At 48.0% G+C, this 288358-nt stretch overlaps 2 protein-coding genes across 4 annotated transcripts; one reads left to right on the forward strand and one right to left on the reverse strand.

Annotated features, from left to right (window-relative positions):
• Positions 1-13723: 13723 nt before the first annotated feature.
• On the reverse strand, positions 13724-232321 carry LOC138662772 (actin-related protein 2/3 complex subunit 1A-A-like). 3 transcript variants are annotated; one of them, XM_069748692.1, is made up of 10 exons: positions 232238-232319; positions 202064-202138; positions 135078-135182; positions 134757-134979; positions 128998-129105; positions 126465-126671; positions 103228-103303; positions 94179-94372; positions 13970-14060; positions 13724-13889 (listed from the first exon to the last, which is right to left on the reverse strand). In XM_069748692.1, exons 2-9 carry the CDS (start codon positions 202125-202127, stop codon positions 13970-13972), a joined length of 1068 nt encoding a protein of 355 aa, XP_069604793.1. In that variant the 5' UTR covers positions 202128-202138; positions 232238-232319; the 3' UTR covers positions 13724-13889. The 3 variants fall into 3 exon arrangements, 2 of the variants coding, with proteins under 2 accessions (XP_069604793.1, XP_069604792.1); XM_069748691.1 differs by having other exon boundaries at positions 232078-232319; XR_011318069.1 differs by lacking the exon at positions 103228-103303 and having other exon boundaries at positions 232078-232321.
• Positions 222211-224520, forward strand: LOC138666333 (uncharacterized). The gene is made up of 4 exons (XM_069754561.1): positions 222211-222767; positions 222917-223049; positions 223130-223848; positions 223941-224520. Exons 1-4 carry the CDS (start codon positions 222211-222213, stop codon positions 224518-224520), a joined length of 1989 nt encoding a protein of 662 aa, XP_069610662.1.
• Positions 232322-288358: the final 56037 nt, after the last annotated feature.

Genomic DNA, 288358 nt, shown 5'->3' on the forward strand with positions numbered 1-288358 from the left:
ACCCTCACAGCAAATGGAGGAAAGACTGCAGCCGGAGGTAAATACCCAAAAAAGTCAGTGGAGGAGGAGTTGGCATTGCTGGGAGAAGGGGCCACCATATAAGATAAGAGGGAGGCCATTCACAGAGCTCAGGAGAGGGAGGCCATTCACAGAGCCGAGGAGAGGGAGGCCATTCACAGAGCTCAGGAGAGGGAGGCCATTCATAGAGCCGAGGAGAGGAAGGCCATTCACAGAGCCAAGGACAGAGCTCAGGAGATGGCATTGCTGGAGAGGCAGATCGCTTTGGAAGCAGCTAGAAGCTCCAGACAGACTGTAACCCCAGCACCCACCATGAGGGAACTCCCCAGAGTGTCCCGCAAAGACTTCAAGCCCTTTAATGAGGCTGCAGGCGACATTGAGGGCTTCTTCCAGGACTTTGAGCATCAGTGTCGATTAATGGAAGTCTCGGAAAGGGACCGAGTCCGACATCTGGTGGGGCTCTTAGAGGGTGGAGCTGCCGCAGCCTATAGAGCTATGGACCCTCAGGGGAACTGTGAGTATGCGGAGATTAAACGGACTATTCTAGAACATTATGCTGTTACCCCAGACACTTACAGGATTCAGTTCCGTACTTTAGCCTGTGATGAGGAAGTGTCTTTCAAGATGTATGCCCACAGACTCAAACAAATATGTCATCGCTGGCTGGAGGCAGAGGAGGCCTTAACCTGGGAGACCTTCCTCCAGGTTATCCTAAAAGAGCAGTTTTACTTCAAGTGCCCTGCTGAGATCCGGGAATGGGTGCGTGAGAGGAGACCAGCCACTGTGGAGGAAGCTGCAGCTCTAGTTGATGAGGCTCTCACCATCAAGCCTCAGTGGAGGGTTCTGTTGGAGGATGGAGAGAGGCCTACCAGCTCCACAACACCGGTGGCCCCCTGTTCTTCTGTCCCCATTGTTCCCCGTTCCTTTAAGCCACCACCTCATGCTGATACCCGTGTAAATGTGCCTCCAGTTGCTTCTACTGCATTTTCTGGAATACGACGAGGAGAGGAAGTAGCAGAGCGCAGGTGTTATGGTTGTGGGCATCTGGGGCATCTGCAGGCCTCATGCCCAGCCAGCCCATGGAGGAGTCGTCCTCAAAACCCTACAGCACCTTCAGGTGGGGGCCGGCCTCCAGGTTCCCTTACCCCTCGCCCAAGAGGACGCCTTGGATGGAGTGAGACCCAGCACAGATGCTATCGATGTGGACAGCCGGGGCATCTGCAAGCCTCCTGCCCAGCTGTTCAAATGATGATTAATCCTGTACCCAGTCGTATTATTAATTATGTACAGCCAAGTGCCATGGAGGACGACGTGTCACCACTACATGAGGACTGGCCTTGTGCCTCACCCACCCATGTTGCACCACTAGGAGTTTATGGTGTGCGACCTGCAGCTATGACGACTTCTGCTCATCGAGGTAAGCACTTGCAGGAGGTCATGCTGGATGGACAGAGACTTATTGGATTTTGTGACTCAGGGGCTTTCCTCACACTGGCTGATCCCCGAGTGGTTCGGCCTGAGGCAATCCATCGAGGACCTGGGATTGTCATTGAACTGGCTGGTGGACAATGGAGGACTATTCCCACAGCCACTGTGGATCTGAACTTTGGTTTTGGGGTCAGGCGATGTGTGGTTGGGGTGATGGGTGGTTTGCCTGCAGATGTTCTCCTGGGCAATGATGTGGGAGAGCTACGATGCCAATTTGTGGCTGCATGAAGCCACATGTAAGTTACGCTCTGCCTGTGTGTACTTAACCAGCGACCTGTAGAGGTCCCTGGTACGTACACAAATTGGGAGGGGAAGGGATTGTCATGATATGTACTTTTGCCCTGTCCTGTATTTGAATAATATGCCATTTGATGTATGTAACTGTTCTCTGGTTTCTATTAGCTGTAATTTATGTATTCTCTCCTGCTGGGAGTTCACCTGTAACAATATGTCTCCTTCCCCCAATACTTGCAGCCCTAAGCTCTATTGTAATTAAGCTTTGTCAACATCACTAGTGGAGGAATAGCCATTCTTCCTCACAGCAGGTGGCTAGTCAAATGTACATACTACATAGATTAAGCGGAGCCCACCAGTCTAGAATCTTCTGGTGGACCCAACCATTGAATAGAAGGTGTGACCCCTACCCCCCTTCATGGGCGGATCCCAGGAGCTCAGACAATCCATTCTTATTTTGAGATCAGATGTGAGTTGATCATTGAAGGAGAAGGAGTGGGGATTCTTAGCTGAGGCAAGACCCCACGCTCATCTGGGACTGCGGAAGTGAACAGGGCGAGACTTGAGCTGAGGACATATCTCGTCGCTCGTGGGATTATTTTGGGATCCCTTGGACTAATTGTGGACTATTGCTTTGTTACCTGGCACAAGGATTATCGGGAGGTGCCCCGAACCTGTTCCATTGGACTAATTGTGGACTCTGTAGATCTACCTGCATGTGTTGTTCCAGCGTTCTTGATAATAAATCTGTGGAATCATCCCTTGGCCTGTTGTCCCTTCTTGCTCTGCTGTACACCCCGTCACAGTCCTAAGCGCACTAAGCGTTTCGCTAGGTCTGCCACCATTGGTACGGTACAGTCGAAATTTCTTTTGTCCGTTACTCTGATTTGCTCTTTGTCATCCCATTCTGTTATGGCATTTGTGGATTCAGGCGCTGCCCTGAATTTGATGGACTTGGAGTTTGCTAGGCGCTGTGGTTTTTTCTTGGAGCCCTTGCAGTATCCTATTCCATTGAGAGGAATTGATGCTACGCCTTTGGCCAAGAATAAGCCTCAGTACTGGACTTAATTGACCATGTGCATGGCTTCTGCACATCAGGAGGATATTCGCTTTTTGGTGTTGCATAATCTGCATGATGTGGTCGTTTTGGGGTTGCCATGGCTACAGGTCCATAATCCAGTATTGGATTGGAAATCTATGTCTGTGTCCAGCTGGGGTTGTCAGGGGGTACATGGTGATGTTCCATTTTTGTCTATTTCGTCATCCACCCCTTCTGAAGTCCCGGAGTTTTTGTCGGATTACCGGGATGTATTTGATGAGCCCAAATCCAGTGCCCTACCTCCTCATAGGGATTGCGATTGTGCTATCAATTTGATTCCTGGTAGTAAGTTTCCTAAGGGCCGACTGCTCAATTTATCTGTGCCAGAACACGCCGCTATGCGGAGTTATATAAAGGAATCCTTGGAGAAGGGTCATATTCGCCCGTCGTCGTCACCATTGGGAGCAGGGTTCTTTTTTGTGGCCAAGAAGGATGGTTCTTTGAGACCTTGTATTGATTACCGCCTTCTTAATAAGATCACAGTCAAATTTCAGTACCCTTTGCCGCTGCTGTCTGATTTATTTGCTCGGATTAAGGGGGCTAGTTGGTTCACCAAGATAGATCTTCGTGGTGTGTATAATCTTGTGCGTATTAAACAGGGCGATGAATGGAAAACAGCATTTAATACGCCCGAGGGCCATTTTGAGTACCTGGTTATGCCATTCGGGCTTTCCAATGCTCCATCAGTATTTCAGTCCTTTATGCATGACATCTTCCGAGAGTACCTGGATAAATTCCTGATTGTATATTTGGATGATATTTTGGTCTTCTCGGATGATTGGGAGTCTCACGTGAAGCAGGTCAGAATGGTGTTCCAGGTCCTTCGAGCGAATTCTTTGTTTGTGAAGGGGTCAAAGTGTCTCTTTGGAGTTCAGAAGGTTTCATTTTTGGGTTTCATTTTTTCCCCTTCTACTATCGAGATGGACCCTGTTAAAGTCCAGGCCATTTATGATTGGACTCAGCCGACATCTGTGAACAGTCTGCAAAAGTTCCTGGGCTTTGCTAATTTTTATCGTCGCTTCATCAGTAATTTTTCTAGTATTGCTAAACCGTTGACTGATTTGACCAAGAAGGGTGCTGATGTGGTCAATTGGTCTTCTGCGGCTGTGGAAGCTTTTCAGGAGTTGAAGCGTCGTTTTTCTTCTGCCCCTGTGTTGCGCCAGCCGGATGTTTCGCTCCCGTTTCAGGTCGAGGTTAATGCTTCTGAGATTGGAGCAGGGGCTGTTTTGTCGCAAAGAAGTTCTGATGGCTCGGAGATGAAACCATGTGCCTTCTTTTCTAGAAAGTTTTCGCCTGCTGAGCGCAATTATGATGTTGGCAATCGAGAGTTGTTGGCCATGAAGTGGGCATTCGAGGAGTGGCGTCATTGGCTTGAAGGAGTCAAGCATCGCGTGGTGGTCTTGACGGATCACAAGAATTTGACTTATCTCGAGTCTGCTAAACGGTTGAATCCTAGACAGGCTCGTTGGTCGCTATTTTTCTCCCGTTTTGATTTTGTGGTTTCGTACCTTCCGGGCTCTAAGCATGTGAAGGCTGATGCCCTGTCAAGGAGTTTTGTGCCCGACTCTCCGGGTGTTCCTGAGCCGGCGGGTATTCTCAAAGAGGGGGTAATTTTGTCTGCCATCTCCCCTGATTTGCAGCGGGTGCTGCAAAAATTTCAGGCTGATAGACCTGACCGTTGCCCAGCGGAGAAACTGTTTGTCCCTGATAAATGGACTAGTAGAGTTATCTCTGAGGTTCATTGTTCGGTGTTGGCTGGTCATCCTGGAATCTTTGGTACCAGAGATTTAGTGGCTAGATCCTTTTGGTGGCCGTCTTTGTCGCGGGATGTGCGTTCTTTTGTGCAGTCCTGTGGGACTTGTGCTCGGGCTAAGCCCTGCTGTTCTCGTGCCAGTGGGTTGCTTTTGCCCTTGCCGGTCCCAAATAGGCCCTGGACGCATATTTCTATGGATTTTATTTCGGATCTCCCTGTCTCTCAAAAGATGTCGGTCATTTGGGTGGTTTGGGAAAACCAGGGATTCAAGCTTGAGGAGGCTAATTTGCATATTCCAGGTGCCTTCTGGGAAAAGCAAGGAGTCTCCCTAAGCTAGAAGATCGTTGGGTACAGCCGGGACCAGCTGCATGGAAAGCATCACCAAACCAGCGAATTTTTGCATGTAGGACATTATTGCAAGAGAGCTTGGCTGAGTAGATTACACAAGAAGGAAAGCACACAGCAAGTCAGCAGGATCTAGGAGCAACATGGCAGATGTGACAACCTACATGGTGAGCTGCAGCATGTGCTACATGGTCACAGATCGACCAGAAGAAGAATCAAATTTCACCTGTCAGAAGTGTAGACTAGTGGCCCTTTTAGAAGAAAAGGTGCGGGGTCTGGAAGAAAGAATAGCAACTTTGAAACTCATCAAAGAGAATGAAGACTTTCTAGACAGAACAGAAGCATCTCTACTGGTCACAGAAGGTGAAAAAAGTGTCAGAGAACCTCCAAAAGCAGATGAGTGGAAGCATGTGACCAAAAGAAGCAAGAAGACCATGGAGAAATCACCAACCACGCAACTGAAGAACCGATATCAAATCTTTGTAGAGGATGAAGATGGCACACCTAAGGATGAAGCAATACCAGCAAGCAAAAAAGAAAAGGGCACACAGCAACAAGTGACAGCAAAAAGTAAAGCCAAGAAGCAACGAAGAGTGGTGGTGGTGGGAGACTCACTACTGAGAGGCACAGAAGCAGCCATCTGCAGACCGGACATAACTGCAAGAGAAGTATGCTGCCTTCCAGGTGCGATGATCAAGGATGTGACCGATAGGATACCAAAGCTCTTCAGCTCCAAGGACGTCCACCCATTTCTTCTGATACATGTTGGCACCAATGACACGGCAAGGAAGGACCTACCGACAATCTGCAAGGACTTTGAAGAGTTGGGGAAGAAAGTAAAGGAACTGGATGCACAGGTAGTTTTTTCTTCTATCCTTCCAGTAGACGGGCATGGCACCAGGAGGTGGAACAGGATCCTTGATGCGAACAACTGGCTAAGACGATGGTGCAGACAACAAGGATTTGGATTCCTGGACCACGGTGTGAATTACTTGTACGATGGACTCCTCGCCAGAGACGGACTACACCTCAACAAACCTGGGAAACACACATTCGCCAGAAGACTCGCTACACTCATCAGGAGGGCGTTAAACTAGAAGAAGAGGGGACGGGAAGAAAAACATTAGACTTGAACAAAGAAGACCCAGGAAAACATACTCAGAAGGGAGGTAAGAACATTTCTAAAACAATCCACAGCGAGGAGATTGGAACAAAACAAAATCCTCTAAACTGCATGCTCGCAAACACCAGAAGCCTGACAAACAAGATGGAAGAACTAGAAGCAGAAATATCTACAGGTAACTTTGACATAGTGGGAATAACCGAGACATGGTTAGATGAAAGCTATGACTGGGCAGTTAACTTACAGGGTTACAGTCTGTTTAGAAAGGATCGTAAAAATCGGAGAGGAGGAGGGGTTTGTCTCTATGTAAAGTCTTGTCTAAAGTCCACTTTAAGGGAGGATATTAGCGAAGGAAATGAGGATGTCGAGTCCATATGGGTCGAAATTCATGGAGGGAAAAATGGTAACAAAATTCTCATTGGGGTCTGTTACAAACCCCCAAATATAACAGAAACCATGGAAAGTCTACTTCTAAAGCAGATAGATGAAGCTGCAACCCATAATGAGGTCCTGGTTATGGGGGACTTTAACTACCCGGATATTAACTGGGAAACAGAAACCTGTGAAACCCATAAAGGCAACAGGTTTCTGCTAATAACCAAGAAAAATTATCTTTCACAATTGGTGCAGAATCCAACCAGAGGAGCAGCACTTTTAGACCTAATACTATCTAATAGACCTGACAGAATAACAAATCTGCAGGTGGTTGGGCATCTAGGAAATAGCGACCACAATATTGTACAGTTTCACCTGTCTTTCACTAGGGGGACTTGTCAGGGAGTCACAAAAACACTGAACTTTAGGAAGGCAAAGTTTGACCAGCTTAGAGATGCCCTTAATCTGGTAGACTGGGACAATATCCTCAGAAATAAGAATACAGATAATAAATGGGAAATGTTTAAGAACATCCTAAATAGGCAGTGTAAGCGGTTTATACCTTGTGGGAATAAAAGGACTAGAAATAGGAAAAACCCAATGTGGCTAAACAAAGAAGTAAGACAGGTAATTAACAGTAAAAAGAAAGCATTTGCACTACTAAAGCAGGATGGCACCATTGAAGCTCTAAAAAACTATAGGGAAAAAAATACTTTATCTAAAAAACTAATTAAAGCTGCCAAAAAGGAAACAGAGAAGCACATTGCTAAGGCCTGCTATTGCTATTGGCCATCCCTGAGGCCAATCATCTGTGCCTTTATAGCCTTTTTACTAGGCACTGCTCCTAATAGCCAGATTCCTACTCCACACTGATGAGGGGCAAAAACCCCAAAACAGCTGTCTGTGGATGGATACCATGCTTGGCATAGGTGGCTTTCCTTCATAGGATGCTTCCCTTCCCGTGGTTGTTCATTCCCGGGGAAAGGCCTGGCTATTCACTGCTTGCGTCGAGAAACACGTGATGGTGTCTCCGCAGCTTCTTTACATGCATCTGCATATTTCCCATAAGGGATTGGGGCAGTGTTCTGGAAACACTGCGTTGAGAAACACGTGATGGTGTCTCCGCGGTGTAGGATGTTTTGGTCTCCCCGAGGCCAATCATCTGTGCCTTTATAGCCTTTTTACTAGGCACTGCTCCTAATAGCCAGATTCCTACTCCACACTGATGAGGGGCAAAAACCCCGAAACAGCTGTCTGTGGATGGATACCATGCTTGGCATAGGTGGCTTTCCTTCATAGGATGCTGCCCTTCCCGTGGTTGTTCCTTCCCGGGGAAAGGCCTGGCTATTCACTGCTTGCGTCGAGAAACACGTGATGGTGTCTCCGCAGCTTCTTTACATGCATCTGCATATTTCCCATAAGTGATGGGGGCAGTGTTCTGGAATCACTGCGTTGAGAAACACGTGATGGTGTCTCCGTGGTGTAGGATGTTTTGGTCTCCCCGAGGCCAATCATCTGTGCCTTTATATCCCCAGTCTTGTAGACACAAGAGAACAATTATGGAAACAGGAACACATGGGCTACTTGCACAGTGAACAAGCCTGTAGGAACATGTTCACACACCACCAAGAAACCTGAAGACACAAAAGAGAATAGTAAAACCAAAAACACTCAGTTTGAAAAAAATCGCAGTAATCCGCAAGTGCTAGTAAAAGATGTAAAAAACAGGGTATTTGGTTGATACGTTTTTTGCAAAAAATGTATACTAAACTGCTCTACCAAACTTCACGGTATACCCTTATCAGAGCATCCTCCATCCTCCGGTGGTTGTAAGTGGCACTTTTGTGAGTTCTGCTCTTGGGCTCCCTCCGGTGGTTTTAAGTGGAATGGCTGCTCCTTGGATTTAGTAGTCTGCAGCTGTTTCCACTAATTGTCTTTCTGCTCAGCTTTTATTCCTGGCTCTTCCCTTCAGCCAGTGCCACTTGTCAATGTTTCCTGGCTGCATTCACATCTCTGCTTGGATTTCCCTGATTTCCTGACCAGTTCAGGAAAGATAAGTCCTGGCTTTGCTCATTTCAGTCCTTGTTGTGGACTTATTGTTCTGTGCATTCTATATTTTGTCCAGCTTGTCAGTATGGATTATTTCTGTTAGCTGGAAGCAGATTTACCCTCCACACCTTTAGTCAGGTGTGGAGATTTTTGTAAACTCTGTGTGGATTTTTTTGTAGTTTTTATACTGACCGCACAGTATCCTTTTCTGTCCTATCTATCTAGCTAGTATGGCCTCCTATGCTAAAATCTGATTTAATTTCTGTGTATGTTATTTTCCCCTCCTCTCACCGTCAATATTTGTGGGGGGCTATCTTTCCTTTGGGGATTTTCTCTGAGGCAAGACAGGTTTCCTGTTTCCATCTTTAGGGGAAGTTAGATCTTAGGCTGTGCCGAGGGGTCTAGGGAGTGTCAGGTACCCCCCACGGCTATTTCTAGTTGAGCTGCTAGGTTCAGGGTTTGCGGTCAGTACAGATACCACCTCCTTCAGAGCTTGTCTCATGTTGTTCCTAAACCACCAGATCATAACAGAGGACCTTACCGAGTTGCTCAGCAGGGAGGAACTACAACACTCAGGCGCTAGGGGAAGGCTATTGAATTCTACCTGGATAAGGGGACTCTGGATTTGCCTTCAGACCAGCTGGACTCTGCCTGCCCTGTGGTCCCTACCCTGGACTGTGGATGCTGAAGCCTTCAGTAAAGGTAAAGAGACTGCAACCTTGTGTCCTCGTTATTCACTGCGCCTTACATCATCCACCATCTACACTCTGGGAAGCCCTGGGGATATACTTCACCGGTGGGAAGGTATACCATCTAGCTGCCATAACATCACCCCAGCGGACTCCTAAGCAGCGTCGGTCACCCTGACCGAATACCACAGGTGGCATCACGGGCATTATCCCTTTAAAGACCTTTCCCCATTTACAACGGACGTCCCCTAGGGCCACGGACCGGGTCAGCCACCATGACATCCCCACTGAGAACCGAAGGACAAGGTACCGAGTACCCCATAGCCCTGACGTGGGGGGCGATCCAGGCGCATCAAGTGTTGAACTAGTGCCTTAATAGCTGAGGCTAGCTTGCTCACCCTGTGTTATGCACCACGTTCTGTACGGCGTGGTCTTCATTGTCTTCGAAACACTCACCACTGTCTGACGCGGGAGAAGTGACTCCCGGTGATGAAGGAACTCCAGTTCCCGCTTGGTCAATGGTCTGGTGGTTGAATTGGCCGAGGCCCTGGGAGATAGGGATGGGTCTCCCCGGCTGGCAGCCAATGATGGAGCACGTGACTGCTGGCATCTGTCGTGTGCCCGAGCTGCCTATTGGGACTCTCAGATGCGTTGGCCATTCCAATGTGGATGGTCTAGAGGCAGCTCCTATGTGAGCTGCGTCTGCGGTGGTAACGGGACAGCAGGAATGATGGCGGGAATCATCTGAGGCCTCCATGCCTGCATCTGCAGCAGCTGTGGGGTGTGTTGGAGGCATGTATATTTGTAATAAGGGGATCGTTGAGCGGGATATGGGCTATAACGCCATAGTTTCCTGGTGTTATCGTTGTGCTATTTAAGGGTTGGGGTGATTTTTAATTTGATGCGTTTTGAGCATGGAAGGGAGGTTGTATTACATTACCATATTGGGCTGTGATATTATGGGTCGTGTATGGGAGGACAGGGGGTAGTGTATAACTTATTAGGTGCTGCTTGGGAAGTTATTGTCAGTGGGGGTGTTGTGGGTGCATCGATGGTGTTTGGGGCACTTTCATCGCTTGGACCGATCAGCACGCTCTGTGAAGGACCTATGCCCTGTCTCCCCTTTCCCCTGTGCAGGCAGTACGGCTGTGCCTGCAGGAGAGACGGTGTTGGCGGGCATGTGACGACCCGGAAGTGACGCTGAGGAGTGGGAGGATCCCGGATGTGATGCGGGGATGTGGGAGGAGCCCGGACATGACACAACGGAGGATGGGCGGTGACTGCGTTGTCCCGGGCTCGGCATGTACCGGCAAGCACTCGGGAAGCGCGAGGGGATGGAGACGTGAATGGGGCAGCGGCACGACCCACATGGCGTCAGGTGACCAATGCCCCATCGCCAACCCGGAGCCGCTCTGGAGGGCGAGAGCACCAAGCAGACCGTCTGTCTCCCTGGACCGGCGGATCAGCAGCAGGAGCGCCGGCCAAGAACAGGGGGTGGGCCGGTGGCCTGGGCGACGAGCACGTGCCTTCAAGGACAAAGACAGACGAAGGTGGGCCAGCAGATGGGACCACCCCGGGGTAGGTGGTGTTGGGGCACGGGGTTACGAGGCTCCCAGTCAGAGGCCAGTGGGGACTGGGCAGCAGAGCCAGGGGAGAGATCAGGAGGAGCAGGAGTGGATGGTGCCCCAGGGGAGGAAAACGATGCTTGAGCCAGGACTGAAGGCACGGACGGGGGGTCAGGAGAGGGCACAGGGAGGTGAGCGCCGAGGCTGGTAATAAGAGCTTGAAGCCAGTGCTCACCTTCCTGTGCTGCTCTCTGCCGCAGGACCCCCACCAAGATATCAGACATAGCTGCCCCCTGCGGGGTCCGCAGGACAAAAGCTTTCAGGGGTCAGCCGGGGAATCTCTTGCCCTGTGTGAGGAACGAACTCATGACCTTCAGATTATGAGACTGACGCGCTACCTACTGCGCTAATGAGGCAAAGCTTCCAGGGGTCAGCCGGGGTTAAGAGGAAGTCGCTGACCCCGGGGACCCTAATTTAACCCCTGTAGGTGTGGCTGGACGCCCCTTCCCCCTTAATCCCATTGGTCAGTAAGACATCCCAATTAGTGCTTCACCTGGGAAGGGGGGTTGGGCACTGAACAGTATTTTTCTCTAACTTCAGTCATATGGGCTCTCCAGTCAGAGACACGTTCCTTATTTAGCACCGTGCCAGCCAGGACTGGGGGTGTCTGGTCCGGTCCATGTTTGGGACCGCAGGGGTCTCTGGTCCGGTCCATATATAGGACTCTGGAGGTGTCTGGTCCGGTCCATGTATAGGACTGTGGGGGTGTTTGATCAGGTCCATGTATAGGAATGAATAGGTCTCTGGTCCGGTCCATGTATGGGACGGCAAAGGGTCTCTGGTCCGGTCCATGTATAGGACTGTGGGGGTGTCTGGTCCGGTCCATGTATTGGACTGTGGGGGTGTCTGGTCCGGTCCATGTATGAGACCACAGGGGTCTCTGGTCCGGTCCATGTATGGGACTGTAGGTATCTCTGGTCCGGTCCATGTATGGGACTGTGGGGGTGTCTGATCAGGTCCATGTATAGGACTGTATAGGTCTCTGGTCCGGTCCATGTATGGGACGGCAAGGGGTCTCTGGTCCGTTCCATGTATAGGACTGTGGGGGTGTCTGGTCCGGTCCATGTATTGGACTGTGGGAGTGTCTGGTCCGGTCCATGTAAGACACCACAGGGGTCTCTGGTCCGGTCCATGTATGGGACTGTGGGGGTGTCTGGTCAGGTCCATGTATAGGACTGCAGGGGTCTCTAGTCGGTCCATGTATAGGACTGTGGGGGTGTCTGATCAGGTCCATGTATAGGACTGCAGGGGTCTCTGGTCAGGTCCATGTATAGGACTGCAGGGGTCTCTGGTCCGGTCCATGTATAGGACTCCAGGGGTCTGATCAGGTCCATGTATAGGACTGCAGGGGTCTCTAGTCCGGTCCATGTATAGGACTGTGGGGGTGTCTGATCAGGTCCATGTATAGGACTGCAGAGGTCTCTTGTCCGGTCCATGTATAGGACTGCAGGGGTCTCTGGTCCGGTCCATGTATAGGACTGTGGGGTCTCTGGTCCGGTCCATGTATAGGACTGCAGGGGTCTCTTGTCCGGTCCATGTATAGGTGTGTGGGGTCTCTGGTCCGGTCCATGTATAGGACTGCAGGGGTCTCTGGTCCGGTCCAGGTATAGGACTGCAGGGGTCTCTGGTCCGGTCCATGTATAGGACTGTGGGGGTGTCTGGTCAGGTCCATGTATAGGTGTGTGGGGGTCTCTGGTCCGGTCCATGTATAGGACTGGAAAGAGAAGGAGATCCAGCTCAACGAAATAGTGAAAAATCCATAGTTTATTTCACTTAAAATATAGTGAAAGGACAAAACATCAGCATACAAAAAAATATTATAAAACCAAGGTCAACGCGTTTCCGGTGACTAAGCACCCTTAATCATGATACATGGTATCATGATTAAGGGTGCTTAGTCACCGGAAACGCGTTGACCTTGGTTTTATAATATTTTTTTGTATGCTGATGTTTTGTCCTTTCACTATATTTTAAGTGAAATAAACTATGGATTTTTCACTATTTCGTTGAGCTGGATCTCCTTCTCTTTCCTGTTCGTCTACGCCCTGACACAGCGGTTCCGTGCTCCGAGCTCTTGGGAATGTCGGTATGGTGAGCTGGATTTTGTTTTTTCATGTATAGGACTGCAGGGGTCTATAGTTCGGTCCATGTATAGGACTGTGGGGGTGTCTGATCAGGTCCATGTATACGACTGTGGGGTCTCTGGTCCGGTCCATGTATAGGACTGCAGGGGTCTCTGGTCCGGTCCATGTATAGGACTGCAGGGTCTCTGGTCCGGTCCATGTATAGGACTGTGGGGGTCTCTGGTCCGGTCCATGTATAGGACTCCAGTGGTCTCTGGTCCGGTCCAGGTATAGGACTGTGGGGGTCTCTGGTCAGGTCCATGTATAGGACTGCAGGGGTCTCTGGTCCGGTCCATGTATAGGACTCCAGAGGTCTCTGGTCCGGTCCATGTATAGGACTGCAGGGGTCTCTGGTCTGGTCCATGTATAGGACTCCAGTGGTCTCTGGTCCGGTCCATGTATAGGTGTGTGGGGGTCTCTGGTCCGGTCCATGTATAGGACTGTGGGGGTCTCTGGTCAGGTCCATGTATAGGACTGCAGGGGTCTCTGGTCCGGTCCATGTATAGGACTCTAGTGGTCTCTGGTCTGGTCCATGTATAGGTGTGTGGGGTCTCTGGTCCGGTCCATGTATAGGACTGTGGGGGTCTCTGGTCCGGTCCATGTATAGGACTCCAGTGGTCTCTGGTCCGGTCCATGTATAGGACCGTGGGGTCTCTGATCAGGTCCATGTATAGGACTGCAGGGGTCTCTGGTCCGGTCCATGTATAGGACTCTAGTGGTCTCTGGTCTGGTCCATGTATAGGACTGCAGGGGTCTCTGGTCCGGTCCATGGGGGTGAGGAATGAGGCGGCTGACACAGTGATACGTGTAAACACGGCTGTATTTTCTTGTTATGGACGCGTCTCATGTGAGAAGGAAGTTGGGATCTGCCAGGAATCTTCTTGACATTCAGTCACTTCTGAGCAGCAGGTCTCCGGTTTCTCAGGGTCTCACGTCCACATCCGTAGTTCCCAGGAGGCAGCTCAGCTCTGGAGACCAGAAAGTGGCAGAATTAACTCCTCAGTCCCTGGAAAGTGTAATCACCCCGCCAAACAGAGGTTCACCCTACCTATGAGGACCAGATGACCAGGGCGCCGTCCATCCCGCCGCTGCAGAATCTGGAGACACCGCTCAGGTTGCTATCCATCGCCGACAACTGGCTGCAACAAGAGAGAGTTGTCAGGGTCCACCATGTGTCCTGCTGCCCCAATTTGGCAGAGCCTTTGGGGAGCAACCACACGCCTCCACGTCGGTCTTCATTTCTCACTATTTTTAGTATCTCTGCTTGCTGTATATGAATGACAACAATCTTGCTTAAAGGGGTTTTCCCACAAACAAAGTTAATCAATAGATTTTAGCATAATAAAAAGTTCCTCCTTTGGATATGTTTAAAAAAAATGTTCTTGTTTTGAAAAAATGTTACAAATGTACCCGGCTATGTGCTGTAAAATTGCTGTGGCCTATTGTGCAGGAGCATAGTCTGATCATACCACAACTCCTGGGCAGGGGAGGAAGCAATAGAGTATACAGACAGGACAGCAGGAGAGTATACAGGCAGGACAGCAGGAAAGTATACAGACAGGACAGCAGGAGAGTATACAGACAGGACAACAGGAATGTATACAGACAGGACAGCAGGAGAGTATACAGACAGGACAGCTGGAAAGTACACAGACAGGACAGCAGGAGAGTATACAGACAGGACAGCAGGAGAGTATACAGACAGGACAGCAGGAGAGTATACAGACAGGACAGCAGGAGAGTATACAGGCAGGACAACAGGAATGTATACAGACAGGACAGCAAGAGAGTATACAGACAGGACAGCAGGAGAGTATACAGACAGGACAGCAGGAGAGTATACAGACAGGACAGCTGGAGAGTATACAGACAGGACAGCAGGAGAGTATACAGACAGGACAGCAGGAGAGTATACAGACAGGATAGCAGGAGAGTATACAGACAGGACAGCAGGAGAGTATACAGACAGGACAGCAGGAGAGTATACAGACAGGACAGCAGGAGAGTATACAGACAGGACAGCAGGAGAGTATACAGGCAGGACAGCAGGAGAGTATACAGACAGGACAGCTGGAGAGTATACAGACAGGACAGCAGGAGAGTATATAGACAGGACAGCAGGAGAGTATACAGGCAGGACAGCAGGAGAGTATACAGACAGGACAACAGGAATGTATACAGACAGGACAGCAGGAGAGTATACAGACAGGACAGCTGGAGAGTATACAGACAGGACAACAGGAATGTATACAGACAGGACAGCAGGAGAGTATACAGACAGGACAGCTGGAGAGTAGACAGACAGGACAGCAGGAGAGTATACAGACAGGACAGCAGGAGAGTATACAGACAGGACAGCAGGAGAGTATACAGACAGGACAGCAGGAGAGTATACAGACAGGACAGCATGAGAGTATACAGACAGGACAGCAGGAGAGTATTGTTGTGAATTCCGCTCTTGGGCTCCCTCCGGTGGTTGTAAGTAGCATTTTTGTGAGTTCTGCTCTTGGGCTCCCTCCTGTGGTTTTGAGTGGTATGGCTGCTTCTGGATTTAGCTTTTGCAGCTGTTTTCACTGACCGTCTTCTTGGCTCGGCTATATTAGTCTGGCCTTTTCTCTCATTCATTGCCAGTTGTCAATTGTTCCTGCCTGGAGTCATTGCTCTTAGGATTTCCTGTCACTCTGACCAGCTCTGCAAATCTAAGTCCTTGCTTGTCTTTTTGCAGTTCACTTGTTGTGGACTTTGTTGATCAGCATTTTGTAGTTTTTGCTCTTTTGTCCAGCTTATCAATATGGATCTATTCAGCTAGCTGGAAGCTCTGGGCAGCAGAGTTTGCCCTCCACACCTTTAGTTAGGTGTGGAGACTTTTTGCATTTCTCTACGGTGGACTTTTTCTAGTTTTTTTTAACTGACCGCACAGTGCTCTTTTCTGTACTTTTTCTCTCTAGCTAGAAGTGGCCTCCTGTGCTAAATCTTGTTTCATACTAAGTATGTCATTTCCTTCTCCTCTCACAGTCATTACATGTGGGGGGCTATCTATCCTTTGGGGATTTTCTCTGAGGCAAGATAGTTTTCCTGCTTCTGTCTTTAGGGGTAGTTAGCTCTTAGGCTGTGTCGAGGGGTCTAGGGAGTGTCAGGTACCCCCCACGGCTACTTCTAGTGTTGTGTTGAGCTTAGGGACTGCGGTCAGTATAGCTACCACCTGCTCAGAGCTAGTCACATGTTGCTCCTTAATCACCAGATCATAACAAGTATACAGACAGGACAGCAGGAGAGTATACAGACAGGACAGCAGGAGAGTATACAGACAGGACAGCAGGAGAGTATACAGACAGGACAGCAGGAGCGTATACAGGCAGGACAGCAGGAGAGTATACAGACAGGACAACAGGAATGTATACAGACAGGACAGCAGGAGAGTATACAGACAGGACAGCTGGAGAGTAGAGAGTATACAGACAGGACAGCAGTAGAGTATACAGACAGGACAGCAGGAGAGTATACAGACAGGACAGCAGGAGAGTATACAGGCAGGACAACAGGAATGTATACAGACAGGACAGCAGGAGAGTATACAGACAGAACAGCAGGAGAGTATACAGACAGGACAGCAGGAGAGTATACAGAGAGGACAGCAGGAGAGTATACAGACAGGACAGCAGGAGAGTATACAGACAGTACAGCAGGAGAGTATACAGATAGGACAGCAGGAGAGTATACAGACAGGACAGCAGGAGAGTATACAGACAGGACAGCGGGAGAGTAAACAGGCAGGACAGCAGGAATGTATACAGACGGGACAGCAGGAGAGTATACAGACAGGACAGCTGGAGAGTATACAGGCAGGACAGCAGGAGAGTATACAGGCGGGACAGCAGGAATGTATACAGACGGGACAGCAGGAAAGTATACAGACAGGACAGCAGGAGAGTATACCGGCAGGACAGCAGGAGAGTATACAGGCAGGACAGCAGGAATGTATACAGACGGGACAGCAGGAGAGTATACAGACAGGACAGCAGGAGAGTATACAGAGAGGACAGCAGGAATGTATACCGACAGGACAGCAGGAGAGTATACATGCAGGAGAGTATACAGGCAGGACAACAGGAATGTATACAGACGGGACAGCAGGAGAGTATACAGACAGGACAGCAGGAATGTATACAGACAGGACAGCAGGAGAGTATACAGACAGGACGGCAGGAGAGTATACAGGCAGGACAGCAGGAGAGTATGCAGGCAGGACAACAGGAATGTATACAGACAGGACAGAAGGAGAGTATACAGACAGGACAGCAGGAGAGTATACAGGCAGGACAGCAGGAGAGTATACAGGCAGGACAACAGGAATGTATGCAGACAGGACAGCAGGAGAGTATACAGACAGGACAGCAGGAGAGTATACAGGCAGGAGAGTGTACAGACAGGACAACAGGAATGTATACAGGCAGGACAGCAGGAAAGTATACAGACAGGACAGCTGGAGAGTATACATACAGGACAGCAGTAGAGTATACAGACAGGACAGCAGGAGAGTATACAAGCAGGACAGCAGGAGAGTATACAGGCAGGACAGCTGGAGAGTATACAGGCAGGACAGCTGGAGAGTATACAGACAGGACAGCAGGAGAGTATACAAGCAGGACAGCAGGAGAGTATACAGGCAGGACAGCAGGAGAGTATACAGACAGGACAGCAGGAGAGTATACAGGCAGGACAGCAGGAGAGTATACAGGCAGGACAACAGGAGAGTATACAGACAGGACAGCAGGAGAGTATACAAGCAGGACAGCAGGAGAGTATACAGGCAGGACAGCTGGAGAGTATACAGGCAGGACAGCTGGAGAGTATACAGACAGGACAGCAGGAGAGTATACAGACAGGACAGCAGGAGAGTTTACAGGCAGGACAGCAGGAGAGTATACAGACAGGACAGCAGGAGAGTATACAGGCAGGACAGCAGGAGAGTATACAGGCAGGACAACAGGAATGTATACAGACAGGACAGCAGGAGAGTATACAGACAGGACAGCAGGAGAGTATACAGGCAGGACAGCAAGAGAGTATACAGGCAGGACAACAGGAATGTATACAGACAGGACAGCAGGAGAGTATACAGACAGGACAGCAGGAGAGTATACAGGCAGGACAACAGGAATGTATACAGACGGGACAGCAGGAGAGTATACAGACAGGACAGCAGGAATGTATACAGACAGGATAGCAGGAGAGTATACAGACAGGACAGCAGGAGAGTATACAGGCAGGACAGCAGGAGAGTATACAGGCAGGACAACAGGAATATATACAGACAGGACAGCAGGAGAGTATACAGACAGGACAGCAGGAGAGTATACAGGCAGGACAGCAGGAGAGTATACAGGCAGGACAACAGGAATGTATACAGACAGGACAGCAGGAGAGTATACAGACAGGACAGCAGGAGAGTATACAGGCAGGAGAGTGTACAGACAGGACAACAGGAATGTATACAGGCAGGACAGCAGGAAAGTATACAGACAGGACAGCTGGAGAGTATACAGACAGGGCAGCAGGAGAGTATACAGACAGGATAGCAGGAGGGTATACAAGCAGGACAGCAGGAGAGTATACAGGCAGGACAGCTGGAGAGTATACAGGCAGGACAGCTGGAGAGTATACAGACAGGACAGCAGGAGAGTATACAAGCAGGACAGCTGAAAAGTATATAGGCAGGACAGCTGGAGAGAATACAGACAGGACAGCAGGAGAGTATACAGGCAGGACAGCAGGAGAGTATACAGGCAGGACAGCAGGAATGTATACAGACAGGACAGCAGGAGAGTATACAGACAGGACAGCAGGAGAGTATACAGACAGGACAGCAGGAGAGAATACAGATAGAAAAGCAGGAGGGTATACAGACAGAACAGCAGTAATGTATACAGACAGGACAGCAGGAGAGTATACAGACAGGACAGCAGGAGAGTATACAGACAGGACAGCTGGAGAGTATACAGACAGGACAGCTGGAGAGTATACAGACAGGATAGCTGGAGAGTATACAGATAGGGCAGCAGGAGAGTATACACACAGGACAGCTGGAGAGTATACAGACAGGACAGCAGGAGAGTATACAAGCAGGACAGCAGGAGAGTATACAGACAGGACAGCAGGAAAGTATAAAGGCACGAGAGTGTACAGACAGGACAGCAGGAGAGTATACAGACAAGACAGCAGGAGAGTATACAGACAGGACAGCAGGAGTGTATACAAGCAGGACAGCAGGAGAGTATACAGACAGGATAGCAGGAAAGTATATAGGCAGGAGAGTGTACAGACAGGACAGCAGGAGAGTATACAGACAGGACAGCAGGAGAGTATACAGACAATCCAGCTGGAGAGTATACAGATAGGGCACCAGGAGAGTATACACACAGGACAGCTGGAGAGTATACAGACAGGACATCAGGAGAGTATACAAGCAGGACAGCAGGAGAGTATACAGACAGGACAGCAGGAAAGTATATAGGCAGGAGAGTGTACAGACAGGACAGCAGGAGAGTATACAGACAGGACAGCAGTAGAGTATACAGACAGGACAGCAGGAGAGTATACAGGCAGGACAGCAGGAGAGTATACAGGCAGGACAGCAGGAGAGTATACAGACAGGACAGCAGGAGAGTATACAGGCGGGACAGCAGGAATGTATACAGACGGGACAGCAGGAAAGTATACAGACAGGACAGCAGGAGAGTATACCGGCAGGACAGCAGGAGAGTATATAGGCAGGACAGCAGGAATGTATACAGACGGGACAGCAGGAGAGTATACAGACAGGACAGCAGGAGAGTATGCAGAGAGGACAGCAGGAATGTATACCGACAGGACAGCAGGAGAGTATACATGCAGGAGAGTATACAGGCAGGACAACAGGAATGTATACAGACGGGACAGCAGGAGAGTATACAGACAGGACAGCAGGAATGTATACAGACAGGACAGCAGGAGAGTATACAGACAGGACGGCAGGAGAGTATACAGGCAGGACAGCAGGAGAGTATGCAGGCAGGACAACAGGAATGTATACAGACAGGACAGAAGGAGAGTATACAGACAGGACAGCAGGAGAGTATACAGGCAGGACAGCAGGAGAGTATACAGGCAGGACAACAGGAATGTATGCAGACAGGACAGCAGGAGAGTATACAGACAGGACAGCAGGAGAGTATACAGGCAGGAGAGTGTACAGACAGGACAACAGGAATGTATACAGGCAGGACAGCAGGAAAGTATACAGACAGGACAGCTGGAGAGTATACATACAGGACAGCAGTAGAGTATACAGGCAGGACAGCTGGAGAGTATACAGGCAGGACAGCTGGAGAGTATACAGACAGGACAGCAGGAGAGTATACAAGAAGGACAGCAGGAGAGTATACAGGCAGGACAGCAGGAGAGTATACAGACAGGACAGCAGGAGAGTATACAGGCAGGACAGCAGGAGAGTATACAGGCAGGACAACAGGAGAGTATACAGACAGGACAGCTGGAGAGTATACAGGCAGGACAGCTGGAGAGTATACAGACAGGACAGCAGGAGAGTATACAAGCAGGACAGCAGGAGAGTATACAGGCAGGACAGCTGGAGAGTATACAGGCAGGACAGCTGGAGAGTATACAGACAGGACAGCAGGAGAGTATACAGACAGGACAGCAGGAGAGTTTACAGGCAGGACAGCAGGAGAGTATACAGACAGGACAGCAGGAGAGTATACAAGCAGGACAGCAGGAGAGTATACAGGCAGGACAGCTGGAGAGTATACAGGCAGGACAGCTGGAGAGTATACAGACAGGACAGCAGGAGAGTATACAGACAGGACAGCAGGAGAGTTTACAGGAGGACAGCAGGAGAGTATACAGACAGGACAGCAGGAGAGTATACAGGCAGGACAGCAGGAGAGTATACAGGCAGGACAACAGGAATGTATACAGACAGGACAGCAGGAGAGTATACAGACAGGACAGCAGGAGAGTATACAGGCAGGACAGCAAGAGAGTATAGAGGCAGGACAACAGGAATGTATACAGACAGGACAGCAGGAGAGTATACAGACAGGACAGCAGGAGAGTATACAGGCAGGACAACAGGAATGTATACAGACGGGACAGCAGGAGAGTATACAGACAGGACAGCAGGAATGTATACAGACAGGACAGCAGGAGAGTATACAGACAGGACAGCAGGAGAGTACACAGGCAGGACAGCAGGAGAGTATACAGGCAGGACAACAGGAATATATACAGACAGGACAGCAGGAGAGTATACAGACAGGACAGCAGGAGAGTATACAGGCAGGACAGCAGGAGAGTATACAGGCAGGACAACAGGAATGTATACAGACAGGACAGCAGGAGAGTATACAGACAGGACAGCAGGAGAGTATACAGGCAGGAGAGTGTACAGACAGGACAACAGGAATGTATACAGGCAGGACAGCAGGAAAGTATACAGACAGGACAGCTGGAGAGTATACAGACAGGGCAGCAGGAGAGTATACAGACAGGACAGCAGGAGGGTATACAAGCAGGACAGCAGGAGAGTATACAGGCAGGACAGCTGGAGAGTATACAGGCAGGACAGCTGGAGAGTATACAGACAGGACAGCAGGAGAGTATACAAGCAGGACAGCTGGAAAGTATATAGGCAGGACAGCTGGAGAGAATACAGACAGGACAGCAGGAGAGTATACAGGCAGGACAGCAGGAGAGTATACAGGCAGGACAGCAGGAATGTATACAGACAGGACAGCAGGAGAGTATACAGACAGGACAGCAGGAGAGTATACAGACAGGACAGCAGGAGAGAATACAGATAGAAAAGCAGGAGGGTATACAGACAGGACAGCAGTAATGTATACAGACAGGACAGCAGGAGAGTATACAGACAGGACAGCAGGAGAGTATACAGACAGGACAGCTGGAGAGTATACAGACAGGACAGCTGGAGAGTATACAGACAGGATAGCTGGAGAGTATACAGATAGGGAGCAGGAGAGTATACACACAGGACAGCTGGAGAGTATACAGACAGGACAGCAGGAGAGTATACAAGCAGGACAGCAGGAGAGTATACAAGCAGGACAGCAGGAGAGTATACAGACAGGAAAGCAGGAAAGTATATAGGCAGGAGAGTGTACAGACAGGACAGCAGGAGAGTATACAGACAGGACAGCAGGAGAGTATACAGACAATCCAGCTGGAGAGTATACAGATAGGGCACCAGGAGAGTATACACACAGGACAGCTGGAGAGTATACAGACAGGACAGCAGGAGAGTATACAAGCAGGACAGCAGGAGAGTATACAAGCAGGACAGCAGGAGAGTATACAGACAGGACAGCAGGAAAGTATATAGGCAGGAGAGTGTACAGACAGGACAGCAGGAGAGTATACAGACAGGACAGCAGGAGAGTATACAGACAGGACAGCAGGAGAGTATACAGGCAGGACAGCAGGAGAGTATACAGGCAGGACAGCAGGAGAGTATACAGACAGGACAGCAGGAGAGTATACAGATAGAAAAGCAGGAGGGTATACAGACAGGACAGCAGGAGAGTTTACAGACAGGACAGCAGGAGAGTATACAGACAGGACAGCAGGAGAGTATACAGACAGGACAGCTGGAGAGTATACAGACAGGACAGCTGGAGAGTATACAGACAGGACAGCTGGAGAGTATACAGGCAGGACAGCAGGAGAGTATACAGACAGGACAGCAGGAGAGTATACAGGCAGGACAGCAGGAGAGTATACAGACAGGACAGCAGGAGAGTGTACAGATAGAAAAGCAGGAGGGTATACAGACAGGACAGCAGGAGAGTATACAGACAGGACAGCAGGAGAGTATACAGACAGGACAGCAGGAGAGTATACAGACAGGACAGCTGGAGAGTATACAGACAGGACAGCTGGAGAGTATACAGACAGGACAGCTGGAGAGTATACAGATAGGGCAGCAGGAGAGTATACAAACAGGACAGCTGGAGAGTATACAGACAGGACAGCAGGAGAGTATACAAGCAGGACAGCAGGAGAGTATACAGACAGGACAGCAGGAAAGTATATAGGCAGGAGAGTGTACAGACAGGACAGCAGGAGAGTATACAGACAGGACAGCAGGAGAGTATACAGACAGGACAGCAGGAGAGTATACAGACAGGATAGCAGGAAAGTATATAGGCAGGAGAGTGTACAGACAGGACAGCAGGAGAGTATACAGACAGGACAGCAGGAGAGTATACAGACAATCCAGCTGGAGAGTATACAGATAGGGCACCAGGAGAGTATACACACAGGACAGCTGGAGAGTATACAGACAGGACATCAGGAGAGTATACAAGCAGGACAGCAGGAGAGTATACAGACAGGACAGCAGGAAAGTATATAGGCAGGAGAGTGTACAGACAGGACAGCAGGAGAGTATACAGACAGGACAGCAGGAGAGTATACAGACAGGACAGCAGGAGAGTATACAGGCAGGACAGCAGGAGAGTATACAGGCAGGACAGCAGGAGAGTATACAGACAGGACAGCAGGAGAGTATACAGATAGAAAAGCAGGAGGGTATACAGACAGGACAGCAGGAGAGTTTACAGACAGGACAGCAGGAGAGTATACAGGCAGGAGAGAGTACAGACAGGACAACAGGAATGTATAAAGACAGGACAGCAGGAGAGTATACAGACAGGACAGCAGGAGAGTATACAGGCAGGAGAGTGTACAGACAGGACAACAGGAATGTATACAGGCAGGACAGCAGGAAAGTATACAGACAGGACAGCTGGAGAGTATACAGACAGGGCAGCAGGAGAGTATACAGACAGGACAGCAGGAGGGTATACAAGCAGGACAGCAGGAGAGTATACAGGCAGGACAGCTGGAGAGTATACAGGCAGGACAGCTGGAGAGTATACAGACAGGACAGCAGGAGAGTATACAAGCAGGACAGCTGGAAAGTATATAGGCAGGACAGCTGGAGAGAATACAGACAGGACAGCAGGAGAGTATACAGGCAGGACAGCAGGAGAGTATACAGGCAGGACAGCAGGAATGTATACAGACAGGACAGCAGGAGAGTATACAGACAGGACAGCAGGAGAGTATACAGACAGGACAGCAGGAGAGAATACAGATAGAAAAGCAGGAGGGTATACAGACAGGACAGCAGTAATGTATACAGACAGGACAGCAGGAGAGTACACAGACAGGACAGCAGGAGAGTATACAGACAGGACAGCTGGAGAGTATACAGACAGGACAGCTGGAGAGTATACAGACAGGATAGCTGGAGAGTATACAGATAGGGCAGCAGGAGAGTATACACACAGGACAGCTGGAGAGTATACAGACAGGACAGCAGGAGAGTATACAAGCAGGACAGCAGGAGAGTATACAGACAGGACAGCAGGAAAGTATAAAGGCAGGAGAGTGTACAGACAGGACAGCAGGAGAGTATACAGACAAGACAGCAGGAGAGTATACAGACAGGACAGCAGGAGAGTATACAAGCAGGACAGCAGGAGAGTATACAGACAGGATAGCAGGAAAGTATATAGGCAGGAGAGTGTACAGACAGGACAGCAGGAGAGTATACAGACAGGACAGCAGGAGAGTATACAGACAATCCAGCTGGAGAGTATACAGATAGGGCACCAGGAGAGTATACACACAGGACAGCTGGAGAGTATACAGACAGGACATCAGGAGAGTATACAAGCAGGACAGCAGGAGAGTATACAGACAGGACAGCAGGAAAGTATATAGGCAGGAGAGTGTACAGACAGGACAGCAGGAGAGTATACAGACAGGACAGCAGGAGAGTATACAGACAGGACAGCAGGAGAGTATACAGGCAGGACAGCAGGAGAGTATACAGGCAGGACAGCAGGAGAGTATACAGACAGGACAGCAGGAGAGTATACAGATAGAAAAGCAGGAGGGTATACAGACAGGACAGCAGGAGAGTTTACAGACAGGACAGCAGGAGAGTATACAGACAGGACAGCAGGAGAGTATACAGACAGGACAGCTGGAGAGTATACAGACAGGACAGCTGGAGAGTATACAGACAGGACAGCTGGAGAGTATACAGGCAGGACAGCAGGAGAGTATACAGACAGGACAGCAGGAGAGTATACAGGCAGGACAGCAGGAGAGTATACAGACAGGACAGCAGGAGAGTGTACAGATAGAAAAGCAGGAGGGTATACAGACAGGACAGCAGGAGAGTATACAGACAGGACAGCAGGAGAGTATACAGACAGGACAGCAGGAGAGTATACAGACAGGACAGCTGGAGAGTATACAGACAGGACAGCTGGAGAGTATACAGACAGGACAGCTGGAGAGTATACAGATAGGGCAGCAGGAGAGTATACACACAGGACAGCTGGAGAGTATACAGACAGGACAGCAGGAGAGTATACAAGCAGGACAGCAGGAGAGTATACAGACAGGACAGCAGGAAAGTATATAGGCAGGAGAGTGTACAGACAGGACAGCAGGAGAGTATACAGACAGGACAGCAGGAGAGTATACAGACAGGACAGCAGGAGAGTATACAGACAGGATAGCAGGAAAGTATATAGGCAGGAGAGTGTACAGACAGGACAGCAGGAGAGTATACAGACAGGACAGCAGGAGAGTATACAGACAATCCAGCTGGAGAGTATACAGATAGGGCACCAGGAGAGTATACACACAGGACAGCTGGAGCGTATACAGACAGGACATCAGGAGAGTATACAAGCAGGACAGCAGGAGAGTATACAGACAGGACAGCAGGAGAGTATACAGGCAGGACAGCAGGAGAGTATACAGGAGGGACAGCAGGAATGTATACAGACGGGACAGCAGGAAAGTATACAGACAGGACAGCAGGAGAGTATACCGGCAGGACAGCAGGAGAGTATACAGGCAGGACAGCAGGAATGTATACAGACGGGACAGCAGGAGAGTATACAGACAGGACAGCAGGAGAGTATACAGAGAGGACAGCAGGAATGTGTACCGACAGGACAGCAGGAGAGTATACATGCAGGAGAGTATACAGGCAGGACAACAGGAATGTATACAGACGGGACAGCAGGAGAGTATACAGACAGGACAGCAGGAATGTATACAGACAGGACAGCAGGAGAGTATACAGACAGGACGGCAGGAGAGTATACAGGCAGGACAGCAGTAGAGTATGCAGGCAGGACAACAGGAATGTATACAGACAGGACAGAAGGAGAGTATACAGACAGGACAGCAGGAGAATATACAGGCAGGAGAGCAGGAGAGTATACAGGCAGGACAACAGGAATGTATGCAGACAGGACAGCAGGAGAGTATACAGACAGGACAGCAGGAGAGTATACAGGCAGGAGAGTGTACAGACAGGACAACAGGAATGTATACAGGCAGGACAGCAGGAAAGTATACAGACAGGACAGCTGGAGAGTATACATACAGGACAGCAGTAGAGTATACAGACAGGACAGCAGGAGGGTATACAAGCAGGACAGCAGGAGAGTATACAGGCAGGACAGCTGGAGAGTATACAGGCAGGACAGCTGGAGAGTATACAGACAGGACAGCAGGAGAGTATACAAGCAGGACAGCAGGAGAGTATACAGGCAGGACAGCAGGAGAGTATACAGACAGGACAGCAGGAGAGTATACAGGCAGGACAGCAGGAGAGTATACAGGCAGGACAACAGGAGAGTATACAGACAGGACAGCAGGAGAGTATACAAGCAGGACAGCAGGAGAGTATACAGGCAGGACAGCTGGAGAGTATACAGGCAGGACAGCTGGAGAGTATACAGACAGGACAGCAGGAGAGTATACAGACAGGACAGCAGGAGAGTTTACAGGCAGGACAGCAGGAGAGTATACAGACAGGACAGCAGGAGAGTATACAGGCAGGACAGCAGGAGAGTATACAGGCAGGACAACAGGAATGTATACAGACAGGACAGCAGGAGAGTATACAGACAGGACAGCAGGAGAGTATACAGGCAGGACAGCAAGAGAGTATACAGGCAGGACAACAGGAATGTATACAGACAGGACAGCAGGAGAGTATACAGACAGGACAGCAGGAGAGTATACAGGCAGGACAACAGGAATGTATACAGATGGGACAGCAGGAGAGTATACAGACAGGACAGCAGGAATGTATACAGACAGGACAGCAGGAGAGTATACAGACAGGACAGCAGGAGAGTATACAGGCAGGACAGCAGGAGAGTATACAGGCAGGACAACAGGAATATATACAGACAGGACAGCAGGAGAGTATACAGACAGGACAGCAGGAGAGTATACAGGCAGGACAGCAGGAGAGTATACAGGCAGGACAACAGGAATGTATACAGACAGGACAGCAGGAGAGTATACAGACAGGACAGCAGGAGAGTATACAGGCAGGAGAGTGTACAGACAGGACAACAGGAATGTATACAGGCAGGACAGCAGGAAAGTATACAGACAGGACAGCTGGAGAGTATACAGACAGGGCAGCAGGAGAGTATACAGACAGGACAGCAGGAGGGTATACTAGCAGGACAGCAGGAGAGTATACAGGCAGGACAGCTGGAGAGTATACAGGCAGGACAGCTGGAGAGTATACAGACAGGACAGCAGGAGAGTATACAAGCAGGACAGCTGGAAAGTATATAGGCAGGACAGCTGGAGAGAATACAGACAGGACAGCAGGAGAGTATACAGGCAGGACAGCAGGAGAGTATACAGGCAGGACAGCAGGAATGTATACAGACAGGACAGCAGGAGAGTATACAGACAGGACAGCAGGAGAGTATACAGACAGGACAGCAGGAGAGAATACAGATAGAAAAGCAGGAGGGTATACAGACAGGACAGCAGTAATGTATACAGACAGGACAGCAGGAGAGTACACAGACAGGACAGCAGGAGAGTATACAGACAGGACAGCTGGAGAGTATACAGACAGGACAGCTGGAGAGTATACAGACAGGATAGCTGGAGAGTATACAGATAGGGCAGCAGGAGAGTATACACACAGGACAGCTGGAGAGTATACAGACAGGACAGCAGGAGAGTATACAAGCAGGACAGCAGGAGAGTATACAGACAGGACAGCAGGAAAGTATAAAGGCAGGAGAGTGTACAGACAGGACAGCAGGAGAGTATACAGACAAGACAGCAGGAGAGTATACAGACAGGACAGCAGGAGAGTATACAAGCAGGACAGCAGGAGAGTATACAGACAGGATAGCAGGAAAGTATATAGGCAGGAGAGTGTACAGACAGGACAGCAGGAGAGTATACAGACAGGACAGCAGGAGAGTATACAGACAATCCAGCTGGAGAGTATACAGATAGGGCACCAGGAGAGTATACACACAGGACAGCTGGAGAGTATACAGACAGGACATCAGGAGAGTATACAAGCAGGACAGCAGGAGAGTATACAGACAGGACAGCAGGAAAGTATATAGGCAGGAGAGTGTACAGACAGGACAGCAGGAGAGTATACAGATAGGACAGCAGGAGAGTATACAGACAGGACAGCAGGAGAGTATACAGGCAGGACAGCAGGAGAGTATACAGGCAGGACAGCAGGAGAGTATACAGACAGGACAGCAGGAGAGTATACAGATAGAAAAGCAGGAGGGTATACAGACAGGACAGCAGGAGAGTTTACAGACAGGACAGCAGGAGAGTATACAGACAGGACAGCAGGAGAGTATACAGACAGGACAGCTGGAGAGTATACAGACAGGACAGCTGGAGAGTATACAGACAGGACAGCTGGAGAGTATACAGGCAGGACAGCAGGAGAGTATACAGACAGGACAGCAGGAGAGTATACAGGCAGGACAGCAGGAGAGTATACAGACAGGACAACAGGAATGTATACAGACAGGACAGCAGGAGAGTATACAGACAGGACAGCTGGAGAGTACACAGACAGGACAGCAGGAGAGTATACAGACAGGACAGCAGGAGAGTATACAGACAGGACAGCAGGAGAGTATACAGGCAGGACAGCAGGAGAGTATACAGACAGGACAGCAGGAGAGTATACAGACAGGACAGCAGGAGAGTATACAGGCAGGACAGCAGGAATGTATACAGACGGGACAGCAGGAGAGTATACAGACAGGACAGCAGGAGAGTATACAGGCAGGACAGCAGGAGAGTATACAGGCGGGACAGCAGGAATGTATACAGACGGGACAGCAGGAAAGTATACAGACAGGACAGCAGGAGAGTATACAGACAGGACAGCAGGAGAGTATACAGAGAGGACAGCAGGAATGTATACAGACGGGACAGCAGGAGAGTATACAGACAGGACAGCAGGAGAGTATACAGAGAGAATAGCAGGAATGTATACCGACAGGACAGCAGAAAAGTATACAGGCAGGACAGCAGGAGAGTATACATGCAGGACAGCAGGAGAGTATACAGGCAGGACAACAGGAATGTATACAGACGGGACAGCAGGAGAGTATACAGACAGGACAGCAGGAATGTATACAGGCAGGACAACAGGAATGTATACAGACAGGACAGCAGGAGAGTATACAGACAGGACAGCAGGAATGTATACAGGCAGGACAACAGGAATGTATACAGACAGGACAGCAGGAGAGTATACAGACAGGACAGCAGGAGAGTATACAGGCAGGACAGCAGGAGAGTATACAGGCAGGACAACAGGAATGTATACAGACAGGACAGCAGGAGAGTATACAGACAGGACAGCAGTAGAGTATACAGGCAGGAGAGTGTACAGACAGGATAGCTGGAGAGTATACAGACAGGACAGCAGGAGGGTATACAAGCAGGACAGCAGGAGAGTATACAGGCAGGACAGCTGGAGAGTATACAGGCAGGACAGCTGGAGAGTATACAGACAGGACAGCAGGAGAGTATACAAGCAGGACAGCAGGAGAGTATACAGACAGGACAGCAGGAGAGTATACAGGCAGGACAGCAGGAGAGTATACAGACAGGACAGCAGGAGAGTATACAGGCAGGACAGCAGGAGAGTATACAGGCAGGACAACAGGAATGTATACAGACAGGACAGCAGGAGAGTATACAGACAGGACAGCAGGAGAGTATACAGGCAGGACAGCAAGAGAGTATACAGGCAGGACAACAGGAATGTATACAGACAGGACAGCAGGAGAGTATACAGACAGGACAGCAGGAGAGTATACATGCAGGACAGCAGGAGAGTATACAGGCAGGACAACAGGATTGTATACAGACAGGACAGCAGGAGAGTATACAGACAGGACAGCAGGAATGTATACAGACAGGACAGCAGGAGAGTATACAGACAGGACAGCAGGAGAGTATACAGGCAGGACAGCAGTAGAGTATACAGGCAGGACAACAGGAATGTATACAGACAGGACAGCAGGAGAGTATACAGACAGAACAGCAGGAGAGTATACAGGCAGGACAGCAGGAGAGTATACAGGCAGGACAACAGGAATGTATACAGACAGGACAGCAGGAGAGTATACAGACAGGACAGCAGGAGAGTATACAGGCAGGAGAGTGTACAGACAGGACAACAGGAATGTATACAGGCAGGACAGCAGGAAAGTATTCAGACAGGACAGCTGGAGAGTATACAGACAGGGCAGCAGGAGAGTATACAGACAGGACAGCAGGAGGGTATACAAGCAGGACAGCAGGAGAGTATACAGGCAGGATAGCTGGAGAGTATACAGGCAGGACAGCTGGAGAGTATACAGACAGGACAGCAGGAGAGTATACAAGCAGGACAGCTGGAAAGTATATAGGCAGGACAGCTGGAGAGAATACAGATAGGACAGCTGGAGAGTATACAGACAGGACAGCAGGAGAGTATACAGACAGGACAGCAGGAGAGTATACAGACAGGACAGCAGGAGAGAATACAGATAGAAAAGCAGGAGGGTATACAGACAGGACAGCAGTAATGTATACAGACAGGACAGCAGGAGAGTATACAGACAGGACAGCAGGAGAGTATACAGACAGGACAGCTGGAGAGTATACAGACAGGACAGCTGGAGAGTATACAGACAGGACAGCTGGAGAGTATACAGATAGGGCAGCAGGAGAGTATACACACAGGACAGCTGGAGAGTATACAGACAGGACAGCAGGAGAGTATACAAGCAGGACAGCAGGAGATTATACAGACAGGACAGCAGGAAAGTATATAGGCAGGAGAGTGTACAGACAGGACAGCAGGAGAGTATACAGACAGGACAGCAGGAGAGTATACAGACAGGACAGCAGGAGAGTATACAGAGAGGACAGCAGGAATGTATACAGACGGGACAGCAGGAGAGTATACAGACAGGACAGCAGGAGAGTATACAGAGAGGACAGCAGGAATGTATACCGACAGGACAGCAGAAGAGTATACAGGCAGGACAGCAGGAGAGTATACATGCAGGACAGCAGGAGAGTATACAGGCAGGACAACAGGAATGTATACAGACGGGACAGCAGGAGAGTATACAGACAGGACAGCAGGAATGTATACAGGCAGGACAACAGGAATGTATACAGACAGGACAGCAGGAGAGTATACAGACAGGACAGCAGGAATGTATACAGGCAGGACAACAGGAATGTATACAGACAGGACAGCAGGAGATTATACATTCAGGACAGCAGGAGAGTATACAGGCAGGACAGCAGGAGAGTATACAGGCAGGACAACAGGAATGTATACAGACAGGACAGCAGGAGAGTATACAGACAGGACAGCAGTAGAGTATACAGGCAGGAGAGTGTACAGACAGGACAGCTGGAGAGTATACAGACAGGACAGCAGGAGGGTATACAAGCAGGACAGCAGGAGAGTATACAGGCAGGACAGCTGGAGAGTATACAGGCAGGACAGCTGGAGAGTATACAGACAGGACAGCAGGAGAGTATACAAGCAGGACAGCAGGAGAGTATACAGACAGGACAGCAGGAGAGTATACAGGCAGGACAGCAGGAGAGTATACAGACAGGACAGCAGGAGAGTATACAGGCAGGACAGCAGGAGAGTATACAGGCAGGACAACAGGAATGTATACAGACAGGACAGCAGGAGAGTATACAGACAGGACAGCAGGAGAGTATACAGGCAGGACAGCAAGAGAGTATACAGGCAGGACAACAGGAATGTATACAGACAGGACAGCAGGAGAGTATACAGACAGGACAGCAGGAGAGTATACATGCAGGACAGCAGGAGAGTATACAGGCAGGACAACAGGATTGTATACAGACGGGACAGCAGGAGAGTATACAGACAGGACAGCAGGAATGTATACAGACAGGACAGCAGGAGAGTATACAGACAGGACAGCAGGAGAGTATACAGGCAGGACAGCAGTAGAGTATACAGGCAGGACAACAGGAATGTATACAGACAGGACAGCAGGAGAGTATACAGACAGAACAGCAGGAGAGTATACAGGCAGGACAGCAGGAGAGTATACAGGCAGGACAACAGGAATGTATACAGACAGGACAGCAGGAGAGTATACAGACAGGACAGCAGGAGAGTATACAGGCAGGAGAGTGTACAGACAGGACAACAGGAATGTATACAGGCAGGACAGCAGTAAAGTATTCAGACAGGACAGCTGGAGAGTATACAGACAGGGCAGCAGGAGAGTATACAGACAGGACAGCAGGAGGGTATACAAGCAGGACAGCAGGAGAGTATACAGGCAGGATAGCTGGAGAGTATACAGGCAGGACAGCTGGAGAGTATACAGACAGGACAGCAGGAGAGTATACAAGCAGGACAGCTGGAAAGTATATAGGCAGGACAGCTGGAGAGAATACAGATAGGACAGCTGGAGAGTATACAGACAGGACAGCAGGATAGTATACAGACAGGACAGCAGGAGAGTATACAGACAGGACAGCAGGAGAGAATACAGATAGAAAAGCAGGAGGGTATACAGACAGGACAGCAGTAATGTATACAGACAGGACAGCAGGAGAGTATACAGACAGGACAGCAGGAGAGTATACAGACAGGACAGCTGGAGAGTATACAGACAGGACAGCTGGAGAGTATACAGACAGGACAGCTGGAGAGTATACAGATAGGGCAGCAGGAGAGTATACACACAGGACAGCTGGAGAGTATACAGACAGGACAGCAGGAGAGTATACAAGCAGGACAGCAGGAGATTATACAGACAGGACAGCAGGAGAGTATACAGACAGGACAGCAGGAGAGTATACAAGCAGGACAGCAGGAGAGTATACAGATAGGACAGCAGGAAAGTATATAGGCAGGAGAGTGTACAGACAGGACAGCAGGAGAGTATACAGACAGGACAGCAGGAGAGTATACAGACAGGACAGCAGGAGAGTATACAAGCAGGACAGCAGGAGAGTATACAGACAGGACAGCAGGAAAGTATAAAAGCAGGATAGTGTACAGACAGGACAGCAGGAGAGTATACAGACAGGACAGCAGGAGAGTATACAGACAATCCAGCTGGAGAGTATACAGATAGGGCACCAGGAGAGTATACACACAGGACAGCTGGAGAGTATACAGACAGGACAGCAGGAGAGTATACAAGCAGGACAGCAGGAGAGTATACAGACAGGACAGCAGGAAAGTATATAGGCAGGAGAGTGTACAGACAGGACAGCAGGAGAGTATACAGACAGGACAGCAGGAGAGTATTGTTGTGATAGGCAATTCAGTATCACAATGGACATAGCGGTCAGAGCAAATACAGTGATCTGACAATAACCCAAAATAATAGACTGAGCTCTGAGACGTGGGAACTCTGCAGACCGCAATCCCTAATCCTCTCCAAACAACACTAGAGGCAGCCGTGGATTGCGCCTAACTCTGCCTATGCAACTCGGCACAGCCTGAGAAACTAACTAGCCTGAAGATAGAAAATAAGCCTACCTTGCCTCAGAGAAATACCCCAAAGGAAAAGGCAGCCCCCCACATATAATGACTGTGAGTTAAGATGAAAAGACAAACGTAGGGATGAAACAGATTCAGCAAAGTGAGGCCCGACTTTCTTAACAGAGCGAGGATAGGAAAGATAACTTTGCGGTCTACACAAAACCCTAAAGAAAACCACGCAAAGGGGGCAAAAAGGCCCTCCGTACCGAACTAACGGCACGGAGGTACACCCTTTGCGTCCCAGAGCTTCCAGCAAAACAATTAGACAAGCTGGACAGAAAAAATAGCAAACAAATAGCAAAGAACAACTTAGCTATGCAGAGCAGCAGGCCACAGGAATGATCCAGGGAAAAACAAGTCCAACACTGGAACATTGACAGGAAGCATGGATCAAAGCATTAGGTGGAGTTAAGTAGAGAAGCACCTAACGACCTCACCAGATCACCTGAGGGAGGAAACTCAGAAGCCGCAGTACCACTTTCCTCCACAAACGGAAGCTCCCAGAGAGAATCAGCCGAAGTACCACTTGTGACCACAGGAGGGAGCTCTGCCACAAAATTCACAACAGAGTATACAGACAAGACAGCAGGAGAGCATACAGGCAGGACAGCAGGAGAGTATACAGGCAGGACAGCAGGAGAGTATACAGACAGGACAGCAGGAGAGTATACAAGCAGGACAGCAGGAGAGTATACAGACAGGACAGCAGGAAAGTATATAGGCAGGAGAGTGTACAGACAGGACAGCAGGAGAGTATACAGACAGGACAGCAGGAGAGTATACAGACAAGACAGCAGGAGAGTATACAGGCAGGACAGCAGGAGAGTATACAGGCAGGACAGCAGGAGAGTATACAGACAGGACAGCAGGAGAGTATACAGACAGGACAGCAGGAGAGTATACAGATAGAAAAGCAGGAGGGTATACAGACAGGACAGCAGGAGAGTATACAGACAGGACAGCAGGAGAGTATACAGACAGGACAGCTGGAGAGTATACAGATAGAAAAGCAGGAGGGTATACAGACAGGACAGCAGGAGAGTATACAGACAGGACAGCAGGAGAGTATACAGACAGGACAGCAGGAGGGTATACAGACAGGACAGCTGGAGAGTATACAGACAGGACAGCTGGAGAGTATACAGACAGGACAGCTGGAGAGTATACAGATAGGGCAGCAGGAGTATACACACAGGACAGCTGGAGAGTATACAGACAGGACAGCAGGAGAGTATACAAGCAGGACAGCAGGAGAGTATACAGACAGGACAGCAGGAAAGTATATAGGCAGGAGAGTGTACAGACAGGACAGCAGGAGAATATACAGACAGGACAGCAGGAGAGTATACAGACAGGACAGCAGGAGAGTATACAAGCAGGACAGCAGGAGAGTATACAGACAGGACAGCAGGAAAGTATATAGGCAGGAGAGTGTACAGACAGGACAGCAGGAGAGTATACAGACAGGACAGCAGGAGAGTATACAGACAGGACAGCCGGAGAGTATAAAGATAGGGCACCAGGAGAGTATACACACAGGACAGCTGGAGAGTATACAGACAGGACAGCAGGAGAATATAAAAGCAGGACAGCAGGAGAGTTTACAGACAGGACAGCAGGAAAGTATATAGGCAGGAGAGTGTACAGACAGGACAGCAGGAGAGTATACAGACAGGACAGCAGGAGAGTATACAGACAGGACAGCAGGAGACTATACAGGTAGGACATCAGGAGAGTATACAGGCAGGACAGCAGGAGAGTATACAGACAGGACAGCAGGAGAGTATACAGACAGGGCAGCAGGAGAGTATACAGGCAGGACAGCTGGAAAGTATACAGACAGGACAGCAGGAGAGTATACACACAGGAAAGCAGGAGGGTATACAAGCAGGACAGCAGGAATGTATACAGACAGGACAGCTGGAGAGTATACAGACAGGACATCAGAAGAGTATACAGACAGGATAGCTGGAAAGTATACACACAGGAAAGCAGGAGGGTATACAAGCAGGACAGCAGGAATGTATACAGACAGGACAGCAGGAGAGTATCCAGACAGGGCAGCAGGAGAGTATACAGGCAGGACAGCAGGAGAGTATATAGGCAGGAGAGTGTACAGACAGGACAGCAGGAGAGTATACAGACAGGACAGCAGGAGAGTATACAGACAGGACAGCAGGAGAGTATACAAGCAGGACAGCAGGAGAGTATACAGACAGGACAGCAGGAAAGTATATAGGCAGGAGAGTGTACAGACAGGACAGCAGGAGAGTATACAGACAGGACAGCAGGAGAGTATACAGACAGGACAGCTGGAGAGTATAAAGATAGGGCACCAGGAGAGTATACTCACAGGACAGCTGGAGAGTATACAGACAGGACAGCAGGAGAATATAAAAGCAGGACAGCAGGAGAGTTTACAGACAGGACAGCAGGAAAGTATATAGGCAGGAGAGTGTACAGACAGGACAGCAGGAGAGTATACAGACAGGACAGCAGGAGAGTATACAGACAGGACAGCAGGAGAGTATACAGGTAGGACAGCAGGAGAGTATACAGGCAGGACAGCAGGAGAGTATACAGACAGGACAGCAGGAGAGTATACAGACAGGGCAGCAGGAGAGTATACAGGCAGGACAGCTGGAAAGTATACAGACAGGACAGCAGGAGAGTATACACACAGGAAAGCAGGAGGGTATACAAGCAGGACAGCAGGAATGTATACAGACAGGACAGCTGGAGAGTATACAGACAGGACAGCAGAAGAGTATACAGACAGGATAGCTGGAGAGTATACACACAGGAAAGCAGGAGGGTATACAAGCAGGACAGCAGGAATGTATACAGACAGGACAGCAGGAGAGTATACAGACAGGGCAGCAGGAGAGTATACAGGCAGGACAGCAGGAGAGTATACAGACAGGACAGCAGGAGAGTATACAGGCAGGACAGCAGGAGAGTATACAGACAGGACAGCAGGAGAGTATACAGGCAGGACAGCAGGAGGGTATACAAGCAGGACAGGACAGCAGGAATGTATACAGACAGGACAGCAGGAGAGTATACAGACAGGGCAGCAGGAGAGTATACAGGCAGGACAGCAGGAGAGTATACAGGCAGGACAGCAGGAGAGTATACAGACAGGACAGCAGGAGAGTATACAGACAGGGCAGCAGGAGAGTATACAGGCAGGACAGCTGGAGAGTATCCAGACAGGACAGCAGGAGAGTATACACACAGGAAAGCAGGAGGGTATACAAGCAGGACAGCAGGAATGTATACAGACAGGACAGCTGGAGAGTATACAGACAGGACAGCAGGAGAGTATACACACAGGAAAGCAGGAGGATATACAAGCAGGACAGCAGGAATGTATACAGACAGGACAGCAGGAGAGTATACAGACAGGGCAGCAGGAGAGTATACAGGCAGGACAGCTGGAGAGTATATAGACAGGACAGCAGGAGAGTATACACACAGGAAAGCAGGAGGGTATACAAGCAGGACAGCAGGAATGTATACAGACAGGACAGCTGGAGAGTATACAGACAGGACAGCAGAAGAGTATACAGACAGGACAGCAGGAGAGTATACACACAGGAAAGCAGGAGGATATACAAGCAGGACAGCAGGAATGTATACAGACAGGACAGCAGGAGAGTATACAGACAGGGCAGCAGGAGAGTATACAGGCAGGACAGCTGGAGAGTATACAGACAGGACAGCAGGAGAGTATACACACAGGAAAGCAGGAGGGTATACAAGCAGGACAGCAGGAATGTATACAGACAGGACAGCTGGAGAGTATACAGACAGGACAGCAGAAGAGTACACAGACAGGATAGCTGGAGAGTATGCAGACAGGACAGCTGGAGAGTATACAGACAGGACAGCAGGAGAGTGTACAGATAGGACAACAGGTTAGTATACAGACAGGACAGCAGGAGAGCATACAAGCAGGACAGCAAGAGAGTATACAGGCAGGACAGCATGAGAGTATACAGGCAGGACAGCAGGAGAGTGTACAGACAGGACAGCAGGAAAGTATACAGACAGGACAGCAAGAGAGTATAGAGGCAGGATGACTGGGAAGGAAGCAGGACAGAATACAGATAGGATGGTCATGGAGGAAGCAGGAGAGAATACAGACAGGACGGCCGAGGAGGCAAGAGAGAATACAGACAGGATGACTGGGAAGGACACAGGAGAGAACAAAGACAGGATGGTCGAGGAGGAGACAGGAGAAAATACAGACAGGATAGCCGGAGAGGATGCAGGAGAGTATACAGACAGGACGGCTGAGCAGGGGACAGGAAATAATACAGACTGGACAGTCGTAGAGGAGAGAATACATAAAAGGACGGCTGAGGAGCAGGCAGGAGAGAATACAGACAAAACGGCCAAAGAAGGGGCAGGATAAAATACAGATAGGACGGCCGAGGAGGAAGCAGGAGAGAATACAGACAAAACGGCCAAAGAAGGGGCAGGATAAAATACAGACAGGACGGCCGAGGAGAAAGCAGGAGAGAATACAGACAGGAAGGACGATGAGGACACAGGACAGAATACAGACTGGATGGGCGAGGAGGTAGAAGAGAATACAGACAAGACAGCCTAGGAGAAGCCAGGAGAAAATACAGACAGGACAGCCGGGGATGATGCAGGAAAGAATATAGACAGGAAGTCCAAGTATTATGCTGTAAGAATCAGGCTGCACTCAGATGTCACCTGAGTGCAGTCATATAGTGAGTGTGACGATTCTCAGGAGGAAAACGGGAAGTGGACCCTCTAGATGGCGACGACGAACCCCTCACGGACGAGAAGACCACATAGACCACCCCTATACAGGGAGAGTTAGGGGCAGGCCCGTGAGGGACTATTGCCACGGAAGCTGGAGAACCAGGATGGGAGAAAACCAAGATGAGGCGGGGATAGTAGGACCACAGAGTAATGCTATAGAATCAGGCTGCACTCAGATGACACCCGAGTGCAGTCCTATAGAGAGTACTGCAGAGACACAGGACTGATGGGTAAACTGCACCAGTACAGGGACTGGCGAAGGAACTGAGGAAACACAGAGGCTAGCAGGATCCAGGAAAGACAGGAACTGCAGAGACAGAGGACTGATGGGTAAACTGCAGCAGTAAGACAGAATAAACCCAAAGTCAGAGGGAAAACGAACTTCACAGAGACTAAGAGCGGCCAGGAACACATGAAGGAACAAATGATAACCAGGCACAGAGGGACGGCAGGAAGCAGTTTAAATACCTACAGGCAGGGTAGCACTTCCAGGTAACAGACCTCCAGTACCATAGAGAGGACAATAAGGAGAACCGACCTCAGGGTATTAGTCCTCCAGGACCATAGAGGAGACTGAAGATCAGAAGTGCACACGCGCAGCACTGAACCTGGTATGCGCGTGCGCACGAGAAGCAGAGGCCGGGAGCGAGCGCGGAGAAAGAGACGCTGACTGGGGAGGCGGCAGCAACGGTTTGACAGTACCCCCATCTTTACATCCCTCCTTCCTCTTTAGGTCAGAAAGAAACTTAGCTAAAATTCGAGGAGCCTGAATATTCTCCCGAGGCTCCCAGGATCTCTCCTCAGGACCGAAACCCCTCCAGTTGACCAAAAACAAAGTTCTACCTCTAATTTTTTTCATGGCCAAAATGTCCTTAACCTCAAAAACATTGTCTGCGGAAACAGGCGAAGGTGAAGAAAGAGTCGAGGTGTGAAACCGATTGAAAACTACAGGCTTAACCCCTTAATCCCATATGACGTACTATCCCGTCGAGGTGGGGTGGGCTTTAATTCCCACCGACGGGATAGTACGTCATACGCGATCGGCCGCGTTCACGGGGGGAGTGCGGCCAATCGCGGCCGGGTGTCAGCTGCCTATCGCAAGATCAGAAGCCTATCGCAGCTGACATCCGGCACTATGTGCCAGGAGCGGTCACGGACCGCTCCCGGAACATTAACCCCCGGCACACCGTGATCAAACATGATTGCGGTGTGCCGGCGGTACAAGGAAGCATCGCGCAGGGAGGGGGCTCCCTGCGTGCTTCCCTGAGACGATCGGTACAAGGTGATGTACTCACCGTGTATCGAGCGTCTTCTCCCTGCAGTCCCCGGATCCAAAATGGCCGCAGGGCTGCATCCGGGTCCTGCAGGGAGTACTTCCGGGTCGACTGCAGGTGCTGGTAAGCCTGCAGCGATGTCAGTGAGATCGCCGATCTTACAGAGTGCTGTGCAAACTGTAAGATCGGCGATCTGTGATGTCCCCCCCTGGGACAAAGTAAAAAAGTTAAAAAAAAATTATTCCACATGTGTAAAAAAATAAAATAAAATTACTAAATAAATAAATTTAAAAAAAAATATTATTCCCATAAATACAATTCTTTATCTAAAAAAAAAAAAAACAATAAAAGTACACATATTTAGTATCGCCGCGTCCGTAACGACCCAACCTAAAACTGTCCCACTAGTTAACCCCTTCAGTGAACACCGTAAGAAAAGAAAAAAACGAGCCAAAAAATAACGCTTTATTATCATACCGCCGAACAAAAAGTGGAATAACACGCGATCAAAAAGACAGATATAAATAACCATGGTACCACTGAAAACGTCATCTTGTCCCGCAAAAAACGAGCCAACACAAAGCATAATAATCAAAAAAATAAAAAAGTTATAGTCCTGAGAATAAAGCGATGCCAAAATAATTATTTTTTCTATAAAATAGCTTTTATCGTATAAAAGCGCCAAAACATAAAAAAAGATATAAATGAGATATCGCTGTAATCGTACTGACCCGACGAATAAAACTGCTTTATCAATTTTACCAAACGCGGAACGGTATAAACGCCTCCCCCAAAAGAAATTCATGAATAGCTGGTTTTTGGTCATTCTGCCTCACAAAAATCGGAATAAAAAGCGATCAAAAAATGTCACGTGCCCGAAAATGTTACCAATAAAAACGTCAACTCGTCCCGCAAAAAACAAGACTTCAGATGACTCTGTGGACCAAAATATGGAAAAATTATAGGTCTTAAAATGTGGAGACGCAAAAACTTTTTTGATATAAAAAAAGCGTCTTTTAGTGTGTGACGGCTGCCAATCATAAAAATCCGATATAAAAAACGCTACAAAAGTAAATCAAACCCCCCCCTTCATCACCCCCTTAGTTAGGGAAAAATAATAAAATTAAAAAAATGTATTTATTTCCATTTTCCCATCAGGGCTAGGGTTAGGGCTAGGGTTAGGGCTAGGGTTAGGGTTAGGGCTAGGATTGGGGCTAGGGTTGGGGCTAGGGTTAGGGTTAGAGTTGGGGCTAGGGTTAGGGCTAGGGTTAGGGTTGGGGCTAGGGTTAGGGTTGGGGTTAGGGTTGGAGCTAAAGTTAGGGTTAGGGTTGGGGCTAAAGTTAGGGTTAGGGTTGGGGCTAAAGTTAGGGTTAGGGTTGGGGCTAAAGTTATGGTTAGGGTTTGGATAATATTTACGGTTGGGATTAGGGTTGGGATTAGAATTAGGGGTGTGTCAGGGTTAGGGGTGTGGTTAGGGTTACCGTTGGGATTAGGGTTAGGGGTGTTGTTGGATTAGGGTTTCAGTTATAATTGGGGAGTTTCCACTGTTCAGGCACATCAGGGGCTCTCCAAACGCGACATGGCGTCCGATCTCAATTCAGGCCAATTCTGCGTTGAAAAAGTAAAACAGTGCTCCTTCCCTTCCGAGCTCTCCGGTGCGCCCAAACAGGGGTCTACCCCAACATATGGTGTATCAGCGTACTCAGGACAAATTGGACAACAACTTTTGGGGTCCAAGTTCTCTTGTTATCCTTGGGAAAATAAAAATGTGGGGGGCTAAAAATAATTTTTGTGGGAAAATAAGATTTTTTTATTTTCGCGGCTCTGCGTTGTAAACTGCAGTGAAACACTTGGGGGTTCAAAGTTCTCACAACACATCTAGATAAGTTCCTTGGGGGGTCTAGTTTCCAATATGGGGTCACTGTGGGGGGTTTCTACTGTTTGGGTACATCAGGGGCTCTGCAAATGCAATGTGATGCCTGCAGACCAATCCATCTAAGTCTGTATTCCAAATGGCGCTCCTTCCCTTCCGAGCTCTGCCATGCGCCCAAACAGTGGTTCCCCCCTACATATGGGGTATCGGCGTACTCAGGACAAATTGGACAACAACTTTCTGGGTCCAATTTATCCTATTACTATTGTGAAAATACAAAACTGGGGGCTAAAAAATCATTTTTGTGAAAAAAAAAAGAATTTTTATTTTCACGGCTCTGCGTTATAAACTGTAGTGAAACACTTGGGGGTTCAAAGTTCTCACAACACATCTAGATAAGTTCCTTGGGGGGTCTACTTTCCAAAATGGTGTCGCTTGTGGGTGGTTTAAATGTTTAGGCACATCAGGGGCTCTCCAAACGCAACATGGCGTCCTGTTATGAACTGGTGATTTAGAACCACAATGGACCTGGTGGTTAAGAGCACTGAAAATGACCTGATAGTTACTAATAACATAGGACGAGCTCTGAGACATGGGAACTCTGCTGACCGCAATCCCTAATCCTATCACACCACACTAGAGGTAGCCGTGGAGCGCTCCTGACCAGACCTAGGCGCCTCGGGCACAGCCTGAGAAACTAGCTAGCCTGAAGATAGAAAAATAAGCCTACCTTGCCTCAGAGAAATTCCCCAAAGGAAAAGGCAGCCCCCCACATATAATGACTGTGAGTAAAGATGAAAATACAAACACAGAGATGAAATAGATTTTAGCAAAGTGAGGCCCGACTTACTGAATAGACCGAGGATAGGAAAGATAGCTTTGCGGTCAGCACAAAAACCTACAAACAACCACGCAGAGGGCGCAAAAAGACCCTCCGCACCGACTAACGGTACGGAGGTGCTCCCTCTGCGTCCCAGAGCTTCCAGCAAGAAAAACAAACCAATATAGCAAGCTGGACAGAAAAAATAGCAAACAAAAGTAACACAAGCAGAACTTAGCTTATGCAGGGTAGACAGGCCACAAGAACGATACAGGAGAGAGCAAGACCAATACTGGAACATTGACTGGAGGCCAGGAACAAAGAACTAGGTGGAGTTAAATAGAACAGCACCTAACGACTTAACCTCGTCACCTGAGGAAGGAAACTCAGAAGCCGCAGCCCCACTCACATCCACCAAAGGAAGCTCATGGACAGAACCAGCCGAAGTACCACTCATGACCACAGGAGGGAGCCTGATCACAGAATTCACAACAGCGTCCCATCTCAATTCCAGTCAATTTTGCATTAAAAAAGTCAAATGGCGCTCCTTCCCTTCCGAGCTCTGCCATGCGCCTAAACAATGATTTACACCCACATATGGGGTATCAGCACACTCAGGACAAATTGCACAACAACTTTTGTGGTCTAATTTCTTCTCTTACCCATGGGAACATAAAACATTGGGGGCAAAAAGATCATTTTTGTGAAAAAATATGATTTTTTATTTTTACGGCTCTGCATTATAAACTTCTATGAAGCACTTGTTGGGTCAAAGTGCTCACCACACATCTAGATAAGTTCCTTGGGGGGTCTACTTTCCAAAATGGTGTCACTTGTGGGGGGTTTCAATGTTTAGGCACACCAGGGGCTCTCCAAACGCAACATGGCGTCCCATCTCAATTCCAGTCAATTTTGCATTGAAAAGTCAAATGGCGCTCCTTCCCTTCCGAGCTCTGCCATGCGCCTAAACAATGGTTTACACCCACATATGGGGTATCAGCGTACTCAGGACAAATTGCACAACAACTTTTGTGGTCTAATTTCTTCTCTTACCCTTGGGAAAATAAAATATTGGGGGCAAAAAAATAATTTTTGTGAAAAAATATGATTTTTTATTTTTACTGCTCTGCATTATAAACTTCTATGAAGCACTTCTTGGGTCAAAGTGCTCAACATACATCTAGATAAGTTCCTTGGGGGGGTCTACTTTCCAAAATGGTGTCACTTGTGGGGGTTTCAATGTTTAGGCACATCAGGGGCTCTCCAAACGCAACATGGCGTCCCATCTCAATTCCAGTCAATTTTGCATTGAAAAGTCAAATGGCGCTCCTTTCCTTCCGAGCTCTGCCATGCGCCCAAACAGTGGTTTATCCCCACATATGGGGTATCAACGTACTCAGGAAAATTGTACAACTTTTGGGGTCCATTTTCTCCTGTTACCCTTGGTAAAATAAAACAAATTGGAGCTGAAATTAATTTTGTGTGAAAAAAAGTTAAATGTTCATTTTTATTTAAACATTCAAAAAATTCCTGTAAAACACCTGAAGGGTTAATAAACTTCTTGAATGTGGTTTTGATCACCTTGAGGGGTGCAGTTTTTAGAATGGTGTCACACTTGGGTATTTTCTATCATATAGACCCCTCAAAATGACTTCAAATGAGATGTGGTCCCTAAAAAAAATGGTGTTGTAAAAATGAGAAATTGCTGGTCAACTTTTAACCCTTATAACTCCCTAATAAAAAAAAAATTTGGTTCCAAAATTGTGCTGATGTAAAGTAGACATGTGGGAAATGTTACTTATTAAGTATTTTGCATGACACATGTCTGTGATTTAAGGGTATAAAAATTCAAAGTTGGAAAATTGCGAAATTTTCAAAATTTTCGCCAAATTTCCGTTTTTTTCTCAAATAAACGCAAGTTATATTGAATAAATTTTACCACTATCATGAAGTACAATACGTCACGAGAAAACAGTGTCAGAATCGCCAAGATCCGTTGAAGCGTTCCAGAGTTATAACCTCACAAAGGGACAGTGGTCAGAATTGTAAAAATTGGCCCGGTCATTAACGTGCAAACCACCCTCGAGGCTTAAGGGGTTAAGGAGAGATACATGAAAGGAATTAGGGATACGGAGAGAGGCAGGTAACTTAAGTTTGTAAGAGACGTTATTAATACGTGCCAAAACCTTGAAAGGACCAATATAACGGGGACCCAGTTTATGTGCAGGGATTTTAAGGTGAATAAATCTAGAAGAAAGCCAGACCTTATCCCCAGGATGGAATACAGGAGAATCGAGACGCCTTTTATCAGCATGCCTCTTCATCCTATGCTGAGCTAGTTCGAGAGCAGACTTGGTCTCCTGCCAAACCCTGAAGAATTCTCTATTCAGAAGATCTGCCGCCGGCACAGTAGAGACAGGAGGAACTGGTAGAGGAAGACCAGGGTGTTGTCCGTAGACGACAAAAAATGGAGATTTGGTAGAAGCTTCACTGGCGTGGTTATTATAAGAAAACTCGTCCCATGGTAATAAGTCAGACCAATCATTTTGATGAGCGTTGGAGAAATGCCGGAGATAAGTAACCAGGATCTGATTGGTACGCTCCACTTGGCCGTTAGACTGTGGATGATAGGCCGAAGAAAAATCAAGCAAAATGTTCAGTGACTTACAGAGGGATCTCCAGAAACGAGCAGTGAACTGAACTCCCCGGTCAGAAACAATGTGCTGTGGAAGACCATGAATGTGAAAAATATGTTGAACAAAAATCTTCTCCAGTTTAAGAGCCGAAGGCAGACCAGGAAGAGCAATGAAATGTGCCATTTTAGAGAAACGGTCCACAACCATGAGGATGATGGTACAACCACAGGAGCGAGGCAGATCAGTTAAGAAATCCAGTCGCAATATGTTGCCACGGAGCAGTAGGCACTGGAAGGGGAAGAAGAAGTCTGGAAGGAAGCCGCCTGGGTACTTTGTTCTTGGCACCGGAAGGGCAAGAGACCACAAAAGCTTGGACATCCTTCAAAAGAGTCGGCCACCAGTAGTAACGAGATATTAGATCAAGAGTTTTTTTGTTACCGACATGTCCCGCTAGCTTGGAAGCATGTCCCCAGAGTAACACACGTCTCCTGTTCCTCTCAGAAACGAAAGTCTTAGCCGGAGGTAAAGAGGTTATAGATACTGGAGCAAGTGTGATGATTCTAGCGGGGTCAATGATGTGTGAGGATTCCTCCTCAGTGTCCACCGACAAGAAGGACCTGGATAGAGCGTCAGCTTTGAAGGTCTTTTCCTTTTCTCCAGGCAGGAAGCGAAGTTCAAAGTCAAATCGGGCAAAGAACAAGACCCACCTGGCCTGTCGTGGATTCAGTCGGTGCGCTGAACGGATGTATGCCAAATTCTTATGATCCGTAAAGATGACAAAGGGATGTAAGGCTCCCTCCAACAGATATCTCCACTCCTCTAAGGCCAATTTGATGGCCAAATGTTCTCTGTCGCCATTGGAATAATTTCTTTCAGAAGAAGAGAAACTCTTGGAGAAGAAACCACAGGGCACAAGACGACCAGTAGAAGACTTCTGAGAAAGCACAGCTCCGGCACCGACAGCAGAGGCGTCAACCTCTAGGAAGAAGGGTTTATTAGCTTTAGGGCGATGGTGTAAAGGAGCGGAGGCGAATGCTTCTTTGAGAGCGTGGAAAGCCTTTTCAGCCTCTGCTGGCCAAAGACGAGGATTGGCACCCTTCTTTTTCAAAGAGGAGATGGAAGCCGACAAGGAGGAGAAATGCGGAATAAATTGCCGATAGTAATTCGCGAATCCTAGAAAGCGCTGAATCGCCTTAACCCCAAGCGGACGTGGCCAGTTGAGTACGGCAGAAACTTTAGCCAGATCCATACACAGACCAGAATCAGAGATGATGAAGCCCAGGAATGGCAGGGACGACTGTGTTGTGAATTCTGTTGTCAAGCTCCCTCCTGTGGTCATGAATGGTACTTCGGCTGGTTCTATACATGGGCTTCCTCTGGTGGTTGTGAGTGGGGCTGCGGCTTCTGAGTTTCCTTCCACAGGTGACGAGGTTAATTCGTTAGCTGGCTGCTCTATTTAACTCCACTTAGATCATTGCTCCATGCCACCTGTCAATGTTCCAGTATTGGCCTAGTTCGCTCCTGGATCGTTCTTGTGGCCTGTCTTCCCAGCAGAAGCTAAGTTCCTGCTTGTTTTTCTCTTGTTTGCTATTTTTCTGTCCAGCTTGCTATTTTGATTTTTGTCTTGCTTGCTGGAAGCTCTGGGACGCAGAGGGAGCGCCTCCGCACCGTGAGTCGGTGCGGAGGGTCTTTTTGCGCCCTCTGCGTGGTCTTTTTGTAGTTTTTGTGCTGACCGCAAAGTTACCTTTCCTATCCTCTGTCTGTTCAGTAAGTCGGGCCTCACTTTGCTTAATCTATTTCATCTCTGTGTTTGTAATTTTCATCTTAACTCACAGTCATGATATGTGGGGGGCTGCCTTTTCCTTTGGGGAATTTCTCTGAGGCAAGGTAGGCTTTATTTTTCTATCTTTAGGGCTAGCTAGTTCCTTAGGCTGTGACGAGTTGCATAGGGAGCGTTAGGAGCAATCCACGGCTATTTCTAGTGTGTGTGATAGGATTAGGGATTGCGGTCAGCAGAGTTCCCACGTCTCAGAGCTTGTTCTGTATTATTAGTAACTATCAGGTCATTCCGTGTGCTCTTAACCATCAGGTCCATTATTGTCCTAACCACCAGGTCATAACAGTACAGGTGGCCAAAAGTATTAATGCATCTCAATAGAGGGATAAGAGAAGTTCTGAGACCATTTTTTTTTCTTTGCACTGTGTTTTGCCTTTCTTTTCCCCTAGACCTCTGGGTGGTTCAGGATACAGTTGTGGATATGGACATTCAAGGTCTGTCCTCTTGGATGGATAATATCACTGCAAGGGTACAAAACATTCAAGATTTTGTGGTTCAGAATCCGATGTCAGAGCCTAGGATTCCAATTCCTGATTTGTTTTTTGGGGATAGATCTAAGTTTCTGAATTTCAAAAATAATTGTAAATTGTTTCTTGCTTTGAAACCTCGCTCCTCAGGTGACCCTGTTCAACAAGTGAAAATCATTATTTCTTTGTTACATGGCGACCCTCAAGACTGGGCATTTTCCCTTGCGCCAGGAGATCCGGCATTGCGTGATGTTGATGCATTTTTTTCTGGCGCTTGGATTGCTTTATGATGAACCAAATTCAGTGGATCAGGCAGAGAAAATCTTGCTGGCTCTGTGTCAGGGTCAGGATGAGGTAGAGATATATTGTCAGAAGTTTAGGAAGTGGTCTGTACTCACTCAGTGGAATGAATGTGCCCTGGCAGCAATTTTCAGAAAGGGTCTCTCTGAAGCCCTTAAGGATGTCATGGTGGGATTTCCCATGCCTGCTGGTCTGAATGAGTCTATGTCTTTGGCCATTCAGATCGATCAACGCTTGTGTGAGCGTAAAGCTGTGCACCATTTGGCGGTATTATCTGAGCATAGACCTGAGCCTATGCAATGTGATAGGACTTTGACCAGAGCTGAACGGCAAGAACACAGACGTCAGAATGGGCTGTGTTTTTACTGTGGTGATTCCACTCATGCTATCTCCGATTGTCCTAAGCGCACTAAGCGGTTCGCTAGGTCTGCCACCATTGGTACGGTACAGTCGAAATTTCTTTTGTCCGTTACTCTGATTTGCTCTTTGTCATCCTATTCTGTTATGGCATTTGTGGATTCAGGCGCTGCCCTGAATTTGATGGACTTGGAGTTTGCTAGGCGCTGTGGTTTTTTCTTGGAGCCCTTGCAGTATCCTATTCCATTGAGAGGAATTGATGCTACGCCTTTGGCCAAGAATAAGCCTCAGTGCTGGACCCAATTGACCATGTGCATGGCTCCTGCACATCAGGAGGATATTCGCTTTTTGGTGTTGCATAATCTGCATGATGTGGTCGTTTTGGGGTTGCCATGGCTACAGGTCCATAATCCAGTATTGGATTGGAAATCTATGTCTCTGTCCAGCTGGGGTTGTCAGGGGGTACATGGTGATGTTCCATTTTTGTCTATTTCGTCATCCACCCCTTCTGAAGTCCCGGAGTTTTTGTCGGATTACCGGGATGTATTTGATGAGCCCAAATCTAGTGCCCTACCTCCTCATAGGGATTGCGATTGTGCTATCAATTTGATTCCTGGTAGTAAGTTTCCTAAGGGCCGACTGTTCAATTTATCTGTGCCAGAACACGCCGCTATGCGGAGTTATATAAAGGAATCCTTGGAGAAGGGTCATATTCGCCCGTCGTCGTCACCATTGGGAGCAGGGTTCTTTTTTGTGGCCAAGAAGGATGGTTCTTTGAGACCTTGTATTGATTACCGCCTTCTTAATAAGATCACAGTCAAATTTCAGTACCCTTTGCCGCTGCTGTCTGATTTATTTGCTCGGATTAAGGGGGCTAGTTGGTTCACCAAGATAGATCTTCGTGGTGCGTATAATCTTGTGCGTATTAAACAGGGCGATGAATGGAAAACAGCATTTAATACGCCCGAGGGCCATTTTGAGTACCTGGTTATGCCATTCGGGCTTTCTAATGCTCCATCAGTATTTCAGTCCTTATGCATGACATCTTCCGAGAGTACCTGGATAAATTCCTGATTGTATATTTGGATGATATTTTGGTCTTCTCGGATGATTGGGAGTCTCACGTGAAGCAGGTCAGAATGGTGTTCCAGGTCCTTCGTGCGAATTCTTTGTTTGTGAAGGGGTCAAAGTGTCTCTTTGGAGTTCAGAAGGTTTCATTTTTGGGTTTCATTTTTTCCCCTTCTACTATCGAGATGGACCCTGTTAAAGTCCAGGCCATTTATGATTGGACTCAGCCGACATCTGTGAAGAGTCTGCAAAAGTTCCTGGGCTTTGCTAATTTTTATCGTCGCTTCATTAGTAATTTTTCTAGTGTTGCTAAACCGTTGACTGATTTGACCAAGAAGGGTGCTGATGTGGTCAATTGGTCTTCTGTGGCTGTGGAAGCTTTTCAGGAGTTGAAGCGTCGTTTTTCTTCTGCCCCTGTGTTGTGCCAGCCAGATGTTTCGCTCCCTTTTCAGGTCGAGGTTGATGCTTCTGAGATTGGAGCAGGGGCTGTTTTGTCACAAAGAAGTTCTGATGGCTCGGTGATGAAACCATGTGCCTTCTTTTCTAGAAAGTTTTCGCCTGCTGAGCGCAATTATGATGTTGGCAATCGAGAGTTGTTGGCCATGAAGTGGGCATTCGAGGAGTGGCGTCATTGGCTTGAAGGAGCCAAGCATCGCGTGGTGGTCTTGACGGATCACAAGAATTTGACTTATCTCGAGTCTGCCAAACGGTTGAATCCAAGACAGGCTCGTTGGTCGCTATTTTTCTCCCGTTTTGATTTTGTGGTTTCGTACCTTCCGGGCTCTAAGAATGTGAAGGCTGATGCCCTGTCAAGGAGTTTTGTGCCCGACTCTCCGGGTGTTCCTGAGCCGGCGGGTATTCTCAAAGAGGGGGTAATTTTGTCTGCCATCTCCCCTGATTTGCGGCGGGTGCGGCAAAAATTTCATGCTGATAGACCTGACCGTTGCCCAGTGGAGAAACTGTTTGTCCCTGATAAATGGACTAGTAGAGTTATCTCTGAAGTTCATTGTTCGGTGTTGGCTGGTCATCCTGGAATCTTTGGTACCAGAGATTTGGTGGCTAGATCCTTTTGGTGGCCGTCTTTGTCGCGGGATGTGCGTTCTTTTGTGCAGTCCTGTGGGACTTGTACTCGGGCTAAGCCCTGCTGTTCTCGTGCCAGTGGGTTGCTTTTGCCCTTGCCGGTCCCGAAGAGGCCCTGGACACTTATTTCTATGGATTTTATTTCGGATCTCCCTGTCTCTCAAAAGATGTCGGTCATTTGGGTGGTTTGTGATCGCTTCTCTAAGATGGTCCATTTGGTACCCTTGTCTAAATTGCCTTCCTCCTCTGATTTGGTGCCATTGTTTTTCCAGCATGTGGTTCGTTTACATGGCATTCCGGAGAACATCGTTTCGGACAGAGGTTCCCAGTTTGTTTCGAGGTTTTGGTGATCCTTTTGTGCTAGGATGGGCATTGATTTGTCTTTTTCCTCGGCTTTCCATCCTCAGACAAATGGCCAAACCGAACGAACTAATCAGACTTTGGAAACATATCTGAGATGCTTTGTTTCTGCTGATCAGGATGATTGGGTGTCCTTTTTGCCTTTGGCTGAGTTCGCCCTTAATAATCGGGCCAGCTCGGCTACTTTGGTTTCGCCGTTTTTCTGCAATTCTGGTTTCCATCCTCATTTCTCTTCAGGGCAGGTTGAGCCTTCGGACTGTCCTGGTGTAGATACTGTGGTGGATAGGTTGCAGCAGATTTGGACTCATGTGGTGGACAATTTGACATTGTCCCAGGAGAAGGCTCAACGTTTCGCTAACCGCCGGCGCTGTGTGGGTCCCTGACTTCGTGTTGGGGATTTGGTTTGGTTGTCGTCTCGTTATGTTCCTATGAAGGTTTTCTCTCCTAAATTTAAGCCTCGTTTCATTGGTCCGTATAAGATTTCTGAGGTTCTCAATCCTGTGTCATTTCGTTTGACCCTTCCAGCTTCTTTTGCCATCCATAATGTATTCCATAGGTCGTTGTTGCGGAGATACGTGGCGCCTGTGGTTCCATCCGTTGATCCTCCTGCCCCGGTGTTGGTTGAGGGGGAGTTGGAGTATGTGGTGGAGATTTTGGATTCTCGTATTTCGAGACGGAAACTCCAGTACCTGGTCAAGTGGAAGGGTTATGGTCAGGAAGATAATTCCTGGGTCTTTGCCTCTGATGTCCATGCTGCCGATCTGGTTCGTGCCTTTCATTTGGCTCGTCCTGGTCGGCCTGGGGGCTCTGGTGAGGGTTCGGTGACCCCTCCTCAAGGGGGGGTACTTTTGTGAATTCTGTTGTCAAGCTCCCTCCTGTGGTCATGAATGGTACTTCAGCTGGTTCTGTCCATGGGCTTCCTCTGGTGGTTGTGAGTGGGGCTGCGGCTTCTGAGTTTCCTTCCACAGGTGACGAGGTTAATTCGTTAGCTGGCTGCTCTATTTAACTCCACTTAGATCATTGCTCCATGCCACCTGTCAATGTTCCAGTATTGGTCTAGTTCGCTCCTGGATCGTTCTTGTGACCTGTCTTCCCAGCAGAAGCTAAGTTCCTGCTTGTTTTTCTCTTGTTTGCTATTTTTCTGTCCAGCTTGCTATTTTGATTTTTGTCTTGCTTGCTGGAAGCTCTGGGACGCAGAGGGAGCGCCTCCGTACCGTGAGTCGGTGCGGAGGGTCTTTTTGCGCCCTCTGCATGGTCTTTTTGTAGTTTTTGTGCTGACCGCAAAGTTACCTTTCCTATCCTCTGTCTGTTCAGTAAGTCGGGCCTCACTTTGCTAAATCTATTTCATCTCTGTGTTTGTAATTTTCATCTTAACTCACAGTCATTATATGTGGGGGGCTGCCTTTTCCTTTGGGGAATTTCTCTGAGGCAAGGTAGGCTTTATTTTTCTATCTATAGGGCTAGCTAGTTCCTTAGGCTGTGACGAGTTGCATAGGGAGCGTTAGGAGCAATCCACGGCTATTTCTAGTGTGTGTGATAGGATTAGGGATTGCGGTCAGCAGAGTTCCCACGTCTCAGAGCTTGTTCTGTATTATTAGTAACTATCAGGTCATTCCGTGTGCTCTTAACCACCAGGTCCATTATTGTCCTAACCACCAGGTCATAACACGACTGTTCGAAGGCACACTTCTCAAGTTTAGCATATAGACGATTCTCCCTCAGACGGAGAAGAACTTGCCGCACATGTCTCCTATGAGAAAGCAGATCCGGTGAGAACACAAGGATGTCGTCCAAGTACACCACTATACAGGTGCAAAGTAGGTCCCGAAAAACATCATTCACCAACTCTTGAAAAACTGCAGGAGCATTACATAAGCCGAAAGGCATCACCAAATACTCAATGACCGTCTCTGGTGTTAAACGCAGTCTTCCATTCATCACCCGAACGAATTCGGATCAAGTTGTAAGCTCCTCTGAGATCCAGTTTAGTGAAGATTCGTGCTCCACGCAGACGATCAAAAAGTTCTGGGATGAGAGGAAGTGGATACTTGTTTTTAATGGTGATGTTATTGAGGCCACAGTAATTAATGCAGGGACGAAGGGAACCGTCCTTCTTCTTGATGAAGAAAAATCCAGCACCTGCAGGTGAGGAGGACTTCCGTATAAAGCCTCTGGCCAGATTCTCTTGAACGTATTCAGACATGGCTAAAGTATCGGAAGGTGATAGAGGATAAATACGACCTCTAAGAGGAGTAGAGCCGGATACAAGATCTATCGGACAGTCGTATGGGCGATGCGGAGGTAAGACCTCTGCTTCCTTTTTGTTGAAAACGTCCGAAAAAGAGTGATAAGCTGCGGGTAGATTCGCTAGCTCCGGAACCGAGGGAGAGAGACTAGCAGGGTTGACGGGAAGCAGGCATCTGTCTTGACAAGACTGTCCCAAGGATAGGACGTCCCCAGTACGCCAATTCAGAGTAGGTTCATGGTTTCTTAGCCAGGGGAGTCCTAAAAGAAATGCATGGGATAAAGACGGTAAAACATAAAATGCCAAATTTTCTCGATGTAAAGCTCCAATTTGAATCTCAATCTCGTCTGTGACAGAAGAAACGACCTCCCGCAAAGGCTGACCGTCGACAGAAGCTATTTGCCTAGGAACCTCCAAGGATCTGACAGGAATCCCAAGCCTCTCGACCAGCTCAAGTTGAACAAAATTCCCAGCCGCATCAGAATCCACATAAGCCTCAAGAGAGAAACAACTGGAACCCATGTGTAAAATGACAGGCAAAATCAAAAGGTGGAGAGGTATCATGGCTACCTAGGGAGGCCTCTCTTACCTGACCTAGGCGGAGGCGTTTCCCGGCTTCTGGGGACAAGAACGCAGAAGATGAGAAGCGCTGCCATAATAAAAGCATAAGCCCTGAGCAAGTCTCTCCTTTCGGCGTTGTTCGGCAGGCTTGAGGCGATCAACCTGCATAGGCTCAGGGGAAGAAGAGGAAGAAGCTGCAGTGGTTTGGGAAATAGAAGTACCACGTGTAACGGTGGAAAAGCGAGGAGGTCTCCTCTCTCTGACAACCTCACGAGAACGCTCCTGGAACCGCAAGTCAATGCGTGTCGCCAAAGAGATAAGGCCATCTAAAGCAGAAGGAGTATCCCGGCCTGCCAGCTCATCCTTAATACGGGAAGATAAACCTCGCCAAAATGCTCCTACCAAGGCCTCATTATTCCAACCTAAATCAGAGGATAGCGTCTGGAAACGGATGGCATATTGAGCTACAGAAAGGGTCCCCTGACAAAGGTTGAAAAGGGACTCGGTAGTCAATACCAGACGACCAGGTTCATCAAACACCTTGCGGAAGGTGTCTAAAAAGAGAGCAAGTTGAGAAACCACAGGATCATTTCGCTCCCAAAGAGGGTTCACCCAAGCCAAAGCCTCGCCCTCCAAATGGGACACCACAAAAGCCACATTAGCACGGTCAGTTGGGTACAGTAACGGGGATAATTCAAAGTGTAGTTGACACTGGTTGAGAAACCCGCGACATAATTTAGGATCCCCACCATACCGAGGTGGCCTGGCAAGACGGGGCGAGGGCTGTGGTGCGGACACCTGTACAGGAGCAGAAGCGGCAGTCTGAAGGGAGAGAAGCCGATTATCCACAGAGGCCATAAAATTCAAAATATGGGACTGAGTGTCCCGTTGTTGACTTAACTCTTGCTGAAGAGACGCCAACAGAGTAGCGTTACCAGGGTCGGAAGACTGTAACGTCCCAAGACGAGACTCCATGTTCTTGAGAAAAGACATGATTCTAGTCTGGTTCTCCCGCAAAAAAAGTAACTCCTTTAAAGTGGCAGAGACACCAGCGGGGTCCATGGCCTGGTTATACTGTTATGCTGTAAGAATCGGGCTGCACTCGGATGTCACCCGAGCGCAGTCCTATAGTGAGTGTGACGATTCACAGGAGGAAAACGGGAAGTGGACCCTTTAGACGGCGACGACGAACCCCTCACGGACGAGCTGACCACATAGACCGCCCCTATATAGGGAGAGTTAGGGGCAGGCCCGTGAGGGACTATCGCCACGGAAACTGGAGGACCAGGACGGGAGAAGACCAAGATGAGGCGGGGATAGTAGTAATGCTATATAATCAGGCTGCACTCAGATGACACCCGAGTGCAGTCCTATAGAGAGTACTGCAGAGACACAGGACTGATGGGTAAACTGTACCAGTACAGGGACTGGCGAAGGAACTGAGGAAACACTGAGGCTAGCAGGATCCAGGAAAGACAGGAACTGCAGAGATAGAGGACTGATGGATAAACTGCAGCAGTAAGACAGGATAACCCCAAAGTCAGAGGGAAAGCAAACTTCACAGAGACTAAGAGCGGCCAGGAACACCTGAAGGAAACAAATGATAACCAGGCACAGAGGGACGGCAGGAAGCAGTTTAAATACCTACAGGCAGGGTAGCACTTCCAGGTAACAGACCTCCAGTACCATAGAGGAGACAGAAGATCAGAAGTGCACACGCGCAGCACTGAACCTGGTATGCGCGCGAGCACGAGAAGCAGAGGACGGGAGCGAGTGCAGAGAAAGAGACGCTGACTGGGGAGGCGGCAGCAGCGGTATGACACCGAGGAGGACACTGGAGAGAATACAGACAGGACAGCCAGAGAGGACGCAGGAGAGAATACAGACAGGACGGCTGAGGAGGAGGCAGGAGAGAATACAGACAGGACAGCCAGAGAGGACGCAGGAGAGAATACAGACAGGACGGCTGAGGAGGAGGCAGAAGAGAATACAGACAGGATGGCCAAGGATGAGGCAGGATAAAATACAGACAGGAAGGCCAAGGAGGAGGCAGGAGAGAATACAGACAAGACAGCCAGAGAGGACGCAGGAGAGAATACAGACAGGACAGGCAGAGAGGACGCAGGAGAGAATACAGACAGGATGGCTGAGGAGGAGGCAGGAGAGAATACAGACAGGACCGCCAGAGAGGACGCAGGAGAGAATACAGACAGGATGGCCAGGGGGGACGCAGGAGAGAATACAGACAGGATGGCTGAGGAGGAGGCAGGAGAAAATACAGACAAGATGGCCGAGGAGGAGGCAGGAGAGAATACACACAAGACGGCCAGGGAGGACGCAGGCGAGAACACAGACAGGAAGGTGTTGTGAATTCTGTGGTCAAGCTCCCTACTGTGGTCATGAGTGGTACTTCGGCTGGTTCTGTCTATGAGCTTCCTCTGGTGAATGTGAGTGGGGCTGCGGCTTCTGAGTTTCCTTCCTCAGGTGACGAGGTTAAGTCGTTAGGTGCTGCTCTATTTAACTCCACCTAGTTCTTTGTTCCTGGCCTCCAGTCAATGTTCCAGTATTGGTCTTGCTTTCTCCTGGATCGTTCTTGTGGCCTGTCTGCCCTGCATAAGCTAAGTTTTGCTTGTGTTACTTTTGTTTGCTATATTTTCTGTCCAGCTTGCTATATTGGTTTTTCTTGCTTGCTGGTAGCTCTGAGACGCAGTGGGAGCACCTCCGTACCATTAGTCGGTGCGGAGGGTCTTTTTGCCCCCTCTGCGTGGTTGTTTGTAGGTTTTTGTGTTGACCGCAAAGCTATCTTTCCTATCCTCGGTCTATTCAGTAAGTCGGGCCTCACTTTGCTAAAATCTATTTCATCTCTGTGTTTGTATTTTCATCTTAACTCACAGTCATTATATGTGGGGGGCTGCCTTTTCCTTTGGGGAATTTCTCTGAGGCAAGGTAGGCTTATTTTTCTGTCTTGAGGGCTAGCTAGTTTCTCAGGCTGTGCCGAATTGCATAAGGAGCGTTAGGCGCAATCCACGGCTACCTCTAGTGTGGTATGATAGGATTAGGGATTGCGGTCAGCAGAGTTCCCACGTCTCAGAGCTCGTCCTATGTTAGTAACTTTCAGGTCACTTTGTGTGCTCTTAACCACTAGGTCCATTGTGGTTCTGAATCACCTGTTCATAACAGGAAGGCCGAAGAGGATGCAAGAGAGAACACAGACAGGACAGTCAGAGAGGACGTAGGAGAGAATACAAACAGGGCGGCTGAGGAGGAAACAGGAGAAAATACAGACAGGACGGTCGAGGATGAGGCAGGAGAAAATACAGACAGGAAGGCCAAGGAGGAGGCAGTAGAGAATAGAGACAGGACAACCAGAGAGGACGCATGAGAGAATACAGACAGGACGGCTGAGGAGGAGGCAGCAGAAAATACACACAGGACGGCCAGGGAGGACGCAGGCGAGAACACAGACAGGAAGGCCGAAGAGGATGCAAGAGAGAACACAGACAGGACAGTCAGAGAGGACGTAGGAGAGAATACAAACAGGGCGGCTGAGGAGGAAACAGGAGAAAATACAGACAGGAAGGCCGAGGCGGACGCAAGAGAGATTACAGACAGGACAGCCGAAGAGAAGTCAGGAGAGAATACTGACAGGATGGCCGAGGAGGAGGCAGCAGAAAATACAGACAGGACGGTCGAGGAGGAGACAGGAGAGAATACAGACAGGACAGCCAGAGAGGACGCAGGAGAGAATACAGACAGGACGGCTGAGGAGGAGGCAGAAGAGAATACAGACAGGATGGCCAAGGATGAGGCAGGATAAAATACAGACAGGAAGGCCAAGGAGGAGGCAGGAGAGAATACAGACAAGACAGCCAGAGAGGACGCAGGAGAGAATACAGACAGGACAGGCAGAGAGGACGCAGGAGAGAATACAGACAGGATGGCTGAGGAGGAGGCAGGAGAGAATACAGACAGGACAGCCAGAGAGGACGCAGGAGAGAATACAGACAGGATGGCCAGGGGGGACGCAGGAGAGAATACAGACAGGATGGCTGAGGAGGAGGCAGGAGAGAATACAGACAGGACAGCCAGAGAGGACGCAGGAGAGAATACAGACAGGATGGCTGAGGAGGAGGCAGGAGAAAATACAGACAAGATGGCCGAGGAGGAGGCAGGAGAGAATACACACAAGACGGCCAGGGAGGACGCAGGCGAGAACACAGACAGGAAGGTGTTGTGAATTCTGTGGTCAAGCTCCCTCCTGTGGTCATGAGTGGTACTTCGGCTGGTTCTGTCTATGAGCTTCCTCTGGTGAATGTGAGTGGGGCTGCGGCTTCTGAGTTTCCTTCCTCAGGTGACGAGGTTAAGTCATTAGGTGCTGCTCTATTTAACTCCACCTAGTTCTTTGTTCCTGGCCTCCAGTCAATGTTCCAGTATTGGTCTTGCTTTCTCCTGGATCGTTCTTGTGGCCTGTCTGCCCTGCATAAGCTAAGTTTTGCTTGTGTTACTTTTGTTTGCTATATTTTCTGTCCAGCTTGCTATATTGGTTTTTCTTGCTTGCTGGTAGCTCTGAGACGCAGTGGGAGCACCTCCGTACCATTAGTCGGTGCGGAGGGTCTTTTTGCCCCCTCTGCGTGGTTGTTTGTAGGTTTTTGTGTTGACCGCAAAGCTATCTTTCCTATCCTCGGTCTATTCAGTAAGTCGGGCCTCACTTTGCTAAAATCTATTTCGTCTCTGTGTTTGTATTTTCATCTTAACTCACAGTCATTATATGTGGGGGGCTGCCTTTTCCTTTGGGGAATTTCTCTGAGGCAAGGTAGGCTTATTTTTCTGTCTTGAGGGCTAGCTAGTTTCTCAGGCTGTGCCGAATTGCATAAGGAGCGTTAGGCGCAATCCACGGCTACCTCTAGTGTGGTATGATAGGATTAGGGATTGCGGTCAGCAGAGTTCCCACGTCTCAGAGCTCGTCCTATGTTAGTAACTTTCAGGTCACTTTGTGTGCTCTTAACCACTAGGTCCATTGTGGTTCTGAATCACCTGTTCATAACAGGAAGGCCGAAGAGGATGCAAGAGAGAACACAGACAGGACAGTCAGAGAGGACGTAGGAGAGAATACAAACAGGGCGGCTGAGGAGGAAACAGGAGAAAATACAGACAGGACGGTCGAGGATGAGGCAGGAGAAAATACAGACAGGAAGGCCAAGGAGGAGGCAGTAGAGAATAGAGACAGGACAACCAGCAAAGGACGCATGAGAGAATACAGACAGGACGGCTGAGGAGGAGGCAGCAGAAAATACACACAGGACGGCCAGGGAGGACGCAGGCGAGAACACAGACAGGAAGGCCGAAGAGGATGCAAGAGAGAACACAGACAGGACAGTCAGAGAGGACGTAGGAGAGAATACAAACAGGGCGGCTGAGGAGGAAACAGGAGAAAATACAGACAGGAAGGCCGAGGAGGACGCAAGAGAGATTACAGACAGGACAGCCGAAGAGAAGTCAGGAGAGAATACTGACAGGATGGCCGAGGAGGAGGCAGCAGAAAATACAGACAGGACGGTCGAGGAGGAGACAGGAGAAAATACAGATAGGACGGCCAGAGAGGATGCAGGAGAGAATACAGACAGGATGGTTGAGGAAGAGACAGGAGAAAATACAGACAGGATAGCCGGAGAGGACGCAGAAGAGTATACAGATAGGACGGCTGAGCAGGGGACAGGAAATAATACAGAATGGACAGTCGTAGAGGAGAGAATACATAAAAGGACGGCTGAGGAGCAGGCAGGAGAGAATACAGACAAAACCGCCAAAGAAGGGGCAGGATAAAATACAGACAGGACGGCCGAGGAGGAAGCAGGAGAGAATACAGACAAAACGGCCAAAGAAGGGGCAGGATAAAATACAAACAGGACGGCCGAGGAGGAAGCAGGAGAGAATACATACAGGAAGGACGATGAGGACACAGGACAGAATACAGACAGGATGGGCGAGGAGGCAGAAGAGAATACAGACAAGACAGCCTAGGAGAAGTCAGGAGAAAATACAGACAGGACAGCCGGGGATGATGCAGGAAAGAATATAGACAGGAAGTCCGAGGAGGACACTGGAGAGAATACAGACAGGACAGCCAGAGAGGACGCAGGAGAGAATACAGACAGGACGGCTGAGGAGGAGGCAGGAGAGAATCCAGACAGAACGGCCAAGGATGAGGCAGGAGAAAATACAGACAGGAAGGCCAAGGAGGAGGCAGTAGAGAATAGAGACAGGACAACCAGAGAGGACGCAGGAGAGAATACAGACAGGATGGCCGAGGAGGAGGCAGCAGAAAATACAGACAAGATAGCTGGATGGCCGAGGAGGAGGCAGGAGAAAATACAGACAGGACGGCCAGGGAGGACGCAGGCAAGAACACAGACAGGACGGCCGGGGAGGATGCAGGAGAAAATACAGACAGGAAGGCCGAAGAGGATGCAAGAGAGAACACAGACAGGACAGTCAGAGAGGACGTAGAAGAGAATACAAACAGGGCGGCTGAGGAGGAAACAGGAGAAAATACAGACAGGAAGGCCGAGGAGGACGCAAGAGAGAATACAGACAGGACAGCCGAAGAGAAGGCAGGAGAAAATACAGACTGGACAGTCGTCCAGGAGAGCACTCAGTAGAGAATATAGACAGGAATGCCGAGGACACAGAGGAGGCAGGAGAGAATACAGACAAGACAGCCAGAGAGGACGCAGGAGAGAATACAGACAGGACGGCCAGGGAGTACACAGGAGAGAATACAGACAGGATGGCCAGGGGGAAGCAGGAGAGAATACAGACAGGATGGCCAGGGGGGATGCAGGAGAGAACATAGACCGGATGGCCAGGGGGGACACAGGAGAGAATACAGACAGGATGGCCAGGGGGGACACAGGAGAGAATACAGACAGGACGACCAGGGAGTACACAGGAGAGAATACAGACAGGATGGCCAGGGGGGTGCAGGAGAGAACATAGACCGGATGGCCAGGGGGGACGCAGGAGAGAATACAGACAGGATGGCCAGGGGGGACACAGGAGAGAATACAGACAGGACGGCCAGGGAGTACACAGGAGAGAATACAGACAGGATGGCCAGGGGGGATGCAGGAGAGAACATAGACCGGATGGCCAGGGGGGACGCAGGAGAGAATACAGACAGGATAGCCATGGGGGACACAGGAGAGAATACAGACAGGACGGCCAGGGACTATACAGGAGAGAATACAGACAGGATGGCCAGGGGGGACGCAGGAGAGAATACAGACAGGATGGCCAGGGGGGACACAGGAGAGAATACAGACAGGACAGCCAGGGAGTACACAGGAGAGAATACAGACAGGATGGCCAGGGAAGATGCAGGAGAGAACATAGACCGGATGGCCAGGGGGGACGCAGGAGAGAATACAGACAGGATGGCCAGGGGGGACACAGGAGAGAATACAGACAGGACGGCCAGGGAGTACACAGGAGAGAATACAGACAGGATGGCCAGGAGGGACGCAGGAGAGAATACAGACAGGATGGCCAGGGGGGACGCAGGAGAGAATACAGACAGGATGGCCAGGGGGGATGCAGGAGAGAATACAGACAGGATGGCCAGGGGGGACACAGGAGAGAATACAGACAGGACGGCCAGGGAGTACACAGGAGAGAATACAGACAGGATGGCCAGGGGGAAGCAGGAGAGAATACAGATAGGATGGCCAGGGGAGATGCAGGAGAGAACATAGATCGGATGGCGAGGGGGGACGCAGGAGAGAATACAGACAGGATGGCTAGGGGGGACACAGGAGAGAATACAGACAGGATGGCCAGGGAGTACACAGGAGAGAATACAGACAGGATGGCCAGGAGGAAGCAGGAGAGAATACAGACAGGATGGCCAGGGAGTACACAGGAGAGAATACAGACAGGATGGCCAGGGGGAAGCAGGAGAGAATACAGACAGGATGGCCGAGGAGGACGCAAGAGAGAATACAGACATGACAGCCGAAGAGAAGGCAGGAGAAAATACAGACTGGACAGTCGTCCAGGAGAGCACTCAGGAGAGAACATAGACCGGATGGCCAGGGGGGACGCAGGAGAGAATACAGACAGGATGGCCAGGGGGGACACAGGAGAGAATACAGACAGGACGGCCAGGGAGTACACAGGAGAGAATACAGACAGGATGGCCAGGAGGGACGCAGGAGAGAATACAGACAGGATGGCCAGGGGGGACGCAGGAGAGAATACAGACAGGATGGCCAGGGGGGATGCAGGAGAGAATACAGACAGGATGGCCAGGGGGGACACAGGAGAGAATACAGACAGGACGGCCAGGGAGTACACAGGAGAGAATAAAGACAGGGTGGCCAGGGCAGGGGGAAGCAGGAGAGAATACAGATAGGATGGCCAGGGGAGATGCAGGAGAGAACATAGATCGGATGGCGAGGGGGGACGCAGGAGAGAATACAGACAGGATGGCTAGGGGGGACACAGGAGAGAATACAGACAGGATGGCCAGGGAGTACACAGGAGAGAATACAGACAGGATGGCCAGGAGGAAGCAGGAGAGAATACAGACAGGATGGCCAGGGAGTACACAGGAGAGAATACAGACAGGATGGCCAGGGGGAAGCAGGAGAGAATACAGACAGGATGGCCGAGGAGGACGCAAGAGAGAATACAGACATGACAGCCGAAGAGAAGGCAGGAGAAAATACAGACTGGACAGTCGTCCAGGAGAGCACTCAGGAGAGAATATAGACAGGAATGCCGAGGACACAGAGGAGGCAGGAGAGAATACAGACAAGACAGCCGGAGAGGACGCAGGAGAGAATACAGACAGGACGGCCAGGGAGTACACAGGAGAGAATACAGACAGGATGGCCAGGGGGAAGCAGGAGAGAATACAGACAGGATGGCCAGGGGGGATGCAGGAGAGAACATAGACCGGATGGCCAGGGGGGACACAGGAGAGAATACAGACAGGATGGCCAGGGGACACACAGGAGAGAATACAGACAGGACGGCCAGGGAGTACACAGGAGAGAATACAGACAGGATGGCCAGGGGGGTGCAGGAGAGAACATAGACCGGATGGCCAGGGGGGACGCAGGAGAGAATACAGACAGGATGGCCAGGGGGGACACAGGAGAGAATACAGACAGGACGGCCAGGGAGTACACAGGAGAGAATACAGACAGGATGGCCAGGGGGGATGCAGGAGAGAACATAGACCGGATGGCTAGGGGGGACGCAGGAGAGAATACAGACAGGATAGCCATGGGGGACACAGGAGAGAATACAGACAGGACGGCCAGGGAGTACACAGGAGAGAATACAGACAGGATGGCCAGGGGGGACGCAGGAGAGAATACAGACAGGATGGCCAGGGGGGACACAGGAGAGAATACAGACAGGACAGCCAGGGAGTACACAGGAGAGAATACAGACAGGATGGCCAGGGAAGATGCAGGAGAGAACATAGACCGGATGGCCAGGGGGGACGCAGGAGAGAATACAGACAGGATGGCCAGGGGGGACACAGGAGAGAATACAGACAGGACGGCCAGGGAGTACACAGGAGAGAATACAGACAGGATGGCCAGGAGGGACGCAGGAGAGAATACAGACAGGATGGCCAGGGGGGACGCAGGAGAGAATACAGACAGGATGGCCAGGGGGGATGCAGGAGAGAATACAGACAGGATCGCCAGGGGGGACACAGGAGAGAATACAGACAGGACGGCCAGGGAGTACACAGGAGAGAATACAGACAGGATGGCCAGGGGGAAGCAGGAGAGAATACAGATAGGATGGCCAGGGGAGATGCAGGAGAGAACATAGATCGGATGGCCAGGGGGGACGCAGGAGAGAATACAGACAGGATGGCCAGGGGGAAGCAGGAGAGAATACAGACAGGATGGCCAGGGGGGACACAGGAGAGAACATAGACAGGATGGCCAGGGGGAAGCAGGAGAGAATACAGACAGGATGGCCAGGGGGAAGCAGGAGAGAATACAGACAAGACAGCCGGAGAGGACGCAGGAGAGAATACAGACAGGATGGCCAGGGAGTACACAGGAGAGAATACAGACAGGATGGCCAGGGGGAAGCAGGAGAGAATACAGACAGGATGGCCAGGGGGTTGCAGGAGAGAACATAGACCGGATGGCCAGGGGGGACGCAGAAGAGAATACAGACAGGATGGCCAGGGGGGACACAGGAGAGAATACAGACAGGATGGCCAGAGAGTACACAGGAGAGAATACAGACAGGATAGCCAGGATGAAGCAGGAGAGAATACAGACAGGACGGCCAGGGAGTACACAGGAGAGAATATGGACAGGATGGCCAGGGGGGATGCAGGAGAGAACATAGACAGGATGGCCAGGGGGAAGCAGGAGAGAATACAGACAGGATGGCCAGGGAGTACACAGGAGAGAATACAGACAGGACGGCCAGGGAGTACACAGGAGAGAATACAGACAGGATGGCCAGGGGGAAGCAGGAGAGAATACAGACAGGATGGCCAGGGGGGATGCAGGAGAGAACATAGACCAGATGGCCAGGGGGTCGCAGGAGAGAATACAGACAAAACGGCCAAAGAAGGGGCAGGATAAAATACAGACAGGACGGCCGAGGAGGAAGCAGGAGAGAATACAGACAAAACGGCCAAAGAAGGGGCAGGATAAAATACAAACAGGACAGCCGAGGAGGAAGCAGGAGAGAATACATACAGGAAGGACGATGAGGACACAGGACAGAATACAGACAGGATGGGCGAGGAGGCAGAAGAGAATACAGACAAGACAGCCTAGGAGAAGTCAGGAGAAAATACAGACAGGACAGCCGGGGATGATGCAGGAAAGAATATAGACAGGAAGTCCGAGGAGGACACTGGAGAGAATACAGACAGGACAGCCAGAGAGGACGCAGGAGAGAATACAGACAGGACGGCTGAGGAGGAGGCAGGAGAGAATCCAGACAGAACGGCCAAGGATGAGGCAGGAGAAAATACAGACAGGAAGGCCAAGGAGGAGGCAGTAGAGAATAGAGACAGGACAACCAGAGAGGACGCAGGAGAGAATACAGACAGGATGGCCGAGGAGGAGGCAGCAGAAAATACAGACAAGATAGCCGGATGGCCGAGGAGGAGGCAGGAGAAAATACAGACAGGACGGCCAGGGAGGACGCAGGCAAGAACACAGACAGGACGGCCGGGGAGGATGCAGGAGAAAATACAGACAGGAAGGCCGAAGAGGATGCAAGAGAGAACACAGACAGGACAGTCAGAGAGGACATAGAAGAGAAGACAAACAGGGCGGCTGAGGAGGAAACAGGAGAAAATACAGACAGGAAGGCCGAGGAGGACGCAAGAGAGAATACAGACAGGACAGCCGAAAAGAAGGCAGGAGAAAATACAGACTGGACAGCCAGAGAGGACGCAGGAGAGAATACAGACAGGACGGCCAGGGAGTACACAGGAGAGAATACAGACAGGATGGCCAGGGGGAAGCAGGAGAGAATACAGACAGGATGGCCAGGGGGGATGCAGGAGAGAACATAGACCGGATGGCCAGGGGGGACACAGGAGAGAATACAGACAGGATGGCCAGGGGGGACACAGGAGAGAATACAGACAGGACGGCCAGGGAGTACACAGGAGAGAATACAGACAGGATGGCCAGGGGGGACGCAGGAGAGAATACAGACAGGATGGCCAGGGGGGACACAGGAGAGAATACAGACAGGACAGCCAGGGAGTACACAGGAGAGAATACAGACAGGATGGCCAGGGAAGATGCAGGAGAGAACATAGACCGGATGGCCAGGGGGGACGCAGGAGAGAATACAGACAGGATGGCCAGGGGGGATGCAGGAGAGAATACAGACAGGATGGCCAGGGGGGACACAGGAGAGAATACAGACAGGACGGCCAGGGAGTACACAGGAGAGAATACAGACAGGATGGCCAGGGGGAAGCAGGAGAGAATACAGATAGGATGGCCAGGGGAGATGCAGGAGAGAACATAGATCGGATGGCCAGGGGGGACGCAGGAGAGAATACAGACAGGATGGCTAGGGGGGACACAGGAGAGAATACAGACAGGATGGCCAGGAGGAAGCAGGAGAGAATACAGACAGGATGGCCAGGGAGTACACAGGAGAGAATACAGACAGGATGGCCAGGGGGAAGCAGGAGAGAATACAGACAGGATGGCCGAGGAGGACGCAAGAGAGAATACAGACATGACAGCCGAAGAGAAGGCAGGAGAAAATACAGACTGGACAGTCGTCCAGGAGAGCACTCAGGAGAGAATATAGACAGGAATGCCGAGGACACAGAGGAGGCAGGAGAGAATACAGACAAGACAGCCGGAGAGGACGCAGGAGAGAATACAGACAGGACGGCCAGGGAGTACACAGGAGAGAATACAGACAGGATGGCCAGGGGGAAGCAGGAGAGAATACAGACAGGATGGCCAGGGGGGATGCAGGAGAGAACATAGACCGGATGGCCAGGGGGGACACAGGAGAGAATACAGACAGGATGGCCAGGGGGGACACAGGAGAGAATACAGACAGGACGGCCAGGGAGTACACAGGAGAGAATACAGACAGGATGGCCAGGGGGGTGCAGGAGAGAACATAGACCGGATGGCCAGGGGGGACGCAGGAGAGAATACAGACAGGATGGCCAGGGGGGACACAGGAGAGAATACAGACAGGACGGCCAGGGAGTACACAGGAGAGAATACAGACAGGATGGCCAGGGGGGATGCAGGAGAGAACATAGACCGGATGGCCAGGGGGGACGCAGGAGAGAATACAGACAGGATAGCCATGGGGGACACAGGAGAGAATACAGACAGGACGGCCAGGGAGTACACAGGAGAGAATACAGACAGGATGGCCAGGGGGGACGCAGGAGAGAATACAGACAGGATGGCCAGGGGGGACACAGGAGAGAATACAGACAGGACAGCCAGGGAGTACACAGGAGAGAATACAGACAGGATGGCCAGGGAAGATGCAGGAGAGAACATAGACCGGATGGCCAGGGGGGACGCAGGAGAGAATACAGACAGGATGGCCAGGGGGGACACAGGAGAGAATACAGACAGGACGGCCAGGGAGTACACAGGAGAGAATACAGACAGGATGGCCAGGAGGGACGCAGGAGAGAATACAGACAGGATGGCCAGGGGGGACGCAGGAGAGAATACAGACAGGATGGCCAGGGGGGATGCAGGAGAGAATACAGACAGGATGGCCAGGGGGGACACAGGAGAAAATACAGACAGGACGGCCAGGGAGTACACAGGAGAGAATACAGACAGGATTGCCAGGGGGAAGCAGGAGAGAATACAGATAGGATGGCCAGGGGAGATGCAGGAGAGAACATAGATCGGATGGCCAGGGGGGACGCAGGAGAGAATACAGACAGGATGGCCAGGGGGAAGCAGGAGAGAATACAGACAGGATGGCCAGGGGGGACACAGGAGAGAACATAGACAGGATGGCCAGGGGGAAGCAGGAGAGAATACAGACAGGATGGCCAGGGGGAAGCAGGAGAGAATACAGACAGGACGGCCAGGGAGTACACAGGAGAGAATACGGACAGGATGGCCAGGGGGGACACAGGAGAGAATACAGACAAGACAGCCGGAGAGGACGCAGGAGAGAATACAGACAGGATGGCCAGGGAGTACACAGGAGAGAATACAGACAGGATGGCCAGGGGGAAGCAGGAGAGAATACAGACAGGATGGCCAGGGGGTTGCAGGAGAGAACATAGACCGGATGGCCAGGGGGGACGCAGGAGAGAATACAGACAGGATGGCCAGGGGGGACACAGGAGAGAATACAGACAGGATGGCCAGAGAGTACACAGGAGAGAATACAGACAGGATAGCCAGGAGGAAGCAGGAGAGAATACAGACAGGACGGCCAGGGAGTACACAGGAGAGAATATGGACAGGATGGCCAGGGGGGATGCAGGAGAGAACATAGACAGGATGGCCAGGGGGAAGCAGGAGAGAATACAGACAGGATGGCCAGGGAGTACACAGGAGAGAATACAGACAGGACGGCCAGGGAGTACACAGGAGAGAATACAGACAGGATGGCCAGGGGGAAGCAGGAGAGAATACAGACAGGATGGCCAGGGGGGATGCAGGAGAGAACATAGACCAGATGGCCAGGGGGTCGCAGGAGAGAATACAGACAAAACGGCCAAAGAAGGGGCAGGATAAAATACAAACAGGACGGCCGAGGAGGAAGCAGGAGAGAATACATACAGGAAGGACGATGAGGACACAGGACAGAATACAGACAGGATGGGCGAGGAGGCAGAAGAGAATACAGACAAGACAGCCTAGGAGAAGTCAGGAGAAAATACAGACAGGACAGCCGGGGATGATGCAGGAAAGAATATAGACAGGAAGTCCGAGGAGGACACTGGAGAGAATACAGACAGGACAGCCAGAGAGGACGCAGGAGAGAATACAGACAGGACGGCTGAGGAGGAGGCAGGAGAGAATCCAGACAGAACGGCCAAGGATGAGGCAGGAGAAAATACAGACAGGAAGGCCAAGGAGGAGGCAGTAGAGAATAGAGACAGGACAACCAGAGAGGACGCAGGAGAGAATACAGACAGGATGGCCGAGGAGGAGGCAGCAGAAAATACAGACAAGATAGCCGGATGGCCGAGGAGGAGGCAGGAGAAAATACAGACAGGACGGCCAGGGAGGACGCAGGCAAGAACACAGACAGGACGGCCGGGGAGGATGCAGGAGAAAATACAGACAGGAAGGCCGAAGAGGATGCAAGAGAGAACACAGACAGGACAGTCAGAGAGGACATAGAAGAGAAGACAAACAGGGCGGCTGAGGAGGAAACAGGAGAAAATACAGACAGGAAGGCCGAGGAGGACGCAAGAGAGAATACAGACAGGACAGCCGAAGAGAAGGCAGGAGAAAATACAGACTGGACAGTCGTCCAGGAGAGCACTCAGGAGAGAATATAGACAGGAATGCCGAGGACACAGAGGAGGCAGGAGAGAATACAGACAAGACAGCCAGAGAGGACGCAGGAGAGAATACAGACAGGACGGCCAGGGAGTACACAGGAGAGAATACAGACAGGATGGCCAGGGGGAAGCAGGAGAGAATACAGACAGGATGGCCAGGGGGGATGCAGGAGAGAACATAGACCGGATGGCCAGGGGGGACACAGGAGAGAATACAGACAGGATGGCCAGGGGGGACACAGGAGAGAATACAGACAGGACGGCCAGGGAGTACACAGGAGAGAATACAGACAGGATGGCCAGGGGGGACGCAGGAGAGAATACAGACAGGATGGCCAGGGGGGACACAGGAGAGAATACAGACAGGACAGCCAGGGAGTACACAGGAGAGAATACAGACAGGATGGCCAGGGAAGATGCAGGAGAGAACATAGACCGGATGGCCAGGGGGGACGCAGGAGAGAATACAGACAGGATGGCCAGGGGGGACACAGGAGAGAATACAGACAGGACGGCCAGGGAGTACACAGGAGAGAATACAGACAGGATGGCCAGGAGGGACGCAGGAGAGAATACAGACAGGATGGCCAGGGGGGACGCAGGAGAGAATACAGACAGGATGGCCAGGGGGGATGCAGGAGAGAATACAGACAGGATGGCCAGGGGGGACACAGGAGAGAATACAGACAGGACGGCCAGGGAGTACACAGGAGAGAATACAGACAGGATGGCCAGGGGGAAGCAGGAGAGAATACAGATAGGATGGCCAGGGGAGATGCAGGAGAGAACATAGATCGGATGGCCAGGGGGGACGCAGGAGAGAATACAGACAGGATGGCTAGGGGGGACACAGGAGAGAATACAGACAGGATGGCCAGGGAGTACACAGGAGAGAATACAGACAGGATGGCCAGGAGGAAGCAGGAGAGAATACAGACAGGATGGCCAGGGAGTACACAGGAGAGAATACAGACAGGATGGCCAGGGGGAAGCAGGAGAGAATACAGACAGGATGGCCAGGGGGGATGCAGGAGAGAACATAGACCGGATGGCCAGGGGGGACGCAGGAGAGAATACAGACAGGATGGCCAGGGGGGACACAGGAGAGAATACAGACAGGACGGCCAGGGAGTACACAGGAGAGAATACAGACAGGATAGCCAGGGGGAAGCAGGAGAGAATACAGACAGGACGGCCAGGGAGTACACAGGAGAGAATACGGACAGGATGGCCAGGGGGGACGCAGGAGAGAACATAGACAGGATGGCCAGGGGGAAGCAGGAGAGAATACAGACAGGATGGCCAGGGAGTACACAGGAGAGAATACAGACAGGATGGCCAGGGGGAAGCAGGAGAGAATACAGACAGGACAGCCAGGGAGTACACAGGAGAGAATACGGACAGGATGGCCAGGGGGGACGCAGGAGAGAACATAGACAGGATGGCCAGGGGGAAGCAGGAGAGAATACAGACAGGATGGCCAGGGAGTACACAGGAGAGAATACAGACAGGATGGCCAGGGGGAAGCAGGAGAGAATACAGACAGGACGGCCAGGGAGTACACAGGAGAGAATACGGACAGGATGGCCAGGGGGGACGCAGGAGAGAACATAGACAGGATGGCCAGGGGGAAGCAGGAGAGAATACAGACAGGATGGCCAGGGGGAAGCAGGAGAGAATACAGACAGGACGGCCAGGGAGTACACAGGAGAGAATACGGACAGGATGGCCAGGGGGGACACAGGAGAGAATACAGACAAGACAGCCGGAGAGGACACAGGAGAGAATACAGACAGGATGGCCAGGGAGTACACAGGAGAGAATACAGACAGGATGGCCAGGGGGAAGCAGGAGAGAATACAGACAGGATGGCCAGGGGGGATGCAGGAGAGAACATAGACCGGATGGCCAGGGGGGACGCAGGAGAGAATACAGACAGGATGGCCAGGGGGGACACAGGAGAGAATACAGACAGGATGGCCAGAGAGTACACAGGAGAGAATACAGACAGGATAGCCAGGAGGAAGCAGGAGAGAATACAGACAGGATGGCCAGGGAGTACCCAGGAGAGAATACAGACAGGACGGCCAGGGAGTACACAGGAGAGAATACAGACAGGATGGCCAGGGGGAAGCAGGAGAGAATACAGACAGGATGGCCAGGGGGGATGCAGGAGAGAACATAGACCAGATGGCCATGGGGTCGCAGGAGAGAATACAGACAGGATGGCCAGGGGGGACACAGGAGAGAATACAGACAGGACGGCCAGGGAGTACACAGGAGAGAATACAGACAGGATGGCCAGGGGGGATGCAGGAGAGAACTTAGACCGGATGGCCAGGGGGGACGCAGGAGAGAATACAGATAGGATGGCCAGGGGGGACACAGGAGAGAATACAGACAGGACGGCCAGGGAGTACACAGGAGAGAATACAGACAGGATGGCCAGGAGGGACGCAGGAGAGAATACAGACAGGATGGCCAGGGGGGACACAGGAGAGAATACAGACAGGATGGCCAGGGGGGACACAGGAGAGAATACAGACAGGACGGCCAGGGAGTACACAGGAGAGAATACAGACAGGATGGCCAGGGGGGACGCAGGAGAGAATACAGACAGGATGGCCAGGGGGGATGCAGGAGAGAATACAGACAGGATGGCCAGGGGGGACACAGGAGAGAATACAGACAGGACGGCCAGGGAGTACACAGGAGAGAATACAGACAGGATGGCCAGGGGGAAGCAGGAGAGAATACAGATAGGATGGCCAGGGGAGATGCAGGAGAGAACATAGATCGGATGGCCAGGGGAGACGCACGAGAGAATACAGACAGGATGGCTAGGGGGGACACAGGAGAGAATACAGACAGGATGGCCAGGGAGTACACAGGAGAGAATACAGACAGGATGGCCAGGAGGAAGCAGGAGAGAATACAGACAGGACGGCCAGGGAGTACACAGGAGAGAATACAGACAGGATAGCCAGGGGGAAGCAGGAGAGAATACAGACAGGACGGCCAGGGAGTACACAGGAGAGAATATGGACAGGATGGCCAGGGGGGACGCAGGAAAGAACATAAACAGGATGGCCAGGGGGAAGCAGGAGAGAATACAGACAGGATGGCCAGGGAGTACACAGGAGAGAAAACAGACAGGATGGCCAGGGGGAAGCAAGAGAGAATACAGACAGGACGGCCAGGGAGTACACAGGAGAGAATACGGACAGGATGGCCAGGGGGGACGCAGGAGAGAACATAGACAGGATGGCCAGGGGGAAGCAGGAGAGAATACAGACAGGATGGCCAGGGAGTACACAGGAGAGAATACAGACAGGATGGCCAGGGGGAAGCAGGAGAGAATACAGACAGGACGGCCAGGGAGTACACAGGAGAGAATACGGACAGGATGGCCAGGGGGGACGCAGGAGAGAACATAGACAGGATGGCCAGGGGGAAGCAGGAGAGAATACAGACAGGATGGCCAGGGGGAAGCAGGAGAGAATACAGACAGGACGGCCAGGGAGTACACAGGAGAGAATACGAACAGGATGGCCAGGGGGGACACAGGAGAGAATACAGACAGGACGGCCAGGGGGGACGCAGGAGAGAATACGGACAGGATGGCCAGGGGGGACGCAGGAGAGAATACAGACAGGATGGCCAGGGGGGACACAGGAGAGAATACAGACAGGATGGCCAGGGAGTACACAGGAGAGAATACAGACAGGATGGCCAGGGGGGACGCAGGAGAGAATACAGACAGGATGGCCAGGGGGGACACAGGAGAGAATACAGACAGGATGGCCAGGGAGTACACAGGAGAGAATACAGACAGGATGGCCAGGGGGGACGCAGGAGAGAATACAGACAGGATGGCCAGGGGGGACGCAGGAGAGAATACAGACAGGATGGCCAGGGGGGACACAGGAGAGAATACAGACAGGATTGCTAGGGGGGACACAGGAGAGAATACAGACAGGATGGCCAGGGAATACACAGGAGCGAATACAGACAGGATGGCCAGGAGGAAGCAGGAGAGAATACAGACAGGACGGCCAGGGAGTACACAGGAGAGAATACGGATAGGATGGCCAGGGGGGACACAGGAGAGAATACAGACAAGACAGCCGGAAAGGACGCAGGAGAGAATACAGACAGGATGGCCAGGGAGTACACAGGAGAGAATACAGACAGGATGGCCAGGGGGAAGCAGGAGAGAATACAGACAGGATGGCCAGGGGGGATGCAGGAGAGAACATAGACCGGATGGCCAGGGGGGACGCAGGAGAGAATACAGACAGGATGGCCAGGGGGGACACAGGAGAGAATACAGACAGGACGGCCAGGGAGTACACAGGAGAGAATACAGACAGGATAGCCAGGGGGAAGCAGGAGAGAATACAGACAGGACGGCCAGGGAGTACACAGGAGAGAATACGGACAGGATGGCCAGGGGGGACGCAGGAGAGAACATAGACAGGATGGCCAGGGGGAAGCAGGAGAGAATACAGACAGGATGGCCAGGGAGTACACAGGAGAGAAAACAGACAGGATGGCCAGGGGGAAGCAGGAGAGAATACAGACAGGACGGCCAGGGAGTACACAGGAGAGAATACGGACAGGATGGCCAGGGGGGACGCAGGAGAGAACATAGACAGGATGGCCAGGGGGAAGCAGGAGAGAATACAGACAGGATGGCCAGGGAGTACACAGGAGAGAATACAGACAGGATGGCCAGGGGGAAGCAGGAGAGAATACAGACAGGACGGCCAGGGAGTACACAGGAGAGAATACGAACAAGATGGCCAGGGGGGACACAGGAGAGAATACAGACAGGACGGCCAGGGGGGACGCAGGAGAGAATATGGACAGGATGGCCAGGGGGGACGCAGGAGAGAATACAGACAGGATGGCCAGGGAGTACACAGGAGAGAATACAGACAGGATGGCCAGGGGGGACACAGGAGAGAATACAGACAGGATGGCCAGGGAGTACACAGGAGAGAATACAGACAGGATGGCCAGGGGGGACGCAGGAGAGAATACAGACAGGATGGCCAGGGGGGACACAGGAGAGAATACAGACAGGACGGCCAGGGAGTACACAGGAGAGAATACAGACAGGATGGCCAGGGGGGATGCAGGAGAGAATACAGACAGGATGGCCAGGGGGGACGCAGGAGAGAATACAGACAGGATGGCCAGGGGGGACACAGGAGAGAATACAGACAGGACGGCCAGGGAGTACACAGGAGAGAATACAGACAGGATGGCCAGGGGGAAGCAGGAGAGAATACAGATAGGATGGCCAGGGGGGATGCAGGAGAGAACATAGATCGGATGGCCAGGGGGGACGCAGGAGAGAATACAGACAGGATGGCTAGGGGGGACACAGGAGAGAATACAGACAGGATGGTCAGGAGGAAGCAGGAGAGAATACAGACAGGACGGCCAGGGAGCACACAGGAGAGAATACGGACAGGATGGCCAGGGGGGACGCAGGAGAGAACATAGACAGGATGGCCAGGGGGAAGCAGGAGAGAATACAGACAGGATGGCCAGGGAGTACACAGGAGAGAATACAGACAGGATGGCCAGGGGGAAGCAGGAGAGAATACAGACAGGACGGCCAGGGAGTACACAGGAGAGAATACGGACAGGATGGCCAGGGGGGACGCAGGAGAGAACATAGACAGGATGGCCAGGGGGAAGCAGGAGAGAATACAGACAGGATGGCCAGGGGGAAGCAGGAGAGAATACAGACAGGACGGCCAGGGAGTACACAGGAGAGAATACGAACAGGATGGCCAGGGGAGACACAGGAGAGAATACAGACAGGACGGCCAGGGGGGACGCAGGAGAGAATACGGACAGGATGGCCAGGGGGGACGCAGGAGAGAATACAGACAGGATGGCCAGGGGGGACACAGGAGAGAATACAGACAGGATGGCCAGGGAGTACACAGGAGAGAATACAGACAGGATGGCCAGGGGGGACGCAGGAGAGAATACAGACAGGATGGCCAGGGGGGACACAGGAGAGAATACAGACAGGATGGCCAGGGAGTACACAGGAGAGAATACAGACAGGATGGCCAGGGGGGACGCAGGAGAGAATACAGACAGGATGGCCAGGGGGGACGCAGGAGAGAATACAGACAGGATGGCCAGGGGGGACACAGGAGAGAATACAGACAGGATGGCTAGGGGGGATGCAGGAGAGAACATAGACCGGATGGCCAGGAGGGACACAGGAGAGAATACAGACAGGATGGCCAGGGAGTACACAGGAGAGAATACAGACAGGATGGCCAGGGGGGACGCAGGAGAGAATACAGACAGGATGGCCAGGGGGGACACAGGAGAGAATACAGACAGGACGGCCAGGGAGTACACAGGAGAGAATACAGACAGGATGGCCAGGGGGGATGCAGGAGAGAACATAGACCGGATGGCCAGGAGGGACACAGGAGAGAATACAGACAGGATGGCCAGGGAGTACACAGGAGAGAATGCAGACAGGATGGCCAGGGGGGACGCAGGAGAGAATACAGACAGGATGGCCAGGGGGGACACAGGAGAGAATACAGACAGGACGGCCAGGGAGTACACAGGAGAGAATACAGACAGGATGGCCAGGGGGGATGCAGGAGAGAATACAGACAGGATGGCCAGGGGGGACGCTGTTATGGCTGGCAATCAGGCAACACAGCGTGCAGTAATCAGCGCACATACAGAGATCTGGCAATAACCAAAAACAATAGGACGAGCTCTGAGACGTGGAATCTCTGTAGACTGCAGTACCTGATCTATCCTCACACAACTATAAGCAGCAGTGGATTGCGCCTATCACTACCTATGCAACTCGGCACTGCCTGAGGAGCTGACTAGCCTGAAGATAGAAATACAAGCCTGACTTACCTCAGAGAAATACCCCAAAGGAATAGGCAGCCCCCCACATATAATGACTGTTAGCAAGATGAAAAGACAAACGTAGGAATGAAATAGATTCAGCAAAGTGAGGCCCGATATTCTAGACAGAGCGAGGATAGCAAAGAGAACTATGCAGTCTACAAAAAACCCTAAAACGAAAACCACGCAAAGGGGCAAAAAGACCCACCGTGCCGAACTAACAGCACGGCGGTGCAACCCTTTGCTTCTCAGAGCTTCCAGCAAAAGTTAATAGCAAGCTGGACAGAAAAAACAGAAAACAAACTAGAAGCACTTATCTAGCAGAGCAGCAGGCCAAAGGAAAGATGCAGTAGCTCAGATCCAACACTGGAACATTGACAAGGAGCAAGGAAGACAGACTCAGGTGGAGCTAAATAGCAAGGCAGCCAACGAGCTCACCAAAACACCTGAGGGAGGAAGCCCAGAGACTGCAATACCACTTGTGACCACAGAAGTGAACTCAGCCACAGAATTCACAACAGTACCCCCCCCTTGAGGAGGGGTCACCGAACCCTCACCAGAACCCCCAGGCCGACCAGGATGAGCCACATGAAAGGCACGAACAAGATCTGGGGCATGGACATCAGAGGCAAAAACCCAGGAATTATCTTCCTGAGCATAACCCTTCCATTTGACCAGATACTGGAGTTTCCGTCTAGAGACACGAGAATCCAAAATCTTCTCCACAATATACTCCAATTCCCCCTCCACCAAAACAGGGGCAGGAGGCTCCACAGATGGAACCATAGGTGCCACGTATCTCCTCAACAACGACCTATGGAATACATTATGTATGGAAAAGGAGTCTGGGAGGGTCAGACGAAAAGACACCGGATTGAGAATCTCAGAAATCCTATACGGACCAATAAAACGAGGTTTAAATTTAGGAGAGGAAACCTTCATAGGAATATGACGAGAAGATAACCAAACCAGATCCCCAACACGAAGTCGGGGTCCCACACGGCGTCTGCGATTAGCGAAAAGCTGAGCCTTCTCCTGGGACAAGGTCAAATTGTCCACTACCTGAGTCCAGATCTGCTGCAACCTGTCCACCACAGAATCCACACCAGGACAGTCCGAAGACTCAACCTGTCCTGAAGAGAAACGAGGATGGAACCCAGAATTGCAGAAAAATGGAGAGACCAAGGTAGCCGAGCTGGCCCGATTATTAAGGGCGAACTCAGCCAACGGCAAAAATGACACCCAATCATCCTGGTCAGCGGAAACAAAACATCTCAGATATGTTTCCAAGGTCTGATTGGTTCGTTCGGTCTGGCCATTAGTCTGAGGATGGAAGGCCGAGGAGAAAGATAGGTCAATGCCCATCCTACCACAAAAGGCTCGCCAGAACCTCGAGACAAACTGGGAACCTCTGTCAGAAACAATATTCTCAGGAATGCCATGTAAACGAACCACATGCTGGAAGAACAAAGGCACCAAATCAGAGGAGGAAGGCAATTTAACCAAGGGCACCAGATGGACCATTTTAGAAAAGCGATCACAGACCACCCAAATGACCGACATTTTTTGAGAAACGGGAAGGTCAGAAATGAAATCCATCGAAATATGTGTCCAAGGCCTCTTCGGGACCGGCAAGGGCAAAAGCAACCCACTGGCACGTGAACAGCAGGGCTTAGCCCTAGCACAAATTCCACAGGACTGCACAAAAGCACGCACATCCCGTGACAGAGATGGCCACCAGAAGGATCTAGCAACCAACTCCCTGGTACCAAAGATTCCTGGATGACCGGCCAGCACCGAACAATGAAGTTCAGAGATAACTTTACTAGTCCACCTATCAGGGACGAACAGTTTCTCGGCCGGACAACGATCAGGTTTATTAGCCTGAAATTTCTGCAACACTCTCCGCAAATCAGGGGAGATGGCAGACACAATGACTCCTTCCTTGAGGATACTCGCCGGCTCAGATAACCCCGGAGAGTCGGGCACAAAACTCCTAGACAGAGCATCCGCCTTCACATTTTTAGAGCCCGGAAGGTATGAAATCACAAAATCAAAACGAGCAAAAAATAACGACCAACGGGCCTGTCTAGGATTCAAGCGCTTGGCAGACTCAAGATAAGTAAGGTTCTTATGATCAGTCAATACCACCACGCGATGCTTAGCACCCTCAAGCCAATGACGCCACTCCTCGAATGCCCACTTCATGGCCAGCAACTCTCGGTTGCCCACATCATAATTACGCTCAGCAGCAGAAAATTTCCTGGAAAAGAAAGCACATGGTTTGAACACTGAGCAACCAGAACCTCTCTGTGACAAAACCGCCCCTGCACCAATCTCAGAAGCATCAACCTCGACCTGGAACGGAAGAGAAACATCAGGTTGACACAACACAGGGGCACAGCAAAAACGACGCTTCAACTCCTGAAAAGCTTCCACGGCAGCAGAAGACCAATTAACCAAATCAGCACCCTTCTTGGTCAAATCGGTCAATGGTCTGGCAATGCTAGAAAAATTACAGATGAAGCGACGATAAAAATTAGCAAAGCCCAGGAATTTCTGCAGACTCTTTAGAGATGTCGGCTGAGTCCAATCCTGGATGGCCTGAACCTTAACCGGATCCATCTCGATAGTAGAAGGGGAAAAGATGAACCCCAAAAATGAAACTTTCTGCACACCGAAGAGACACTTTGATCCCTTCACGAACAAGGAATTAGCACGCAGTACCTGGAAAACCATTCTGACTTGCTTCACATGAGACTCCCAATCATCTGAGAAGATCAAAATGTCATCCAAGTAAACAATCAAGAATTTATCCAGATACTCACGGAAAATGTCATGCATAAAAGACTGAAAAACAGATGGAGCATTGGCAAGTCCGAACGGCATCACCAGATACTCAAAATGACCCTCGGGCGTATTAAATGCCGTTTTCCATTCATCTCCCTGCCTGATTCTCACCAGATTATACGCACCACGAAGATCAATCTTAGTAAACCAACTAGCCCCCTTAATCCGAGCAAACAAGTCAGAAATCAATGGCAAGGGATACTGAAACTTAACAGTGATCTTATTAAGAAGGCGGTAATCAATACACGGTCTTAGCGAACCATCCTTCTTGGCTACAAAAAAGAACCCTGCTCCCAATGGTGACGACGATGGGCGAATATGTCCCTTCTCCAGGGACTCCTTCACATAACTGCGCATAGCGGTGTGTTCAGGTACGGACAAATTAAATAAACGACCCTTAGGGAATTTACTACCAGGAATCAAATCGATAGCACAATCACAATTCCTATGCGGAGGTAAGGCATCAGACTTGGACTCTTCAAATACATCCTGAAAGTCCGACAAGAACTCTGGGATGTCAGAAGGAATGGATGACGAAATAGACAAAAATGGAACATCACCATGTACTCCCTGACAACCCCAGCTGGTTACCGACATAGAGTTCCAATCCAATACTGGATTATGGGTTTGTAGCCATGGCAACCCCAACACGACCACATCATGCAAATTATGCAGTACCAGAAAGCGAATAACTTCCTGATGTGCAGGAGCCATGCACATGGTCAGCTGGGCCCAGTACTGAGGCTTATTCTTGGCCAAAGGTGTAGCATCAATTCCTCTCAACGGAATAGGACACCGCAAAGGCTCCAAGAAAAATCCACAACGTTTAGCATAATCCAAATCCATCAGATTCAGGGCAGCGCCTGAATCCACAAACGCCATGACAGAATACGATGACAAAGAGCACATTAAGGTAATGGACAAAAGGAATTTGGACTGTACAGTACCAATAACGGCAGAGCTATTGAACCGCCTAGTGCGTTTAGGACAATTAGAAATAGCATGAGTAGAATCACCACAATAGAAACACAGTCTGTTCAGACGTCTGTGTTCTTGCCGTTCTACTTTAGTCATAGTCCTGTCGCACTGCATAGGCTCAGGTTTACTCTCAGACAATACCGCCAGATGGTGCACAGATTTACGCTCGCGCAAGCGACGACCGATCTGAATGGCCAAGGACATAGACTCATTCAAACCAGCAGGCATAGGAAATCCCACCATTACATCCTTAAGAGCTTCAGAGAGACCCTTTCTGAACAAAGCCGCTAGTGCAGATTCATTCCACAGAGTGAGTACTGACCACTTCCTAAATTTCTGACAATATACTTCTACATCATCCTGACCCTGGCATAAAGCCAGCAGATTTTTCTCAGCCTGATCCACTGAATTAGGCTCATCGTAAAGCAATCCCAGCGCCTGGAAAAATGCATCAACATTACTCAATGCAGAATCTCCTGGTGCAAGAGAAAACGCCCAGTCCTGTGGGTCGCCGCGCAAAAAAGAAATAATAATCAAAACCTGTTGAATAGGATTACCAGAAGAATGAGGTTTCAAGGCCAAAAATAGCTTACAATTATTTCTGAAGCTCAGGAACTTAGTTCTGTCACCAAAAAACAAATCAGGAATCGGAATTCTTGGTTCTAGCATCGATTTCTGATCAATAGTATCTTGAATCTTTTGTACATTTACAACGAGATTATCCATTGAGGAGCACAGAGCCTGAATATCCATGTGCACAGCTGTGTCCTGAAGCACTCTAATGTCTAGGGGAAAAAAAAGACTGAAGACAGAGCTAAGAAAAAAAAATGATGTCAGGATTTCTTTTTTCCCTCTATTGGGAATCATTGGTGTGGCTCCTTGTACTGTTATGGCTGGCAATCAGGCAACACAGCGTGCAGTAATCAGCGCACATACAGAGATCTGGCAATAACCAAAAACAATAGGACGAGCTCTGAGACGTGGAATCTCTGTAGACTGCAGTACCTGATCTATCCTCACACAACTATAAGCAGCAGTGGATTGCGCCTATCACTACCTATGCAACTCGGCACTGCCTGAGGAGCTGACTAGCCTGAAGATAGAAATACAAGCCTGACTTACCTCAGAGAAATACCCCAAAGGAATAGGCAGCCCCCCACATATAATGACTGTTAGCAAGATGAAAAGACAAACGTAGGAATGAAATAGATTCAGCAAAGTGAGGCCCGATATTCTAGACAGAGCGAGGATAGCAAAGAGAACTATGCAGTCTACAAAAAACCTTAAAACGAAAACCACGCAAAGGGGCAAAAAGACCCACCGTGCCGAACTAACAGCACGGCGGTGCAACCCTTTGCTTCTCAGAGCTTCCAGCAAAAGTTAATAGCAAGCTGGACAGAAAAAACAGAAAACAAACTAGAAGCACTTATCTAGCAGAGCAGCAGGCCAAAGGAAAGATGCAGTAGCTCAGATCCAACACTGGAACATTGACAAGGAGCAAGGAAGACAGACTCAGGTGGAGCTAAATAGCAAGGCAGCCAACGAGCTCACCAAAACACCTGAGGGAGGAAGCCCAGAGACTGCAATACCACTTGTGACCACAGAAGTGAACTCAGCCACAGAATTCACAACAGGACGCAGGAGAGAATACAGACAGGATGGCCAGGGGGGACACAGGAGAGAATACAGACAGGACGGCCAGGGAGTACACAGGAGAGAATACAGACAGGATGGCCAGGGGGAAGCAGGAGAGAATACAGATAGGATGGCCAGGGGGGATGCAGGAGAGAACATAGATCGGATGGCCAGGGGGGACGCAGGAGAGAATACAGACAGGATGGCTAGGGGGGACACAGGAGAGAATACAGACAGGATGGTCAGGAGGAAGCAGGAGAGAATACAGACAGGACGGCCAGGGAGCACACAGGAGAGAATACGGACAGGATGGCCAGGGGGGACGCAGGAGAGAACATAGACAGGATGGCCAGGGGGAAGCAGGAGAGAATACAGACAGGATGGCCAGGGAGTACACAGGAGAGAATACAGACAGGATGGCCAGGGGGAAGCAGGAGAGAATACAGACAGGACGGCCAGGGAGTACACAGGAGAGAATACGGACAGGATGGCCAGGGGGGACGCAGGAGAGAACATAGACAGGATGGCCAGGGGGAAGCAGGAGAGAATACAGACAGGATGGCCAGGGGGAAGCAGGAGAGAATACAGACAGGACGGCCAGGGAGTACACAGGAGAGAATACGAACAGGATGGCCAGGGGAGACACAGGAGAGAATACAGACAGGACGGCCAGGGGGGACGCAGGAGAGAATACGGACAGGATGGCCAGGGGGGACGCAGGAGAGAATACAGACAGGATGGCCAGGGAGTACACAGGAGAGAATACAGACAGGATGGCCAGGGGGGACGCAGGAGAGAATACAGACAGGATGGCCAGGGGGGACACAGGAGAGAATACAGACAGGATGGCCAGGGAGTACACAGGAGAGAATACAGACAGGATGGCCAGGGGGGACGCAGGAGAGAATACAGACAGGATGGCCAGGGGGGACGCAGGAGAGAATACAGACAGGATGGCCAGGGGGGACACAGGAGAGAATACAGACAGGATGGCTAGGGGGGACACAGGAGAGAATACAGACAGGATGGCCAGGGAGTACACAGGAGCGAATACAGACAGGATGGCCAGGAGGAAGCAGGAGAGAATACAGACAGGACGGCCAGGGAGTACACAGGAGAGAATACGGACAGGATGGCCAGGGGGGACACAGGAGAGAATACAGACAAGACAGCCGGAAAGGACGCAGGAGAGAATACAGACAGGATGGCCAGGGAGTACACAGGAGAGAATACAGACAGGATGGCCAGGGGGAAGCAGGAGAGAATACAGACAGGATGGCCAGGGGGGATGCAGGAGAGAATATAGACCGGATGGCCAGGGGGGACGCAGGAGAGAATACAGACAGGATGGCCAGGGGGGACACAGGAGAGAATACAGACAGGACGGCCAGGGAGTACACAGGAGAGAATACAGACAGGATAGCCAGGGGGAAGCAGGAGAGAATACAGACAGGACGGCCAGGGAGTACACAGGAGAGAATACGGACAGGATGGCCAGGGGGGACGCAGGAGAGAACATAGACAGGATGGCCAGGGGGAAGCAGGAGAGAATACAGACAGGATGGCCAGGGAGTACACAGGAGAGAAAACAGACAGGATGGCCAGGGGGAAGCAGGAGAGAATACAGACAGGACGGCCAGGGAGTACACAGGAGAGAATACGGACAGGATGGCCAGGGGGGACGCAGGAGAGAACATAGACAGGATGGCCAGGGGGAAGCAGGAGAGAATACAGACAGGATGGCCAGGGAGTACACAGGAGAGAATACAGACAGGATGGCCAGGAGGAAGCAGGAGAGAATACAGACAGGACGGCCAGGGAGTACACAGGAGAGAATACGAACAGGATGGCCAGGGGGGACACAGGAGAGAATACAGACAGGACGGCCAGGGGGGACGCAGGAGAGAATACAGACAGGATGGCCAGGGGGGACGCAGGAGAGAATACAGACAGGATGGCCAGGGAGTACACAGGAGAGAATACAGACAGGATGGCCAGGGGGGACGCAGGAGAGAATACAGACAGGATGGCCAGGGGGGACGCAGGAGAGAACATAGACAGGATGGCCAGGGGGAAGCAGGAGAGAATACAGACAGGATGGCCAGGGAGTACACAGGAGAGAATACAGACAGGATGGCCAGGGGGAAGCAGGAGAGAATACAGACAGGACGGCCAGGGAGTACACAGGAGAGAATACGGACAGGATGGCCAGGGGGGACACAGGAGAGAATACAGACAGGACGGCCAGGGAGTACACAGGAGAGAATACAGACAGGATAGCCAGGGGGAAGCAGGAGAGAATACAGACAGGACGGCCAGGGAGTACACAGGAGAGAATACGGACAGGATGGCCAGGGGGGACGCAGGAGAGAACATAGACAGGATGGCCAGGGGGAAGCAGGAGAGAATACAGACAGGATGGCCAGGGGGGACACAGGAGAGAATACAGACAGGACAGCCAGGGAGTACACAGGAGAGAATACAGACAGGATGGCCAGGGAAGATGCAGGAGAGAACATAGACCGGATGGCCAGGGGGGACGCAGGAGAGAATACAGACAGGATGGCCAGGGGGGACACAGGAGAGAATACAGACAGGACGGCCAGGGAGTACACAGAAGAGAATACAGACAGGATGGCCAGGGGGAAGCAGGAGAGAATACAGACAGGATGGCCAGGGGGGATGCAGGAGAGAACATAGACCGGATGGCCAGGGGGTCGCAGGAGAGAATACGGACAGGATGGCCAGGGGGGACGCAGGAGAGAACATAGACAGGATGGCCAGGGGGAAGCAGGAGAGAATACAGACAGGATGGCCAGGGAGTACACAGGAGAGAATACAGACAGGACGGCCAGGGAGTACACAGGAGAGAATACAGACAGGATGGCCAGGGGCAAGCAGGAGAGAATACAGACAGGATGGCCAGGGGGATGCAGGAGAGAACATAGACCGGATGGCCAGGGGGGACGCAGGAGAGAATACAGACAGGATGGCCAGGGGGGACACAGGAGAGAATACAGACAGGACGGCCAGGGAGTACACAGGAGAGAATACAGACAGGATGGCCAGGGGGGATGCAGGAGAGAACATAGACCGGATGGCCAGGAGGGACACAGGAGAGAATACAGACAGGACGGCCAGGGAGTACACAGGAGAGAATACAGACAGGATGGCCAGGAGGGACGCAGGAGAGAATACAGACAGGATGGCCAGGGGGGACACAGGAGAGAATACAGACAGGATGGCCAGGGGGGACACAGGAGAGAATACAGACAGGACGGCCAGGGAGTACACAGGAGAGAATACAGACAGGATGGCCAGGGGGGATGCAGGAGAGAATACAGACAGGATGGCCAGGGGGGACGCAGGAGAGAATACGGACAGGATGGCCAGGGGGGACACAGGAGAGAATACAGACAGGACGGCCAGAGAGTACACAGGAGAGAATACAGACAGGATAGCCAGAGGGAAGCAGGAGAGAATACAGACAGGACGGCCAGGGAGTACACAGGAGATAATACGGACAGGATGGCCAGGGGGGACGCAGGAGAGAACATAGACAGGATGGCCAGGGGGAAGCAGGAGAGAATACAGACAGGATGGCCAGGGAGTACACAGGAGAGAATACAGACAGGACGGCCAGGGAGTACACAGGAGAGAATACAGACAGGATGGCCAGGGGGAAGCAGGAGAGAATACAGACAGGATGGCCAGGGGGGATGCAGGAGAGAACATAGACCGGATGGCCAGGGGGTCGCAGGAGAGAGTACGGACAGGATGGCCAGGGGGGACGCAGGAGAGAACATAGACAGGATGGCCAGGGGGAAGCAGGAGAGAATACAGACAGGATGGCCAGGGAGTACACAGGAGAGAATACAGACAGGACGGCCAGGGAGTACACAGGAGAGAATACAGACAGGATGGCCAGGGGGAAGCAGGAGAGAATACAGACAGGACGGCCAGGGGGGACGCAGGAGAGAATACGGACAGGATGGCCAGGGGGGACGCAGGAGAGAATACAGACAGGATGGCCAGGGGGGGCACAGGAGAGAATACAGACAGGACGGCCAGGGAGTACACAGGAGAGAATACAGACAGGATGGCCAGGGGGGATGCAGGAGAGAATACAGACAGGATGGCCAGGGGGGACGCAGGAGAGAATACAGACAGGATGGCCAGGGGGGACACAGGAGAGAATACAGACAGGACGGCCAGGGAGTACACAGGAGAGAATACAGACAGGATGGCCAGGGGGAAGCAGGAGAGAATACAGACAGGATGGCCAGGGGGGATGCAGGAGAGAACATAGACCGGATGGCCAGGAGGGACACAGGAGAGAATACAGACAGGACGGCCAGGGAGTACACAGGAGAGAATACAGACAGGATGGCCAGGAGGGACGCAGGAGAGAATACAGACAGGATGGCCAGGGGGGACACAGGAGAGAATACGGACAGGATGGCCAGGGGGGACACAGGATAGAATACAGACAAGACAGCCGGAGAGGACGCAGGAGAGAATACAGACAGGATGGCCAGGGAGTACACAGGAGAGAATACAGACAGGATGGCCAGGGGGAAGCAGGAGAGAATACAGACAGGATGGCCAGGGGGGATGGAGGAGAGAACATAGACCGGATGGCCAGGGGGGACGCAGGAGAGAATACAGACAGGATGGCCAGGGGGGACACAGGAGAGAATACAGACAGGACGGCCAGGGAGTACACAGGAGAGAATACAGACAGGATAGCCAGGGGGAAGCAGGAGAGAATACAGACAGGACGGCCAGGGAGTACACAGGAGAGAATACGGACAGGATGGCCAGGGGGGACGTAGGAGAGAACATAGACAGGATGGCCAGGGGGAAGCAGGAGAGAATACAGACAGGATGGCCAGAGAGTACACAGGAGAGAATACAGACAGGACGGCCAGGGAGTACACAGGAGAGAATACGGACAGGATGGCCAGGGGGACACAGGAGAGAACATAGACAGGACGGCCAGGGGGGAGCAGGAGAGAATACAGACAGGATGGCCAGGGAGTACACAGGAGAGAATACAGACAGGATGGCAAAGGGGAAGCAGGAGAGAATACAGACAGGACGGCCAGGGAGTACACAGGAGAGAATACGGACAGGATGGCCAGGGGGGACGCAGGAGAGAACATAGACAGGATGGCCAGGGGGAAGCAGGAGAGAATACAGACAGGATGGCCAGGGAGTACACAGGAAAGAATACAGACAGGATGGCCAGGGGGAAGCAGGAGAGAATACAGACAGGATGGCCAGGGAGTACACAGGAGAGAATACGGATAGGATGGCCAGGGGGGATGCAGGAGAGAACATAGACCGGATGGCCAGGGAGGAGGCAATAGATAATACAGACAGGATGGCTGAGTAGGAGGCAGTTGAGAATTCAGACAGGACAGCTGGGAGAACGCAAGAGAGAATACAGACAGGATGGCTGGGGAGGATGGAGGAGAGAATGCAGATGGGATGGGCGAGGAGGAGACAGGAGAAAATACAGACAGGACAGCCAGGGGGGATGCAGGAGAGAACATAGACCGGATGGCCAGGGGGGACGCAGGAGAGAATACAGACAGGATGGCCAGGGGGGACACAGGAGAGAATACAGACAGGACAGCCGGTGAGAATACAAGAGAGAATACAGTCGGGACGGCCGGAGAATACAGATGATTCTTTTAGTGAGTAAAATATTTCAGTGCCAATTTTACAGAAAGAATCAGCTGTGATCCCATGCTGTCCTGTCTGTATACTCTCTTTTGCTTCCTCTCCTGCTCAGGTGCTGTGGTATGATCAGTCCATGTCCCTGTAAGGTGAGCCGTTACACAATACAGTACACAGCAGGGGCACATTTATACAATTATCTCAGCACAGGAACATTTTGTTTTAAAGCACCACTCCAGTGTTTTTTTTTTTTTTATAAATCAGGTTTATTGATGCAAATAAACAATACAAACAATGGTACAGTGCTGAAACAATTGTTAAACTCGACGGGGTACAACCCGTAGATCGTACAAAAGGAGAAAGCCTCAGCAAGTATTAAATGTAGCTGGCCACTGCCAACGATAACACTTTCAAGTTAGCAATGATTCTTTTCATAGTTGAAACATATAAACAGCATCAAAGGCAATCAAGCATTGCTAGCTATATTTAATAGTTTATATTAGTATAAAATGTCGCTAGATATAAGAAGTAAGCAGAAGTAGAAAGAAGTAAAGAAACGGAAAGAGGAGAAAAGAAAGAAAAGAAAAAGAAAAGAAAAAAGAGTGGGGAGGAAAAGGGGGGGGGGGGGAAGGAAAGCGGGTGAAGGTAAGAGGGTACGCTAGGTATGAGGAATGCGGCACCCCTCCCGGGCTGACCCCAGGTCCCATGTAGTGGAGAGAAGAACATTGAGTCACCAACATTGGCTTTAGGCCACGACAGCAGGCCAGAGGATAGGGGCAACAACCATTACGCGAACACTCCCATATCGGCTCCAGATATGAATTAGGACCTGGACAACCATACGTCCAACTCTGGGGTCTCCCTAAATACAATCCATGAAGCCCAAGTGTTAAAAAATTTCGCCGAATCCCCCATGGATTCACTTATCAATTGTTCCATTCTGTAAATGTTGTTAAGCTCCGCAACAAAATCGGAGCCTGAGGGGTAACGATCCTGCTTCCAGTATCCAGGAATCAAATTCCTGGCAGCCGTAAGAAAATGTCTGAGAAGACTCCTCTTAAAACCAGAGATCGACATGTCACACAGAGACAAGAGGGCCAGTTCCACTGTGGGTTGTATTTTGCGAAAGGATAATTTGTTATGGAGATCGAAAACTAGCATCCGGAATTTCTTTTTGGGTGGACAATCCCACCAGATATGGACATAAGTCCCTTTTTCTGATGTGCATCTCCAACAAATATCCGGTATCACCGGTAACATAGTGTGAACCTGGCAGGGGCATCTATACCACCTCGACAGAACTTTGTAACTCCTCTCCTGTGACACAGCCGACAGCGAAGTCCTAAAGGTGAACAAAAAAATCTTATCTCTTTCCTCTTGGGACAAAGAAATCCCCAAGTCACTCTCCCATCTTGAGAAAAACATTGGGAAGTCATGTGTTGTGGTCTGACTCTCCTGGAAAAGATTATATAAGAGGGACACCTTACGAGACGGGGGCTCCTCAGCAAGACAAATTTTCTTGAAAGGGGTTAACACCCCCATGGACTTATTAAGTTTAAATGATGTGCCTATGAAGCTCTTTAGCTGTTCGTAGAAGAACCAAGAGCCCTCAGGAGGTTCCCCCCCTGGTATATTTCGTGTAGGGACTTAATACCTGTCTGATTTATGAAGTTAAATATAATGGGTCTTGAAGCTCTGTTTTTACTCAGGAAATTTTCCCTACGGAGACCTGCGGGGAAGTGAGGATTGTCGTAAATTGGGGTTAGTGGACCCGGGGCTGTAGAGGTTATAGTATTTCTGCCACTCTGTCGTACAAGTAGAAGCATGTTCCTAGTCATGAATGGAAGGTTCGACCTCCCCCCCCCTCCCGTGTTCCATAGTATCGTCTGAGGATCCCCGCCAACGAGATCACCCTCCAGGCTCACCCATTTCTTGTTGTTACTGCTGTGGTATAAGTCTAAAATGCAAGTACCTAATGAGGCACGACTATATACTAGGAAGTCTGGTAGGCCAATTCCCCCCCTCCTCTTGGACCTGCTTAATACAAAATGTGATATTCTTGATCTAGCATGAGACCAGACCAATCGGATGACCGCTTTCTTGAGTCGCGAGAAGAAGGACGCGGGAAGATATAACGGGATTGTCTGGAAATAATATAAAAGGCGAGGCAACAAGTCCATTTTAATTACATTAACTCTACCAAACCAAGACAGTTGAAGTTTATGCCACTTCTATAAGTCCAGCTCCGCTCCGCTTTTTGCAACGCCTTTTTAAAGTTTGCATCGTACAAACCAGATGTTTTGGCTGTTATCCTGATCCCCAGATATGGAAGTGAATCAAAGCGCCAACCAAACGGGAAAGAGGCTCGCAGCCCACTCACCTCAGATGGTGGTAGGGATATGTTTAAGGCCATGGATTTATGGGAATTAATTTTGAAATTGCTTAGGTGACCGAATTTCGATAATTCTAAAATGATATTGGGTATACTAGTTATGGGGGAGGTAACATATAAGAGGATATCATCGGCAAAAAGCGCCAACTTGTGTTCCTCTGATCTTAATTTAACTCCTCTTATGGAGGGGTTATTGCGTATGGCGGTGGCCAAGCATTCCATTGACAGGATATATAAGAGAGGGGAAAGCGGGCACCCCTGCCTCGTACCATTCCTTATATCGAATGTGTCTGAAAGGGTGCCATTCACTTTCACCTGGGCGTTAGGGGAGGTATATAAGGCCTTTATTCTATGCATCATGTTTTCTCCCAGACCAATCCTCGCCAGGGCCCGGAACAAAAACTCCCAGTGCACCCTGTCGAAGGCCTTCTCAGCATCGATCGACAGGATACACATGGGATCACCCCCCTCCCGTCCCGCCCCGTCTATTAAAGAGATGGTCCTAATGGTATTATCACGCGCCTCCCTACCCGGGACAAAACTCACCTGGTCTTGGTTTATCACGTTTGGAAGGAGAGGGCTCAATCTATTTGCAATCATCTTCGCGTAGATTTTAATGTCTAAATTTATAAGAGATATTTGACGGTAATTATTACGTAACGAGGGGTCTTTATCTGGTTTTGGTATGACCGTGATATGAGTGGCCAAAGCCTGAGGGGGAAAGGAACCACCCGAGGAGACCGAATTACACACTTCAAGAAAAATCGGGCTCAATAATGAGGAGAATGATTTATAAAAACCGGCTGAGTACCCGTCTGAACCCGGACTTTTTCCTTGTTTCAGGGCTTTGATAGTTTCCAAAACCTCCTCCAGTGTAAACTCCCCCTCTAGGCCCAGAATCTCATCCTCCGGTAGAAGGGGTATATTGTTTTGATGTAAATACGTATTAATTTTGTTATGGAGAGCGGATGTGGACAGATCTTTGTAGTGGCCATCTATGTTGTATAAGTCTTTGTAGTAATCACTGAAGCTCGAGATGATGTCTCTAGTATTATGTAACTTTTCCCCTTTCCCATTTTTAATAAAGGGAATAAATGTATTTGGGACACGTGGGTTAATGTATCTAGCCAAGATCTTGCCGCTTTTGTTTCCATATTGGTAAAAGCGATTTCAGAGCCTTTCCCTGAGGTAGCGTGGTTTTTGGTCCAGTAAGGCGAGCAACTTTTGCCTGGTTGTGGACAAGTGTGCGAATGTAACCTCATTGAGATCTCTTTTGTGTTGCGTTTCTAATTTATGGATTTGGTCGGAGAGTTTAATTATTTCTGCGACCCTCTCCCTCTTCAAGCGCGCGCCATGTGAAATAAGAACTCCCTCCAGTGTTTTGTTTTTTTCAGCACTGAAGTGGTGCTTTAAATGTAAGCTCCCTGCCCCCATTCTTATACTCACCTTCCGGCAGCTTCAACTTCTACCAACGCCATTTTGTGCCCCACCTGAGGCTGTTCTGATGCAGTGTACTCCCACCTGAGGCTGTTCTGATGCAGTGTGCTCCCACCTGAGGCTGTTCTGATGCAGTGTGCTCCCACCTGAGGTTGTTCTGATGCAGTGTGCTCCCACCTGAGGTTGTTCTGATGCAGTGTGCTCCCACCTGAGGTTGTTCTGATGCAGTGTGCTCCCACCTGAGGTTGTTCTGATGCAGTGTGCTCCCACCTGAGGTTGTTCTGATGCAGTGTGCTCCCACCTGAGGCTGTTCTGATGCAGTGTGCTCCCACCTGAGGCTGTTCTGATGCAGTGTGCTCCCACCTGAGGTTGTTCTGATGCAGTGTGCTCCCACCTGAGGCTGTTCTGATGCAGTGTGCTCCCACCTAAGGCTGTTCTGATGCAGTGTGCTCCCACCTGAGGCTGTTCTGATGCAGTGTGCTCCCACCTGAGGCTGTTCTGATGCAGTGTGCTCCCACCTGAGGTTGTTCTAATGCAGTGTGCTCCCACCTGAGGTTGTTCTGATGCAGTGTGCTCCCACCTGAGGTTGTTCTGGTGCGGTGTGCTTCCACCTGAGGTTGTTCTGATGCAGTGTGCTCCCACCTGAGGTTGTTCTGGTGCAGTGTGCTCCCACCTGAGGTTGTTCTGATGCAGTGTGCTTCCACCTGAGGTTGTTCTGATGCAGTGTGCTCCCACCTGAGGTTGTTCTGGTGCAGTGTGCTCCCACCTGAGGTTGTTCTGGTGCAGTGTGCTCCCACCTGAGGTTGTTCTGATGCAGTGTGCTTCCACCTGAGGTTGTTCTGATGCAGTGTGCTCCCACCTGAGGTTGTTCTGGTGCAGTGTGCTCCCACCTGAGGTTGTTCTGATGCAGTGTGCTTCCACCTGAGGTTGTTCTGATGCAGTGTGCTCCCACCTGAGGTTGTTCTGATGCAGTGTGCTTCCACCTGAGGTTGTTCTGGTGCAGTGTGCTCCCACCTGAGGTTGTTCTGATGCAGTGTGCTTCCACCTGAGGTTGTTCTGATGCAGTGTGCTCCCACCTGAGGTTGTTCTGGTGCAGTGTGCTCCCACCTGAGGTTGTTCTGGTGCAGTGTGCTCCCACCTGAGGTTCTTCTGATGCAGTGTGCTTCCACCTGAGGTTGTTCTGATGCAGTGTGCTCCCACCTGAGGTTGTTCTGGTGCAGTGTGCTCCCACCTGAGGTTGTTCTGATGCAGTGTGCTTCCACCTGAGGTTGTTCTGATGCAGTGTGCTCCCACCTGAGGTTGTTCTGGTGCGGTGTGCTTCCACCTGATGCTGTTTTGGTGCGGTATGCCACCACCTGATGCTGTTTTGGTGCAGTATGCTCCCACCTGAGGTTGTTCTGGTGCAGTATGCCCTTACCTGATGCTGTTTTGGTGCAGTATGCCCTTACCTGATGCTGTTTTGGTGCAGTATGCCCCCACCTGATGCTGTTTTGGTGCAGTGTGCCCCCACCTTATGCTGTTTTGGTGCCGTATGCCCCCACCTGATGCTGTTTTGGTGCAGTATGACCCCACCTGATGCTGTTTTGGTGCAGTATGCCCCCACCTGATGCTGTTTTGGTGCAGTATGCCCCCACCTGATGCTGTTTTGGTGCAGTATGCCCCCACCTGATGCTGTTTTGGTGCAGTATGCCCCCACCTGATGCTGTTTTGGTGCAGTATGCCACCTGATGCTGTTTTGGTGCAGTGTGCCCCCACCTGATGCTGTTTTGGTGCAGTATGCCCCCACCTGATGCTGTTTTGGTGCAGTATGCCCCCACCTTATGCTGTTTTGGTGCAGTGTGCCACCACCTGAGGCTGTTCTGATGCAGTGTGCTCCCACCTGAGGCTGTTCTGATGCAGTGTGCTCCCACCTGAGGTTGTTCTGATGCAGTGTGCTCCCACCTGAGGCTGTTCTGATGCAGTGTGCTCCCACCTAAGGCTGTTCTGATGCAGTGTGCTCCCACCTGAGGCTGTTCTGATGCAGTGTGCTCCCACCTGAGGCTGTTCTGATGCAGTGTGCTCCCACCTGAGGTTGTTCTAATGCAGTGTGCTCCCACCTGAGGTTGTTCTGATGCAGTGTGCTCCCACCTGAGGTTGTTCTGGTGCGGTTTGCTTCCACCTGAGGTTGTTCTGATGCAGTGTGCTCCCACCTGAGGTTGTTCTGGTGCAGTGTGCTCCCACCTGAGGTTGTTCTGATGCAGTGTGCTTCCACCTGAGGTTGTTCTGATGCTGTGTGCTCCCACCTGAGGTTGTTCTGGTGCAGTGTGCTCCCACCTGAGGTTGTTCTGGTGCAGTGTGCTCCCACCTGAGGTTGTTCTGATGCAGTGTGCTTCCACCTGAGGTTGTTCTGATGCAGTGTGCTCCCACCTGAGGTTGTTCTGGTGCAGTGTGCTCCCACCTGAGGTTGTTCTGGTGCAGTGTGCTCCCACCTGAGGTTGTTCTGGTGCAGTGTGCTCCCACCTGAGGTTGTTCTGATGCAGTGTGCTTCCACCTGAGGTTGTTCTGATGCAGTGTGCTCCCACCTGAGGTTGTTCTGGTGCAGTGTGCTCCCACCTGAGGTTGTTCTGATGCAGTGTGCTTCCACCTGAGGTTGTTCTGATGCAGTGTGCTCCCACCTGAGGTTGTTCTGGTGCGGTGTGCTTCCACCTGATGCTGTTTTGGTGCGGTATGCCACCACCTGATGCTGTTTTGGTGCAGTATGCTCCCACCTGAGGTTGTTCTGGTGCAGTATGCCCTTACCTGATGCTGTTTTGGTGCAGTATGCCCTTACCTGATGCTGTTTTGGTGCAGTATGCCCCCACCTGATGCTGTTTTGGTGCAGTGTGCCCCCACCTTATGCTGTTTTGGTGCCGTATGCCCCCACCTGATGCTGTTTTGGTGCAGTATGACCCCACCTGATGCTGTTTTGGTGCAGTATGCCCCCACCTGATGCTGTTTTGGTGCAGTATGCCCCCACCTGATGCTGTTTTGGTGCAGTATGCCCCCACCTGATGCTGTTTTGGTGCAGTATGCCCCCACCTGATGCTGTTTTGGTGCAGTATGCCACCTGATGCTGTTTTGGTGCAGTGTGCCCCCACCTGATGCTGTTTTGGTGCAGTATGCCCCCACCTGATGCTGTTTTGGTGCAGTATGCCCCCACCTTATGCTGTTTTGGTGCAGTGTGCCACCACCTGATGCTGTTTTGGTGCAGTATGCCCCCACCTGATGCTGTTTTGGTACAGTATGCCCCCACCTGATGCTGTTTTGGTGCAGTGTGCCCCCACCTGATGCTGTTTTGGTGCAGTATGCCCCCACCTGATGCTGTTTTGTTGCAGTATGCCCCCACCTGATGCTGTTTTGGTGCAGTATGCCCCCACCTGATGCTGTTTTGTTGCAGTATGCCCCCACCTGATGCTGTTTTGGTGCAGTATGCCCCCACCTGATGCTGTTTTGGTGCCGTATGCCCCACCTGATGCTGTTTTGGTGCAGTATGCCCCCACCTGATGCTGTTTTGGTGCAGTATGCCCCCACCTGATGCTGTTTTGGTGCAGTATGCCCCCACCTGATGCTGTTTTGGTGCAGTATGCTCCCACCTGATGCTGTTTTGGTGCAGTATGCCCCCACCTGATGCTGTTTTGGTGCAGTATGCCCCCACCTGATGCTGTTTTGGTGCAGTGTTCCCACTTCAGAGCCCTCGCTGTCCTGTGCAGCTTTTCTATCCAGGTTGCGGAAATGTTGCATGGCTGAGGTGGCAGAGCGGGCAGCTTGCTTCTCAGACTCCATTTTTCCGATGAGTTGCAGCTTCCCTGGGCCGGAGTAGGTGAACAGGTATGGGGCACAGTCATGTCCCTAGACAAGAGAATCATACACAGAGACATCACTGCTTGTTGTTAGGGAACAGAAAACCACAGTGGTTACTTCCAAAAGCTGATGGGCTTGTTGCATTACAACAGTGATCTGTCCTGTGAGATATTCACTGCAGCACAAACCTGTACAGATCCTACATGCACTGGCACATTGCAGCAGGCCCTCAGCTGTAGGAATAGGTCAAGACACGTTTGTCACAAGCATCTATTGGCAATTATCAGTTTGTGGAAACATGTGGCTATCACAAGAGCGACGTTGGTCATGAAGTTGGATCTTTCTTACCAGCACCAAAATCCTTGTTATCGGCAGTTCGTTGCTGAGAGAACAATATTTTGTGCGCAATGGATCATCGCCAATCGGCAAATGGGAATGAACCGATTGTCTTGTCTACCAGCAGCAGATCTTACACGTAGTAAAGACGTAGCCAGATGAAGCCTGGCCCATAATGTCTAGGACTGGCAGTGAACTGGGAACGTGTCAGTGCGCCAAGCACATGTCAGTGCACCGGAGACAGGTTAGTACACTGGGGACGTGTCAGTGCACCGGGGACGTGTCAGTGCATCGGAGACATGTCAGGGCATCGGGGACGTGTCAGTGCGCCAAGGACATGTCAGTGCACCGGAGACAGGTTAGTACACCGGGGACGTGTCAGTGCACCGGAGACATGTCAGGGCATCGGAGACTTGTCAGTGCACCGGGGACGTGTCAGTGCACCGGAGACGGGTTAGTACACCGGGGACGTGTCAGGGCATCGGAGACTTGTCAGTGCACCGGGGACGTGTCAGTGCACCGGGGACGTGTCAGTGCACCGGAGACATGTCAGGGCACCGGGAACAGGTCAGTGCACCGGAGACATGTCAGGGCATCGGAGACTTGTCAGTGCACGGGGGACGTGTCAGTGCACCGGAGACAGGTTAGTACACCGGGGACATGTCAGGGCATCGGAGACTTGTCAGTGCACCAGGGACATGTCAGTGCACCGGGGACGTGTCAGTGCACTGGAGACATGTCAGGGCACCGGGAACAGGTCAGTGCACCGGAGACATGTCAGGGCATCGGAGACTTGTCAGTGCACCGGGGATGTGTCAGTGCACTGGAGACAGGTTAGTTGTTATGATCTGGTGATTGAGGAGCGACATGTGACTAGCTCTGAGCAGGTGGTAGGTATACTGACCGCAGTCCCTAAGCTCAACACAACACTAGAAGTAGCCGTGGGATGCTCCTAACTCTGCCTAGGCATCTCGTCACAGCCTAAGAGCTAACTACCCCTATAGACAGAAGCAGGAAAACTATCTTGCCTCAGAGAAAATCCCCAAAGGATAGATTAGCCCCCCACATGTAATGACTGTGAGAGGAGAAGGAAATGACATACGTAGTATGAAACAAGATTTAGCACAGGAGGCCACTTCTAGCTAGATAGAAAAAGTACAGAACAGAGCACTGTGCGGTCAGTAAAAAAAAACTAGAAAAAGTCCACCGCAGAGAAATGCAAAAAGTCTCCACACCTGACTAAAGGTGTGGAGGGCAAACTCTGCTGCCCAGAGCTTCCAGCTTAACTGAATAGATCCATATTGATAAGCTGGACAAAAGAGCAAAAACTACAAAATGCTGATCAACAAAGTCCACAACAAGTGAACTACAAAAAGACAAGCAAGGACTTAGCTTTGCTGAGCTGGTCAGAGTGTCAGGAAATCCTAAGAGCAATGACTCCAGGCAGGAACAATTGACAACTGGCATTGAATGAGAGATAAGGCCAGACTAATATAGCCGAGCCAAGAAGACGATCAGAGAAAACAGCTGCAGAAGCTAAATCCAAGAAGCAGCCATACCACTCAAAACCACAGGAGGGAGCCCAAGAGCAGAACTCACAAAAATGCTACTTACATGTTATGAAAGGCAATTCAGTATCACAATGGACATGGAGGTCAGAGCACATACAGTGATCTGACAATAACCCAAAATAATTGAACGAGCTCTGAGATGTGGGAACTCTGCAGACCGCAATCCCTGATCCTCTCCAAACACAACTAGAGGCAGCCGTGGATTGCGCCTAACGCTCCCTATGCAACTCGGCACAGCCTGAGAAACTAACTAGCCTGAAGATAGAAAAAATAAGCCTACCTTGCCTCAGAGAAATACCCCAAAGGAAAAGGCAGCCCCCCACATATAATGACTGTGAGTAAGATGAAAAGACAAACGTAGGGATGAAATAGATTCAGCAAAGTGAGGCCCGATATTCTAGACAGAACGAGGATAGGAAAGATAACTTTGCGGTCTACACAAAACCCTAAAGAATACCACGCAAAGGGGCAAAAAGACCATCCGTACCGAACTAACGGCACGGAGGTACACCCTTTGCGTCCCAGAGCTTCCAGCAAAACAAATAGACAAGCTGGACAGAAAAAATAGCAACAAATAGCAAAGAAGCACTTAGCTATGCAGAGCAGCAGGCCACAGGAATGATCCAGAGAAACACAAGTCCAACACTGGAACATTGACAGGAAGCATGAATCAAAGCATTAGGTGGGGTTAAGTAGAGAAGCACCTAACGACCTCACCAGATCACCTGAGGAAGGAAACTCAGAAGCAGCAGTACCAGTTTCCTCCACAAACGGAAGCTCCTAGAGAGAATCAGCCGAAGTACCACTTGTGACCACAGGAGGGAGCTCTGCCACAGAATTCACAACAGTACACCCCCCTTGAGGAGGGGTCACCGAACCCTCACCAGAGCCCCCAGGCCGACCAGGATGAGCCACATGAAAGGCACGAACAAGATCGGGAGCATGGACATCAGAGGCAAAAACCCAGGAATTATCCTCCTGAGCATAACCCTTCCATTTAACCAGATACTGGAGTTTCCGTCTTGAAACACGAGAATCCAAAATCTTCTCCACAATATACTCCAATTCCCCCTCCACCAAAACTGGGGCAGGAGGGTCAACAGATGGAACCATAGGTGCCACGTATCTCCGCAACAATGACCTATGGAAGACGTTATGTATGAAAAAAGAATCTGTGAGGGTCAGACGAAAAGACACAGGATTAATAACCTCAGAAATCCTATAATGACCAATGAAACGAGGTTTAAACTTCGGAGAGGAAACCTTCATAGGAATATGACGAGAAGATAACCAAACCAGATCCCCAACACGAAGTCGGGGACCCACACGGCGTCTGCGATTAGCGAAACGTTGAGCCTTCTCCTGGGACAAGGTCAAATTGTCCACTACATGAGTCCAAATCTGCTGCAACCTGTCCACCACAGTATCCACACCAGGACAGTCCGAAGACTCAACCTGTCCTGAAGAGAAACGAGGATGGAACCCAGAATTGCAGAAAAATGGCGAAACCAAGGTAGCCGAGCTGGCCCGATTATTAAGGGCGAACTCAGCCAAAGGCAAAAAGGACACCCAGTCATCCTGATCGGCAGAAACAAAGCATCTCAGATAGGTTTCCAAGGTCTGATTGGTTCGTTCGGTCTGGCCATTAGTCTGAGGATGAAAAGCCGAGGAAAAAGACAAGTCAATGCCCATCCTACCACAAAAGGCTCGCCAAAACCTCGAAACAAACTGGGAACCTCTGTCAGAAACGATATTCTCTGGAATGCCATGCAAACGAACCACATGCTGGAAGAACAATGGCACCAAATCAGAGGAGGAAGGCAACTTGGACAAGGGTACCAGATGGACCATCTTAGAAAAGCGATCACAGACCACCCAAATGACTGACATCTTTTGAGAGACGGGAAGATCTGAAATAAAATCCATAGAGATATGTGTCCAAGGTCTCTTCGGGACCGGCAAGGGCAAAAGCAACCCACTGGCACGAGAACAGCAGGGCTTAGCCCGAGCACAAATCCCACAGGACTGCACAAAAGAACGCACATCCCGCGACAGAGATGGCCACCAAAGGATCTAGCCACTAACTCTCTGGTACCAAACATTCCAGGATGACCAGCCAACACCGAACAATGAACCTCAGAGATCACTTTATTTGTCCACCTATCCGGGACAAACAGTTTCTCCGCTGGACAACGATCAGGTTTATTAGCCTGAAATTTTTGCAGCACCCGCCGCAAATCAGGGGAGATGGCAGACACAATTACTCCTTCCTTGAGGATACCCGCCGGCTCAGATAAACCCGGAGAGTCGGGCACAAAACTCCTAGACAGAGCATCCGCCTTCACATTTTTAGAGCCCGGAAGGTACGAAATCACAAAGTCAAAACGGGCGAAAAACAGCGACCAACGAGCCTGTCTAAGATTCAAACGCTTAGCAGACTCGAGATAAGTCAGGTTCTTATGATCAGTCAATACCACCATGCGATGCTTAGCTCCTTCAAGCCAATGACGCCACTCCTCGAATGCCCACTTCATGGCCAGCAACTCTCGGTTGCCCACATCATAATTCCGCTCAGCAGGCGAAAACTTCCTGGAAAAAAAAGCGCATGGTTTCATCACTGAACAATCAGAACCTCTCTGCGACAAAACAGCCCCTGCTCCAATCTCAGAAGCATCAACCTCGACCTGGAACGGAAGAGAAACATCAGGTTGACACAACACAGGGGCAGAAGAAAAACGACGCTTCAACTCTTGAAAAGCTTCCACAGCAGCAGAAGACCAATTGACCAAATCAGCACCCTTCTTGGTCAAATCGGTCAATGGTTTGGCAATACTAGAAAAATTGCAGATGAAGCGACGATAAAAATTAGCAAAGCCCAGGAACTTTTGCAGACTTTTCAGAGATGTCGGCTGAGTCCAATCATGGATGGCTTGGACCTTAACAGGATCCATCTCGATAGTAGAAGGGGAAAAGATGAACCCCAAAAATGAAACCTTCTGCACACCAAAGAGACACTTTGATCCCTTCACAAACAAAGAATTAGCACGCAGGACCTAAAAAACCGTTCTGACCTGTTTCACATGAGACTCCCAATCATCCGAGAAGATCAAAATGTCATCCAAGTACACAATCAGGAATTTATCCAGGTACTCTCGGAAGATGTCATGCATAAAGGACTGAAACACTGATGGAGCATTGGCAAGTCCGAATGGCATCACTAGATACTCAAAATGACCCTCGGGCGTATTAAATGCAGTTTTCCATTCATCGCCTCGCCTGATTCGCACCAGATTATACGCACCACGAAGATCAATCTTGGTGAACCAACTAGCCCCCTTAATCCGAGCAAACAAATCAGATAACAAAGGCAAGGGGTACTGAAATTTAACAGTGATCTTATTAAGAAGGCGATAATCTATACAAGGTCTCAGCGAACCATCCTTTTTGGCTACAAAAAAGAACCCTGCTCCTAATGGCGACGATGACGGGCGAATATGCCCCTTCTCCAGGGATTCCTTCACATAACTGCGCATAGCGGTGTGCTCAGGCACGGATAAATTAAACAGTCGACCTTTTGGGAATTTACCACCAGGAATCAAATTGATAGCACAATGACAATCCCTATGCGGAGGTAGGGCATCGGACTTGGGCTCATCAAATACATCCCGGTAATCAGACAAGAACTCTGGAACCTCAGAAGGGGTGGATGACGAAATTGACAAAAATGGAACATCACCATGTACCCCCTGACAACCCCAGCTGGACACCGACATGGATTTCCAATCCAATACTGGATTATGGGCTTGTAGCCATGGCAACCCCAACACGACCACATCATGCAGATTATGCAACACCAGAAAGCGAATATCCTCCTGATGTGCAGGAGCCATGCACATGGTCAGCTGGGTCCAGTATTGAGGCTTATTCTTGGCCAAAGGCGTAGCATCAATACCTCTCAATGGAATAGGACATTGCAAGGGCTCCAAGAAAAATCCACAACGCTTAGCATATTCCAAGTCCATCAAATTCAGAGCAGCGCCTGAATCCACAAACGCCATGACAGAATATGATGACAAAGAGCAGATCAAGGTAACGGACAGAAGAAATTTTGACTGTACCGTACCAATGGTGGCAGACCTAGCGAACCGCTTAGTGCGCTTAGGACAATCAGAGATAGCATGAGTGGAATCACCACAGTAGAAACACAGCCCATTCAGACGTCTGTGTTCTTGCCGTTCAACTCTGGTCAAAGTCCTATCGCACTGCATAGGCTCAGGTTTAAGCTCAGGTAATACCGCCAAATGGTGCACAGATTTACGCTCACGCAAGCGTCGACCGATCTGAATAGCCAAAGACATAGACTCATTCAAACCAGCAGGCATAGGAAATCCCACCATGACATCCTTAAGGGCTTCAGAGAGACCCTTTCTGAACATAGCTGCCAGCGCAGATTCATTCCATTGAGTGAGCACTGACCATTTTCTAAATTTCTGGCAATATACCTCTATCTCATCCTGACCCTGACAAAGAGCCAGCAAATTCTTTTCTGCCTGATCCACTGAATTAGGCTCATCGTACAGCAATCCGAGCGCCAGGAAAAACGCATTGATATTACTTAATGCAGGATCTCCTGGCGCAAGAGAAAATGCCCAGTCCTGAGGGTCCCCGCGCAAAAAAGAAATAATAATCAAAACCTGTTGAACTGGATCACCAGAGGAACGAGGTTTCATGGCCAGAAATAACTTACAATTATTTTTGAAACTCAGAAACTTAGTTCTATCTCCAAAAAACAAATCAGGAATAGGAATTCTTGGTTCTAACATAGATTTCTGATCAATAGTGTCTTGAATCTTTTGTACTCTTGCCGAGAGCTGATCCACAAATGAAGACAGACTTCTAATGTCCATCGCTACACCTGTGTACTGAACCACCCAAATGTCTAGGGGAAAAAAAAGACAAAACACAAAGCCAAGAAAAAAAAATGATCTCAGAACTTCTTTTTTCCCTCTATTGAGAATCATTAGTACTTTTGGCTTCCTGTACTGTTATGAAAGGCAATTCAGTATCACAATGGACATGGAGGTCAGAGCACATACAGTGATCTGACAATAACCCAAAATAATTGAACGAGCTCTGAGACGTGGGAACTCTGCAGACCGCAATCCCTGATCCTCTCCAAACACAACTAGAGGCAGCCGTGGATTGCGCCTAATGCTCCCTATGCAACTCGGCACAGCCTGAGAAACTAACTAGCCTGAAGATAGAAAAAATAAGCCTACCTTGCCTCAGAGAAATACCCCAAAGGAAAAGGCAGCCCCCCACATATAATGACTGTGAGTAAGATGAAAAGACAAACGTAGGGATGAAATAGATTCAGCAAAGTGAGGCCCGATATTCTAGACAGAACGAGGATAGGAAAGATAACTTTGCGGTCTACACAAAACCCTAAAGAAAACCACGCAAAGGGGCAAAAAGACCCTCCGTACCGAACTAACAGCACGGAGGTACACCCTTTGCGTCCCAGAGCTTCCAGCAAAACAAATAGACAAGCTGGACAGAAAAAATAGCAACAAATAGCAAAGAAGCACTTAGCTATGCAGAGCAGCAGGCCACAGGAATGATCCAGAGAAACACAAGTCCAACACTGGAACATTGACAGGAAGCATGAATCAAAGCATTAGGTGGGGTTAAGTAGAGAAGCACCTAACGACCTCACCAGATCACCTGAGGAAGGAAACTCAGAAGCAGCAGTACCAGTTTCCTCCACAAACGGAAGCTCCCAGAGAGAATCAGCCGAAGTACCACTTGTGACCACAGGAGGGAGCTCTGCCACAGAATTCACAACACTTACAACCACCGGAGGGAGCCCAAGAGCGGAATTCACAACAGTTAGTACACCGGGGATGTGTCAGGGCATCGGAGACTTGTCAGTGCAGCGGGGACGTGTCAGGACATCGGAGATATTCCAGTGCACCAGAGACATGTCAGGGCATCGGAGACATGTCAGGACATCGGAGATATTCCAGTGCTTCGGGGATAGGTTAGTGCTCCGGGGACATGTCAATGCACCAAGGATGTGTCAGGGCACCGGAGACATTTCAGTGCAGCAGGGACGTGTGAGTGCACCGAGGACATGTCAGTGCACCGGGGACGTGTCAGGGCATCGGAGACTTGTCAGTGCACCGGGAACAGGTCAGTGCACCGGAGACATGTCAGGGCACCGGGAACAGGTCAGTGCACCAAGGACATGTCAGGGCACCGGAGACAAGTTAGTGCACCAGGAGCGTATCAGTACTCCAAGGAGGTGTTAGTGCACTGTGGACTTGTTGGTACACTGGGAGCATATCATTGCTCTGGGATCCTGTCAGTGCACCAGGAAGAGGGACATTAAAGAAACTAGTTACCAAGAACCACAGTTTGATCTACAGGCCCCATGTTCTAGAGGAGATCATATGAAGCTTTGTGAGTGTAGTCTCGGTACAAGCTGAGTTTTATCGTTTAATCGGCTGCTCTTTCTGGTTTTTGGTCCAGTTAGCGGTCAAATCAATGACTGACAGCATTTTCTGTATAATTGTGCATGCTGAGATGACTGTCAGTCACGGATAGGACGACTGTCCATAAAACCAAAAAGCACAGAAAGACCAGACGATTAAATAAATAAAATACAAGTTATACTGAGTCTTTTCTCAGAAAACTACATACAGTCTCCTCCACTATATAATATGGGGCCTGCAGATTGGACGGAAATTTCATGGCAACAGTTTTCCTGTAAGTGCATTGACACGCCCCCTGAGCACCTCCAGCCTGATTTGCATATGAATCTTACATGAGATTTATCACGGCTGTGTCTCTCCAAAGAAGAAATCATTTTATTGGGACACAAGGGCCTACACCACGGTAGCATTGTGCTGGCAGATTGACCCGAATCTGTCTGCTGAGGTCACAGAGCAACAAGTCTACAGCCCACAGGAGCGCTATGCCAGGAGATAGGCTTACCGCCGCCACCAGCCGCCACTCGTTCACAAATAGAACAGCCAGGAAGGGAAGATGCTCCGTCCGCAGCTCTGTGACCCTGCAAGTGAGACGACAGAGGAGTGTGAACAGGTGCCGGAACCCGGGAGAGAGTCATTATAGGGAGATTACAGCTCATAATGTATTACATATTGGTAATAGGGAGGTTACAGGTCACATTATGCCATATATACAGTGCCTTGAAGAACTCTTCATACCCTGTGAACTTTAACACACTGTTTCACATAACAGCCACACACTTAAATGTATTGGATTTTTCTGCATACGAACACAAAGTAGAAAGTATTTGTGACATGTAAATGAAATGATACAAGGTTTTCTAAATATTTTACAAATATAAATCTGAGAATTATTAGTGTAACTACAGCTTTTCTGTGAAGGCCTCAGTGGTTTGTGTGAAAACATTAGGAATCAAACTGCAGCATGAAAACCAAGGAGCCCACCGGACAAGTCAGGGATAAAGCTGTGGAAAAGAAGAAAGCCAGGTAAGGTTATAAAAACTAGCCCAAAGTCTGAAAATTTCATGGAGCACTGTGCAACCCATCATCCAAAAATGAAAGAAGTATGGTATAACTGCAAACCTACCAAGACATGGCGTCCTCCTCACCTGACATCCCAATCAAGGAGAGCAATAAGGAGAGAAGCAGCCGAGAGGTCTATGGTCTCTGGAGGAGCTCAGGGGGAGAATTTGTCCACAGGACAAATATTAGCCCTATACTCTACAAATCTGGTCTTCACAGAAGAGTGGCAAGAAGAATGGCATTTTTTTAAAAAACAAAATGTAGTAGGAAAATCATAGGTTAACTGTGCTGCCGATCAATTAAGTAGCAACATTCAAGAGACTGAAGAATTTTCAATGCAGTTTATTTTCTGACGCGTTTCACAGTCAACTGACTTTATCAGGACAAACCACAAAAGCAAGACATAAGATGTCCCATTTGCAGTTTGCAAAAAGCTATGTGGGGGGACACAGCGAGCATGTGGAAGGAGCTCTGGTCAGATGAGTGCAAAGGAGAACCTTTTGGGTTAAATGCAAAACTATACATATGGCGGAAAACTAAACCTGCACATCACCCTTAAAACACCATCCCCACTGTCATACATGTTGGTGGCAGCATCCTGTTGTGGGGAGGTTTTTCTTCAGCAGAGGCGGGGAAACTGGTCAGAGTCGATGGGATGATGGATGGAGCTAAATACAGGGTAATCTTGGAGGAAAACCTGTCAAAGGCTGCAAAAGACTTTAGACTAGGGTGTAGGTTCAATTTTCAGCAGGACAACAACCGTAAACAGAGCTACAATGGACGGTTTAGATCAGAGCATATTCATGTGTGTGAACGGCCAAGTCACAGTCCATACTCGAATCCCAGAGAATTTGTGACAAGTTGTGAAAATTGCTGATCACAGACGTCTACATCCAATCTAACTGAGCGAGAGCGAGTGTGCAAAGAAGGGGCAAAATGTCACCTGTAGATGTGCAAAGCTCATAGAGACAAACCCTAAAAGACTGCAATAGTAATTACAGTGAAAGGTGGTCCTACAAAGTACTGACTCAGGGGGGGGGAGTCGAATACTAAGGCACCTCACAATTGTCAGATTTATATCGGCAAAATACTGGAAAAAAAACTTAAATAATTTGATTTACAAGTCACAAATACTCACTACTTTGTGTTAGTATCACATAAAATCCCAATAAAATCCCTTTAAGTTTGTGGGTGCAACGTGAAAAATGTGGAAAAGTTCATAGATAGGGATGAGCGAGCATGATAATACTTGGGTGCTCATTACTAGGGATGAGCGAGCACTAAAATACTTGGGTGCTTGTTACTAGAGATGAGAGAGCAGTAAAATGCTCTGGTGCTCATTACTAGAGATGGGCGAGCACTAAAATGCTCGGGTGCTTGTTACTAGAGATGAGCGAGCACTAAAATGCTCAGGTTCTTGTTACTAGAGATGAGCGAGCACTAAAATACTCTGGTGCTCGTTACTAGAGATGAGTGAGCACTAAAATGCTCGGGTGCTCGTTACTAGAGATGGGCGAGCACTAAAATGCTCAGGGGCTTGTTACTAGAGATGAGCAAGCACTAAAATACTCGGGTGCTCGTTACTAGAGATGAGTGAGCACTAAAATACTCGGGTGCTTGTTACTAGAGATGAGTGAGCACTAAAATGCTCTGGTGCTCGTTACTAGAGATGAGCGAGCACTAAAATGCTCTGGTGCTCGTTACTAGAGATGAGCGAGCACTAAAATGCTCGGGTGCTTGTTACTAGGGATGAGCGAGCACTAAAATGATCTGGTGGTTGTTACTAGAGATGAGAGAGCAGTAAAATGCTCGGGTGCTTGTTACTAGGGATGAGAGAGCAGTAAAATACTCGGGTGCTCGTTACTAGGGATGAGCGAGCACTAAAATGCTCTGGTGGTTGTTACTAGAGATGAGAGAGCAGTAAAATGCTCGGGTGCTTGTTACTAGGGATGAGAGGGCAGTAAAATACTCGGATGCTTGTTACTAGAGATGAGAGAGCAGTAAAATGCTCGTGTGCTCGTTACTAGGGATGAGCGAGCACTAAAATACTCGGGTGCTTGTTACTAGAGATGAGCGAGCACTAAAATGCTCAGGTGCTTGTTACTAGAGATGACCGAGCACTAAAATGCTCAGGTGCTTGTACCTAGAGATGAGTAAGCTCTAAAATACTCGGGTGCTCGTTACTAGGTATGAGCGATCACTAAAATGCTCAGGTGCTTGTTACTAGAGATGAGCAAGCACTAAAATACTCGGGTGCTTGTTACTAGAGATAAGCGAGCACTAAAATGCTCAGGTTCTTGTTACTAGAGATGAGCGAGCACTAAAATACTCGGGTGCTTGTTACTAGAGATGAGTGAGCACTAAAATGCTCAGGTGCTCGTTACCAGGGATGAGCGAGCACTAAAATGCTCAGGTGCTTGTTACTAGGGATGAGCGAGCACTAAAATGCTCAGGTGCTTGTTACTAGAGATGAGCGAGCACTAAAATACTCGGGTGCTCGTTACTAGGGATGAGCGAGCATTAAAATACTCGGGTGCTCGTTACTAGGGATGAGCGAGCACTAAAATACTCGGGTGCTTGTTACTAGGGATGAGTGAGCACTAAAATGCTCAGATGCTTGTTACTAGAGATGAGCGAGCACTAAAATACTCGGGTGCTTGTTACTAGAGATGAGTGAGCACTAAAATACTCGGGTGCTCGTTACTAGGGATGAGCGAGCACTAAAATGCTCAGGTGCTTGTTACTAGAGATGAGCGAGCACTAAAATACTCGGGTGCTTGTTACTAGAGATGAGTGAGCACTAAAATGCTCGGGTGCTTGTTACTAGAGATGAGTGAGCACTAAAATGCTCGGGTGCTTGTTACTAGGGATGAGTGAGCACTAAAATGCTCGGGTGCTCGTTACTAGGCATGAGCGAGCAGTAAATGCTCGGGTGCTCGTTACTAGGGATGAGCGAGCACTAAAATGCTCAGGTGCTTGTTACTAGAGATGAGTAAGCACTAAAATGCTCAGGTGCTCGTTACTAGAGATGAGTAAGCACTAAAATGCTCAGGTGCTCGTTACCAGGGATGAGCGAGCACTGAAATGCTCAGGTGCTAGTTACTAGAGATGAGTAAGCAAGCACTAAAATGCTCAGGCGCTCGTTACTAGGGATGAGTGAGCAGTAAATGCTCGGGTGCTCGTTACTAGGGATGAGTGAGCAGTAAATGCTCAGGTTCTCATTACTAGGGATGAGTGAGCAGTAAATGCTCGGGTGCTCGTTACTAGGGATGAGCGAGCACTAAAATGTTCGGGTGCTCGTTGTTCGAACTGACCAATTCCTAATGCTCAAATGTTCGTTTCATGTGACGAGTATAATGGGAGTCAATGGGAATGCCAAGCATTTTTCCGGCAGACCCTACAAAGTGGTCTGAGGAGATGCATCTGACCCCAGATCGCTGCCGACACCAATGGTGTCCCACTTTTACTCCACTTTAAGCAGTAACAATAAAACAATCCAAACCCACGAGAAATTGCATTTTACAGGAAAAAAAAATGTTAAGAACTACCAAAAGCTAGGTACTCAGATCTACCATGTATTAGACATAAATGAAGGATCAGATACACCCTGTATTAGACATAAATGAGGCCTCATACACATTCTGGTCACATTGTCCTGTATTGGTCTCCTAGGCTCATAAAGACTATGTACTTCTGATGGTTATATAACAAGTTAATATACGCCACACCACGGAATAGTCTATGGGTGAGCAACAGAATACCGAAAAGGGTTAGAGTTAGGGGATGTGCACACATAGACTGAAATTTCTTCACCATTTCTGCATCTCTTGGCAGGAAAAGCACAGCTGCAAAAATGTTCCCCAGAACATGAAATAGTGTATTGGTAAGAAATGTGAAGAAACAGGCAAAAGCATCTGTCTGCTATGACCCCACCGGCGGCACTACAAACCTGCTCAGACAAGACACTAGTGGCATGGCAGTACAACACCTCCAAGGCATAGAGGCACAGCCCATGCCAGGTGCCCAGCTTTGAGACTCAATAGTCACAGCTAAATTAGGGAGTATGCTGGTTTGGTCGGACAGGTATTGCTTGACCATAAAAACTTTCCTCCTTGTCAATAATGGTCATCAGGCTCTCAGCGCTGGGTTGGTGTCATGAAATTGTCCCAGGCCTTTGACAGTGTACCCTTCCTCTGCTCTACCTGGTGTGTCTCTCCCTCACCTCTCCTCCTTGGTTGGGCAAGGAAGCTTCCCCTTCCCGCTAGCGTTGTCTGATGGGAATTTTTTTAACTTATTTTCCACAATAGCCTTCTGGTATAGCACCATTTTAGTAGACCCTCCACCTCAGGAAGGAGAGACGCAAAGTTCTCCTTGTAGTGTGGGTCTAGCAGGGTAAACAACCAGTACTCTTTTTTTGGCCAAGATGATTGCAACACGAGGGTCACAAGAAAGGCAACGGTACATAAAGTCGGCCATACGTGCCAAGCTAACTACAGCAGAAACTTCAATGTCACCACCATGATGATGACTCTCCTCCTCCTCCCTCTCTTTATCCTTATTCCCCTGATGAGCCCATCCATGTAGGAGACACATGACAAAGGTTTTGTGGCCACTAGCCTCTGTTGCACTAGTCACCAGCTCCTGTTCTTCATCCTTCTCAGCCTCCACCTCCTCATTGTTACCCAATCCTCACTGAGCAAATGAGATGAGACTGAGCTGGCTACAATCTCTCTGTGTTATGTCTTCCTCCATCCCTACCTGGTCCGCATGCAAAGCTTCATATTTAATTGTGAGCAGTGACTGTTTATGAATGCACAGAAGCAGGATAGTTGCATTTACTATGGTGTCATTGTCGCTCCACATCTTTATCGAGTCCTCAAGGTCTTGGAGAACCAAATAAATGTCAGACATCCATGCCCACTCTTCAATTGTTATATGCGGAGGCTGACCAGAATACAGATGGGTGTGTTGGAGATGATATTCGACAACTGGACTCTACTGCTCACAAACCCTTGCCAGAATGTGCAGTCTGGAGTTCCAGTGCGTGGTGACGTCGCACACCAGCCGGTGAGCTGCGGCAGCTGTAGCTGACTTGCGAAAATGGGTGCTGACATGAAGCTCTGGCATATCTGGGTATGTTTTCAGAATCCGCTGAACTACTAAGTTAAGCACATGTGTGAGCTTGCCAAGCTTCACAGCTGCCACCAGGTTATGCCCAATATCACACACGACCATGCTTGGTTGTACGTTCAGGGGCAAGAGCCACAGATCTGTCTGGTCTGTTAATCCTTTAAGTAACTCTGCCACAGTGTGCAGTTTGTCTTCTAGACAAATTAGCTTCAGCAGAGCCTGTTGCCGCTTCGCTGCGGCAGTGCTGCAGAGCTTCCGATTGATGTGGATGACGTGCCTTGAAATACCACATCATTAATGGAGGATGAGGATTAGCAAGAGTGGGTGCAGGAACTGCTGAAGGATGTGGGAGAAACCCTGATAGAAGTAGGGCCAGCAATCCTCAGTGTCAGGAGCACATGTGCCATGCTAGGGTGTGACTCATCCTCCACGATGTTCACCCAGGGTGCCATCAGGGAAATGTAGCATCCCTGGCCACAACGCTTGTCCATGTGTTGGTCATTAAGTGGATAAGACAATGCCAGTAAGTGCGTTGTTAAGGGCATGGGTGATGTTCCTGGAAGGCGTGGACACAAAACCGGGAGAAAAAGTGGCGGCTGGGGACAGAGTACCAAGGGATGACTGCCGCCATGGGTTGGTGGAAATCCACCATGGCTACCAGCCTATATGGCAACATTTCCATGGCAAGCACTCCGGAAATGTGTCCGTTTAGCATTTGGGCCTGTGGGTAGCAGGGAACTTTCTTTTGCATTCCAAGGCATGGGGTGGGGAGAGCTGAATGCTGGGCAGGGACAATAATATGGAAGTGCCTCAGAATGTGCAAGGATAGGTGCAGGGCAGGAGACATCTGTGCCAGTGTTTTGGAAAGGGAATTGGGAAGCACCCAGCATAGGGGAAGATGAAGTGGTGTCACTCGATGGCACTAATCATGGACCAGGGTGTTTGGCCCACCGAGTGGGGTGCTTAGCTGACATGTGCATGAACTTGCTGGTGGTGGTTAGGTTCATAGTAGTCAGGACCCTGATGATCTTTGCATAGCACAGGTTGCAAATGGCCATTTTGCTTGTCTCAAAACTCTCTTTAAAAAAGTCCCAGACTGGGGAACACCTAACTCTTTGACGGAGAAATTCAGTACTGTCAGTGCTCTGTGGAGCAGTTGTCCACCTTCTCCCTCTAGTCACCCACTGCCGCTTCCTGCTTGTTTGGTGCTGCCAATCCTCCCCCTGTTGTCCTTGTTCTGCATGCCAGCTTCCCAGGTTGGCTCATTGATTTTGTCATCCACCACCTCGTCTTCCACCCCCAAACCCTGGCCCTCCTGACTTCGTGACTTAACAACAACCTGACTTAGTGGCAACACTGTCTCACCATCATCTTCCTTCTTATCCCAAATTTGCCGATCCCCACCTTCATGTTCTTGTGGCCATGGCTGGTCTATGTTTTGTGCATCACAAAACAATGTCCTTCTGTCCCTCTTGGAGCATGGTCCTTCTGTCCCTCTTGGAGCAGGTTGAGAGGCCACAATCAAGAAATGTTGTGGTAAAGAGCTCCTCGGAGAGTCCTAGTGTGGGATCACTAGTTTCCAGGGAATCAACAGGTTGGGAGGAAGGAGGATCAGGGTGAGGATTAAGTGATCCTGACTGTTGGCTGGTGAGAAGACTGGGTGGTGCTGCCAAGCCTGCTGGAAGCATTATCTGCTATCCAACTGACCACATGTTCGCACTGCTCTGGCTTCAGAAGTGGTGTACTTTGCCTCTCCGCAATGTGGGACAGGAACCTATGTGTCATGGATGGGCATGTTTCTTGTGCTCCAGCAACAGGCATTTTCGCACCTGCCCTATATCCTCAGCATCTGCATGCGCCATCATCAGCACTTCCACTTCCCTGTCCCTTAATGCATGCCTTATGCATTTTGTAATTGCTAGGTATCTGGAAACCAAGTTTATTCTTAATCAAAGATTAATTGGTCAACTGCATCAATGATAGAATTTTTTTTGTGAGTTTACTCAACCTTAATGTAACAGAAAGAACGCAAAAGTGTATGGATGACAATCGAATTCAATCCACAAAAATGTTTGTATGCTTTTTCTCACTTTTAGAGATCAGAGGAATGTTCACAGAGCACGTAACACTGTATGTCAGAGAAATGGAATCCTACAAATTTTAAAAGCTTTTTCTCCGTTTTAGAGATCACAGAAATGTACTGCACACTGCGGAAAAGTGTATGGCTGAGAAATGACACCCAGAAAAATGTTTCAATGATTTTTGGGTGTGTTATATAACACAAAAAGGACCTTAAAGCACGTAATACTAGATCGATCAAAATATATTTGATTTTTCCTAGCACCCGCAAAAAAAGTGAAGCTTTATATTTGCCAGTGGACTACACAGCCCTAATCCCTGTCAACAGACTGGATTTTGTCACTCTCTCTGCTCCTGCAACTTTCCCTCACTAGGCTACATGCAGATTGTATGTGATACAGATGATTAGCCCTTAGCAGGGCTGTTAGTATGATGGTTCAGCTTCAGCACCAGTACCATACTACAGGCCTCTAATTTGTTATACTGTGCACACACAGGCCTGGACAAGTGCTCTCTCCCTCCAATACGAAGTGTCACAGAGCTGTGCAGTGGTGTCAGTGTGCGGCGTCTGTCCTTTTATAACCCCTGATGATGTCACACGGGCAGCCAAACACAGTAATGCCACAACCAAGATGGCTACGACATTACAGTGACACGCAGGCAATCCCCCCATGCTTATTGGCTGTGTAACAGGCGCCAAAGATGCAGGGCAGGGATTCGCGTTTTACTTAGACCACCGCACATTGCTCGCTGAGTAAGGAGTACAACCGAGCACCGTGATACTCGAGTGGTAACCGAGCACCATAATATTCGAATGATAACCGAGTATCACTGAGGAAATTCGCTCATCCCTATTGATGGGGTATGAAGACATTTTCAAGGCACTGTAGGTGTAATAGGGAGAATACAGATCAGAGTATATCATATATAATTATCCAATGGACCAAAACTTGTGAATGCTCTTCCATATGATTAGCTATAAAATCCTTTAGAAGCGTAGGAGTATAAACCAAAAATGTAAAGGAAAATCCATAAGCAATGATGACAGTATCAGACTTAGGCAGGGCCACACAGAAACAACTTCCAGAAACAGCCAAAAATCCATAAACAATGATGGTAGTATCAGACTTAGGCAGGACCAAACAGAAACAACCCCCTAAAAAAGCCAAAAATCCATAAACAATGATGGTAGTTGTCACGATAACATAAAAATGCCATATTCTGAGTATACTAGAAGGTTCCATGGCTTTACAGACACACGCTGCGGGCTTTTTGACCCCCATTCCCAGCTCCTTCTCACTACACAATCTGTGCAACGTCATACCAGTGTGCTAGCAGCCCCACACTGAGTAGTTTATGGCCCTAAGCTATCTGAAGGCAGTTGTGGAAAGATGTGCTCTTTTGTTCATTTAAAAACTTAATAGTAGGGCATAACTTGACCCCAATTAGTGATAGAGATATAAAAGTTACATATCCGAATGTCCACCTATAGATCTATAACCCAGGGAAGTATCTAGGATCCAAACCCAATGAAATTCAAGGAATGGATTTCTCCATATGCAGGTCATGTATCCATGTTGTGTTTATACTTAAATGAACCCCCATGTCATGCTGCGCATAATGATAATTTTGTCTTTCTTCTATGAGGTTCAGAATAAGAGATATGGGTAATAGAGTATTTCATAACTGTTAAAGGGGAGTTCCCCAACCAGCCAATGAGATCAGCACAGTGGGAGTGCCTTCAGTTTAAGCACAGGTATAAGAGATGCAGGCAGGACTAGGGCTGTCTCTCCCTCTGTCTCTCTTGGCCTGGGAAGTCACCTAGTAGATTCTGTGCCCGATGCATTGGGACATATGCTCCTCCTTCTTCCTGCCACATCTCTTACCAAGGAATGACATACAGTAAAACAAATGTAAGTTTATTTTCATCTTTAATCCCTTTTATTTTGTAATTGTTCTGTACATACTATAATTGTCTCATTTTGGTAGTATCTTTTTAGACTTTTGTAAACACTGCCTATTTCTTTTTTAAGTAAAAGATACTATTTACTGGCTTCATTTTCCTTGCTCTAAAATGTACCCCCAACATCCTCTTAAGTATATTACCTACTGATTGGGTTGGCTCCTGACCCGCTATTAATCATAAGAATAGGAGCTGGTGGCAGCAAAGTGTCCTGAGCTTTTGGGGAAAACTGGCAGCGACGGACGGCGTTTGATAATTATAATTCCTGCCTGAATGGGAGTAGTTATATCACCCTCGCTGCAGTGTGCCCAATAGTCAGTACATAGCAAGGCAGCCTTTCTGGCGACTAATTATCCTAGGTACAGTTCCCTGACTGACCTAAGGGTAAGGAGGTGCCAGAGAGCTGCAAGTTCCAAACCAGAACTGGCAAGTGGGATATAAATAAATCCCTGAAGAAAGAACTGGAGCAACCAAACACCCCCGGTTCATGAAAGTAGTATCAGACTAAGGTAGGGCCACACAGAAACAACCTCCCGACACAGCCAAAAATCCATAAGCAATGATGGTAGTATCAGACTTAGGCAGGGCCACACAAACAACCTCCCGACACAGCTAAAAATCCATAAGCAATGATGGTAGTATCAGTCTTAGGCAGGGCCACACAGAAACAACCTCCCTAACCTGCCAAAAATCCATACACAATGATGGTAGTATCAGACTTAGGCAGGGCCACACAGAAACAACCTCCCGAAACAGCCAAAAATCCATAAACAATGATGGTAGTATCAGACTTAGGCAGGGCCGCACAGAAACAACTTTCCTACACTGCCAAAAATCCATAAGCAATTTTTATTATTATTTTTAATTTATATAGCACCATTAATTCCATAGTGCTGTACATGAGAAGGGGTTACATCAAAATACAAATACCAATTACAGTAAACAAAACTAACAATAACAGACTGATACAGAGGGAAGAGGACTCTAATCAGTTTTTATGAAGAGGTAAGCTATAGGCTGGACCACGGTGAGTCATTGGACGTGGTATATCTCGATTTTTCCAAAGCGTTTGATACCGTGCCGCACAAGAGGTTGGTACACAAAATGAGAATGCTTGGTCTGGGGGAAAATGTGTGTAAATGGGTTAGTAACTGGCTTAGTGATAGAAAGCAGAGGGTGGTTATAAATGGTATAGTCTCTAACTGGGTCGCTGTGACCAGTGGGGTACCGCTGGGGTCGGTATTGGGACCTGTTCTCTTCAACATATTCATTAATGATCTGGTAGAAGGTTTACACAGTAAAATATCGATATTTGCAGATGATACAAAACTATGTAAAGCAGTTAATACAAGAGAAGATAGTATTCTGCTACAGATGGATCTGGATAAGTTGGACACTTGGGCTGAAAGGTGGCAGATGAGGTTTAACAATGATAAATGTAAGGTTATACACATGGGAAGAAGAAATCAATATCACCATTACACACTGAACGGGAAACCACTGGGTAAATCTGACAGGGAGAAGGACTTGGGGATCCTAGTTAATGATAAACTTACCTGGAGCAGCCAGTGCCAGGCTGCAGCTGCCAAGGCAAACAGGATCATGGGGTGCATTAAGAGAGGTCTGGATACACATGATGAGAGCATTATACTGCCTCTGTACAAATCCCTAGTTAGACCGCACATGGAGTACTGTGTCCAGTTTTGGGCACCGGTGCTCAGGAAGGATATAATGGAACTAGAGAGAGTACAAAGGAGGGCAACAAAATTAATAAAGGGGATGGGAGAACTACAATACCCAGATAGATTAGCGGAATTAGGATTATTTAGTCTAGAAAAAAGACGACTGAGGGGCTATCTAATAACCATGTATAAGTATATAAGGGGACAATACAAATATCTCGCTGAGGATCTGTTTATACCAAGGAAGGTGACGAGCACAAGGGGGCATTCTTTGCGTCTGGAGGAGAGAAGGTTTTTCCACCAACATAGAAGAGGATTCTTTACTGTTAGGGCGGTGAGAATCTGGAATTGCTTGCCTGAGGAGGTGGTGATGGCAAACTCAGTCGAGGGGTTTAAGAGAGGCCTGGATGTCTTCCTGTAGCAGAACAATATTGTATCATACAATTATTAGGTTCTGTAGAAGGACGTAGATCTGGGGATTTATTATGATGGAATATAGGCTGAACTGGATGGACAAATGTCTTTTTTCGGTCTTACTAACTATGTTACTATGTACTATGTTACTATGACCCAGCCCTTGCGTCCTTACATTTTACAAAGATGGTAGTATCAGACTTAGGCTGGGCCACACAGAAACAACTTTCCTAAGCTGCCAAAAATCCATAAACAATGATGGTAGTATTAGACTGTGATGATAATGTATAATATGATTTTTAGTTTCCCTGTTAGCACACATACTGTGGGCTCTGACCCCCCTTCTGTGTTTCTGCTTGCTGAGATGTGTGTGGATCCCAAATCCCTCATGGCCCCCACCACAAGAACTTGTATTGCGCCTGTAGCCGCCCAAATCTCCCTCCAGTACCAGCTGAAACTGGTCTAGCCTCTCTCAAAAGACATGGTTCTTTGTTCTAATATAATAAGATATTGGGCCACCTATTTGGGCTAGAAAAATAAGGAGTAGATATTGCTAACTTCCATTTGTAGATCTGTCAAACACTGTAAGCTCGAGCGGCTAAACACATCGAGTACAAAGTGCGGATTTCTCCAGAATCAAGTGGAACAACTAGGACGAATTTGGTATCATTAGAAAGCCAATTTTAAAATAAGAGGAATGATAGGTGTGCTGTGATTCTGCCATGTTCTCAAGCTAAGATATGAGAATTACAAGTATTGTTGGAAAAACTGTACATCTGAGGAGAGGGGAGGGTGATGGTAACTCAACCCCCTTAAGTGATGTCACAAGCCTGCAGTTATAAGTTGCTGCACTCGACCCAGCCTTCATTCTTGCCTGGGACTTGAATACAAACAGCCTCCCTCATGCATTGGGACATTTGGGGCTCCACCTACCAGCATGGTTTGCCTGAAATGATCTAAGCAAATGTGAGTTTATCTTCCTTTAATCCATGTTTATTTTATAATTGCTTTGTATATACTTTGTCTCATATTGTAACATCCTTATATGCCTTTTATAAACACTGCCTGATCTTTTATGGAGTAAAATATATAAAATACTAGCTTTGTTCTCCTGCTCTAAAACTTACCCTAAGTCTTCTGAAGTAATTACGCTACTAATTTGGGTTGGCTCGAACCCCTCTCTGTGAGAAATCTGAGCTGGTGGCAGTGAAGTGTGTTCTGGGCTAGGGGGGTACCGCTGGCAGCGACAGGATGGGGTTTTATAAGCTATTGTCTGGCTGCGGCCTGAGCATTTATAATTCCCTTGCTGCAGCGTGCCTGCTAGCCAGTCCACAGTGAAGTGGCCCATCCGGCGACTAGTTAACCCAGGTGTAGTTCCCTGACTGACCTGAGGGTAAGGGGGGGCGCCGGAGAGCTGCAAGTTCCAAAGCGGAATTGGAAAAGCGGGATATACATAAATCCCTGCAGTTCGTGATATTGTAGCAGCAGTGGGATAACTAAAATAAGCCCCTGCGGTAAATTGATAGGTCAATAGCCTTTGTTTGTGTTTTCATCATATTGTAGCAGTGGATGGATAACTAAGATAAGCCCCCCTGCACATGTGATAGCCGTCTGTTGGCCTAAAGTCACCCCGATCCGTGACATAGTGGTGTCAGCACGGTGTGAATCATGACACAGACTTAGGCAGGGCCAGACAGAAACAACCTCCTGAAACAGCCAAAAATCCATAAGCAATGATGGTAGTATCAGACTTAGGCAGGGCCACACAGAAACAACCTCCTGAAACAGCCAAAAATCCATAAGCAATGATCGTAGTATCAGACTTAGGCAGGGCCACACAGAAACAACCTCCCGAAACAGCCAAAAATCCATAAGCAATGATGGTAGTATCAGACATAGGCAGGGCCACACGTAAACAACCTCCTGAAACAGCCAAAAATCCATAAGCAATGATGGTAGTTTCAGACTTAGGCAGGGCCACACAGAATAACCTCCCGAAACAGCCAAAAATCCATAAGCAATGATCGTAGTATCAGACTTAGGCAGGGCCACACAGAATAACCTCCCGAAACAGCCAAAAATCCATAAACAATGATGGTAGTATCAGACTTAGGCAGGGCCACACAGAATAACCTCCTGAAACAGCCAAAAATCCATAAGCAATGATGGTAGTATCAGACTTAGGCAGGGCCACACAGAAACAACCTCCCAAAACAGCCAAAAATCCATAAGCAATGATGGTAGTATAAGACTTAGGCAGGGCCACACAGAAACAACCTCCTGAAACAGCCAAAAATCCATAAGCAATGATGGTAGTATCAGACTTAGGCAGGGCCACACAGAATAACCTCCCGAAACAGCCAAAAATCCATAAGCAATGATCGTAGTATCAGACTTAGGCAGGGCCACACAGAATAATCTCCCGAAACAGCCAAAAATCCATAAGCAATGATGGTAGTATCAGACATAGGAAACAGGAACACATGGGCTACTTGCACAGTGAACAAGTCTGTATGATCATGTTCACACACCACCAAGAAACCTGAAGACACAAAAGAGAATAGTAAAACCAAAAACACTCAGTTTGAAAAAATGTTGCAGTAATCCGCAAGTGCTAGTAAAAGATGTAAAAAACAGGGTATTTGGTTGATACGCTTTTTGTAAAAAATGTATACTAAGCTGCTCTACCAATCTTCACGGTATACCCTTATCAGAGCAGTCCTAACTAATGTATGCAATCCCTATCTGATGTATTAAAAACCTGATCATCTGTATATAACCTGTGTGAACAGGGTTCAGAGAGGAAAAATCCATGTGTGCATACAGGGTAGAACAGCTTTTGTGCAGATAGCCCAAGAGGAGTGGTGGAACTCCCCAGTCTTGTAGACACAAGAGAACAATTATGGAAACAGGAACACATGGGCTACTTGCACAGTGAACAAGTCTGTATGATCATGTTCACACACCACCAAGAAACCTGAAGACACAAAAGAGAATAGTAAAACCAAAAACACTCAGTTTGAAAAAATGTTGCAGTAATCCGCAAGTGCTAGTAAAAGATATAAAAAACAGGGTATTTGGTTGATACGTTTTTTGCAAAAAATGTATACTAAGCTGCTCTACCAATCTTCACGGTATACCCTTATCAGAGCAGTCCTAACTAATGTATGCAATCCCTATCTGATGTATTAAAAACCTGATCATCTGTATATAACCTGTGTGAACAGGGTTCAGAGAGGAAAAATCCATGTGTGCATACAGGGTAGAACAGCTTTTGTGCAGATAGCCCAAGAGGAGTGGTGGAACTCCCGAGTCTTGTAGACACAAGAGAACAATTATGGAAACAGGAACACATGGGCTACTTGCACAGTGAACAAGTCTGTATGATCATGTTCACACACCACCAAGAAACCTGAAGACATAAAAGAGAATAGTAAAACCAAAAACACTCAATTTGAAAAAATGTTGCAGTAATCCGCAAGTGCTAGTAAAAGATGTAAAAAACAGGGTATTTGGTTGATACGTTTTTTGCAAAAAATGTATACTAAGCTGCTCTACCAATCTTCACGGCATACCCTTATCAGAGCAGTCCTAACTAATGTATGCAATCCCTATCTGATGTATTAAAAACCTGATCATCTGTATATAACCTGTGTGAACAGGGTTCAGAGAGGAAAAATCCATGTGTGCATACAGGGTAGAACAGCTTTTGTGCAGATAGCCCAAGAGGAGTGGTGGAACTCCCCAGTCTTGTAGACACAAGAGAACAATTATGGAAACAGGAACACATGGGCTACTTGCACAGTGAACAAGTCTGTATGATCATGTTCACACACCACCAAGAAACCTGAAGACACAAAAGAGAATAGTAAAACCAAAAACACTCAGTTTGAAAAAATGTTGCAGTAATCCGCAAGTGCTAGTAAAAGATGTTAAAAACAGGGTATTTGGTTGATACGTTTTTTGCAAAAAATGTATACTAAGCTGCTCTACCAATCTTCACGGTATACCTTGGGCTAGCTGCACAAAAGCTGTTTTTTTGCAAAAAACGTATCAACCAAATACCCTGTTTTTTACATCTTTTACTAGCACTTGCGGATTACTGCAACATTTTTTCAAACTGAGTGTTTTTGGTTTTACTATTCTCTTTTGTGTCTTCTAGTATCAGACATAGGCAGGGCCACACAGAATAACCTCCCGAAACAGCCAAAAATCCATAAACAATGATGACAGTATCAGACTTAGGCAGGGCCACACAGAATAACCTCCTGAAACAGCCAAAAATCCATAAGCAATGATAATAGTATCAGACTTAGGCAGGGGCACACAGAAACAACCTCCTGAAACAGCCAAAAATCCATAAACAATGATGGTAGTATCAGACTTAGGCAGGGCCACACAGAAACAACCTCCCGAAACAGCCAAAAATCCATAAGCAATGATGGTAGTATGATACTTAGGCAGGGCCACACAGAAACAACCTCCCGAAACAGCGAAAAATCCATAAGCAATGATGGTAGTATCAGACTTAGGCAGAGCCACACAGAAACAACCTCCTGAAACAGCCAAAAATCCATAAGCAATGATGGTAGTATCAGACTTAGGCAGGGCCACACAGAATAACCTCCTGAAACAGCCAAAAATCCATAAGTAATGATGGTAGTATCAGACTTAGGCAGGGCCACACAGAATAACCTCCCGAAACAGCCACAAATCCATAAGTAATGATGGTAGTATCAGACTTAGGCAGGGCCACACAGAATAACCTCCTGAAACAGCCAAAAATCCATAAACAATGATGACAGTATCAGACTTAGGCAGGGCCACACAGAATAACCTCCTGAAACAGCCAAAAATCCATAAGCAATGATAATAGTATCAGACTTGGGCAGGGCCACAAAGAATAACCTACCGAAACAGCCAAAAATCCATAAGCAATGATGGTAGTATGATACTTAGGCAGGGCCACACATAAACAACCTCCCGAAACAGCCAAAAATCCATAAGCAATGATGGTAGTATCAGACTTGGGCAGGGCCACAAAGAATAACCTACCGAAACAGCCAAAAATCCATAAGCAATGATGGTAGTATCAGACTTAGGCAGGGCCACACAGAAACAACCTCCTGAAACAGCCAAAAATCCGTAAGCAATGATGGTAGTATCAGACTTAGGCAGGGCCACACATAAATAACCTCCTGAAACAGCCAAAAATCCATAAACAATGATGACAGTATCAGACTTAGGCAGGGCCACACAGAAACAACCTCCCGAAACAGCCGAAAAATCCATAAGCAATAATGGTAGTATCAGACTTGGGCAGGGCCACACAGAAACAACCTCCTGAAACAGCCAAAAATCCATAAACAATGATGGTAGTATCAGACTTAGGCAGGGCCACACAGAAACAACCTCCCGAAACAGCCAAAAATCCATAAGCAATGATGGTAGTATCAGACTTGGGCAGGGCCACAAAAAATAACCTACCGAAACAGCCAAAAATCCATAAGCAATGATGACAGTATCAGACTTAGGCAGGGCCACACAGAATAACCTCCTGAAACAGCCAAAAATCCATAAGCAATGATGGTAGTATCAGACTTAGGCAGGGCCACACAGAAACAACCTCCCGAAACAGCCAAAAATTCATAAGCAATGATGGTAGTATCAGACTTAGGCAGGGCCACACAGAAACAACCTCCCGAAACAGCCAAAAATCAATAAGCAATGATGGTAGTATCAGACTTAGGCAGGGCCACACATAAACAACCTCCTGAAACAGCCAAAAATCCATAAGCAATGATGGTAGTATCAGACTTAGGCAGGGCCACACATAAACAACCTCCTGAAACAGCCAAAAATCCATAAGCAATGATGGTAGTATCAGACTTAGGCAGGGCCACACAGAATAACCTCCTGAAACAGCCAAAAATAAATAAGCAATGATGGTAGTATCAGACTTAGGCAGGGCCACACATAAACAACCTCCTGAAACAGCCAAAAATCCATAAGCAATGATGGTAGTATCAGACTTAGGCAGGGCCACACAGAAACAACCTCCCGAAACAGCCAAAAATTCATAAGCAATGATGGTAGTATCAGACTTAGGCAGGGCCACACAGAATAACCTCCCGAAACAGCCAAAAATCCATAAACAATGATGGTAGTATCAGACTTAGGCAGGGCCACACAGAAACAACCTCCCGAAACAGCCAAAAATCCATAAGCAATGATGGTAGTATCAGACTTAGGCAGGGCCACACAGAAACAACCTCCCGAAACAGCCAAAAATCCATAAGCAATGATGGTAGTATCAGACTTAGGCAGGGCTACACATAAACAACCTCCTGAAACAGCCAAAAATAAATAAGCAATGATGGTAGTATCAGACTTAGGCAGGGCCACACATAAACAACCTCCTGAAACAGCCAAAAATCCATAAGCAATGATGGTAGTATCAGACTTAGGCAGGGCCACACATAAATAACCTCCTGAAACAGCCAAAAATCCATAAACAATGATGACAGTATCAGACTTAGGCAGGGCCACACAGAAACAACCTCCCGAAACAGCCGAAAAATCCATAAGCAATGATGGTAGTATCAGACTTGGGCAGGGCCACACAGAAACAACCTCCTGAAACAGCCACAAATCCATAAGCAATGATGGTAGTATCAGACTTAGGCAGGGCCACACAGAATAACCTCCTGAAACAGCCAAAAATCCATAAGCAATGATGGTAGTATTAGACTTAGGCAGGGCCACACAGAATAACCTCCTGAAACAGCCAAAAATCCATAAGCAATGATGGTAGTATCAGACTTAGGCAGGGCCACACAGAAACAACCTCCCGAAACAGCCAAAAATCCATAAGCAATGATGGTAGTATTAGACTTAGGCAGGGCCACACATAAACAACCTCCTGAAACAGCCAAAAATCCCTAAACAATGATGGTAGTATCAGACTTAGGCAGGGTCACACAGAAACAACCTCCCGAAACAGCCAAAAATCCATAAGCAATGATGGTAGTATCAGACTTAGGCAGGGCCACACAGAAACAACCTCCCGAAACAGCCAAAAATCCATAAGCAATGATGGTAGTATCAGACTTAGGCAGGGCCACACAGAAACAACCTCCCGAAACAGCCAAAAATCCATAAGCAATGATGACAGTATCAGACTTAGGCAGGGCCACACAGAATAACCTCCAGAAGCAGCCAAAAATCCATAAGCAATGATGGCAGTATCAGACTTAGGCAGGGCCACACTGAATAACCTCCTGAAACAGCCAAAAATCCATAAGCAATGATGGACATGGTGAGGCACCTAGTTACGCCCCTCCAGGCTTTCCAAGGGCCACGGCACAGTGTTTCCTCCACCCAATCCGTTACAGCAGTCTTCAGAGATGTATATCAGTATCCATTAGGTACATGGTGGAACAGAGTCCTATCACAATAGTATACAGATAACAGATACACAAAGAGTTCAAATAAGGAATGGGAGGAAGCTGTATGCATAACGCGCGTCGGGGTGCTCCTTTGGTGGCCACAAAGGTCTATTTTACCTCCTTTTATTTCTCAGTATTGTAGTTCATTTTCTGGATGCACAGTCACAGAAATAGTATAAAGATACACAAAGAGTCCAAATAAGTATATGAAGGAAATTGTCTCTGCAAGTACAGATAATGTATCACCAAATCAAATATCTGCTGAACAAGGTTGTGTGAAAGTCAGAGTATGATCAACATTAAAGTGAAGCAATATATGTGGACAAACAGATTACTTAAATAAGGAAACTAGCCATAATAAGGCTTAAAGGGAACCTGTCACCTGAATTTGGCGGGACCAGTTTTGGGTCATATGGGCGGAGTTTTCAGGTGTTTGATTCACCCTTTCCTTACCCGCTGGCTGCATGCTGGCCGAAATATTGGATTGAAGTTCATTCTCTGTCCTCCGTAGTACACGCCTGCGCAAGGTAATCTTGCTTTGCGCAGGCGTGTACTACGGAGGACAGAGAATGAACTTCAATCCAATATTTCGGCCAGCATGCAGCCAGCGGGTAAGGAAAGGGTGAATCAAACACCTGAAAACTCCGCCCATATGACCCAAAACTGGTCCCGCCAAATTCAGGTGACAGGTTCCCTTTAAAGGTGAAGGAATAAAAATAATCCTGGATTTCAAACAGCTGTGGGACCAGAAAATGAACTACTAAACTGAGAAGTAAAAGGAGGTAAAAAAGACCTGTGTGGCTTCCAAAGGAGTACCCCGACGCGCGTTTCGCGTATAGCTCCCTCCCCTTCCTTCCTCATTTGGAATCTTTGTGTATCTGTATACTATTGTGGTAGGTTTCTGTTCCACCGTGTATCTAATTGATTCTGATATACTGTGGGTATGGAAAGTATTCAGACCCCTTTATAATTCAATTTTTATTTTGTAATAAATATGCAAACATTTCTACATTTCTGTTGTTTTCAGTGAAGATGGGGTGCAGAGTGAACATTAATGAAAAAAAATGAACTGTTTTGAATTTACCAAATGGCTGCAATGAAACAAAGAGTGAAAAATGTAAAGGGGTCTGAATACTTTCTGTACCCACTGTACATCTCTGAATTTGTTATTATGTATTGATACCACGGCTTCTGTTTAGGTGTGTCGGATACTATTATCATTGCTTATGGATTTTTGGCTTTTTCGGGAGGTTGTTTCTCTGTGGCCCTGCCTAAGTCTGATAATCTCTTTTTAAAAGTTTTATACATCTATTGACTGTTCAGTGCAGATATTAACGTTCTATTTTGGCTTGTATTCCAACGCTTCTTTAGGATTTTGTAGTATACCATTGTGACAACACAGCATTTAATCTTATTTATCCAAACATCTATGTTCAGTAGGCCAGGAGACATAGACTATTATCTTTATGCTGACTTTTGAATTAATGTTTTTTTGGTTGTTCAAGTAACAGACCATGACTCCATAAAGCAACACTCTAACTGGACAACAAGGCTCCATCATGGTAGACACAGATTTGGATTCTACCAAATACCAACTAAAGAGACTACGGCCCTGAATGGAAGATTACAGATCTGATCCATTGACTAGCACAGAACCCATGGATACATTTGAAAAAGCCAGGTTGGGACCATCTGGTCACCTGGCTCCATGGAGACATTTGGACAGACCAGGTTGGGACCCTCCGTTCACCTTACCCTCATATACAGTGCCTTGCAAAAGTATTCAGCCCCCTGGAACTTGTCAACCTTTTCCCACATATCATTCTTCAAACATAAAGATACTAAATGTAAATTTTTGGTGAAGAATCAACAACAAGTGGAACACCATTGTGATGTTGAACGAAATTTATTGGTTATTTTACATTTTTGTGGAAATTCAAAAATATTTAGAATTGAAAGTCCTCTGTGGTTGATACCTTTTAATGGCTAACTGAAAAGATGGTAACAAATTGCAGCTTTGCTATCTACTGGCTAACACGGTACCAAGATATATATCTTTCCTGTGTGGAAATTCAAAAACTGAAAAGTGGAGCGTGCAATATTATTCGGCCCCTGTAACTTAATACTTTGTTGCTCCCCTTTTGCGGTGATCACAAGTCTCTTGGGGTTTGTCTCTATCAGTTTTGTACATCAAGAGACTGAAATTCTCGCCCGTTCTTCCTTGGCAAACAGCTCGAGCTCAGTGAGTTGTGATGGAGATCGTTTGTGAACAGCAGTTTTCAGCTCTTTCCACAGATTCTCCATTGGATTGCGGTCTGGACTGTGACTTGGCCATTCTAACACCTGGATACGTTTATTTGTGAACCGTTCCATTGTAGATTTTGCTTTATGTTTGGGATCATTGTCTTGTTGGAAGACAAATCTCTGTCCCAGTCTCAGGCCTTTTGCAGACAGGTTTTCTTCAAGAATGGTCCTGTATTTGGCTCCATCCATCTTCCCATCAATTTTAACCATCTTCCCTGTCCCTGCTGAAGAAAAGCAGGCCCAATCCATGATGCTGCCACCACCATGTTTGACAGTGGGGATGGTGTGTTCAGGGTGATGAGCTGTGTTGCCTTTACGCCAAACATATCGTTTGGCATTGTTGCCAAAACGTTCGATTTTGGTTTCGTCTGACCAGAACACCTTCTTCCACATGTTTGGTGTCTCCCAGGTGGCTTGTTGTTTATGGATATCTTTGAGAAATGGCTTTCTTCTTGCCACTCTTCCATAAAGGCCAGATTTGTGCAGTGTCCGACTGATTGTTGTCCTATGGACAGACTGTCCCACCTCAGCTGTAGATCTCTGCAGTTCATCCAGAGTGATCATGGGCCTCTTGGCTGCATCTCTGATCAGTCTTCTCCTTGCTTGAGATGAAAGTTCAGAGGGACGGCCGGGTCTTGGTAGATTTGCAGTGGTATGATACTCCTTCCATTTCAATATGATAGCTTCCACAGTGCTCCTTGGGATGTTTAAAGTTTTGGAAATCATTTTGTATCCAAATCCAGCTTTAAACTTCTCCACAACAGTATCACGGACCTGCCTGTTGTGTTCCTTGGTCTTCATGATGCTCTCGGTGCTTCACACAGAACCCTGAGACTATCACAGAGCAGGTGCATTTATACGGAGACTTGATTACACACAGGTAGATTATATTTATCATCATTAGGCATTTAGGACGACATTGGATCATTCAGAGATCCACAATGATCTTCTGGAGTGAAAGTAAAGGGGCTGAATAATATTGCACGCCCCACTTTTCAGTTTTTGAATTTCCACAAAAATGTAAAATAACCAATACATTTCACAATTGTGTTCCACTTGTTGTTGATTCTTCACCAAAAATTTACATTTGGTATCTTTATGTTTGAAGCATGATATGTGGGAAAAGGCTGAAAAGCTCCAGGGGGCCGAATACTTTCGCAAGGGACTGTACAGTATATGTTTGGCAAAGCCATTTCGAGACCATCCGGTCAACTGGCCACGTGCCTCAATGGACTGTCAGCTTCCTAAGCTTGTCATTACCTCCTCTTTGTGGCCGCCCTCCAGTAGCAGGGTACCACAGGAGGGGTATTTGACCCTGGAAGTCTCGAAGTTACAGCTGCTCTGATCCCAGTGAGTTAGCGGAATGGTGAGACTCTGTAATGTCCCCCATCTTGGGTTCTGTGCTGGGACTGTTCTATATGTTATTGTCTGTTTGGTGCTTCAGTAAATTATGGCCACACTGTTTTATCCTCACCATGTGTTATCTGAGTAGGATTGCGCCCACGGGGAAAGTAGAGCGGGCATTCGGGGGGATGAGCCCTGGCCTATGTGGTCTCTGGCCAGGGCACCCACTGACCCACGAGTCTCCACAATCATACATAGCTATTATTATGGTATATTGTACATTATTGGTCACTTGAATACTTATTCTGTTTCTCACTCTTTGTCGTGCGCAGAATCAGCCACTTTGACAGAACTGTTGTGGTCGACCCAGGCCAAGCATTGACCACTGGGAGAGAAGCAAACTCCATGCACCCAGCCACCATTCTCCCCTCTCTCAAAAAGAATCTCCCCGAAAGGCATCTTGCTCCCCCACAATGTGGCACTCGGCTTCTCTTCAATCTCCTTCACATACGTGGAGAAAATTCTGAAAAAAAGAAAAGAAAAATGACAATTACTTATGCTGACATACAGACATCAGTCATACATCATCATCATCCAGGAGACATACAGAGATCAGTCATACATCATCATCCAGGAGACATACAGACATCAGTCATACATCATCATCATCCAGGAGACATACAGACATCAGTCATACATCATCATCCAGGAGACATACAGACATCAGTCATACATCATCATCATCCAGGAGACATATAGACATCAGTCATACATCATCATCCAGGAGACATACAGACATCAGTCATACATCATCATCCAGGAGACATACAGACATCAGTCATAAATCCTCATCCAGGAGACATACAGACATCATTCATACATCATCATCCAGGAGACATACAGACATTAGTCATACATCATCATCCAGGAGACATACAGACATCAGTCATACATCATCATCATCCAGGAGACATATAGACATCAGTCATACATCATCATCCAGGAGACATACAGACATCAGTCATACATCATCATCCAGGAGACATACAGACATCAGTCATACATCCTCATCCAGGAGACATACAGACATCATTCATACATCATCATCCAGGAGACATACAGACATCAGTCATACATCATCATCCAGGAGACATACAGACATCAGTCATACATCATCATCCAGGAGACATACAGACATCAGTCATACATCATCATCATCCAGAAGACATACAGACATCAATCATACATCATCATCATCCAGGAGACATACAGACATCAGTCATACATCATCATCATCCAGGAGACATACAGACATCAGTCATACATCATCATCATCCAGGAGACATACAGAGATCAGTCATACATCATCATCCAGAAGACATACAGACATCAGTCATACATCATCATCATCCAGGAGACATACAGACATCAGTCATACATCATCATCCAGGAGACATACAGACATCAGTCATACATCATCATCATCCAGGAGACATATAGACATCAGTCATACATCATCATCCAGGAGACATACAGACATCAGTCATACATCATCATCCAGGAGACATACAGACATCAGTCATACATCATCATCCAGGAGACATACAGACATCAGTCATACATCATCATCCAGGAGACATACAGACATCAGTCATACATCATCATCCAGGAGACATACAGACATCAGTCATACATCATCATCATCCAGAAGACATACAGACATCAATCATACATCATCATCCAGGAGACATACAGACATCAGTCATACATCATCATCATCCAGGAGACATACATACATCAGTCATACATCATCATCATCCAGGAGACATACAGAGATCAGTCATACATCATCATCCAGAAGACATACAGACATCAGTCATACATCATCATCATCCAGGAGACATACAGACATCAGTCATACATCATCATCCAGGAGACATACAGACATCAGTCATACATCATGATCCAGGAGACATACAGACATCAGTCATACATCATCATCATCCAGGAGACATACAGACATCAGTCATACATCATCATCCAGGAGACATACAGACATCAGTCATACATCATCATCCAGGAGACATACAGACATCAGTCATACATCATCATCATCCAGGAGACATATAGACATCAGTCATACATCATCATCCAGGAGACATACAGACATCAGTCATACATCATCATCCAGGAGACATACAGACATCAGTCATACATCCTCATCCAGGAGACATACAGACATCATTCATACATCATCATCCAGGAGACATACAGACATCAGTCATACATCATCATCATCCAGGAGACATACAGACATCAGTCATACATCATCATCATCCAGGAGACATACAGACATCAGTCATACATCATCATCATCCAGGAGACATACAGACATCAGTCATACATCATCATCCAGGAGACATACAGACATCAGTCATACATCATCATCCAGGAGACATACAGACATCAGTCATACATCATCCAGGAGACATACAGACATCATTCATACATCATCATCATCCAGGAGACATACATACATCATTCATACATCATCATCATCATCATCATCATCCAGGAGACATACAGACATCAGTCATACATGATCATCATCCAGAAGACATACAGACATCAGTCATACATCATCATCATCCTGGAGACATACAGACATCATTCATACATCATCATCATCATCATCCAGGAGACATGCTATGAACAGTCTTGTGCTTTGTGGATCGTACAGATTTTTGATGACACCTGCCCCGCTGTCACTCTTCTCCGCTGTCTGTGTCCGATGCCCCAGTCACTTAGACCATAATGTCCACACGTCCATTTCCCCTTTGCACTGTTACCTGCAGTAGAAGTCACAGCTGCCCGCAGCCACCAGGATGTTGTTCGGGTGCCAGGCCAGGCTCAGGATGGTGGAGCGAATTGATTTTTTAATGTGTTTGCTGACCCACCTGCTCATGTGAGGAAAGGAGACAAACATGTTCATCAGTCATTCTAGAGATGGACGACTACAATGGACAATCAGGGTTGGTACAGACCTCATGGACTTTTAATTAAAATTAAGGGCACCAAAAATATCCTAGAGATTAATTGAGAAATGACTCAAGTGATTAGCTGAAAAATAAATAAAGATATGAAGCCGAAAGATGACCCCTACAGGAATAGAAAGATGACCCAAGATTTCAGCCCATAGATGATCCCAGAAGTCAGGAGTCCAAAAGAGGTTTGGAGATTATCAAACCTAAGAGACAAGAGATGGCCCAAATGCTGACCCAAGAGAACAGCTCAGAAATGACTCTAGATTTGAATACACAGATAGACGTCCTGGAGTCCAAGTGAGACGCTTATAGATGACCCAAAAGGAGAATGGAGAGATCATTCAAGGGTTAACCAAGAGCTCAAACCAGAGAGGACCTAAAATGTTCAGAATCGAAATCTGAAGCTTATAGATGACCCAAAAAGAGAATGAAGAGATATCCAAGATATCAACCAGAGAGGACCCTAGAGGCCCAGAATCAAAATCTGAAGCTTATAGATGACCTAAAAGGAGAATGAAGAGATATCCAAGATATCAACCAGAGAGGACCCTAGAGGCCCAGAATCAAAATCTGAAGCTTATAGATGACCCAAAAGGAGAATGATGGAGAGATCATTCAAGGGTTAACCAAGAGCTCAAACCAGAGAGGACCTAAAATGTTCAGAATCGAAATCTGAAGCTTATAGATGACCCAATAAGAGAATGAAGAGATATCCAAGATATCAACCAGAGAGGACCCTAGAGGCTCAGAATCAAAATCTGAAGCTTACAGATGACCCAAAAAGAGAGTGGAGAGATCATCCAAGAGAGGACCCAAGAGGTGGAGGCCTCTCCTATCATCAGAGGTTACAAATGTTGATCTGCCTGAGAGAAGATCTTGTCTATATGTATAATACATATTAGGTCAATGCAAGGATTTATTCCTTACACAGGACTCATTACGTGTGGAGGAAAGGGTTCTTTACAGTTAGAGTAGTCAGCCTGTGGAATGCCGACCACAAGAGGTAATAATGGCTGACACTATATCAGCATTTTTAGGAGGCCAGAGGCTTCTCATAACAATGGCATTGTGGGTAATAGATAATCTAGTGACTATGTAGAACTGGTGGAGAATGGGTGGACATGATGTGCCGGAGGCTTCTCACAACAATGGCATTGTGGGTAATAGATAATCTAGTGATTATGTAGGACTGGTGGAGAATGGGTGGACATGATGGGCCAGAGGCTTCTCACAACAATAGCATTGTGGTTAATAGATAATCTAGTGACCATATAGGACTGGAGAATGGGTGGACATAATGGGCCAGAGGCTTTTTCTACTTATGTAAATATGGAACTCAAGTGATCATCCCAGAGATAACCCAAGACATGAAGGCAAAGATGTCCCAAAAGAAGAATAGGACATATGGCTTAAGGATTGACTCGAGAGCAGAGCAGAATGACCCAAGAGATGACACAGGAGATAAAAGACAGAGGATGTGAGCCAGAAACAGGGGACGTGAGGCCAGAGATTTGGGGACCTGAGGCCAGAGATAGGGGGACCTGAGGCCAGAGAGATTATCTATTACCCACAATGCCATTGTTGTGAGAAGCCTCCGGCACATCATGTCCACCCATTCTCCACCAGTTCTACATAGTGACTAGATTATCTATTACCCACAATGCCATTGTTATGAAAAAATGAAATGCTAGGTGAAATCCCAAGAAACAATGAAAACCCTATATTAAGGGTCACCAATCTAACCCAAGAAGAGGTGCGAAACCGGCTAAATAAGATCAAAATAGATAAATCTCCGGGTCCGGATGGCATACACCCACGAGTACTAAGAGAACTAAGTAATGTAATAGATAAACCATTATTTCTTATTTTTAGGGACTATATAGTGACGGGGTCTGTTCCGCAGGACTGGCGCATAGCTAATGTGGTGCCAATATTCAAAAAGGGCTCTAAAAGTGAACCTGGAAATTATAGGCCAGTGAGTCTAACCTCTATTGTTGGTAAAATATTTGAAGGGTTTCTGAAGGATGTTATTCTGGATTATCTCAATGAGAATAACTGTGTAACTCCATATCAGCATGGGTTTATGAGAAATCGCTCCTGTCAAACCAATCTAATCAGTTTTTATGAAGAGGTAAGCTATAGGCTGGACCACGGTGAGTCATTGGACGTGGTATATCTCGATTGTTCCAAAGCCTTTGATACCGTGCCGCACAAGAGGTTGGTACACAAAATGAGAATGCTTGGTCTGGGGGAAATGTGTGTAAATGGGTTAGTAACTGGCTTAGTGATAGAAAGCAGAGGATGGTTATAAACGGTATAGTCTCTAACTGGGTCGCTGTGACCAGTGGGGTACCGCAGGGGTCGGTATTGGGACCTGTTCTCTTCAACATATTCATTAATGATCTGGTAGAAGGTTTACACAGTAAAATATCGATATTTGCAGATGATACAAAACTATGTAAAGCAGTTAATACAAGAGAAGATAGTATTCTGCTACAGATGGATCTGGATAAGTTGGAAACTTGGGCTGAAAGGTGGCAGATGAGGTTTAACAATGATAAATGTAAGGTTATACACATGGGAAGAAGGAATCAATATCACCATTACACACTGAACGGGAAACCACTGGGTAAATCTGACAGGGAGAAGGACTTGGGGATCCTAGTTAATGATAAACTTACCTGGAGCAGCCAGTGCCAGGCAGCAACTGCCAAGGCAAACAGGATCATGGGGTGCATTAAAAGAGGTCTGGATACGCATGATGAGAGCATTATACTGCCTCTGTACAAATCCCTAGTTAGACCGCACATGGAGTACTGTGTCCAGTTTTGGGCACCGGTGCTCAGGAATGATATAATGGAACTAGAGAGAGTACAAAGGAGGGCAACAAAATTAATAAAGGGGATGGGAAAACTACAATACCTAGATAGATTAGCGAAATTAGGATTATTTAGTCTAGAAAAAAGATGACTGAGGGGTGATCTAATAACCATGTATAAGTATATAATGGGACAATACAAATATCTCGCTGAGGATTTGTTTATACCAAGGAAGGTGACGGGCACAAGGGGGCATTCTTTGCGTCTGGAGGAGAGAAGGTTTTTCCACCAACATAGAAGAGGATTCGTTACTGTTAGGGCAGTGAGAATCTGGAATTGCTTGCCTGAGGAGGTGGTGATGGCGAACTCAGTCGAGGGGTTCAAGAGAAGCCTGGATGTCTTCCTGGAGCAGAACAATATTGTATCATACAATTATTAGGTTCTGTAGAAGGACGTAAATCTGGGGATTTATTATGATGGAATATAGGCTGAACTGGATGGACAAATGTCTTTTTTCGGCCTTACTAACTATGTTACTATGTTACAGTAGACATGAGCTCAAAGATAGTGGACATGAGGCCAGAGACTGGGCACGTGAGGCCAGTGACTGGGGATGTGAGGCCAGAGACTGGGGACGTGAGCCCAGAGATAGTGGATGTGAGGCCATAGACTGGGGACGTGAGGCCAGAGACAGTAGACATGAGCCCAGAGATAGTGGTCATGAGGCCAGAGACTGTGGACCTGAGCCCCAAGATAGTGGTCGTGACTCGTGAGCCCATAGATGGTGGTCGGAGGGCCAGAGATATTGATCGTGATCCCAGAGATTGTGAACATGAGGCCAGAGACTGGGGACGTGAGGCAAGAGAAAGTAGACACGAGTCCAGAGATAGTGGTCGTGAGGCCAGAGACTGTGGACGTGAGCCCAGAAATAGTGGTCGTGAGCCCAGAGATAGTGGTCGACATGAGGCCAGAGATAGTAGTCGACATGAGGCCAGAGATAGTAGTCGTGAGGCCAGAGACTGTGGATGTGAGACAAGAGACAGTAGACGTGAGGCCAGTAAGCAGTGTAATGGTGCCTGGCGTCATCAGGGCTGGATGTAATCTGGCTTCCGCTCTTTACACTCTACTGAAACTGCCCTCATTAAAGTCTCTAATGACCTACTAACAGCTAAATCTAATGGTCACTACTCCATGCTAATTCTCTTGGATCTCTCTGCAGCATTCGACACTGTGGATCATCAGCTCCTCCTCACTATGCTCCGCTCCATCGGCCTCAAGGACACCGTTCTCTCCTGGTTCTCCTCCTATCTCTCTGACCGATCCTTCACTGTATGTTTTGCTGGTTCCTCCTCCTCTCACCTTCCCCTTACTGTTGGGGTTCCTCAAGGATCAGTCCTAGGCCCCCTACTCTTCTCGTTGTATACTGCCCCTATTGGACAAACAATCAGTAGATTTGGTTTCCAGTACCATCTCTATGCTGACGACACCCAATTATACACTTCTGCTCCCGATATCACACCGACCTTTTTAGAAAACACCAGTGATTGTCTTACCGCTGTCTCTAACATCATGTCCTCCCTCTATCTGAAACTAAACCTGTCAAAAACTGAACTCCTCGTGTTCTCTCCCTCTACTAACCTACCTTTGCCTGACATTGCCATCTCCGTGTGCGGTTCCACCATTACTCCAAAGCAACATGCCCGCTGCCTTGGGGTCATCCTTGATTCTGACCTTTCATTCACCCCCTACATCCGATCACTGGCTCGCTCTTCTTACCTGCATCTCAAAAACATTTCTAGAATTCGCCCTTTTCTTAATTTCGACTCTGCAAAAACTCTGACTGTTTCACTTATTCATTCTCGTCTGGACTATTGTAACTCTCTACTAATCGGTCTCCCTCTTGCAAAACTCTCCCCGCTCCAATCTGTCCTGAATGCTGCAGCCAGGATCATATTCCTCACCAACCGTTACACCGATGCCTCTACCCTGTGCCAGTCATTACACTGGCTACCCATCCACTCCAGAATCCAGTACAAAACTACTACCCTCATCCACAAAGCACTCCATGGCTCAGCACCACCCTACATCTCCTCCCTGGTATCAGTCTACCACCCTACCCGTGCCCTCCGCTCCGCTAATGACCTCAGGTTAGCATCCTCAATAATCAGAACCTCCCACTCCCGTCTCCAAGACTTTACACGTGCTGCGCCGATTCTTTGGAATGCACTACCTAGGTTAATACGATTAATCCCCAATCCCCACAGTTTTAAGCGTGCCCTAAAAACTCATTTGTTCAGACTGGCCTACCGCCTCAATGCATTAACCTAACGATCCCTGTGTGGCCTATTTATAATAAAAAAAAAAAAAAAAAAAAAAGGTTCCTCGCATCATGTTCTCATACACTTTATGCAGTATTAGCCCTCTGTGTCTGTACTGCTACATACTTAGGCAGGTAACTGGTTCATGCAGCTTTACATGAACACCTGAGCCTTACACTATAGCTAGTCCGAATAACTAAAGCAATTGTTACCATCCACCTCTCGTGTCTCCCCTTTTCCCCATAGTTTGTAAGCTTGCGAGCAGGGCCCTCACTCCTCCTGGTATCTGTTTTGAACTGTATTTCTGTTATGCTGTAATGTCTATTGTCTGTACAAGTCCCCTCTATAATTTGTAAAGCGCTGCGGAATATGTTGGCGCTATATAAATAAAATTATTATTATTATTATTATGTAACCCTTTACTTACCAGTTATTCTCCTTCTCAAAGTAACAGATGGAAATAGTGAGGGAGCCGCTGCCCACGGCGATCTTGTTCTCCTGGGGTGACCACTTGACACAGGTTGCAGCTCGGTTGATGCGCAGCAGGACCAGGGTTGGTTTCCACACCCCATCCCTCAAGGTCCACACGTAGGCATTTCTGTCCACCGCACACGTCACAATCTGATTAGAGTTTGGGGCCCAGTCAATGCCTGGAACATAGAAGGCGTGATGGGTCCATGGGTCACTGACAGGTGCCAGGCCGCAGCACTGACTCCAGACATCTGGTCCCATCCTGCCCCATCCTCACCTGTGATGCGGCCATTGTGCTCCCGCAGCTCATGGATCTGGCTCCACATATCGTCCACCTTCTGGTAGATGAGGATCAGGTGATTATTGGGACTGATGGCAATTTCTAGACAAACAAAAAGGAAACAGGACAGAGAAAGTTCTAGGGTAGGACTGACACACGATCACAGACCCTCTGCTATGAGCACTGGTGTGCCAAGTGGCCAATCCCTGATTGTAGGCTGGCTGTCTCATTTGGTATTACCGCACCTGTGCAGTCGCCATCTTTACTTGGGCCCACTGCACCATGTTAGTGCATTTGATTTGATGCCTGGACAGGTAAGGACCTTTGCCTGTTTTTTTCTGTGGTGTTTTCTTTAGAACAGTGGATGTTTTTTCCTCCTTTTTTTTCTCCTGTTGTGGTTTTGCTGTTAGAGTAGGACTGGCAAGTGTGAGGACCTGTGATGTGGGTTGCCAGCTTACGTATTGTGGCCATAATATTAACTAATACCTTACGTATTTTTATATTGTCTTGTGCACTTTTTATATTTTTACTTTTTGAAGTGCAGTTGGGCTCTGATTGCTTTGTATGTTGTGGCCTCTGTTCACACGGGACACATTACAGTTAGCACTGGGCAGCCCGCCACAGGGCGTTAATAATGGGCTAGGATACAGTTGCTGTGCATACTCTGAGTGAGCACTGCTGCAGATTATTTATTTGCACTGGTGTGCCAAGCGGTCAATCCCTGATTGTAGGCTGGCTGTCTCATTTGGTATTACCGCACCTGTGCAGTCGCCATCTTTACTTGGGCCCACTGCACCATGTTAGTGCATTTGATTTGATGCCTGGACAGGTAAGGACCTTTGCCTGTTTTTTTCTGTGGTGTTTTCTTAAGTGCAGGATGTGAAGAGGTGTACAACAGCTGCAGGCTTATGCTGCGGACAGCGATGAGAAGACGGCAGATGGTGCCATGTTCATTACCGCTTGTCACTTGCCATAAATATGATTTCTGTCACAGAGGCCGCTGTTCTCTGGAATCTGCACTGCTACACTCCTCAGATTTGGCCTCCTCTTCCTTGTATCTAAATCTAGCCCTGTTATCCAAACAGATGTCATCTTCAACAAGACAAAAGATGAGGCGACGCCCATTTAGCTAAAAAGATCAGCTAAACATAAAGAGTTTCCACTACGGTCAACTTTTTGTCAGAGAACAGACAGAGGATCACACAGGTATCCCCCTGCTGTTACCAATTCGACAATGGATGGACGAGGCAATCACACAGGTGATCTTCAATGGATGGACGAGACCACGACTGTTTCCACTACAAGGCCGGTTATTGGCGATCTCACAGTGAGCGTATGCTATACATGGAACATATATATACCCCGGTACGGTCACAGCCAAGCTCCGCAATAACCCAAGAAAAGTAGTTGTCACCACCAATCGTCAGGACAATCACACAGGTGATCTTCAATGGATGGACGAGGCCGCAACTGCTTCCACTACAAGGCCGGTTATTGGCGATCTCACAGTGAGTGTATGCTATACATGGAACATATATATACCCCGGTACGGTCACAGCCAAGCTCCGCAATAATCCAAGAAAAGTAGTCACCACCATTCGTCAGGACAATCACACAGGTGATGACAATGGATGGACGAGGCCTGTTGTGAATTCTGCTCTTGGGCTCCCTCCGGTGGTTATGAGTGGTAGTGCTGCGGTAGTTGGATCGCAGCATTTATCAGGTGTATCTATTTTTGCAATTTGGGCTGGGCTATTTAAGTCCTGCTTTATCCTTTAGTCAGTGCCAGTTGTCCATTGTTTTTGGAGGATTCACTTCCCTTCTGGTCTCTCGTGTTTGCTGTGCTTTTCTACAAAGATAAGTCCTGGCTTTGTTTTTGCTGTCCACCTGCTGTGGACCTTATAGTTCTGTGCATTTTCATGTTTTGTCTTGTCCAGCTTTGTCTGTGAAGGATTTTTTACAGCTAAGCTGTGTCTCTGGAGATGCAGATATACTCTCCATGTCTTTAGTCAGATGTGGTGAATCATATTTTCTGTGGTGGATATTTTCTAGTGTTTTAATACTGACTGCATAGTACTCTGTTCTATTCTTTCTTTTTAGCTAGTATGACCTCCTATGCTAAATCCTGATTTCATGTCTGCGTATGTCATTTTCCTCTCCTCTCACAGTCAATATTTGTGGGGGGCTGTCTATCCTTTGGGGATTTTCTCTGAGGCAAGATAGGTTTCCTGTTTCTGTCTTTAGGGGAAGTTAGTTCTGAGGCTGTGTCGAGAGGTCTAGGGAGTGTTAGGTACCCCCCACGGCTACTTCTAGTTGCGCTGCTAGGTTCAGGGTTTGCGGTCAGTACAGGGACCACCTTCTCCAGAGTCCATCTCATGCTGCTCCTAAGCCACCAGATCATAACAGTACAACTGGCCAACAATGAGTTAATTGCATCTCAGAAGAAGGGAGGGAAGGTTTTGAGCCATTTTTTTTCCTTAGCCTGTTTGGTATTTTCCTCCCTCTTAATCTCTGGGTGGCTACGGAATCTAGTAATAACATGAATGTTCAGGAGTTAGTTTCTCGGGTGGATCAGCTTGCTGCTAGGGTACAGGGTATTTCAGATTATATTGTTCAGACTCCTGCCTTAGAACCTAAGATTCCCACTCCTGATTTATTCTTTGGTGACAGATCCAAATTTTTGAGTTTCAAAAATAACTGTAAACTGTTTTTTGCATTGAGACCCCGGTCTTCTGGTGATCCAATTCAGCAGGTTAAAATCATCATATCTCTGCTGCGTGGTGACCCACAGGATTGGGCATTTTCCCTGGAAACTGGCAATCCTGCTTTGCTTGATGTTGATTCTTTCTTTCAAGCATTGGGGTTATTGTATGATGAGCCTAATTCTGTGGATCAGGCTGAGAAAATCTTGTTGGCCCTGTGTCAAGGTCAAGAAGCGGCAGAATCGTATTGCCAGAAATTTAGAAAATGGTCTGTACTGACTAAATGAAATGAGGATGACTTGGCGGCAATTTTCAGAAAGGGTCTTTCTGAATCCGTTAAAGATGTTATGGTGGGGTTCCCCACGCCTGCTGGTCTGAGTGATTCTATGTCTCTGGCCATTCAGATTGATCGGCGCTTGCGTGAGCGCAGAGTTGTGCACACTGTGGCGTTGACCTCTGAGCGGAGCCCTGAGCCTATGCAGTGTGATAGGATTTTGTCTAGAGCTGAACGTCAAAGATTCAGGCGTCAGAATAGGTTGTGTTTTTACTGCGGCGATTCTGCTCATGTTATTTCTGATTGCCCTAAGCATACAAAGAGAATCGCTAGTTCTGTTACCTTCAGTACTATACAACCTAAATTTCTGTTATCTGTGACCTTGATCTGCTCATTATCATCATTTTCTGTCATGGCATTTGTGGATTCAGGCGCCGCTCTGAACTTAATGGACTTAGAATTTGCCAGACGTTGTGGTTTCCCCTTGCAGCCTTTGCAGAACCCTATTCCTTTAAGGGGCATTGATGCTACACCCTTGGCTAAAAATAAACCTCAGTTTTGGACACAGCTGACCATGCGCATGGCGCCAGCCCATCAGGAAGATTGTCGTTTTCTGGTGTTGCATAATTTGCATGATGATATTGTGCTGGGTTTTCTATGGTTTCAGGTACATAATCCGGTGTTAGATTGGAGATCTATGTCTGTGACTAGTTGGGGTTGTCAGGGGGTTCATGGTCACGTTCCTTTGATGTCAATTTCCTCTTCCCCCTCTTCTGAAATTCCTGAGTTTTTGTCTGATTTCCAGGATGTATTCGATGAGCCCAAATCCAGTTCCCTTCCACCACATAGGGACTGTGATTGTGCTATTGACTTGATTCCAGGTTGTAAGTTCCCTAAGGGCTGACTTTTCAACCTGTCTGTGCCAGAACATGCCGCCATGCGGAGCTATATTAAGGAGTCTTTGGAGAAGGGGCATATTCGGCCATCTTCTTCACCATTGGGAGCAGGTTTTTTTTTTGTTGCCAAGAAGGATGGCTCCTTGAGACCCTGTATTGATTATCGCCTCTTGAATAAGATCACGGCCAAATTTCAATACCCTTTGCCTTTGCTTACTGATTTGTTTGCTAGGATTAAGGGGGCTAGTTGGTTTACTAAGATTGACCTTCGAGGGGCATATAATCTTATTCGTATTAAGCAGGGTGACGAATGGAAAACTGCATTTAATACGCCCGAAGGCCATTTTGAATACCTTGTGATGCCATTCGGACTCTCTACTGCCCCATCTGTGTTCCAATCCTTCATGCATGATATCTTTCGGAGTTATCATGATAAATTCATGGTTGTATATTTGGATGATATTTTGATTTTTTCCAATGATTGGGAGTCTCATGTGAAACAGGTCAGGATGGTATTTCAGATCCTCCGTCATAATGCTTTATTTGTGAAGGTGTCAAAGTGCCTCTTTGGAGTGCAGAAGGTTTCTTTTTTGGGTTTCATTTTTTCTCCCTCATCTATAGAAATGGATCCGGTTAAGGTTCAGGCCATTCATGATTGGATTCAGCCCACATCTGTGAAGAGCCTTCAGAAATTCTTGGGCTTTGCTCATTTTTATCGTCGTTTCATTGCCAACTTCTCCAGTGTGGTTAAACCTCTGACCAATTTGACCAAGAAAGGCGCTGATGTGATGAATTGGTCCTCCGCGGCTGTTTCTGCCTTTCAGGAGCTTAAACGCCGATTTACTTCTGCCCCTGTGTTGCGTCAGCCGGATGTTTCTCTTCCATTTCAGGTTGAGGTTGACGCGTCTGAGATTGGGGCAAGGGCCGTTTTGTCTCAGAGGAATTCTGATGGTTCCTTGATGAAACCGTGTGCCTTCTTTTCTCGGAAGTTTTCGCCTGCGGAACGTAATTATGATGTCGGCAATCGGGAATTGTTGGCTATGAAGTGGTCATTTGAGGAGTGGCGTCATTGGCTTGAGGGGGCCAAGCACCGTATTGTGGTTCTGACCGATCATAAGAATCTGATTTACCTCGAGTCTGCCAAACGGCTGAATCCTAGACAGGCTCGATGGTCCCTGTTTTTCTCCCGTTTTGATGTCTCGTACATTCCTGGTACTAAGAATGTTAAGGCGGATGCCCTCTCTAGGAGTTTTTTTCCTGATTCCCCTGGGGTTCTTGAGCCGGTTGGCATTCTGAAGGAAGGGGTGATTCTTTCTGCCATCTCCCCTGATTTGCGACGGGTTCTTCAGGAATTTCAGGCTAATAAACCTGACCGATGTCCAGTGGGGAAACTGTTTGTTCCTGATAGATGGACTAGTAAAGTGATTTCTGAGGTTCATTGTTCTGTGTTGGCTGGCCATCCTGGGATTTTTGGTACCAGAGATTTGGTTGGTAGGTCTTTTTGGTTTCCTTCTTTGTCGCAGGATGTGCGTTCTTTTGTGCAGTCCTGTGGGATTTGTGCGCGGGCTAAGCCTTGCTGTTCCCGCGCTAGTGGGTTGCTTCTGCCTTTGCCGGTCCCTGACAGACCTTGGACGCATAGTTCTATGGATTTTATTTCAGATCTTCCGGTTTCCCAGAGGATGTCTGTTATCTGGGTGGTTTGTGACCGGTTTTCTAAGATGGTTCATTTGGTACCTTTTCCTAAATTGCCTTCCTCTTCCGATTTGGTTCCGTTGTTTTTTCAGCATGTGGTTCGTTTGCATGGCATTCCGGAGAATATTGTGTCCGATAGAGGTTCCCAGTTTGTTTCTAGGTTTTGGCGGGCCTTTTGTGCTAGGCTGGGTATTGATTTGTCTTTTTCTTCTGCATTTCATCCTCAGACAAATGGCCAAACCGAGCGAACTAATCAGACTTTGGAAACTTATTTGAGATGCTTTGTGTCTGCTGATCAGGATGATTGGGTGGCTTTCTTGCCATTGGCCGAGTTTGCCCTTAATAATCGGGCTAGTTCTGCTACCTTGGTTTCGCCCTTTTTTTTGTAATTTTGGTTTTCATCCTCGTTTTTCTTCAGGGCAGGTTGAGCCTTCTGATTGTCCTGGTGTGGATTATGTGGTTGACAAGCTGCAGCAGATTTGGGCTCATGTGGTGGACAATTTGGTGTTGTCTCAGGAGGTGGCTCAGCATTTTGCTAACCGTCGTCGGTGTGTTGGTTCCCGGCTTTGGGTTGGGGATTTGGTCTGGTTGTCTTCCCGTCATGTTCCTATGAAGGTTTCTTCCCCTAAGTTCAAGCCTCGGTTTATTGGTCCTTATAGGATTTCTGAGATTATCAATCCAGTGTCTTTTCGTTTGGCCCTTCCGGCCTCTTTTTCCATCCATAATGTTTTCCATAGATCTTTGTTGCGGAAGTATGTGGTGCCCGTTGTTCCCTCTGTTGATCCTCCGGCTCCGGTGTTGATTGATGGGGAGTTGGAGTATGTGGTTGAGAAGATTTTGGATTCTCGTTTTTTGAGGCGGAAGCTTCAGTATCTGGTCAAATGGAAGGGTTATGGCCAGGAGGATAATTCTTGGGTTGTTGCCTCCGATGCTCATGCTGACGATTTGGTTCGTGCCTTTCATTTGGCTCGTCCTGATCGGCCTGGGGGCTCTGGTGAGGGTTCGGTGACCCCTCCTCAAGGGGGGGTACTATTGTGAATTCTGCTCTTGGGCTCCCTCCGGTGGTTATGAGTGGTAGTGCTGCGGTACTTGGATCGCAGCATTTATCAGGTGTATCTATTTTTTGCAATTTGGGCTGGGCTATTTAAGTCCTGCTTTATCCTTTAGTCAGTGCCAGTTGTCCATTGTTTTTGGAGGATTCACTTCCCTTCTGGTCTCTCCTGTTTGCTGTGCTTTTCTACAAAGATAAGTCCTGGCTTTGTTTTTGCTGTCCACCTGCTGTGGACCTTATAGTTCTGTGCATTTTCATGTTTTGTCTTGTCCAGCTTTGTCTGTGAAGGATTTTTTGCAGCCAAGCTGTGTCTCTGGAGATGCAGATATACCCTCCATGTCTTTAGTCAGATGTGGTGATTAGTATTTTCTGTGGTGGATATTTTCTAGTGTTTTTTACTGACCGCATAGTACTCTGTTCTATTCTTTCTTTTTAGCTAGTATGGCCTCCTATGCTAAAATCTGATTTCATATCTGCGTATGTTATTTCCCTCTCCTCTCACCGTCAATATTTGTGGGGGACTATCTATCCTTTGGGGATTTTCTCTGAGGCAAGATAGGTTTTCTGTTTCTGTCTTCAGGGGAAGTTAGTTCTGAGGCTGTGTCGAGGGGTCTAGGGAGTGTTAGGTACCCCCCACGGCTACTTCTAGTTGCGCTGCTAGGTTCAGGGTTTGCGGTCAGTACAGGGACCACTGTTGTGAATTCCGTTCTTGAGCTCCCTCCGGTGCTTGTAAATGGCACTTTTGTGAATTCTGCCCTTGGGCTCCCTCTGGTGGTTTTGAGTGGACCTGCTGCTCCTTGGGTTTAACTTTAGCAGCTGCTTTCACTAATCGTCTCTCCTGGCTCTGCTATTTAACCTGGCTCTAGTCTTCAGCCTGTGCCACTTGTCAATGTTTCCTGGCTGGATTCACATCTCTGCTTGGATTCTCCTGGTTTCCTGACCAGTTCTGCTAAGATAAGTTCTGGCTTTGCTCATTTCAGTCCACATGTTGTGGACTTATTGTTCTGTGCATTCTATATTTGTCCAGCTTGTCATTATGGATTATTTCTGTTAGCTGGAAGCTATGGGAAGCAGATTTACCCTCCACACCTTTAGTCAGGTGTGGAGATTTTGTAAACTCTGTGTGGATTGTTTTGTAGTTTTTATACTAACCGCACAGTATCCTTTCCTGTCCTGTCTATCAAGCTAGACTGGCTTATGCTTAAATCTGATTTCATTTCTGCGTATGTTATTTTCCCCTCCTCTCACCGTCAATATTTGTGGGGGGCTATCTTTCCTTTGGGGATTTTCTCTGAGGCAAGATAGGTTTCCTGTTTCCATCATTAGGGGAAGTTAGATCTTAGGCTGTGCCGAGGGGTCTAGGGAGCGTCAGGTACCCCCCCACGGCTATTTCTAGTTGCGCTGCTAGGTTCAGGGTCTGCGGTCAGTACAGATACCACCTCTTTCAGAGCTTGTCTCATGTTGTTCCTAAACCACCAGATCATAACAGTACAAGTGGCCGAAAATGAATTAAATGTATCTCAAAAGAAGGAAAAGAAAGTTCTGAACCATTTTTTTTTCTGTGCTCTGGTTTGTCTTTTTTTTCCTCTTGATCTCTGGGTGGTTCAGGATTTATGCTCTGGCATGGATGTTCAGGGTTTGTTTTCTCGTGTGGATCAACTTGCTGCAAGAGTACAGAGTATCCAGGACTATGTTGTCCAGACTCCGGCTTTAGAGCCCAGAATTCCTACTCCGGATTTGTTTTTTGGGGACAGATCCAAGTTTTTGAACTTTAAAAATAACTGCAAATTGTTTTTTGCTTTGAAACCCCGTTCTTCTGGTGATCCCATTCAGCAGGTGAAAATCATCATATCCTTGCTGCGTGGTGATCCTCAAGACTGGGCTTTTTCTCTTGAAACAGGGGATCCGGCATTATTGAATGTAGATGCATTTGTTCAAGCGCTCGGATTATTGTATGACGAACCTATTTCTGTGGATCATGCAGAAAAAACCCTGTTGGCCTTGTGTCAAGGTCAGGAAGCGGCAGAGTTATACTGCCAGAAATTTAGAAAATGGTCTGTGCTCACTAAATGGAATGAAGAGGCTCTGGCTGCTATTTTCAGAAAAGGTCTTTCTGAAACCCTTAAAGATGTTATGGTGGGCTTTCCTACGCCTGCCGGTTTGAGCGAATCTATGTCTCTAGCCATTCAGATTGATCGGCGTCTGCGCGAGCGCAAAGCTGTGCACCATATGGCAGTATCCTCTGAGCATAGTCCTGAACCTATGCAATGTGATAGGATTTTGACTCGAATAGAACGGCAGGAATTCAGACGTCAGAATAGGCTGTGTTTTTACTGTGGTGATTCGGCTAATGTTATCTCTGATTGCCCTAAGCGTACTAAGAGAGTCGCTAGGTCTGTTACCATTAGTAGTATACAGCCTAAATTTCTCTTATCTGTGACCCTGATTTGCTCATTGTCGTCCTTTTCTGTCATGGCATTTGTGGATTCGGGCGCTGCCCTGAACTTAATGGACTTAGAATTCGCCAGGCGCTGTGGTTTTTCCTTGCAGCCTTTGCAGAGCCCTATTCCTTTGAGTGGCATTGATGCTACACCCTTGGCCAAGGATAAACCTCAGTACTGGACACAGATGACTATGTACATGGCTCCTGCACATCAGGAAGATTGCCATTTTCTGGTGTTGCATAACCTGCATGATGTTGTTGTACTGGGATTTCCATGGTTACAGGAACATAATCCGGTGCTGGATTGGAAAACTATGTCGGTGACTACTTGGGGTTGTCGAGGAGTACATAGTGACGTTCCTTTGATGTCAATTTCCTCTTCCCCCTCTTCTGAGGACCCTGAGTTTTTGTCGGATTTCCAGGATGTATTTGATGCGCCCAAGTCCAGTTCCCTTCCTCCACATAGGGACTGTGATTGTGCTATTAACTTGATTCCTGGTTGTAAGTTCCCTAAGGGCCGACTTTTCAATCTGTCTGTGCCAGAGCATGCCGCCATGCGGAGCTATGTTAAGGAATCTTTGGAGAAAGGGCATATTCTGCCCTCTTCGTCACCATTGGGAGCGGGTTTCTTTTTTGTTGCTAAGAAGGATGGCTCCTTGAGACCCTGTATTGATTATCGTCTTCTTAATAAGATCACGGTCAAATTCCAATACCCCTTGCCTTTGCTTACTGACTTGTTTGCTCGGATTAAGGGGGCTAGTTGGTTTACTAAGATTGACCTCCGAGGGGCATATAATCTTGTTCGTATTAAACAGGGTGACGAATGGAAAACTGCATTTAATAAGCCCGAAGGCCATTTTGAATACCTTGTGATGCCATTTGGGCTCTCTAATGCTCCATCTGTGTTCCAGTCTTTCATGCATGATATTTTCCGCAATTATCTTGATAAATTCATGGTCGTATACTTGGATGATATTTTGATTTTTTCCAATGATTGGGAGTCTCATGTGAAGCAGGTCAGGATGGTGTTCCAGATCCTTCGTGATAATGCTTTATTTGTGAAGGGGTCTAAGTGCCATTTCGGAGTTCAGAAGGTCTCTTTTTTGGGTTTTGTTTTTTCTCCCTCGTCTATAGAAATTGATCCTGTTAAGGTCCAAGCTATTCATGACTGGATCCAACCCACATCTGTGAAGGGTCTTCAAAAATTTTTGGGCTTTGCTAATTTCTATCGCCGTTTCATTGCCAACTTTTCCAGTGTGGATAAGCTCCTTACTGATTTGACGAAGAAAGGCGCTGATGTGACGAATTGGTCCTCTGGGGCTGTTGAGGCCTTTCAGGAGCTTAAACGCCGATTTACTTCTGCCCCTGTGTTGCGTCAACTGGATGTTTCTCTTCCTTTTCAGGTTGAGGTCGACGCTTCTAAGATTGGGGCAGGGGCCGTTTTGTCTCAGAGGGAGTCTGATGGTTCTTTGATGAAACCGTGTGCTTTTTTTTCCAGAAAGTTTTCGCCTGCGGAACGCAATTATGATGTCGGCAATCGGGAGTTGTTGGCTATGAAGTGGGCGTTTGAGGAGTGGCGACATTGGCTTGAGGGAGCTAAACACCGTGTTGTGGTCCTGACCGGTCATAAGAATCTGATTTACCTCGAGTCGGCCAAGCGGCTGAATCCTAGACAGGCTCGATGGTCCCTGTTTTTCTCCCGTTTTGATTTTGTGGTCTCGTATCTTCCGGGATCTAAGAATGTTAAGGCTGATGCCCTCTCTAGGAGTTTTTCGCCTGATTCTCCTGGGGTTCTTGAGCCGGTTGGCATTCTTAAGGAAGGGGTGATTCTTTCTGCTATCTCCCCTGATTTGCGCCGGGTGCTTCAGGAATTTCAGGCTGATAGGCCTGACCGCTGTCCAGTGGGGAAGCTGTTTGTTCCTGAGAGATGGACAAGTAAGGTAATTTCTGAGGTTCATTGTTCAGTGTTGGCTGGTCATCCTGGGATTTTTGGTACCAGAGATTTGGTTGCTAGGTCCTTTTGGTGGCCTTCCTTGTCTCGCGATGTGCGTGCTTTTGTGCAGTCCTGTGGGACTTGCGCCCGGGCCAAGCCTTGCTGTTCCCGCGCTAGTGGGTTGCTTTTGCCTTTGCCGGTCCCTGAGAGGCCCTGGACGCATATTTCCATGGATTTTATTTCGGATCTTCCTGTTTCCCAGAAGATGTCTGTTATCTGGGTTATTTGTGACCGGTTCTCTAAAATGGTCCATCTGATACCTTTGCATAAGTTGCTTTCCTCCTCAGATCTGGTTCCATTGTTTTTTCAGCATGTGGTTCGTTTGCATGGCATTCCGGAGAATATTGTGTCTGACAGAAGTTCTCAGTTTGTCTCTAGGTTTTGGCGGGCCTTTTGTGCTAGGATGGGCATTGATTTGTCTTTTTCTTCGGCGTTTCATCCTCAGACTAATGGCCAAACTGAGCGAACTAATCAGACCTTGGAGACCTATTTGAGATGCTTTGTGTCTGCTGATCAGGATGATTGGGTGTCTTTCTTGCCATTGGCCGAGTTTGCTCTTAATAATCGGGCTAGTTCGGCTACTTTGGTTTCACCTTTCTTTTGTAATTTTGGTTTTCATCCTCGTTTTTCTTCTGGGCAGGTTGACCCTTCTGATTGTCCTGGTGTTAATTCTGTGGTGGACAGGCTGCAGCAGATTTGGACTCGTGTGGTGGACAATTTGACGTTGTCTCAGGAAAGGGCTCAACGTTTTGCTAACCGCCGTCGGTGTGTTGGTCCCCGGCTTCGTGTGGGGAATTTGGTTTGGTTGTCTTCTCGTCATGTTCCTATGAAGGTTTCTTCTCCTAAGTTTAAGCCTCGGTTTATTGTTCCTTATAAAATTTCTGAAATTATTAATCCGGTGTCTTTTCATTTGGCTCTTCCAGTCTCTTTTGCCATTCATAATGTTTTCCATAGATCTTTGTTGCGGAGATATGTGATGCCCGTTGTTCCCTCGGTTGACCCTCCTGCCCCGGTGTTGGTTGAGGGAGAGTTGGAATATGAGGTTGAGAAGATTTTGGATTCTCGTTTTTCGAGGCGGAGGCTTCAGTATCTTGTCAAGTGGAAGGGTTATTGCCAGGAGGATAATTTTTGGGTTGTTGCCTCCGATGTCCATGCTACCGATTTGGTTCGTGCTTTTCACTTGGCTCGTCCTGATCGGCCTGGGGGCTCTGGTGAGGGTTCGGTGACCCCTCCTCAAGGGGGGGGTACTGTTGTGAATTCCGTTCTTGGGCTCCCTCCGGTGGTTGTAAATGGCACTTTTGTGAATTCTGCCCTTGGGCTCCCTCTGGTGGTTTTGAGTGGACCTGCTGCTCCTTGGGTTTAGCTTTAGCAGCTGCTTTCACTAATCGTCTCTCCTGGCTCTGCTATTTAACCTGGCTCTAATCTTCAGCCTGTGCCACTTGTCAATGTTTCCTGGCTGGATTCACATCTCTGCTTGGATTCTCCTGGTTTCCTGACCAGTTCTGCTAAGATAAGTTCTGGCTTTGCTCATTTCAGTCCACATGTTGTGGACTTATTGTTCTGTGCATTCTATATTTGTCCAGCTTGTCATTATGGATTATTTCTGTTAGCTGGAAGCTCTGGGAAGCAGATTTACCCTCCACACCTTTAGTCAGGTGTGGAGATTTTGTAAACTCTGTGTGGATTGTTTTGTAGTTTTTATACTGACCGCACAGTATCCTTTCCTGTCCTATCTATCAAGCTAGACTGGCCTCCTATGCTTAAATCTGATTTCATTTCTGCGTATTGTAAGGATTTCACTCACTCAGCTGCGACGGCTGACACTCAGGAGACATGTTCCTTTAAAGTTCACTGGGTTTATTGCTTCATAAACCATGTTGCAAACAACAGAAAACAAATAGCCTTTGGTTCAGGTAAAGAAAAACAAGTGTCCAGTTCATCCGGCTCAGTCCTGAAGCCGTAACACACTCAGGAGGGTTTCACCTCCACACATCTCTGCTGTGTAAAAGATTAGCCAGTTTTATAAAGAGCTAACCCCACCCAGTAACCCATCACATGATGTGGTCTGACATTACCACAGGTCCTGAAACACATATACAAGATTATGTGCAAGAAAGGAATACTCCGGGCTACATTACAGCAACCAGGCACTTATGTGGCACATACCTCCCATCGACTACAAACCCTTTAGCCATGCTACATACCTCCCCCCTCTGCCTAAAGCCGTGGGGCTTGGCACTTTCCCCCACTAAACAAGGGATTCTCGATAGGGCATCCGCATTACCGTGCAGCTTTCCGGCCCTATGTTCCACATGGAAACTGAAGTCCTGCAGGGCTAAGAACCAACGGGTGACTCTAGCATTTCTTCCTTTCGTTTCTCTCATCCACCTAAGCGGGGCATGGTCAGATACCAGTCTAAATTTATGTCCCAGCAGATAGTACCGCAATGTGTCCACTGCCCATTTTATGGCCAAGCACTCCTTCTCAACGACTGAGTAGTTCTTTTCAGATGAGGACAGCTTCCTACTCAGATAGAGAACAGGATGCTCCTCCCCATGTAGTTCTTGGGAAAGGACTGCTCCCACCCCAACATCTGAGGCATCTGTCTGAAGAATAAACTCTTTCTTGAAGTTTGGGGCCATCAGAACGGGTTGCTTACATAAAGCCTCTTTCATTTCTTGGAAGGCTGAATCTGTTTCTTCGGACCACTTAACCATTACTGATTTTGTCCCTTTTAGCAGGTCAGTCAGAGGTGCCGCCATTGTGGCGAAGTTTGGGATGAACCTCCTGTAATATCCCACGATTCCCAGGAAGGCTTTAACTTGCTTCTTGGAAACTGGTTTTGGCCATGTTTGAATTGCCTCCACTTTACTGATTTGGGGTTTTATTTCTCCATGACCCACTATGTATCCAAGGTACTTAGCTTCTTCTTTACCCAATGCACACTTCTTCGGGTTTATTGTAAATCCGGCCTCTCTTATAGCATCAAACACCGCTTGGACTTTCTCCAGATGACTCTCCCAGTCCGGGCTAAAGATGACGATATCATCTAGGTACGCAGCAGCGTATGCCTTGTGGGGTGCAAGGACTCTATCCATAGCCCTTTGGAAGGTGGCCGGAGCTCCCTGTAGGCCAAATGGCATCCGGACATACTGGAAGCATCCATCTGGTGTAGAAAACGCCGTCTTCTCCTTGGCTTCCTGTGCCATGGGGATCTGCCAATACCCCTTCGTCAAATCCAAGGTGGTTATGTACCTGGCGGGCCCAAGCCTTTCGATGAGCTCATCAACTCGGGGCATGGGATATGCGTCGAACTTGGAGACCTCATTCAACTTCCTATAGTCGTTGCAAAATCTCCACTCCCCATCAGGTTTTGGGACCAGGACAATTGGGCTCGACCAACCGCTCTTGGATTCCTCAATGACTCCAAGCTTCAACATACGCTCCACTTCCTTGGAGACTATTTCTCGATGGGCCTCAGGAATCCTATAGGGCTTCACGTTCACGCGCACATGGGGCTCTGTCAGGACCTCATGCTCTATGACCTTCGTGTACCCAGGCAACTCGGAAAACAGGTCCCTGTTTTTCTGGAGTAACTCCCGGCATTGCTGTTTCTGGGACTCCGATAGCGTCTCCGCTATAGTAACCGCTCCAACCTCATCTTCTGGGTTGCTTAACAACGATGGAGTTACTGTCGGCTCTCTATCTTGCCACGGCTTGATGAGGTTGACATGGTATACTTGGAATGGTTTCCGTCTTCCTGGTTGGTGAATTTTATAATTTACTTCACCAAGTTTCTCGACAACCTCATATGGCCCTTGCCATTTGGCCAAGAACTTGCTTTCCTCTGTCGGAACTAACACAAGAACTCGGTCTCCCGGATTGAATTGCCTCACTCTTGCAGACCGGTTGTAGACCCTGGCCTGAGCTTCTTGTGCTTGGAGAAGGTGTTCTTTCACGATAGGCATCACCTTTGCAATCCTCTGCTGCATCAGGGCCACATGCTCAATGACGCTTCTGTGGGGCGTGACTTCGGCTTCCCAGGTTTCCTTGGCTATATCCAGGAGTCCTCGTGGATGTCGGCCATACAGAAGCTCAAACGGTGATAAACCTGTGGAGGCCTGTGGAACTTCACGAATGGAAAACATCAAATAGGGTAAGAGACAATCCCAGTCTCTACCGTCTTTCTCTATAGCTTTTCTCAGCATGCTCTTCAGTGTCTTGTTAAATCTCTCAACAAGGCCATCTGACTGGGGATGGTACACCGAGGTCCTCAACTGGGAGATTTTCAGGGCTTTGCATAGTTCCCTCATCACCTTGCTCATGAAAGGTGTCCCCTGGTCAGTCAGGATCTCCTTCGGCAGACCTGTCCGGGAAAAGACATGGACCAACTCGCGAGCTATACTCTTTGAAGAAGAATTTCTCAAGGGAATTGCCTCAGGATAGCGTGTGGCGTAGTCCAGGATGACTAATATATACTGATGGCCCCGGGCTGATTTAACTAAGGGACCGACCAAGTCCATGGCAATTCTCTCGAATGGCACCTCAATAATGGGCAGTGGCACAAGGGGGTTCCGGAAATGAGGAGTGGGAGCAGTTAGCTGACATGTAGAGCAGGACCTGCAATAGTTCACTATTTCCCGGTGGCACCCAGGCCAATAGAACCTCTGCACAACCCGTTCCTGCGTTTTTTCCACCCCTAGGTGTCCACCCAAGATGTGTGAATGGGCCATGTCCAACACCTTCCGTCTATATGGACCCGGCACTACCAACTGTTCTACCAACTCCTCCCTTATTTTCGTGACCCGGTACAACAACTCCCTGCTCATTAGAAAATGGGGAAATCTTGTGTCTGCCCCCGGCTCCTGTACCACCCCGTCAATAACTGTGACATTATTAAAGGCTTCCCTCAGAGTGGGGTCCCTATGTTGGGCTGTCCCAAAATTTTCACCGGATACCTCTAACTCCAGAATGTCAGATGCAGGGGACACTTCCTCCTCATCTCCAGCCAGGACACAAAAAGGAAATCTGTCTGACTCGGGGTGTGGCACCACCCTTCCCGGGTTCACTGGTTCCCTACTCTTGCTAGGGAGCTCAGAACCTTTCCCCCACAAATCCCAAAACAAACAGAAATCCCGGCCAATAATTATAGGGTGCAACAAGTCCTGAACGACGCCGACTATGTGGGACTCCGTGCCACATGTCGTTTCAATGTTCACACTGGCCACAGGGTAGTCCTTTGCATCACCATGTATGCACCGCACTCCGACCTTCTTTCCCGGGAGCAGGTGAAGAGGAAAAGTGGCCCTCACCAGGGTCACTAGGCTCCCCGAGTCTAACAGTGCCGTTACTGCTTGACCGTTCACCTTCACGGGACATGCTTGAGGTCCCTCGTTGGGCGGAGAGTTCACACTGCAAGCTGGATACGCATAGTATGAACAACGGCGTCCCATGCTGCAGTCCATCTGCTCAGTCGTTTGGGAACAACGGGCAGCTATATGTCCTGGCTTGTGGCACCTCCAACAAATAATATCACCCGTGGGGACCTTGGGCACCACCTCCCCCGCCCTTTGTGACCTTGGACGCACCACCCCTTTTTGGGACTCAGCTGCCTTCTGGGATCCCCAGTACGGCATGGGCTGCCTCCCGAAGGAGCCTTCCAACCCTTGGTACCTCTCAACCAGTCCGATCAGCTCGTCGGCATTCTGGGGATCACCCTGGGCAACCCAAGACTGTATAGGCCTCGGGAGGGAATGGACAAACCGATCCATCATCACCCGTTCTACCATCTGTGCAGGCGCAGAGGATTCTGGCTGCAGCCATTTCTGGACCAGGTGCAACAGATCAAACATTTGGGAACGAGGTGGTTTGTCCCGGTGATAGCCCCAGGAGTGAACTCGCTGTGCCCTGACAGTCAGTGTCACCCCCAAACGTGCGAGAATCTCGGCTTTCAATTTGTGATACTCTTTGGCATCCTGCAAGGTCAAATCATAGTACGCCTTCTGGGGTTCTCCCGTCAGGTATGGCGCAAGTCCCTCTGCCCACTGCTCTGGCGGAAGTTTTTCCCTCTCAGCGACCCTCTCAAACACCGTCAGCAAGGCCTCAACATCATCCCCGGGAGTCATTTTCTGCAACGCGCGTCTTACCGTTTTCCGGACGTGGGTGTCATCAGCCAAACCTGGGGTTGGGGCGCTCGCCTTGCCCTGGATGGCGGTTGCCAGAAGCTGCATCTGCTGCTGATGCTCCTGCTGGCTCTGCTGCATCTGCTGCCGTTGCTCCTGCTGGCTCTGCTGCATCTGCTGCTGGCTCTGTTGTAACTGCTGCCGTTGCTCCTGCTGGCTTTGTTGCATCTGCTGCCGTTGCTCCTGCTGGCTCTGTTGTATCTGCTGCATCAACAGCCTGTTGGTCTCTTGCTGCCTTTTCTCCTGCTGTGACTGCATCTGGACCAATTGTTTCAGCAGGTCCTCCATTTTCTCCGGCAATGCTTGCTGGCTTGCAACAGCCTTGACCCAGGACATTCAAAATAAACTCACGTCTCCGCTGGGAACGCTGCTCGCACGTCTCCACCAATTGTAAGGATTTCACTCACTCAGCTGCGACGGCTGACACTCAGGAGACGTGTTCCTTTAACCCCTTCCCGACCTGTGACACAGCGTATGCGTCATGAAAGTCGGTGCCAATCCGACCTGTGACGCATATGCTGTGTCACAGAAAGATCGCGTCCCTGCAGATCGGGTGAAAGGGTTAACTCCCATTTCACCCGATCTGCAGGGACAGGGGGAGTGGTAGTTTAGCCCAGGGGGGGTGGCTTCACCCCCTCGTGGCTACGATCGCTCTGATTGGCTGTTGAAAGTGAAACTGCCAATCAGAGCGATTTGTAATATTTCACCTAAAAAAATGGTGAAATATTACAATCCAGCCATGGCCGATGCTGCAATATCATCGGCCATGGCTGGAAATACTAATGTGCCCCCACCCCACCCCTCCGATCGCCCCCCCAGCCCCCCGATCTGTGGCCCGCTCCCCTCCGTCCTGTGCTCCGCTCCCCCGTCCTCCTGTCCGCTCCCCCCGTGCTCCAATCACACCCCCCGTGCTCCAATCAAACCCCCCCGCACTCCGATCCCCCCCCGTGCTCCGATCCACCCCCCCTGCACACCGATCCACCCCCCCTGCACACCGATCCACCCGCCCGCACACCGATCACTCTCCCCCATGCTCCGATCCCTCCCCCCCCGTGCTCCGACGCCCCCCCGTGCCCTGATCTCCCCCCCCTGTGCCCTGATCTCCCCCCCTTATACTTACCGATCCTGGCGGGGTCCGTCCGTCTTCTTCCCCGAGCGCCGCAATGTTCCAAAATGGCGGGCGCATGCGCAGTGCGCCCGCCGAATCTGCCGGCCGGCAGATTCGTTCCAATGTGAATTTTGATCACTGTGATATAATCTATCACAGTGGTCAAAATAAAAAAACAGTAAATGACCCCCCCCATTTGTCCCCCATAGATAGGGACAATAATAAAATAAAGAATTTTTTTTTTTTTCCACTAAGGTTGGAGTTAGAACTAGGGTTAGGGTTAGGGGTAGGGGTAGGGTTAGGGGTAGGGTTAGGGGTAGGGGTAGGGGTAGGGGTAGGGTTAGGGGTAAGGTACCGTCACACTTAGCGACGCTGCAGCGATACCGACAACGATCCGGATCGCTGCAGCGTCGCTGTTTGGTCGCTGGAGAGCTGTCACACAGACCGCTCTCCAGCGACCAACGATCCCGAGGTCCCCGGTAACCAGGGTAAACATCGGGTAACTAAGCGCAGGGCCGCGCTTAGTAACCCGATGTTTACCCTGGTTACCATCGTAAAAAAACAAACAGTACATACTTACATTCAGCTGTCTGTCCCTTGCCGTCTGTTTGCTGCACTGACTGCTGGCCGCAAAGTGAAAGTGAAAGCACAGCACAGCGGTGAGTCACCGCTGTGTGACTCACCGCTGTGCTGTGCTTTCACTTTCACTTTGCGGCCAGCAGTCATTGCAGGAACCAGACGGCAAGGGACAGACAGCTGAATGTAAGTATGTACTGTTTGTTTTTTACGATGGTAACCAGGGTAAACATCGGGTTACTAAGCGCGGCCCTGCGCTTAGTTACCCGATGTTTACCCTGGTTACCAGCGAAGACATCGCTGAATCGGTGTCACACACACCGATTCAGCGATGTCTGCGGGGAGTCCAGCGACAAAATAAAGTTCTGGACTTTCTTCCCCGACCAGCGATCTCCCAGCAGGGGCCTGATCGCTGCTGCCTGTCACACTGGACGATATCGCTAGCGAGGACGCTGCAACGTCACGGATCGCTAGCGATATCGTCTAGTGTGACAGTACCTGTAGGGTTAGGGTTAGGGGTAGGGTTAGGGGTAGGGTTAGGGGTAGGGGTAGGGTCAGGGTTTCGATATGTGTACACGTATTCTGGTCCTCTGTGGATTTTTCCGCAGCGGATTTGATAAATCCGCAGTGCTAAACCGCTGCGGATTTATGGCAGATTTACCGCGGTTTTTCTGCGCATTTCACTGCGGTTTTACAACTGCGATTTTCTATTGGAGCAGTTGTAAAACCGCTGTGGAATCCGCAGAAAGAAGTGACATGCTGCGGAATGTAAACCGCTGCGTTTCCGTGCAGTTTTTCCGCAGCATGTGTACAGCGATTTTTGTTTCCCATAGGTTTACATTGAAATGTAAACTCATGGGAAACTGCTGCGGATCCGCAGCGTTTTCCGCAGCGTGTGCACATACCTTTAGAATTAGGCTATGTGCACACGGTGCGGATTTGGCTGCGGATCCGCAGCGGATTGGCCGCTGCGGATCCGCAGCAGTGTTCCATCAGGTTTACAGTACCATGTAAACCTATGGAAAACCAAATCCGCTGTGCCCATGGTGCGGAAAATACCGCACGAAAACGCTGCGTTGTATTTTCCGCAGCATGTCAATTCTTTGTGCGGATTCCGCAGCGTTTTACACCTATTCCTCAATAGGAATCCGCAGGTGAAATCCGCAGTAAATCCGCAGGTAAAACGCAGTGCCTTTTACCCGTGGATTTTTCAAAAATGGTGCGGAAAAATCTCACACGAATCCGCAACGTGGGTACATAGCCTTAGGGTTAGGGTTGGGTTGGAATTAGGGTTGTGGTTAGGGTTAGGGGTGTGTTGGGGTTAGGGTTGTGGTTAGGGTTACGGCTACAGTTGGGATAAGGGTTAGGGGTGTGTTGGCGTTAGAATTGAGGGGTTTCCACTGTTTAGGCACATCAGGGGGTCTCCAAACGCAACATGGCGCCACCATTGATTCCAGCCAATCTTTTATTCAAAAAGTCAAATGGTGCTCCTTCCCTTCCGAGCCCCGACGTGTGCCCAAACAGTGGTTTACCCCCACATATGGGGTATCAGTGTACTCAGGACAAACTGGGCAACAATTACTGGGGTCCAATTTCTCCTGTTACCCTTGAGAAAATAAAAAATTGCTTGCTAAAACATCATTTTTGAGGAAAGAAAAATGATTTTTTATTTTCACGGCTCTGCGTTGTAAACGTCTGTGAAGCACTTGGGGGTTCAAAGTGCTCACCACATATCTAGATAAGTTCCTTGGGGGGTCTAGTTTCCAAAATGGGGTCACTTGTGGGGGGTTTCTACTGTTTAGGCACACCAGGGGCTCTGCAAACGCAACGTGACGCCCGCAGACCATTCCATCAAAGTCTGCATTTCAAAACGTCACTACTTGACTTCCGAGCCCCGACATGTGCCCAAACAGTGGTTTACCCCCACACATGGGGTATCAGCGTACTCAGGACAAACTGGGCAACAATTACTGGGGTCCAATTTCTCCTGTTACCCTTGAGAAAATAAAAAATTGCTTGCTAAAACATCATTTTTGAGGAAAGAAAAATGATTTTTTATTTTCACGGCTCTGCGTTGTAAACGTCTGTGAAGCACTTGGGGGTTCAAAGTGCTCACCACATATCTAGATAAGTTCCTTGGGGGGTCTAGTTTCCAAAATGGGGTCACTTGTGGGGGGTTTCTACTGTTTAGGCACACCAGGGGCTCTGCAAACGCAACGTGACGCCCGCAGACCATTCCATCAAAGTCTGCATTTCAAAACGTCACTACTTGACTTCCGAGCCCCGACATGTGCCCAAACAGTGGTTTACCCCCACACATGGGGTATCAGCGTACTCAGGACAAACTGGGCAACAATTACTGGGGTCCAATTTCTCCTGTTACTCTTGAGAAAATAAAAAATTGCTTGCTAAAACATCATTTTTGAGGAAAGAAAAATGATTTTTTATTTTCACGGCTCTGCGTTGTAAACGTCTGTGAAGCACTTGGGGGTTCAAAGTGCTCACCACATATCTAGATAAGTTCCTTGGGGGGTCTAGTTTCCAAAATGGGGTCACTTGTGGGGGGTTTCTACTGTTTAGGCACACCAGGGGCTCTGCAAACGCAACGTGATGCCCGCAGACCATTCCATCAAAGTCTGCATTTCAAAACGTCACTACTTGACTTCCGAGCCCCGACATGTGCCCAAACAGTGGTTTACCCCCACATATGGGGTATCAGCGTACTCAGGACAAACTGGGCAACAATTACTGGGGTCCAATTTCTCCTGTTACCCTTGAGAAAATAAAAAATTGCTTGCTAAAACATCATTTTTGAGGAAAGAAAAATGATTTTTTATTTTCACGGCTCTGCGTTGTAAACGTCTGTGAAGCACTTGGGGGTTCAAAGTGCTCACCACATATCTAGATAAGTTCCTTGGGGGGGTCTAGTTTCCAAAATGGGGTCACTTGTGGGGGGTTTCTACTGTTTAGGCACACCAGGGGCTCTGCAAACGCAACGTGACGCCCGCAGACCATTCCATCAAAGTCTGCATTTCAAAAGTCACTACTTCCCTTCTGAGCCCCGACGTGTGCCCAAACAGTGGTTTACCCCCACATATGGGGTATCAGCGTACTCAGGAGAAACTGGACAACAACTTTTGGGGTCCAATTTCTCCTGTAACCCTTGGGAAAATAAAAAATTCTGGGCTAAAAAATTATTTTTGAGGAAAGAAAACGTATTTATTATTTTCACTGCTCTGTGTTATAAACTTCTGTGAAGCACTTGGGGGTTCAAAGTGCTCACCTCACATCTAGATAAGTTCCTTTCGGGGTCTAGTTTCCAAAATGTGGTCACTTGTGGGGGGTTTCTACTGTTTAGGCACACCAGGGGCTCTGCAAACGCAACGTGACGCCCGCAGACCATTCCATCAAAGTCTGCATTTCAAAAGTCACTACTTCCCTTCTGAGCCCCGACATGTGCCCAAACTGTGGTTTACCCCCACATATGGGGTATCAGCGTACTCAGGAGAAACTGTACAACAACTTTTGGGGTCAAATTTCTCCTGTTACCCTTGGGAAAATAATAAATTGCAGGCTAAAAAATCATTTTAGAGAAAATAAAATTTTTATTTTATTTTCATGGCTCTGCGTTATAAACTTCTGTGAAGCACTTGGAAGTTCAAAGTCCTCACCACACATCTAGATTAGTTCCTTTGGGGGTCTAGTTTCCAAAATGGGGTCATATGTGGGGGATCTCCAATGTTTAGGCACACAGGGGCTCTCCAAACGTGACATGGTGTCCGCTAATGATTGGAGCTAATTTTCCATTTAAAAAGCCAATTGGCGTGCCTTCCCTTCCGAGCCCTGCCGTGCGCCCAAACAGTGGTTTACCCCCACATATGGGGTATCAGCGTACTCAGGACAAACTGGACAACAACATTTGCGGTCCAATTTCTCCTATTACCCTTGGCAAAATAGGAAATTCCAGGCTAAAAATCATTTTTGAGGAAAGAAAAATTATTTTTTATTTTCATGGCTCTGCATTATAAACTCTGTGAAGCACCTGGGGGTTTAAAGTGCTCAATATGCATCTAGATAAGTTCCTTGGGGGGTCTAGTTTCCAAAATGGGGTCACTTGTGGGGGAGCTCCAATGCATAGGCACACAGGGGCTCTCCAAACGCGACATGGTGTCCGCTAACAATTGGAGCTAATTTTCCATTCAAAAAGTCAAATGGCGCGCCTTCCCTTCCGAGCCCTGCCGTGTGCCCAAACAGTGGTTTACCCCCACATATGAGGTATCGGCGTACTCGGGAGAAATTGCCCAACAAATTTTAGGATTCATTTAATCCTATTGCCCATGTGAAAATGAAAAACTGAGGCGAAAATAATTTTTTTGTGAAAAAAAAAGTACTTTTTCATTTTTACAGATCAATTTGTGAAGCACCTGAGGGTTTAAAGTGCTCAATATGCATCTAGATAAGTTCCTTGGGGGGTCTAGTTTCCAAAATGGGGTCATTTGTGGGGGAGCTCCAATGTTTAGGCACACGGGGGCTCTCCAAACACGACATGGTGTCCGCTAACGATGGAGATAATTTTTCATTCAAAAAGTCAAATGGCGCTCCTTCCCTTCCGAACCTTACCATGTGCCCAAACAGTGGTTTACCCCCACATGTGAGGTATCGGTGTACTCATGAGAAATTGCCCAACAAATTTTAGGATCCATTTTATCCTGTTGCCCATGTGAAAATGAAAAAAATTGAGGCTAAAAGAATTTTTTTGTGAAAAAAAAGTACTTTTTCATTTTTACGGATCAATTTGTGAAGCCCCCGGGGGTTCAAAGTTCTCACTATGCATCTAGATAAGTTCCTTGGGGCGTCTAGTTTCCAAAATGGGGTCACGTGTGGGGGAGCTCCAATTTTTAGGCACACGGGGGCTCTCCAAACGTGACATGGTGTCCGCTAAAGAGTGGAGCCAATTTTTCATTCAAAAAGTCAAATGGCGCTCCTTCCCTTCCAAGCCCTGCCGTGCGCCCAAACAGTGGTTTACCCCCACATATGAGGTATCAGCGTACTCAGGACAAATTGGACAACAACTTTCGTGGTTCAGTTTCTCCTTGTACCATTGGGAAAATAAAAAAAATGTTGCTAAAAGATAATTTTTGTGACTAAAAAGTTAAATGTTCATTTTTTCCTTCCATGTTGCTTCTGCTGCTGTGAAGCACCTGAAGGGTTAAAAAACTTCTTGAATGTGGTTTTGAGCACCTTGAGGGGTGCATTTTTTATAATGGTGTCACTTTTGGGTATTTTCAGCCATATAGACCCCTCAAACTGACTTCAAATGTGAGGTGGTCCCTAAAAAAAATGGTTTTGTAAATTTCGTTGTAAAAATGAGAAATCGCTGGTCAAATTTTAACTCTTATAACTTCCTAGCAAAAAAAAATTTTGTTTCCAAAATTGTGCTGGTGTAAAGTAGACATGTGGGAAATGTTATTTATTAACTATTTTGTGTCACATAACTCTCTGGTTTAACAGAATAAAAATTCAAAATGTGAAAATTGCGAAATTTTCAAAATTTTCGCCAAATTTCCGTTTTTATCACAAATAAACGCAGAATTTATTGACCTAAATTTACCACTAACATGAAGCCCAATATGTCACGAAAAAACAATCTCAGAACCGCTAGGATCCGTTGAAGCGTTCCTGAGTTATTACCTCATAAAGGGACACTGGTCAGAATTGCAAAAAACGGCCAGGTCATTAAGGTCAAAATAGGCTGGGTCATGAAGGGGTTAAAGTTCACTGGGTTTATTGCTTCATAAACCATGTTGCAAACAACAGAAAACAAATAGCCTTTGGTTCAGGTAAAGAAAAACAAGTGTCCAGTTCATCCGGCTCAGTCCTGAAGCCGTAACACACTCAGGAGGGTTTCACCTCCACACATCTCTGCTGTGTAAAAGATTAGCCAGTCTTATAAAGAGCTAACCCCACCCAGTAACCCATCACATGATTAGCCATGTGGTCTGACATTACCACAGGTCCTGAAACACATATACAAGATTATGTGCAAGAAAGGAATACTCCGGGCTACATTACAGCAACCAGGCACTTATGTGGCACATACCTCCCATCGACTACAAACCCTTTAGCCATGCTACAGTATGTTATTTTCCCCTCCTCTCACCGTCAATATTTGTGGGGGGCTATCTTTCCTTTGGGGATTTTCTCTGAGGCAAGATAGGTTTCCTGTTTCCATCTTTAGGGGAAGTTGGATCTTAGGCTGTGCCGAGGGGTCTAGGGAGCGTCAGGTACCCCCCATGGCTATTTCTAGTTGCACTGCTAGGTTCAGGGTCTGCGGTCAGTACAGATACCACCTCCTTCAGAGCTTGTCTCATGTTGTTCCTAAACCACCAGATCATAACAGACCACCTTCTCCAGAGTACGTCTCATGCTGCTCCTAGGCCACCAGATCATAACAGAGGCCACGACTGCTTTCACTACAAGGCCGGTTATTGGCGATCTCACAGTGAGCGTATGCTATACATGGAACATATATATACCCCGGTAGGTCACAGCCAAGCTCTGCAATAACCCAAGAAAAGTAGTTGTCACCACCAATCGTCAGGACAATCACACAGGTGATGACAATGGATTTACGAGGCCACGACTGCTTCCACTACAAGGCCGGTTATTGGCGATCTCACAGTGAGTGTATGCTATACATGGAACATATATATACTCCGGTACGGTCATAGCCAAGCTCCGCAATAACCCAAGAAAAGTAGTTGTCACCACCAATCGTCAGGACAATCACACAGGTGATCTTCAATGGATGGACGAGGCCACGACTGCTTCCACTAGAAGGCCGGTTACTGGCGATCTCACAGTGAGCGTATACTAAACATGGAACATATATATACTCCGGTACGATCACAGCCAAGCTCCGCAATAACCCAAGAAAAGTAGTTGTCACCACCAATCGTCAGGACAATCACACAGGTGATGACAATGGATGGACGAGGCCACGACTGCTTCCACTAGAAGGCCGGTTACTGGCGATCTCACAGTGAGCGTATTATTATTATTTATTGTTATAGCGCCATTTATTCCATGTCAGGAGTGGTATACATAATAAAAACAAGTACAATAATCTTAAGCAATACAAGTCATAACTGGTACAGGAGGAGTGAGGACCCTGCCCGCGAAGGCTCGCAATCTACAAGGGATGGGTGAGGATACAGTAGGCGAGGATGGAGCTGGTCATGCCGCGGTTTGGTCGATCGGTGGTTACTGCAGGTTGTAGGCTTGTCGGAAGAGGCGGGTCTTCGGGTTCTTTTTGAAGGTTTCGATGGTAGGCGAGAGTCTGATGTGTTTTGGTAGAGGGTTCCAGAGTAGGGGTGATACACGAGAGAAATCTTGTATACGATTGTGGGAAGAGGAGAAAAGAGGGGAGTAGAGAAGGAGATCTTGTGAGGATCGGAGGTTTCGTGCAGGAAAGTACCAGGAGACGAGGTCACAGATGTATGGAGGAGACAGGTTGTGGATAGCTTTGTACGTCATGGTTAGGGTTTTGTACTGGAGTCTCTGGGCAATGGGGAGCCAGTGAAGGGATTGACAGAGGGGAGAGGCCGGGGAATAGCGGGGAGACAGGTGGATTAGTCGGGCAGCAGAGTTTAGAATAGATTGGAGGGGTGCGAGAATGTTAGAGGGGAGGCCACAGAGCAGGAGGTTGCAGTAGTCAAGGCGAGAGATGATGAGGGCATGGACTAGGGTTTTTGCAGATTCATGGTTGAGGAATGAACGGATTCGTGAAATATTTTTGAGTTGAAGTCGGCAGGAAGTGGAAAGGGCTTGGATATGTGGTTTGAAGGAGAGATCAGCGTCAAGGATTACCCCGAGGCAGCGAGCTTGTGGGACTGGGGAGAGTGGGCAGCCATTTACTGTAATGGATAGGTTCGTTGGGGGGGTTGCGTGAGGTGGAGGAAAGATGATGAATTCTGTTTTGTCCATATTAAGTTTTAGAAATCTAGCGGAGAAGAAGGATGAAATAGTGGACAGACATTGAGGGATTCTGGTTAGTAGGGAGGGGATATCTGGTCCAGAGATGTAGATCTGTGTCATCAGCATAGAGATGATACTGAAAGCCATGAGATTCTATGAGCTGTCCCAGGCCAAAGGTGTAAATGGAGAAGAGCAGGGGCCCAAGGACTGAACCTTGTGGGACTCCGACAGATAGGGGGCGAGGTGAGGAGGTGGTGTGTGAGTGGGAGAAGCTGAATGTCCGGTCTGTTAGGTATGACAAGATCCAGGATAGGGCCAAGTCTGTGATGCTAAGGGATGAGAGGGTCTGTAGTAATAGGGAATGGTCCACTGTGTCAAAGGCAGCCGACAGGTCGAGGAGGAGGAGGACAGAGTAGTGTCGCTTGCTCTTGGCGGTTAAGAGGACATTGGTGACTTTAGTTAGGGCAGTTTCAGTGGAATGGTGTGACCGGAAGCCAGATTGTAGGCGGTCAAAGAGGGAGCAAGAAGAGAGATGGGAGGACAGTTCAAGGTAAACGTGTTGTTCCAGTAGTTTGGAGGCATAAGGGAGAAGTGGTATAGGGCGATAGCTAGATACAGAGGATGGGTCAAGAGAAGGCTTTTTGAGGATAGGTGTGATGGAGGCATGTATAAAGCTTGAGGGGAAAACACCAGTTGTTAGTGATAGGTTGAAGAGATGGGTTAGGGTTGGGATGAGGACTGTGGTGAGGTTTGGGATGAGGTGGGATGGGAGCGGGTCAAGTGCACAGGTGGTGAGATGCGATCTTGAGAGTAGAGTGGAGAGGTGATCTTCTGTAATGGTGGAGAAGTTGGTTTTAGAGGTGGAGGGCTGGGTAGTCGGGAGGAAGGGCTCTGGGGGTTGTTGACTAAAACTGTCTCTGATGTTCTCAATCTTCTGCTTGAAAAATGAGGCAAAGTCTTCAGCGGAGATAAGTGGGGAGGGAGGAGGTGCTGGGGGACGGAGGACAGAATTGAAATATGGAATGCTAAATATGGAATGCTAAAATGCGAAACATGGAATATATATATACCCCGGTAGGTCACAGCCAAGCTCCGCAATAACCCAAGAAAAGTAGTTGTCACCACCAATCGTCAGGACAATCACACAGGTGATCTTCAATGGATGGACGAGGCCAAGACTGCTTCCACTAGAAGGCGGGTTATTGGCGATCTCACAGTGAGCGTATGCTAAACATGGAACATATATATACCCCGGTATGGTCACAGCCAAGCTCTGCAATAACCCAAGAAAAGTAGTTGTCACCACCAATCGTCAGGACAATCACACAGGTGAAGACAATGGATGGACGAGGCCACGACTGCTTCCACTAGAAGGCCGGTTACTGGCGATCTCACAGTGAGCGTATGCTATACATGGTACATATATATACCCTGGTACGGTCACAGCCAAGCTCCGCAATAACCCAAGAAAAGTAGTTGTCACCACCAATCGTCAGGACAATCACACAGGTTATCTTCAATGGATGGACGAGGCCATGACTGCTTCCACTACAAGGCCGGTTATTGGCGATCTCACAGTGAGTGTATGCTATACATGGAACATATATATATACCCCGATACGGTCACAGCCAAGCTCCGCAATAACCCAAGAAAAGTAGTTGTCACCACCAATTGTCAGGACAATCACACAGGTGATCTTCAATGGATGGACAAGGCCACGACTGTTTCCACTACAAGGCCGGTTATTGGCCCTTATTCTATTGTTTAATTAACCTGCATATTTTTCCTAAGCTGTGTAGACTAGTAAACCACAGGGCTTACACAATATGTAATCAGCAGACATTCAACAAATTAACAAACATCGATATACTGTATATATATATTTATATATATTTGTACTCCAAAGTCTGTAGACTATGTGAGATAGCGCTCACTAGCGGATTGGGATACACTTGCTTTCCAGCAGATTCACGTAGTCAGGCACAGTTTTTCAAACAAAACAGTCCATACGGTTTATTTAAGCATCATAAACCGCACCGAAAGCCAGGTTGCACATCACCGGTTCACACATAGTCTATTACTTCATCACATATGGCTTTGACAAAGCATTCAGTAGTCAAGCCAATCTCTCTCCAGTCACCGGGTGACGGCACTGCTCAGTAACTGTCCTTTGTCAGTGCACACAGTTCTTTCCCCATACCAGGGGTTATCTCTCAGGAACTCCTGCTCCACGGGCTGACTCCTCATCAGTCCAAGGTCCTCAACAGGACGGCGTCTTTCTCAGGGTAGGGCCGTCCCAGGCTCTGCACACACATGTGGCCTGTCTGGGTCCTATTCAAAACGTTCATCCAACACCCAGGCCACCAGGTCCAAAGCCCCACCACGTGCTATTCAGGGAGACAGCACTCCCAACACATAGGCTTTTCCAGGACCTTGTACATGGACCACAGAGATCCAAACACTCTACACCATGTGACCAAACCCTGGTCACATTATGTAGCTTGTAACCACACCCACAGGTGAGGTATGGATCACATGGGCTGGTCACCTGATCCTGACATCACTGCAGGTCCTCAAACACCCCAACTTTTCACAGGAAAAGCAGTACAGTGAACACCCTCACCCAGAGGTGAGGTATGTGGTTAGCCAGACCCTCCCATCTCTCATAGCTACCCGCAACCCTGGCCCAGATGCACTAAACAACATCTTAGTGCTCATGTGCACCAAAGACCAAATACTCTGGGTTGCATTGCAGGGAGCAAGGGAGGCTTACAGCACAGAAGACCTCCTCCTCTGTGACACATACCGGCCATTGACCACAATGCTGGACACTGTCTCACTATCCCCATTATGCCTAATTGTGTGTCCTGGGGAGCACATACAGCGCCCTCTAGCTGTAACAGGGGTCACTGTATCACAACTAGTAAACCACAGGGGGCTGATAGAATACCTAATCAGCCTTCATTCCACAGATTAACACACAAGAGTCAGCGTACAGGTTCATATGAACAATGGCTCATGTCCCTTGACCTACTGAACAATACATCTGACATAATTAAAGGGAACCTGTAAGGTCCCCTGCGCCCTCCAATCCTGCAACATTCAGCTCCAATCCTGACCAGCCCTGTATAACATAATTTAGTGAAATAAATGCTTTAAGAAAGAATTTATAACCTCCGCTTTTCCTATGCTAATGACGGCTTCGCCTAGTCGATGGGGTGTTAGTTGCCCCAGACTAGTCATCCGTCTTTCCATGTTATCAAGCCCCTGTGGGAGTAATATCATTTGCACGAGCGAAGTCATTGCTGCTGTCATGCAAATCTGTGCACGCGCACCGCTCATTCCAGTGGTGTCACTGCATTTCTGAAGATGGGGGTACGCCTGCCGGCTTCAGAGGCGCCACTTCTTCAAGCACCACACCAGCACCAGCCTGCTCTAAGGATGACTTTGAGGTGAAGAGCATCTTGGCCATGAAGAAGGTGAGGGGTAAAGCTTATTTCCTGGTGGATTGGTAAGGATTTGGTTCTGAAGAGAGATCGAATATTCCTGCCCCTCTTCTCCTGGTGAGTTCCTTTAAGGCTTGGAGAGGATGGGGAAGGTGGCATAACGAGGGAGGCACTATAACACCAGCGTCCCTGCATGGTTCCTCTCCCCCTCCCGGCAAAGACGCTGCAAGCGGTGACACATGTTGGGTCTCGTCAAACTCAATCCAGAAAAATGTTTCAATTCTTTTTCTCACTTTTAGAGATCACAGAAATATACCTAGACCATATAATACTGTATGGCTGAGAAATGTAACCTTACAAATTGTTAAACGCTTAGGGTTTTATAGATCACAGGAATATACTCCACACTATTGAATAGTGTATGGGTGAGAAATTTTGCCCAGAAAAAAGTTTCAACGATTTTTGGGAGTGTTATATAACACAAAAAAGGGCCTCTAAGCACATAATACTTGACGAATCAATATATATTCCATTTTTTCAGCCCCCCCCCTCAAAAAGCTGCAGCTATATATTTGCCAATGGACTGCGCATCTCACCCCAATCTGTAGGTGTACCCTAAGGATCAGTACTAGGAATCCTGCTCTTCTTCATTTACACCTTCGGCCTAGGACAGCTCATCGAGCCCCACGGCTTACAGTATCACCTGCTGATGACACACAGATCTACCTCTCTGGACCCGATATCACCTCCCTACTAATAGGGGCAGGCAGACAAGGCAGCCACCTAGGGCCCCCACTCATACAGGGGCCCCCAGGCAGTGGCCGCCTTGGGGCCCCTGAGAAAGAGGGGCCAGGCACCACCCCCTCTGTTATGAACTGGTGGTTTAGGAGCAACATGGGACAAGCTTTGAAGGAGGTGGTAACTGTACTGACCGCAGTCCCTAAGCTCAACACAACACTAGAAGTAGCCGTGGGATGCTCCTGTCACTCCCTAGACACCTCGTCACAGCCTGAGAACTAACTACCCCAAAAGATAGAAACAGGAAAACTATCTTGCCTCAGAGAAAATCCCCAAAGGATAGATAGCCCCCCACAAGTAATGACTGTGAGTGGAGAGGGAAAAGACATACACAGAATGAAACCAGGATGTAGCACAGGAGGCCAGTCTAGCTAGATAGATAGGACAGGATAGAATACTGTGCGGTCAGTATTAAAAACTACAAAAATCCACACAGAGTTTACAAAAATCTCCACACCTTACTAAAGGTGTGGAGGGTAAATCTGCTTCCCAGAGCTTCCAGCTTAACTGAATTAATCCATACTGCCAAGCTGGACAAAACATAGAATGCACAGAACGAATAAGTCCACAACATGTGGACAGAAAAGAGCAAAGCAAGAACTTATCTTTGCTGAACTGGTCAGGATATCAGGGAAATCCAAGCAGAGATGTGAATCCAACCAGGAACCATTGACAAGTGGCACTGGCTGAAGGGAAGAGCCAGGCATAAATAGCCGAGCAGAAAGACAATCAGTGGAAACAGCTGCAGACTGCTAAATCCAAGGAGCAGCCATTCCACTTAAAACCACCGGAGGGAGCCCAAGAGCAGAACTCACAAAAGTGCCACTTACAACCACCGGAGGGAGCCCAAGAGCGGAATTCACAACAGTACCCCCTCCTTGAGGAGGGGTCACCGAACCCTCACCAGAGCCCCCAGGCCAATCAGGACGAGCCAAGTGAAAAGCACGAACCAAATCGGCGGCATGGACATCGGAGGCAACAACCCAAGAATTGTCCTCCTGGCCATAACCCTTCCACTTGACAAGATACTGAAGCCTCCGTCTCGAAAAATGAGCATCCAAAATTTTCTCAACCTCATATTCCAACTCTCCCTCAACCAACATCGGGGCAGGAGGATCAACCGAGGGAACAACGGGCACCACATATCTCCGCAACAAAGATCTATGGAAAACATTATGAATGGCAAAAGAGGCTGGAAGAGGCAAACGAAAAGACACCGGATTGATAATTTCAGAAATCTTATAAGGACCAATAAACCGAGGCTTAAACTTAGGGGAAGAAACCTTCATAGGAACATGACGAGAAGACAACCAAACCAAATCCCCCACACGAAGCCGGGGACCAACACACCGACGGCAGTTAGCAAAACGTTGAGCCTTTTCCTGAGACAACGTCAAATTGTCCACCACATGAGTCCAAATCTGCAGCCTGTCAACCACAGAATCCACACCAGGACAATCAGAAGGCTCAACCTGCCCAGAAGAAAAACGAGGATGAAAACCAAAATTACAATAGAAAGGTGAAACCAAAGTAGCCGAACTAGCCCTATTATTAAGGGCAAACTCGGCCAACGGCAAGAAAGCCACCCAATCATCCTGATCAGCAGACACAAAGCATCTCAAATAGGTTTCCAAGGTCTGATTAGTTTGCTCAGTTTGGCCATTAGTCTGAGGATGAAACGCCGAAGAAAAAGACAAATCAATGCCCATCCTAGCACAAAAGGCCCGCCAAAACCTAGAGACAAACTGAGAACCTCTGTCAGACACAATATTCTCCGGAATGCCATGCAAACGAACCACATGCTGAAAAAACAATGGAACCAAATCTGAGGAGGAAGGCAATTTAGGCAAAGGTACCAGATGGACCATCTTAGAGAACCGGTCACAAACAACCCAGATAACAGACATCTTCTGGGAAACAGGAAGATCCGAAATAAAATCCATGGAAATATGCGTCCAGGGGCTCTCAGGGACCGGCAAAGGCAAAAGCAACCCACTAGCGCGGGAACAGCAAGGCTTGGCCCGGGCGCAAGTCCCACAGGACTGCACAAAAGCACGCACATCCCGCGACAAGGAAGGCCACCAAAAGGACCTAGCAACCAAATCTCTGGTACCAAAAATCCCAGGATGACCAGCCAACACTGAACAATGAACCTCAGAAATTACCTTACTTGTCCATCTATCAGGAACAAACAGCTTCCCCACTGGACAGCGGTCAGGCTTATCAGCCTGAAATTCCTGAAGCACCCGCCGCAAATCAGGGGAGATGGCAGAAAGAATCACCCCTTCCTTAAGAATGCCAACCGGCTCAAGGACTCCAGGAGAATCAGGCAAAAAACTCCTAGAGAGGGCATCAGCCTTAACATTCTTAGATCCCGGAAGATAAGAGACCACAAAATCAAAACGAGAGAAAAACAGGGACCATCGAGCCTGTCCAGGATTCAGCCGTTTGGCAGACTCGAGGTAAATCAGATTCTTATGATCAGTCAAGACCACAACGCGGTGCTTGGCTCCCACAAGCCAATGTCGCCACTCCTCAAATGCCCACTTAATAGCCAACAACTCACGATTGCCGACGTCATAATTGCGCTCCGCAGGCGAAAACTTTCTGGAAAAAAAAGCACACGGTTTCATCAAAGAACCATCAGAATCCCGCTGAGACAAAACGGCCCCTGCCCCAATCTCAGAAGCGTCAACCTCAACCTGAAAAGGAAGAGAAACATCCTGCTGACACAACACAGGGGCAGAAGTAAATCGGCGTTTAAGCTCCAGAAAGGCCTCAACAGCCGCAGAGGACCAATTCGTCACATCAGCGCCTTTCTTCGTCAAATCAGTAAGGGGCTTAACCACACTGGAAAAGTTGGCAATGAAACGGCGATAGAAATTAGCAAAGCCCAAAAATTTTTGAAGGCTCTTCACAGATGTGGGTTGAATCCAGTCATGAATGGCTTGGACCTTAACAGGATCCATTTCCATAGACGAGGGAGAAAAAATAAAACCCAAAAAAGAGACCTCCTGAACTCCGAATAGGCACTTAGACTTCTTCACAAATAAAGCATTATCACGAAGGATCTGGAATACCATCCTGACCTGCTTCACATGAGACTCCCAATCATCGGAAAAAATCAAAATATCATCCAAATATACAACCATGAATTTATCAAGATAATTGCGGAAAATATCATGCATGAAAGATTGGAACACAGATGGAGCATTAGAGAGCCCGAATGGCATCATGAGGTATTCAAAATGGCCTTCGGGCGTATTAAATGCAGTTTTCCATTCGTCACCCTGTTTAATACGAACAAGATTATATGCCCCTCGAAGGTCAATCTTAGTAAACCAACTAGCCCCCTTAATCTGAGCAAACAAATCAGTAAGCAAAGGCAAGGGGTATTGGAATTTGACCGTGATCTTATTAAGAAGACGATAATCTATACAGGGTCTCAAGGAGCCATCCTTCTTAGCAACAAAAAAGAAACCCGCTCCCAATGGTGACGAAGACGGCCGAATATGCCCTTTCTCCAAAGATTCCTTAACATAACTCCGCATGGCGGCATGCTTTGGCACAGACAGATTGAAAAGTCGGCCCTTAGGGAACTTTCAACCTGGAATCAAGTTAATAGCACAATCACAGTCCCTATGTGGAGGAAGGGAACTGGACTTGGGCGCATCAAATACATCCTGGAAATCCGACAAAAACTCAGGGACCTCAGAAGAGGGGGAAGGGGAAATTGGCATCAAAGGAATGTCACTATGTACCCCTTGACAACCCCAACTAGTCACAGACATAGTTTTCCAATCCAGCACCGGATTATGTTCCTGTAACCATGGAAAACCCAGTACAACAACATCATGCAGGTTATGCAACACCAGAAAACGGCAATCTCCCTGATGTGCTGGAGCCATGTACATGGTCATCTGCGTCCAGTACTGAGGTTTATCCTTGGCCAATGGTGTAGCATCAATGCCTCTCAAAGGAATAGGGCTCTGCAAAGGCTGCAAGGAAAAACCACAGCGCCTGGCAAATTCTAAGTCCATTAAGTTCAGGGCAGCGCCTGAATCCACAAATGCCATGACAGAAAAGGACGACAATGAGCAAATCATGGTCACAGATAAAAGAAATTTAGGCTGTACAGTACTGATGGTAACAGACCTAGCGACCCTCTTAGTACACTTAGGGCAATCAGAAATAACATGAGCAGAATCACCACAGTAAAAACACAGCCTATTCTGACGTCTGAATTCCTGCCGTTCTGTTCTAGTCAAAATCTTATCACATTGCATAGGCTCAGGACTCTGCTCAGAGGACACTGCCATATGGTGCACAGCTTTGCGCTCGCGCAGACGCCGATCAATCTGAATGGCTAGAGACATAGTTTCGCTCAAACCAGCAGGCATAGGGAAGCCCACCATAACATCTTTAAGGGCTTCAGAAAGACCTTTTCTGAAAATAGCAGCCAGAGCATCCTCATTCCATTTAGTGAGCACAGACCATTTCCTAATTTTCTGGCAGTATAATTCTGCCGCTTCCTGACCTTGACACAGGGCCAACAGGGTTGTTTCTGCATGATCCACAGAATTAGGTTCGTCATACAATAATCCGAGCGCTTGAAAAAATGCGTCTACATTCAGCAATGCCGGATCCCCTGATTCAAGGGAGAATGCCCAGTCCTGAGGGTCACCACGCAGCAAGGATATGATGATTTTAACTTGCTGAATGGGATCACCAGAAGAACAGGGTTTCAAAGCAAAAAACAATTTGCAGTTATTTTTAAAGTTTAAAAACTTGGATCTGTCCCCAAAAAACAAATCAGGAGTAGGAATTTTAGGCTCCAAAGCCGGAGTCTGGACAACATAATCTTGGATACTCTGTACTCTTGCAGCAAGTTGATCCACACAAGAAAACAAACCCTGAACATCCATGCCAGAGCATAAATCCTGAACCACCCAGAGATCAAGAGGAAAAAAACAACAAAACAGAGCACAGAAAAAAAAATGGCTCAGAATTTTTTTTTCCTTCTTTTGAGATGCATTTAATTCATTTTCGGCCACTTGTACTGTTATGAACTGGTGGTTTAGGAGCAACATGGGACGAGCTCTGAAGGAGGTGGTACCTGTACTGACCGCAGTCCCTAAGCTCAACACAACACTAGAAGTAGCCGTGGGATGTTCCTGTCACTCCCTAGACACCTCGTCACAGCCTAAGAACTAACTACCCCAAAAGATAGAAACAGGAAAACTATCTCGCCTCAGAGAAAATCCCCAAAGGATAGATAGCCCCCCACAAGTAATGACTGTGAGTGGAGAGGGAAAAGACATACACAGAATGAAACCAGGATGTAGCACAGGAGGCCAGTCTAGCTAGATAGATAGGACAGGGTAGAATACTGTGCGGTCAGTATTAAAAACTACAAAAATCCACACAGAGTTTACAAAAATCTCCACACCTGACTAAAGGTGTGGAGGGTAAATCTGCTTCCCAGAGCTTCCAGCTTAACTGAATTAATCCATACTGCCAAGCTGGACAAAACATAGAATGCACAGAACGAATAAGTCCACAACATGTGGACAGAAAAGAGCAAAGCATGGACTTATCTTTGCTGAACTGGTCAGGATATCAGGGAAATCCAAGCAGAGATGTGAATCCAACCAGGAACCATTGACAAGTGGCACTGGCTGAAGGGAAGAGCCAGGCATAAATAGCCTAGCAGAAAGACAATCAGTGGAAGCAGCTGCAGACTGCTAAATCCAAGGAGCAGCCATTCCACTTAAAACCACCGGAGGGAGCCCAAGAGCAGAACTCACAAAAGTGCCACTTACAACCACCGGAGGGAGCCCAAGAGCGGAATTCACAACACCCCTCCCCGCATCACGCATTCATCTTATCGGCATCATAGATGCCAATAAAGTTGAAAGCAGTGATGGAGGAGAGAGCGTCATCCTCAGCGTGTTTCAGCTGTCGAGCTGATGAGACGCTGAGATGCTCTGCAGAAGCCAGAACAGCTGGGGAACAAGGAGGAGAGGTAAGCATTGTGTGTGTGTGTTTGCATTATAGTGTATCTGTATGTGTGTGTATGTGTCTGCATTATAGTGTGTGTGTATGCTGCATGATAGTGTGTGTGTGTGGGTACGGCACTATACTGTGTGTGAGGGGACTGCACTATACTGTTCATGTGTGGGGGCTACACTATACTGTGTATGTGTTTGTGGGGGGCTGCATTATATACTGAGAGGGCTGCTTTATACCCTGGGGTTCTGCATTATACTCTGAGGGGGATGTTTTATACTCTGGGGGTCTGCATTATACTGTATGTGAGAGCTGCATTATACTATGTGTGTGGGGGCTACATTGTACTGTGTGTGGGGGCTGCAGTATACTGTGTATGAGGCAGGGCCGGCTCCAGGTTTTTGAGGGCCCCGGGCGAAAGAGTCTCAGTGCCCCCCCCCCCCACCCCTTTAACACATACCACGATTCATGATGCCCAGATACAGCAGAGAAATATAGGTATAGTCCAATGCCATAATTCACTTCTTACATGAGTGATAGCTATTGTAAATTCTGCAGTGTATATATACAGGACAGGAGGAGTGGTACTGTGCGGTGTATGTATACAGGGGAGAGGTACTGTGCGGAGTATATATAGAGGGGAGTGGTACTGTGCAGTGTATATATACAGGGGAGAGGTACTGTGCAGTGTATATATACAGGGGAGAGGTACTGTGCGGTGTATATATACAGGGGAGAGGTACTGTGCGGTGTATATATACAGGGGAGAGGTACTGTGCAGTGTATATATACAGAGGAGAGGTACTGTGCGGTGTATATATACAGGGGAGAGGTACTGTGCGGTGTATATATAGAGGGGAGAGGTACTGTGCAGTGTATATATACAGGGGAGAGGTACTGTGCAGTGTATATATACAGGGGAGAGATACTGTGCGGTGTATATATACAGGGGAGAGGTACTGTGCAGTGTATATATACAGGGGAGAGGTACTGTGCAGTGTATATATACAGGACAGGAGGAGTGGTGCTGTGCAGTGTATATATACAGGAGGAGTGGTACTGTGCAGTGTATATATACAAGAGGAGCGGTGCTGTGCAGTGTATATATACAGGAGGAGCGGTACTGTGCAGTGTATATATACAGGAGGAGTGGTACTGTGCAGTGTATATATACAGGGGAGAGGTACTGTGTGGTGTATATATACAGGGGAGAGGTACTGTGCAGTGTATATATAGAGGGGAGAGGTACTGTGCAGTGTATATATACAGGGGAGAGGTACTGTGCAGTATATATATACAGGGGAGAGGTACTGTGCAGTGTATATATACAGGGGAGAGGTAGTGTATATATACAGGAGGAGTGGTACTGTGCAGTGTATATATACAGGAGGAGCGGTGCTGTGCAGTGTATATATACAGGAGGAGCGGTACTGTGCAGTGTATATATACAGGAGGAGTGGTACTGTGCAGTGTATATATACAGGGGAGAGGTACTGTGTGGTGTATATATACAGGGGAGAGGTACTGTGCAGTGTATATATAGAGGGGAGAGGTACTGTGCAGTGTATATATACAGGGGAGAGGTACTGTGCAGTATATATATACAGGGGAGAGGTACTGTGCAGTGTATATATACAGGGGAGAGGTACTGTGCAGTGTATATATACAGGGGAGAGGTACTGTGCGGTGTATATATACAGGGGAGAGGTACTGTGTGGTGTATATATACAGGGGAGAGGTACTGTGCGGTGTATATATACAGGGGAGAGGTACTGTGCGGTGTATATATACAGGGGAGAGGTACTGTGCAGTGTATATATACAGGAGGAGTGGTACTGTGCAGTGTATATATACAGGGGAGAGGTACTGTGCGGTGTATATATACAAGCGAGAGGTACTGTGCGGTGTATATATACAGGGGAGAGGTACTGTGCGGTGTATATATACAGGGGAGAGGTACTGTGCAGTGTATTTATACAGGAGGAGTGGTACTGTGCGGTGTATATATACAGGGGAGAGGTACTGTGCGGTGTATATATACAGGGGAGAGGTATTGTGCAGTGTATATATACAGGGGAGTGGTACTGTGCAGTGTATATATACAGGAGGAGTGGTACTGTGCGGTGTATATATACAGGGGAGAGGTACTGTGCGGTGTATATATACAGGGGAGAGGTACTGTGCGGTGTATATATACAGGGGTGAGGTACTGTGCAGTGTATATATACAGGGGCGTGGTACTGTGCAGTGTATATATACAGGGGAGAGGTACTGTGCAGTGTATATATACAGGGGAGTGGTACTGTGCAGTGTATATATACAGGGGAGAGGTACTGTGCAGTGTATATATACAGGGGAGAGGTACTGTGCGGTGTATATACTTCAACAGCCGCCCAGCCCAGGCCCCTAGCACCTGTCCTGTATATATATTATATACACTGTATCTATACAGGCTGTGCTGGGGGCCTGGGCTGGGCGGCTGCTGTAGTATATATATATATGTGCCAGCTGCAGCCGCCCAGCCCATGGCTGCCCCCCCAGGTCACCCAGACTGTCAGAATATACAGCGATATAGCATGGCACTCACTCAGGTGCCGGTAGCAGCTCCTCCAGTCTGGAATCTGCCTGTGCCTGATTAGTTCAGCACTGCACACAGCCAGGAGAGCAGAGCAGGAGAACTCTCCGCCCACAATGTCACACTGGCTGTGTCCTTAACCCCTATGTGCCTGGTCCTGCACTGACTGAGAAGATGCTTGTGCCAGGCAGGGCAAATTGAAAGGGTAGAAAGGGTTAAAGCGGCCAGATGGATGTATGACTGCGTGAGTGGGCCCCCCTGCCTTGTCAGGGCCCCGGCACTTGCCCGGGTGCGCCGGGTGCTGACGCCGGCCCTGGTATGAGGGATACATTATACTGTGTGGGGTGCTGCATTATACTGTGTGTGGGGGCTGCACTATACTGTGTGTGTTTGTGGGGGCTGCATTATACTGTGTGTAGGGCTGCATTATATACTGAGGGGGCTGCTTTATACTCTGGGGGGCTGCATTATACTCTGAGGGGGATGTTTTATACTCTGGGGGGCTGCATTATGCTGTATGTGGGGCCTGCATTATACTGTGAGTGTGGGCTGCATTAAACACTGAGGGGGCTGCATTATACTTTGAAAGGGCTACTTTATACTCTGGGGGGCTGCATTATACTGTATGTGGGGGCTGCATTATACTGTGTGGGGGGTTGCATTATACTGTGTGTGCAGGGGCTGCACTATACTGTGTGTTTGTGGGGGTGGAGCCTGCATTATACTGTGTGTGTGGGGCTGCATTATACTCAGAGGGGGCTGCATTATACTCTGAGGGGGCTGCAGTATACTATATGAATAGGGCTGCAGTATACTCCGAGGGGGGCTGCAGTATACTCTATGAGGGGACTGCAGTATACTCTGAGGGGGGCTGCAGTATACTCTAAGGGGGCTGCATTATACTCTAACAAAGAACATGGGGAGTGCATTTTACTATATGTACTATATGGGACCTGCATTATACTGTATCGAGGACTATCTGTACCAATCATTCTTCCTCAGCCAGAGTAAGGGTAGGTGCACTGTCATGATTCCAATGGCAGGGAATCACAAAAGGACAAGCACAAACAAGCTCTAGGGTGATGGAACCTGAGCTGACCGCGACCCTAAACCTGAACACACAAATAACAATAGCCGGGGAACGTGCCTACGTTGATCCTAGACGTCTCGCACCAGCCGAAGATCTAACTTCCCCTATTAGAAGAAACACAGACCTCTCTTGCCTTCAGAGAAATACCCCACAGAAATAGCAGCCCCCCACATACAATGACGGTGAAATGAGAGGAAGGCACATACACAGTATGAAAACAGATTCAGCAAAATGAGGCCCGCTAAAACTAGATAGCAGAGGATACAAAAGTAAACTGTGCGGTCAGCAAAAAACCCTTCAAAAAACCATCCTGTAATTACTTGAACTCATGTTCCAACTCATGGAACATGAGGAGCAATTACAGCCCACTAAAGCAACCAGCAGCAAAGAGACAATTATATGCAAGCTGGACAAGACAAAAATAAAGCAAAACTTAGCTTGTCCTGAAGATTACTGAAGCCAGAAGCTGAGGTAACAAAACACTCTGATAACCTTGATAGCCGGCGGGGAAATGACAAGAAAGCCCGGTTAAATAGGAAACTCCCAAATCCTAATAGAACAGGTGGACACCAGAGACAGCAGAACACAAATCACCCAGTACCATCAGTAACCACCAGAGGGAGCCCAAAAACAGAACTCACAACAGTACCCCCCCTTGAGGAGGGGTCACCGAACCCTCACGAGAACCACCAGGGCGACCAGGATGAGCCCTATGAAAAGCGCGGACCAAATCATCAGCATGAACATCAGAGGCAACCACCCAAGAATTATCCTCCTGACCATAACCCTTCCACTTGACCAAATATTGGAGTTTCCGTCTGGAAACACCAGAATCCAAGATCTTCTCCACAACATACTCCAATTCTCCCTCCACCAGCACCGGAGCAGGAGGCTCAAGCGAAGGAACAACAGGTACCTCATACCTCCGCAACAACGACCGATGGAACACATTATGAATAGCAAACGATGCCGGGAGATCCAAACGAAACGACACAGGGTTAAGAATTTCCAAGATCCTATAAGGACCGATGAACCGAGGCTTGAACTTAGGAGAAGAGACCTTCATAGGAACAAAACGAGAAGACAACCACACCAAGTCCCCAACACGAAGTCGAGGGCCCACGCGGCGACGGCGATTAGCAAACTGCTGAGCCTTCTCCTGGGACAACTTCAAATTGTCCACCACATGACTCCAAATCCGATGCAACCCATCCACCACCATGTCCACTCCAGGATAATCAGAAGGCTCCACCTGACCAGAGGAAAAACGAGGATGAAACCCCGAATTACAAAAGAAAGGAGAAACCAAGGTAGCAGAACTAGCCCGATTATTAAGGGCAAACTCGGCCAGCGGCAAAAAGGTAACCCAGTCATCCTGATCAGCAGAAACAAAACACCTCAAATAAGTTTCCAAGGTCTGATTAGTTCGCTCCGTCTGGCCATTCGTCTGAGGATGGAATGCAGACGAAAAGGACAAATCAATGCCCATCTTAGCACAGAACGTCCGCCAAAATCTAGACACAAACTGGGATCCCCTGTCAGAAACGAAGTTCTCTGGAATCCCATGCAAACGAACCACGTTCTGGAAAAACAGAGGGACCAACTCAGAGGAGGAAGGCAACTTAGGCAAGGGTACAAGATGAACCATTTTAGAAAAGCGGTCACACACAACCCAGATGACAGACATTTTTTGAGAGACAGGGAGATCCGAAATAAAATCCATGGAAATGTGCGTCCAAGGCCTCTTCGGGATAGGCAAAGGTGACAACAATCCACTGGCTCGAGAACAGCAAGGCTTAGCCCGAGCACAAACCTCACAAGACTGCACAAAAGAACGCACATCCCTCGACAAGGAAGGCCACCAAAAAGACCTGGCCACCAAGTCTCTAGTACCAAATATTCCAGGATGACCTGCCAACGCAGAAGAATGGACCTCGGAGATGACTCTACTGGTCCAACTATCCGGAACAAACAGTCTCTCAGGCGGACAATGATCAGGTTTACCCGCCTGAAACTCCTGCAAAACACTTCGCAAGTCTGGGAAGACGGCCGACAAAATCACCCCATCCCTAAGGATACCAGTGGGCTCAGAATTTCCAGGGGAGTCAGGCACAAAACTCCTAGAAAGAGCATCCGCCTTCACATTCTTTGAACCTGGCAGGTATGAAACCACAAAATTGAAACGAGAGAAAAACAGTGACCAACGAGCCTGTCTAGGATTCAGACGCCTGGCAGACTCAAGGTAAATCAGATTTTTGTGATCAGTCAAGACCACCACACGATGTCTAGCACCCTCCAGCCAATGACGCCACTCCTCAAATGCCCACTTCATGGCCAAAAGTTCCCGATTACCCACATCATAATTCCGCTCAGCGGCCGAAAATTTTCTAGAAAAGAACGCACATGGCTTCATCACCGAGCAATCGGAGCTTCTCTGTGACAAAACCGCCCCCGCTCCAATCTCGGAAGCATCAACCTCAACTTGGAAAGGAAGCGAAACATCAGGCTGACGCAACACAGGAGCAGAAGAAAACCGGCGTTTAAGTTCCCGAAAGGCCTCCACAGCCGCAGGAGACCAATCAGCAACATCAGCACCCTTCTTAGTCAAATCCGTCAAAGGCTTAACAACACTAGAAAAATTAGTTATAAAACGACGATAGAAATTAGCAAAGCCTAAGAACTTCTGCAGACTCTTAAGAGATGCAGGCTGCGTCCAGTCACAAATAGCCCGAACCTTGACGGGATCCATCTCAATAGTAGAAGGGGAAAAAATATACCCCAAGAAAGAAATCTTCTGGACTCCAAAGAGACACTTTGAGCCCTTTACAAACAAGGAATTAGCCCGCAGGACCTGAAACACCTTCCTGACCTGCTGAACATGAGACTCCCAGTCATCAGAAAAAACCAAAATATCATCCAAATACACAATCATAAATTTATCCAGATATTCACGGAAAATATCGTGCATAAAGGACTGGAAGACTGAAGGAGCATTAGAAAGTCCGAAAGGCATTACCAAATACTCAAAATGGCCCTCAGGCGTATTAAATGCGGTTTTCCACTCATCACTTTGCTTTATTCGTATAAGATTATACGCACCCCGAAGATCAATCTTAGTGAACCATTTAGCCCCCTTAATGCGAGCAAACAAATCAGTCAACAAAGGCAAAGGATACTGATATTTTACAGTAATCTTATTCAAAAGACGATAATCTATACAAGGCCTCAAGGACCCATCTTTTTTGGCCACGAAAAAAAAAACCTGCTCCCAAAGGGGACGAAGATGGACGGATATGTCCCTTTTCCAAGGACTCCTTAACATAATCCTGCATAGCAGTATGCTCTGGCACTGACAGATTGAACAAACGACCTTTAGGAAATTTACTACCAGGAATTAAATCTATAGCACAATCGCAATCCCTGTGAGGAGGAAGCGAACTGAGCTTAGGCTCCTCAAAAACATCCCGATAATCAGACAAAAATACAGGAACCTCAGAAGGAGTAGATGAAGCGATAGAAATCGGAGGTGCATCATCATGAACCCCCTGACATCCCCAGCTTAACACAGACATTGTTTTCCAGTCAAGGACTGGATTATGAGTTTGTAACCATGGCAGACCAAGTACTAGAACATCATGTAAATTATACAATACCAGGAAGCGAATCACCTCCTGATGAACGGGAGTCATACGCATGGTCACTTGTGTCCAGTACTGAGGTTTATTCATAGCTAAAGGTGTAGAGTCAATTCCCTTCAAAGGAATAGGGACTTCCAGAGGCTCAAGACTAAACCCACATCGCTTGGCAAATGACCAATCCATAAGACTCAGGGCAGCGCCTGAATCTACATAGGCATCGACGGAAATGGATGATAATGAGCAAATCAGAGTCACAGACAGAATGAACTTAGACTGTAACGTACTAATGGCAACAGACTTATCAACCTTTTTTGTGCGTTTAGAGCATGCTGATATAACATGAGCTGAATCACCACAATAAAAGCACAACCCATTTTTCCGCCTATAGTTTTGCCGTTCACTTCTAGACTGAACTCTATCACATTGCATTGTCTCAAGTGCCTGTTCAGAAGACACCGCCAAATGGTGCACAGGTTTGCGCTCCCGTAAACGCCGATCAATCTGAATAGCCATAGTCATAGACTCATTCAGACCCGTAGGCGCAGGGAACCCCACCATAACATCTTTAATGGCCTCAGAAAGGCCATCTCTGAACTTTGCAGCCAGGGCGCACTCATTCCACTGAGTAAGCACTGACCATTTCCGAAATTTTTGACAATATATTTCTGCTTCATCTTGCCCCTGAGAGAGAGCTAATAAAGCTTTTTCAGCCTGAATCTCCTGGTTAGGTTCCTCATAGAGCAAACCCAATGCCAGAAAAAACGCATCCACATTAAGCAACGCAGGATCCCCTGGTGCCAATGCAAATGCCCAATTTTGAGGGTCACCCCGCAGGAAAGATATAATAATCTTAACCTGCTGAGCAGGGTCTCCAGAAGAGCGAGATTTCAAAGAAAGGAACAGCTTGCAATTGTTCGTAAAATTCAGAAAACTAGATCTATCTCCAGCAAAGAACTCTGGAATAGGAATTCTAGGTTCAGACATAGGAGCATGTACAACAAAATCTTGTATATTTTGAACCTTAGCAGCAAGATTATTCAAGCTGGAAGCTAAACTCTGGACGTCCATGATAAACAGCTAAGGTCAGAGCCATTCAAGGATTAAGAGGAGGAAAAAAAAAAAAAAAATCAGCCTGGCTGCAATTAAGGCTAGGCAGCAACCTCAGAGGAGAGAAAAAAAAAAAAACTTCCTCAGACTACTTTTCCTCCTACTTCAGCCCAAACATTTTGGCCGGCTATACTGTCATGATTCCAATGGCAGGGAATCACAAAAGGACAAGCACAAACGAGCTCTAGGGTGATGGAACCTGAGCTGACCGCGACCCTAAACCTGAACACACAAATAACAATAGCTGGGGAACGTGCCTACGTTGATCCTAGACGTCTCGCACCAGCCGAAGATCTAACTTCCCCTATTAGAAGAAACACAGACCTCTCTTGCCTCCAGAGAAATACCCCACAGAAATAGCAGCCCCCCACATATAATGACGATGAAATGAGAGGAAGGCACATACACAGTATGAAAACAGATTCAGCAAAATGAGGCCCGCTAAAACTAGATAGCAGAGGATACAAAAGTAAACTGTGCGGTCAGCAAAAAACCCTTCAAAAAACCATCCTGTAATTACTTGAACTCATGTTCCAACTCATGGAACATGAGGAGCAATTACAGCCCACTAAAGCAACCAGCAGCAAAGAGACAATTATATGCAAGCTGGACAAGACAAAAATAAAGCAAAACGTGGAACAAGAAAATCAAAACTTAGCTTGTCCTGAAGATTACTGAAGCCAGAAGCTGAGGTAACAAAACACTCTGATAACCTTGATAGCCGGCGGGGAAATGACAAGAAAGCCCGGTTAAATAGGAAACTCCCAAATCCTAATAGAACAGGTGGACACCAGAGACAGCAGAACACAAATCACCCAGTACCATCAGTAACCACCAGAGGGAGCCCAAAAACAACTCACAACAGTGCACATGGTCAGTAAATGATGTGGGGTTGGACATTGCGCACTTGTGCAGTGGCCAGATGTTACAGCATAGTGGATGGGATTTCAAGAAATTCCATGCCCACTGTGCATGCACAAATGCCCGCAGCTCACCCGCGGAGACAGACATGCGGCATGTCTTTCCAGACTGCAGCATGTCAATTTATCTTTATTTGTCTTCGCAAGATAAATTTCACCTGTACAATGTATTGGATGCAGTGAATCCGCATGGTTCAATGAACATATGCAGATTCACCTGTGTTCAAGACAGCGGATATGTGCTGCGTCCAAACCGCTGCCAATTACTGAATGTCAGCACCTGCCATAAAGTGGCCGAGAAACAAGTGTCATACGACTTCAATATTGTCGATCATGCTCGTTTAGTGGCCTGAACTCAGTTCTTGTAAATACAACAGAAATGTTTCGTGATAGTGCGATATGTTAGCATTTGGGGCCCTACTTCAAACTTTTGCCTAGGACCTCACTTTGTCTAAAACCGGCCCTGCCTACTAACCAGAATCCCACAATGTCTGTCCGCTATTTCATCCTTCTCCCCTAGATTTCTGAAACTTAACATGGATAAAACAGAATTCACCATCTTTCCCCATCTCACGCGACCCCCCCCCCCCCCCAACAAACCTATCCATCAAAGTCAATGGCTCCTCACTCTCTCCAGTCCACACAAGCTCGCTGCCTCGGGGTAACCCTGGAATCTGATCTCTCCTTCCTTCAAACCACTTATCCAAGCCCTTCCACCTTCTGCCGACTTCAACTCATTAGTATCTCCTGAATCTGCACATTTCTCAACCAAGAATCTGCAAAAACACTAGTGCATGACCGCAAAGTAACATAGTAACATAGTAACATAGTTAGCAAGGCCTAAAAAAGACAATTGTCCATCCAGTTCAGCCTATATTCCATCATAATAAATCCCCAGATCTACAGAACCTAATAAATGTAACATACAATATTGTTACGCTCCAGGAAGACATCCAGGCCTCTCCTTAACCCCTCGACTGAGTTCGTCATCACCACCTCCTCAGGCAAGCAATTCCAGATTCTCACTGCCCTAACAGAAAAGAATCCTCTTCTATGTTGTGGAAAACCTTCTCTCCTCCAGACGCAAAGAATGCCCCCTTGTGCCCGTCACCTTCCTTGGTATAAACAGATCCTCAGCGAGATATTTGTATTGTACCCTTATATACTTATACATGGTTATTAGATCGCCCCTCAGTCGTCTTTTTTCTAGACTAAATAATCCTAATTTCGTTAATCTATCTGGGTATTGTAGTTCTCCCATCCCCTTTATTAATTTTGTTGCCCTCCTTTGTACTCTCTCTAGTTCCATTTTATCCTTCCTGAGCACCGGTGCCCAAAACTGGACACAGTACTCCATGTGCGGTCTAACTAGGGATTTGTACGGAGGCAGTATAATGCTCTCATCATGCGTATCCAGACCTCTTTTAATGCACCCCATGATCCTGTTTGCCTTGGCAGCTGCTGCCTGGCACTGGCTGCTCCAGGTAAGTTTATCATTAACTAGGATCCCCAAGTCCTTCTCCCTGTCAGATTTACCCAGTGGTTTCCCGTTCAGTGTGTAATGGTGATATTGATTCCTTCTTCCCATGTGTATAACCTTACATTTATCATTGTTAAACCTCATCTGCCACCTTTCAGCCCAAGTTTCCAACTTATCCAGATCCATCTGTAGCAGAATACTATCTTCTCTTGTATTGACTGCTTTACATAGTTTTGTATCATCTGCAAATATCAATATTTTACTGTGTAAACCTTCTACCAGATCATTAATGAATATGTTGAAGAGAACAGGTCCCAATACCGACCCCTGCGGTACCCCACTGGTCACAGCGACCCAGTTAGAGACTATGCCATTTATAACCACCCTCTGCTTTCTATCACTAAGCCAGTTACTAACCCATTTACACACATTTTCCCCCAGACCAAGCATTCTCATTTTGTGTACCAACCTCTTGTGCGGCACGGTATCAAACGCTTTGGAAAAATCGAGATATACCACGTCCAATGACTCACCGTGGTCCAGCCTATAGCTTACCTCTTCATAAACCCGATTAGATTGGTTTGACAGGAGCGATTTCTCATAAACCCATGCTGATATGGAGTTACACAGTTATTCTCATTGAGATAATCCAGAATAACATCCCTCAGAAACCCTTCAAATATTTTACCAACAATAGAGGTTAGACTTACTGGCCTATAATTTTCAGGTTCACTTTTAGAGCCCTTTTTGAATATTGGCACTACATTTGCTATTCGCCAGCCCTGTGGAACAGACCCCGTCGCTATAGAGTCCCTAAATATAAGAAATAATGGTTTGTCTATTACAAACTGATCATCTCCCACCTTGACTACTGCAACCTACTACTCTGTGGCCTTCCCTCTAACACTCTCGAACCCCTCCAATCTATCCTAATCTCTTATGCCTTATTAGTCCACCTGTCCCACCACTATTCCCCGGCTCTCCCCTCTGTCACTCCTTTCACTGGCTCCCCATTGCTCAGAGACTCCAGTTCTAGACACTAACCATGACATACAAAGCCATCCACAACCTCTGCCCTCCATACATCTGTGACCTATCTGCACGCAACCTCCGACCCTCACAAGATCTCCTTTTCTACTCCCCTCTTATCTCCTCTTCTCACAATTGCATGCTAGATAACTCATGAGCATCCCCCCTACTCTGGAACTCTCTACCCAAATGTTCTGCCCATCTGAACTATTTGTAACTTGTATGTAACCCCTTCTCATGTACAGCACCATGGAATCAATGGTGCTATATAAATAAATAATAATAATAATAATATAGGGCAATATGTTTGTATTTATGTGCTGGTTTGTTGTGTTATAGCATCATCTAGTGATAGCTGAATTTATAGCCTGTGTCTTTAACCGCCCCCCAATGAAGTTGACGCGAAACGCGCGTTGGGGCTACAGTGTGGTCCCGTCTGATGCTACAGAATGGGTAAGGAATTCAGGGCTAGGGAGACCTCTCAACTATGGAACACTTGATTCCGGGTCCATAAAGGGATTTATACGTTATTTATACCTATTACCCTGCCCTTCTATATGTCTGCCCAGTATGCACTATGCACTTTACTGATATTTGTCTGTGGTATCATTAGAGGTTCACATTGATTTTTCTGTGCTGTTCTTGTTTCCCTTGCTGAAATAGTCTGTACCTATTGATTTTCAATTTAAATATATGTTTTTTGTCTGTGATTTATTGTGTAATAAAATGTATACTCTTTTTAATGAATATGGACTTGAACTCCATTTTCCTTGAGTATATTGGTCTTTAACAGCAGATAGAGTGTTGTATTGTGGGATTAAAGCAAGGTATGATGGGAAGAAGAAGCTCCATTTTCTTCTGTGTACTTCCTGGGACACACGTGTTTATTTTCCCTCCTGTAACTGCTCCAACTTGAGTTTGCTATCCTGGTAAAGAATATCTGGTAAGATTAATATCTCTGTTCTTGCAATACAGTATTGTACAGAAATGTGATTAATTGTATAGCAGCCAGTACATAGGAGATGTGTTTATTAGAGATCTGTGTATTTCTGTGTTGAAGTTTGCATCACACTGTGTGATTATTTGCCCACTACTTACCTATGTTGTTTGTATTCTAATAGTTTTACTGCATGTTCTATACCTGTTCACCAATAAACAAGTTAGACTACAGAGAACGGTCTGCTTATTTGGGATTCAGACGTGCGGGCCACTTATCCGACACCCGGGCTGATACCATCTTGGGCCAGGTAACCTCATAGATATTTTTACAGCATGTGCTGTCTGCTGCATAGGCGTTATTGACACCATCCTGGTTTCCTCCTGGGTTTATGAGACTTATGCAGCTATGGCTGCGTTCTGATGATGAATTCCGTTCATTTTCTCCGTACATCCGCATTGATGCACTTGCACTCCTTATATATATATATATATATGGGCATAGTAGCCTCCTCTTAATGAGGGATACATGCCGTCTGTAGGGTGTTTCGGGTATTATGTGTCTATATTGTACAATTATGTTCATTTCAGCCATCCTGCTTTAGTGGTGTCCACTCCCCATACTTACATCTTTCTAGTTAGGGAGTCTATGTTGAGCCTGCACGTCTTATACGTACGTGGTAGTATTTGCGTCGTGACCTATACCATTCCCACATCTGTGTTCCATTTTTGTCCATTCATTTTTAATGTTTGTATGATCCTGAAGTTACTAAACCGCCGCGCAACCTGCCCTACCCTTTCCTAGTGTTTCATCACCCATCCCCTGCAGACTGTGAGCCCTCGCGGGCAGGGTCCTCCCTCCTTATGTACCCGTGTGCCTGTTTTCTGCTCATGTTTAATGTATTTGTCTATATTTGCCTCGTATTCACATGTAAAGCGCCATGGAATAAATGGCGCTATAAAAATGTATAATAATAATAATAATAATTATAATAAAGAGTTGTTTTCATTGTTTATAGCTTTTTTGCCGTATGGTCGTTTTTCTTGTGGTTTCCACATTCCTCCTATATTATCCTCTTACGACTGGTGTAAGAATAGTCCGACAAGTGAGTAGCAGCTAAGTGCTTGACTATTTGGACTCACAATATGCTACTCTATAGTACTGCCTTCTTGATAGTTATTTGGAAGACAGAAAGTGGTTTATGTTGTATGTCAGATTGCACACGAACAACATGTATGAAGACAGAACAGTAAAACAGATGCTAGACGCCTGCGATAGTCAATACGACTTATGGAGTCGCTTATACCCACACCGCGCTGCCTGCGGACACTGCAGCGGCCGCCATACAGTCACAAGTACCGAGTGTGTAGCCTTCTAACAAGTACGACACATCTCAGACCACGCTGAAGTTTGTTTTTACACGCTCTGAGACTCCCTGTAGTCTGCAAACAGACACACAATGTCTACAAGCCAGACATCTTCACTCGGGATAAGGTCCCTCTAACAAATCTTCAAAAAATTCTGCTGCTCTCACCCGTGCAGAAGCTGAGGCAGCAAAGGTAAGATTCTCCTTCCCTGCGCAAAAGATGCAGTTAAACTAAGACAAGCAGATCAAGAAGCAGAACGATCATGCCTGCAAGCAGATTAAGCACTCCTACAAGCGATTTTGGAAAGACTTACCGCAGAAAAAGAGGCAGCAGCCACGATAGCCAAGGCTGAGTTCTTAGAAGCCATGGAATTTCCTGAATATGAGAGAGGCAGCGACATACTTGGACCAGACCTAGGTCGACAGGATCCAGCACAACGCATCTCAGAATATGTCTACCAACATCCCAGAATAGACGACAACCTTGATTCATTACACCAACCAGCCTATGCAGATTACCAGAGATCCTTCCTTGAACCACAGTACTGGAAGCAAGAAAGTATGCTACAAAATGATGTTGACCACAACTACCGCCCTACAGAATAGAAGGTACAGCCACCAACCAGACTGAAAGCGACACCCTTCACATCAGAAAAAAAATTGACCACATCCGAAAGGAAATTATTTCCCTATCCCTTCATACCATGCACCGTCCTCCTTCCCCCACTGCATCTACAGTAGCTCATTCTCTGACTTTGAACTAGTCACAGAAGAAGAAGTAATCAGGCTCCTTGCATCTTCTCGCCCAACCACTTGCACCAGTGACCCCATTCCATCACCTCTCCTCCAGTCCCTTTCCCCCGGCTGTCACCTCTCACCTAACAAAAATATTCAACCTTTCTCTCTCTTCCAGTATTTTTCCCTCCTCATTTAAGCATGCCATCATACATCCATTACTTAAAAAACCATACCTCGATCAAAACTGTGCCGCTAATTATAGACCTGTCTCTAACCTTTCCTTCATCTCTAAACTCCTCGAGCGCCTGGTCCACTCCCGTCTCACCCACTATCTCTCAGATAACTCTCTTCTCGACCCTCTTCAATCTGGCTTCCGCTCTTTACACTCTACTGAAACTGTCCTCACTAAAGTCTCTAAATATAACCAGCAGAAAGAAAAGTATCACTCCAGTTATGCACACCACGTATAAAAAATGAAAACATAATGTAGGAAAAAACACAAGATTTTATTGACACACAACATAATAAAACATACTTAAAAACAGAAAGGCAAGGCCCTGTCCATAACACTCAGTAAATACAGAGTACAATAATATATATAACCCATAATAAGCATACTGATAACCAATGCTATAAGCCTGCCTGTACCCTAGGACTAGATGCAGACCATACGTGGCCAGCTCACAGGACAAACTAACCAACCCAGGCGGATGTATACAAAATCCTAAGTGGCCAGTAAACACCCAAATAATGCATTTAGCCCGAACGGCTCATGGGACAAAAATATCTACCCTAAGCCAGTAAGGCAACAGGATCCCAAAATAACAGTGGGAGAAAAAAAAAAGGCACTGGAACCGCCAGGAAAAACCTCAGAGCACTAGAAGAAGGGGTTACCTGGCAGCCCTGGTCCCTGTCCTGCTTGCTTGCCTGGCTGCCCACGGACTCTGCTCTGGTCACCACTTGGGTAACCCCTTCTTGTAGTGCTCTGAGGTTTTTCCTGGTGGTTCCAGTGCCTTTTTTTTTTCTCCCACTGTTATTTTGGGATCCTGTTGCCTTACTGGCTTAGGGTAGATATTTTTGTCCCATGAGCCGTTCGGGCTAAATGCACTATTTGGGTGTTTACTGGCCACTTAGGATTTTGTATACATCCGCCTGGGTTGGTTAGTTTGTCCTGTGAGCTGGCCACGTATGGTCTGCATCTAGTCCTAGGGTACAGGCAGGCTTATAGCATTGGTTATCAGTATGCTTATTATGGGTTATATATATTATTGTACTCTGTATTTACTGAGTGTTATGGACAGGGCCTTGCCTTTCTGTTTTTAAGTATGTTTTATTATGTTGTGTGTCAATAAAATCTTGTGTTTTTTCCTACATTATGTTTTCATTTTTTATACGTGGTGTGCATAACTGGAGTGATACTTTTCTTTCTGCTGGTTATATTTGGTCGTTTTCTCACTCGCTTGCACCCCGTATTTATGGACTAATTTTTTTATATTAGGTTTATATGTTGGTAGTGCGCCCTATTTCATTGCTCACTAAAGTCTCTAATGACCTACTAACAGGTAAATCTAATGGTCACTACTCCATGCTAATTCTCTTGGATCTCTCTGCAGCATTCGATACTGTGGATCATCAGCTCCTCCTCACTATATTCTGCTCCATCGGCCTCAAGGACACCATTCTCTCCTGGTTCTCCTCCTACCTCTCTGACCGATCCTTCACTGTATGTTTTGCTGGTTCTTCCTCCTCTCACTTTCCCCTTACTGTTGGGGTTCCTCAAGGATCAGCCCTAGGCCCCCTCCTTTTCTCTTTGTATACTGCCCCTATTGGACAAACAATCAGTAGATTTGGGTTCCAGTACCATCTCTATGCTGACAACACCCAATTATACACTTCTTCTCCTGATATCACGTCGACCTTTTTAGTAAACACCAGTGATTGTCTTACCGCTGTCTCTAACATCATGTTCTCCCTCTATTTGAAACTGAACCTGTCAAAAACTGAACTCCTTGTGTTTTCTCCCTCTACTAACCTACCTTTGCCTGACATTGCCATCTCTGTGTGCGGTTCCACCATTGCTCCCAAGCAACATGCCCGCTGCCTTGGGGTCATCCTTGATTCCGAGCTTTCATTCACCCCCCACATCTGATCACTGGCTGGCTCTTCTTATCTGCATCTCAAAAACATTTCTAGAATTTGCCCTTTTCTTACTTTCGACTCTGCAAAAACTCTTACTGTTTCACTCATTCAAACTCTCCCCGCTCCAATCTGTCCTGAATGCTGCTGCCAGGATCATATTCCTCACCAACCGTTACACCAATGCCTCTACCTTGTGCCAGTCATTACACTGGTTACCCATCCACTCCAGAATCCAGTACAAAACTACTACCCTCATCCACAAAGCACTCCATGGCTCAGCACCACCCTACGTCTCCTCTGTGGTCTCAGTCTACCACCCTACCCGTGCCCTGCGTTCAGCGTCGGACTGGAGCACCTTGGGCCCACCAGAGAAAATCATTCTTGGGGCCCACTATGTAGCTACATAGAAATAGATACAAGACCAACAATTGTGCGGTAAAAAGCGCTAATATCAGGGTATAATATAAGGTAGTTCACGTCTTAATAATGTAGCAAGGGTTGGGGTAGCCCCCTCACAGAATATAATGTAGCCCCCTCATAAAATATAATGCAGTCCCCTCTCATAGAATATAATGCAGCACCCCACAAAATATAATGCAACCCTCTCAGGTATGACGCAGTCCCCACCATAGAATATAATGTAGCACCCCATAGGGTATAATGCAGCCCCCCCCATATAGTGTAATGCCACCCACCACAGAATATAATGTAGTCCCCTGAGAGAATGCAGTTCCACCACAGAATATAATGCAGCCCCCCATAGAGTATACTGTAGCCCCCTCATATAGTATGATGTAGCCCCCATAATATTATGTAGTCCCCTGAGAGAATAATGCAGCCCCACCACAGAATATAATGCAGCCCCCCATAGAGTATACTGTAACCCCTCATAATATAATGTAGTACCTTGAGTATAATGCAGTCCCCCCACAGAATATAATGTAGCCCCCCAGGGCCGTATTTAGAGTTTCTGCTGCCCTAGGCACTTTTAGCTCTGCCTTCCCTTTTGGTGAGTATGACACTATCGGCAGTGACTTTGGCAAGAATCGCTGATGTGAAAGTCGCCTTTTGCAGCAGATCGGGCAGTTTTTCTGCATCTGCCGCGTAACGGATCACTTACAGCAACACTGCGTTCGGCCTCATTCATTCCCTATGGGATTTGCGGCACTTGCCGTGATCTGGCAAATGTGGTACCATACCTCCCAACTTTTGAAGGGAAGGAGGTATTAAGTTTGCGGCGCGCGTAGTGCGCCGCAGCAAATTTTAGGCCACGCCTCTGACCAGACCCATTTCACAACTAGTCACACCCATATCCACGTCCCAACCACAGCCATTTAGCACTGCTGATCACACTGTTTTATATACAATAATTATAAGCAAACAAAAATATGGCCACACATGATGTTCCATCCTGTATAATGGCCACACATGATGCTCAATACTGTATAACGGCCACCACACATGATGTTCCATATTGTATAATGACCGCACATGATGCTCCATACTGTATAACGGCCACACATGATGCTCCACACTATATAATGGCCACACATGATGCTCCATACTGTATAATGGCCACACATGATGCTCCATACTGTATAACGGCCACACATGATGCTCCATACTGTATAATGTCCATTGGCCACACATGATGCTCCATACTGTATAACGGCCACACATGATGCTCCATACTGTATAATGGCCACACATGATGCTCCATACTGTATAACGGCCACACATGATGCTCCATACTGTATAATGTCCATTGGCCATACATGATGCTCCATACTGTATAACGGCCACACATGATGCTCAATACTGTATAATGACCCCCCTCCTGTATGCATGGCTCATCTCCCTCCTATCCCATATACATAGCTCATATTACCCCCTCCTGTATGCATGACTCATATCTCCCCATGTATTCATGGCTCATATTCCCCCCCCCCCCCCTGTATTCATGGCTCATATTCCCCCTGTATGCATGGCTCATATCCCCCCCCCCTGTATGCATGGCTCATAGTCCCCCCTGTATGCATGGCTCATATTCCCCCCTGCATGGCTCATATACATTCCCCCCTGCATGGCTCATATATATTCCCCCCTGCATGGCTCATATACATTCCCCCCTGCATGGCTCATATATATTCCCCCCTGCATGGCTCATATACATTCCCCTCCTGCATGGCTCATATATATTCCCCCCTGCATGGCTCATATACATTCCCCTCCTGCATGGCTCATATATATTCCCCCCTGCATGGCTCATATACATTCCCCCCTGCATGGCTCATATATATTCCCCCCTGCATGGCTCATAAACATTCCCCCCTGCATGGCTCATATATATTCCCCCCTGCATGGCTCATATACATTCCCCCCTGCATGGCTCATATACATTCCCCCCTGCATGGCTCATACATTCCCCCCTGCATGGCTCATATATATTCCCCCCTGCATGGCTCATACATTCCCCCCTGCATGGCTCATATATATTCCCCCCTGCATGGCTCATATACATTCCCCCCTGCATGGCTCATACATTCCCCCCTGCATGGCTCATACATTCCCCCCTGCATGGCTCATATATATTCCCCCCTGCATGGCTCATATACATTCCCCCCTGCATGGCTCATATACATTCCCCCCTGCATGGCTCATACATTCCCCCCTGCATGGCTCATACATTCCCCCCTGCATGGCTCATACATTCCCCCCTGCATGGCTCATATATATTCCCCCCTGCATGGCTCATATACATTCCCCCCTGCATGGCTCATACATTCCCCCCTGCATGGCTCATACATTCCCCCCTGCATGGCTCATATACATTCCCCCCTGCATGGCTCATATATATTCCCCCCTGCATGGCTCATATATATTCCCCCCTGCATGGCTAATATATATTCCCCCCTGCATGGCTCATAAACATTCCCCCCTGCATGGCTCATATATATTCCCCCCTGCATGGCTCATATACATTCCCCCCTGCATGGCTCATATACATTCCCCCCTGCATGGCTCATATACATTCCCCCCTGCATGGCTCATATATATTCCCCCCTGCATGGCTCATATATATTCCCCCCTGCATGGCGGCTTATCTCCCCACTCCTGCTCGGCGCGCCGGCTTATGTCCTCCATCCCCCCCGTCCCTCATACTCACCTGTCCCACTGCACGGCCGTGCCGACATCCCTCGCGCTCTGTCCCGACTCCAGGCGGCGGCGCCGGCGCAGCACCTTCTTCCTGCTTGAGCGGTCATGTGACACCGTTCATTAAGATCATGAATATGCGCATATTCATGATCTTAATGAGCGGTGTCACGTGACGAGCTGCGCCTGCAGTGCAGACGCCGAGACCATCGCTGGAGCAGGCAGGGTGAGTATTCAAGGCGGGCGGCGGCGGGGGAGGGGGCCCTGGAGCGGGGGGAGGCCCTGGAGCGGGGGGAGGCCCTGCCAGCAGGTGTCAGTGCCAGGGCCCACCGGAGGATCCTCCGGTTCCCCGGTGGGCCAGTCCGAGCCTGCCTGCGTTCCACTAATGACCTCAGGTTAGCATCCTCAATAATCAGAACCTCCCATTCCCGTCTCCAAGACTTTACATGTGCTGCGCCGATTCTTTGGAATGCACTACCTAGGTTAATACGATTAATCCACAATCCCCACAGTTTTAAGTGTGCCCTAAAAACGCATTTGTGCAGACTGGCCTACCGCCTCAATGCATTAACTTAACTATCCCTGTGTGGCCAATTAAAAAAAAAAAAAAAACCTTAAACCATAATCAGGTTCCTTGCATCATGTTCTCATACACTTTATGCAGTTATTAGCCCTCTGTGTCTGTACTGCTACATACTTAGGCTGATAACTGGTTCATGCAGCTTTACATGAACACCTGAGCCTTACACTATGGCTGGTCCGAACAACGAAAGCAATTGTTACCATCCACCTCTCGTGTCTCCCCTTTTCCTCATAGTTTGTAGCTTGTGAGCAGCAGGGCCCTCATTCCTCTTGGTATCTATTTTGAACTGTGATTTCTGTTATGCTGTAATGTCTATTGTCTGTACAAGTCCCCTCTATAATTTGTAAAGTGCTGAGGAATATGTTGGCGCTATATAAAAATAAAGATTATTATCAGAACAGTATTATACAGACTATCGTAAGCCAGAAGCTCCTACCAGGAATGAGGATGCACTACACACACCACATGACAACAGCACACCAGCTCATGTTGGCGCTGACCCAGCCACTATGAACTTTGCAAAGTTCTTGGCTCTCTGGGAGCTGGCGACCAAGAGACTTGTAAAATTCACCAATTGAGCTGAGAGCTATATAGCATGGCGATCCTCCTTCCGGAATGCCATCAGAGACTTACATCTTTCCAGTAGTGAAGAGTTGTTATTATTATTATTTATTATTATAGCGCCATTTATTCCATGGCGCTTTACATGTGAGGAGGGCTATACATAATAAAAACAAGTATCTTGAACAATACAAGTCATAACTGGTACAGGAGGTGCGGACCCTGCCCGTGAAGGCTCACAATCTACAAGGGATGGGTGAGGATACAGGAGGAGAGAGGACTCTGCCCGCAAAGGCTCACAATCTACAAGGGATGGGTGAGGATACAGGAGGAGAGAGGACCCTGCCTGCGAGGGCTCACAATCTACAAGGGATGGGTGAGGATACAGGAGGAGAGGACTCTGCTCGCGAGGGCTCACAATCTACAAGGGATGGGTGAGGATACAGGAGGAGAGGACTCTGCTCGCGAGGGCTCACAATCTACAAGGGATGGGTGAGGATACAGGAGGAGAGAGGATTCTGCTCGCGAAGGCTCACAATCTACAAGGGATGGGTGAGGATACAGTAGGCGAGGATAGAGCTGGTCATGCAGCGGTTTGGTCAATCGGCGGTTACTGCAGGTTGTAGGCTTGTCGGAAGAGGTAGGTCTTCAGCTTCTTTTTGAAGGTTTCGATAGTCAGTGAGAGTCTGATATGTTGCGGTAGAGAGTTCCAGAGTAGGGGTGATGCGCAGGAGAAATCTTGTATGCGATTGTGGGAAGAGGAGATAAGAGGGGAGTAGAGAAGGAGATCTTGTGAGGATCGGAGGTTGCGTGTAGGTAAGTACCGGGAGATGAGGTCACAGATGTATGGAGGAGACAGGTTGTGGATGGCTTTGTATGTCATGGTTAGGGTTTTGTACTGGAGTCTCTGGGCAATGGGGAGCCAGTGAAGGGATTGACAGAGGGGAGAAGCCGGGGAATTGCGGGGGGACAGGTGGATTAGTCGGGCAGCAGAGATTAGAATAGATTGGAGGGGTGCAAGAGTGTTAGAGGGGAGGCCACAGAGCAGGAAGTTACAGTAGTCAAGGCTGGAGATGATGAGGTCATGGACTAGGGTTTTTGCAGATTCTTGGTTTAGGAATGTATGGATCAGTGTCAAGGATTACCCCGAGACAGCGAGTTTGTGGGACTGGGGAGAGTGGGCTGCCGTTTACTGTAATGGATAGGTTCGTGGGGGGGTTGAGTGAGATGGGGGAAAGATGATGAATTCTGTTTTGTCCATGTTAAGTTTTAGAAATCTAGTGGAGAAGAAGGATGAAATAGTGGACAGACATTGAGGGATTCTGGTTAGTAGGGAGGTGATATCTGGTCCAGAGATGTAGATCTGTGTGTCATCAGCATAGAGATGATACTGAAAACCATGAGATTCTATGAGCTGTCCCAGGCCAAAAGTGTAAATTGAGAAGAGCAGGGGCCCTAGAACTGAACCTTGCGAGACTCCGACAGATAGGGGGCGAGGTGAGGAGGTGGTGTGTGAGTGGGAGACGCTGAATGTCCAGTCAATTAGGTATGACGAGATCCAGGATAGGGCCAAGTCTGTGATGCCAAGGGATGAGAGGGCCTGTAATAATAGGGAATGGTTCACTGTGTCAAAGGCAGAGGACAGGTCCAGGAGGAGGAGGACAGAGTAGTGTCGCTTGCTCTTGGCGGTTAATAGGTAATTGGTGACCGTAGGGCAGTTTCAGTGGAGTGGTGTGACCGGAAGCCAGATTGTAAGCGGTCAAAGAGGGAGGAAGAAGAGAGATGGGAGGACAGTTCAAGATAGACGTGTTGTTCCAGTAGTTTTGAGGCAAAGGGGAGAAGTGATATAGGGCGATAGCTAGATACAGAGGATGGGTCAAGAGAAGGCTTTTTGAGGATAGGTGTGATTGAGGCCTGTTTAAAGCTTGAGGGGAAAACACCAGTTGTTAGTGATAGGTTGAAGAGATGGGTTAGGGTTGGGATGAAGACTGTAGCGAGGTTTGGGATGAAGTGGGAAGGGATCAGGTCAAGTGCACAGGTGGTGAGATGCGATCTTGAGAGTAGAGTGGAGAGTCGATCTTCTGTAATGGTGGAGAAGTTGGTTTTGGAGGTGGAGGGCTGGGTAGTTGGGAGGAAGGGCTCTGAGACTAAAACTGTCTCTGATGTTCTCAATCTTCTGCTTGAAAAATGAGGCAAAGTCTTAAGTTGAGACAAGTGGGGAGGGAGGAGGTGCTGGGGACGTTGGAGAGAGTTGAAGGTGTTGAATAACTGTTTAGGGTTGTGAGACAGGGAGAATATGAGAGATGAGAAGTAGGTTTGTTTTGCTGTGGCGAGTGTGGACTTGAAAGTAGTGAGGAACTGTTTGAATGCGTTGAAGTGCTCGTTGGAGTGGGATCTTTTCCATCTCCGCTCAGCAGCCCTGGAAGCTTGCCTCAGTTCTTTGGTCAGGCTGGTGTGCAAGGGTTGTCTGTTGATTTTGCGAGCTTTGTTATGTGTGAGAGGGGCAAGAGATTCCAAAGCTACAGCTATTGTGGTGTTATATAGAGCAGCAGCGTCATCTGCATTGTGTAGGGAACTTATGTCTGTGAGAGGGAGGAGGGATGCAGAGAGTGAATGTAGATCAAGGTGTTTAAGATTTCTGTGAGGGTGTGCAAGTTTGTGGGGTGGGGATTATAGACAAAGAGTGGAGAGGGAGAGAATGTGAGTAGATTGTGGTCAGAAAGAGGAAGAGGTGAGTTAGAGAGGTTAGATAGGGAGCAGAGGCGGGTGAAGATGAGGTCCAGTGTGTGACCATCTTTGTGAGTGGCTGCAGAAGACCATTGAGTGAGGCCGAAGGAGGAAGTGAAAGATAGAAGTTTAGTGGCAACTGAGAGGGAAGTATCAATGTGTATGTTGAAGTCACCCATGATGCTAGTGGGGATGTCAGCAGAAAGGAAATGAAGTAGTCAGGTGGTGAAGTGGTCAAAGAAGGTGGTGACTGGCCCTGGGGGCGGTAAATGACAGCCAGTTGGAGGTTGGAGGGGGAGTAGATGTGCACAGAGTGCACCTCAAAGGAAGGGAGGGTAACAGGGTGGCAGTGGGATGTGGGTGAAGGAGCAGTTATCTGACAGAAGACCAACTCCTCCGCCATGCTTGCTTCTGGGGTGGGGTGTGTGAGAAAGGTGGAAGCCACCATACGAAAATGCAGCAGGAGAGGCTGTGTCAGAAGGGGTGAGCCAGGTTTCGGTGATAGTGAGGAAGGAAAGTTTGGTAGTAACAAAAAGATCATGGATGCAGGAAAGCTTGTTGCAGACAGAGCGAGCGTTCCATAGAGCTCCTGTTAGTGGGACTGGGGATGCTGGGGCTGGACGAATGGGTATAAGGTTAGAGAGGTTACGGAAATTTGTGATAGAGCGTGGATGGGAGGTAGAATTGACTGTGGGAATATGGTGAGGAGGACCAGGATTTGGAGAGATATCACCAGCAGTGAGAAGGAGCAGAGAAAGTGTTAGCAGGTGGGAGCAGGAGAGGGCATGAGGGGCCTGTCTGTGCTTGGAGACAGAGGATTGTATGTTAAGGAACAGTTCTGAGGAGGAGGTGAGATAGATGGGGAGGATAGAAGAAGAGATAAACAGTTCTTTACTAGGAGTAGGTATTAGGGGAGTTAGCAGAAAGTGAAGGATTATAGGGGTGAGAGTGAAAACAAACAGAAACATTGTTTTCAGTGACTGGCCAGTTACCTTCAGTTCCCTTCTGGTTCAATTCTGGTTTTAATTCTAAATTAATCTTCACACTTTTAGGACACACTTATAGGAATCACACTGCAGACTAAAGTCTTTGCAGACTTGTGCTATGCAATATATGTACTACTGAGTGCATTCAGGTGTGAAGCAGAGCAGAGTGGTCTCTGTTCATCTTGGTCAGAGAATTAAGGGTGGACCAGATGCATACAATCAAGCATTGAGTAAACAAGGTCATAAATATCACAGGGTAAGCTGGGGTTAGCTGAAAGGCATACCATGAGAATGCTAGGAGCAGAGGAAAGTCTGTGTGGAAAGTTGGGTGATGTACTTTGTGCACTTCATAGACAGACAAGGCTGCACGACCAGCTCTACCCTCACCTACTGTATCCTCATCCATCCCTTGTAGATTGTGAGCCCTCGCGGGCAGGGACCTCTCTCCTGTACCAGTCACTGAACAGTATTGTTTAGGCTTATTGTACTTGTTTTATTATATATATATCCCTTTTCACATGTTAAGTGCCATGGAATAAATGGCTCTATAATAAAAAAATAATAATAGTGACCAAATCATACTGCATACGGGAAACAAATAACGCCACACCCTGACTAGACCACATCGTGACCAAATAATACCTTATACAAAGGATAAATATCACTACACTGTGACCAGACCACATTAATACCACATAGTGACTGAATAATTCCACATACAAGTAACAAATACCACCCCACCCTGACCAGATCACATATAACCACCACATAGTGACCGAATAATATCACATACAGGAGATAAATATCACCACACCATGACCAGACCACATATTAACACCACATGGTGTCCGAATAATACCACCATGCTGATTACTGATAAAAGAAATCACAGTAATGAAATGAAATGAATATCACCCCATAGAATGACTCTACAGTGATAGTTTCCATTATGAACGGTACAGGTAACTCCACACACTCATAAGTGGCATCTCCAATATTGAAGTCATGTTGTCTTTTCTTGTTAACCCGGCGTAGAGCACTATGGCTTCTTCTTCCAGCCGGGACAAGTCTCTCGTGAGTGTGACACACAGACATCTATGGCTGACCAAGTGGTGACACAAGAGGCCCCTAGGGCAAGAACAGTGTGTGGCCCTTCTTTGTGTCTGTGTCACAAACTGCTCGCTGCTTTGGAGGTGGTAGTGGCTCTCTTACCTCTTGGGCCCCTGTTAGTTTGTACAGGTTGCCACAATGATATGTCCGCTTTCGGGCTGACCACTTCTGGGTCTCCTCTTCCCATATTCCCAGCTTCTACAGTAACAGCATTGCCAAAAAATAAATGACAATACAGTAGTGATGTTCCCCCACACAGCAGTAATGCTTATGCCCCATTAGTGCCCAAATTCCTCAGAACTTGCCCCAACATGGCACCATAAACTAGTACTGTCCACCTATTATGCCCCATAGTGGGGTAATGTCATTCAATGTACAGGTACAGTCACGGTCATACCCTCTGCGATCATTACGCCCCTGTGGCTGTAATGTAAGTGCGGGGCAGGGAGCCTGCAGCCCTTAGCTCTGCCTTTCTTTACATCCAAGGATGAACCTTAATAATCTTACTAATATTAATTGCACTCCTTCATCTCCTCCTTCTTTTAATTGTGCCCTTTGGAATCCACGGTCTGTATGCAACAAGCTTCCTTTCCTACACAATTACTTTCTGAAAAACTCTCTGAATCTGTTGGCCCTCACGGAAACCTAGATTCAGGATTCTGACACTGTCTCTCCTGCTGCTTTTTCCCATGGTGGCTTACAATTCTCCCATTCCCCGAGACCCACAAACAGACCTGGTGGTGGAGTCGGCATACTCCTGGCCCCACAATGCACTTTCCAGGTCTTCCCCCCAGTTCCATCACACTCATTCCCTTCTTTTGGAGTCCACACCATCAGGCTCTTCCGTCTCCTCTCCCTCAGAGTAGCGGTCATATACCGGCCCCCAGGCTCACCCACCCACTTCCTGGACCATTTCTCTGCCTGGCTGCCGCACTTCATGTCCTCAGAACTACCAACCCTTATCCTGGGAGACTTCAACATCCCCATTAACAGCCCCACTTCCACATACACATCTCACAGCTCTCAACCGCTGAAACACACAAAGACGGTAACACCTTGGACCTGGTTTTCGCCCAGCTCTGCTCAATCTCCTACCTAGATAACTCACCACTTCCCCTCTCTGACCACAACATTCTCTCCTTCATGCTCACAAATCCTTGCTCACCCCAGCACCCTCCTACCCACCACACATTCAGAAATCTACAAGCCATTAACCCTCATACACGTTCAGACTCCCTACACTCATCACTGTCCCCAATCTCTTCGTTTTCCTGTCCTGATCTGAAGACTTCATACACTTCAAATTTATGTTAAGGACCTATAATTCTGCCCTTCACCTTGCCAAACAGACCTACTTCACCACCCTGATCTCCTCACTAGCCAACAACCCCAAGAAACTTTTTAACACCTTTCACTCCCTCCTCAGGCCAAAAGTACAAGACCCTATCACAGACATTTGTGCTGATGACCTGGCCTCCCACTTTATAGAGAAAATAAACAATATCCGTCAGGAAATCCGCTCCCAATCACCAAGTTCAGTGACTCCCATCCCTCCCTGCATTTCCCCTGGCTCTCTCTCCACATTCGATCCCATCACAGAAGAAGAAATCTCCAACCTCCTCTCCTCTTCTCGTCTGACTACATGCACTACCGACCCCATTCCCTCACATCTCCTCCAGTCGTCACAACTCACCTAACTACAATCTTTAATCTCTCCCTCTCCTCTGGCATTTTCCCCTCCTCCTTCAAACACTCTATCATTACTCCATTACTAAAGAAACCCACCCTTGACCCATCTTGCACAAACAACTACACACCAGTCTCCAATCTCCCCTTCATCTCTAAACTTTTGGAGCACCTGATATAGTCCTGCCTTACCCGTTACCTCTCCACTCACTCCCTCCTAGACCCTTCACAGTCCGGTTTCCGCCCCCTACATTCAACAGAAACTGCACTCATCAAAGTGACCAATGACCTTCTGACAGCAAAACATAATGGTGACCACTCTCTGCTCATTCTCCTCGACCCTTCTGCAGCTTTTGACACTATTGACCACCCTCTCCTACTCTCTAGGCTCCAGTCACTAGGCATTAAGGACACTGCTCTCTCCTGGTTCTCCTCCTATCTTTCTGACTGCTCCTTCAGTGTTCTGTTCTCTGGCTCCACTTCATCTCCTCTTCCTCTCACTGTCGGGGTACCTCAGGGCTCAGTCCTTGGCCCCCTTCTCTTCTCCCTCTACACAGCCCCAATTGGACAGACCATCAGCAGATTTGGCTTTCAGTACCATCTTTATGCTGATGACACACAACTATACACATCATCTCCTGACCTTACCCCCGCTGTACTACAGAACGCCACTGACTGTCTGTCTGCAGTCTCCAACATCATGTCCGCTCTCTATCTGAAACTCAACCTCTCCAAAACTGAACTTCTTCTGCTCCCGCCATCTACTAACCTCCCTAAATCTGACATTTCCCTCTCTGTGGGTGGCACCATAATAACACCCCGGCAGCAGGCGTGCTGTCTGGGTGTTAGGTTTGACTCCGATCTCTCCTTCACCTCCCACATACAATCTCTTGCCCGCTCGTGCCGCTTACACCTAAAGAACATCTCTAGAATCCGCCCTTTTCTCACCATGGAAACAACAAAACCCCTCACTGTCGCCCTGATCCACTCCCGCCTGGACTACTGTAACGCTCTATTAATTGGCCTCCCCCTCACTCGACTTTCCCCTCTCCAGTACATCCTTAATGCAGCAGCCATGGTTGTCCATCTGGCTAGTCATTACTCGGAGGCGTCCGCTCTTCGCCAGTCATTACACTGGCTGCCCATTCATTACAGGATACAATTCAAAGTACTTGTTCTCACCCACAAAGCTCTCCACAGTGCGGCCCCCTTACATCTCCTCCCTCATTTCTGTCTATCGGCCTAACCGACCTCTGCGCTCTGCAAATGACTTTCGACTAACCTCTGCACTAATCCGTACCTCCCACTCCCGACTCCAAGACTTCTCCCGCGCTGCGCCAATCCTCTGGAATGCTCTACCCCAAGATATTAGGACCATCCACAATTTGCATAGTTTTAGGCGCTCGCTCAAAACACATGCACTAATCAAAGTCATTTTATGTTTGTGTGTAGCCCATTCACTATCTCCATCTATCCCCCACCCCCTGAAGATGGCTGGACCCTCATTGTAAATACATCATTGTAAATACACACCTGTACTTTGTATCTGCCCCACCTCATTGTAGATTGTAAGCTCTCACGAGCAGGGGCGGCTTATTGTGCTTTAATTATTGTATTGTTAACGTTGGTACTTATGACTGTTGTGTTTGAAACTGTTAAACTGTAAAGCGCTCCGGAATATGTTGGCGCTATATAAGTAAAGATTATTATTATTATTATGAACCTGAAGTAGAAAATAGCGCTGACCCCGACGGCTCCCTCACACACAGGTACAGTCACGGTCATACCGTCAGCAATCTTTACACCTCTGTGGCCACCTACTGAATATATAGGGGGGCCTTAAACATTTCTCCTCCAAATTTCTCATTCCAAAGACATACTTATAGGGAATTTAGATTGTGAGCCCCATCGGGGACAGAGATGATAATGTGTGCAACCTGTAAAGCGCTGCGGAATGTTAGCGCTATATAAAAATAAAGATTATTATTATTATTATTTCTCATTACTCACGGGATCGATCTTTGTTCCAGGCATGACAAGACACAGGATCTGTCCCAAAACTGTAGAGCGCCATCAGATCGGATACTGAGGAAAGAAGAAAGAAAGCTCAGAACCTCCTTGAGATGGAATTCCCGCTGCCCCTATGGTCAGTGATATGGTCACAGCTTCCCTTGAGATGGAACGGCCCGGCGCCCCCTATGGTCAGTCATATGGTCACAGCTTCCCTTGGATGCAACGGCCCGGCGCCCCTATGGTCAGTCATATGGTCACAGCTTCCCTTGGATGGAACGGCCCGGCACCCCCTATGGTCAGTCATATGGTCACAGCTTCCCTAGGATGGAACGTCCCGGCACCCCCTATGGTCAGTCATATGGTCACAGCCTCTCCGGAATGGAACGGCCTTGCGCCCCTTATGGTCAGTGATATGGTCACAGCTTCCCTTGGATGGAACGGCCCGGCGCCCCCTATGGTCAGTCATATGGTCACAGCCTCTCCGGAATTGAACGGCCCGGCGCCCCCTATGGTCAGTCATATGGTCACAGCTTCCCTTGGATGGAATGGTCCGGCGCCCCCTACGGTCAGTATATGGTCACAGCTTCCCTTGAGATGAAACGGCCCGGCGCCCCCTATGGTCAGTCATATGGTCACAGCTTCCCTAGGATGGAACGGCCCTGTGCCTCCTATGGTCAGTCATATGGTCACAGCTTCCCTTGGATGGAACGGCCCGGCGCCCCCTACGGTCAGTATATGGTCACAGCTTCCCTTGAGATGGAACGGCCCAGCACCCCCTATGGTCAGTCATATGGTCACAGCTTCCCTTGGATGGAACGGCCCGGCACCCCCTATGGTCAGTCATATGGTCACAGCTTCCCTAGGACGGAACGGCCCGGCACCCCCTATGGTCAGTCATATTGTTGTAACGCCGGTGGGTTTGTACCTTGTTTCTCCGGCGTTACTCTGCATGTCTCTGCTTTAACCCTTTTCTCCTCTCTGCCTAACTAGCAGGGGTACTGTTGTCTGTTACCTGTATGGATGCTGCTCAGGTCCCTGCTCCGCTGCGTAGCTGTACATGTGTTGTGATGTCTTTGCTCTGCTGCATGAACATCCGCATGTGCAGTCCCTGGCTGCCGCTGTGGAAGTTATCCACGGGTTGCAAGGTCCTCTGCAGCTGGTTCATGACTTCCCACGTGTGTCCAGGCTAGCAGCCGCTGCCGGGTGCCCTAAGCCTCAGTTCCTGTGCTGACTGTGCTGCACTGGTTTCTGTTTGTGCTTAAGGTGCGTGCGGCCACATCTTCCCTGCTTTTATTAGGGTTTGTGTGTGCGCCTGAGTTGCTTTCCCTGGCCTATTGCTGAGGGGCAGCTCCTATATAAACTCTTTCCTGTTGGGCATTGTCAGAGCTTCTCATTAAGTTTCTGTGTCTTGCCAGGTGTGTTTGGTGTTCAGCTCCGGTTCTGCCTATGTTTAGTTCTAGGAAAGCTGATGCCTGTTCTTCTGCCTGCTCTGGGGGCTGAGTACCCCAGATCCGTTCCTGTTTGTGTCCTGTTTTTCCGCCTTCCTGCTTGTGTCCTGTTTTTCAGCCTGTTCTGGGGGCTGAGTACCCCAGATCCGTTCCTGTTTGTGTCCTGTCTTTCAGCCTGTTCTGGGGGCTGAGTACCAGATCCGCCTTTTCTGGAGGCTTCATATCCAGGCTCGTTTCTATTGTGTTTTGTGTTCCCGCCTCTCTGAGAGCTGCATTCTCAGGCCTGAACCCTTGATCCTGCATCCGGTCCTGTACCTGACCCTGTCTGAACTGTGTCCTCTGTGTTATGTTCCTGAAGTCCCTCTGTGTCTGGAACCTTGTACCCAGAGACTGTGAACTAACCTGGGTTTGTCTTTTAAAGATGGAGTCCGGTGTATTTGCTGAGCGTTTACTATGTTGTGTTCATCCTGCTAACCCTAACCCTATGGTGTTAACTCCGTTCGGCCCCAGTCCAACCCGGCAGTGTTTGCACCATCTTGCTTGAGTTCCTTCCTAGGTCTGATGCCCGGAGCCTGACAACCGTAGTTTGGAACCTGATGACCGCTGTCTGGTGCCTGGAGCCCGACCACCGCTGCCTGGTCTTGTGCCATCTGGGTCTTGGCCATTGACCTGAGCTGTCACGCCAGTGTTCCTGATCCTGTGCCATATGTATCCCAATCAATGACCTGGGCTGCCACGCCTGTGTCCCAGATGTCTTTCCGTTGTCCCTCATGTCCTGATGTAACCAATGACATGGGCTGCCACGCCTATGTCCCAGATGTCTTTCCTGTGTCCTGATGTCCAGCCTGTGTCCTGATGTTCAGCCTGTTCCTCTGGTTCCTCCGGGTCCACCCTGTGATTACGTCTGTCCTGGGTCGGTGTCTGATGTTCTCCTGCTGAGCCTGTGCTACGCCTGAGTGAGAGGCCGTCCTAGTATGCCCCTGCCAGATGACCCTGGACTGCATCAACTGGTGATGACCACAGCCATCATCTGAAGTCTGTCCGAGGTTGGTGTCTGATGTTCTCCTGCTGAGCCTGTGCTATGCCTAAGGCCTGAGAGAGAGGCCATCCTAGTATGCCCATGCCAGATAACCTGGACTGCATCAACCCGTGATGTCCTCCTGCCTTCGTCTGTTATCCCTTCCTTGATGTGCGGAATCGGGAGCCTGGCATCGTTATGTTCTGTTTATGTACTGTGATTTAATTTAAGTAAACTTTGTTTCTTCATACCTGAAGTTGTGCAGTGTACTCTATTTCTGCATGTCCACATGCTCAGCTGCCACAGACCCTGCCCGCTGCCCTTCCCTAGTCTGGGTAGGTCCAGGTAACCCCATATGGTCCAGTGGGTCCACATTCTGTCCCCTCCTGGGACGCTCCCCCCTTGTCTTTGTGGGCTGGCGACGTGGAGGCGTCTGCTAAGCCGCGTCTGCGGTCGCAGTCATTACAATTGTCACAGCCTCTCTATGATGGAATGGCCCGTTGCACCCTATGGTCATTCATATGGTCACAGTCTCCCTGGGATGGAACAGCTCGGCGTTCTTCCCCTACGGACATTCATATGGTCACAGTCTCTCCGGGACTAAACAGATTGGCACCACCTATGTTCAGTCTTATGTCACAGCCTCTCAGGAATGGAATAGCTTAGCGGCTCCTATGGTCATTCATATGGACACAGCCTCTCCTGGATGGAACACCCCGGCGACCTCCCCCTATGCTCAGTCATGACATCACAGCCTCTCTGGGATGGAATGTCCCGGCACCTCCTATGGTGAGTCATATGGTCAGTCTCTCTGAGATGGAATGGCCCGGTGCCCTCAGTCATAAGGTCACCACCTCTCCAAGATGGAATGGCTTGTAGCCCTCTACAGTGAATCATATGGTCACAGCTTCTCCAGGATGGAACGACCAGGTGTCCTTCCCCTACAGTCAGTCATATGGTCACAATCTCCCTGTGATGTAACTGCGCTGTGCACCTTACCGTCAATCATATGATCACAGCCTCTCAAGAATGGAACAACCCAGTGCACCCTACGGTCAGTCATATGGTCACAGCCTCCCTGGGATGGGATGGAACTGCCCAGTGCACCCAACGATCAGTCATATGGTCACAGTCTTTACAAGATGGAATGACACGGTGCACCCTACGGTTACGGAACTGCAACACAGAACTAGGATAGAAGGGAGAAAACTGACCCTGCACTGAGACTAGGCTGATACCCTACGATGGAGGTTAATCTCAGCGAAGACCTATAGATAGGGGGTAGGAGGTCCCTGAAAGATCTAAGGACTGGGTATAAATACAGGTCACCTCCTAATAGAAAACACAGAGAAGGCTGCAGAAACCAACTGAAAACAGAAACTAAAGATAGCAGAACCAGAGGTCCCAGAACTGCACAATATCAAACACAGAAAGCTGTCAAAGCACCTAGCCAGAACTCTAGCGGATTAACACTGTTGTCCAACAAGGACTGGGAGGCAGGTGATGGGTAATAAAGAGTGATACCATCACCTGACCTAAGACAACCCAGCACCAGGGGAAAAGACCAGCAGCCAGAAAATCACAAGATGGCGGATGGTCAAAACAAAACAGATTCTACAACTTACAGTCAGTCATATGGTCACATCGTCCGTGAGATGGAACGGCCTGGAGAACCCTACAGTGAGTCATATGGTCACACGTCTTTCTGCGATGGAACAGCCTGGCGCCCCATGCGGTCAGTCAATATGGTCTCAGCCTCTATGGGATGGAATGGCCCTGCGCTCCCTACGATTAGTCAAATGGTCACAGCCATTTCAGAATGGAACGGCTTGGCGGCCCTACGTTCATTCATATGGTCACAGCTTCTCTGGAATGGAACGGCGCAGAGCACCAGAGAGTCAGCCATATTGTCAAGAAACCAGATTGTATCTTCATTTCCAAGACAACCATGTATTTGAAAAACAAAAAGAACTGACTTGTTATCTGTATATTGGCTTGTGGATTTAAGTGTTTATGTCTGGTGGGTCAAGAAGACAGACTTGCCAACTGATATACTAACATACTGTGTAAAGGTACCGTCACAATGAACGATATCGTTAACGATATCGTTGCTTTTTGTGATGTAGCAACGATATCGTTAACTAAATCGTTATGTGTGACAGCGACCAACGATCAGGCCCCTGCTGGGAGATAGTTGGGGAAAGTCCAGCACTTTATTTTGTCGCTGGATCTCCCGCTGACATCGCTGAATCGGCGTGTGTGACGCCGATTCAGCAATGTCTTCACTGGTAACCAGGGTAAACATCGGGTTACTAAGCGCAGGACCGTGCTTAGTAACCCGATGTTTACCCTGGTTACCGTTGTAAATGTAAAAAAAAACAAACACTACATACTTACATTCCCGGTGTCTGGTCAGGTCCCTCGCCGTCAGCTTCCCGCACTGACTGGTGAGCGCCGGCCAGCCGTAAAGCACAGCACAGCGGTGACTGTTATGACCTGGTGGTCAGGACAATAATGGACCTGGTGGTTAAGAGCACACGGAATGACCTGATAGTTACTGATAATAAAGGACGAGCTCTGGGACGTGGGAACTCTGCTGACCGCAATCCCTAATCCTATCACGCACACTAGAAATAGCCGTGGATTGCTCCTAACGCTCCCTATGCAAATCGGTACAGCCTAAGGAACTAGCTAGCCCTGAAGATAGAAAAATAAAGCCTACCTTGCCTCAGAGAAATTCCCCAAAGGAAAAGGCAGCCCCCCACATATAATGACTGTGAGTAAAGATGAAAATACAAACACAGAGATGAAATAGATTTAGCAAGGTGAGGCCCGACTTACTGAACAGACTGAGGATAGGAAAGGTTACTTTGCGGTCAGCACAAAAACCTACAAAAAGACCACGCAGAGGGCGCAAAATGACCCTCCGCACTGTTGTGAGTTCTGTTTTTGGGCTCCCTCTGGTGGTTACTGATGGTACTGGGTGACTTGTCTTTCCTGGGTTTCTGGATTCCACCTGTTCCATCAGCATATGGGAGTTTCCTATTTAACCTGGCTTTGCTGGCATTTCCTCGCCGGTTATCAATGTATCCAGTGTGTCTTGTTACCTCTGCTCCCTGCTCCTAGAACCTTCTGGACAAGCTAAGTTTGGATTTTCCTGTTTTGTGTTTTGCTTAATTTGGTTTTTAGTCCAGCCTGCAGATATGTGATTCTCTGCTGCTGGTTGCTCTAGTGGGCTGAAATTGCTTTTCATGTACCATGAGTTGGCACATGAGTTCAAGTAATTTCAGGATGGTTTTTTGAAGGGTTTTTCGCTGACCGCGCAGTTCACTTTTGTATCCTCTGCTATCTAGCTTTAGCGGGCCTCATTTTGCTGAAACTGTTTTCATACTACGTATGTGCTTTCCTCTCATTTCACCGTCATTATATGTGGGGGGCTGCTATTTGCTGTGGGGTATTTCTCTGGAGGCAAGAGAGGTCTGTGTTTCTTCTGATAGGGGAAGTTAGATCTTCGGCTGGAGCGAGACGTCTAGGATCATCGTAGGCACGTTCCCCGGCTACTTTTATTTGTGTGTTAGGTTCAGGGTCGCGGTCAGCTCAGGTTCCATCGCCCTAGATCTTGTTTGTATCTGTGCTTGTCCTTTTTGTGATCCCCTGCCATTGGGATCACGACAGTATAACCGGTCCAGAAAGTGTTAATTGTATTGGCTGAAGTAGGAGGATAAGTAGTCTGAGGAAGTTTTTTTTTTTTTTTTTCCTCTTTCCCTCAGAGTTTGCTGCCTAGCCTTATTGCAGCCTGGCTACTTCCTCCTCCTCTTAATCTTTGAATGGCTCTGATCCCAGCTGTTTATCATGGACGTCCAGAGTTTGGCTTCCAGCCTGAATAATCTTGCCACTAAGGTTCAAAATATACAGGATTTTGTTGTACATGCTCCTATGTCTGAACCTAGAATTCCTGTCCCAGAGTTTTTTTCTGGAGATAGATCTCGTTTTCTGAATTTTAGGAACAATTGCAAGTTGTTTCTTTCTTTGAAATCTCGCTCCTCTGGAGACCCTGCTCAGCAAGTCAAGATAATTATATCTTTCCTGCGGGGTGACCCTCAGGATTGGGCATTTGCATTGGCACCAGGGGACCCTGCGTTGCTTAATGCAGATGCGTTTTTTCTGGCATTGGGTTTGCTCTATGAGGAACCTTACCAAGAGATTCAGGCTGAAAAAGCTTTGTTGGCCCTCTCTCAGGGGCAAGATGAAGCAGAAATTTATTGTCAAAAATTTCGGAAGTGGTCGGTACTTACTCAGTGGAATGAGTGCGCTCTGGCTGCAAAGTTTAGAGATGGCCTTTCTGAGGCCATTAAAGATGTTATGGTGGGGTTCCCTGCGCCTGCTGGTCTGAATGAGTCTATGACTATGGCTGTTCAGATTGATCGGCGTTTACGGGAGCGCAAACCTGTGCATCATTTGGCGGTGTCGTCTGAACCGTCACCTGAGATAATGCAATGTGATAGAATTCAGTCCAGAAGTGAACGGCAAAAGTATAGGCGGAAAAAAGGGTTGTGCTTTTATTGTGGTGATTCAGCTCATGTTATATCAGCATGCTCTAAACGCACAAAAAAGGTTGATAAGTCTGTTGCCATTAGTACTTTACAGTCTAAGTTCATTCTGTCTGTGACTCTGATTTGTTCATTATCATCCATTTCCGTCGATGCCTATGTGGATTCAGGCGCTGCCCTGAGTCTTATGGATTGGTCATTTGCCAATCGCTGTGGGTTTAGTCTGGAGCCTCTGGAAGTCCCTATTCCTTTGAAGGGAATTGACTCTACACCTTTGGCTATGAATAAACCTCAGTACTGGACACAAGTGACCATGCTTATGACTCCTGTTCATCAGGAGGTGATTCGCTTCCTGGTACTGTATAATTTGCATGATGTTCTAGTACTTGGTCTGCCATGGTTACAAACTCATAATCCAGTCCTTGACTGGAAATCAGTGTCTGTGTTAAGCTGGGGTTGTTAGGGGGTTCATGATGATGCACCTCCGATTTCTATCACTTCATCTACTCCTTCTGAGATTCCTGTGTTTTTGTCTGACTATCGGGATGTTTTTGAGGAGCCTAAGCTCAGTTCGCTTCCTCCTCACAGGGATTGCGACTGTGCTATAAATTTAATTCCGGGCAGTAAATTTCCTATAGGTCGTTTGTTCAATCTGTCAGTGCCAGAGCATACTGCTATGCGGGATTATGTTAAGGAGTCCTTGGAAAAGGGACATATCCGTCCATCTTTGTCCCCTTTGGGAGCAGGTTTTTTTTTTCGTGGCCAAGAAAGATGGTTCCTTGAGGCCTTGTATAGATTATCGTCTTTTGAATAAGATTACCGTAAAATATCAGTATCCTTTGCCATTGTTGACTGATTTGTTTGCTCGCATTAAGGGGGCTAAATGGTTCACTAAGATTGATCTTCGGGATGCGTATAATCTTATACGAATAAAGCAAGGTGATGAGTGGAAAACCGCATTTAATACGCCTGAGGGCCATTTTGAGTATTTGGTAATGCCTTTTGGACTTTCTAATGCTCCTTCAGTCTTCCAGTCCTTTATGCACGATATTTTCCGTGAATATCTGGATAAATTTATGATTGTGTATTTGGATGATATTTTGGTTTTTTCTGATGACTGGGAGTCTCATGTTCAGCAGGTCAGGAAGGTGTTTCAGGTCCTGCGGGCCAATTCCTTGTTTGTAAAGGGCTCAAAGTGTCTCTTTGGAGTCCAGAAGATTTCTTTCTTGGGGTATATTTTTTCCCCTTCTACTATTGAGATGGATCCCGTCAAGGTTCAGGCTATTTGTGACTGGTCGCAGCCTACATCTCTTAAGAGTCTACAGAAGTTCTTGGGCTTTGCTAATTTCTATCGTCGTTTTATAACTAATTTTTCTAGTGTTGTTAAGCCTTTGACGGATTTGACTAAGAAGGGTGCTGATGTTGCTAATTGGTCTCCTGCGGCTGTGGAGGCCTTTCAGGAACTTAAGCGCCGGTTTTCTTCTGCTCCTGTGTTGCGTCAGCCAGATGTTTCGCTCCCTTTTCAGGTTGAGGTTGATGCTTCCGAGATTGGAGCGGGGGCGGTTTTGTCACAGAGAAGCTCCGATGGCTCAGTGATGAAGCCATGCGCGTTTTTTTCTAGAAAGTTTTCGCCGGCTGAGCGGAATTATGATGTTGGTAATCGGGAACTTTTGGCCATGAAGTGGGCATTTGAGGAGTGGCGTCATTGGCTAGAGGGTGCTAGACATCGTGTGGTGGTCTTGACTGATCACAAAAATTTGATTTACCTTGAGTCTGCCAGGCGTCTGAATCCTAGACAGGCTCGTTGGTCACTGTTTTTCTCTCGTTTCAATTTTGTGGTTTCATACCTGCCAGGTTCAAAGAATGTGAAGGCGGATGCTCTTTCTAGGAGTTTTGTGCCTGACTCCCTTGGAAATTCTGAGCCCTCTGGTATCCTTAGGGATGGGGTGATTTTGTCTGCTGTCTCCCCAGACTTGCGACGTGCTTTGCAGGAGTTTCAGGTGGCTAAGCCTGATCGTTGTCCGCCTGAGAGACTGTTTGTTCCGGATAATTGGACCAGTAGAGTCATCTCCGAGGTCCATTCTTCTGCGTTGGCAGGTCATCCTGGAATATTTGGTACTAGAGACTTGGTGGCCAGGTCTTTTTGGTGGCCTTCCTTGTCGAGGGATGTGCGTTCTTTTGTGCAGTCTTGTGAGGTTTGTGCTCGAGCTAAGCCTTGCTGTTCTCGGGCCAGTGGATTGTTGTCACCTTTGCCTATCCCGAAGAGGCCTTGGACGCACATTTCCATGGACTTTATTTCGGATCTCCCTGTCTCTCAAAAAATGTCCGTCATCTGGGTTGTGTGTGACCGCTTTTCTAAAATGGTTCATCTGGTACCCTTGCCTAAGTTGCCTTCCTCCTCTGAGTTGGTCCCTCTGTTTTTTCAGAATGTGGTTCGTTTGCATGGGATTCCTGAGAACATCGTTTCTGACAGGGGATCCCAGTTTGTGTCTAGATTTTGGCGGACTTTTTGTGCTAAGATGGGCATTGATTTGTCCTTTTCGTCTGCATTCCATCCTCAGACGAATGGCCAGACTGAACGAACTAATCAGACCTTGGAAACTTATTTAAGGTGTTTTGTTTCTGCTGATCAGGATGACTGGGTTACCTTTTTGCCGCTGGCCGAGTTTGCGCTTAATAATCGGGCTAGTTCTGCTACCTTGGTTTCTCCTTTCTTTTGTAATTCGGGGTTTCATCCTCGTTTTTCCTCTGGTCAGGTGGAACCTTCTGATTGTCCTGGAGTGGACATGGTGGTGGATAGGTTGCATCGGATTTGGAGTCATGTGGTGGACAATTTGAAGTTGTCCCAGGAGAAGGCTCAGCAGTTTGCTAATCGCCGTCGCCGCGTGGGTCCTCGACTTCTTGTTGGTGACTTGGTGTGGTTGTCTTCTCGTTTTGTTCCTATGAAGGTCTCTTCTCCTAAGTTCAAGCCTCGGTTCATCGGTCCCTATAGGATCTTGGAAATTCTTAACCCTGTGTCGTTTCGTTTGGATCTCCCGGCATCGTTTGCTATTCATAATGTGTTTCATCGGTCGTTGTTGCGGAAGTATGAGGTACCTGTTGTTCCTTCTCTTGAGCCTCCTGCTCCAGTGCTGGTGGAGGGAGAATTGGAGTATGTTGTGGAGAAGATCTTGGATTCTCGTGTTTCCAGACGGAAACTCCAGTATTTGGTCAAGTGGAAGGGTTATGGTCAGGAGGATAATTCTTGGGTGGTTGCCTCGGATGTTCATGCTGATGATTTGGTTCGCGCTTTTCATAGGGCTAATCCTGGTCGCCCTGGTGGTTCTCGTGAGGGTTCGGTGACCCCTCCTCAAGGGGGGGGTACTGTTGTGAGTTCTGTTTTTGGGCTCCCTCTGGTGGTTACTGATGGTACTGGGTGACTTGTCTTTCCTGGGTTTCTGGATTCCACCTGTTCCATCAGCATATGGGAGTTTCCTATTTAACCTGGCTTTGCTGGCATTTCCTCGCCGGTTATCAATGTATCCAGTGTGTCTTGTTACCTCTGCTCCCTGCTCCTAGAACCTTCTGGACAAGCTAAGTTTGGATTTTCCTGTTTTGTGTTTTGCTTAATTTGGTTTTTAGTCCAGCCTGCAGATATGTGATTCTCTGCTGCTGGTTGCTCTAGTGGGCTGAAATTGCTTTTCATGTACCATGAGTTGGCACATGAGTTCAAGTAATTTCAGGATGGTTTTTTGAAGGGTTTTTCGCTGACCGCGCAGTTCACTTTTGTATCCTCTGCTATCTAGCTTTAGCGGGCCTCATTTTGCTGAAACTGTTTTCATACTACGTATGTGCTTTCCTCTCATTTCACCGTCATTATATGTGGGGGGCTGCTATTTGCTGTGGGGTATTTCTCTGGAGGCAAGAGAGGTCTGTGTTTCTTCTGATAGGGGAAGTTAGATCTTCGGCTGGAGCGAGACGTCTAGGATCATCGTAGGCACGTTCCCCGGCTACTTTTATTTGTGTGTTAGGTTCAGGGCCGCGGTCAGCTCAGGTTCCATCGCCCTAGAGCTTGTTTGTATCTGTGCTTGTCCTTTTTGTGATCCCCTGCCATTGGGATCACGACACCGCACCGACTCACGGTACGGAGGCGCTCCCTCTGCATCCCAGAGCTTCCAGCAAGCAAGACAACAATAAAAATAGCAAGCTGGACAGAAAAATAGCAAACCAAAGAAAATACAAGCAGGAACTTAGCTTCTGCTGGGAAGACAGGTCACAAGAACGATCCAGGAGTGAACTAGACCAATACTGGAACATTGACAGGTGGCATGGAGCAAAGATCTAAGTGGTGTTAAATAGAGCAGCAAGCTAACGAATTAACCTCGTCACCTGTGGAAGGAAACTCAGAAACACCCACCAGAGGAAGTCCATGGACAGAACCAGCCGAAGTACCATTCATGACCACAAGAGGGAGCCCGACAACAGAATTCACAACAGGTGACGTCACCGCTGTACTTTACGGCCGGCGCTCAGTCAGTGCTGGAAGCTGAAGGCGAAGGACCTGACTAGACACCGGGAATGTAAGTATGTAGTGTTTGTTTTTTTACATTTACAACGGTAACCAGGGTAAACATCGGGTTACTAAGCGCGGCCCTGCGTTTAGTAACCCGATGTTTACTCTGGTTACCAGGGGACTTCAGGATCGTTGGTCGCTGGAGAGCTGTCTGTGTGACAGCTCTCCAGCGACCAAACAGCGACGCTGCAGCGATCGACATCGTTGTCGGTATCGCTGAAGCGTCGCTTAGTGTGACGGTACCGTAAGTCTGTAATAGTGACTGTACATAGGGTGTGTTTAGCTTTGTTTATTGATGTGTGCTGATATGCTAATTGTGCATTATATTATGGAACCATCTTGTTGACTTTGAAAGCAGAGAGGGAAAGACTGTGCAAATAGACTGAATGGTCAAGCACTGCTACTTGATCCCATCACCATTGTTTACCTTATCTTGATGTTGGACTGAAGGACACTGGGTAAATCTAAAATCAGCTTACAGGCCTCAGGTATAAAAGAGACTTCTGGTAAGGGATCTCAGCCAAGGGTACGTCGGACCCGGCTGAAGAACACAAGACTGCTCTCGGATATCTCCTCTCCCTACGCTTGTCGTTACCTCCTCTCTGTGTGCATACCACAGGTGGAGTAGTGACCCTGGGAGCTTGGACGTAACATCTACCTTTATCTTGGCGAGTTAGCAGAAGGGGGAGGCCCTGCAATGTGCACCATCTTCTGGTAATTGCTGAGATTGTTCTGTTGGCTATTGTGTTTTGTGGTTCAATAAAGTATTGCCACACTGTTTTACCTTAACCCTGTGTTGTCTGTGTAGTGTATTGCCCACCGGGCGATAGAGCAGGCGTTCAGTGGTATGAGCCCTGGTCCATGAAGTCTTGCTAAAGACAGCCAGGCCAGCAGACGAGAGAACCCACTGACCCCGTTTCTCTACACATATGATCAAAGCCTCTCCGGTATAGATCGGCCTAGAGTCCTCCCCCTATGGCCAGTCATATGGTCACAGTCTCTCCGGGATGGAACTGCCCGGCGCCCACTACGACTAGTCAAATGGTCACATCTTCTCTGGGATAGAGTTGCCTGTCCTCCCCTACGTCATATGGTCACAGTCTCTCAGGATGGAACTGTCCGGCGCCCCTACTGTCAGTTATATGGTCACAGGCTCTCCAGGATGGAACTGTCCGGCGTCCCTACGGTCAATTATATCGTCACAGGCTCTCCAGGATGGAACTGCCCGGTGTCCCTACGGTCAGTTATATGGTCACAGGCTCTCCAGGATGGAACTGCCTGGTGTCCCTATGGTCAGTTATATGGTCACAGGCTCTCCAGGATGGAACTGTCTGGCGTCCCTACGGTCAGTTATATGGTCACAAGCTCTCCAGGATGGAACTGCCCGGCGTCCCTACGGTCAGTTATATGGTCACAGGCTCTCCAGGATGGAACTGCCCGGCGTCCCTACGGTCAGTTATATGGTCACAGGCTCTCCAGGATGGAACTGCCCGGCGTCCCTACGGTCAGTTATATGGTCACAGGCTCTCCAGGATGGAACTGCCCGGCGTCCCTACGGTCAGTTATATGGTCACAGGCTCTCCAGGATGGAACTGCCCGGCGTCCCTACGGTCAGTTATATGGTCACAGGCTCTCCAGGATGGAACTGCCCGGCGTCCCTACGGTCAGTTATATGGTCACAGGCTCTCCAGGATGGAACTGCCCGGCTCCCACTATGACCAGTCAAATGGTCACATCCTCTCTGGGATATAACAGCCTGGCCTCCCCTACAGTCAGTCAGATGGTCACAACCTCTCCAAGGCGGAATGGCTTGTCGCCCTCTATAGTCAGTCATATGGTCATAGCCTCTCCAAGATGGAATGCCCAGGTGCCCTCCCTCTACAGTCAGTCATATGGTACAGTATCCCTAGGATGTAATGGCCCAGCGTTCTCTACTGTCAGTCACATGGACACAGTCTCAAATTGAAACAGCCTGGTACCACTTACGGTTAGTCATATGGTCACAGACTCTCTGGGATAGGACGTACCGATGCTCCCTATGGTCAGTCGTATGGTCACAGCCTCTCCAGGATGGATCAACCTGGCGTACTCCCCTTATGGTCAGTCATATGGTCACAGCCGTTCCAGAATGGTGCACCCTAGGGTAAGCCATATGATCACAGCCTATCCGGGATGGAAGGGCCCGGAGCCCCCTATGGTGAGTCATATAGTCACAGCCTGTCCGGGATGGAATAACCTGGCACCATCTACGCTCAATCATATGGTCACAACCTCTCTGTGTTAGAACGACCCGCACACTCCCCATACGGTCAGTCATATGGACACAGCCTCTCCTGGATAGAATGGCCTTGTGCCCTCCCTCTACTGTCAGTTATATGGTCACTGCCTCTCCAGGATGGAAGGGCCCGGCGTACTCCCCATACGGTCAGTCATATGGACACAGCCTCTCCTGGATAGAATGGCCTTGTGCCCTCCCTCTACTGTCAGTTATATGATCATAGCCTCTCCAGGATGGAAGGGCCCGGCGCCCCCTATGAAGAGTCATATGGTCACAGCCTCTCCTTGATAGAATGGCCCTGCGCCCCCTATGAAGAGTCATATGGTCACAGCCTGTCCTTGATAGAATGGCCCTGCACCCCCTATGAAGAGTCATATGGTCACAGCCTCTCCAGGATGGAATAACTTGGTGCCATCTACGCTCAATCATATGGTCACAACGTCTTTGTGTTGGAACGACCCGACACACTCCCCATACGGCCAGTCATATAGTCACAGCCTCTCCGGGATGGAAAGGGCACGGCGCCCCCTATGGTCAGTCATATAGTCACAGCCTCTCCAGAATGGAATGGCCTGGTGTCTTCTACGGTCAGTCATATGGTCACAGTCTCTCCGGGATGGAACTGCCCAGCGCCACCTATGGTCAGTCATATGGTCACATCTTTTCCTAGATATAACAGCCTGGTGCCATCTATGGTCAGTCATATGGTCACATCTTCTCCGGGATGGAACTGCCCAGCACCATCTACAGTCAGTCATATGGTCACATCTTCTCCTAGATGTAACAGCACGGCGCCACCTATGGTCAGTCATATGGTCACATCTTCTCCTAGATGTAATGGCCCGGTACCACCTATGGTCAGTCATATGGTCACATCTTCTCCTAGATGTAACGGCCCGGAGCCCCCTATAGTCAGTCATATGGTCACATCTCCTAGATGTAACAGCCCGGCACCACCTATAGTCAGTCATTTGGTCACATCTTCTCCTAGATGTAACGGCCCGGCACCACCTATGGTTAGTCATATGGTCACATCTTCTCCTAGATGTAATGGCCCGGCACCACCTATAGTCAGTCATATGGTCACATCTTATCCTAGACGTATCGGCCCGGCGCCACCTATGGTCAGTCATATGGTCACATCTTCTCCTGGATGTAACGGCCTGGCGCCACCTATGGTCAGTCATTTGGTCACATATTCTCCTAGATGTAACAGCCCGGCACCACCTATGGTCCGTCATATGGTCACATCTTCTCCCAGATGTATGGCCGGCACCACCTATGGTCAGTCATATGGTCATGTCTTCTCCTAGATGTAATGGCCCGGCACAACCTATAGTCAGTCATATGGTCACATCTTCTCCTGGATGTAACGGCCCGGCGCCACCTATGGTCAGTCGTATGGTCACATCTTCTCCTAGATGTAACAGCCCGGCGCCACCTATGGTCAGTCATATGGTCACATATTTTCCTAGATGTAACAGCCCGGTGCCACCTATAGTCAGTCATATGGTCACATTTCCTAGATGTAACAGCCCTGTACCATCTATAATCAGTCATATGGTCACATCTTCCCCTATATGTAACAGCCCGGCGCCACCTATGGTCAGTCATATGGTCACATCTTCCCCTGTATGTAACAGCCCGGCGCCACCTATGGTTAGTCATATGGTCACATCTTCTCCTAGATGTAGAGGCCCGGCGCCATCTATAATCAGTCATACAGTCACATCTTCTCCTATATGTAACAGCCCGGCGCCATCTATGGTCAGTTATATGGTCACATCTTCTCCTGGATGATACAGCCTGGTGCCACCTTCTGGTCAGTCATATGGTCACATCTTCTACTAGATGTAACGGCCCGGCGCCATCTATGGTCAGTCATATGGTCACATCTCCTGGATGTAACGGCCCGGCGCCACCTATGGTCAGTCATATGGTCACATCTCCTAGATGTAGCGGCCCGGCGCCACCTATGGTCAGTCATATGGTCACATCTTCTCCTAGATGTAACGGCCTGGCGCCATCTATGGTCAGTCATATGGCCACATCTTCTCCTAGATGTAACGGCCCGGCGCCACCTATGGTCAGTCATATGGTCACATATTCTCCTAGATGTAACAGCCCGGCGCCACCTATGGTCAGTCATATGGTCACATCTTCTCCTGGATGTAACGGCCCGGCGCCACCGATGTTCAGTCATATGGTCACATTTCCTAGATGTAACGGCCCTGTACCATCTATAACCAGTCATATAGTCACATCTTCTCCTATATGTAACAGCCGGGCGCCATCTATGGTCAGTCATATGGTCACATCTCCTAGATGTAACGGCCCGGCGCCATCTATGGTCAGTCATATGGTCACATCTTCTCCTTGATGTAGCGGCCCGGTGCCACCTATGGTCAGTCATATGGTCACATCTTCTAGATTTAGCGGCCCGGCGCCACCTATGGTCAGTCATATGGTCACATCTTCTCCTAGATGTATGGCCGGCACCACCTATGGTCAGTCATATGGTCATGTCTTCTAGATGTAATGGCCCGGCACAACCTATAGTCAGTCGTATGGTCACATCTTCTCCTAGATGTAACAGCCCGGCGCCACCTATGGTCAGTCATATGGTCACATATTTTCCTAGATGTAACAGCCCGGTGCCACCTATAGTCAGTCATATGGTCACATTTCCTAGATGTAACAGCCCTGTACCATCTATAATAAGTCATATAGTCACATCTTCTCCTATATGGAACAGCCCGGCGCCACCTATGGTCAGTCATATAGTCACATCTTCTCCTGGATGTAACGGCCTGGCGCCACCTATGGTCAGTCATTTGGTCACATATTCTCCTAGATGTAACAGCCCGGCACCACCTATGGTCCGTCATATGGTCACATCTCCTGGATGTACTTGCCCGGCGCCATCTATGGTCAGTCATATGGTCACATCTTCTCCTGGATGTAACGGCCCGGCGCCACCTATGGTCAGTCATATGGTCACATCTTCTCCTAGATGTAGCGGCCCGGGGCCACCTTTGGTCAGTCATATGGTCACATCTTCTCCTAGATGTAACGGCCCTGTACCATATATAATCAGTCATATAGTCACATCTTCTCCTATATGTAACAGCCGGGCGCCATCTATGGTCAGTCATATGGTCACATCTCCTAGATGTAACGGCCCGGCGCCATCTATGGTCAGTCATATGGTCACATCTTCTCTTAGATGTAGCGGCCCGGTGCCACCTATGGTCAGTCATATGGTCACATCTCCTAGATTTAGCGGCCCGGCGCCACCTATGGTCAGTCATATGGTCACATCTTCTCCTAGATGTATGGCCGGCACCACCTATGGTCAGTCATATGGTCATGTCTTCTCCTAGATGTAATGGCCCGGCACAACCTATAGTCAGTCGTATGGTCACATCTTCTCCTAGATGTAACAGCCCGGTGCCACCTATAGTCAGTCATATGGTCACATTTCCTAGATGTGACAGCCCTGTACCATCTATATCAGTCATATAGTCACATCTTCTCCTATATGGAACAGCCCGGCGCCACCTATGGTCAGTCATATGGTCACATCTTCTCCTAGATGTAGCGGCCCGGCGCCATCTATAATCAGTCATATAGTCACATGTTCTCCTAGATGTAACGGCCCGGCGCCACCTATGGTCAGTCATATGGTCACATCTTCTCCTGGATGTAACGGCCCGGCGCCACCTATGGTCAGTCATATGGTCACATCTTCTCCTGGATGTAATGGCCCAGCGCCACCTATGGTCAGTCATATGGTCACATCTTCTCCTGGATGTACTGGCCCGGCGCCATCTATGGTCAGTCATATGGTCACATGTTCTCCTGGATGTAACGGCCCGGCGCCACCTATGGTCAGTCATATGGTCACATCTTCTCCTGGATGTAACGGCCCGGCGCCACCTATGGTCAGTCATATGGTCACATCTTCTCCTGGATGTAACGGCCCGGCGCCACCTATGGTCAGTCATATGGTCACATCTTCTCCTAGATGTAACGGCCCGGCGCCATCTATGGTCAGTCATATGGTCATATCTTCTCCTGGATGTAACGGCCCGGCGCCACCTATGGTCAGTCATATGGTCACATCTTCTCCTAGATGTAGCGGCCTGGGGCCACCTATGGTCAGTCATATGGTCACATCTTCTAGATGTAACGGCCCGGCGCCATCTATGGTCAGTCATATGGTCACATATTCTCCTGGATGTAACGGCCCGGCGCCACCTATGGTCAGTCATATGGTCACATCTTCTCCTAGATGTAGCGGCCCGGGGCCACCTATGGTCAGTCATATGGTCACATCTTCTCCTAGATGTAACGGCCCGGCACCACCTATGATTAGTCATATGGTCACATCTTCTCCTAGATGTAACAGCCCGGTGCCACCTATAGTCAGTCATATGGTCATGTCTTCTCCTAGATGTAATGGCCCGGCACAACCTATAGTCAGTCATATGGTCACATCTTCTCCTAGATGTAACGGCCCGGAGCCCCCTATAGTCAGTCATATGGTCACATCTCCTAGATGTAACAGCCCGGCACCACCTATAGTCAGTCATTTGGTCACATCTTCTAGATGTAACGGCCCGGCACCACCTATGATTAGTCATATGGTCACATCTTCTCCTAGATGTAATGGCCCGGCACCAACTATAGTCAGTCATATGGTCACATCTTATCCTAGACGTAACGGCCTGGCGCCACCTATGGTCAATCATATGGTCACATCTTCTCCTGGATGTAACGGCCTGGCGCCACCTATGGTCAGTCATTTGGTCACATATTCTCCTAGATGTAACAGCCCGGCACCACCTATGGGTCCGTCATATGGTCACATCTTCTCCTAGATGTATGGCCGGCACCACCTATGGACAGTCATATGGTCATGTCTTCTCCTAGATGTAATGGCCCGGCACAACCTATAGTCAGTCATATGGTCACATCTTCTCCTGGATGTAACGGCCCGGCGCCACCTATGGTCAGTCGTATGGTCACATCTTCTCCTAGATGTAACAGCCCGGCGCCACCTATGGTTAGTCATATGGTCACATCTTCTCCTAGATGTAACAGCCCGGTGCCACCTATAGTCAGTCATATGGTTACATTTCCTAGATGTAACAGCCCTGTACCATCTATGAAGTCATATAGTCACATCTTCTCCTATATGGAACAGCCCGGCGCCACCTATGGTCAGTCATATGGTCACATCTTCTCCTAGATGTAGCGGCCCGGCGCCATCTATAATCAGTCTTATAGTCACATCTTCTCCTATATGTAACAGCCCAGCACCATCTATGGTCAGTCATATGGTCACATCTTCTCCTAGATGTAACGGCCCTGTACCATCTATGGTCAGTCATATGGTCACATCTTCTCCTATATGGAATAGCCCGGCGCCACCTATGGTCAGTCATATGGTCACATCTTCTCCTAGATGTAGCGGCCCGGCGCCATCTATAATCAGTCATATAGTCACATCTTGTCCTATATGTAACAGCCCAGCACCATCTATGGTCAGTCATATGGTCACATTTCCTGGATGTAACGGCCCGGCGCCACCTATGGTCAGTCATATGGTCACATCTTCTCCTAGATGTAACGGCCCGGCGCCATCTATGGTCAGTCATATGGTCACATCTTCTCCTGGATGTAACAACCCGGCGCCACCTATGGTCAGTCATATGGTCACATCTTCTCCTAGATGGAGCGGCCCGGCGCCACCTATGGTCAGTCATATGGTCACATCTTCTCCTGGATGTAACGGCCCGGCTCCACCTATAGTCACTCATATGGTCACATCTTCTAGATGTAACGGCCCGGTGCCACCTATGGTCAGTCATATGGTCACATCTTCTCCTGGATGTAACGGCCCGGCTCCACCTATAGTCAGTCATATGGTCACATCTTCTAGATGTAACGGCCCGGTGCCACCTATGGTCAGTCATATGGTCACATATTCTCCTAGATGTAACAGCCCGGTGCCACCTATAGTCAGTCATATGGTCACATCTTCTAGATGTATGGCCCGGTGCCACCTATGTTCAGTCATATGGTCACATTTCCTAGATGTAACGGCCCTGTACCATCTATAATCAGTCATATAGTCACATCTTCTCCTATATGTAACAGCCCGGCGCCACCTATGGTCAGTCATATGGTCACATCTTCTCCTGGATGATACAGCCTGGCGCCACCTATAGTCAGTCATATGGTCACATCTTCTCCTGGATGTAATTGCCCGGCGCCACCTGTAGTCAGTGATATGGTCACATCTTCTAGATGTAACGGCCCGGCGCCACCTATGGTCAGTCATATGGTCACATCTTCTCCTAGATGTATCGGCCCTGTACAATCTATAATCAGTCATATAGACACATTTTCTCCTATATGTAACAGCCTGGCGCCATCTATGGTCAGTCATATGGTCACATCTTCTCCTAGATGTAACGGCCCGGCGCCACCTACAGTCAGTCATATGGTCACATCTCCTAGATGTAACTGCCCGGCGCCATCTATGGTCAGTCATATGGTCACATCTTCTAGATGTAACGGCCCGGCACCACCTATGGTCAGTCATATGGTCACATCTTCTCCTAGATGTAACGGCCCGGCGCCATCTATGGTCAGACATATGGTCACATCTTCTCCTAGATGTAGCGGCCCGGCGCCACCTATGGTCAGTCATATGGTCACATCTTATCCTGGATGTAACAGCCCGGCGCCACCTATAGTCAGTCATATGGTCACATCTTCTAGATGTATGGCCCGGTGCCACCTATGTTCAGTCATATGGTCACATTTCCTAGATGTAACGGCCCTGTACCATGTATGGTCAGTCATATAGTCACATCTTCTCCTATATGTAACAGCCCGGCGCCACCTATGTTCAGTCATATGGTCACATCTTCTCCTAGATGTAATGGCCCTGTACCATCTATAATCAGTCATATGGTCACATCTTCTCCTAGATGTAGCGGCCCGGCGCCACCTATGGTCAGTTATATGGTCACATCTTCTCCTAGATGTAACGGCCCTGTACCATCTATGGTCATTCATATGGTCACATCTTCTCCTATATGGAATAGCCCGGCGCCACCTATGGTCAGTCATATGGTCACATCTTATCCTGGATGTAACAGCCCGGCGCCACCTATAGTCAGTCATATGGTCACATCTTCTAGATGTATGGCCCGGCGCCACCTATGTTCAGTCATATGGTCACATTTCCTAGATGTAACGGCCCTGTACCATCTATGGTCAGTCATATAGTCACATCTTCTCCTATATGTAACAGCCCAGCGCCACCTATGTTCAGTCATATGGTCACATCTTCTCCTAGATGTAATGGCCCTGTACCATCTATAATCAGTCATATGGTCACATCTTCTCCTAGATGTAGCGGCCCGGCGCCACCTATGGTCAGTTATATGGTCACATCTTCTCCTAGATGTAACGGCCCTGTACCATCTATGGTCAGTCATATGGTCACATCTTCTCCTATATGGAATAGCCCGGCGCCACCTATGGTCAGTCATATGGTCACATCTTCTCCTAGATGTAGCGGCCTGGGGCCACCTATGGTCAGTCATATGGTCACATCTTCTCCTAGATGTAACGGCCCGGCGCCATCTATGGTCAGTCATATGGTCACATATTCTCCTGGATGTAACGGCCCGGCGCCACCTATGGTCAGTCATATGGTCACATCTTCTCCTAGATGTAGCGGCCCGGGGCCACCTATGGTCAGTCATATGGTCACATCTTCTCCTGGATGTAACGGCCCGGCGCCACCTATAGTCAGTCATATGGTCACATATTCTCCTAGATGTAACAGCCCGGTGCCACCCATAGTCAGTCATATGGTCACATCTTCTAGATGTATGGCCCGGCGCCACCTAAGGTCAGTCATATGGTCACATCTTCTCCTAGATGTAACGGCCCTGTACCATCTGTAATCAGTCATATGATCACATCTTCTCCTGGATGATACAGCCTGGCGCCATCTATGGTCAGTCATATGGTCACATCTTCTCCGGGATGGAACTGCCCAGCACCATCTACAGTCAGTCATATGGTCACATCTTCTCCTAGATGTAACAGCACGGCGCCACCTACGGTCAGTCATATGGTCACATCTTCTCCTAGATGTAATGGCCCGGTACCACCTATGGTCAGTCATATGGTCACATCTTCTCCTAGATGTAACGGCCCGGAGCCCCCTATAGTCAGTCATATGGTCACATCTCCTAGATGTAACAGCCCGGCACCACCTATAGTCAGTCATTTGGTCACATCTTCTAGATGTAACGGCCCGGCACCACCTATGATTAGTCATATGGTCACATCTTCTCCTAGATGTAATGGCCCGGCACCAACTATAGTCAGTCATATGGTCACATCTTATCCTAGACGTATCGGCCTGGCGCCACCTATGGTCAATCATATGGTCACATCTTCTCCTGGATGTAACGGCCTGGCGCCACCTATGGTCAGTCATTTGGTCACATATTCTCCTAGATGTAACAGCCCGGCACCACCTATGGGTCCGTCATATGGTCACATCTTCTCCTAGATGTATGGCCGGCACCACCTATGGACAGTCATATGGTCATGTCTTCTCCTAGATGTAATGGCCCGGCACAACCTATAGTCAGTCATATGGTCACATCTTCTCCTGGATGTAACGGCCCGGCGCCACCTATGGTCAGTCGTATGGTCACATCTTCTCCTAGATGTAACAGCCCGGCGCCACCTATGGTTAGTCATATGGTCACATCTTCTCCTAGATGTAACAGCCCGGTGCCACCTATAGTCAGTCATATGGTTACATTTCCTAGATGTAACAGCCCTGTACCATCTATGAAGTCATATAGTCACATCTTCTCCTATATGGAACAGCCCGGCGCCACCTATGGTCAGTCATATGGTCACATCTTCTCCTAGATGTAGCGGCCCGGCGCCATCTATAATCAGTCTTATAGTCACATCTTCTCCTATATGTAACAGCCCAGCACCATCTATGGTCAGTCATATGGTCACATCTTCTCCTAGATGTAACGGCCCTGTACCATCTATGGTCAGTCATATGGTCACATCTTCTCCTATATGGAATAGCCCGGCGCCACCTATGGTCAGTCATATGGTCACATCTTCTCCTAGATGTAGCGGCCCGGCGCCATCTATAATCAGTCATATAGTCACATCTTGTCCTATATGTAACAGCCCAGCACCATCTATGGTCAGTCATATGGTCACATTTCCTGGATGTAACGGCCCGGCGCCACCTATGGTCAGTCATATGGTCACATCTTCTCCTAGATGTAACGGCCCGGCGCCATCTATGGTCAGTCATATGGTCACATCTTCTCCTGGATGTAACAACCCGGCGCCACCTATGGTCAGTCATATGGTCACATCTTCTCCTAGATGGAGCGGCCCGGCGCCACCTATGGTCAGTCATATGGTCACATCTTCTCCTGGATGTAACGGCCCGGCTCCACCTATAGTCACTCATATGGTCACATCTTCTAGATGTAACGGCCCGGTGCCACCTATGGTCAGTCATATGGTCACATCTTCTCCTGGATGTAACGGCCCGGCTCCACCTATAGTCAGTCATATGGTCACATCTTCTAGATGTAACGGCCCGGTGCCACCTATGGTCAGTCATATGGTCACATATTCTCCTAGATGTAACAGCCCGGTGCCACCTATAGTCAGTCATATGGTCACATCTTCTAGATGTATGGCCCGGTGCCACCTATGTTCAGTCATATGGTCACATTTCCTAGATGTAACGGCCCTGTACCATCTATAATCAGTCATATAGTCACATCTTCTCCTATATGTAACAGCCCGGCGCCACCTATGGTCAGTCATATGGTCACATCTTCTCCTGGATGATACAGCCTGGCGCCACCTATAGTCAGTCATATGGTCACATCTTCTCCTGGATGTAATTGCCCGGCGCCACCTGTAGTCAGTGATATGGTCACATCTTCTAGATGTAACGGCCCGGCGCCACCTATGGTCAGTCATATGGTCACATCTTCTCCTAGATGTACCGGCCCTGTACAATCTATAATCAGTCATATAGACACATTTTCTCCTATATGTAACAGCCTGGCGCCATCTATGGTCAGTCATATGGTCACATCTTCTCCTAGATGTAGCGGCCCAGCGCCACCTATGGTCAGTCATATGGTCACATCTTCTCCTAGATGTAACGGCCCGGCGCCACCTATGGTCAGTCATATGGTCACATCTTCTCCTAGATGTAACGGCCCGGCGCCACCTACAGTCAGTCATATGGTCACATCTCCTAGATGTAACTGCCCGGCGCCATCTATGGTCAGTCATATGGTCACATCTTCTAGATGTAACGGCCCGGCACCACCTATGGTCAGTCATATGGTCACATCTTCTCCTAGATGTAACGGCCCGGCGCCATCTACGGTCAGACATATGGTCACATCTTCTCCTAGATGTAGCGGCCCGGCGCCACCTATGGTCAGTCATATGGTCACATCTTATCCTGGATGTAACAGCCCGGCGCCACCTATAGTCAGTCATATGGTCACATCTTCTAGATGTATGGCCCGGCGCCACCTATGTTCAGTCATATGGTCACATTTCCTAGATGTAACGGCCCTGTACCATCTATGGTCAGTCATATAGTCACATCTTCTCCTATATGTAACAGCCCGGCGCCACCTATGTTCAGTCATATGGTCACATCTTCTCCTAGATGTAATGGCCCTGTACCATCTATAATCAGTCATATGGTCACATCTTCTCCTAGATGTAGCGGCCCGGCGCCACCTATGGTCAGTTATATGGTCACATCTTCTCCTAGATGTAACGGCCCTGTACCATCTATGGTCAGTCATATGGTCACATCTTCTCCTATATGGAATAGCCCGGCGCCACCTATGGTCAGTCATATGGTCACATCTTCTAGATGTAGCGGCCCGGCGCCATCTATAATCAGTCATATAGTCACATCTTGTCCTATATGTAACAGCCCAGCACCATCTATGGTCAGTCATATGGTCACATTTCCTGGATGTAACGGCCCGGCGCCACCTATGGTTAGTCATATGGTCACATCTTCTCCTAGATGTAACGGCCCGGCGCCATCTATGGTCAGTCATATGGTCACATCTTCTCCTGGATGTAACGACCCGGCGCCACCTATGGTCAGTCATATGGTCACATCTTCTCCTAGATGGAGCGGCCCGGCGCCACCTATGGTCAGTCATATGGTCACATCTTCTCCTGGATGTAACGGCCCGGCTCCACCTATAGTCAGTCATATGGTCACATCTTCTAGATGTAACGGCCCGGTGCCACCTATGGTCAGTCATATGGTCACATCTTCTCCTGGATGTAACGGCCCGGCTCCACCTATAGTCAGTCATATGGTCACATCTTCTAGATGTAACGGCCCGGTGCCACCTATGGTCAGTCATATGGTCACATATTCTCCTAGATGTAACAGCCCGGTGCCACCTATAGTCAGTCATATGGTCACATCTTCTAGATGTATGGCCCGGTGCCACCTATGTTCAGTCATATGGTCACATTTCCTAGATGTAACGGCCCTGTACCATCTATAATCAGTCATATAGTCACATCTTCTCCTATATGTAACAGCCCGGCGCCCCCTATGGTCAGTCATATGGTCACATCTTCTCCTGGATGATACAGCCTGGCGCCACCTATAGTCAGTCATATGGTCACATCTTCTCCTAGATGTAGCGGCCCAGCGCCACCTATGGTCAGTCATATGGTCACATCTTCTCCTAGATGTAACGGCCCGGCGCCACCTACAGTCAGTCATATGGTCACATCTCCTAGATGTAACTGCCCGGCGCCATCTATGGTCAGTCATATGGTCACATCTTCTCCTAGATGTAACGGCCCGGCACCACCTATGGTCCGTCATATGGTCACATCTTCTCCTAGATGTAACGGCCCGGCACCATCTATGGTCAGACATATGGTCACATCTTCTCCTAGATGTAGCGGCCCGGCGCCACCTATGGTCAGTCATATGGTCACATCTTTTCCTGGATGTAACAGCCCGGCGCCACCTATAGTCAGTCATATGGTCACATCTTCTAGATGTATGGCCCGGCGCCACCTATGTTCAGTCATATGGTCACATTTCCTAGATGTAACGGCCCTGTACCATCTATGGTCAGTCATATAGTCACATCTTCTGCTATATGTAACAGCCCGGCGCCACCTATGTTCAGTCATATGGTCACATCTTCTCCTAGATGTAATGGCCCTGTACCATCTATAATCAGTCATATGGTCACATCTTCTCCTAGATGTAGCGGCCCGGCGCCACCTATGGTCAGTCATATGGTCACATCTTCTCCTAGATGTAACGGCCCGGCGCCACCTATGGTCAGTCATATGGTCACATCTTCTCCTGGATGTAATGGCCCGGTACCACCTATGGTCAGTCATATGGTCACATCTTCTCCTGGATGTAATGGCCCGGTACCACCTATGGTCAGTCATATGGTCACATCTTCTCCTGGATGTAACAGCCCGGCGCAACCTATGGTCAGTCATATGGGTCAGAGCCTCTCTGGGATGGAATGACCCGGCGATACCTACGGTCAGTCATATGGTGACGGCCTTTCCAGGATAGAATGGCCTAGCGCCCCTATGGTCAGTCATATGATCACAGTCCCCCTGGGATGTAACGGCCTGGCGTTCTTTCCGGTCAGTCACTTGGACAAATTCTCGGGACGGAATGGCCTGGAGCCCCCTACAGTAAGTCATATGGTCACAGTCCCTGTACAAGGGATCTCAGACATCGTCCCTGTACTCAAGATCTCATTGTCCTTGTACGCTGAATTTCAGACATCTTCCCTATCCGCGGGATCTCGGACCTTATCCCTATCCATGGGATCTCGGACATTGTCCCTATCCGCGGGATGTCGGCCTCGTCGCTATATGTGGGATCTCGGCCTCGTCGCTATATGTGGGATCTCGGACTTTGTCCCTATCCGCGGGATCTCGGCCTCGTGGCTATATGTGGGATCTTGGACATCGTCCCTATCTGTGAAGTCTCGGACATCGTCCCTATCTGTGGGATCTCGGACATGTGGCTATATGTGGGATCTCGGACATCGTCCCTATCCGCGGGATCTCGGCCTCGTGGCTATATGTGGGATCTCGGACATCGTCCCTATCCGCGGGATCTCGGCCTCGTGGCTATATGTGGGATCTCGGACATCGTCCCTATCTGTGGGATCTCGGACATCGTCCCTATCCGCGGGATCTCGGCCTCGTGGCTATATGTGGGATCTCGGACATCGTCCCTATCCGCGGGATCTCGGCCTCGTGGCTATATGTGGGATCTCGGACATCGTCCCTATCCGCGGGATCTTGGCCTCGTCGCTATATGTGGGATCTCGGACTTTGTCCCTATCCGCAGGAGATGGATGATACTATGAGGATGACAGATGTTGTGGGAGGAGAGTCCTGTCATTCCTGAGATGCCTCATACAGGCCTCAGCACATCAGGCCACGGGGCTCCGAACACTACTGAGCACAGAGAACAAGCGGAGAGACAGAGATCACCGATCAGAGAGACCACTGATTACAGAGACCACCCGACCGAGAGACCACTGATTACAGAGACCACCCGACCGAGAGACCACTGATTACAGAGACCACCGATCAAAGAGACCACCCAGAGAGACCACAGATTACAGAGACCACCCGTCAGAGAGACCACTGATTACAGAGACCACCCGACCGAGAGACCACTGATTACAAAGACCACCCAGAGAGACCACTGATTACAGAGACCACCCGACCGAGAGACCACTGATTACAGAGACCACCCAACCGAGAGACCACTGGGGGAAAGAACTCGTAAATTCAAATATAATAATTAAATAAACAGAGGTAAAAATATAAGTGGTGCAATGTTCTGCAGGGAGGTCAGCGCTGTAATAATCTGCAGGATATATCACTATGTATCTGTCAGGAGGTGGAGGAGCGATGCTCTGCAGAGAGGTCAGTGATGTAATAATCTGCGGGATATATCACTATGTACCTGTCAGGAGGTGGAGGAGCGATGCTCTGCACAGAGGTCAGCGGTGTAATAGTCTGTAGGATATATCACTGTATGTCAGGAGGTGGAGGAGCGATGGTCTGCAGAGAGGTCAGTGGTGTAATAGTCTGCAGGATATATCACTATGTATCTGTCAGGAGGTGGGGGAGCGATGCTCTGCAGAGAGGTCAGTGATGTAATAATCTGCAGGATATATCACTAAGTATCTGTCAGGAGGTGGAGGAGCGTTGCTCTGCAGAGAGGTCAGTGGTGTAATAATCTGCAGGATATATCACTATGTATCTGTCAGGAGGTGGGGGAGCGCTGGTCTGCAGAGAGGTCAGTGGTGTAATAGTCTGCAGGATATATCACTATATATCTGTCAGGAGGTGGAGGAGCGATGGTCTGCAGAGAGGTCAGTGGTGTAATAATCTGCAGAATATATCACTATGTATCTGTCAGGAGGTGGAGGAGCGATGCTCTGCAGTGAGATCAGTGGTGTAATAATCTGCAGGATATATCACTATGTATCTGTCAGGAGGTGGAGGAGCGATGCTCTGCAGTGAGGTGAGTGATGTAATAATCTGCGGGATATATCACTATGTACCTGTCAGGAGGTGGAGGAGCGATGCTCTGCAGAGAGGTCAGCGGTGTAATAGTCTGTAGGATATATCACTGTATCTGTCAGGAGGTGGAGGAGCGATGGTCTGCAGAGAGGTCAGTGGTGTAATAATCTGCAGGATATATCACTATGTATCTGTCAGGAGGTGGGGGAGCGATGCTCTGCAGAGATGTCAGTGATGTAATAATCTGCAGGATATATCACTATGTATCTGTCAGGAGGTGGAGGAGCGATGGTCTGCAGAGAGGTCAGTGGTGTAATAATCTGCAGAACATATCACTATGTATCTGTCAGGAGGTGGAGGAGCGATGCTCTGCAGTGAGGTCAGTGGTGTAATAATCTGCAGGATATATCACTATGTATCTGTCAGGAGGTGGAGGAGCGATGCTCTGCAGTGAGGTCAGTGGTGTAATAATCTGCAGAATATATCACTATGTATCTGTCAGGAGGTGGAGGAGCGATGCTCTGCAGTGAGGTCAGTGGTGTAATAATCTGCAGAATATATGACTATGTATCTGTCAGGAGGTGGAGGAGCGATGCTCTGCAGTGAGGTCAGTGGTGTAATAATCTGCAGAATATATCACTATGTATCTGTCAGGAGGTGGAGGAGCGATGCTCTGCAGTGAGGTCAGTGGTGTAATAATCTGCAGGATATATCACTATGTACCTGTCAGGAGGTGGAGGAGCGATGGTCTGCAGAGAGGTCAGTGGTGTAATAGTCTGCAGGATATATCACTATGTATCTGTCAGGAGGTGGAGGAGCGATGCTCTGCAGAGAGATCAGCGGTGTAATAATCTGCAGAACATATCACTATGTATCTGTCAGGAGGTGGAGGAGCGATGCTCTGCAGTGAGGTCAGTGGTGTAATAATCTGCAGGATGTATCACTATGTATCTGTCAGGAGGTGGAGGAGCGATGCTCTGCAGTGAGGTCAGTGGTGTAATAATCTGCAGAATATATCATTATGTATCTGTCAGGAGGTGGAGGAGCGATGCTCTGCAGTGAGGTCAGTGGTGTAATAATCTGCAGGATATATCACTATGTACCTGTCAGGAGGTGGAGAAGCGATGCTCTGCAGAGAGGTCAGTGGTGTAATAAACTGCAGGATATATCACTGTGTATCTGTCAGGAGGTGGAGGAGCGATGCTCTGCAGAGAGGTCAGTGGTGTAATAATCTGCAGAATATATCACTATGTATCTGTCAGGAGGTGGAGGAGCGATGCTCTGCAGAGAGGTCAGTGGTGTAATAATCTGCAGGATATATCACTATGTATCTGTCAGGAGGTGGAGGAGCGATGCTCTGCAGAGAGGTCAGCGGTGTAATAATCTGCAGGATATATCACTATGTATCTGTCAGGAGGTGGAGGAGCGATGCTCTGCAGAGAGGTCAGCGGTGTAATAGTCTGCGGGATATCTGACTTACCTGATGACACGAGGTAGAGTCTGACTGTAGCTCCGGCTCCGGTGATCTGGGTGAGACTTCAGGTATTCAGGATCGAGGAGGAGACGTCTGTCAGGAGGTGGAGGAGAGATGCTCTGCAGGGAGGTCAGCGGTGTAATAGTCTGCGGGATATCTGACTTACCCGATGATACGAGGTAGAGTCTGACTGTAACTCCGGCTCCGGTGATCTGGGTGAGACTTCAGGTATTCAGGATGGAGGAGGAGAAGTCTGTCAGGGAGGAGGAGGATCCAGCTACAGCTCCGGCAGAAGAGACCACTGGAAAATATTCAGTTTCTCTGATTTTCCTCTTTATATTTTTGAGTAAAATGTAAATTGTCCTTTTATTCTATAAACTACTGACCACATGTCTCCGAAGTTCCCAGCAATAGATTTTGTATTTTTTTTTCTGAAAATGAGGAATGATCAAAATAACAAAAAATGCAGACCTCAAATAATTGCAAAGAAAACAAGTTCATGAATCTCAGCCCGCAGCTGTATATTTAGCCTTTACTGGCTATTAAAATAGGGGGACCCCCCCCCCAAAAAAAAAAAAAAAAGTGGGGTCACTTAGCTTCTCTTCCCACTGCCCTGTAGCGGTGACATATGGGGTAATAGTTTGGGGGTTAAAGTCACCTTTGTATTGTTAGGTGACATCAAGCCCTCGGCTTAGTAATGGAGAGGCGTCAGTAAGACACCTGTCACGATCCATGTTTGGATCTGTGGCAGATCTGGTTTCCTTCAGACTAAATGGTTTTTTCCTTTCTGGTCATTGGGGGTTAATGCAGTTTTCTCCCCCCGGTGGCCGCATTGCATTGCTGCTGGGTCAGCTGAAGTTTGTTACCACTCCCACCTTCCGTTAAAAGGTCACCCGGTGCATCAGCTGACTGTTGGTTATACAGGTTCTTTCGATACCAACCTTGCTGGAATAGGAGCTTGCTGAGTGCTTTGGATCTGCAGCTGAATCCTCATTCCTGGTGCCTTACTCTGCTGTGCGGTGCATTGCAGCAGAGTAAGCTAAGTGTGGTGTTATTGTTGTGTAACTCTCCCAGTGTTGTATTAGTGCAGCGGTGGGACCAGTGCTCTCACCTGCCAGTTCCCTATATAAGGATTAGAGTAGGGCAAGTGAGGGACTAAGTATCCTGGTCGGCGACGGGTTGAAAGAACACGTATGGGGACGGTAGCAAGATCAGGGCACAGCCTCAGGTGAGTGCAGGAGGTGCCCATTCCCCGTTCCCTACCGACAGGGCCCACCGTTGTTAAAGTGTCCCCGGTGTACCTTTGTGTGTTCCGTCGTTTTGTGACCGACCACCTGCCCGGTCGTGTCACACCAGGACAGTCACTTCGTGACATTATAACCAACCAACACTTTTTTTCTGGTCAGCTATGACTCAAATGCAGGCCTATGCCCAACTGCTTCCGACCCTCACTGACGAGTTTAAGGTGCTGCGCGGTGAGGTGGTGCAGCAGCTGCAGCAGTTGGTGGGGTTTTGGGCTTCGCCCCAGGTAAATGCTCAACCTGAGCCCAAGATATCTGTTCCTGACAGGTTCTCAGGTGGGAGAGATAAATTTTTGTTTTTTAAGGAAGCCTGTAAGTTGTACTTCAGGCTCCGCCCTCGTTCATCAGGGAGTGAGGAACAACGGGTGGGTTTCATCGTTTCCCTTCTTAAGGGTGATCCCCAATCCTGGTTCTCCATCTCTACGGTCGATGGACGAGTTTTTTGCAGCTCTGGCGCTGGTATATGGTGACCCAGATGGCATCTCTTTGGCGGAATCCCGACTCCGTAAGATCAAGCAGGGGGCTCGGCCGGCGGAGGAATACTGTTGAGAGTTCAGGAGGTGTGCCACTGACACACAGTGGAATGACCCTGCCCTTAGGAGCCATTTTGTGCAGGGTCTGTCCCCTAGGTTACAAGATACTCTGGTACAGTACGCCGCCCCCAAGTCATTGGAGGCCGCCATGTCCCTTACCATCCGGGTGGATAGACGTTTGAGGGAGAGGCATACACCAAATGTGCCCCAGGTAGTCCTTGCTAGGGAGGAGGACACACCTGACCAGGTGGACGAACCCATGCAGCTGGGAGGAGTTGCTTCCCAAACGGGGTTGTCTGGGGTTCGCCGTGGTGTGGGGGCATGTTTTTACTTCGGGCAGACTGGTCATTTTATCAATGTCTGCCCAGCTCGCGCCAAGATATCTGTTCCATCTAAAAAGCCACGACCCCCTGGTTGTGTGGAAGGAGGCGACCAGGGAGTATATATTTCCTCCATTTTTTTCGTCTCAGTGTACCTTACCTGCTGAGGTGGTTGTAGGTGGGGTAACTGAGAATATTCCGGTGCTTGTGGACAGTGGAGCAGGAGTCAATTTGGTGGATGCTCGTTTTGTCCAGTCCCATGACCTGATGAGTAGGTCGCTAGCTATACCCCTAAGTGTCCAGGCCATTGACTCTGCCCCACTCAGTCAGGGGAGCATAACCCAAGTCGTGGACTATATACATCTACGTATAGGGGCTTGTCATGAAGAGTCCCTGTCATGTTACGTCTTGGAGGGTATACCAACTCCCATGGTCTTAGGTCTCCCTTGGTTGAAAAAACACATCCCAGTCATAGACTGGCGGTCCAGAGAAGTAGTCAGCTGGGGTCAGTTGTGTGAGGACTGCTGCCCAGGAACTACGATCTCAGCCGTCCTTCTACAACCTACACTGTTGTGAATTCCGCTCTTGGGCTCCCTCCGGTGGTTGTAAGTGGCACTTTTGTGAGTTCTGCTCTTGGGCTCCCTCTTGTGGTTTCAAGTGGTATGGCTGCTCCTTGGAGTTAGCTGTCAGCAGCTGCTTCCACTGATCGTCTTTTCTGCTAGGCTATTTATGCCTGGCTCTTTCCTTCAGCCAGTGCCACTTGTAAATGGTTCCTGGTTGGATTCACATCTCTTTGGATTTCCCTGTTGTCCTGACCAGTTCAGCTAAGCTAAGTTCTTGCTTGCACTTTTCAGTTCACAGATTGTGAACTTATCCGTTCTGTGCTTTCTATGTTTGTTCAGCTTATCAGTATGAATTAATTCAGTCTTGATGGAAGCTCTGGGAAACAGATTTACCCTCCACACCTTTAGTCAGGTGTGGAGATTTTTTGTAAACTCTGCGTGGATTTTTTGTAGTGTTTTATACTGACCGCACAGTATTCCATCTTGTCCTATCTATTTAGCTAGACTGGCCTCCTGTGCTCATCCTGGTTTCATTCTGTGTATGTCTTTTCCCTCTCCACTCACAGTCATTATTTGTGGGGGGCTAATCTATCCTTTGGGGATTTTCTCTGAGGCAAGATAGAAGCAGGAAAACTATCTTTAGGGGTAGTTAGCTCTTAGGCTGTGACGAGGTGCCTAGGGAGAGTTAGGAGCATCCCACGGCTACTTCTAGTCTTGTGTTGAGCTTAGTGACTGCGGTCAGTATAGTTACCACTTCCTTCAGAGCTCGTTCCATGTTGCTCCTAAACCACCGCATCATAACAGTACAAGTGGCCAAAAATGAATTAAATGCATCTCAAAAGAAGGAAAAGAAAGTTCTGAACCATTTTTTTTTCTGTGCTCTAGTTTGTCTCTTTTTTCCTCTTGATATCTGGGTGGTTCAGGATATATGCTCTGGCATGGATGTTCAGGGTTTGTTTTCTCGTGTGGATCAACTTGCTGCAAGAGTACAGAATATCCAAGATTATGTTGTCCTGACTCCGGCTTTAGAGCCTAGAATTCCTACTTCTGATTTGTTTTTTGGGGACAGATCCAAGTTTTTGAACTTTAAAAATAACTGCAAATTGTTTTTTGCTTTGAAACCCCGTTCTTCTGGTGATCCCATTCAGCAAGTAAAAATCATCATATCCTTGCTGCGTGGTGACCCTCAAGACTGGGCTTTTTCTCTTGAAACAGGGGATCCGGCATTATTGAATGTAGACGCATTTTTTCAAGCGCTCGGATTATTGTATGATGAACCTAATTCTGTGGATCATGCAGAAAAAACCCTGTTGACCTTGTGTCAAGGTCAGGACGCGGCAGCACTATACTGCCAGAAATTTAGAAAATGGTCTGTGCTCACTAAATGGAATGAGGAGGCTCTGGCTGCTATTTTCAGAAAGGTCTTTCTGAAGCCCTTAAAGATGTTATGGTGGGCTTTCCTACGCCTGCCGGTTTGAACGAATCTATGTCTCTAGCCATTCAGATTGATCGGCGTCTGCGCGAGCGCAAAGCTGTGCACCATATGGCAGTGTCCTCTGAGCAGAGTCCAGAACCTATGCAATGTGATAGGATTTTGACTAGAACAGAACGGCAGGAATTCAGACGTCAGAATAGGCTGTGTTTTTACTGTGGTGATTCTGCTCATGTTATCTCTGATTGCCCTAAGCGTACTAAGAGAGTCGCTAGGTCTGTTACCATTAGTACTATACAGCCTAAATTTCTCTTATCTGTGACCCTGATTTGCTCATTGTCGTCCTTTTCTGTCATGGCATTTGTGGATTCAGGCGCTGCCCTGAACTTAATGGACTTAGAATTCGCCAGGCGCTGTGGTTTTTCCCTGCAGCCTTTGCAGAGCCCTATTCCTTTGAGGGGTGTTGATGCTACACCCTTGGCCAAGGATAAACCTCAGTACTGGACGCAGATGACCATGTACATGGCTCCAGCACATCAGGAAGATTGCCGTTTTCTGGTGTTACATAACCTGCATGATGTTGTTGTACTGGGTTTTCCATGGTTACAGGAACATAATCCGGTGCTGGATTGGAAAACTATGTCTGTGACTAGTTGGGGTTGTCAAGGGGTACATAGTGACGTTCCTTTGATGTCAATTTCCTCTTCCCCCTCTTCTGAGGCCCCTGAGTTTTTGTCGGATTTCCAGGATGTATTTGATGAGCCCAAGTCCAGTTCCCTTCCTCCACATAGGGACTGTGATTGTGCTATTAACTTGATTCCTGGTTGCAAGTTCCCTAAGGGCCGACTTTTCAATCTGTCTGTGCCAGAGCATGCCGCCATGCGGAGTTATGTTAAGGAGTCTTTGGAGAAGGGGCATATTCGGCCATCTTCGTCACCATTGGGAGCGGGTTTCTTTTTTGTTGCTAAGAAGGATGGCTCCTTGAGACCCTGTATTGATTATCGTCTTCTTAATAAGATCACGGTCAAATTCCAATACCCCTTGCCTTTGCTTACTGATTTGTTTGCTCAGATTAAGGGGGCTAGTTGGTTTACTAAGATTGACCTTCGAGGGGCATATAATCTTGTTCGTATTAAACAGGGTGACGAATGGAAAACTGCATTTAATACGCCCGAAGGCCATTTTGACACAATTCAGTAGAATAAATGGTCCGTCTTGGTAATTATCTTATTCAGTTAAATCCATCATATTAACCAAGATGGACCTAGACCATAAATGGACAACTGCATATAGATATACCACACAAACAAGCACCAGAAACCGCAGTCTAAAAAGTCCGATGAATGCAAATATAGAAAAACCTTTATTGATAAAAAACACAGATACACAGCATGGCAGGCTAAGACAATCCCCTACACAAGCCCACACACGCACATCTTATCAAAGGGACCGGACTAAAGTGCACTAATGTTCTCATGGACAAGGTCCATATGAGATATCAATTTGCTTATAGCATATAGGAACGTTTATCAGCAGTGCCTATGACCATAAAGATGTAAGTAAAGTATCCAATACGTACCACAGTGGTGAATCACAGTGCTCATAAACAACAGTCCTGCCCTCCCCGACGCGCGTTTCGGCGATTAGCCTTCCTCAGGGGGGTGCCAAAACACAGGGGGACACTGATTAAATACCTTATAACCCGGAAGTGGTGGCGTTCGCGCTCCCCATCGCCTCACTTCATCCCATATCCGGTCTACACAGCCTGCGGGACCGGAAACACACAGGCCCCATGTGATCCTCCCCACAAGGCACTGCAGTAGCCGAGAATGGAGATGACGCGGCCATCTTGGAAAGGGGCATACATATGGGCACGCAAGAGAGCGCCGTAGCAGCTCACAAATAGGACGCACATACCTCTAACCATGATGTACAGTACAGAAAACAATAGACAGACATACAAAATATATAAACAACTATCAATAACATTAATAACCCGCTTTATAGACCCACATTCCGGTATATAACAAAACAAAAATGCATAACCAGATAGATATCACTAGATATAAAAAACGGATATATATATATATCGGGCGCAGTCATAAAATAAACGTATCACCCACAGATGTCATGACTACACATACATGGATTCTCAAATAAACATCCACCCCCAACATATCCATACATAAAACCAAATATCAGTACACATATCAATATATCCATATATAATAAGATGTAAACTCTTCATCGTAAGTTCATAGTGTCCAAGATATAGAACTGATGCTTGGTGGGGGATAAGGATGTCCATTACAGAAAATCCACCAGTGATATGGTTCAAGTAGGTCCAGATGCAAATTCTTCTCGCAGTCAAATAGAGTGACTATCCCGTGCATGGGTCACTATCCGAGAACAAGCTAAAATTGTGAAATAATAAAAAAGCACAAGTTAAGAACAAATAAGAATAGCACATGCGGAGCCGTGCAGAGGAAAGGATGCACAGCAATCAGGCGACTACAAAAACGTAGCGAACGACAGACCCTCATTAAGACCATCTGGCTGGACGGTGCGTAAACGCCAAATCCAGCGTGTCTCTAACATGCCGAGTCTTTTGGATAGACGGCCACCTCTGATGTTTATCCTGAGGGCATCAATTCCCCTCACTCTCAACAACGTGGCGTCACAGTCGTGGTATTCCTTAAAGTGCCTCGGCAGAGTTTTTAGTGTGGTCGTATCCATGTGGCCGGCGGCCGCCTGTATCCCCAACACATGCTCCCTCACACGGACTTTTAACTGTCGAGTAGTTAAACCGACGTATATCAGTCCGCAGGGGCATGTAGCATAATAAATGACGTATCTAGTGGTACAGGTGATCCGTTGTCTAATAGAGAACAGCTGTGTACCACTAGAGTTAGAAAAAGAGTCACTTTTAACAATGTTGGGGCAGGCGACACACCGACCACACGGAAAACAACCCACACTAGGTGTAAACCTATCCAAGAAGGTTGCTAGGGGCCGTCCCTCGTGGTGACTATGGACCAACTGGTCTCTGAGGTTGGCCGCTCGCCTAAATGTAATGGATGGTTTTTTAGGGATACATTTTTTAATTATCGGGTCCACTTGTAGAATCGGCCAGGCTTTATCCAAGGCTCTCCTAATCTGATCTGCCTTGGAATTATATGTGGTGATAAACCTAATGTTGTTATTATTGGTCCCACTTAAGCGTCCATGTTGATTGCCATAAAGTAAATCATGGCATGTCGCATGTTTGGCCCTCTGATATGCCCTCTTGATAGATCTGCCACTATATCCCCGTGCTGCAAAACGCATCCGCAGTTCCTCAGCACTCTTCTCAAAATCACTATCAGTGGAGCAGATACGGCGTAACCGAAGAAACTGCCCCACTGGAATAGATCGTATCATATGCTGAGGATGACCTGAGGATGCGTGCAACAGGGTATTGGTGGACGTTAACTTTCGAAAAATATCGGTACATAAAGTACCACTAGGGTCCCTCTTGATCGTCACATCTAAAAAATCAATGGATACATCACTCCACACAAATGTCAAATGAATGTTCAGGTCGTTGCCATTCAAGGAGGAGACGTACTGCGCAAGATCGACGGACGTGCCCTGCCAGACGAAGAAGATGTCATCAATGTACCGTGTCCATAAGAGGACACGGTCAATTGATCCCTGTTCGCCCGACAGGAGGAGGTCCCTCTCCCACAGCCCCAGAAAGAGATTAGCATATGAGGGCGCAAAGGCCACCCCCATTGCAGTCCCCTGGAGCTGCAGGTAGAAGGACCCCTTAAAGACAAAAAAAATATGGGTGAGGGTGAACTCCAGAAGCTCCAGCAGAAGCGATCTCAACCCAATTGATAAAGTAGATGACTCCAAAAAATATCTAACGGCACCAATACCGTCTTTATGCCTAATATTGGTGTATAGAGATTCGACATCCGCTGAAACCAATAGAGTATCACCCTCCAAACACAATCCGTCGACCCTGCGCAGCACATCCCCAGTATCCTTAAGAAAGGAGGGAAGACTAGTGACTAACGGCTGCAAGTGGAAATCTATCCACCTATTAACATGTTCCAGTAGATTTCCCCGTCCAGAAATTATAGGTCTCCCTGGGGGTGACGACAGATTTTTGTGAATCTTGGGGAGTAGATACAGTGTAGGAACGGTAGGTTCAATAACCACCAAAGCTGTTGCAAGGTCTTTGGTGATAACGTCGTTCTGTAAGGCCCACTGGATGATAGAGTCCAATTGGGCACTATAGGACGAAAGAGGGTTGTATGTAAGTTTCTTGTAACAGATGTTATTGTTCAACTGCCTATACACCTCTTTCTCATACATCTCCGCGGGCCACAGAACGACGTTACCACCTTTATCCGCTGGTTTCACAACTATATCAGGGAGGTTTCGAATATAAAGTAATCTCTCCCTCTCTTGTACAGAAAGATTGTCATGACCACCAAAATTATGAATATTAGAAAAATTTTCAGTCACCACCCGGACGAATAAATCAATGCTGGAGCATGACGATAGAGGGGGAAATCTACTGGAACGTGGGCGAATAGATGGAGGAACCTTACCTCCCGGATGCATATGTTCCACTGCCAGTTCTTCCAGAATCATTAACGCATTCTGTTCCTCCTCTGTAGGAAATAGTAGATGTAATTCATTATTAAAGTGATATCTCTTGAAAAGCAACGATCTAGCGAACAGGTGAAGGTCTTTAATTGCATTAAACAGATTAAACCCAGATGTGGGAGAAAAAGAGAGACCCCTTTCCAAGAGTTGAAGACCCACCTCAGACAAAACATGATTACTTAGGTTAATCACCTTATTATCCTTCTTAGATGACATAGATGTTAGATTGCCTCTCCTATAGGGATGATACGAATGGTCACGTAATCTACCATTATCCCCCATGCCAGTAGTGGACACGGATGTAGATGATAGATCTGAACGTCCACTCAGAGATGACAATGGCACATTTGATCCAGCCCGGTGTAGATGTTGGTTATTACTATTTCTCCACAAGTAGACTCTTTTGGACTGATAGTCCTTAGTGTCTCTCCCAAATTTAGACAGCTGGTTTTCCTGAATCTTTTTGGCCAATACATCCATGGATTTATCCAGGTCACTATCAAAAGATTTAAGTTTATCACAGGGGCACCCAGCCCTCACTTCCATCTGTGCGCTATCTATCTGTATCTAGTTCGGTGATTCCTGTGGTGTTGAGATTAATCAACAGCTGCATCAATGTGAGGGAGCATAATGTACATGCATCCTCCCACTGTGTTATAAAGTTAGTATCTTCCACCACAAAAGAAGGAATCACCCTAACTCTGAGGCCCCTAGGGATCATTTTATTTCTGATGTATTTTTCTAGGAACAGTCTATTCCACCAATATCGCGAACGCCTCAGCAGCATGGTTTTGATGGACTGAAGTCTGTCATCCCATCCTGAGTCGCCCGACTGCTGCGCACCAGTCCCACCATCACTAAACATCTGGTCGACCTGGTTTAGCCAAATTTTCTCTTTGGCCCGATAGTCCATTTCGTAGACCACGAAACCTGTGCATAAGACAGTAACAATTAGACACAATTCAGTAGAATACATGGTCCGTCTTGGTAATCATCTTATTCAGTTAAATCCATCATATTAACCAAGATGGACCTAGACCGAAGGCCATTTTGAATACCTTGTGATGCCATTTGGGCTCTCTAATGCTCCATCTGTGTTCCAGTCTTTCATGCATGATAGTTTCTGCAATTATCTTGATAAATTCATGGTCGTATATTTGGATGATATTTTGATTTTTTCCGATGATTGGGAGTCTCATGTGAAGCAGGTCAGGATGGTGTTCCAGATCCTTCCTGATAATGCTTTGTTTGTGAAGGGGCCTAATTGCCTATTCGGAGTTCAGAAGGTCTCTTTTTTGGGTTTTATTTTTTCTCCCTCCTCTATAGAAATGGATCCTGTTAAGGTCCAAGCTATTCATGACTGGATTCAACCCACATCTGTGAAGGGCCTTCAAAAATTTTTGGGCTTTGCTAATTTCTATCGCCGTTTCATTGCCAACTTTTCCAGTGTGGTTAAGCCCCTTACTGATTTGACGAAGAAAGGCGCTGATGTGACGAATTGGTTCTCTGCGGCTGTTGAGGCCTTTCAGGAGCTTAAACGCCGATTTACTTCTGCCCCTGTGTTGCGTCAGCCGGATGTTTCTCTTCCTTTTCAGGTTGAGGTCGACGCTTCTGAGATTGGGGCAAGGGCCGTTTTGTCTCAGAGGGAGTCTGATGGTTCTTTGATGAAACCGTGTGCTTTTTTTTCCAGAAAGTTTTCGCCTGCGGAACACAATTATGATGTCGGCAATCGGGAGTTGTTGGCTATGAAGTGGGCGTTTGAGGAGTGGCGACATTGGCTTGAGGGAGCTAAGCACCGCGTTGTGGTCCTGACCGATCATAAGAATCTGACTTACCTCGAGTCGGCCAAGCGGTTGAATCCTAGACAGGCTCGATGGTCCCTGTTTTTCTCCCGTTTTGATTTTGTGGTCTCTTATCTTCCGGGATCTAAGAATGTTAAGGCTGATGCCCTCTCTAGGAGTTTTTTGCCTGATTCTCCTGGAGTCCTTGAGCCAGTTGGCATTCTTAAGGAAGGGGTGATTCTTTCTGCCATCTCCCCTGATTTGCGGCGGGTGCTTCAGGAATTTCAGGCTGATAGGCCTGACCGCTGTCCTGTGGGGAAGCTGTTTGTTCCTGAAAGATGGACAAGTAAGGTGATTTCTGAGGTTCATTGTTCAGTGTTGGCTGGTCATCCTGGGATTTTTGGTACCAGAGATTTGGTTGCTAGGTCCTTTTGGTGGCCTTCCTTGTCGCGCGATGTCCGTGCTTTTGTGCAGTCCTGTAGGACTTGCGCCCGAGCCAAGCCTTGCTGTTCCCGCGCTAGTGGGTTGCTTTTGCCTTTGCCGGTCCCTGAGAGCCCCTGGACGCATATTTCCATGGATTTTATTTCGGATCTTCCTGTTTCCCAGAAGATGTCTGTTATCTGGGTTGTTTGTGACCGGTTCTCTAAAATGGTCCATCTGGTACCTTTGCCTAAGTTGCCTTCCTCCTCAGATCTGGTTCCATTGTTTTTTCAGCATGTGGTTCGTTTGCATGGCATTCCGGAGAATATTGTGTCTGACAGAGGTTCTCAGTTTGTCTCTAGGTTTTGGCGGGCCTTTTGTGCTAGGATGGGCATTGATTTGTCTTTTTCTTCGGCGTTTCATCCTCAGACTAATGGCCAAACTGAGCGAACTAATCAGACCTTGGAGACCTATTTGAGATGCTTTGTGTCTGCTGATCAGGATGATTGGGTGTCTTTCTTGCCATTGGCCGAGTTTGCCCTTAATAATCGGGCTAGTTCGGCTACTTTGGTTTCACCTTTCTTTTGTAATTTTGGTTTTCATCCTCGCTTTTCTTCTGGGCAGGTTGAGCCTTCTGATTGTCCTGGTGTTGATTCTGTGGTGGACAGGCTGCAGCAGATTTGGACTCATGTGGTGGACAATTTGACGTTGTCTCAGGAAAGGGCTCAACGTTTTGCTAACCGCCGTCGGTGTGTTGGTCCCCGGCTTCGTGTGGGGGATTTGGTTTGGTTGTCTTCTCATCATGTTCCTATGAAGGTTTCGTCCCCTAAGTTTAAGCCTCGGTTTATTGGTCCTTATAAAATTTCTGAAATTATTAATCCGGTGTCTTTTTGTTTGGCTCTTCCAGCCTCTTTTGCCATTCATAATGTTTTCCATAGATCTTTGTTGCGGAGATATGTGGTGCCCGTTGTTCCCTCGGTTGACCCTCCTGCCCCGGTGTTGGTTGAGGGAGAGTTGGAATATGAGGTTGAGAAGATTTTGGATTCTCGTTTTTCGAGGCGGAGGCTTCAGTATCTTGTCAAGTGGAAGGGTTATGGCCAGGAGGATAATTCTTGGGTTGTTGCCTCCGAAGTCCATGCCACCAATTTGGTTCGTGCTTTTCACTTGGCTCGTCCTGATCGGCCTGGGGGCTCTGGTGAGGGTTCGGTGACCCCTCCTCAAGGGGGGGGGTACTGTTGTGATTTCCGCTCTTGGGCTCCCTCCGGTGGTTGTAAGTGGCACTTTTGTGAGTTCTGCTCTTGGGCTCCCTCTTGTGGTTTCAAGTGGTATGGCTGCTCCTTGGAGTTAGCTGTCAGCAGCTGCTTCCACTGATCGCCTTTTCTGCTCGGCTATTTATGCCTGGCTCTTTCCTTCAGCCAGTGCCACTTGTAAATGGTTCCTGGTTGGATTCACATCTCTTTGGATTTCCCTGTTATCCTGACCAGTTCAGCTAAGCTAAGTTCTTGCTTGCACTTTTCAGTTCACAGATTGTGGACTTATCCGTTCTGTGCTTTCTATGTTTGTCCAGCGTTATCAGTATGAATTAATTCTGTCTTGCTGGAAGCTCTGGGAAGCAGATTTACCCTCCACACCTTTAGTCAGGTGTGGAGATTTTTTGTAAACTCTGCATGGATTTTTTGTAGTGTTTTATACTGACCGCACAGTATTCCATCCTGTCCTATCTATCAAGCTAGACTGGCCTCCTGTGCTCATCCTGGTTTCATTCTGTGTATGTCTTTTCCCTCTCCACTCACAGTCATTATTTGTGGGGGGCTAATCTATCCTTTGGGGATTTTCTCTGAGGCAAGATAGTTTTCCTGATTCTATCTTTAGGGGTAGTTAGCTCTTAGGCTGTGACAAGGTGCCTAGGGAGAGTTAGGAGCATCCCACGGCTACTTCTAGTGTTGTGTTGAGCTTAGGGACTGCGGTCAGTACAGTTACCACTTCCTTCAGAGCTCGTTCCATGTTGCTCCTAAACCACCGCATCATAACACTACCCCTTCTCTTGTGGGGGCAGTAGAGGTGCTCAAAGGGAGTAGGGGCAAGACTCTACCCTCACTACATTCTAACCCGGTATGTCAGAGACCTCTTATGAGGAAGGGTCAGAGGAGGGTGGTGGTTCCATCGGTGCATAGTGGGGGTGTGAGTTTGGTGACACAGGGGGCCGCCTCTGTTGTCGGTTCTGTAAAGAGTTCACCATCTTGTGACAGACGTATGCGTGAAAATAAACGTTCAGGTCCAGACCTGTGTGTGAATGATTACGTATGGGTGTCCACCAAAAATATCAGGTGGAACTGGAATCTGGAGTTCCAGGGTAATCGGGCCATATCGGGTGTCAGCCATTGTCAGTCCAAAGACTTACCAGTTGGAGTTACATAGTAACATAGTAACATAGTAACATAGTTAGTAAGGCCGAAAAAAGACATTTGTCCATCCAGTTCAGCCTATATTCCATCATAATAAATCCCCAGATCTACGTCCTTCTACAGAACCTAATAATTGTATGATACAATATTGTTCTGCTCCAGGAAGACATCCAGGCCTCTCTTGAACCCCTCGACTGAGTTCGCCATCACCACCTCCTCAGGCAAGCAATTCCAGATTCTCACTGCCCTAACAGTAAAGAATCCTCTTCTATGTTGGTGGAAAAACCTTCTCTCCTCCAGACGCAAAGAATGCCCCCTTGTGCCCGTCACCTTCCTTGGTATAAACAGATCCTCAGCGAGATATTTGTATTGTCCCCTTATATACTTATACATGGTTATTAGATCGCCCCTCAGTCGTCTTTTTTCTAGACTAAATAATCCTAATTTCGCTAATCTATCTGGGTATTGTAGTTCTCCCATCCCCTTTATTAATTTTTTTGCCCTCCTTTGTACTCTCTCTAGTTCCATTATATCCTTCCTGAGCACCGGTGCCCAAAACTGGACACAGTACTCCATGTGCGGTCTAACTAGGGATTTGTACAGAGGCAGTATAATGCTCTCATCATGTGTATCCAGACCTCTTTTAATGCACCCCATGATCCTGTTTGCCTTGGCAGCTGCTGCCTGGCACTGGCTGCTCCAGGTAAGTTTATCATTAACTAGGATCCCCAAGTCCTTCTCCCTGTCAGATTTACCCAGTGGTTTCCCATTCAGTGTGTAATGGTGATATTGATTCCTTCTTCCCATGTGTATAACCTTACATTTATCATTGTTAAACCTCATCTGCCACCTTTCAGCCCAAGTTTCCAACTTATCCAGATCCATCTATAGCAGAATACTATCTTCTCTTGTATTAACTGATTTACATAGTTTTGTATCATCTGCAAATATCGATATTTTACTGTGTAAGGCCATGTTCACACAGTGCGTTTTTTACTGCGGAACCGCAGCGGTATTGCCGCTGCGGTTCCGCAGCAGTTTTCCATGCAGGGTACATAACAATGTAACCCTATGGAAAACAGTCACTGCTGTGCACATGGTCCGTAATTTCGTTTAAAAAGCCGCGCAGAATAGCTGCGGCAAAAAAGAAGGAGCATGTCACTTCTTTTTCCTGAACCGCAGCTGTTCTGCACCCATAGACCTCCATTGTGAGGTCAAAATCGCAGTAAAACCCGCAGATCAAAAATATATCTGCGGGTTTTACTGCGATTTGATGTGCAGAACCGCTGCAGCAGGAAGTGCGGGGGAGCGGGCGGAAGTGCGTGGGCGGAGTGTGGCTGCCCCCCCGTGCTCCGATCCCGCCCCCCCGTGCTCCGATGCCCCCCCCGTGCTCCGATGCCCCCCCCAGTGCTCCGATGCCCCCCCCGTGCCCTAATCTCCCCCCCTTATACTTACCCGGCGTCCCGGTGTCCGTCCGGCCGTCTTCTCCCTGGGCGCCGCCATCTTGCAAAATGGCGGGCGCATGCTCAGTGCGCCCGCCGAATCTGCCGGCCGGCAGATTCGCTCCAAAGTGCATTTTGATCACTGAGATATAACCTATCTCAGTGATCAAAATAAAAAAATAGTAAATGACACCCCCCCCACTTTGTCACCCCCATTGGTAGGGACAATAAAAAAATTAAGAATTTTTTTTTTTTTTTTTTCACTAAGGTTAGAATAGGGGTAGGGGTAGGGTTAGGGTTAGGGGTAGGGTTAGGGGTAGGGTTAGGGTTAGGGGTAGGGTTAGGGTTAGGGTTAGGGGTAGGGTTAGGGGTAGGGGTAGGGTTAGGGTTAGGGGTAGGGTTAGGGTATTTTCAGCCATTTTAGCCCTAAAAAGCTTCCTAGGAAACACACAGTCTCTGCATAGAAAACTGCATAAAAAAAGGATAAAAAAACGCATCAAAAAACGCATCAAAAAAGGACAAAAAAAGGACCTAAAAAAGGACCTGCGTTTTCTGCCAAGAGCTGCAGTTTTTTAAAAAAACTGTCCTGAAAAAAAAAGGATGGAAATCCTGAACGTGTGAACATACCCTAAACCTTCTACCAGATCATTAATGAATATGTTGAAGAGAACAGGTCCCAATACTGACCCCTGCGGTACCCCACTGGTCACAGCGACCCAGTTAGAGACTATACCATTTATAACCACCCTCTGCTTTCTATCACTAAGCCAGTTACTAACCCATTTACACACATTTTCCCCCAGACCAAGCATTCTCATTTTGTGTACCAACCTCTTGTGCGGCACGGTATCAAACGCTTTGGAAAAATCGAGATAGACCACGTCCAATGACTCACCGTGGTCCAGCCTATAGCTTACCTCTTCATAAAAACTGATTAGATTGGTTTGACAGGAGCGATTTCTCATAAACCTATGCTGATATGGAGTTAAACAGTTATTCTCATTGAGATAATCCAGAATAACATCCCTCAGAAACCCTTCAAATATTTTACCAACAATAGAGGTTAGACTTACTGGCCTATAATTTCCAGGTTCACTTTTAGAGCCCTTTTTGAATATTGGCACCACATTTGCTATGCGCCAGTCCTGCGGAACAGACCCTGTCGCTATAGAGTCCCTAAAAATAAGAAATAATGGTTTATCTATTACATTACTTAGTTCTCTTAGTACTCGTGGGTGTATGCCATCCGGACCCGGAGATTTATCTATTTTAATCTTATTTAGCCGGTTTCGCACCTCTTTTTGGGTTGATTGGTGACCCTTAATATAGGGTTTTCATTGTTTCTTGGGATTTCACCTAGCATTTCATTTTCCACAGTGAATACCGTGGAGAAGAAGGTGTTTAATATGTTAGCTTTTTCCTCGTCATCTACAACCATTCTTTCCTCACTATTTTTTAAGGGGCCTACATTTTCAGTTTTTATTCTTTCACTATTGATATAGTTGAAGAACAGTTTGGGATTAGTTTTACTCTCCTTAGCAATGTGCTTCTCTGTTTCCTTTTTGGCAGCTTTAATTAGTTTTTTAGATAAAGTATTTTTCTCCCTATAGTTTTTTAGAGCTTCAATGGTGCCATCCTGCTTTAGTAGTGCAAATGCTTTCTTTTTACTGTTAATTGCCTGTCTTACTTCTTTGTTTAGCCACATTGGGTTTTTCCTATTTCTAGTCCTTTTATTCCCACAAGGTATAAACTGCTTACACTGCCTATTTAGGATGTTCTTAAACATTTCCCATTTATTATCTGTATTCTTATTTCTGAGGATATTGTCCCAGTCTACCAGATTAAGGGCATCTCTAAGCTGGTCAAACTTTGCCTTCCTAAAGTTCAGTGTTTTTGTGACTCCCTGACAAGTCCCCCTAGTGAAAGACAGGTGAAACTGTACAATATTGTGGTCGCTATTTCCTAGATGCCCGACCACCTGCAGATTTGTTATTCTGTCAGGTCTATTAGATAGTATTAGGTCTAAAAGTGCTGCTCCTCTGGTTGGATTCTGCACCAATTGTGAAAGATAATTTTTCTTGGTTATTAGCAGAAACCTGTTGCCTTTATGGGTTTCACAGGTTTCTGTTTCCCAGTTAATATCCGGATAGTTAAAGTCCCCCATAACCAGGACCTCATTATGGGTTGCAGCTTCATCTATCTGCTTTAGAAGTAGACTTTCCATGGTTTCTGTTATATTTGGGGGTTTGTAACAGACCCCAATGAGAATTTTGTTACCATTTTTCCCTCCATGAATTTCGACCCATATGGACTCGACATCCTCATTTCCTTCGCTAATATCCTCCCTTAAAGTGGACTTTAGACAAGACTTTACATAGAGACAAACCCCTCCTCCTCTCCGATTTTTACGATCCTTTCTAAACAGACTGTAACCCTGTAAGTTAACTGCCCAGTCTGTCATGATTCCAATGGCAGGGAATCACAAAAGGACAAGCACCAACGAGCTCTAGGGTGATGGAACCTGAGCTGACCGCGACCCTAAACCTGAACACACAAATAACAATAGCCGGGGAACGTGCCTACGTTGGTCCTAGACGTCTCGCACCAGCCGAAGATCTAACTTCCCCTATTAGAAGAAACACAGACCTCTCTTGCCTCCAGAAAAATACCCCACAGAAATAGCAGCCCCCCACATATAATGACGGTGAAATGAGAGGAAGGCACATACACAGTATGAAATCAGATTCAGCAAAATGAGGCCCGCTAAAACTAGATAGCAGAGGATACAAAAGTAAACTGCGCGGTCAGCAAAAAACCCTTCAAAAAACCATCCTGTAATTACTTGAACTCATGTTCCAACTCATGGAACATGAGGAGCAATTACAGCCCGCTAGAGCAACCAGCAGCAAAGAAACAATTATATGCAAGCTGGACAAGACAAAAATAAATCAAAACGTGGAACAAGAAAATCAAAAACTTAGCTTGTCCTGAAGATTACTGAAGCCAGAAGCTGAGGTAACAAAACACTCTGATAACCTTGATAGCCGGCGGGGAAATGACAAGAAAGCCCGGTTAAATAGGAAACTCCCAAATCCTAATAGAACAGGTGGACACCAGAGAAAGCAGAACACAAATCACCCAGTACCATCAGTAACCACCAGAAGGAGCCAAAAAACAGAACTTACAACAGTACCCCCCCCTTGAGGAGGGGTCACCGAACCCTCACGAGAACCACCAGGGCGACCAGGATGAGCCCTATGAAAAGCGCGGACCAAATCATCAGCATGAACATCAGAGGCAACCACCCAAGAATTATCCTCCTGACCATAACCCTTCCACTTGACCAAATATTGGAGTTTCCGTCTGGAAACACGAGAATCCAAGATCTTCTCCACAACATACTCCAATTCTCCCTCCACCAGCACCGGAGCAGGAGGCTCAGGCGAAGGAACAACAGGTACCTCATACCTCCGCAACAACGACCGATGGAACACATTATGAATAGCAAACGATGTCGGGAGATCCAAATGAAACGACACAGGGTTAAGAATTTCCAAGATCCTATAAGGACCGATGAACCGAGGCTTGAACTTAGGAGAAGAGACCTTCATAGGAACAAAACGAGAAGACAACCACACCAAGTCCCCAACACGAAGTCGAGGACCCACGACGGCGATTAGCAAACTGCTGAGCCTTCTCCTGGGACAACTTCAAATTGTCCACCACATGACTCCAAATCTGATGCAACCCATCCACCACCATGTCCACTCCAGGACAATCAGAAGGCTCCACCTGACCAGAGGAAAAACGAGGATGAAACCCCGAATTACAAAAGAAAGGAGAAACCAAGGTAGCAGAACTAGCCCGATTATTAAGGGCAAACTCGGCCAGCGGCAAAAAGGTAACCCAGTCATCCTGATCAGCAGAAACAAAACACCTCAAATATGTTTCCAAGGTCTGATTAGTTCGCTCCGTCTGGCCATTCGTCTGAGGGTGGAATGCAGACGAAAAGGACAAATCAATGCCCATCTTAGCACAGAACGTCCGCCAAAATCTAGACACAAACTGGGATCCCCTGTCAGAAACGATGTTCTCCGGAATCCCATGCAAACGAACCACGTTCTGGAAAAACAGAGGGACCAACTCAGAGGAGGAAGGCAACTTAGGCAAGGGTACAAGATGAACCATTTTAGAAAAGCGGTCACACACAACCCAGATGACGGACATTTTTTGAGAGACAGGGATATCCGAAATAAAGTCCATGGAAATGTGCGTCCAAGGCCTCTTCGGGATAGGCAAAGGTGACAACAATCCACTGGCTCGAGAACAGCAAGGCTTAGCCCGAGCACAAACCTCACAGGACTGCACAAAAGAACGCACATCCCTAGACAAGGAAGGCCACCAAAAGACCTGGCCACCAAGTCTCTAGTACCAAATATTCCAGGATGACCTGCCAACGCAGAAGAATGGACCTCAGAGATGACTCTACTGGTCCAGCTATCCGGAACAAACAGTCTCTCAGGCGGACAACGATCAGGTTTACCCGCCTGAAACTCCTGCAAAGCACGTCGCAAGTCTGGGAAGACGGCCGACAAAATCACCCCATCCCTAAGGATACCAGTGGGCTCAGAATTTCCAGGGGAGTCAGGCACAAAACTCCTAGAAAGAGCATCCGCCTTCACATTCTTTGAACCTGGCAGGTATGAAACCACAAAATTGAAACGAGAGAAAAACAGTGACCAACGAGCCTGTCTAGGATTCAGACGCCTGGCAGACTCAAGGTAAATCAGATTTTTGTGATCAGTCAAGACCACCACACGATGTCTAGCACCCTCCAGCCAATGACGCCACTCCTCAAATGCCCACTTCATGGCCAAAAGTTCCCGATTACCCACATCATAATTCCGCTCAGCGGGCGAAAATTTTCTAGAAAAGAACGCACATGGCTTCATCACCGAGCAATCGGAGCTTCTGTGTGACAAAACCGCCCCCGCTCCAATCTCGGAAGCATCAACCTCAACTTGGAAAGGAAGCGAAACATCAGGCTGACGCAACACAGGAGCAGAAGAAAACCGGCGTTTAAGTTCCTGAAAGGCCTCCACAGCCGCAGGAGACCAATCAGCAACATCAGCACCCTTCTTAGTCAAATCCGTCAAAGGCTTAGCAACACTAGAAAAATTAGTTATAAAACGACGATAGAAATTAGCAAAGCCCAAGAACTTCTGCAAACTCTTAAGATATGCAGGCTGCGTCCAGTCACAAATAGCCCGAACCTTGACGGGATCCATCTCAATAGTAGAAGGGGAAAAAATATACCCCAAGAAAGAAATCTTCTGGACTCCAAAGAGACACTTTGAGCCCTTTACAAACAAGGAATTAGCCCGCAGGACCTGAAACACCTTCCTGACCTGCTGAACATGAGACTCCCAGTCATCAGAAAAAAACAAAATATCATCCAAATACACAATCATAAATTTATCCAGATATTCACGGAAAATATCGTGCATAAAGGACTGGAAGACTGAAGGAGCATTAGAAAGTCCGAAAGGCATTACCAAATACTCAAAATGGCCCTCAGGCGTATTAAATGCGGTTTTCCACTCATCACCTTGCTTTATTCGTATAAGATTATACGCACCCCGGAGATCAATCTTAGTGAACCATTTAGCCCCCTTAATGCGAGCAAACAAATCAGTCAACAAAGGCAAAGGATACTGATATTTTACGGTAATCTTATTCAAAAGACGATAATCTATACAAGGTCTCAAGGACCCATCTTTCTTGGCCACGAAAAAAAAACCTGCTCCCAAAGGGGACGAAGATGGACGGATATGTCCCTTTTCCAAGGACTCCTTAACATAATCCCGCATAGCAGTATGCTCTGGCACTGACAGATTGAACAAACGACCTTTAGGAAATTTACTACCAGGAATTAAATCTATAGCACAATCGCAATCCCTGTGAGGAGGAAGCGAACTGAGCTTAGGCTCCTCAAAAACATCCCGATAATCCGACAAAAATACAGGAACCTCAGAAGGAGTAGATGAAGCGATAGAAATCGGAGGTGCATCATCATGAACCCCCTGACATCCCCAGCTTAACACAGACATTGTTTTCCAGTCAAGGACTGGATTATGAGTTTGTAACCATGGCAGACCAAGTACTAGAACATCATGTAAATTATACAACACCAGGAAGCGAATCACCTCCTGATGAACGGGAGTCATACGCATGGTCACTTGTGTCCAGTACTGAGGTTTATTCATAGCTAAAGGTGTAGAGTCAATTCCCTTCAAAGGAATAGGGACTTCCAGAGGCTCAAGACTAAACCCACATCGCTTGGCAAATGACCAATCCATAAGACTCAGGGCAGCGCCTGAATCTACATAGGCATCGACGGAAATGGATGATAATGAGCAAATCAGAGTCACAGACAGAATGAACTTAGACTGTAACGTACTAATGGCAACAGACTTATCAACCTTTTTTGTGCGTTTAGAGCATGCTGATATAACATGAGCTGAATCACCACAATAAAAGCACAACCCATTTTTCCGCCTATAGTTTTGCCGTTCACTTCTAGACTGAACTCTATCACATTGCATTGTCTCAAGTGCCTGTTCAGAAGACACCGCCAAATGGTGCACAGGTTTGCGCTCCCGTAAACGCCGATCAATCTGAATAGCCATAGTCATAGACTCATTCAGACCCGTAGGCGCAGGGAACCCCACCATAACATCTTTAATGGCCTCAGAAAGGCCATCTCTGAACTTTGCAGCCAGGGCGCACTCATTCCACTGAGTAAGTACTGACCATTTCCGAAATTTTTGACAATATATTTCTGCTTCATCTTGCCCCTGAGAGAGAGCTAATAAAGCTTTTTCAGCCTGAATCTCTTGGTTAGGTTCCTCATAGAGCAAACCCAATGCCAGAAAAAACGCATCCACATTAAGCAACGCAGGATCCCCTGGTGCCAATGCAAATGCCCAATTTTGAGGGTCACCCCGCAGGAAAGATATAATAATCTTAACCTGCTGAGCAGGGTCTCCAGAAGAGCGAGATTTCAAAGAAAGGAACAGCTTGCAATTGTTCCTAAAATTCAGAAAACTAGATCTATCTCCAGCAAAGAACTCTGGAATAGGAATTCTAGGTTCAGACATAGGAGCATGTACAACAAAATCTTGTATATTTTGAACCTTAACAGCAAGATTATTCAAGCTGGAAGCTAAACTCTGGACGTCCATGATAAACAGCTAAGGTCAGAGCCATTCAAGGATTAAGAGGAGGAAAAAAAAAAAAAAATCAGCCAGGCTGCAATTAGGGCTAGGCAGCAACCTCAGAGGAGAAAAAAAAAAAACTTCCTCAGACTACTTTTCCTCCTACTTCAGCCCAAACATTTTGGGCCGGCTATACTGTCATGATTCCAATGGCAGGGAATCACAAAAGGACAAGCACCAACGAGCTCTAGGGTGATGGAACCTGAGCTGACCGCGACCCTAAACCTGAACACACAAATAACAATAGCCGGGGAACGTGCCTACGTTGGTCCTAGACGTCTCGCACCAGCCGAAGATCTAACTTCCCCTATTAGAAGAAACACAGACCTCTCTTGCCTCCAGAGAAATACCCCACAGAAATAGCAGCCCCCCACATATAATGACGGTGAAATGAGAGGAAGGCACATACACAGTATGAAATCAGATTCAGCAAAATGAGGCCCGCTAAAACTAGATAGCAGAGGATACAAAAGTAAACTGCGCGGTCAGCAAAAAACCCTTCAAAAAACCATCCTGTAATTACTTGAACTCATGTTCCAACTCATGGAACATGAGGAGCAATTACAGCCCACTAGAGCAACCAGCAGCAAAGAAACAATTATATGCAAGCTGGACAAGACAAAAATAAATCAAAACGTGGAACAAGAAAATCAAAAACTTAGCTTGTCCTGAAGATTACTGAAGCCAGAAGCTGAGGTAACAAAACACTCTGATAACCTTGATAGCCGGCGGGGAAATGACAAGAAAGCCCGGTTAAATAGGAACCTCCCAAATCCTAATAGAACAGGTGGACACCAGAGAAAGCAGAACACAAATCACCCAGTACCATCAGTAACCACCAGAGGGAGCCCAAAAACAGAACTCACAACACCAGTCATAGCTTTCATCTAACCATGTCTCGGTTATTCCCACTATGTCAAAGTTACCTGTAGATATTTCTGCTTCTAGTTCTTCCATCTTGTTTGTCAGGCTTCTGGTGTTTGCGAGCATGCAGTTTAGAGGATTTTGTTTTGTTCCAATCTCCTCGCTGTGGATTGTTTTAGAAATGTTCTTACCTCCCTTCTGAGTATGTTTTCCTGGGTCTTCTTTGTTCGAGTCTAATGTTTTCCTTCCCGTCCCCTCTTCTTCTAGTTTAACGCCCTCCTGATGAGTGTACCCTCAGTAATGCCCATACCCAACTCATTCCACAGGTCAGCACTCTGGAGATTTGTGCCACCTACGTTGTCATCTCCATCGTGCTATGTTTACCATAAACCTGAGGGTCAGGTGACTGAGGAGGTGAACTCTGGTGAATCGAGACGTTCTCACTGTAGGTTGTTTACTGGTGAGGTCCAGTGTTGAGGGTCCAGAGGCCCCTCATTGAAAGAGGGGTACTGTCACAATCTATATTTGGATCTGTGGCAGATCTGGTCTCCTTCAGACTAAATGTTTTTTTCCTTTCTGGTCATTGGGGGTTAATGCTGTTTTCTCCCCCCGGTGGCCGCTGGTGATATTGCATTGCTGCTGGGTCAGCTGAAGTTTGTTACCACTCCCACCTTCCTTTAAAAGGTCACCTGGTGCATCAGCTGACTGTTGGTTATACAGGTCCTTTGGATACCAACCTTTCTGGAAGTGTTGCTTGCTAAGTGCTTTGGTTCTGCAGTTGAATCCTGATTCCTGATGCCTTACTCTGCTGTGCGGTGCATTGCAGCAAAGAAAGCTAAGTGTGCTGTTATTGTTTTGTTGTCCCTTTGTTGTGTAACTCTCCTTGTGTTGTATTAGTGCAGCGGTGGGACCAGTGCTCTCACCTGCCAGTTCCCTACTTAGGGATTAGAGCAGGGCAAGTGAGGGACAAGGCATCCTGGTCGGCGACGGGTTGAAAGAACCCGTATAGGGACGGTAGCAAGATCAGGGCACAGCCTCAGGTGAGTGCAGGAGGTGCCCATTCCCCGTTCCCTACCATCAGGGCCCACCGTTGTTAAAGTGTCCCCGGTGTACCCTTGTGTGTTCCGTCGTTTTGTGACCGACCCGTCAGGTCGTGTCACACCAGGACAGTCACTTCGTGACAACACCTCTCCATTACTAATCCTATATTTGTGAAAGGGTTAAATAAAGACACAGCCAGAATAAAGTTTCTTAATGAAATAAAACACAACACAGTTTTGCCATCTTTATTGTGATGCCCTCGATCTCCTGCAGAAAAAAAAAAAAAGAATAAACCAACACAAACACTCCCTGGTCCGACGCAGTCGATTTAATAACGAATGTCCCACGACGATGTCCCCTATAGAACAGTGACATCGGGTGATGTGACCGCTCTATAGGCCTCCAGTGACACACTGACAGACAATGGCTCCTGCAGTGCATCACTGAGAGGTTACCTGAGTTCAGGCTCTCACTTTACAGCACTGCTGCGTGAGAATTTTCCCATGCAGCGGTGGCGCAAGTGACAGTATGAACTGTACTGAACTCGGTGGAGGGATACAGTGCGGAGGATTACCTCCTGTCACTGTATCACCGGAGCCCCTGGAGAGCGGTCAGATCTGCCAATGTGACAGCTCTCCACGGAAGATCGTCATGGGACACTCGTTATTACATGGATTACCGCGGATCAGGGAGTATATTGTTGGTTTATTATTTTAATTTTTTTTACAGGTGATCGAGGGCTTCAGGGACCAGGTGATTGGTGAGTATGTACTGTATGTTGTATGTACTGTATGTGTATGTGTGTATGTTTTTGTTTTGTTTTTTTACACTTAAACACAGTAGCCAGATGATGGGATTACTACTGTCCCATCATCCGGCAAGCTGTCACTGTAGCAGGCATAACCGGATGGGACTAATAGTCCCATCGGACGGTGCCTGCTTACACGCAGCCCTGCACACCCACACCCACACAAACACCCACACACAGACACGCACATCTTCTCCGCCCAAACACATAGTCTCCGCCCACACACAGTCTCCGCCCACACTCCACCCACACACTCTTCCCCCTCCCAGTCTGCAGCATTTCTTGCAGGCAACTCCGCAGCAAAACCGCAGATTTTTTTTAACCCCTTTACCCCCAAGGGTGGTTTGCACGTTAATGACCGAACCTATTGTTACAATTCTGACCACTGTCCCTTTATGAGGTTATAACTCTGGAACGCTTCAACGGATCGCAGTGATTCTGACACTGTTTTCTCGTGACATATTGTACTTCATGATAGTGGTAAAATTTCTTGTATATTACCTGTGTTTATTTGTGAACAAAATGGAAATTTGGCGAAAATTTTGAAAATTTCGCAATTTTCCAACTTTGAATTTTTATGCCCTTAAATCACAGAGATATGTCACACAAAATACTTAATAAGTAACATTTTTCACATGTCTACTTTACATCAGCACAATTTTGGAACCAACATTTATTTTTGTTACGGAGTTATAAGGGTTAAAAGTTGACCAGCAATTTCTCAGTTTTACAACACCATGTATTTTTAGGGACCACATCACATTTGAAGTCATTTTGAGGGGTCTATATGATAGAAAATACCCAAGTGTGACACCATTCTAAAAACTGCACCCCTTAAGGTGCTCAAAACCACATTCAAGAAGTTTATTAACCCTTTACGTGCTTCACAGGAAATTTTGGAATGTTTAAAAAAAAATGAACATTTAACTTTTTTTCACAAAAAAATTATTCTGATCCAATTTGTTTTATTTTCCCAAGGGTAACAGGAGAAATTGGACCCCAAAAGTTGTTGTCCAATGTGTCCTGAGTACGCTGATACCCCATATGTGGGGGTAAACCCCTGTTTGGGCGCATGGCAGAGCTCGGAAGGGAAGGAGCACTGTTTTACTTTTTCAACGCAGAATTGGCTGGAATTTAGATCGGACGCCATGTCGTGTTTGGAGAGCCCCTCATGTGTCTAAACAGTGGAAACCCCCCAATTATAACTGAAACCCTAATCCAAACACACCCCTAACCCTAATCCCAACGGTAACCCTAACCACACCCTTAACCCAGACACACCCCCAACCCTAGCCCTAGCCCTAACCCTAATCCCAACCACACCCCTAACCATAACCGCACCCCTAACCCGAACATGCCCCTAGCCCTAATCCCAACCATAACCCTAACCACACCCCTAACCCAGACACACCCCCAACCCTAATCCCAACCATAAATGTAATCCAAACCCTAGCCCCAACCCTAACCCTAGCCCCATCCCTAACCCTAGCCCCATCCCTATCCCTATCCATAACCCTATCCCCATCCCTAGCCCCATCCCTATCCCTAACCCTAGCCCCATCCCTATCCCCATCCCTAGCCCCATCCCTATCCCTAACCCTAGCCCCATCCCTAGCTCTAACCCTAGCCTTAACCCTAACCCTAGCCCCAGCCCCAACCCTAACCCTAAACCTAATGGGAAAATGGAAATAAATACATTTTTTTTAATTTTGATGTGATGAAGGGGGGTTTGATTTACTTTTATAGCGGGTTTTTTAGCGGATTTGTATGATTGGCAGCCGTCACACACTGAAAGACGCTTTTTATTGCAAAAAATATTTTTTGCGTCTCCACATTTTGAGAGCTATAATTTTTCCATATTTGAGTCCACAGAGTCATGTGAGGTCTTGTTTTTTGCGGGACGAGTTGACGTTTTTATTGGTAACATTTTCGGTCACGTGACATTTTTTGATCGCTTTTTATTCCGATTTTTGTGAGGCAGAATGACAAAAAAACAGCTATTCATGAATTTCTTTTGGGGGAGGCGTTTATACCGCTCCGCGTTTGGTAAAATGGATAAAGCAGTTTTATTCTTTGGGTCAGTACGATTACAGCGATACCTCATTTATATCATTTTTTTATGTTTTGGTGCATTTATACGATAAAAACTATTATATAGAAAATAAATAGGTCAAGATTGGTGCACTCATAAAAAGAATGGTGCTCGAAGGAAAAAATAGCACTATAAGAAAGAGATAACCTTCGGCACTCAACAAGTCCACACTCAAATGTCCTTGATGCAAATAAATTTATTCATGGATAGCCAGCAACAAATGAATGACAGACAAAAAACTCCAACGTTTCGGCGTATCGCCTTTTTCAAGGAAGTCTGTATAGAACTATGAATAAGTCACATATCAAAACCAGCTAGTGTGGAAGGACCAACATATCTCAGGGAAGCCAGCGCGTGTCCAGCGATACGCCGAAACGTTGGAGTTTTTTGTCTGTCATTCATTTGTTGCTGGCTATCCATGAATAAATTTATTTGCATCAAGGACATTTGAGTGTGGACTTGTTGAGTGCCGAAGGTTATCTCTTTATTATATAGAAAAAATAATTATTTTGGCATCGCTTTATTCTGAGGACTATAACTTTTTTATTTTTTTGCTGATTATGCTATATGGTGGCTCGTTTTTTGCGGGACAAGATGACGTTTTCAGCGGTATCATGGTTATTTATATCTGTCTTTTTGATCGCGTGTTATTCTACTTTTTGTTCGGCGGTATGATAATAAAGCGTTGTTTTTTGCCTGTTTTTTTTTGTTTTTTTTTTTTTTTACGGTGTTCACTGAAGGGGTTAACTAGTGAGACAGTTTTATAGGTCGGGTCGTTACGGATGCGGCGATACTAAATATGTGTACTTTTATTGTTTTTTTTTAATTTAGATAAAGGAATGCATTTATTGGAACAATATATTTTTCTTTTAATTATTTAGGATTTTTTTAATAACTTTTTTACTTTGTCCCAGGGGGGACATCACAGTAAAGTGACAGATTGCTGATCTGACACTTTGCCGTGCACTGTGTCAGATCAGCGATCACACAGGCACAGCAGGGAGGCTTCCCGGCGGCAGGCGCTTGTAAGCCACCTCCCTGCAGGACCCGGAAGTAGCCCCGCGGCCATTTTGGATCCTGAGCCTGCAGAGAGGAGATGCTCGGTACAAGGTGAGCACATCGCCTTGTACCGAGGGTCTCAGGGAAGCCCGCAGGGAGCCCCCTCCCTGCGCGATGCTTCCCTATGCCCCCGGAACGCTGCGATCATGTTTGATCGCAGTGTGCTGGGGGTTAATGTGCCAGGGGCGGTCCGTGACTGCTCCTGGCACATAGTGCCGGATGTCAGCTGCGATAGTTAGCTGACACCCGGCCGCGCTCCTCCCGTGAGCGCGGCCGATTGCTATGGTGTACTATCCTGTCGGTGGGTATACGGGCCCACCCCACCTCGATGGGATAGTACGTCTAATGTCAGAAAGGGGTTAAACCTGCCGTTTAGCTGCGGATTTGCCTGACTCAATGGAAGTCAATGAGTGCAGAAACGCTGCAGATCGGCAAAAAGAATGGACACGCTGCGGCAAATAAGACATTGCAAATCCTCACGTATTTTTCCACAGTGTGTGCACACCAAATGTCAATTTCACATTGACTAACATTGCTTGTGTACTACATTGCGGATTTGATGCATCCAAAAACGCTGCGGATCCGCATCAAAATCCGCAATGTGTGCACATAGCCTGAAAGCCTGGAGGAAAGCTGCCGAGACACAGGAAAGCTGGGATTAACAATCGTGGTTATTCCACACAATATTGATTTCTGAACTCTTCCTAAAACATTAGTATTGTGGTTTCTAAATGATTATGAACTTCTTTTCTTTGCATTATTTGAGGTCTGCAAGCAATGTGTTTTTTTTTTGTTATTTTGACCATTTCTCATTTTCAGAAAATAAATACAAAATGTATTGCTTGGAACTTCGGAGACATGTTGTCAGTAGTTTATAGAATAAAAGAACAATTAACATTTTACTCAAAAATATAAGGCAATGTGCACACGTTGTGGAATGGGGTGCAGAAATATCTGCACAAAATCCGCATCTCCTGGCAGAAACCGCAGGTGCAGATTTTGTGCAGTTTTTATGCGCAATTGATGCGGATTTTGTGTGGATTTTCGTCAGTTTTTCCCACTGCGGATTTCTATAATGGAAGGGGTCAGAAACGCTGCAGATCCGCGCACAAGAACTGACATGCACATCTTTTAAATCCGCAGCGTTTCCGCACGGATTTCTCCGCACCGTCTGCACAGCTTTTTTTTTCACTATTGATTTACATTGTACTGTAAATCACAGTGCGGATCTGCAGTGTTTCTGTGCAGAAAAGTCCGCTGCGGATCCGCACTAAATCCGCATCGTGTGCACACAGCCTAAAGAGAAAAATCAGAGAAACTGAACGTTCTGCAGGGGTCTCTTCATTTTTGCCAGAGCTGTATATACAGAGGTGTATGCAGGGGTCGTACACAGAGGTTGTACACAGAGGTCGTACACAGAGGTCGTACATAGAGGTCGTACATAGAGGTCGTACACAGAGGTCGTACACAGAGGTCGTACACAGAGGTCGTACACAGAGGTCGTACATAGAGGTCGTACACAGAGGTCGTACACAGAGGTCGTACACAGAGGTCGTACATAGAGGTCGTACTGTTATGGACCAGGTGGTTAGGAGCACCCGGAACGACCTGATGGTTAAACTCACACAGGACAAGCTCTGGGAAGTGGGAGCTCTGCTGACCGCAACCCCTAATCCTATCACACAACTAGAAATAGCCATGGAGCGTACCTAACACGACCTAGATGCCTCTTCACAGCCTAAGAGCTAACTAGCCCTAAAGATAGAAAATAAAGCCTACCTTGCCTCAGAGAAATTCCCCAAAGGAAAAGGCAGCCCCCCACATATATTGACTGTGAGTTAAGATGAAAGTCACAAACACAGAAATGAAACAGGTTTCAGCAAAGGGAGGCCAGACTTACTAAACAGACTGAGGATAGGAAAGGTATCTTTGCGGTCAGCACAAAAAACTACAAAAGACCACGCAGAGTGTGCAAAAAGACCTCCGCACCGACTCACGGTGCGGAGGTGCCACTCTGTATCCCAGAGCTTCCAGCTAGCAAGGCAAAATCATGATAGCCAACTGGACAAGGAAACAATGAACAAATAATAACTAGCAGGGACTTAGCTTCTGCTGGAGTAGACAGGTCACCAGAAAGATCCAAGAGCGAACTGAACCAGTACAAGAACATTGACAGCTGGCATGGAGTAACGATCTGAGTGGAGTTAAATAGAACAGCCAGCCAAAGAATAAACTACATCACCTGTGGAAGGAACCTCAGAAGCAGCAGCTCCACTCACAGCCACCAGAGGGAGTCCATGGACAGAACTCGCCGAAGTACCATTCATGACCACAGGAGGGAGTTCGAAAACAGAATTCACAACATCGTACATAGAGGTCGTACACAGAGGTCGTACACAGAGGTCGTACACAGAGGTCGTACACAGAGGTCGTACACAGAGGTCGTACACAGAGGTTGTACACAGAGGTATACACTGGAGACGGAAAGTGTTCAGAACCCTTTACATTTTTCTCGCTTTGTTTCATTGCACTGAGGAGAGGCTTCCGTCGGTCACTCTGCCATAAAGGCCCGACTGGTGGAGGCTGCAGTGATGGTCGACTTTTTACAACAGAAACCGACCATGCGGATACCTTCATAAATGTACCACTCTTTTCTACAGAAAGTGCCCATAGCACTTTACAAGAGAGAGGGGCAAGCGCCCACTGTCATGTTATGTACTTTTGCCCTGTCCTGTATTTGAATAATATGCCATTTGATGTATGTAACTGTTCTCTGGTTTCTATTAGCTGTAATTTATGTATTTTCTTGTGCTGGGAGTTCACCTGTAACAATATGTCTCCTTCCCCCAATACTTGCAGCCCTAAGCTATAATGTAATTAAGCTTTGTCAACACCACTAGTGAAGAATAGCCATTCTTCCTCACAGCAGGTGGCTAGTCATATGTACATCCTACATAGACTAAAGGTACCTTCACACTGACCAACTTCACAACGATATCGCTAGCGATCCGTGACATTGCAGCGTCCTGGCTAGCGATATCGTTGTGTTTGACACGCAGCAGCGATCAGGATCCTGCTGGGAGATCGTTGGTCGCTGCAGAAAGTCCAGAACTTTATTTCGTCGCTGGACTCCCTGCAGACATCGCTGAATCGGCGTGTGTGACGCCGATTCAGCGATGTCTTCACTGGTAACCAGGGTAAACATCGGGTTACTAAGCGCAGGGCCGCGCTTAGTAACCCGATGTTTACCCTGGTTACCATCGTAAAAGTAAAAAAAACACTACATACTTACCTTCTGCTGTCTGTCCCCGGCGCTCTGCTTCTCTGCACTCCTCCTGCATCCTGTGTCAGCGCCGGTCAGCTGTAAAGCACAGCGGTGACGTCACCGCTCTGCTTTCCGGCCGCTGTGCTCACAGTCAGTGCAGGAAAGCACAGCGCCGGGGACAGACAGCTGAAGGTAAGTATGTAGTGTTTGTTTTTTTTACTTTTACGATGGTAACCATGGTAAACATCGGGTTACTAAGCGCGGCCCTGCGCTTAGTAACCCGATGTTTACCCTGGTTACCGGCATCGTTGGTCGCTGGAGAGCTGTCTGTGTGACAGCTCTCCAGCGACCAAACAGCGACGCTGCAGCGATCGACATCGTTGTCGGTATCGCTGCAGCGTCGCTTAGTGTGAAGGTACCTTAAGCGGAGCCCACCAGTCTAGAATCTTCTGGTGGACCCAACCATTGAATAGAAGGTGTGACCCCTACCCCCCTTCATGGGCGGATCCCAGGAGCTCAGACAATCCATTCTTATTTTGAGATCAGATGTGAGTTGATCCTTGAAGGAGAAGGAGTGGGGATTCTAAGGCTTCTTTCACACTTCAGTTGTTTGGCATCAGTCACTACCGACATAGTGACGGATTGACGGATCCGTCACAATTGTTGAGAAAACGGTTCTAACGGATCCGTTTTTTTGACGGATCCGTTACTTGGGGGTTGTCTGGGAAAAGTATCTACTTTTTGGAGCATGCGCAATTTAAAAAACGGATTGGGGCGATGGATCCGCCGCAAAAACGGTTGCGGCGGATCCGTCGCCCATAGGCGGCCATTCTATGGAATGGTGGACGCAACGGATCCGTCGCAATCCGCCATGTCGGCGTTGACAAAAAACGTTTCAATGTCCGTCTATTTTCAGAAAACGTCCGCCAAATTTCGACGGATCCGTCGCATGGCGGATGGAACTGACGACCATCCGTCGCTAATGCAAGTCTATGGGAAAATAACGGATCCGTCAAAAAAATTGACGGATCCGTTATTTGAGGAAAATGGCGGTTTTAGACTGACGCCAAACAACCGAAGTGTGAAAGAGGCCTTAGCTGAGGCAAGACCCCACATCCATCTGTGACTGCGGAAGCGAACGGTGCGAGACTTGAGCTGAGGACATATCTCGTCGTTCGTGAGATTGTTTTGGGATCCCTTGGACTCGTGTGGACTATTGCTTTGTTAGCTGGCACAAGGATTATCGGGAGGTGCCCCCGAACCTGTTCCGTTGGACTAATTGTGGATTCTGTAGATCTACCTGCATGTGTTGTTCCAGCGTTCTTGATAATAAATCTGTTGAATCATCCCTCGGCCTGTCCCTTCTTGCTCTGCCGTACACCCCGTCACATACACATAAATATGATCCTATACACTTAAGAAGAGCATGCTGCCCCATAAATAGCCATGACGTCATCAATTATAAAGAATGTGTGATGAGGGAACAGCCGCCATCTTGGAACAGGCATGCTATCAGATTGGCGTGACTCCATTTTGTCTCCTGGACACAGGAGTGCTCCTGGCCCCCCACCTTTGCTAATGAATAGAGTTCCTATTAGTATGCTAACGGGCTGAGCTCAGTGTAAACTGTAGACGGTAGTTCAAAGCCCCATGAGGAAACCACGCCACCAGGGGGCTTGGAAATGCTTGGGGGCTTAATTAAAACACGCATGCCAAGTGGCCACTGGATACACATCTATTATGGCAGCCCAGCCAAACCGTCTCCAACATGGAATTGTGAATTATGGACGCATCGTCTGAGGTACAGGCTCATAAAAAATATTCTCCTTACCCTAAAGAAATGGTGCATCTAATAGTGCGATTCCCGTGGCGGTGGGAGGTCTGAAACCCGAGATATAGGGATCAGCCTCCCACAGGGACCGAATGGGCCCAGGTTTGATCCCAGTACGACCGGCAGAACAAACCACAGGCGCTGGTACTGCCCGTGTGCTGATCCGATCATCCTGAGAGAAGTTATCCCATTTATTAGATATGGGAACAAATCGTGCAGGGAGGCAGAGGGGGTGGAGATTGCTAAGCCCACCCAGCTGCAGGCAGGGGGGCTCAGCCAGGTATAAGAAGACGCTGAGGTCACTGGGAGGGTCTCACTCCACAGAAGAAGATGATGATGATGATGACATCTTAAGGAACAGGGTATGCCAGCCAGAGGGGGGCAAGCACATGCTTTCTGGGGGCTGCCCGGCAACTAAGTTTTTGGACCTGCGGAAGGCTATGCCCCCCGGCTTCCACAAGCGACCTTCGACCTGGTAAATTGACCTCCAGCTTTATACCTTTAAGCCTTGTATTATTGTTGTTATATTGTACTCTGACTGTAACTCTTGATATATTGTGATTGTATATTTCTTGTAATTATCTAGTGCGCCCTTAAGGCAATTAAATCATAAATTAATTTTGGGCTGATCCTTTTACTCTGATTGCGAATCTTAGAATACCCAGGGTGGGTAACAGGGCAGTCTCCCCGGCGGCCATTTGCTCTAGGTGCAGTCCCTTTACTGGCCTGAGAGACAAAGGGGGCGCCGGAGAGCTGTGCCTGTGTAGTGACGTCACGGATTGGTGACGTGGTAGGAAGGGGTAATCCTTCACAGAATGGAAACTTTATTAATATAGTGCAACAATTTACAATATCAGTGATAAATCAATGTAAGTATGGGGGGTTCGGTGAATGAACAATGGCTGAATCCAGCCGCAAACCCACATTAAACAAATGTAAAGGTGCAAACCAAAAAGCAGCACATGAATATAACTCAGTTTATACGATGCATATGGGGAGAGGTACAACCGCATCCGGGACTAGTGCACAAAGTCAGAGCCAGGAAATCAACCCAATCTCCACACACCCATATTGCACTTAGCCCGTTAAAGTAACAAAATCTGACTATATAAAGTGCCGTGTGATGTGCTTATACAGCGCCCCAGAGTCCTGGTCGTTGCAGTAATGTCGCTCTGCCACTAAGGGGAGTGATGTTATGTCTGATTGCATTAAAGGAGGTCACCTGACCAGGTATCACAGCACACATTACACTTCACACTCCGGCCACCAGGGGGAGCAAAAGGCTCCAGGGAGGACCTGTCAGGGGTGGGTTCCTGACAGGGGCCTAGCAGAAAGGATAGAGAGTGACGGAACCGTGCCTGCACTACCTTGCGGCGGTATCCCAAGGAAGGACACAAGGAGAAGGATATTGTGGAAAAGTGAGAAACGAGATCAAAGCACAAAGGAGAGCCAGTAGGAGTCGTGCCCCGAGAACGGCAACATCCTACTGAGGCGCGTAGCCGGTGACCGGAACACCGAGGGAGTAACTGACTTCAAGCATTACTTCAAATACCGCAGGAAAGTTAATTATAGATTGGCTGTCTACCATCCATCACCTAAGAAGACATAGGGGGCAAGCGTGGAGAGGGGCGTCTCTAGGGTCCCGGAAGAGCTCCGAGCCTTCCCGTCATATGGGTGCGTCCTAGCCATATCATCTGGGGGACGGAGAGAGAGAGAGAGAGAGAAAGAACAAACACGAGAGTTGTGAGGACTATCCCGAATGCTCAGCAGGGTAGCACTACAACACACAGGCGCTAGTTGGTAGGCACTTATTTCCACCTGCAAAGGGAACTCTGGATGTGCCTTCGGACCGGCTGGTCTCAGACAGCCCTGTTAACTGTGCTCTGGATTGAGGATCCCGAAGTCTTCAGTAAAAGGTAAAGAGACTGCAACCTTGTGTCCTCGTTATTGCCTGCACCTCACACCATCGCCACCTACACTACTGGGAAGCCCTGGGGACACACTTCACCTGTGGGAAGGTATTTCATCTCGCTGCCATTCCATCACCCCAGTGGACCCCTAAGCAGCGTCGGTCACCCTGACCGAATACCACAGGTGGCGTCACGAACCCTTGACAAACTACCATCACCCCTTTCATTGGACGCCCCTTAGCAGGGTCACGGACCGGGTCCAGCCACCATGACAACCCCAGCACCGAGACAGAGAGGACCGGTACCGAGAACCTGTGACCCAGCCACAGTGATCTTGGGGTTCTTCTTTACCTCTCACCAAGGCTCTTCTCCCACGATTGGTCAGTTTGGCTGGACGGCCAGGTCTAGGAAGACTTCTGGTGGTCCCAAACTTCTTCCATTTAATGATTATGGAGGCCACTGTGCTCTTAGGAACCTTGAGTACTGCAGACATTCTGTTGTAACCTTGGTCAGATCTGTGCTTTGCCACAATTCTGTCTCTGAGGTCCTTGGCCAGTTCCTTTGACCTCATGATCCTCATTTGGTCTGATATGCACTGTGAGCGGTGAGGTCTTAAGGTACCGTCACACTAAGCGACGCTGCAGCGATACCGACAACGATGTCGATCGCTGCAGCGTCGCTGTTTGGTCGCTGGAGAGCTGTCACACAGACAGCTCTCCAGCGACCAACGATGCCGGTAACCAGGGTAAACATCGGGTTACTAAGCGCAGGGCCGCGCTTAGTAACCCGATGTTTACCATGGTTACCATCGTAAAAGTAAAAAAACAAACACTACATACTTACCTTCTGCTGTCTGTCCCTGGCGCTGTACTTCTCTGCACTGGCTGTGAGCACAGCGGCCGGAAAGCACAGCGGTGACGTCACCGCTGTGCTCTGCTTTCCGGCTGACCGGCGCTCACAGCCAGTGCAGGAACAGAGCGCCGGGGACAGACAGCGGAATGTAAGTATGTAGTTTTTTTTTTTTTACTTTTACGATGGTAACCAGGGTAAACATCGGGTTACTAAGCGCGGCCCTGCGCTTAGTAACCCGATGTTTACCCTGGTTACCAGCGATGTCAGCGGGAGATCCAGCGACGAAATAAAGTTCTGGACTTTCCTCAGCGACCAACGATCTCCCAGCAGGGGCCTGATCGTTGGTCGCTGTCACACATAACGATTTCCTTAACGATATCGTTGCTACGTCACAAAAAGCAACGATATCGTTAACAATATCGTTATGTGTGACGGTACCTTTATATAGACAGGTGTGCGCCGCTCCAAATCACGTCCTATCAGTAATTACACACAGCTGGCCTCCAATGAGAGAGCAGACCCATCTCGAGGAGGATCACAAGGAAATGGACAGCATGTGACTTACATATGAGAGTTTGAGCAAAGGGGCTGAAGACTTATGACCATGGGATATTTCAGTTATTTCAGTTATTAATTTTTATTAAACTTGCCAAAATGTCTACATTTGTTTTTTCAGTCAGGATGGGGTGCAGAGTGTACATTAACCCCTTCACGACCCAGCCTATTTCGACCTTAATGACCTGGCCGTTTTTTGCAATTCTGACCAGTGTCCCTTTATGAGGTAATAACTCAGGAACGCTTCAACGGATCCTAGCGATTCTGAGAATGTTTTTTCGTGACATATTGGGCTTCATGTTAGTGGTAAATTTAGGTCGATAATGTTTGCGTTTATTTGTGAAAACAATGGAAATTTGTTTAAAATTTAGAAAATTTCGCAATTTTAAAATTGTGAATTTTTATTCTGTTAAACCAGAGAGTTATGTGACACAAAATAGTTAATAAATAACATTTCCCACATGTATACTTTACATCAGCACAATTTTGGAAACAAATTTTTTTTTTTGCTAGGAAGTTATAACGGTTAAAATTTGACCAGCAATTTCTCATTTTTACAACGAAATTTACAAAACCATTTTTTTAGGGACCACCTCACATTTGAAATCAGTGTGAGGGGTCTGTATGGCTGAAAATACCCAAAAGTGACACCATTCTAAAAACTGCACCCCTCAAGGTGCACAAAACCACATTCAAGAAGGTTATTAACCCTTTAGGTGCTTCACAGCAGCAGAAGCAACATGGAAGGAAAACATGAACATTTAACTTTTTAGTCACAAAAATGATGTTTTAGCAACAATTTTTTTATTTTCCCAAGGGTAAAAAGAGAAATTGGACCCCAAAAGCTATTGTACAATTTGTCCTGAGTACGCTGATACCTCATTTGTGGGGGTAAACCACTGTTTGGGCACACGACAGGGCCGGAAGGGAAGGAGCGCCGTTTGACTTTTTCAATGAAAAATTGGCTCCAATCTTTAGCGGACACCATGTCGCATTTGGAGAGCCCCTGTGTGCCTAAACATTGGAGCTCCCCCACATGTGACCCCATTTTGGAAACTAGACCTCCCATGGAACTAATCTAGATGCCTAGTGAGCACTTTGAACCCCCAAGTGCTTCACAGAAGTTTACAACACAGAGCCGTGAAAATTAAAAATCATTTTTCTTTCCTCAAAAAATGTTTTAGCAAGCAATTTTTTATTTTCACAAGGGTAACAGGAGAAATTGGACGCCAAAATTTGTTGTCCAGTTTGTCCTGCGTACGCTGATACCCCATATGTGGGGGTAAACCACTGTTTGGGCACACGGCAGGGCTCGGAAGGGAAGTAGTGACTTTTGAAATGGAGACTTTGATGGAATGGTCTGCGGGCGTCACGTTGCATTTGCAGAGCCCCTGGTGTGCCTAAACAGTAGAAACCCCCCACAAGTGACCCCATTTTGGAAACTAGACCCCCCCAGGGAACTTATCTAGATATGTGGTGAGCACTTTGAACCCCCAAGTGCTTCACAGAAGTTTATAACGCAGAGCAGTGAAAATAAAAAATAATTTTTCATTCCTCAAAAATTATGTTTTAGCAAGCAATTTTTTATTTTCACAAGGGTAACAGGAGAAATTAGACCCCAATAGTTGTTGCCCAGTTTGTCCTGAGTGCGCTGATACCCCATGTGGGGGGTAAACCACTGTATTGGCGCACGTCGGGGCTCGGAAGGGAGGAAGCACCATTTGACTTTTTTGAACGCAAGATTGGCAGGAATCAATGGTGGCGCCATGTTGCTGTAACGGAGTACCACCCCCGCGCTGATTTCACAGACCATACTTCATTAACATTTCCTACCCTGCTTCTGGTGGGGGGCATTGTGTTCCTTTGCTGCTCTCTGCAGGGGGCTTCTCAGACTGGCTGGGACTGGACATCTGGAGCCTCTCTTGTACTTTCAGCTCCAGGTAACAAATGTTTGAGGGTGGGTGTGAGCCCCTCCACCCATCCAAGGGGCTGATCCCTAGGGGTGGAACAATAAGACTGTCACGATTTACACCGTGACCGTCACCTCTACGTCACGGGTCGGGGTGACTTTAGGCCAACAGACGGCTATCACATGTGCAGGGGGCTTATCTTAGTTATCCCTCCACTCCACAATGTGATGAAAACACACACAAGGCTATTGACCTCTTAGTTTACAGCAGGGGCTTATTCTAGGTATCCCACTGCTCTTCACTATACCACGAACTGCAGGGATTTATGTATATCCCGCTTACAGTTCCACTTAAAACTTGCAGCTCTCTGGCGCCCCCCTTACTCTCACGTCAGATTAGGTACTGCACCTGGGGTAATTAGTCGCCAGAAAGGCTGCCTGCTATGCTATGCCTGCCAAAAGTTGTTGTCCAGTTTGTCCTGCGTACGCTGATACCCCATATGTGGGGGTAAACCACTGTTTGGGCACACGGCAGGGCTCGGAAAGGAAGTAGTGACTTTTGAAATGGAGACTTTGATGGAATGGTCTGCGGGCGTCACGTTGCATTTGCAGAGCCCCTGGTGTGCCTAAACAGTAGAAACCACCCACAAGTGACCCCATTTTGGAAACTAGACCCCCCAGGGAACTTATCTAGATATGTGGTGAGCACTTTGAACCCCCAAGTGCTTCACAGAAGTTTATAACGCAGTGCAGTGAAAATAAAAAATTTTTTTTCATTCCTCAAAAATTATGTTTTAGCAAGCAATTTTTTATTTTCACAAGGGTAACAGGAGAAATTAGACCCCAATAGTTGTTGCCCAGTTTGTCCTGAGTGCGCTGATACACCATGTGGGGGGTAAACCACTGTATGGGCGCACGTCGGGGCTCGGAAGGGAGGAAGCACCATTTGACTTTTTTGAACGCAAGATTGGCAGGAATCAATGGTGGCGCCATGTTGCTGTAACGGAGTACCACCCCCGCGCTGATTTCACAGACCATACTTCATTAACATTTCCTACCCTGCTTCTGGTGGGGGGCATTGTGTTCCTTTGCTGCTCTCTGCAGGGGGCTTCTCAGACTGGCTGGGACTAGACATCTGGAGCCTCTCTTGTACTTTCAGCTCCAGGTAACAAATGTTTGAGGGTGGGTGTGAGCCCCTCCACCCATCCAAGGGGCTGATCCCTAGGGGTGGAACAATAAGCCTGTCACGATTTACACCATGACCGTCACCCCTATGTCACGGGTCGGGGTGACTTTAGGCCAACAGACGGCTATCACATGTGCAGGGGGGCTTATCTTAGTTATCCCTCCACTCCACAATGTGATGAAAACACACACAAGGCTATTGACCTCTTAGTTTACAGCAGGGGCTTATTCTAGGTATCCCACTGCTCTTCACTATACCACGAACTGCAGGGATTTATGTATATCCCGCTTACAGTTCCACTTAAAACTTGCAGCTCTCTGGCGCCCCCCTTACTCTCACGTCAGATTAGGTACTGCACCTGGGGTAATTAGTCGCCAGAAAGGCTGCCTGCTATGTACTGGCTATTGGGCACGCTGCAGCGACGCGATAAACTACTCCCACTCAGGCAGGAACAATAATTATTAACGCCGCAGTCGCTACAACATCACCCAAAAGCCTGCACGGTATTGCTGCCACCAGCTCCGATTAAACGGGTCCGAAGCTAACCCAACACAGTAGCGTAATTCCCTTCAGGAGACTTAGGGTATGTTTTAGAGCATGGAGAAAGAACTAGTATTAAATATTATACCCCACAAAAGTTAGGCAGTGCTATATCAAAATATTTTACAAAGATGTTACAAATGAGACAATTGCAAATATGTACAAGGTAATTATAACATAAAGGGGATTAAAGGAAAAAAAGATAACACTCACATGTTCTCAGTTCATTGCTGGCAACCAGGCTAGTGGAGCTCCCATACGTCCCAGTGCATTGGATGTGCTCCGGGCTCTCCAGGAAAAAGACAAGAAGTGACTGCTGGGAGCCTGCCAGAAACTTAAAACCCGCAGCTAGTGACATCACAGAAAGGCTGGCTTATCCAGACCCTCCTCTCTCTACATTCTGAGTACTTCAACCTTAAATTTGTCTACTTTCTATAACTTCGCTACAAAACATGTCATAGTCATAACATGCCCAGCATTCATCTCGGATTAACGTGGGCATTCTAATGAGATCAAATATGTCCTGTCTGTGATACATATTTACAGAGAAATCCCTACTTCTTTACCAGATGGAGTTAGAAGCCCGTGTTTAGAGTGATGGATAGATCCACCGAGGGGGATTAAGAATATATATTTTCGTGTTCTTAACTTAAAGGGACTCTGTCACCTGAATTTGGCGGGACTGGTTTTGGGTCATATGGGCGGAGTTTTCAGGTGTTTGATTCACCCTTTCCTTACCCGCTGGCTGCATGCTGGCTGCAATATTGGATTGAAGTTCATTCTCTGTCCTCCATAGTACACGCCTGCGCAAAGCAATCTTGCCTTGTGCAGGCGTGTACTACGGAGGACATAGAATGAACTTCAATCCAATATTGCAGCCAGCATGCAGCCAGCGGGTAAGGAAAGGGTGAATCAAACACCCGAAAACTCCACCCATATGACCCAAAACCAGTCCCGCCAAATTCAGGTGACAGGTTCCTTTTAAATGGTTTGCCTAATATCTTACAGAAGCAGAACAAAGGACTTTCATGGATTCTGGAAATTTCTAATCCAGTTATAGCTGGAGAAGAGTTTGAGCCTTCCAAAGCGATCGTAAATTCCTTTGCTCGCCGAGCTAGGGGCAATAAAATTTCCCCCACACCCACTGACAAGGAGAGCTGAACTCTGAAGTAAAGGAAGGGGGGTTTGAGCCCAACCTGGGCTAACAGGAGACTAAACTTATATGATAGTTCATACAACATCGTGACACCTCTCCCTTTTGGTGTGCGCTACGGAGGCAGAACCCCTCGGTATGCCTCCATGCGCACCTCAGTAGGTTCACCCTGGCGGGACAGTCCATCTGCATTCCCATGCTCTCTGCCTGTTTTGTGTTCAATGGTGAAGTCAAACTGCTGAAGGGCAAGGCTCCAGCGTAGCAACCTGCCGTTGGTTCCACACATGGCGTTTAGCCAGCGCAGAGGGTCGTGGTCGGTCCCCACAGTGAAGGTGCGGCCGTACAAGTAGGGCTGCAAGTGCTGCAGGGCCCAGACTATGGCCAGGCACTCCTTCTTGATGGTGGAGTAGGCCACTTCCCTTGGCAAAAGTTTCCGGCTCAGGTATAGCACGGGGTGTTCTTGGTCCTCCGAGTCAACCTGGCTGAGCACAGCACCAAGTCCAAAATCGCTGGCATCGGTCTGCACGAAGAACGGTCGACTGCTGTCGACTGCTTTCATCACAGGGGCGTTGCACAGTGCTGTTTTCAATGCCTGGAAGGCCCCCTCACAGCCATCTGTCCAGTTGACAATGTGGGGTAGCTTCTTCCTGGTGAGGTCCGTCAAAGGTTTTGCCAGGCTACTATAGTGCTGTACGAAGCGCCTATAGTACCCTGCAGTGCCTAAGAAGGACATCACCTGTTTCTTGGTCACGGGAGTGGGCCAGTTCACGATCGCGCCCACTTTCTCAGGCTCTGGCTTTAGGGTGTTTCCGCCTACCCGGTGCCCCAGGTAGTGGACTTCCCTCATGCCCATCTGGCAGTTTCCCGGTTTGATAGTCAGTCCTGCTTGGTGAATTCGCCTGAGCACCTCCTCGAGATGCTGCAGGTGTTCGTCCCAGGAGGAACTGAAGATGGCAATGTCATCCAAGTACGCCACGGCGTACTTCTCCAGTCCCTGAAGCAGGAGGTTAACCATCCGCTGGAAAGTGGCAGGTTCATTCTTCATGCCGAAGGGCATAACCGTGGACTCGTACAGTCCGAAGGGCATGATAAAGGCGGACTTCTCCTGTGCCTCGGGGCTCAGGGGAATCTGCCAGTATCCTCTACTCAGATCTATTATTGTTAGGTAATCTGCACCAGCTAACCTATCCAGCAGCTCCTCGATGCGCGGCATTGGGTGCGCATCAGAGGCTGTGATGGCGTTGAGCCCCCTGTAGTCCACGCAGAACCGGGTGGTCCGGTCTTTCTTTGGCACGAGAACTACAGGTGAGGCCCACGCGCTCTTTGACCGTCGAATCACCCTCAGCTGTAACATCTCATCGATCTCTTGGTGCATAATCTGCGGCACCTGGTCAGAGATTCGATAGGGTGTTCGCCGTAGTGGGGCGTGATTCCCGGTGTCCACCTCGTGGACTGCTAACTCAGTCCTCCCAGGTCGGTTGGAGAACACGACCCGGAAGGTTTCCAGTGTGGTTTGCAACTGCAACCGCTGGGGTTCAGTTAACGAGGCGCTTACCTCCACGTCCTCGATGGACCCATTGGCCTTGGCTTGGGCCAGCATGTCCAGGAGGGTGTCTTCACGTAGGTGACCGGGTTGAGCTGTTGGTGGACGACGTACGGGCCCTCCCAGGCTGCCTGAAGCTTATCCGTTGGTACGGGGACCAGCACCCACACCTTTTGACCCACGTGGTAGGTCCGCTCCCGGGCGTTCTGGTCGTACCAGTGCTTCTGGTCTGCCTGAGCCTGCGTCATGTTGTCATGCACCAACTGCGTCAAGGTCTGCATCTTGTCACGGAAGCGCATGACATACTCCACTATGGACACTTCAGAAGGGTTCGGCGCCTCTTCCCAGGATTCTCTTACCAACCCAAGGGGTCCCCGGACTCGCCTGCCGTACAGGAGCTCGAAGGGGGAGAACCCCGTCGAGGCCTGCGGAACCTCTCGGTTAGCGAACAGCAGGTGTGGGAGGTACCGCTCCCAGTCGCGCCCTTGAGTCTCAACCAGCATGCATAGCATCTGTTTGAGGGTACCATTGAAGCATTCACACAAGCCATTGGTCTGTGAGTGATACGCACTCGATACCAGGTGCTTCACCTGCATTCTCTTACAGAGAGCCTCCATTAGGCGAGACATAAATTGGGTCCCTTGATCAGTAAGCATTTCCCTGGGAAATCCTACACGTGAAAAGATGGCCAACAGGGCATCCGCCACCTTATCTGCCCTAGTTGACGACAGAGCTACTGCCTCTGGGTACCGGGTAGCGTAGTCTACCACAGTAAGGATATATCGCTTTCCAGAGCTGCTGGGGACGACCAGCGGGCCCACAATGTCCACCGCGATCCTCTGGAAAGGCTCCTCTATCACTGGCAAAGGAATCAGGGGAGCCTTAAGAGCAGGCCCCGCCTTCCCCACTCTTTGACAGGTGACACAGGAGCGGCAGTAATTTGACACATCTGTCCCCATCTTAGGCCAATAGAAGTGTTGAGACAGCCGGGCCTTAGTTTTGCTGATCCCCAAGTGTCCAGCTAGCGGGATCTCATGGGCAATCCGCAACAACTCACCCCGGAATTGCTGCGGGACGACCAGCTGTCTTTCCCTCAACCACTCCTTTTGTGATTCTCCGGGTACTGTCTCCCGGTACAACCTTCCTCGTTCCCAGAACACCCTTTCCTTATCAGTCTCGTAGGTGGGCGTCTCGGCGAGTTGTCTCAAACTCTCTAGGCTCGCATCTGTGTGCAGAGCGGCCTGAAACTCCTGGCTAGGGGAAGCCAGAAGTGATATCAGGGTCCCTTCCCCACAGGAACCCTCTTGGACCTGCTCTGGGTCCACCTCTGGTTCAGTCACAGTGATGACTGAGGAGGGTCCGGAAGGCAGACAGTTATCTGCGTTCCGGAGACTCTGACTGCGGGTGACAGCAGCTACGTAGGCTGTCTCCCCGGGGGTTTCTACAGACCCATCAGCCGGCGCTGCTATGGGCTCTACCTCCCCATCCACCCCCAACACTCCAGGGGCTGTGCTACTTATGGGCCAGTTACCTTCCTCGGTGGCACTGGTCACTTTCATGGCATCACCTTCCTCACGGTTCCCATGCATCTCCCCATTTCCTGTAGCACCGACACTTGCCCCTGTTAGGGGCTCCTCAGCTGTCTCACTCCGCAGAGCGACGTGGCTGGGCACGCCTGTACCTATGGACACATTAACCTTCACAGAAAAATCATTATCAGGTTCAGTTGGCACAGGTACAACATTTTCACCATCAATCGTAGGACAAAAATGGTTATTAGATGCATCATTACAAGATAAAGCATAGTCAGGTAACACAAGCGATTTCCCATCATCATCATCATCAGGGTTAACTTTACCCTCATTAGCAGATTGGGGAGGGGTGTCAGGGACGTAGTATGCAACCATCCTCCCCAAATCAGTCCCCAACAAAACATCAGTGGGCAAATTATCAGACAGCCCCACTTCCTTCACCCCGCTCCCGGCAGCCCAATCAATAAAAACCCGGGCCATCCGTAAGGGACAGCTGATGCCCCCAGTCCCCGTGACAGTTAGGGTTTTCCCCTGAATGATTTCTTCAGGGGCCGCCAGTTCGGGTCGGATGAGGGTTCGTTCAGCCCCGGTGTCCTTGAGGCCTTTAGCAACATGGCCTCCCACCGTGACGTGCTGTACGTTGTCACACACCCTCCCAACCACACCACCCACCAAAAGAACTGCATTAGGCCCTGGGGCCTTGGCTGGGGAGTTCTTCGGCCTGTCTGGACAGTAGGTACTGATATGCCCAGGCCGCTTGCAGTAGTAACACTGGCGAGGTTCGGTGGTAGGTCTGGTGCTGTTGGCCACAGGGCCAGGACCTCTGGTGTGTTGACTGGCAGGGGTACTGGCGTTGGATGCAGGCTTACCCCTCTCCAGCTGGTGGTGACTGGCTTCCGCGCTTCCGGTCTACGGTTGGCCTCATAGGCATCGGCAATCTGCGCTGCTTTCGTCACGTCTTTGGGTTCTCTGTCCATCACGAACTGTCGCACCTCAGCTGGGCAAAGATGAAAGAACTGGTCTTTGATCATCAGGTCTCGCAGCTGTGCAAAGGTGGTCACTGACAGTCCTTGGGTCCACTGGTCAAAGTGGGTCCCCAGTCCATGCACCACATCACTATAACTGTCGTGTGGGCCACGTTGGAGGGTCCGGAACTTTCTACGGTACTCCTCGGGTGTAAGCTGGTACTTTGCTATCAGGGCCTGCTTGATGGCCTCATAGTCTCCATCTTGTTCTTGAGGGAGGGCAGTAAACGCCTCCAGAGGTTTACCTCTCAGCCCTGGTGTCAGGTATCGTGCCCATTCATCTGTAGGCAGCCGGTACTGTCTGCAGGCTTTCTCAAAGGCCCGCAGAAACGTGTCCAAGTCCCCATCCTTCTCCATAACAGGAAAGTGCTCGGGCCGGGGCTTAGGTATCTGAACGCTGCTGGGCTCACGTCTCTGGACGGTGGAGGGCATCCCCCCTGCCGGAGCATCTCCAGTTCATGTGCTTGGCGCTCGGCTCTCTCAGCCTCCCGCTCGGCTCGCTCAGCCTCCCGCTCGGCTCGCTCAGCCTCCCGCTCGGCTCGCTGGGCCTGGGCCTCTCGCTCGGCTCGCTCATGGTATTGCTGAATCATCTGCCGACGTCCCTCATGGTTGTCAGTGGGGAATTCTTTCAAGGCCGCCTGCAGGTGGGGGTCCAATTCGCCCAGATTGCTAACAGGGCCAGTATTCAGTGGTTGGACCTCTGCTGCAGCACCATGTTCGCTTGTGCTGGCTTCTGCGGCCTCTGAGCTCTGAGAGCGGTCTAGAGCGGCTTCCCATTGCACCAGATCTGCGACCAGTTGGGCTTTGTTTTTGCCCGCAAAGTCAATGTGCTGTGACTTGCATAAGGCAACAAGGGTGTCTCTGGTCTGCTGCTCATAAAAGGTTTCTCCCAGCCCAACCATGGTTGCCAAATAAAAGATAGGACAGAAAAACGAAGAGAAAGGGAGGGGATAATTACCAGTACGCAATTGTCTCAAGACTAAAAAACACTGAGTTCCTTCTCCAAACTTATTTGCGCAGAGTCCTCGCAAGAACTTTCTGCAAGTTTTTAGTGAGGGGAATGATTGCTGAAACCAAATCACTAATGCTCTAAGATCCCACCGCCTTGCCACCAATTTGTCACGATTTACACCGTGACCGTCACCCCTACTTCACGGGTTGGGGTGGCTTTAGGCCAACAGACGGCTATCACATGTGCAGGGGGGCTTATCTTAGTTATCCCTCCACTCCACAATGTGATGAAAAAACACACACAGGGCTATTGACCTTTTAGTTTACAGCAGGGGCTTATTCTAGGTATCCCACTGCTCTGCAATATACCACAAACTGCAGGGATTTATGTATATCCCGCTTACAGTTCCACTTAAAACTTGCAGCTCTCTGGCACCCCCCTTACTCTCAGGTCAGATGTGGTACTGCACCTGGGGTAATTAGTCGCCAGAAAGGCTGCCTGCTATGTACTGGCTATTGGGCACGCTGCAGCGATGCGATAAACTACTCCCACTCAGGCAGGAACAATAATTATCAACGCCGCAGTCGCTACAACATCACCCAAAAGTCCGCACACGGTCGCTGCCACCAGCTTCGATTAAACGGGTCCGAAGCTAACCCAAAACAGTAGCGTAATTCCCTTCAGGAGACTTGGGGTACGTTTTAGAACAGGAGAACGAACTAGTATTAAATAATATACCCCACAAAATTTAGGCAGTGCTTTATCAAAATATTTTACAAAGATGTTACAAATGAATATTTACAATATTTACAATATGTACAAGGTAATTATAACATAAAGGGATTACAGGAGAAAAGATAACACTCACATGTTCAAAGCATTGCAGGCAGCCAGACTAGTGAAGTTTCCATACGTCCCAGTTCATTGGATGTGCTCAGGGCTCTCCAGGAAAAATACAAGAAGACTCAGCTGGGGATCTGGGCAGACAGTTATAGCTGCGGCTGTCATGACATCTACTTTTGCCCTGTCCTGTATTCGAATAATATGCCATTTGATGTATGTAACTGTTCTCTGGTTTCTATTAGCTGTAATTTATGTATTTTCTTGTGCTGGGAGTTCACCTGTAACAATATGTCTCCTTCCCCCAATACTTGCAGCCCTAAGCTCTAATGTAATTAAGCTTTGTCAACATCACTAGTGGAGGAATAGCTATTCTTCCTCACAGCAGGTGGCTAGTCAAATGTACATACTACATAGACTACGTGGAGCCCACCAGTCTAGCATCTTCTGGTGGACCCAACCATTGAATAGAAGGTGTGACCCCTACCCCCCTTCATGGGCGGATCCCAGGAGCTCAGACAATCCATTCTTATTTTGAGATCAGATGTGAGTTGATCCTTGAAGGAGAAGGAGTGGGGATTCTTAGCTGAGGCAAGACCCCATGTCCATCTGTGACTGCGGAAGCGAACGGGGCGAGACTTGAGCTGAGGACATATCTCGTCGTTCGTGGGATTGTTTTGGGGTCCACTCGTGTGGACTATTGCTTTGTTAGCTGGCACAAGGATTATCGGGAGGTGCCCCCGAATCTGTTCCGTTGGACTAATTGTGGACTCTGTAGATCTACCTGCATGTGTTGTTCCAGCGTTCTTGATAATAAATCTGTTGAATCATCCCTTGGCCCGTTGTCCCTTTTTGCTCTGCCGTACACCCCGTCACAAACTGGTTGGCAGCAGAGGGACCAGAGCAGAAGGAATGGAGGACAAAGGCCCACCAACATCAGGAACCAGCACCGCAGAGTACAAGAACTGGACTTTGGGGAGCCTACAATCAAAGGCCCGTGAAGTAGGAGTCCGTTTTAAGGGACTCTCCAAGGAGCAGCTTATTGAGGCTTTGGAAGGAGTTCGCCTGCAAGATAACGCTGAGGAAGGATCCTCACAGCAAATGGAGGAAAGACTGCAGCCGGAGGTAAATACCCAAAAAAGTCAGTGGGTTGTGTGGTACGAGAAGGAGTTGGCATTGCTGGGAGAAGAGGCCACCATAGACTATAAGAAAGAGGCCATTCACCGAGCTCAGGAGAGGGAGAGGGAGGCCATTCACAGAGCCGAGAGGGAGAGGGAGGCCATTCACAGAGCCGAGGAGAGGGAGGCCATTCACAGAGCCGAGGAGAGGGAGGCCATTCACAGAGCCGAGGACAGAGCTCAGGATATGGCATTGCTGGAGAGGCAGATCACTTTGGAAGCAGCTAGAAGCTCCAGACAGACTCTAACCCCAGCACCCACCATGAGGGAACTCCCCAGAGTGTCCCGCAAAGACTTCAACCCCTTTAATGAGGCTGCAGGCGACATTGAGGGCTTCTTCCAGGACTTTGAGCATCAGTGTCGATTAATGGAAGTCCCAGAAAGGGACCGAGTCCGACATCTGGTGGGGCTCTTAGAGGGTGGAGCTGCCGCAGCCTATAGGGCTTTGGACCCTCAGGGGAACTGTGAGTATGCGGAGATTAAACGGACTATTCTAGAACATTATGCTGTTACCCCAGACACTTACAGGACTCAGTTCCGTACTTTAGCCTGCAATGAGGAAGTGTCTTTCAAGATGTATGCCCACAGACTCAAACAAATATGTCATCGCTGGCTGGAGGCAGCGGAGGCCTTAACCTGGGAGACCTTCCTCCAGGTTATCCTAAAAGAGCAGTTTTACTTCAAGTGCCCTGCTGAGATCCGGGAATGGGTGCGTGAAAGGAGACCAGCCACTGTGGAGGAAGCTGCAGCTCTAGCTGATGAGGCTCTCACCATCAAGCCTCAGTGGAGGGTTTTGTTGGAGGATGGAGAGAGGCCTACCAGCTCCACAACACCGGTGGCCCCCTGTTCTTCTGTCCCCATTGTTCCCCGTTCCTCTAAGCCACCACCTCATGCTGATACCCGTGTAAATGTGCCTCCAGTTGCTTCTACTGCGTTTTCTGGAATACGACGAGGAGAGGAAGTAGCAGAGCGCAGGTGTTATGGTTGTGGGCATCCGGGGCATCTGCAGGCCTCATGCCCAGCCAGCCCATGGAGGAGTCGTCCTCAAAACCCTACAGCACCTTCAGGTGGGGGCCGGCCTCCAGGTTCCCTAACCCCTCGCCCAAGAGGACGCCTTGGATGGAGTGAGACCCAGCACAGATGCTATCGATGTGGACAACCGGGGCATCTGCAAGCCTCCTGCCCAGCTGTTCAAATGAGGATTAATCCTGTACCCAGTCGTATTATTAATTATGTACAGCCAAGTGCCATGGAGGACGACGTGTCACCACTACGTGAGGACTGGCCTTGTGCCTCACCCACCCATGTTGCACCACTAGGAGTTTATGGTGTGCGACCTGCAGCTATGACGACTTCTGCTTATCGAGGTAAGCACTTGCAGGAGGTCGTGCTGGATGGACAGAGACTTATTGGATTTTGTGACTCAGGGGCTTTCCTCACACTGGCTGATCCCCGAGTGGTTCAGCCTGAGGCAATCCATCGAGGACCTGGGATTGTCATTGAACTGGCTGGTGGACAATGGAGGACTATTCCCACAGCCACTGTGGATCTGAACTTTGGTTTTGGGGTCAGGCGATGTGTGGTTGGGGTGATGGGTGGTCTGCCTGCAGATGTTCTCCTGGGCAATGATGTGGGAGAGCTACGATGCCAATTCGTGGCTGCATGAAGCCACATGTAAGTTACGCTCTGCCTGTGTGTACTTAACCAGCGACCTGTAGAGGTCCCTAGTACGTACACAAATTGGGAGGGGAAGGGATTGTCATGATATGTACTTTTGCCCTGTCCTGTATTCGAATAATATGCCATTTGACGTATGTACAGTGGGGCAAAAAAGTATTTAGTCAGTCAGCAATAGTGCAAGTTCCACCACTTAAAAAGATGAGAGGCGTCTGTAATTTACATCATAGGTAGACCTCAACTATGGGAGACAAACTGAGAAAAAAAAATCCAGAAAATCACATTGTCTGTTTTTTTATCATTTTTTTTGCATATTATGGTGGAAAATAAGTATTTGGTCAGAAACAAACAATCAAGATTTCTGGCTCTCACAGACCTGTAACTTCTTCTTTAAGAGTCTCCTCTTTCCTCCACTCATTACCTGTAGTAATGGCACCTGTTTAAACTTGTTATCAGTATAAAAAGAACCTGTGCACACCCTCAAACAGTCTGACTCCAAACTCCACTATGGTGAAGACCAAAGAGCTGTCAAAGGACACCAGAAACAAAATTGTAGCCCTGCACCAGGCTGGGAAGACTGAATCTGCAATAGCCAACCAGCTTGGAGTGAAGAAATCAACAGTGGGAGCAATAATTAGAAAATTGAAGACATACAAGACCACTGATAATCTCCCTCGATCTGGGGCTCCACGCAAAATCCCACCCCGTGGGGTCAGAATGATCACAAGAACGGTGAGCAAAAATCCCAGAACCACGCGGGTGGACCTAGTGAGTGAACTGCAGAGAGCTGGGACCAATGTAACAAGGCCTACCATAAGTAACACACTACGCCACCATGGACTCAGATCCTGCAGTGCCAGACATGTCCCACTGCTTAAGCCAGTACATGTCCGGGCCCGTCTGAAGTTTGCTAGAGAGCATTTGGATGGTCCAGAGGAGTTTTGGGAGAATGTCCTATGGTCTGATGAAACCAAACTGGAACTGTTTGGTAGAAACACAACTTGTCGTGTTTGGAGGAAAAAGAATACTGAGTTGCATCCATCAAACACCATACCCACTGTAAAGCATGGTGGTGGAAACATCATGCTTTGGGGCTGTTTCTCTGCAAAGGGGCCAGGACGACTGATCCGGGTACATGAAAGAATGAATGGGGCCATGTATCGTGAGATTTTGAGTGCAAACCTCCTTCCATCAGCAAGGGCATTGAAGATGAAACGTGGCTGGGTCTTTCAACATGACAATGATCCAAAGCACACCGCCTGGGCAACGAAGGAGTGGCTTCGTAAGAAGCATTTCAAGGTCCTGGAGTGGCCTAGCCAGTCTCCAGATCTCAACCCTATAGAAAACCTTTGTAGGGAGTTGAAAGTCCGTGTTGCCAAGCGAAAAGCCAAAAACATCACTGCTCTAGAGGAGATCTGCATGGAGGAATGGGCCAACATACCAACAACAGTGTGTGGCAACCTTGTGAAGACTTACAGAAAACGTTTGACCTCTGTCATTGCCAACAAAGGATATATTACAAAATATTGAGATGAAATTTTGTTTCTGACCAAATACTTATTTTCCACCATAATATGCAAATAAAATGTTAAAAAAACAGACAATGTGATTTTCTGGATTTTTTTTTCTCAGTTTGTCTCCCATAGTTGAGGTCTACCTATGATGTAAATTACAGACGCCTCTCATCTTTTTAAGTGGTGGAACTTGCACTATTGCTGACTGACTAAATACTTTTTTGCCCCACTGTAACTGTTCTCTGGTTTCTATTAGCTGTAATTTATGTATTTTCTTGTGCTGGGAGTTCACCTGTAACAATATGTCTCCTTCCCCCAATACTTGCAGCCCCAAGCTCTAATGTAATTAAGCTTTGTCAACATCACTAGTGGAGGAATAGCCATTCTTCCTCACAGCAGGTGGCTAGTCAAATGTACATACTACATAGACTATGTGGAGCCCACCAGTCTAGCATCTTCTGGTGGACCCAACCATTGAATAGAAGGTGTGACCCCTACCCCCCTTCATGGGCGGATCCCAGGAGCTCAGACAATCCATTCTTATTTTGAGATCAGATGTGAGTTGATCCTTGAAGGAGAAGGAGTGGGGATTCTTAGCTGAGACAAGACCCCATGTCCATCTGTGACTGCGGAAGCCAACGGGGCGAGACTTGAGCTGAGGACATATCTCGTCGTTCGTGGGATTGTTTTGGGATCCCTTGGACTCGTGTGGACTATTGCTTTGTTAGCCGGCACAAGGATTATCGGGAGGTGCCCCCGAATCTGTTCCGTTGGACTAATTGTGGACTCTGTAGATCTACCTGCATGTGTTGTTCCAGCGTTCTTGATAATAAATCTGTTGAATCATCCCTCGGCCCGTTGTCCCTTTTTGCTCTGCCGTACACCCCATCACAGCGGCCTGTAACATCCCAGCAAGGGGTTGGATCACCTCGTCCCTCCTACCTCTTCAGTTAACTAATTTTACCCTAACCTATATCTAATTTCTATAACTCCGCTACAAAACATGTCATAGTCATAACAAACCCAGCATTCATCTCGGATTAACGTGGGCATTCTAATGAGATCAAATATGTCCTATCTGGGATACATATTTACAGAGAAATCCCTACTTCTTTACTAGATGGAGCTAGAAGCCCGTGTTTAGAGGGATGGGTAGATCCACCGAGAGAGATTAAAAAGATATATTTTCGTGTTCTTAACGTAAACGGTTTGTGTAATATCTTACAAAAACACACCAAAGAACTTCCATGTATTCTAGAGACTTAGAATCCAGTTCTTGCTGGTTACTTTCCACTGCAGGAATGCCGGTCGTAAATACTTCAAGGCAATAAAACGCTCTTCCCCCATGTACATTGGCAAGGCAGCTCTTGGCTGAGTGAATGGTAAGGGGGGCTTTTTAGCCTGCAGCCTGCTAGCAAGAGAAACTACTTTTATGATATTTCATACCATATCGTGACAGGTATATAGGGGTAATACAGGGTGTATATACGGTATAAAGGGATAATACACGGTTATATACGGTATATAGGAGTAATACAGGGTGTAAACTGTATATAGGGGTAATACAGGGTGTATATACGGTATATAGGGGTAATACAGGGTATATACGGTATATAGGGGTAATACAGGGTATATACGGTATATAGGGGTAATACAGGGTATATATACGGTATATAGGGGTAATACAGGGTATATATGGCATATAGGGGTAATACAGGGTATATATACGGTATATAAGGTTAATACAGGGTGTATACTGTATATAGGGGTAATACAGGGTGTATATACGGTATATAGGGGTAAGACAGGGTGTATATACAGTATATAGGGGTAATACACGGCGTATATACGGTATATAGGGGTAATACACGGTGTATATACGGTATATAGGGGTAAAACAGGGTGTATATACGGTATATAGGGGGAATACAGGGTGTATATACGGTATATAGGGGTAATACACGGTGTATATACTGTATATAGGGGTAATACACAGTGTATATATGGTATATAGGGGTAATACAGGGTGTATATACGGTATATAGGGGTAATACAGGGTGTATATACTGTATATAGGGGTAATACAGGGTGTATACGGTATATAGGGGTAATACATGGTGTATATACGGTATATAGGGGTAATACAGGGTGTATATACTGTATATAGGGGTAATACAGGGTGTATACGGTATATAGGGGTAATACATACAGGGTGTATACAGTATATAGGGGTAATACATGGTGTATATACGGTATATAGGGGTAATACAGGGTGTATATACTGTATATAGGAGTAATACAGGGTGTATATACGGTATATAGGGGTAATAAAGGGTGTATATACTGTATATAAGGGTAATACAGGGTGTATACGGTATATAGGGGTAATACACGGTGTATATACGGTATATAGAGGTAATACACGGTGTATATACGGCATATAGGGGTAATACAGGGTGTATATACGGTATATAGGGGTAATACACGGTGTATATACGGTATATAGGGGTAATACATGGTGTATATACTGTATATAGGGGTAATACAGGGTGTATACGGTATATAGGGGTAATACAGGGTGTATATACTGTATATAGGGGTAATACAGGGTGTATACGGTATATAGGGGTAATACAGGGTGTATATACTGTATATAGGGGTAATACAGGGTGTATATACTGTATATAGGGGTAATACAGGGTGTCTATACGGTATATAGGGGTAATACAGGGTGTATATACGGTATATAGGGGTAATACAGGGTGTATACAGTATATAGGGGTAATACAGGGTGTATATACGGTATATAGGGGTAATACACGGTGTATATACGGTATATATAGGTAATACACGGTGTATATACGGCATATAGGTGTAATACAGGGTGTATATACGGTATATAGGGGTAATACACCGTGTATATACGGTATATAGGGGTAATACACGGTTATATACTGTATATAGGGGTAATACAGGGTGTATACGGTATATAGGGGTAATACAGGGTGTATACATGGTATATAGGGTCACAAACGGTGTATATACGGTATATAAAGGTAATACACGGTGTATATACGGTATATAGGGGTAACACACGGTGTATATACGGTATATAGGGTCACACCCGGTGTATATACGGTATATAGGGGTAACACAGGGTGTATACGGTATATAGGGGTAATACAGGGTGTATATACGATATATAGGGGTAATACAGGGTGTATACGGTGTATAGGGGTAATACAGGGTGTATATATGGTATATAGGGTCACACACGGTGTATATACGGTATATAGAGGTAATACACGGTGTATATACGGTATATAGGGGTAACACACGGTGTATATACGGTATATAGGGGTAATACACGGTGTATATATGGTATATAGGGTCACACACGGTGTATATACGGTATATAGAGGTAATACACGGTGTATATACGGTATATAGGGGTAACACACGGTGTATATACGGTATATAGGGTCACACACGGTGTATATACTGTATATAGGGGTAATACAGGGTGTATATACGGTATATAGGGGTAATACATAGTAACATAGTAACATAGTTAGTAAGGCCGAAAAAAGACATTTGTCCATCCAGTTCAGCCTATATTCCATCATAATAAATCCCCAGATCTACGTCCTACAGAACCTAATAATTGTATGATACAATATTGTTCTGCTCCAGGAAGACATCCAGGCCTCTCTTGAACCCCTCAACTGAGTTCGCCATCACCACCTCCTCAGGCAAGCAATTCCAGATTCTCACTGCCCTAACAGTAAAGAATCCTCTTCTATGTTGGTGGAAAAACCTTCTCTCCTCCAGACGCAAAGAATGCCCCCTTGTGCCCGTCACCTTCCTTGGTATAAACAGATCCTCAGCGAGATATTTGTATTGTCCCCTTATATACTTATACATGGTTATTAGATCGCCCCTCAGTCGTCTTTTTTCTAGACTAAATAATCCTAATTTCGCTAATCTATCTGGGTATTGTAGTTCTCCCATCCCCTTTATTAATTTTGTTGCCCTCCTTTGTACTCTCTCTAGTTCCATTATATCCTTCCTGAGCACCGGTGTATATACTGTATATAGGGGTATTACAGGGTGTATACGGTATATAGGGGTAATACAGGGTATATACGGTATATAGGGGTAATACAGGGTATATACGGTATATAGGGGTAATACAGGGTGTATATACGGTATATAGGGGTAATACACGGTGTATATACGGTATATAGGGGTAATACACGGTGTATATACGGTATATAGGGGTAATACACGGTGTATATACGGTATATAGGGGTAATACAGGGTGTATACGGTATATAGGGGTAATACAGGGTGTATACGGTATATAGGGGTAATACACGGTGTATATACGGTATATAGGGGTAATACACGGTGTATATACGGTATATAGGGGTAATACAGGGTGTATACGGTATATAGGGGTAATACAGGGTATATACGGTATATAGGGGTAATACAGGGTATATACGGTATATAGGGGTAATACAGGGTGTATACGGTATATAGGGGTAATACACGGTGTATATACGGTATATAGGGGTAATACAGGGTGTATATACGGTATATAGGGGTAATACAGGGTGTATATACGGTATATAGGGTCACACACGGTGTATATACGGTATATAGAGGTAATACACGGTGTATATACGGTATATAGAGGTAATACACGGTGTATATACGGTATATAGGGGTAACACACGGTGTATATACGGTATATAGGGTCACACACGGTGTATATACTGTATATAGGGGTAATACAGGGTGTATATACGGTATATAGGGGTAA

Source organism: Ranitomeya imitator, chromosome 2 (assembly GCF_032444005.1).
Source record: "Ranitomeya imitator isolate aRanImi1 chromosome 2, aRanImi1.pri, whole genome shotgun sequence".
In the NCBI taxonomy this organism is placed as follows: Eukaryota; Metazoa; Chordata; class Amphibia; order Anura; family Dendrobatidae; genus Ranitomeya; species Ranitomeya imitator.

Excerpts from the sequence above, each read along its gene's own strand:
- LOC138662772 (XM_069748692.1), bottom strand. The coding sequence starts at position 202,127 with ATGGCGCTCTACAGTTTTGGGACAGATCCTGTGTCTTGTCATGCCTGG. Across the intron at positions 129,106-134,756 it reads TTTGAGAAGGAGAATAACTG|GTGGGTCAGCAAACACATTA; the intron begins GTAAGTAAAGGG and ends TCACATGAGCAG. Across the intron at positions 94,373-103,227 it reads AGTGGCGGCTGGTGGCGGCG|GGACATGACTGTGCCCCATA; the intron begins GTAAGCCTATCT and ends TCTCTTGTCTAG.
- LOC138666333 (XM_069754561.1), top strand. The coding sequence starts at position 222,211 with ATGGTCACATCTTCTAGATGTAACGGCCCGGCGCCACCTATGGTCAGT. Across the intron at positions 223,050-223,129 it reads ATAGCCCGGCGCCACCTATG|ATGTATGGCCCGGCGCCACC; the intron begins GTCAGTCATATG and ends CACATCTTCTAG. Across the intron at positions 223,849-223,940 it reads ATGGCCCGGCGCCACCTAAG|CCTGGCGCCATCTATGGTCA; the intron begins GTCAGTCATATG and ends TGGATGATACAG.